Source organism: Narcine bancroftii, chromosome 5 (genome assembly GCF_036971445.1).
Source record: "Narcine bancroftii isolate sNarBan1 chromosome 5, sNarBan1.hap1, whole genome shotgun sequence".
In the NCBI taxonomy this organism is placed as follows: domain Eukaryota; kingdom Metazoa; phylum Chordata; class Chondrichthyes; order Torpediniformes; family Narcinidae; genus Narcine; species Narcine bancroftii.
The window spans coordinates 218,975,308-219,245,588 of record NC_091473.1 but is presented as its reverse complement, the minus strand read 5'-3'; the positions used below and the strand labels follow the sequence as shown (position 1 = coordinate 219,245,588).

Genomic DNA, 270,281 nt, shown 5'->3' with positions numbered 1-270,281 from the left:
CAGAGACAGGACTAAAACAAAAGACTGAGAGCAAATTCAAAAGGAACTTTTGTAGCTCAGAGATTACAGGAGACAAGGTCAATAAAGATTTAACTGTAAATAAAATTTGCAAAGTCATAAAGCAAAAGAAAAGAATAACTGCTGAAGAAATTAATGCAGTTATTGAGGAAAGAGACTGAGCGTCATCAAAATGTTAAAGGTTGGAGGAAGAGATTCATATTTTGAAAGAGAACAAGTCATTGGTTAATAACTCAAAACACTTGACTACAGAAAACAAACAAGAATGTAACTTGAAGGATCAGTTACTAACGATGCAAAAAGAAAGAGAAATTGCATTTCAGCAATATGACAAACAAGATGAAGTAATCAAACACGAACAAAAATACCAATGTTTCACATGATCTTTTCACTTCAGATCAAGTTATTAATTTCTCGGAAGATAATGAGAGAATTACTTTTTTATCAAAAATAATCAAATGCAGAAAGAGAATTTAATAAATCGTCAGAAACTGAGATTAAACTGAAAGTTGTAAAATTTCATTTGGAGTTGCAGGAAAAGGCAGTAAAATCCAAAATGATTGGAAAAAACTGCAGTTTTAGTTAAATAGATTTGTATGGGCCATGAGTGTAACCGATCTACTTCCTTACAGAAGGTTTCTACAAATTTTGTGGGTCTTGATGAGTTTGAAGAAATAATGTCGCTTGAATTTTATTTATAACCAACTGCAGAAAAGAAAGAAAAAAGGTGAGCAAACTGTTGCAGGGAAGGTTAAAGAGACTCATTTATTGAAATCTAGAGGATCAAATCAATTTTACAGATTTGGTTTTAAGAGTTCAAATCCTTCCTATGAGAAGAAGAATGCTGAAGAAAGGAAGAACGACAAACGATATGCTGAAGAAGTGTTTAAAAGTGGAAAGCTTAATTGGTCGACATTTTTAACTCAAAGATTCTGGAGACAAAGGAACATTTATAAATACAAACTGATGTTATTTTGTTGTTTGTATACTATACAGTTAAAGAATTTATTGATCCAGAGTGGTGATAAAGATCATTTTTGTTCAAGGCTATGTGCTGGTAACCTCTAGCCTTATGAAGAATGAAGACCTGTATATTGTTTTTGAATGTTATTTGCAATTGATGGTGTAATTATTATTTAAGACATTAGTCTAAATTATAATAATTTGGGGCTGGTATTGTAGGGGCCAAAAATGAGTAATTTGTTTACTTACCTTGTTAGGTCAATGTCCAGTTGGTCCCCATGGTCATCGGTGGCGTTGCAGGTCTGATTAGCTGGGTGCGGCCATCTTTGTTCTTGTGTGCATGCACGAGTTCCAGGACCATGCGCAGTGCATAAGTATATTAGGTGCCAGCTGGAGCATGTGCAGTTTGTTTGTATATCAAATTGCGGTTGGACTATGCATGGGAGTGTATGGTGCGAATCAGGAGCTTTAGAGTATATATATTAAAAACATGGCAACGGTGTAGAAGAAGGATGAATGAGATCGTCATAACTTTTATTGACCGTCTTCATGAATATTACTCTGTATTCACGGAGTTTTAAAGCAGTTGTTATTTATAGTCATTTAATCGAATATTAAAGAAGATCGTTACCAGTTGATGTGTTAAATAAAGGTTTAAATACACCTGGATTTGTATTGGAAATCATTGAAACAAACAAGTGTCTCATCTAGCCTTCAAGCAACTATTTATTGGATCAAAGTCACTATAGAGATTAAAGAGGAGGAGGTTCTTGCTGCCTTATAGTGAATAAAGATAGATAAATCCGCGGGACCTGACTTTGCAGGATACTAGCGTAGATATTGCAGGGGCCCTGGCAGAAATATTTAAAATGTCCTTAGCCACAGGTGAGGTGCCAGAGGATTGAAGGGTAGCTCATGTTGTTCTGTTGTTTAAAAAAGACTCCAAAAGTAAACAAGAAAATTACAGGCCGGTGAGCCTGATGTCAGTAGTTGGTAAATTATTGGAAGGTGTTCTGAGATATCAGATATACAAGTATTTGTACAGCCAAGGGCTGATTAAAGATAGTCAGCAGAGTTTTTTGAGGAGGTTACTAAGAAAGTAGATAAAGAAAAGGCTGTGGATGTTGTTTACATGGACTTTAGTAAGGCCTTTGACAAGGTCAAAGTTAGTTCAGAAGTTCAGACACTGCAGTGACCTGGAAGTCTGATTCACATTTGGGTATGGAAAGTGCAATGCAGAAATTCAAAGCTGTATCCCTTTGGAGAAAATTACATATAATTTGAAAAATAAATATGGTATATTTTTGCAAATTTGGAGCCTGTATATGCAAATTCTGGGTATAGGTATGTAGTGGTGTTCTCCAGCCTCTTGAGACCTGTGTCAATCTTCTTCCCTAAAATGATCCAATAAATCTTGCTGAAGTCCTGTGTGTTGGAAAGCAATTCTCTGAGCAATCCATGAAGTCTCTCTCTCTCTCTCTCTCTCTCTCTCTCTCTCTCTCTCTCTCTCTCTCTCTATATATATATATATATATATATATAGAGAGAGAGAGAGAGAGATATGTAAAAATTTCTTTGGGGGGAGGGGGTTTAGGGAGGGGGGTATGGGAGGGAAGGGGAGGGATTTTAACCATCATGGTAATGATTGAAACTCTCTTAAATTTAAATTCTTATTGTTTATTAATTACATGTATGGAAACATTTTTAAATAAAATATTTTTAAAAATTTAAAAAAGGTTCAGACACTAGGTATGCATGGAGAGGTTGAAAACTGGATTTGAAATAGGCTGAATGGGAGAAGACAGAATGGTAGTGGATGATTGCTTCTCAGACTGGAGGCCTGTGATTAGGGCTGTGCCTCAGGGATCAGGGCTGTGGCCATTGTTGTTTGTTATCTCTATCAATGATCTGGATGATAATGTGGTAAATTGGATCAGCAAGTTTGCTGATGACATTAAGATTGGAGGTGGAGTGGACAGCGAGGAAGGTTTTCAAAGCTTGCAGAGGGATCTGACCAACTGGAAAAATGGGATAGAAAATGGGAGATGGAATTTAATGCAGATAAGTGTGAAGTGATCTGATGATCAACAATGCTTCAAATAAAAGATTGATGGTTGAGTGATAACTACAAGTTGCCCAGGACAGAGTGGACAACAAACCTATTTGTGAACCACTGATACTGTGGGACTTCTGCTTTCTTACATCCAATCAATCACATAAAATATCCAAAACCCTGACATGCAGGGTCAGAGGTGTCAGTTGGATTTTGGGTTCAAGAAAAGGATGGGTTCAAACCTGCCATCTTCGAACTAAAAAGAGTGTTACCCATTGACCTATCATGAAGACACAAAAGAAATACTGTATTTATAATGTATTTATAATGGAACACATTAGCAGTTCCAAGGCCATCCATACCCCAACACGAGCTAAAAATGGTTGTCTTGATCTTGTTACTTGCGGGCAGGTACTATTTCATAAGTAGAGCTGTTACCTGTTGAATTGTTTATAACCAACCACATCTGGATTCTCCCCATTTAAACATCAATAATGTTTATTTGCTGCAGTTTAGACATTACACAAGGAAGATAGTACAGCACGTGTAATAATTATTATGGCTGGACCGTGGCTTTCAGTATTCTTCCCCATCATCTTCATCCTCCACCAAGTCTGCCCCTACTTCTTCATAGTCTCTCTCCAATGCAGCCAAATCTTCACGAGCTTCAGCAAACTCTCCTTCTTCCATTCCCTCACCCACAAACCAGTGGACAAATGCTCGCTTAGCATACATTAGGTCAAACTTGTAATTCAGGCGAGCCCAGGCCATGGAAATGGAAGTTGTGTTACTTAGCATGCAGATGGCACGCTGAACCTTAGCCAGGTCACCACCAGGCACCACAGTGGGAGGCTGGTAATTGATCCCAACCTGTCAACCAGAGGGGGAAAAGTCATCTGAGTTATTCATAAAAATATGAAGTTGCCAGAAATAACCAGTGTCCAGAAATCAAACCAACTGCAGAGGACATTGCAGAGTCTCACAATAACTAACATTGTACTAAATAAACCCTCTTCAATTCCACCAATGTGATACAGTCACATGGCAGTGGCTGAGGATATTTAACCAGCTCAGTATTTATTTTGGCAGACTTTTGCCATCATTAAAATAACATTGAATTTTATTTTAGCTCTTAATTGGTATGAGTGTTGATCAGTAACCAGTCACTACAAATTGATTGCTCTGGAGGAATTCTTCCAATTTTGAAAACAAGACAGGTTTCTCGATGAAATAACATTGTCCATTCATCTTAATCATCTGCAACAATGGAAAGACATGAAACTGAAGATGCTTGCATCTGAGGCAAAGTATTTAACTGAAGAGGAACTCACCAGGTAAAACAGCAACTGTGGGACAAAAGGAATTGTTGTGACCCTGCATCAGGATGGTTTAAAGTAGATGCCAGTGATAATCCTGAGATGGAGACAGAGAAATCCAGATAGAGGAAAGAAGTGTCAGAAATGGTACAAGTGAATTTGAGAGCAGAGCCGAAGTTAGTGGCTAAAGTGATAAAATTGACCAGCTCTACGAAGGTGCAGGAAGCAGCAGCAATGCAGTCGTCAATGTAATGGAGGAACTGGGGAGTAGTAGGTTTGAAACAAGGACTATTTCAATGAAAAGACTGTTGAAGCCAGGACTTTCATAATTACCCATGGTTCCATCTTTGATTAGTAGGAAGAAGAGGAGTCGTATTTTGTTCAGAATGGGGTGGATGAGAGTATTGGTAGAGTGGAAATAGTTGGGAATTAGTTGTAGAAAGTTGAGGGCTTGAGTTCTGTTCCAGGGTCTCAGCCCAAAATATCAAAAATTTCTTTCTCCACAGCTGGTGTTTGACCTGCTGAGTTGCTCCATAAAGTCTTGAGTCTCACAACACAGAAACAGGCACTTTGGCCCAACTTATCCATGTCAACCAAGTTACCTAATGCAAGCTAATCTCATTTTTGAGTGGTTAGCCTATATCCCTCTAAACCCTTCTTATTCATGTACCTGTCCAAATGTCTTTCAAACATTACAACTGTACCCACTTTCTCTTGTAGCTCATTTCATATACCAACCATTCTTTGTGCCCAGCAGTATGTTTTCAACTGTGACAAAGTAACATGAACAGTGACTTCCATCACCTCAACTGCCTAAGTCAGTGTAACCGTTTCTGTGCTGCAAAACTTGATAACATGAAATAGAACCAATCATTAAAGTTCATGGCTAATCTTATATCTCAGCACCATATACCTTTGTTAATCCTGAATATTCTGTTTCACAATCATTGCCTCGTATTCAAAAAACCACAGTGGCTTTTGATTTTAGTCTTTGCATTATTGTTTAATACCATCCTGAATTGGGCCAGTGCCTGCAATGGCATCAGCAAAAACTGGATTAAGCCAACAAGAGTATATACATTTTGGTCTTGTTTCAGTGAGAATGAGATACAAGGGCTAGGGGTTTTCACCCTATTCCATCAAGAGCCAACACTCACCTTGAACCCAGTTGGACACCAGTCCACAAACTGAATCGATCGCTTGTTCTTAATGGTAGCAATGGCTGAGTTCACATCTTTGGGCACCACATCCCCCCGATACAGCATGCAGCAGGCCATGTACTTGCCATGGCGAGGGTCGCACTTCACCATCTGGTTAGAGGGCTCGAAGCAGGCATTGGTGATCTCCGCCACAGATAGCTGCTCATGATAGGCTTTCTCAGCTGAGATAATGGGCGCATAAGTGACCAATGGGAAGTGGATGCGAGGGTAGGGGACCAAGTTAGTTTGGAACTCTGTCAGGTCTATGTTCAAAGCCCCATCAAAGCGCAGTGAGGCAGTGATTGAGGATACAATCTGGCCAATCAAACGATTTAGATTGATGTATGTGGGACGAACTATGTCGAGGTTTCGACAGCAGAGGTCATAAATTGCCTCATTGTCCACCATGAACGCACAGTCCGAGTGCTCCAAGGTAGTATGAGTGGTGAGAATAGAATTGTATGGCTCAACAACAGCCGTAGAGACCTTTGGGGCTGGGTAAATAGCAAATTCCAGCTTGGATTTCTTCCCATAATGGACAGATAAACGCTCCATCAACAGGGAGGTGAAGCCAGACCCTGTGCCTCCCCCAAAACTGTGAAATATCAGGAAGCCCTGCAATCCCATGCATTGCTCTGACTGCAAAAGAAGAGAGGAAGTTTAGACAGTATGAACACTTTGCATAATAGCTTGTACGTGCTAACCAACAGCAAAGAAAAGACATTAGCAACTTTGGCAAAGCCATTTTCTTAGATATTGGAAAAACCTTTGTGTAAAGCAACCAATTACTTGTCATTAAAGTTTACTTACAGTGACACAGTTTTAAACCTGGATGCCAGAAATTATAACATCAGAATATCATGTTCACAAATAGTGATGGTTAAATAAGGAACCAGTGTTTCTGTGATTACTCAAAAGTCCAAATGAATTAGGACAAGGTTTTAAATAGAGCAATTGATCAAAATTACATTCTTTATTTAGGTTTTTATTTCTGATTCTTATTTTGGTTAAGAAGCCTGGGTGAGATGTGTGTATTTATTTGCCTTTCAGACTGTGTAGGGACTGCTTTTACATACAGAGTAAATATGGGAAATTTTAAAGAGGATTGAAGTATATCCACAAGATGGTGGTAAATATATTTCAATTAGATGTTTGGAAGGACAGAGAAAGGGCCCAGTAGCAAGGGGTTTAAAAGGATTTTGACAGGAAACACACCTTTCCTCTCTCCATAAAGCATCCTACTCTACACTCACCAACTTGCGAACACGCTCAAGTACAGCATCAATGATCTCCTTCCCAATCGTGTAATGCCCACGGGCATAGTTGTTGGCGGCATCTTCCTTCCCACTGATCAGCTGCTCTGGATGGAAAAGCTCATGGTAATTTCCAGTCCTGACCTCGTCTAGAGGGAATGACAGAATGACAGCGGTTGAAGGTACATCACAAAATGAGCAATAATACTCCAGGAACACCAGCATTATTGCAAATTCCATATCTAGTATTTCACCCTCTTATCTGCAGGAGTTATGTTCCAAGACCCCCAGTGGATGCCTGAAACCGCAGATAGTACAGGGTATGCACCGCTTAATGCCCACGATACATTCTGTGAAAATGGGCATTATGCGACGTGGACATTGAGCAAACACCATATTATATACTTAGCAAAGTTATATGGGATACTGTAGTGTACCTGTAAACTTTGTATTGTAAGTAGGGATCAGTGTGGGGACCGACACAGAGCTGTGGGCAGAGAGTGGGACAGTGAGATCAGTGTGGGGACTGAGACAGGGCTGTGAGGAGAGCGTGGAGCAATGGGATTCATTGGAACTTATACAGGGCTGTGGAGAGGGAGCAGGGCAGTTGGATTCATTTCGGACTGTGGTTGACCATAGGTTACTGAAACCGTGGAAAGCAAAACAGCAGATAAGGGGGGGGAATCACTGTATATCTAGTTCCATACAACTATTGATATGTTCAAGAATGAAGTGGACTGTGGTCAACCTAGATTAACACATACATTCAAGGGAGAGCAATGTTGCAAGGCTAATCCCCTGTGTGACAATGTGTGGTTGTGGATGTTATCTACATGGACTTTACTAAGGCCTTTGACAAGGTCCCAAATGGGAGGTTAGTCAGGAAGGTTCAGACATTAGGTATTCATGGTGAAGTAGTGAACTGGATTCAACAATGGCTGGACAGGAGAAGCCAGAGAGTAGTGGTGGAAGATTGTTTATCAGATTTGAGGCCTCTGTCTAGTGGAGTGCCTCAGGAATTGATATTTATCATGTATATCAATGATCTGGATGTGGTAAATTGGATCAGCAAGTTTGCAGATGACACTAAGATTGGAGGTGTGGTGGACAGTGGAAAAGGTTTTCAAAGCTTGCAGAGAGATCTGAACCAGCTAATAAAATGAACGGAAAAAGGGCAGATGGAGTTTAATGCTGACAATTGTGAGGTGTTGCATTTTGGAAGGACAAACCAAGAAAGGACATACACAGTAAAATGGTAGGGCACTGAGGAGTGTGTGTGGCAGAACAGAGGGATCTGGGAATACAGATATATCATTTCCTGAAAGTGGCATCACAGGTGGGTAGGGTTGTAAAGAGAGCTTTTGGCATATTGGCATCCATAAATCAAATTATTGGGTACAGGAGTTGAGATGTTATGTTAAAGTTGTATAAGACATTGGTGCAGCCAAATTTGGAGTATTGTATGCAGTTTTGGTCATCTAACTATAGGAAAGATATCACTAAAATGGAAATAATGCAGAAAAGATTTACTTGGATGTTGCCTGGACTTCAGAAACTGAGTTATAGGGAAAGGTTAAACAGGTTAGGATTTTATTCCCTGGAGCGTAGAAGAATGAATGGAGATTTGATAGAGGTATTTAAGATTATGAGGGGAATAGGCAGAGTAAATGTAGATAGGCTTCTTCCACTGAGGGTAAGTGAGATACAAACCAGAGGATGAGTTAAGGGTATTATGTATCTGTATTCCCAGGTCCTCAATTCTACCGTACTCCTCAGTGCCCTACCATTCACTGTGTGTGTCCTTTCTTGATTGGTCCTTCTAAAATGCAACACCTCACACTTGTCTGCATTGAATTTCATCAGCCATTTTTCAGCTCATTTTTCCAGCTGGTCCAAACCTTCTTTGCTGGTCATAACATCTTCAGTCTTAGTGTCATCTACAAATTTGCTGATCCAATTTACCACATTAGCATACAGATCATTAATATAGATGACAAACAAAAATGGTCACAGGACTGATCCACAAGGCACACCAACAGTCACAGGCCTTCAGTCTGAGAAGCAATTATCCACCACTGCTCTCTGGTTTCACCCGTCCATCCATTGTTGAATCCAGTTTACTACTTCACAATGAATACCTAGTGTTTGAACCTTCCTGACTAATCTCCCATGTGGGACCTTGTCAAAGGCCTTACTAAAGTACATGTAGACAACATCCACAGCTTTTTCTTCATCATGTTTCCTGGTAATCTCCAGAAAAACTCTATAAGATTGGTTAAACATGACCTACCAAGCACAAAGCCATGTTGACTATCTCTAATCAGTCCATGGCTATTCAAATAATTGTATACCTGATCTCTCAGAACACCTCCCAATAAATTACCTACTCCGGATGTCAGGCTCACCAGTCTATAATTTCCAGGGTTACTTTTGGAGTCTTTTTTAAACAATGGAACAATGTGAGCTACTCTCCAATCCTCTGGCTCCACACCCAGGGCTAAGGACATTTTAAATGTTTCTGCCAGAGCCCCTGCAATTTCTACATTAGTCTCCCTCAAGGTCCATGGGAATATCTTGACAGTCCCTGAGGATTTATCCACCCTTATTTGCTTTAAGAGAGCAAGCACTTCCTTCTCTTTAGTCTGTTTAGGTTCTATAACCTCAATGCTTCTTTTCTTTATTTACCATGACTCTGTGCCCTTTTCCTGAGTGAATACTGATGAAAAAAAAACTTTTTAGACCTCTCCCATCTCTTTTGGCTCCATACAAAGCTGACCACTCTGATCTTCAAGGGGACCAATTTTGTCCCTTATTATTCTTTTGCTCTTAATATACCTATAGAAACCCTTAGGATTTTACTTTACATTGTCTGCCAAAGCAACTTCATGTCTTTTTTTACCCTTACTGATTTTTTTCTTGGTTTTTCTTGTATTTTATACTTCTCAAGTACATCATTTGTTTCATGTTGCCTACATCTGTTATACACCTCTCTCTTCTTCTGAATCAGATCCCCAACATAAATGTGGATAGACATTTTCCACTGAGAGTAGGTGAGAAACAAACCAGAGGACGTGGCTTAAGAGTGAAAGGAGAAATGTTAAAGGGGAAATGTTTAAGGGGAACGTGAGGGGAAATTCTTCACACAGAGAATGGTGGGGGTGTAGAATGAGCTTCCAGCTGAAGTGGTGAATGCAGGCTCAATTTTAACATTTAAGAGTGAGGTATGGAGGGCTATGGACTGGGTGCAGGTCAGTGGGACTAGGCAAAAATAAATAGTTCAGCATAGACTGGAAGGGCCAAAGAGGTCTGTTTCTGTGCTGTAATGTTCTATGCTTCTAACAACAACCTTCCACTCAATGTTGCCAAAACTAAGGAGCTGATTATTGACTTCAGGAAGGAAATGCCAGAGGTATACAATCCAGTGATCATTGAAGGATCAGAGGTGGGTGGAGTGAGTGAACAAATTTAAGTTCTTGGGAGCCACTATCTTGGAGGATCTTTCCTGGATTCAACACACTAATGGCATTGTGAAGAAAGCATGTCAGAGCCTCTACTTCCACAGGAGTTTGCGGAGGTTTGGTATGACACCAGATACCCTGGCTAATTTCTACAGATGTGTGGTGGAAAGTGTGCTAACCAGTTGCATCACAGTCTGGTATGGGGACATCAATACCCCTGAACATAAAGCATTCCAAAAGGTAATGAACACAGCCCAGAACATCACAAACAAAACCCTCCCCATTATTGAGAACATCTACAGGGAATGCTGCCGTTGGAGAGGAGCAGCAATTATCAAGGATGCATACAACCCAGCACAAGCACTGTTTTCACTGCTGCCATCAGGAAAGAGATATAGATGCCACAAGACTCACACCCCCAGGTTCAGGAACAGCTGCTACCCCTCCACCATTAGACTCCTCAACAACAAACTCAATCTAGAGGCTATTAAATTTACTGAAAAAATAAAAAATAGATATAGCATTCATGCAGGAAACGCATCTAACTGAAGTGGAACACAATAAATTAAGGTGAGACTGGGTAGGGCATGTAACGGCAGCATCATATAACTCAAAAGCCAGAGGTGTAGCTATATTAATCAATAAAAATGTACCAATCAAAATAGAGGAGGAAATAATAGATCCAGCAGGGAGATATGTAATGATAAAATGTCAGATATATTCAGAACTCTGGAATTTGGTCAATATATATGCACCTAATGAAGAAAATCAAACGTTTATGCAAGATATTTTTTTGAAGATTGTAGATACGCAGGGGAATATATTGATATATATACTTCAACCTTAATTTGGATTCAAAGATGGATAAAACTGGACAAAAGACTAGCAGAAAGAACAAAGTAGCCAAATGTATGGTTAAATCAATGCAGGAAATGCAACTTTTGGATATATGGAGGAGACAACACCCAAAGGAGAAGAAATACTCATATTATTCGAGTAGACATAAAACATACTCAAGGATTGATCTGTTCCTGTTGTCAGCCCATATCTAAGAGACAGTTAGGAAAACAGAATATAAAGCTAGATTGTTATCTGATCACTCACCCCTGTTATTAGCAATAGAACTGGAGGACATCCCACCAAGAACATATAGATGGAGATTAAACTCCATCCTACTTAAAAGACAGGATTTTAGAGAGATAACTGAAAGCCAAATTAAAATGTACTTTGAAATAAATATGGAATCAGTGAAAGACAAATTTATATTATGGGATGCAATGAAAGCCTTCATCAGAGGGCAGATAATAAGTTATGTAACTAAGATGAAAAAGGACTACAATCGGGAAATAGAACAGCTGGAAAGGGAAATAGTAAGTACAGAAAAAGTATCTTCCCTAGCAACAAGGGAAGATACAACAAAAAGAAGAGAATTGGCAGACAAAAAAATAAAATACGAAACACTACAAATGTATAAGGTGGAGAAGAACATAATGAAAATAAAGCAGAAGTATTATGAGCTAGGAGAAAAAACGCACAAAATACGAGCTTGGCAGCTTAAAACAGAACAAGCTAAAAGAACGGAATTGGCATCAAGGAAAAAGGACGAACAAATTACATATAACCCAACAGAGATGAATGAAAACTTTAATGAATTCTACGAGCAATTATACCGAACTGAGAACGAAGGGAAAGAAGACAAAATAGATGAGTTTCTAGCTAAAATTGAACTACCAAAATTGCAAGAAGTGGAGCAAAACAAATTGATAAAACCATTTGAAATAGAGGAAATACAAGATATATTAAAAAAAAAGCTACCGAACAATAAAACGCCTGGGGAGGATGGACTCCCAATAGAATTCTATAAAACATTTAAAGAGTTACTAATTTCTCCTCTCCTGGAAGTAATGAACCAGACAGAAGAAACACAAAACTTGACAGATTCATGTAGAACAACAATAATTACAGTAATACCAAAGACGGGGAAAGATCCACTAACACCAGCATCGAATACACCAATATCTCTACTTAACTCAGATTATAAGATAATATAAAAACTATTAGCAAACAGATTGGCCAACTGTGTACCAAAAATAGTAGAACTAGATCAAACTGGATTTATTAAGAAAAGACGAACAACGGACAATGTTTGTAAGTTCATTAACTTAATCTATGCAGTACAAGGAAATAAGACGCCAACAGTGGCTTTTGCTTTAGATGCAGAGAAAGCCTTTGACAGGGCAGAATGGAATTATTTATTCAAAGTATTACAGAGGTTCAACCTACCAGAGAAATATATTAATTGGATTAAAGCATTATATAAGGGTCCAATGGCGAAGGTGACAGTAAATGGATATAAATCCAACCAATTTAAATTAAGCAGGTCATCTGGGTAGGGATGTCCACTATCTCCCTCACTGTTCGCTTTAGCAATAGAACCATTGGCAGAACTGATAAGAACAGAAAATAAAATAAAAGGGATAAAAATAAAGGAGAAGGAGAATAAAATTAGCTTATTTGCAGATGACATCATAGTATACCTAACAGAACCAGAAATATCAATAGAAGAATTACATGAGAAATTGAAGGAATATGGAGAAATATCAAATGCAAATAAAAGTGAAGTGATGCCAATGAATAATGCAGATTTCACAAAGTTTAAAAAAGAATCACCATTTAAATGGCAAACACAAGCAATCTGATACCTTGGTATTAGACTAGATAATAATCTAGGCCATCTATACAAATTAAATTATCAGCCATTAATGAAGAAATTACAAGATGACTTAGAACATTGGAAAGATTTATCACTAACACTGACAGGAAGGGTAAATAGCATTAAAATGAATATCTTCCCAAGGATCCAATACCTATTTCAATCGTTACCAATTCCTTTAACAGAGAAATTCTTCAATGAGCTAAAGAAAATAATAAGGAAATTCTTATGGAAAGGGGGGGAAACCGAGGATAGCGCTAGATAAATTAACAGAATGGTACAAACAAGGTGGTTTGCAGCTACCAAACTTTAAGAATTAGTATAGAGCAGCACAATTAAGATAACTATTAGATTTTTATCAAACAAGGGAAAAACCAGATTGGACCAGGATAGAGCAAGATAAAATAGGGGAGAAGGTACCAGAACATATACTTTATAAGTGGGATGAAAAACTGGTGCAATATAGAAGTTCACCAGTACTGCACCATCTGCTCAACATTTGGAAGAAGATTCACGTAGAAAGGAAAAAAAACAAATTACCAACTACCAAAATTATTATTGATGCAAAATCAACTAATCCCTTTCACAATAGATAACCTTTCCTTTAGAGAATGAGAGAGAAAAGAATAGAAAATTGTTTTTTGGGAAATAATTTATTATCATTTAAACAAATGAAGTACAAATATGGAATAACTCACGGTACGATGTTTGCATACCACCAACTGAAAACCTACTTAAAAGACAAATTGGGAAGCAGACTGAGATTACCAGAAGGAAGCAGCTTTGAATATGTGATTACAGACACAATGATAATTAAAAGATTTATAACAAACATGTACATCAAGCCGCAAGAGAAAGAAAATGATGAAATAAGCTATAAACACAAACAAAAGTGGGAACAAGATCTAAATATAAAGATAAAAAATGAAAAATGGGCAAAGCTATGCTCTGGAACTATGAGAAATATAATAAACACGAGGTTATGCATGATACAATATAATTGGTTACACAGGCTATATATCACACCCCAAAAGTTAAATAAATGGGATCCAACATTATCAGACAGATGTTTTTTGCTGTAAGAAGGAAATGGGAACAACAGTACATGCAATTTGGGCATGTGAGAAAGTGAAAAAGGTTTGGGAAGATCTAAATCAGGTATTAAATAAAATCACAAAAAGCAACATACCAAAAAATCCAGAGATCTTTCTTCTAAGTAATATAAGAAGAATTATAAAGAATTAGGCCTCAAACTGGATGAAGCGGAAAAAAGAATTATTATGATAGCCTTAGCTGTTGCAAAAAAATGTATAATGTCAACTTGGAAATCAGAAGAGAGCCTGAGAGTTCAGCAATGGTACATGGAAATGAATAAATGTATTCCATTGGAAAAAAATAACATATAATTTAAAAAAATAAAGTCACATTATTTGAACAAATTTTGGAACTGTACATGGAACACAACAGAGAGGGCCTACCGCGGACGTCCACCCTCTAAAATGATAGAATGAGAAGAAGACGAAATGAACGGACCCACTGTGTAAAAGTAGATGACACAATTTTCTTGTTTATTTTCATTGTGTGATGACATTGTTTAATGGGTTTATTGTATTGTATATGTTGAACGTTTAATGGGTTGGGGGAGGTGGGAAGGAGGGAGGGAAGGGAGGGGGGAAAAAGGGGAGAAAATGACACTGTGTATATTCAAGAGGGAAATGTTTCTGTGTATTTTGATTAATATGGTTCATAGTGTGAAAAATAATTAAAAAAAAACAACAAACTCAATCTATATATATATATATATATATATATATATATATACACAGTGCAGTCTTTTTTTGCACGACCAATAAGTGCTAATTCTCCTGCAGAAAAAAAAATCTCAGGGTTGTATGTGACAATAAATCTGAAATCTGAATCTCTTCATTTGCACTCCTGAGGAATGGGCTCAGGCCCAAAATGTTGACTGCCTTTTACTTTCCATGGATGCTGCTTCACCTGCTGAGTTTCTCCAGGTCTATTGTTCACTGCACTAGACCACATCTGCAGAATTCTTGTTTACCTTCATTTAGTATCTCTCGCACTTTCTCTGATTCGAGGCTTGAATGTCCTCATTAATTCTTGAATGTCACTATCCTCTCCCGAGTAACCATTTTGATTTTATGGGCATAAAATGTGATAGGATTTTCCATGATCTTATTTGCCAAGGATATTTCACGGACACTTTTAACCATCCTAATTTCCTATTTACGTTCTTTCCTGCCTCCTTAGATTTCAGCAGTCTGCTACTGACTTGGTGTTAATTGCAAGAAATGTTTAAGTGGTGTAATGCGCGTGGAAATAACCAGACTTGTTGATCCAAACCAAGGCTTTTATTAACTAAAAGACTGGAGGATAGCACAAGTAGGTTGACCAGTCCAGAATGACCTGGTCTGGCTAGGAGCAATCCTTTAAGACCTGCCAGTAGGTGTGGCTACACTCTCAGCCAATCACAGTCATCCTACACTACCATCTGTACATATGTACATATACACATTGGTGATAGAATATGTACTATCACAAGTGGCTTGCCTTTTTTTCCCAGTTAGTGGTAACCTGCAGCTGTTGAAGTTGGTTGAACTAAGCAAGCATAATGCCGTTGAATTCCAAGGGGAGGAAATTAGACTATATCTCATCAAAGATGGTCGACATCTGCCACTTGTGTGGCATACCACACAGCAGCTAATTTTATCCAAGATTAACTTCATGCAACTGTAGGCACTTATTGAATAATTTTATGAAAGGTTACAAATGGAATTGAACGTGATGCAGAACAGGTTGGCAGGTTAATTAGCTGCTCTAAATTGCCCCTTTGTGTGTGGTACATGGAATCTGGAGTGAGTTGACAGGAATGTAGGTGGAATAAAAGGGTATTGGTGTAAATTGGTGCTTGATTGGCACCCCAGAAATTAACATTATAGTCGAGGGTAAATCTAAGAGTTGAGAGGGTCCTTACAAAATCCAACAGAGCATCAATGACTAGGTTATTAGTAAATGTCACTTCTGTTGTCAACATCTTTCAATTCTCAGGGAATACGAATGGTGGGGTGGGAAGTGAGAGATTTAAAAGAGAATTATAGGCAAAATCTTCACAAAGAGGATGTATATATGGAATAAGATAGGCTGAAGGCCTTATTTCCATGCTATTTTTTATAATTTTTTTATTTTTCACACTATGAATCACATCAACCAAAATATGTACAAACGTTCCTCATTAAATTTACACAGTGATCTTTTCTCCCTTTTTTCCCCCTTTTCCTCCCTCCCCTCTACCCACATCTCTCCAAAATCCATAAATATTCAACATATTCAATAGAACCATAAAACAATATCTTCACACAAAGAAAAATAAATCAAGAAAAATGCGTCATCTATTTATTACACAATGAATCTAGTCATTTTATCTTCTTATCATTTTCATTCTCATTTTAGGGGATGGAGGTCGTAGGCAAGCTCTTTCTGATATGTTCCATGAATGGTTCCCAAATTTGTTCAAACATTGTGACTTTATTTTTTAAATTATGTTATTTTTTTCCAGTGGAATACATTTATTCATTTCCATGTACCATTGCTGTATACTCAGGCTCTCTTCTATTTTCGAAGTTGACATTATACATTTTTTTGCTATTGCTAAGGCTATCATAATGAATTTTTTTTACACTTTATCCAGTTTGAGGCCGAATTCTATACTTCTCATGTTACTTCAAAGAAATATCTCTGGTTTTTTTGGTATGTTATTTTTTGTAATTTTATTTAGTATCTGATTTAATTCTTTCCAAAATGTATTTAATTTCGTACATGCCCAAGTTGCATGTAACGTTGTTCCCATTTCTTTCTTGCAGCGAAAACATCTATCCGATAATGTTGAATCCATTTTTTAAATTTTTGAGGAGTGATATATAACCTGTGTAACCAATTATACTGTATCATGTGTAACCTTGTGTTTATTATATTCTTCATAGTTCCAGAACATAACTTTACCCATACTTCATTTTTTATCTTTATGTTTAAATCCTTTTCCCACTTCTGCTTAGGTTTATAGTTTATTTCATTTTCCTTATCTTGCAGTTTAATGTACATGTTGGTTATAAATCTTTTAATTATCATTGTGTCTGTAATCACATATTCAAAGCTGCTTCCTTCAGGTAATCTCAAGCTGTTTCCCAATTTATCCTTTAAATAAGCTTTCAATTGATAATATGCAAACATTGTACCATGAGTTATTCCATATTTGTACTTCAACTGTTCAAATGTAAATAAATTATTTCCCAAAAAACAATTTTCTATTCTTTTGATTCCTTTTCTCTCCCATTCTCTAAAGGAAAGGTTGACTATTGTAAAAGGGATTAGCGGATTTTGCATCAATTGTAATATTGGTATTTGATCATTTGTTTTTTTTTTCCTTTCTAAATGGATCTTCTTCCATGTATTAAGTAAATGATGCAGTACTGGTGAGTTTTTATATTGCACCACCTTTTTATCCCACTTATAAAGTATATGTTCCGGTATCTTCTCCCCTATTTTATCTAGTTCTATCTTAGTCCAGTCTGGTTTTTCCCTTGTCTGATAAAAATCTGATAAATACCTGAATTGTGCGGCTCTATAATAATTTCTAAAATTTGGTAATTGCAAACCACTTTGATTATACCTCTCTGCTAATTTATCTAATGCTACCCTTGGATTCCTCCCTTTCCACAAGAATTTCCTTATTATCCTCTTTAGTTCCTTAAATAATTTTTCTGTTAAAGGAATTGGTAACGTTTGAAATAAGTATTGTATTCTTGGGAACACGTTCATTTTAATGCAGTTTACCTTCCCTATCAATGTTAGTAGTAATTCTTTCCAATGTTCTAAGTCTTCCTGCAATTTCTTTATTAGTGGTTGATAATTTAGTTTGTACAAGTGGCTTAAGTTATTATGTAACCTGATACCTAGGTATCGGATTGCTTGTGCTTGCCATTTAAATGGTGATTCTTTTTAAAATTCTGTATAATCCGCATTACTCATTGGCATCACTTCACTTTTCTTTGCGTTGATCTTGTACCCCAATATTTCTCCATATTCCTTCAATTTCATGTAATTCTTTTATTGATATCTCTGGTTCTGTTAGGTATACTATGATGTCATCTGCAAATAAGCTAATTTTATTCTCCTTCTCCTTTATTTTTATCCCTTTTATTTTATTTTCTATTCTTATCAGTTCTGCCAAAGGTTTCATTGCTAAGGTGAACAATGAGGGGGATAATGGATATTCCTGTCTAGTTGACCTACTTAATTTAAAGTGACTCGATACATATCCATTTACCTTTGCTAAAGGTCCATTATACAATGCTTTAATCCAATTTATATATTTTTCTGGTAGATTTAACCTCTGTAATACTTTAAATAAGTAATTCCACTCTACTCTGTCAAAGGCTTTTTCTGCGTCTAGAGCAACAGCCACTGTTGGTTTCTTATTTCCTTGAACTGCGTGGATTAGACTAATAAGTTTGCAGACATTATCCGCTGTTTGTCTTTTCTTAATAAATCCAGTTTGATCTTGTTTTACTAATTTAGGTACACTATCGGGCAATCTGTTTGCTAATAATTTTGCTATTATCTTGTAGTCTGAGTTAAGTAGAGATATTGGTCAATATGATACTGGTGTTAATGGATCCTTCCCCCTCTTTGGTATTACTGTAATTATTGCTGTCTTACATGAATTTGGCAAGTTTTGTGTTTCTTCTACCTGGTTCATTACTTCCAGGAGAGGAGGAATTAATAAGTCTTTAAATGTTTTATAAAATTCCATTGGAAATCCATCCTCTCCTGGTGTTTTATTGCTCGTCAGCTTTTTTAATATATCCTGTACTTCCTCTATTTCAAATAGTTTTATTAGTTTGTTTTGTTCCTCTTGCAATTTTGACAGTTGAATTTTAGCTAAAAATTTCTCTATTTATCATCTTTCCCCTCGTTCTCAGTTTGATACAATTGTTCATAAAATTCCTTAAAATTTTCATTAATCTCTGCTGGATTATATGTAATTTGTTTGTCCTTTTTCCTTGATGCCAGTATTGTTCTTTTAGCTTGTTCTGTTTTAAGTTGCCAGGCTAATATTTTATGTTTTTTTTCTCCAAGTTCGTAATACTTTTGCCATATTTTCATTATGTTCTTCTCCACCTTGTACTTTTGTAATGTTTTGTATTTAAATATTTTTGTCTGCCAATTCTCTCCTTTTCATTATATATCATCCCTTTTTACTAATTCCTTTTCTGTTCTTACTATCTCCCTTTCCAACTGCTCTATTTCTCGATTGTAATCCTTTTTCATCTTAGTCACATACCTTATTATCTGCCCTCTAATCAAGGCTTTCATTGTGTCCTATAATATAAATTTGTCTTTCATTGATCCTGTGTTTATTTCAAAATATGTTTTAATTTGGCATTCAATAAACTCTCTAAATTCCTGTCTTTTAAGTAGCATGGAGTTTAACCTCCATCTATATGTTCTTGGTGGGATGTCCTCCAGTTCTATTGCTAATAATAGGGGTGAATGATCTGATAGTAGTCTAGCTTTATACTCAGTTTTCCTAACTCTCCCTTGAATATGGGCTGACAACAAAAACATATCAATCCTTGAGTAAGTTTTGTGCCTACTCAAATAATGTGAAAATTCCTTCTCTCTTGGGTGTTGCCTCCTCCATATATCTATAAGTTTCTTCTCCTGCATTGATTTAACTATACATTTGGCTCCTTTACTCTTTTTACTTGTCTTTTGTCCAGTTTTATCCAACATTGGGTCCAAATTAAGGTTAAAATCCCCTCCGATCAATATATTTCCTTGTGTGTCTGCAATCTTCAAAAAAATATCGTGCATAAACTTTTGCATCTTGGCGCCTCACAGTTTGGCGGGCAGCAACCTCCTTTGAAGAAGACCGCAGAGCCTACCTCACTGACAAAAGGCAGAGGAGGAAAAACCCAACACCCAACCCCAACCCACCAATTTTCCCCTGCAACCGCTGCAATCGTGTCTGCCTGTCCCGCATCGGACTTGTCAGCCACAAACGAGCCTGCAGCTGACGTGGACTTTTTACCCCCTCCATAAATCTTCGTCCGCGAAGCCAAGCCAAAGAAAAATAGTTGATGCAAACAAAGAACTCATGGAAAGTGGTTAAGCAAGTCTGGGGTGAACAGATGACCTGGGTGTATTTGGGCGGTGCAGGCTTGTGAACTGGAAGGGCCAGTTACCGTGCTACACATCTAAATTAAAAAAAAACAGCTTAGAGGATAAGCAAATTGCAAAGTTACAGCAAAAGAACAGGATGGCTGTTAACATGAAGAGAAACCCAAGAGTAATTTGCATTAATATTGCAAATAACATGGAGTACAATTAGAAAGGGTGGGACTGATTAGGGACTGAGCATCTAAGTCTAAAAGACATAGGAGCAGAATCCAAACAGAGGACACAGGCAGACCTAGCATATTTAATAAATACTTTGCATTTATATTTTTGTTTTTGCCAATATCAGAGGAGAATGTGAGATAGTATGAATAATGGAGACACTAGAAAATTAAGAGATACTAGAAAGACTAGTTACACTTAATGCATATAATTCAGTTGGTCTAGATGGGATGCACCCTACGTTACTGGGTATGTTTGGGCAGAGATGGCATCATAACCTTTCAATCCTTGTAGAAAAATATGCTTTTGTTTAGGAAAAGCTGAAACAATATGGTGGATATCATCAACACCATTAGCTGAGCTTCAATGAGGGAGACATTATTAGAAACAACAATAAGGGGAAACATTTAAAGATACAATGGAGTAGTTTGTAAAGGCTATCATGATTTGTTAAAGGCAAATTATATGACTAACATTTTCTGATATAGCCCATGCTTTACTCACTATACACCTATGACTCTGTGGCCAGGCACAATTCTAATGTATCTACAAATTTACTGATGGCACCACAGTTGCCGACAGAATCACAAACAGCAATGAGGAAGCATATAGAAGGAAGATAGATCAGCTCGTTAGTGGTGACATACCAAGAATTTTACACTCAATGTTAAAAAAAACCAAGGAGATGATTGTGGACTTCAGGAAAAAGTTAGGAGAACACAATCCAGTCCTCATCGAGGGTCAAGACTTCAAATTCCTGAATGTTAACATCTCTGAGGATGTGTCCTGGAGCCTTCATCTCGATGCAATCATGAAAAAGGCTCACCAGACACATGAAGTGTCTGAGGAGTCACCAAAGTCTCTTGAAAACTTCTACAGGTGTACTGCGGAGAGAATCCTGGCTGGTTTCATCACTGCCTGGTACGGAGGTACCAAGAAAAAACTCCAGAGGGGTGTTAACTCAGCCTACGACATCACGGGTAACAGACTTCACTCCTTGAGGACTCTAACCAGAGTTTTATAGAGCTGCAACATTACCCCAGAGCTCTTGAACTCAATCCCCTCACTAATGAAGGCCAACCTACCAGATGTCTTCTTAATGACCTCATCAACTTGCATGGTAATCTTGAGAGATCTATGAAACTGATCCCCAAGATCTCTCTGTTCCACCACACTTAAGAATACTGCTGTTAATCACATACTCTGCCTTCAGGTTCAACGTTCCAAAGTGCATCACTTCAAAATTATCTGGATGGACTCCATCTGCCACTTCTCTGCCCAAATTGGCATCTTGCCTATAACATAATTTAAACTTATGACAACCTTCCACACAATCCACAACACCTCTAGCCTTGCATTATCTGCAAACTTACTGACTTCTAGCCCCCTACCACTTATTCATGGAAGTAATTTATAAAAATCACCAAGTGCAAGGGTGCCACACAGATTCCTTCAGAGCATCACTAGTCACTGACCTGCAGGCATATACGAAGCTATGACTCTTGGAATAGGAAAAGAGTAAATGACAAATGGTTGTTTTTCTAGATTGGAAAAAGATGGGCAGTGAAGTTCTTCTGAAGTCACTGCCGTATTAGTGACTCGGATACGGATGTGTCAATGGTCCCAATTTGGATACAAGACAAAATAAAATTCTGTAAAAGGACACGACATGAAATATGATGCAAAAGTCTGAATCAATATACTTTTGACTGAAGGAAAGAGAGACAAAATAAACTAATTGGCACAATTGTAAAGGGTATGGGGAAACAGAGTATGTGTACCTTTACACTTGATGAAGGGTTCAAGGCCGAAATGTTGGGTTTGTATCTTTATCTTTGCTCTATAAAGCATATTGCTTGACCTACTGAGTTTCTCCAGCATTGTGTTTTTACTGTGTGTGCCCTTAAACGTTTGGAAGTGGCAGAACATATTGACAGAGCAGCTGGTAAACCACATGGGATCTTCTGTCACACAAATGCAGGTACAATGGCAGAAACTTTATCAAACAATAGCTTGTCTACAACACAAGAAGGGTATCCCATTTTGGAAGCCTGGAGAGGCCCCTGAGAGGATGCCGTAACAATTATCCAGACATGAAGGGATTTTTGCAACAAGGTTAGAGGAGAGAAAATTAGGTTATAGCCTCTGGAGAGGATTGACAGATGTATAAGATCAGGTCTGGCTTGGTTTGGGCAAAAAGAGGGAATCTAATCCCATTGGCAGATGGTGAAAAGATCCATAAGGGCAGAGTTGAACTGAAAGGCGAAATGTTCAGGGGGAGGTAGTTTAATTTTGATTCCAATTCTGGTACATGCAGCCCAGACAAGTGGTGGGAGTCAGCAGAGTATAATGGATAGGCCCATCATTTCCAGATTCAGAGAGAGCAAGAGGATGTTGACTGATTAGAGACTGTTGAACAGAAGCATGTAATAGGCTGAATGGCCTGCAATGGTGCCACAATAATCCTCTGGTCATGTGACCGGAAGCTGAATGATTAGGCGATAATGAGCCAGATCGAATTTATTCAGTCTTTAATGGTGTTTGCGAATAACTCAATCAGAAGCAGAGAAAAACTTTGGAGGGAGTGTTGCTCAGCCTCCTCTTTGACACTTGACAGAACCCATGATTACTGAAGAAGGGCATATTCTCAGCATCTCCCCCTTCTATTAAAGCTGCTCAGCTCTTCAGTCATGGATGGTGATGGATGTGACAGGATTGCACAACCTGTCTATCTGATCAATTTGTCCTCTTATCTGACTATGTAGACTTATTTGATGCAAGCTGGCAGATCTCAACATGCCTTCAAAGGTTGAGCCAAGGTTGGTCCCGTGGCATGACTCAAGTGGGAGCGAGGAATATGTTAGACCATAAGCTTACAGATAGCGTCAAATATGATCTGTTACTGTGGGCAGCTAAGCACAGTTTCATGGATGCCAGTTATGAGCTGTAAGATCTGTTCTGTTTATATTCCATTTGTGTGATCATAAGCACACAGAGGATACTTAGTGAGAGGATGGATTTTTATTTCCACATGGATGCCTTCCAATACTGTCAGAAATAAATCCAACTAGAAGATAGATTGACAAGGATGAGATCAAGCAAGTTTATCCTTCGTAATTGGTTTGCTTGCCAAGTACCATAGGCCTGAATTTGCCATTGTCCTTCAAGATGGCACCACTGAGCCAATCTTAGCAATGGCCACTGAAATTTCCCCAGTCAGACCATCATCTCTCTTCTTGCCAACCTGCTTGAAGCTGTTCTACATGGAGCACTGACCTATCCGCTGAGAGCTGAGGGAGATGGGTGTTAATCATAGAATTATAGAAACCTTTCAGAGAAAAATACAGCACTTGGTTCTACTGTAGGCAACAGTTCATAGAATACTTTGCCCAGACTCTGCCTCATCTTTTCTTCCAGCATTAAATCTGTATTCTTGCAGTTCATGGAACCAACACAGATTAAAGAGGAGGAGGTGCTTGCTGCCTTAAAGCAAATAAGAGTGGATAAATCCCCAGGGCTGACAATTTATTTCCTTTGGAACTTGAGGGAGACTAGTGTAGAAATTGCAGGGGTTCTGGCAGAAAAATGTAAAATGTACTTAGCCACAGGTTTGGTGCTGGAGGATACTTCATGTTGTTTCGTTGTTTAAAAGTGAGCCTGACATCAGTAGTAGGTAATTTATTGGAAGGTGTTCTAAGAGATTAGATATTCAATTATTTGAATTACCATGGACTGATTAGGGATAGACAACATGGCTTTGTGCTTGGTAGGTCACGTATAACCAATCTTGTATAGTTTTTCCCAGGAGGTTACCAAGAAACGACGAAGAAAAGGCTGTGTATCTTGTCTACATGTACTTTCGTAAGGCCTTTTTCAAGGTCCCACATAGGAGGTTAGTCAGGAAAGTTCAGACGCTAGGTATGCATGATGAAGAAGTGAACTGGATTCAACAATAGCTGGATGGGTGAAGCCAGAGAGTAGTGGTGGATAATTGCTTCTCAGACTGAAGGCCTGTGACTAGTGTTGTGCCTCATAGATCAGCTCTGGGACCATTGAGATTTGTCATCTATATCAATGATCCGTATAATAATGTGGTAAATTGGATCAGCAAGTTTTCAGATTACACTAAGATTGGAGGCGTTGTGGCCAGCAAAGAAGGTTTTCAAAGCTTTCATAGGGATCTGGACCAGCTGAAAAAATGAGCTGAAAAATAGCAGATGGAATTTAATGCAGACAAGTATGAGGTGCTGCATTTTGGAAGGACAAACCAAGAAAGGACATACATGTAAAATGGTAGGGCTCTGAGGAGAGCAGTAGAACAGAGGGATCTGGGAATACAGATACATAATTCCCTGAAAGTGACGTCACAGGTAGATGGGGTTGTAAAGAGAGCTTTTGGCAATATTGGCCTTCATAAATCAAAGTAATGAGTAGGAGCTAGGATGTTATGGTAGAATTGCACAAGACATTGGTGAGGCCAAATGTGGAGTATTGTGTGCAGTTTTGGTGACCTAACTACAGGAAATATATCAATAAGATTGAAAGAGAGTGGAAAAGATTTACTCAGATGTTGCCTGGAATTCAGGAATGGAGTTACAGGGAAAGGTTAAACAGGTTAGGACTTTATTTCCTGGAGCATAGAACAATGAGGGAAGATTTCATAGAGATATTTAAAATTATGAGGAGTATACACAGAGTAAATGTAGGTAGGTTTTTTCACTGAGGGTAGGTGAGATACCAACTAGAAGATATGGGTTAAGGGTGAAAGGGGAAAGGTTTAGAGGGAACCTCTACATACAGAGAGTAGTGGCAGTGTGGAACAAATAGCCAGCTGAAGTGGTAATGCCGACTCAATTTTAATATTTAAGAACAATTTGGACAGGTATATGGATTGGAGGGGTATGGAAGGCTATGGTCAGCATGCAGATCAGTGACACTAGGGACAATAATAGTTCAGCATGGACTAGAAGGACTGAAGAGTCTGTTTCTGTGCTGTAAAGTTCTATTGTTCTAGGTTGCAGTTCTTCATGTCCAAGTTATGCTCAAGTATGACAAAGGTTTCTGTCTCCACCAGCCTCTCAGACATTGAGTTCAGGCCCTCTATTGGTATCCAGGTTCAGTTTATCAGGTCTATGCAAAGTAATCCACCTTGTCCCATTGTTTTGCCCTCCTCTAGCCTCATAGTCTTGCAAACAATCTCCTTTCAGATACTGATCTATTTCATTTCTTAAGAACTCAATTCTTTAAAAAAAACCTCTGAATTCATTTTTGATTCCTTTGCTAATAACCTCCTGTTAGTCATGACAGACCTGGTGCGCTGAAAGACCCAATCATGCACTGTACTGTTCCATGTCCTCCCTTGCAAGGGGAACGATTTCAGCTTTCCAGTCTATCCACAGTACTGAGGTCTCTCAACCCTGAAATACTTTTGTATCAATTGCCACTACACTGACTGCAAACTTTACACCCTTCCTAGAGTGCAGCACTCAAACAAGGTCATCCCTGTGTTTTTATACAGTGCCTTCAAAACTTCCTGACAAGGGGCCTCAGACCTGAAACATTAACTAATTTCTTTTTCCATTGACGGTGCTTCACTTACATCTTCCTTCTTTATTTTATGACTTCCTATGGCACTGTTTATAAAAATCTCAGACCCCACTGGCACCTTGAAACTGTCCCCCAAATGGTTCATCTATACCTTTGGAGCCTACACCAGTAAGCAACCTCCCCTCAAGTCCTTCATGATTAAATTGCATTTGCCAATCTGATTTTAATTTAAAGATACAGCACCTTAACAGGCCTTTTTTAACAGGCCCTTCCAAGCCACGAGCCTGCACCTACTAAAATATACCCCTGAGACCAATTAACCTACTAACCCTGTGCATCTTTGAAATGTGGCAGGAAACTGGAGTACACAGAGGAAACCCACGCGGGGCACAGGGAGAAAGTACAAACTCCATACAGACAGTGCCGAATTTGAACCCGGGTCACTGGCGCAGTTTTAGTGTTGTGCTAAACCTTTGCATAACTTCTTGCAATCTGAAAACTTTCTTCCTCACCATGTAAAGCATGGCCAAGTTTTGATCGTTTGCAAATTTCATCTAGCTGTCTATGTTCTGGTTGTTCGCAGAGAGAAAAGCTACTACCTGGTTTGTGCACTCCCTTAGCCCACGAGTCTGTACCGCCCAATTAATACCCAATTAACCTACATTTTGAGGTTACCAGAGCCCCCATGGAAAACCCACGCAGACAGAGGGAGAATGTACAAACTCCTTACAGACAGCTTGGGATTTGAACCTTAGTTCCGATCACTGGCACTGTAAAGGTGTTGCGCTAACTGGAACGGTAACCATGCTGCCCCAGCCTGGACAGAATATATTAGATGAATCAGTCTGGCTCTTTGGCTTTACAGTATGATGCCAATGTTCTGCCAAATCAGTTTTCGTCCAGTAGTTTTGATATAATGGATCATTGGCTTGGATTATTCAAGATTGTTATGGATCTAGAGTCGCCTTGACTGGAACAATTTAGGGCTGATTTCCATTACTGAAGGCCATTATTCAAACAAATAACGGGCTTCACAAATCAGTTTCATAGCATCATTATCTGAGTCTAGTTCTCTTTCTAAAAGAAGAACTGAATGTAACTACTGGACAAGTCTTTTGGAATTTAAACTATTCATTCTGGATTGTTATGTGTAGTTATTGGGCCAGGAATTTATGTCATTACCTAGTAGCATCGAAGAACAATAAATGTAAAAAGTGTGCTGGAGTATCAACGGGTAATAACATCCAACAGTCCAGAAAAACTGTCAGTCCAGTACCAAAGTCCCAAGAGTGCCAGAGTAGGAGAATTTTGCTGTTATTCAATTAGCTGAATTTTATTTCCCCAGAGCCATTAAAAGATTGGAGCTTGTATCCCTGTATTGTTAGTCTAGGCCTCCATGTCCAGCAATTGAACCATTGCAAGACTTCTTAAGAGATAGGGACTCAAGAATAATTTGCATGACAGGTAGCAAAAAGTAGGAATAAGTTATTGATTTTCAGACAATATCTAACAGAATGTCACTAGGGTCAAGGCTTGAACATTGATAATACTGGTCAATGAAGAGTTTTCTTCCTGAACATGTTTGGGTGTATTGTATGGATTTTAATTTGTTGATCATGAAAATCATCTTAAAATTTTCCTATCGCTTACCATTTTTTTTAGATATAACATTTTTGTTTACATTTGTTATCTGTTTACAGTTCTTTTATTTGTTTACATGTTTACACTGTGTACAGTTTATCTTTTGCTCTACCAATTAGTGGTCATTTTGCCGCGCCCACAGGGAAAAGGAATCATGTGAAGTCATGTATGTATTCTGACAATAAATCTAAAATCTGTCATATTTTAAGTCCACTTCAAGCAATCAAAACTATGAAGTGCAACATGTCACTGAAAATGCATTTTCTGCATTCACACTTGGACGTCTTTCCTACTGATCTTGGTGCATTCAGAGACAAACACGGTGAAAGGTTTCACCGGGACATTGCGACCATGGAAAAGCAGTATCAGGGCAAATGAAATCCAACAGTGCTGGCCGACTAGTGTTAGATACTAACACAATTGGCATCAGATACTGAGTACAAACGAAAACCAGCAGCGAAACAGCTTTAGGTTGGTTGAACTAATGCAATGTATCAGCATCATTATGCGATTAAATATATAAATTCAATCAAAGTTAATTTAATGTATCTCCAACTTCCTACATGATACAGCAAATCTGAAATTATCTTTGTGTCCAGTTTAAAGTTGCAGATCATAATCCCCAATTTTTTTTTGTCAGGAAGCAAACCTTTTGAAAAAGTTTGTTGTCCAGTGTTATTTTAAATCAGTGAATATATTAGAAGCTGTCCAGTTGTCTGAGTTTGTGGATGTGAAGATAGGTGTGAGGTGTGAGCAAAGCTGCAAAGGTTTGACATCAAAGCCCAAGTGGATGTTTGAGGATAATCATTTTTTTTCAAAAATGGAAATGTAGATTTTTACTACAGAAAGGAGAGATGGGTAAAGGTTGGTGTTTAGAAGGAGGTGGATGCCTTTGTAAGTTAACATACCAGCACTAGTCAGCAAATGGTATGTTAGCTTGTGATTAAGGGCATGAACAAGGAAGTCTTCTCATAGGACTGGTACTTTACCTATCACCGAGGGCTCCAGGTCCACGAAGACTGCACGAGGAACGCGCCTTCCCGCCCCTGTCTCACTGAAGAAGGTGCTGAAAGAGTCATCGACTCTGCTCGTTTGTTTGATGCTCAGCACATTCCCATCCGGTTGGATCCCGTGTTCCAGACAGTACAGCTCCCAGCATGCATTTCCAATCTGGACTCCGGCCTGTCCAACATGGATAGATATACACTCTCTCTGTGGTTGAAAGTGGGAACAATAATGAACAGAATACAAAAGGAGACAGTATGACGTAATTCCCCCCAATCAGCGTGTTTCACTATCCATTCTCTCACTACCTTCCCTTCAGCCAGCAGTCTTTGGCACTTTACCCACCTCCACACACACCCTCACCCATCCATTTTAATTATTATTGGTTGTCTTTCCTTGCCAGATCTCAAGGATTCATTGCTGCTTAACCCTTTGGATTCAGTGTCACTGTTTTCAGGGACTACCAACAAGCGCATATACTCTGTGTCCCCATTTTCTGGGACTAGTTTTATACCAGCTGGTTCGTACTGTAGTTTATCCATGGACCCAGTCTGGAGTATATATTATGAAAGATTAAAAATGGCTGGAGTCCAAGGGTTAAAGTAATCCAACTATCTTATCCACCCTATCCATGTGTGAAAGGGCAGTGCCTTCTCATATCGTTCACTGTGATTTCACAGTACATAACTGGCCATCACCTTTGATCCCACTGAGTAGCAGAGTATGCAGGGCAGATCTGACATACATGGAGTTGAGCAGATAACCTACAAGAGCACCTCCTCAGTGAGGCAAGTCAGAGCCAAAAATCCCATCAGCAACACCTGATCCCTCATTCGCATGCTGCATTTCAATCCCAGCCACCATTCTGTCATGAAAGCAGAAGTAGAGTTTATTAGGTGCAAAACCAAAAGGTAAATATTTTGTGCAGCTCCACACATTTGAATGAATAGGCCAAATGCAAATTCCTACAATTGACCTGAGGCTTAAAATGTGTAAAATTGATAAATGAACAAGATCTTGCAAAGGTACAATAAACCAGACCAAGCATGACTCTGCCTCTCTTTCAAAGAGACACACTAGGCAGCACTAGGCAGGGGAGGGATTGGACGTGGAAAGGCTAGATAATTGTGCAGATGACATAGAGAACTTGAGGGCAACAGTGTCGGTGGTAGAGAGAGGGCAGGGGCGTCAGGGGAGAGAGAGGGCAGGGGTGTCAGGGGAAGAGAGAGGGCAGGGAATGTCGGGGGGAGAGAGGCTGGGGATGTCGGGGAGAGAGAGAGGGTTGGGGTGTCGGGGGAGAGAGAGGGTAGGGGAGTCGGGGGGAGAGAGGGTAGGGGTGTTGGGGGAGAGAGGGTAGGGGTGTTGGGGGGAGAGAGGCTGGTGGCATCGGGGAGGGAGAGGGTAGGGGCGACGGGGAGAGAGAGAGGGTTGGGGTGTCGGGGGAGAGAGAGGGTAGGGGTGTCAGGGGGAGAGAGGGTAGGAGTGTTGGGGGAAGAGAGGGTAGGGGTGGCGTGGGGAGAGTGGGTACGGGTGTCGGGGAGAGGAGGTAGGGGTGTGGGGGAGACGGTAGGGGCGTCAGGGGAGAGAGAGGGTAGGGGCATCGGGGAGAGAGAGGGTAGGGGCGTTGGGGAGAGAGAGGGTAGGGGCGTCGGGGAGAGAGAGGGTAGGGGTGTCGGGATGAGAGTGGGTAGGAGTGTCGGGGAGAGTGGGTAGGGGTTTCGGGGAAGAGTGGGTAGGGATGTCAGGAGGGGGAGAGTGGGTAGGGGTGTCAGGAGGAGGAGAATGGGTAGGGACGTCGGGGGAGAGAAGGTAGGGCCGTCGGGGGGGGGGAGGGTAGGGGTGTTGGGGGAGAGAGAGAGGGTAGGGGTGTCGGGGGAGAGAGAGAGTAGGGGTGTCGGGGGAGAGAGAGGGTAGGTGTGTTAGGGAGAGAGAGTGTAGGGGTGTCAGGGGAGAGAGAGAGTAGGGGTGTCGGGGGAGAGAGAGAGTAGGGGTGTCAGGGGAGAGAGAGGGTAGAGATGTCGGGGGTGAGAGAGGGTAGGGGTGTCGGGGGAGAGATGGTCGGGGAGAGAGCAGGTAGGGTGACAGGGGGGAGAGAGAGGGTAGGGATGTCGGGGGGAAGAGAGGGTAGGGGTGGCGTGGGGAGAGTGGGTACGGGTGTCGGGGAGAGTAGATAGGGGTGTGGGGGAGACAGGGTAGGGGCGTCGGGGGAGAGAGTGGGTAGGGGTTTCGGGGAGAGAGAGGGTAGGGGCGTTGGGGAGAGAGAGGGTAGGGGCGTCGGGGAGAGAGAGGGTAGGGGTGTCGGGATGAGAGTGGGTAGGAGTGTCGGGGAGAGTGGGTAGGGATTTCAGGGAAGAGTGGGTAGGGATGTCAGAAGGGGGAGAGTGGGTAGGGGTGCCAGGAGGAGGAGAATGGGTAGGGACATTGGGGGAGAGAAGGTAGGGCCGTTGGGGGGGAGAGGGTAGGGGCGTCGGGGGAGAGAGAGAGGGTAGGGGTGTTGGGGGGAGAGAGAGAGTAGGGGTGTCGGGGGAGAGAGAGGGTAGATGTGTTAGGGGGAGAGAGTGTAGGGGTGTCAGGGGAGAGAGAGGGTAGGGATGTCGAGGGAGAGAGAGGGTAGGGGTGTCGGGGAGAGATGGTAAGGGTGTCGGGGAGAGAGCAGGTAGGGTGTCGGGGGGAGAGAGAGGGTAGGGATGTCGGGGGGGAGAGAGAGGTTAGGGGTGTCGGGGGGAGAGAGTGGGTAGGGGTGTCGGGGGAGAGGGTAGGGGTTTCGGGGGGGAGAGAGAGAGTATTGGGGCATCAGAGGGAGAGAGAGGGTAGGGGCGTCGGGGAGAGAGGGTATGGGCGTCAGGGGAGAGAGAGGGTAGAGGCATCGGGGAGAGAGAGAGGGTAGGGGTGTGGGGGGAGAGGGTAGGTGCATTGGGGAAAGAGAGGGTAGGGGTGAGGGATGTCGGGTAGAGAGAGGGTAGGGGTGTCAGGGAAGAGAGAGGGTAAGGGTGTCGGGGGAGAGTGGGTAGGGTTGTGGGGGGGGAGAGGGTAGAGGCGTTGTGGAGAGAGAGGGTAGGGGCGTTGAGGAGTGAGAAGGTAGGGGTGTCAGGAGGGGGAAAGTGACTAGGGGTGTTTCCAGTATTTCTTTTTATTTCAATTCTAGTATCCTTTTTTTTAATTCAGCATTTTTGGCACTATTGGGTTTTGCGTTGTATTTGACATATTCTATTTTTTTTCCGATAGACCCACAGTTGTTGTTAACAAGCCCTAACACAACCTGGGAATGGAAAGCAGTCCAACCAGTTGTGCTTGCCATTTTTATCCATAAATACCCCAAAGGCAAATACTGTTAACCCCTTCTCTATGCGCATTCACTCACCTATGAGCCCTCGACAAAGACCCACGGGATTTCTTCCTCGACAGTGATTTCACTGTCTTAATCATCGGGTCTTGTGGAGAGGAGGGTACATCCCCAATGCAGATACAAATAACACGGAGTGGGAGAGGATTCAAGCCAAAAGTGGGGCTGCAAGGATCCTTGTCGCTCACGCTTTCCAGGGGAAAGGAAAACTCTTTACTGTCCTCGGTAGGTCAGGAAAACTTTCCACACACCCACCACTCCAATCTCTTTCCGGCGGGTGCATCCCTCACTTTCTCTGGCCCCCTCCCAAAGTCTCTAGCGGCAGGGACCTTATTTCACATGCGACTCCCTCCCCGGCAGTGGGTCAAGCACCAGGGACGGAGAGCTGGTACTTGAAAGGTGTGGGATCTTAACCACAGAGTCCGATACATCCACTCTGACCACTACTCACCATGATGATCCGGCAAGGGGTCTTGTCCTCTCAAACCTCAGATACGCCGCCACTCCTCCCTAATTCACCAAGAGCCCGGGTGGGGCTTCCAAACGATCCGATCTCGGTCATTGGGCAGAAGGCGGAGCTCCAACACTTAAGCAACTTCTTCCATCTCAAACTTTTCCCAGCCACAATTCGTCGTAGTTTCTCCCTCTACCTTTCTCTCCATCTCCACCCATCCCCGCTTCTTTCCTCCTTTATTTTGTAATTTCACTTTTTAAAATTTTACTCATGAGGGTTCCAATCCGAAACGTTGGCGCACCATTCCTCCCCACGGATGCCGTCTGACCTCTTCCAGTAATTCTCCGTCTGCTGAAGATTACAACGTCTGTAGGTTTCTCTATCATGTATAGTTACAGGGAAGGGGAAGCACGATGTTACGAACCGAGAGGACCCCAAAATCCAGCAGCAATAGATATTCACCAAGACAAATGGTTACTTAAACAAAAGTTGCTTTTAATGATCTTTAAACATGAAAACAGAATCATACTTTAACTTATCACTCTTAACTAACCTAACTTAACCCCCTTCTAATTCCAAGCACAAGTGTATGTAATGTATGTGTAAGTTCAGAAAAGTTCTTTGATTCGCAGTCCAACCTTACTTCTCACTCCTCCAAGTTCACTGGTTGCAGGCAATTCTTATACTATGCAGATAATTTAACATTTATGTATTTCACCAGGCTTTGGTGCTTGAAAGGTAAATAATTACTGCTCAGGAAGGTTCTTGTCGGTTTTCAGAGAGATTTATTGTTCGCTGGACATGATTGTAACAAAATGTAATTATGGAATAAAGTATATTTGATGGATAATTTTAAAAAAGGGAAATTAGGATGGTCATTGCATACAGAGCATAAATACATTGCCAAACGGTCACGAAGTGGGCACTTGGTCTTACAATGTAGAGTTGACCCATCGGGAGCACAGAATGCAGTGGACAAAGTTGGAGGAGGTGCATGTAAATCTTGGCCTCACCTGGTCCCTCGACATTGGTTATGGAGAAGCTATAAGAGCGTGTGGCACCCTCTGCGATTGCAGGGAAGTGACGGGGGTCAGAGAGGTAGGGAGGGATTGAATGGTCAAGGGAGGGGATTCCTGCTGAAGACAGAAATGGGTAGAGGTGATTGGTGATAGGCTCTCATTGCAGCTGGCAGAAATGAAGGATGATGTGCTGGATTCAGAGGGTTGAGTGAAAGGCGAGAACTGGGGAAGAGGTGTAATCCAGTGAATTTACAGCAAATGTCAGAAAATTTTCCAAGTAAATGTGAGTGGGTTAAAAGTTAATAGTGAATGCTGATGTTGGGATCTCATTGCAGCTGGCAGAATTAATGAAAGATGATTAATGAAAGATGGATTTGGAGGGTAATGGTGAAAGGCAAGAACTAGGAGAGCTCTACCTCTTTTCTGTTGGACTGACAATTTTGGGAATGGCTGTGTCCATGCGGGCTTTTTGAACAGCTTGTTGATGACCCTACTAGGGGAATGGCTGCACTGGATACGGTGTTGTGTAATGCACCAGAAGTGATTAAAGAGTTTAGGGTAAAGGAACCCAGGGGGCAGTGATCACAATGTCACCATTCAATTTGAAATTTAATAAGGAAAAACAAAAGTCAGTTGTGTTGGTATTTCAATGGAATTACACAGGCATGAGAGAGGAACTGGCCAAAGTGGATTGGAAGGGGGGATGGCAGGGCAGCAATGCTGGAAGTTCCTGAGAGAAATGAGGAAGGTGCAGGATTGATACATTCCAAAAAAAGGGAAATGTTCAAATGTAAAAATGCCACAACCAGTTGACAAGGGAAGTCAAAGCCAATGCAAAAGAAAAAGAAAAAGAGAGGGAAAACAAGGAAGCAAAAATTAGTGGGAAGAGAGAGGAATGGGACGTTTTAAAAAACTTGTAGGCAACTAAAAAACTCATGAGGGAAAAAAAAGTATGAAAGTAGTCTAGCAAATAATATCAGAGGATACAAAATTCAAGTATATAAAGAGTAAAATAAGGTAGATATAGAACCACTAGAAAATAACACTGGAGAAATAATAATGGGAGACTAAGGAGATGAGAAAGGAGCTAAATGAGTATTTTGCATCAGTCTTCACTGTGGAAGATGTTAGTAGTGTGCCAGATGTCCAGGGGTATCAGGAAAAGGAAATGAGTGCAGTTACTGTTACAAGGGAGAAGGTGTTCAGAAAGTGAAGGATGTCTCCCAGACCAGGTAGATTTTACCCTCAGGTTCTGAAATTGTGGAGGCATTGGTAATGATCTTTCAGGAATCAATACATTTTGGCATGGTTCCAGAGGAGTGGAAAATTGCAAATGTTACTCCACTATTCAAGAAGGGAGGGAGGCAGCAAGGGAAATTATAGATTGGTTGCCCTGACATCAGGGGTTGAGAAGATATTGGAGCTGATTGTCAAGGGTGAGGTTATGTAATACTTGGAGGCATGTGACAAAATAGCCCAAAGCCATCATGGTTTCCTTAAGGGAATATCTTGCATAACAATAGGCCAGATCAAGGAGAGATAGTGGATGTGTGTATTTGAATTTTCAGAAGGTTTTTGACAAGGTGTCATACATGAAGCTACTTAACAAGAGCCCATGGTATAACTGGTATGGGTAGCACAATGGCTGCTTGGCAGGAAGCAGAGTCAGAATACAGGGTTCATATTCTGGTTGGCTGTCAGTTGCTAGTGGTGCTCCACAGGGGTCGATGTTAGGGCTACCTTTTTTTGTTGTATATCAATAATTTAGGTTATGGGATGAATCGCTTTGTTGCCAAGTTTGCAGATGATATGAAGCTAGGTGGAGGAGCAGCTAGTGTTGAGGAAGAAGGGAGGCTGCAGAAGGACTTGGAAGAATGGACAGAGAAGTGAAAAATGAAATACATTGTTGATAAGTGCAGGGTGATGAACTTTGCTTAAAGAAATAAAAGTGCAGACTATTTTATAAATGGTGAGAACATTGAAAATTCCCAGATACAAAGGAACTTGGGAGTTCTCATGCAGAATACCTCAAAGGTGATCTTGCAGATAAGCTGGTGGTCGTTGGTGGTGAAGGAGGTTAAATGCATTGCTGGCATTCATTTCAAGAGACATAGAATATATGAGCAGGGATGTGATCTTGAGGATTTATAAGGGGCACTGGTGAGAGCTCACTTGGGAGTATTGTGCTGATCTTAGAGACGATTCAGAGGAGGTTCACAACGAAAAGGTAATTATATGAGGAAGGCAGGCTCTTGGCCTACATTGGAATTTAGGAGAATGAGGGAAGAACTCATGGAAACATTTTGCATGTTGAAAGGCATGGACAGAATAGATGCAGAAAAGTTGTTTCCCATGGTGAGATAATCCAAGACAAAGGGTCACAATTTTTTTTAAATTATTTTTTTAATTTTCACACTATGAAAATATGTACAAACATTTCTCATTAAATTTACACAGTGGTCTTTTCTTCCCCTATCCCTCCCTCCCCCCTACCCACCCCCCTCCAAAACCCATAAATATTCAACATATACAATACATTAAAACCATAAAACAATATCTTCACACAAAGGAAAATAAACAAGAAAAATGCATCATCTATTTATTACACACTGAATGTCTCTCTGATATGTTCCATGAATGGTTCCCAAATTTGTTCAAACATTGTGACTTTATTTTTTAAATTATATGTTATTTTTTTTCCAGTGGAATACATTTATTCATTTCCATGTACCATTGCTGTATTCTCCGGCTCTCTTCCATTTTCCAAGTTGACATTATATATTTTTTTGCTATCGCTAAGGCTATCATCATGAATTTTTTTTGCACATTTTTGCAATTTGAGGCCTAATTCTTTACTTTTTATGTTACTTAAAATAAATAACTCTGTTTTTTTTGGTATGTTATTTTTGTAATTTTATTTAGTATCTGATTTAATTCTTCCCAAAACGTATTCACTTTCGTACATGCCCAAGTTGCATGTAATGTTGTTCCCATTTCCTTCTTGCAACAAAAACATCTATCTGATAATGTTGAATCCCATTCTTTTAATTTTTGAGGAGTGATATATACCCTGTGTAACCAATTATACTGTATCATGTGTAACCTTGTGTTTATTGTATTCTTCATAGTTCCAGAACATAACTTTTCCCATATTTCATTTTTTATCTTTGTGCTTAGATCCTTTTCCCACTTCTGCTTAGGTTTATAGTGTAGCAGCAGCTACTCTGCTCCTGCAATAACACAACCAACCAAACGGGTTGAGCTCAGTGAGCAGACTAGCTGATTGCAGGCTGCTCGGCTGCACTTATACTCCCAGCCCGGACCTGGCTGAGAACCGTGCTGGAGGGTGCTGACGTCACCTGGGCGTTATGTGGTTCCCCATTGGCGCCATTTTAGCTGGCTGCCCCGCCACGTGGCTTACAAGCAGGGCTGGTTTGCCTGCCTCATGGTGATCCGCCACACAGCCCTCCCAGAACCCGTGCCAATGTCCTTTTGTGCCAGGTGGCCTCGCTTGTTGGGCTGGGCATCGACCACGGGCTCAGTGGGATCGAGGTTTCAGTCTGTCCATGGTAAACAGCTCCCACCTGCCGCCCATGTCCAACGTGAATGTTGAGCTGGAACGCTGTACAACCCTGGATGGCCCCTCGTACAGTTGCTGCAGCGGTGCTGCGGTCGGGCCCCGCCGAACGAAAACATACTCCGCGGAAAGCAGTTCATCGGGAACGTGAGATGGGTGGGTGCCATGCCTGGGTGGCAGTGGGGGTTCGAAGGAGTCCAAGTGTGCCCTGAGGTGAGGGAGTAGCTCGTGCAGCCACCACTGGGGATTGTGAGGTGTGTTGATAAACTCACCAGGTAGTGCCAGCAGCGCACTGTAGACCAGCTCAGCTGATGATGCCTGCAGATCTTCCTTGGGAGTGAAGCGGATGCCCAGGAGCACCCAAGGCAGTTCATCCATCCAGTCGGGACCAGTGAGCCGGGCCATGAGCGCCGACTTAAGGTGGCGGTGCAGACGTTCGATCAGTCCATTGGCCTGTGGGTGGTAGGACGTGGTGCAGTGTAGATGGATCCCCAACCTGTTGGCAAGTTGTGCCCAGAACGCAGATGTGAACTGGGCGCCGCGATCGCTGGTGAGGTGAGCCGGGATGCCGAACCAGGCATCCCAACCATGCAACAGTCAGTGGAGACATCTGGATCGCCTTGGGCCAGCAAGTGGTGTGGTCCACCACCGTAAACAGGTAACGGTTGCCCCGGGAAATGGGTAAGGGCCTGAAGATGTCCACGTGAATGTGGCTGAATCATTCCTGAACATGCTCGAACTCCTGTACGGGCGTCCTGATGTGCCTGTGCACCTTGGACGTCTGCCAATGGGTGCATGTCCTGGCCCAGCCCGCGATCTGCTTCCACAGCCCATGCCATACGAACCGTTCTGCCACCATCCGGACCGTGGACCTGATGGATGGATGCGAAAGGTCGTGGATGTGATGGAAGACCTGCCTGCGCCACTGCTGGGGAAATCACTGGCCATGGGGTGCCAAAGGAGATATCGCACAGGATGGTGCATTCGCCGCTCGGAGTCGGAGGGGTCTCGGAACCGCTGCCCGGTACTGGCGGTCTTGAAGGCCCTCCTCCTCATCCACTTCCTGGTCCCGGGCAAGCTGGTCGAAGTAGAGGCTGGGCGTCAGCGCGCAGATGGCCAGTCGCGAGAGTGCATCGGCAACTACATTGTCCTGCCCCCTGCCGAATGTCGGTGGTAAACTCCAACACGAAGGAGAGGTGACGCTGCTGGCAGGCTGACCAGGGATTCTTTGGCATCGCAAGCACCTGGGTGAGGGGTTTGTGGTCTGTGAAAATGGTAAAAGTCCTCCCCTCCAAAAAATAGCGGAAATGCCGCACTGCCAGGTACATGCCCAGTAACTTGCGGTCAAAGGCACTATATTTGTGTTCCGGCGGGCGGCTGAAGAATGCCAGCGGCTTCCAATGTCCATTCACCTGCTGCTCCAGGACGGCACTGATGGTTGTGGCAGAGGCATTGACAGAGAGTGCCATATGCAGGTCGGTGTGCGGGTGGACGAGCATGGCGGCCTCGAATGCGGTGTAGGCTGCTGGGTTCCAAGTGAGCGTCTTGTGCTTGGCTGCAATGAAGGCGAACAGCGGCTGCATGATGCGCACAGCTCCCGGGATGAAGCGGTTGTAAAAGTTGACCATACCCACGAACTCCTGCAGCCCCTTGAGGCTGTCTGGGTGTGAGAATTCCCTGATAGCGGTGACCATCGCAGCGGCGGGCGTGGCTCCTTTGGCCACGATGGTATGGCCCAGGAACTGCATGGACTCTTTTCCGAACTGGCACTTGGCCAGGTTGACGGTAAGGCCAAAGTAGGCCAGCCGGGAGAAAAGAGCATGTAGGTGGGCCTTGTGTTGCGCCTGGTCCTTGCTGGCGACAAGGATGTTGTCTAAATAAATTAAGACAAAATCCAAGTCCCTTCCCAAAGAGTCTATGAGGTGTTGGAAGGTCTGAGTGGCGTTCTTGAGCCAGAACGGCATGTGCAGGAATTCGAACAAGCCAAAAGGGGTGATAATGGCCATCTTGGGTATGTCCTCAGGGTGCACCAGGATCTGATGATACCCACGCACCAGGTGAACCTTGGAGAAGATCCTCGCGCCATGCAGGTTGGTCCAGGGCAGCGACCACATGGTAGAATTTGGTGGTGTCGGATGAAATCTGGCGGAGGTGAAAGTGGGCATCCGCGAAGCTTAATCAGGTCTCCGGCTCCTGAACCCAGAATTCAGGCAGCTTTACGGCTATAGTGCTGATCCCAGGCTCGCTCATGATGGGTTCAAAGACGTATGAACCAGTCAAGGTCACCAATTGTTATGGCGGCTACACTGCTCCTGCAACAACACAAAAAACCAGACGAGTTGAGCTCAGTGAGCAGACAAGTTGATTGCAGGCTGCTGGGCTGCATTTATACTCCCAGCCCGGATCTGGCTGAGAACAGTGCTGGAGGGCGCTGACGTCACCTGGGAGCCCTGTGCTGGAAGGAAGGGAAACACCAGATGGCGCCATTTTGGCTGGCTACCCCGCTGCGTGGCTTACAAACGGTGCCATTTGCATGCCATGTGGTGAGCTGCCACAATAGTTTATTTCATTTTCCTTATCTTACAGCTTAATGTACATGTTGGTTATAAATCTTTTTATTATCATCGTGTCTGTAATCACATATTCAAAGCTGCTTCCTTCAAGTAATCTCAAGCTGTTACCCAATTTATCCTTTAAATAAGCTTTCAATAGATGATATGCAAATATTGTACCATGAGTTATTCCATATTTGCATTTCAATTGTTCAAATGTTATTAAATTATTTCCCAAAAATTGATTCCTTTTCTCTCCCATTCTCTAAAGGAAAGGTTGTCTATTGTAAAAGAGATTAGTGGATTTTGCATCAATAATAATTTTGATATTTGATAATTAGTTTTTTTTCCTTTCTAAGTGGATCTTCTTCCATGTATTAAGTAAATGATGCAGTACTGGTGAGTTTTTATATTGCACCAGCTTTTCATCCCACTTATAACGTATATGTTCTGGTACCTTTTCCCTTATTTTATCTAGTTCTATCTTACTCCAGTCTGGTAAAAAATCTGATAAATACCTTAATTGTGGGGCTCAAAAATAATTTCTAAAATTTGGTAACTGCAAACCACCTTGATTATACCTCTCTGCTAATTTATCTAATGCTACCCATGGATTCCTCCCTTTCCACAAGAATTTCCTTATTATTCTCTCTAGTTCCTTAAAGAATTTTTCTGTTAAAGGAATTGGTAATGTTTGAAATAAGTATTGTATCCTTGGGAACACGTTCATTTTAATGCAGTTTACCCTCCCTATCAACATTAGCGGTAATTCTTTCCAATGTTCTAAATCTTCCTGCAATTTCTTTATTAGCGGCTGATAATTTAGTTTGTACAAGTTGCTTAAGTTATTATATAACCTGATACCTAGGTATCGGATTGCTTGTGCTTGCCATTTAAATGGTGATTCTTTTTTAAATTCTGTATAATCCGCATTACTCATTGGCATCACTTCACTTTTCTTTGCATTAATCTTGTACCCTTCCCCATCTTTGGTATTACTGTAATTATTGCTGTCTTACATGAATCTGGCAAGTTTTGTATTTCTTCTATCTGGTTCATTACTTCCAGGAGAGGATGAACTAATAACTCTTTAAATGTTTTATAAAATTCTTTTGGAAATCCATCCTCTCCTGGTGTTTTATTGCTTGTCAGCTTTTTAAATATATCCTGTACTTCCTCTATTTCAAATGGTTTTATTAGTTTGTTTTGTTCCTCTTCTTGCAATTTTGGCAGTTGAATTTTAGCTAAAAATTCCTCTATTTATCATCTTTCCCCTCGTTCTCAGTTTGATACAATTGTTCATAAAATTCCTTAAAATTTTCATTAATCTCTGTTGGATTATATGTAATTTGTTTGTCCTTTTTCCTTGATGCCAGTATTGTTCTTTTAGCTTGTTCTGTTTTAAGTTGCCCGGCTAATATTTTAAGTGTTTTTTTCTCCCAGTTCGTAATACTTTTGCCTTATTTTCATTATGTTCTTCTCCACCTTGTACATTTGTAATGATTCATATTTAATTTTTTTTCCACCAAATCTCTCCTTTTCGTTATATTATCCCTTTTTTCTAATTCATTTTCTGTAATTACTCCCTTTCCAACTGCTCTATTTCCCGATTGAAATCCTTTTTCATCTTAGTCACATAACTTATCTGCCCTCTAATGAAGGCTTTCATTGCGTCCCATAATATAAATTTGTCTTTCACTGATCCTGTGTTTATTTCAAAATATGTTTTAATTTGGAGTTCAATAAACTCTCCATATTCCTGTCTTTTAAATAGCATGGAGTTTAACCTCCATCTATATGTTCTTGGTGGGATGTCCTCCAGTTCTATTGCTAATAATAGAGGTGACTGATCTGATAGTAGTCTAGCTTTATACTGCCCGGACCGGGGCCGAGGCCGCCACTGCTTTCCCTATGCCTGGACTGGGACCGCCGCCTCCTACTTTCTGTCCGGACCGGGGCCTCTGCCTGCCTCACTTTATCAAGCCTGCAGTTGACGTGGACATTTATCCCTCCATAAATCTTCATCCGCGAAGCCAAGCCAAAGAAGAGTCTAGCTTTATACTCAGTTTTCCTAACTCTCCCGTGAATATGGGCTGACAACCAAAGCATATCAATCCTTGAGTAAGTTTGGTGCCTACTCGAATAATGTGAAAATTCCTTCTCTCTTGGGTGTTGCCTCCTCCATATATCCATAAGTTTAATTTCCTGCATTGATTTAACCATAAATTTGGCTATTTTATTCTTTTTACTTGTCTTTTGTCTAGTTTTATCCAAATTAAGGTTAAAATCCTCTCCTATCAATACATTTTCTTGTGTGTCTGCAATCTTCAAAAAAATATCCTGCATAAAATTTTGATCCCCCTCGTTAGGCGCATATATATTTAGCAAATTCCAAAATTCTGAGTATATCTGACACTTTATCATTGCATACCTCCCTACCGGATCTATTATTTCCTCCTCTATTTTGATTGGTACATTTTTGTTAACTAGTTTGGCTACACCTCTAGCTTTTGAATTATAGGATGCTGCCGTTACGTGTCCTACAGTCTCTCTTTAGTTTGTTATGTTCTGCTTCAGTTAGATGTGTTTCTTGCACAAATGCTATATCTATTTTTTCCCCTCTTCAATACATTTAGTATTGGTTATATATTCCATTAATGTTTATAGTCAGTTAGTTCAAAATGGCCATCTTACATCTTGCATACACCTCTTTTCCACCTCTTCGCCACCTCCATTCCCCATTTCCCCCATTTTCATCTTAGTTTTCTCTTATTATACTTAATGTATGACAACACATTTAAGACATGAAGTTCCCCCGCAGTTCCCACGTCCACTAATACCTTAACCTCAAAAATTCCCCCCTCTCTGAGTTGCCCCATATCCCTTGCCAGGCAACCACAACTCCCCTTTTCATTTGGATTGTAATCTTGTTTGCAGCATCAACTGATTTTGCAGTGACGGTTATTCCCCCTTTGCCCAGCCCTCTCCAGAAAACACTTTTTCTAAAAAAAACATATCACAAAGCTCTCTCTCCTTGTTTTCCCCCTTACTCCTTTCCTTTCTCTTTTCCCTCTTTAGTTCTTTACATATATTGTTTTTACATCTTTATATATACTTTATCGCCATTCTTCATTCTTGTTACATCTCTTCTCCTGTCCTGCAAACGTTCTGCAAATTCTTGCGCTTTCTCTGGATCCGAGGACAGTCTGTTTGGCTCCCCTGGTATAAATATTTTAAGCATGGCTGGATGTATTAACATGAATTTGTAACCTTTTTTCCATCAAGTTGATTTCACTGTATTAAATTCCTTCCTCCTCTTTAAGAGTTCAAAACTTATATCTGGGTACAAAAATATTTTTTGACCTTTGTATTTCAATGGTTTATTGTCTTCTCTAACTTTATTCCTTGCCTGTTTCAGTATATTTTCTCTTGTGTATCTCAAAAATTTTACTAAGATGGATCTTGGTTTTTGATGTGCCTGTGGTTTCAGAGCTAATCTTCAGTGTGCCCTTTCTATTTCCATTTCTTCCTGCATTTCTGTCATTCTCAGGACCTTCGGGATCCATCCTTTTATAAATTCCTTCATGTCTGTGCCTTCTTCACCCTCCTTCAGGCCCACTATTTTTATATTGTTTTGCCTACTATAATTTTCCAACATATCAATTTTCTGAGATAACAACTCTTGTGTCTCTTTAATTTTTTTGTCACTTTCTTCCAATTTTTCTCTTAAGTCATTTACTTCAGTTTCTACAGCCGTTTCCCACTCTTCCACATTCTCTACTCTTTTCCCTATTTCTTTCATTACCAGTTCTAACCTTTGTATTTTATCTTTTCTTTTCATTTTCCTTTTAATTGCATTAAAATCTAATGATAATCATTCTTTTAGTGATCTCATTTGTTCTTTAAGAAAGACTTTATCTATATTCTGTTCATCTGTTTTACCTTTTATTTCTCTCTCCATCAGTGTTACCTTCTATTTATCTGTGAGAATCTTGGTCTTCTTCTCTTCTTTGTATCTGTGTCTCTTGTTTTTCCTGATGACCTGCTTGTATCTCTTTGTCAGGCCTCTTGTTGCTGGTCCTCCCCTCCTGGGCTGCTCGTCTGTTGTGCTTCCTGATGTTGGTCTTCTTGACAGTCATTCCTCCGTCTATCTCCATCTGTTTCGTCGCTCCCTCTTCTGCTGCCTTCCTCATCCTCCAGCTGAGTGCCCTGGTGTTGGCCGTCCCTCAGCTGTTCTCTCTGTGGCAGCCCGCTGACAAAAGGTCACATCTTCAGGATTGAATGAATCCACAGAACAGAGAGGTGGAGAAATTTCTATAGACGGACAGTGGTAAATCTGTGTAATACGTTGCCAAGTCATTGGGTTGATTTAAGATAGAGAATAATAGACTCTTAATTAGCCAGGGCATCAAGTTATGGGGAGAAGGCCAAGGATTGGGTCCAAGTGGGAGAATGGACCAGCTCATGATTGAATGGTGGGGCAGATGCGATGGGCTTATTAATGGTTATGCCTGATGGGATGTGATCAGTGTCTCTGAACAGAATGCTTCCGTCGCAGTGTACCATGGCTTGTGGTGTGGGGCCACACTGACCTGAGATAAACCCTTTATCTCAGATCTTCAAATAATATTAATGTAGTTTGCTGCATTACTGAATTGTCAAATTTTACCCAATAAAGTTTGTCTGGTCTGAAATCCATGTCAACTCCTTCCATTTGCTTTCCCTTCAGGTGCTTGGTAATATTGCAAATTCTAGTTTTGCTCTTTGGCACATGAAATAATTGATATATCAGTGATTTAGTTAAGACTGAAACAGATTTTCTAAGTTTATCTTCCTGAAGTTTCCAGCTGTTTATTTTGCTGCTTTACCTAGTTTAAACACTACTTTATCCAAACCAGTCCTTTGAAATTTCCTTGTGTTCTAAAATTTGTTAGAATGGTGCATGTTAAATTCCATTTTTTTAATAAATTGTTCCATTGCACAATATCAAATCATTTGTGGATAATTAACATCGTCCAGTTCATCTGTGTTAGTACAAATCTGCTTCCAACAGATTGGAAGGTAGCAAATATGATCTCACTTAGAGGGAGATGAAAAATATGAGACTAGAAAGGGTTTCAACCTCAAACATTAACCTGCTGCTCTTTCCACTGATGCTGCCTGATTTAAGTGTTTTTTTAAAAAAGTTATTTTCTGTTTTTATTTCTGAATGACAGTTTGCCTGGGATCAGTTGTAGGAAATTGCTGAAATCTATTACTGTAGGAGTGGGTAGAGTCAACATGGCATTATGAGGAAAATCCTTCAGACAGAACACTGTTCAATGAGTTGTGACTCACAGAATAAATTATGAAAACCTGTGGGTGTGGTGTCTTTGGATTTTCAAGAAGGTGTTCAATAATGTGCTGCAAAAGTGATTATTGAATGGAATTCGAGCACCTGCTAATCCACACCCAGGAAGCACTGGTGTGGATGTAAGATTAGTTGAAGGACAGAACTGTGGTTCATCTTTGAATTGGGTTTCTGTAATTAGTGGGGTGTTGCAGGGATCAAGTACTGAGGACAAGCGACAAACAAATGTAATATATTTTGTACTGATAATACAAGACCAAGTATCAAAATTAGCTGTGAGGAGCAGACAGAGGGTTCACAGGAATATATCTTCAATTTAGAAGTGATCTCATTGAAACAAACAAATTACATGGTTAGATACAGAAATAACAATTCCTCTAGCTGAGGTGTCTAGAGCCATGAGGCACAGCTTAAAAATAAAGGGGAAGCAATTCAGGATTCAACAAGAAAGAATTTCTTCAACCAAAAATGGTAGTGAGTCTTTGGAATTCTACCTTTTATTTCTCTGTCCAACAGTTTTACCATCAGCCTGTTTAAGACAGACTGAGAATTCTTGATTGAGTAAATATTAAGCACCAGTGCAGAAAAATGAGGAGGTAAAATATCAATATAAGGTTTTGTGTCCAGACAATTTGCAAACCCAATTTACATCAGCAAATCTGGCTAAAGCACACTTAATCCCCTCATCTAGGTTATTAATATGGATTGTAAACAGTTGATTCCAGAACAGGTTTCAGTTGCTTATCAAGTTCTAAAGATTCTGACAGTTTTAGGACAGTGAGCCAATCCCTAATCCATGGCAATGTTACTCCCAAAACTGTGAAGTCTTTCAACTAGCACTTTAACAAATGCCTTCTGGAAATCCATCCTCAAAGAACTCCAGCAAATTTGTCAAGCAACTTTTTTTTCCCAAAAAACCATAATACCCTGACTTGTTTCCTGTTTCTCTAAATGCCCTCTAGCTCCTCAAATTCTCCCATTTTTCCAGACTGTGATGTAGAATCTCCTGTCTTCTGCCCTCTCCATTACAATTTTTGGTTTGCCCATTTCCTCAGCCCTCCAGAATCAGGGAATTTTGGTGATTACAACCCATGCAATGAACTTTCGCTGTATTCACTTTAGGATCACTATTTGCCCTCCTGCTAGATCATTTTAAGACAACCTCCCTAAAATACCTGGACTATCTCTTATTTGAATGCTTTTTAGTACTTTCTATTACAAATATCAATACAAAATAACTATGTAGAATATGTGCAAATTCTTAACTCACCATTTTTAATGGACCAGTCTCATTTTCTAAGGAACCAATGTTTATTTAGCTGCTCTTTTTGTACATCTATATCTCATGCTGTCAATCTTATTTTTTTTTAAATGACGTGTAGTAAACATTCAAGTGTCTGTCCCTGTTAATCTGTCAATCTACCATTTAATCTATTTCATAAATCTACTTTTGCCAACTGTCATACTATTGTAATTGCTTTTAAGTTTCAGAATCTAAAATGCCCTGATCACTCATTCCTAGGAGGTTCTTCACTGTGAGATCATTAATTAATCCCATTTCATTACAGAGTACAAAATTTGTTCCCGTACTTAACAGCTCATTAGATGGCTCCAAGAAGCCTTCTCAATACACCCCAAACTCCTCAGAAGACTACACTTGCCCATCTGATTCTGCCCAACCCAGGTGACAACTAAAAACATCCAATTATTGAACCTTCATTCTTGCACACCCCATTTTGGGTATTTCTTAATTTATACTTTATTAGGAGTCAATATACTACCTGACTAGGTCTTCTTAGCTTTACAATTTCTCAGTGTCACTCAAAACAAATGAACCTCTGAACCAAGATCATTCCCTGCTCCACTGTTGTTCTTTATGAGCAAACTCATTCCTTTTTTGAATCTCAAACATCTCTGAATATTTCATTTTCGTCAACACTCGACAACCACATCTGTACTGTCTACTAATTCACATATTTATTTCTATTTGTACTGACTGCTCACCTACGCCATTATGAATAAAGTATACATTCAGATGAAAAGCCTTCAAATTTTTTTCTTTACCTCATCTTTATTCAGTGCAGAACAACTCAGTTTCACTTTGGGATATCAGTGTTACATCATATCTGATGTTAAAGTTCTTTTACCCAGAGGACTGCATGTTTTTTTAGTTAAACCTGCAATTACAATGGAATTGCTATTTAAGATCAGCTTTAAAAAAATTAAACTCATCAGCTCCAAAAAGTCCAAACCAGGAAAGCACAAATCCTCTGGATCTGTTGGCCTACAACCTAGAGTCTTAAATACAATAAAAATTGATGCATTGGTTCTAATGCACCAAAACTCCAATTCTGACATGTCCAAGGTTAGCAAAACCAGAAATATACTACTATTTGAGGAAGGGGAGGGCAGCCTGCTGTTTAATTGGGAAAATTCTGGAATTTTTTTTTATTTTTTAAATTTTTTATTTTTCACACCTTAAATCACATTAGCCATGATACACACTTTTTCTTTTTCACACATATACAGTGACTTTTTCTCCCCCCCCCCTCCCTCCTCCCAACCCACCCCCCCCCACCCCCCCCCATCCATTTTAGGTATACAATCTAGGTTACATTAAACCAATCAGACAATGTTGTCATTCAACAAAAATACACCAGAAATTGGGAAAATTCTGGAATTTGAGGAGGTATAGAGCATTAAGAAAAATGTAGAACAAGTAGAGGTAATGTGTTTTTATGCATGAAAAAATTGTTTGACACATTTGCTGAAGTTCTTTGAGAACATACAGAGGATGGATTTCCTGAAAACCAGTATCACAGAAACAAGACACTTTTTGAAATTCGAGATTTTTTTTTGATGCCATGGCAATGTTTGAACTTGGAACTCCAAATCAGTAATCAGGGTCTCAGGTTAGTTGGTTCATTCAAGAACAACAAAGTTTTCATTCATAACTACAATGGCTTAATGTCAGTCAACTGTTCTGTACAGAATTGACTGTGATGCAGTCAATTTGTATCCCTGGGGAATAGAATTTTCCTGTAAAGTCAACAAAAATAAAGGTAAAATTAAAAGACAGGCACAGAAAACTGAATTTTTCAGCAATCAAGGACACACAATAACAGAAGGCAACATTTAAAAACAGGAAATGAAACCACGGGACATCAAATACTATGAAAAATTCACTCAAGCAAATGGCCTTCAGTTTTCACTGATTCATGATGCCTCAATGAAAATTACAAAATAGCAGGAACGATGAAGAACAACCACAACGCGGTTGGGATGGCGTAGCAATTAGTGAAATGCTGTTACAGTGCCAACAATCAGGTCCGGGGTTTGATTCCCGAGCTGTCTGTAAGGAGTTTGTACGCTCTCCCCATGTCTGCATGGGGTTTCCCCAGGAGTTCTGGATTCCTCCCACCCTTCAAAATGGACCAGGGGCCGTAGGTCAATTGGGAGCTCATGGGCTGTGTACTGTATTGTGTGTCTAAATTTATGATTTCCAAGAGGAAAACGCCAACTTCACAAACACGGAGGAGACTAATATTTACTCAAACACAGGATATCACTGAAATTATTGAAAATGTAATAATTGTACATAATATTAACATGACAAACTCAAGTCCAGACAGGTTCCATTCCAGGGTTTAAAGTTCATGATAAATAATGTAGACACCAAATATATTGTACCTGCATTCCTTCCTTCAAGGATTATTACTTTAGATTAAAAAGTATTCTTTTCTCTCCTACTGGAGAGAGTAAACCATTAAAATCTAAAACTGTGTGCCTAATTTTGTCAAGAAGTTATCATCATTTACATTTGAGGATAAAATAGTAGAACATCTTGAAAAATTTCAGTGGATGATATCAGGCACTCAATAAAAAAATCATGATTGGTGACTAAAGCAGCAGATGGGGGAAATTTATTGACTTTTCAGGAAATATTTAATTGATTCTTTATTTGAAACGGATGTGCGGAAATGAAGCAATTAGCCAGTAAATTATCTGAGCTTCTGGAGAGAGATATTCAATTTGATAGAACATGATTTGAAGTATTCTGTGTGCATCAGTTTGCCCTCAGACAGCTCCAAGAAAAGTGCAGAGAACAAAACAAAGGACTCTACATCACCTTTGTTGACCTCACCAAAGCCTTCGACACCGTGAGCAGGAAAGGGCTTTGGCAAATGCTAGAGCGCATCGGATGTCCCCCAAAGTTCCTCAACATGATTATCCAACTGCACGAAAACCAACAAGGTCGGGTCAGATACAACAATGAGCTCTCTGAACCCTTCTCCATTAACAATGGCGTGAAGCAAGGCTGTGTTCTCGCACCAACCCTCTTTTCAATCTTCTTCAGCATGATGCTGAACCAAGCCATGAAAGACCCCAACAATGAAGACGCTGTTTACATCCGGTACCGCACGGATGGCAGTCTCTTCAATCTGAGGCGCCTGCAAGCTCACACCAAGACACAAGAGAAACTTGTCCGTGAACTACTCTTTGCAGATGATGCCGCTTTAGTTGCCCATTCAGAGCCAGCTCTTCAGCGCTTGACGTCCTGCTTTGCGGAAACTGCCAAAATGTTTGGCCTGGAAGTCAGCCTGAAGAAAACTGAGGTCCTCCATCAGCCAGCTCCCCACCATGACTACCAGCCCCCCCACATCTCCATCGGGCACACAAAACTCAAAACGGTCAACCAGTTTACCTATCTCGGCTGCACCATTTCATCAGATGCAAGGATCGACAATGAGATAGACAACAGACTCGCCAAGGCAAATAGCGCCTTTGGAAGACTACACAAAAGAGTCTGGAAAAACAACCAACTGAAAAACCTCACAAAGATAAGCGTATACAGAGCCGTTGTCATACCCACACTCCTGTTCGGCTCCGAATCATGGGTCCTCTACCGGCACCACCTACGGCTCCTAGAACGCTTCCACCAGCGTTGTCTCCGCTCCATCCTCAACATCCATTGGAGCGCTCACACCCCTAACGTCGAGGTACTCGAGATGGCAGAGGTCGACAGCATCGAGTCCACGCTGCTGAAGATCCAGCTGCGCTGGATGGGTCACGTCTCCAGAATGGAGGACCATCGCCTTCCCAAGATCGTATTATATGGCGAGCTCTCCACTGGCCACCGTGACAGAGGTGCACCAAAGAAAAGGTACAAGGACTGCCTAAAGAAATCTCTTGGTGCCTGCCACATTGACCACCGCCAGTGGGCTGATAACGCCTCAAACCGTGCATCTTGGCGCCTCACAGTTTGGCGGGCAGCAGCCTCCTTTGAAGAAGACCGCAGAGCCCACCTCACTGACAAAAGGCAAAGGAGGAAAAACCCAACACCCAACCCCAACCAACCAATTTTCCCTTGCAACCGCTGCAATCGTGTCTGCCTGTCCCGCATCGGACTGGTCAGCCACAAACGAGCCTGCAGCTGACGTGGACTTTTTTACCCCCTCCATAAATCTTCGTCCGCGAAGCCAAGCCAAAGAGTGCTGGACTGTAATTACTCAATGTATTTATTAATTTCATAGATAAGGGAATAGAAGATAACATTTAAATTCACTAATACAAAGACAACCGACAATGTAAGCAATATACATTGAATATTTTCAACAAAACCATAGCAAATGCATTTCCAAGTAGATTCCAATCAGATTATCCACCTTGAGATGAAAAGAGTACTATTTCACTTGTGAAAGACTAGAAGCTGTTAACTTCAAAAGAAAAAAAGATTGAAATGTCAAAGTAGATTCAAAATTAACAGCAGCCTTTACAACTGGAGGAATGGAATACAAGCTACAGGAACACGAAGGCCTTTTTGACACCATACCTCAAAAATCAACTTGATTTTGCATGGATATCAATGGAGGTTGACCAGAACGAGAGGGAATCATTCCACATTTAAGTGGTAATTTAGGGGATAGAAAAAAATCTATTCCCACTGATTGTGGAGTCTAGGATCGGAGATCACAATCAAAAATTACAGAGGTGTGTGGGGAGTGGAATTTGTAATGTTTTTGAACTCCAGTCTGTAACAACAAAATTAATCTATGGATCATTTCACATCTGAAATTGACATCAAAAGTACAGAAATTTCTGGGGAATAAAACAATGAAGGCCTTAATAGCTTATTCTTATCCCCTAAATGTTAAACTAACTTGATAAAGAGTTTTTTGATGAAATCTCAGAGACAGTGAGTGGGAAACATGTGGTTGACGAGGTGGACTTTCAAAAGGTAAGTAATTAAAGTGTCATATCAATATTGATGCCAGGATTTAAATCTGTGATATAAGAAGACGATGTAATGGAATGGTTAGAAAATTATCCAAATAACAGCAAAGAGTTGTGAAATATTCTTTTGGACTGAAGAATAGCTTCAACATAGGTGCACAATTCCCAAATCTCTAGACTGCAAAACTTGGGGACAGAATGAACCTTGAAGGCAGAAGTATATTCCAGAGACATATTCAGTGGTGGAATGAGTGAATAGGTGCCAGATTAAGTTTAATACTTAATACATTGGGTAGATAGAATGAGATTAGAAATTTGAAGACAATCTTAAATGGGATAGAAGAACAAAAGGATCTAGGTCTACAGACACAGTTCATGAAAACCAGGACAAAAACTGTTCCCTATCCTCAACTTTTACATGAAGAGAAAGGGGAATATAAATGAAGGAAGTAATGAAGAAACATCAGTTTATAAAACATTAGTTCAGCCATTTGATTTGGTTCTGGATGTCATACTTTAGAAAAAATGTAAAAAGGTTGTTAGTTGTGGGGGTGGGGGGGGGTGGGAAGAAGAGGTATTCTTAAAAAATCATTCCAGGGATAAGGGACTTTGATTATATGGAATAAACAGAGTAGGGTTCTTTGGCCAGGGAGGGGGGGGAAAGAGGAAGAGAGAACTTCAATGAAAGATGGACGGTAAGAGGTCAAGAACCAAGGGACAAACAAGGAAGGTCATTAATCAAAGAGGCAAAAGAGACTTCAAGAAAAAATTCTTATACAAGGAGTTAGGACCTGCACTATCCAGAGGCCATAATGGATGCATATGAAATTGCATCCTTCAAAGGGGAGCTGGATGATAACTAAAAATTAACTTAGGGCAAGGGCAGAGATTAATTTTCCATGGATGCAGCACAAAATTGAACTGAATGATTTTCATCCATGCTGCAACTATAATGTAGCTTTGTTTCTCGACCCCCCCCCTCACCCCCACCCTCAAATAACTAGATTAGCCTGAGTACAGCTCCTCCATGTACACGTAGGAGTACACATGGCACACCACCACAATGCTCACTCTGGATATTAGTGCTGCAGCCTCTCCTGATACCATTGTGGGCACAACCATACTCATGGTACCTTTATTTTAGTCTGCCCATTGATCCCTCTCTGGGATATGAATGGGAGAACCTCCCCAGTCATCGCCATTTCACTGGGGCTGCTCAGTAACAACAGTACAGGGCAGCCATAAGATGGTTCAATTATAACCCAGAAATACAGGCCAAGTGATCAAGCTGGCCACCACAAATTGTCAAGCAGGTCTTGGTGTCCCAACTTGGGCTAATACCCCAGGGAAGTTGCAGCTGGACAAAACATAAAATGAAGTTCCTGCCCAGCCATCTGGAACAGGTTTAATATGGGTGATGCTCTGATTCCATTAATAGATCACTCTGTGGCCCCTAAAGCTGTCCACACCTCCCCCACTACTCATGTTGCACACGATCTAAAGCAATGTAGAAGCTCTTCTTTTCATCTAGGCTGTGCCAGCCAATGGGGCCAATCTCACAGTCGGCACACACAAGGTACTTGATGTTGTTCACATTTTTTGTGAATCCAACGTTCTCGAAGATGTACATGTCATCGACAAACCAGTGCTCCTGCAGCATGTCTCCTGTGACTGCATTGTCCTCTGTGCCCAGCGACACCTTCTGCCTCATGGAGGGAAGGAATAGCTGCAAGATAAAACACATCTATTAGTCCAATCAGCACAGGCTGTGTCTTGATTAGTTGATGTGCAGCCAATCAAAGTGCCCTTTTGCTACAGATGGGAGGAATATGTTTGGATATTATTTAGGTCTTCATTAGCAGAGAGAATTGTGTCACAAGTTAGTGGTTGGTTGAGAGTTCTGACCAGTTGGTTGTGACCACTATTGTCCAATATTTACCTTTTCACCATTTTTTATATGGCTTAGAGCAGTGGTTCTCGACCTTCATCCACAGAACACATTAAGTATTCCGACCAGTAGCTTTCAACTTTTTTCCCCAACTCACATATCACCTTAAGTAATCCCTTACTAACCACAGTGCACCTATGGCATCCTATGCCATAGGTGCTCTGCAGTTAGCAAGAGATTTCTCAAGGTGGAATGGGAGTGGGGAAAAAGTTGAGAACCACCGCCAACATAGAACACTACACTTCCTTCGGCCCTCAATGTTGTGCCGACCCATATATTCCTTAAAAAAAAATACTAAGCCCACCCTACCCTGTAATCCTCTTTTTCTTTCAGCTATGTGCCTGTTGAAGAGTTTCTTAAATGCCCCTAATGTTTCAGCCTCCACTATCATCCCTGGCAAGGCATTCCAGACATCCACAACTCTATGTAAAAAAAACATCCCTGATGTCTCCCCTAAACTTCCCTCCCTTCACTTTGTACACATGTCCTCTGAGGTTTAATATTCCTGCCCTGGGAAAAAGATGCTGGCTGTTCACACTATCTATTCCTCTTATAATCTTGTGGATCTCTATCAAGTCTCCTCTCATCCTTCTACGATCCAAAGAGAAAAGTCCCAGTTCTACTAACCTTGCCTCATATTTTCCAAAGCAGGCAACATCCTGGTGAATCTCCTCTACACTTTGTCCATAGCTTCCACATCCTTTCTATAATGAGGTGAACAGAAATGAACATAATACTCAAAATGTGGTCTTACCAGAGATTTGTAGAGTTGCAACAAGATCTCTCTACTCCTGAACTCAATCCCCCTAATGAAGCCCAGCATCCCATAAGGCTGTGTGGGGGCCTTGAGGGGTATATGGATTTGAACTCCAAGGTCCCTCTGTTCATCCACACTGTTAAGTATCTGACCATTAACCTGTACTCAGCCTTCTGGTTTGTCCTATATTAACATGGACCATCTATAACAACCCACAGATCAACAGTGCTTCACACAGAGAAAGCAACTCAGAGAATGATGAACAAGTCATATGTACAGGTATGCAATTGACCTTAGTTAGGGGGCAATGGAAGATGGCACAGGTGGATGAGGAAAGCCACAAAGGGATATTGATAAATAGTTAAAACAGCATCAGATGGAATTTAGTATCGGGAACAGAGAACATCCATGCTGGGTGTAGTAAGGAAGATTTACGTGTTTTCCCAGATGTTGAAATGCTCAGAACCATATTAGAATAGAGATATTTTGAGCCAAAGTTTGGAAAGGTTGAATTACTAGTGGACGGGCAAAAGACAGATGAAATCTGGAGCTTGGTGTTAAGAGGGCCAAAGTGAAGCCTCTGATATGACCCTACTAGGAATATCACATTCAGTTTAACCCAGATTTTGACCTTGAATGTGGTGCAGAGCAAAATGCAGCTTGGGCTCCTGTAGTTAAATCCTAATGGGTTAAAGACCACATCCCTATCTGCTTGAATATAAAAATATCAGGGATGACCCATGAAGGTGTTAAATTGTCCAATAAGACAGATGCAAGGAAGTTGGATCAAAACAACAAACTGCTCATGAACTAGGATGGTCAGGCAAGATCCATGTAGGTCAGAATTTAAGTAGAGATGCAGCCTGGCCCTCTGGTTTTTTCTAGCAGTTTGATTTTTGCTCCGGATTCTAAAATTGCAGTCTATTGTGTCTTTTGTTGAAGGAGTTGGAATGAAGTCACTAATAGTTAAAATTAGAGCTGAGCTAATCCAGAGCAAAAGAAAGAAAAAAATTTTTACTGAAATTCTCCAGCCAAAGGCTATGCACTCCAGCACCAATCAGAGCCTTTCGGGCAGGTGATACATTTTTGTTGGGCTATCAAATGATACAGAGCTAGGTGGCAAATGCAGTTGAGATGTAGATCAGGCAAGGCCTAACAGGTGCAAGAAGCTGACTGAACAACTCCTATTCCAAACCGTGACACAGGCCCCACTGATCAATTCATGAACATGGAAGCTTAGAACCCCAGCAAGCCTTCATGTATTGGGAATCCCTTTCATGGCTTATATTTAAATGGTGCCTCTCAAACACCTGGTTTCCTCACAACGGATTGCAGCATTTCTCTACACTTCAAACTTCCACAAGCAATGTGATCATGATCAGAAAATTGTTTTCAAAAATCACATAACTGATAAATTAGTTAGGAGATCAGAAATAACCACAACTTCAAAATGGTATCTTGAGATTATTTATGCTCACCTGGTAGACAGACGCTAAAAAGCCTGTCACGCCTCCGCAGAAATTTCCAGCCCCAAGTAGTGCATTCAAATAAAGTCTTATAGCACAGTGACAGACCCTTCAGCCACCCTGTCCAAGCAGACCACCAAATTCCATTTATCAGATTTATTGTCAGACTACAAATATAACATCACATGCAAACCTGCGATTCTTTTTCTGCATGGGTGGCAGAATTACCACTAATTGGTAGTGCAAAAATAAACTGTACAACATATACACGTAAAAAAAATAAAGAACACTCTAACAAGATAACAAATGTAAACAAACTGTATATTACAGAGAGACTAAAAACAATAAAGTGCACAAGAGTCCTTAAATGAGTCCCTGAACGAGTTTGTCGTTGAGGAGTCTGATGGTGGAGAGGTAACAGCTATTCCAAAATCTGGTGGTGCGAGACTTGTGGCACCTGTACCTCTTTCCTGATGGCACCAGCAAGAACAGAGCGTGTGCAGGGTGGTGTGGATCCTGGATAATTGTTGCTGCTGTCCAATGGCAGAGTTCCCTATAGATGATCTTGACAATGGGGAGGGTTTTGCCCGTGAAGTCCTGGGCTGTGTCCCCTACCTTTTGGAGGGCTTTACACTCAGGGTTATTGATGTCACCATATCAGATCATGATGCAGCCAATTCCACCACACCTCTGTAGAAATTTACCAGGGTTTATGGTGTCATACCAAACCTCTGCAAACTCCTGAGGAAGTAGAGGCACCGACGTGTTTCCTTCACGATGCCGTTAGTGCAGTAGTTCTCAACCTTTTTCTTTCCACTCATACCATTCTAAGCATTCCCTATGCCATAGTGATAAGTAAGGGATTGCTTAATATGGTATGTGGATGGAAAGAAAAAGTTTGAAAACCACTGTTTTAATCGTACCTAATTGACTCGTTATGCACAAAGTTTAATAACTCCAAAGGAAATGGGCCAATTACAATTTTCTCAAGCAAAATATTTCAGTAACAATTGGGTCTAGAGCAGTGATTCTCAACCTTCCCACTCATATACCACTTTAAGAATTTCCTAACTAATCACAGAATACCAATGGCATAGGGATTACTTAAAGTGGTATGTGAGTGGAAAGAAAAAGGTTGAGAGCCACTGGATTAGTGTGTTGGGTTCAGGAAAGATCCACCAAGACAATGACTCCCAAGAACAAATCTGCTCACCCTCTCCACCTCTGACACCCCCCCCCCCCACCCAATAATCACTGATTATATATTTCTGGTTTTCCCTTCCTGAAGGCAACAATCAACTCCTTAGTTTTGGTGATATTGAGTACAAGGTTGTTGTTGGTGCACCATTCAGCCAAGTTTTCAATCTCCCTCCTGTATGCTGACTCATCACTATTCTTTATACGTTCTTTATACGCTATCATCAGATTTATAGATGGTGTTAATGTCATTGAGCTACACAATTATAGGTATAAAGTGAGGAAAGCAGGGGACTAAGAATCCAGCCTATGGTGGTCCAGTACTGATGGAGATTGCAAAGGAGATGTTCTTACCAATCCTCAATGATTGTGATCTGGAAGTTCATGATCCAATTACACAGTGGGGTGTTGAGTCCCAGGTCTTGAAGTTTGCTGATCAGTTTTGAGGGGATGATGCGTTAAATGCCAAACTGTAGTTGATAAGGAGCATCCTGATGAATGCATCTTCACTGACCAGGCGTTCCAGGCTTTGTGTAGAGCAAGTGAGATGGCATCCATCATAGATATGTTGCTATGATAGGTAATCTGAAATGTATCTATGTTACAGAGTTCTGTGTTATGTATTGGCTTGTGTTGTGTGGTTTTATGTTAAAAAGTGACAGTTTGCCTTAGAGAGCCAAGGTGAAGGTGGACTCCTGAGAGAGTGGGAGACGGACTGAGCATGTGCAGAAAATGAAAATAATTTCTGGACTTGGACAATAAATCACCACTGGGTGGTGCTATGGAGTGGAAGGCCCAGAGCATGAATCATGGTCTGGAGGACAGTTTAGAATGTTGGGATTTCAAAAAAGGATGAACCTTCTAAAGGCAGTCAGAAGGATCCGGTCCAAGCCAGTGGTTCCTCTCTCTGCAAGCAACACAAGACAACTTCAAATTTTGTGCTCCCTCTCTCTCAAAGATCATTTGGCTTCAGTTTATCAAGCAAACTGAATGTTGTTTATGATCTTTGCTTCAGTTGAGATCGAAGTTTTGTGAGTCTTGTGTGTTTTGTGTCTTAAGTTTTTCTGTGGGCTGGTTGGAATTGTAACTTAGACTTTAATTACATATGTTATATTTAGGCTGGGGAATTTATTAGTTTTACACTGTTACAGAAATTTGCATAGCAACCAGTGGGCATTGAATTAAAGTTTGATGGTGAATTTTTTGTTAATGTAGTAATTGTTCATCCTTACCCCTGTGATATGCCTTCTTTGTGGTTGCTGGTTTGATCTTGAAACATAATTTGGGCGAATTGTCCAGGATCAAACCAATTTGGAAGCTTTAGGGGCAATTGACTTGTGCTTAGTTATCAGTTGCTTGAGTTTGACTCAACTTCCAGCTTGAAATTAAAAATAAACGGTGAGTGTATAAAATCACCAGCAGAAAAACAAGCAACTATGAATATTGACCAGTTCATAGCTAACCCTTCAGTAGTTAATTTTAAAATGACTAAAAAGTCAGAAATGATGGTTATATCTGGCAAGTTAAAACATCTTATAGTAACAAATGGGATGGAAAAAAAAGGAAATTGCCCGAAAGATTGTTAAGCACTATGTAGGAAAGGGGGATATTTGAAGAAGCTGCATTGGAACAGTTTCCAAAGGAGAAAACTTCAGAGGAAGTAAAGTTGGCTTTGAGAAAACTAGAGTTAAAGAGGAAAAAAGAGAGGCAGAAAGGAAAGCCAAACGGGAAGCAGCAAGGCAGGCAGAAAGGAAAGAGAGGGAAAAAAGAGAGGCAGAAAGGAAAGCCGAACGGGAAGCAATAAGGCAGGAAGAAATGGAGGAGAGAGAGAAAGAATAGAAGTATGAGCTAGAACTAGCTAAATTAAAGCTGACCCTAATGCAAGGAGAGGGAGATGCCCAAAATCCATGTACTGGTCAGGAGGAGAGGTTTCTGCTCAGTAGAGAAGTTCCTCCATTTGAAGAAGCTGAAACAGACCAGTATTTTCAGCATTTTGAGAAAGTAGCTGTAAATTTAAAATGGCCACCAGACTAGTGGTCACTCCTGCAACAATGTGTTCTAAAAGGGAAAGCCCAACAGGTGTACTTGTACCACAAGCAGCTGATTATAAATTTATAAAGCAGGCTATACTCCGATCTTATGAACTAGTTCCAGAGACTTATAGACAAAAGTTCAGGAGTTTAAAAAAGGCAGCAACCCAATCTTACCTGGATTTTGCTTATAAGAAGGTTGTGTGTTTTGATCGGTGGTGTGCCACAATGAAAGTAGAAAATAACTTTGATTTATTGAGGGAAATCATTCTGATTGAGGAGAATAAAAGTTGTGTTCTTGACGGTATTTAAGTGCACTTTGTAGAGAAAAATATAAAAATGTGACAAGAATTGGCTAAATTCGCAGAGGAATATGCTTTAACCCACAAGCCTAAATGGACACCAGGGACAACCTTTCAAAGGAATACTGCTGATAATCCAAGTAGAGTAGAAAGAAAATCTAGAAGGGAGGTTAAAGGAAGAGAGGAAGAGAAATAGGTGAAGGAAAAATTTTTTGAGTGTTATTTACCATTATTGCAAGAAGCCAGGGCACATAATAGCAAATTGTCCTATACTGAAAAAGAAAGAGAAAGGGGTGGTACCAACTGCCTGTGTTCAGAGTGAGAAAGTTAGGGACATTTTTAAACCATTCATGACTGAAGGTTTCATTTCGGTTAAAGAAGGATCCAATCAAGTGCCAGTTAAAAGCCTGCAGGATACTGGATCAGCCCAATCGCTTGTATTAAGCAACGTTTTGAATTTTGGTGAGGAGACCGATACTGGAGATGTGAATTTAATTAAAGGCATTGGTAGTGAAACAGAGCCTATACCTTTGCATAGAATAGTGATGAAATCAGACTTAGCTAATGGCTCAGTTACAATAGGGATAAGATCAAGTTTGCTGGTGGATGGAGTTTCTCTTTTGTTAGGGAATGATTTAGCAGAGGGTAAAGTCATACCTGCGGTGAAACTCACAAGTAAGCCATTGGTTTAGGAGTCCGAAAAAGATTTGGAAATCTAGCCTGCGTGTGCCATTACTAGAGCCATGTCAGAAAAAAGGTAGAGGTAGAGAAAGTCTGTGATGATCCTGTAGTTGAGGCAAGCATTGATGACAAAGCTAAGGATCCAGCTTTGCTGTTGTCAAGAGAAGAATTAATAGTCAGACAAAAGCATGATCCTGATTTTGCTGGGATAAGAGACAAGATTTTGTCTAACCAGGAAATTGAAACTGTGCCAGTAGGTTACTTTATTCAAGATGGAATATTGATGAGAAAGTGGAGACCACAAGTGATACCTGCTAGTGAAAACTGGGCGGTAGTAAGGCAAGTTGTAATTCCCAAAACTTACAGGAATGAAATATTAAAGTTGGCTCATAGTACACCTTTAGGAGGTCATCTTGGAGTGAAGAAGATAGTAGAAAAGATAAGGAAATAGTTTCTTTGGCCGAAATTAAGAAAGGATGTTGTGAACTTTTATAGAACCTGTCACACTTGTCAACTGGTGGACAAGCCTAATCAAGAACCACCAGTGGCACCTTTACAACCTATCCCTGCTTTTGGGGAGCCCTTCTCAAGTGATAATGGATTGTGTTGGCCCATTGCCAAAAACCAAAGCGGAAAATGAATATTTGTTAACACTCATGTGAACAGCTTCAAGGTTTCCAGAGGCTATTCCCCTGAGAAACATTAAAACGAAGGCAATTGTAAAGGCTATGCTAAAATTTTTCATACTGTTTGGCCTACCAAGGGAAATTCAATCCGACCAAGGGAGTAATTTTATGTCTGGAATATTTCAACAGGTGGTGTATGAATTGGGAGCCCATCAAATTGTGACGTTTGCCTACCATCCTGAAAGTCAAGGGGCCTTGGAAAGGTTCCATTTAAAATGTGATGAGGGCTTATTGCATGGAAAATAAAAAGGATTGGGATGAAGGAATCCATTTGTTATTGCTTGCTGTTAGAGAGGCAACTCAGGAGTCTCTTGGCTTTAGTCCATTTGAGTTGGTGTTTGGTCATGAAGTCTGGGGTCCATTACTATTGTTGAAGGAACAGTGGATACATAATGATATACAATCACATCTGTTGGATTATGTTTTCAAATTTAAAAACACATTACATCAGGCTTGCGATAAGTCAAGGAAAAATTTAAAAACTGCTCAGGGAAACATTAAAATTTGGTATGATCAAAAAGCAAAAATTAGGGACATTAAACCTGGCGACAAAGTATTAGTTTTGTTTCCAATGCAGTCAAACCCTTTGAGAGCTCGGTTTTCAGGACCATATAAGGTGAAATCAAAAATTAACCAGGTCACCTTTGTCACTGAGATGCCCAATCGTCGAAGAGAGACACAGGTCTGTCACGTGAACATGCTTAAACCTTACTTTGAGAAAATGACCGAGGAGGAGACTAGGATTCCAACCAAGGTGCTAATTACAGAGGAAAGTAAGGAGGAGATAAGTTTTGTGGAAGGTCATGGAGTGCAGAAAGTGATAAGCCCCAGGCTGGAAAATTCTATAGTTTTACAAAACTTATACACCAAGTTAATGCATTTGACTAAATCAGAAAGGGAAGAAATGAAGACTTTACTTATGAAATTTAAGGATATATTCCCAGATGTTCCAAGAAGAACTACTGTGGCTTGTCATGATGTGGAGGTCAGTGATGCTAAGCCTATTAAGCAGTATCCTTACCGAGTTAATCAGGAAAAGAGCAGATTGTTGGATCAAGAGATAGATTATATGCTCAAAAAATGAAAATAGAGTTCAAATTGGAGTTCACCCTGTGTTCTAGTGCCTAAGCCAGATGGCTCAATAAGGTTTTGTACAGATTATTGAAAGGTAAACATTATGACAAAGACTGATGCGTTCCCTATCCCCAGAATAGATGATTGCATAGATAAGGTGGGGAAGGTTAAGTCTTTTTACAAAGATTGATCTCTTAAAAGGATACTGGTGTGTTCCTTTGACAGAGAGAGGCAGGGAGATTTCTGCATTTGTTACACCTTTGGGATTGTATGAGTATAATGTTATGCCTTTTGGGATGAAAAATGCACTTGGCACATTTCAGAGAATGATTAATGCAGTAATTCAGGGTTTAGAGCACACAGGAGCCTATATTGATAATTTAGTAATTAGTACGGATACATGGAAAGAACACATGCTTGAATTAGAGCAGTTATTTGAGAGACTGGTGGAAGCACACCTCAGTGAATTTGCACAAGAGTGAGTTTGGACATGCCACTGTAATTTATCTGGGTTATGTGGTAGGACAGGGACAGGTGACACCGGTTGGAGCAAAAGTATTGCCTATCATTGTGTTCCCTATCCCTGGTAATAAGAAAGCGCTTCGGAGATTTCTAGGTATGATTGGCTACTATCGTAGATTTTGTAAAAACTTTGCAGAAATTGCACTCCCATTAACAAAACTACTTGGAAAGGAAGAAAAATTTATCTGGTCAGGAGCATTCTCGGAAGCATTTCTGAAGTTAAGGGCCATTTTATGCCATCAGCCTGCACTTGTCCCCTAACTTTGAAAAGCCATTCTTTTTAGCCGTTTGACGCCAGTGACGAAGCGGTTGGTGCTGTACTGTTACAGAAAAAGAATGGCGATGGAGTAGAACATCCTATTTCGTACTTCTCGATACAAGTTTAACGACCATTAATGAAATTATTCAACTACTGAGAAGGAGTTATTAGCACTTGCTTTAGCATTGCAACATTTTGCTGTGTATTTTTGTACCACTCAAAAACCGTTAATATATACTGATCTTAATCCAGTAGTTTTTCTGTCTAAAATGAAAAATAAGCACAAATGATTAGTGAACTGGAGCTTAATGTTACAAGAGTATGATTTAATTATTATACACACAAAGGGGATGGATAATGTAATAGCAGATTGTTTGTCAAGATATTAATCTGGGTAGAGATGAATTAATCACATACTTATTGTAAAAAAAATTGTGTGTTTATTTTACTTAGTAATACTTACATTAATTGTTAAAAATTTGTGCTTGTGGACCAATTTTTTTTAAGCAGGGGAGGTGTTACAGAGTTGTGTGTTGTGCATTGGCCTATATGTTGTGTGATTTTATGTTAAAAAGTGACAGTTTGCCTTAGAGAGCCAAAGTGAAGGTGGACTGCTGAGAGAGTGGGAGACGGACTGAGCATGTGCAGAAAATGATCTAAAAATTTCTGGACTTGGACGATAAACCACCACTGGGTGGTGCTGTGGAGTGGAAGAAGGCCAGAGCATGAATCATGGTCTGGAGGACAGTTTAGAATGTTGGGATTTTAAAAAAGGATGAACCTTCCGAAGGCAGCCAGAAGGATCCGGTCCAAGCCAGTGGTTCCTCTCTCTGCAAGCAACACAAGACAACTTCAAATTTTGTGCTCTCTCTCAAAGATCTTTTGGCTTCAGTTTACCAAACAAACTGATAGGCAAAAGTATTGCCTATCATTGGGTTCCCTATCCCTGGTAATAAGAAAGCGCTTCGGAGATTTCTAGGTATGATTGGCTACTATCGTAGATTTTGTAAAAACTTTGCAGAAATTGCACTCCCATTAACAAAACTACTTGGAAAGGAAGAAAAATTTATCTGGTCAGGAGCATTCTCGACCAGAATGTTGTTTATGATCTTTGCTTCAGTTGAGATTGAAGTTTTGTGAGTCTTGTGTGTTTGTGTTTGTTTTGTGTCTAAGTTTTTCTGTGGGCTGGTTGGAAGTGTAACTTAGACTTTAATTACATATGTTATATTTAGGCTGGGGAATTTATTAGTTTTACACTGTTATAGAAATTTACACAACAACCAGTGGGCATTGTTATAAAAGGGAGATTTTGAATTAAAGTTTGAAGGTTAATTTTTTGTTGTTCATCTTTACCCCTGTGTGATATGCCTTCTTTGTGGTTGCTGGTTTGATCTTGTAACAATCCATGTCACCGCTCAGACAGGAGCTGATATGCTTCAACACCAGCCCTTCAAAACACTTCATTGCTGTTAATGCTACTGGTCAATAGTCATTAAAGCAGGATACTGTGGATACAGAATTGGCTTGCCCACAGAAGACAGAGGATGGTTGTAGATGCTTTGTATTCTGCATGGAGGCTGATGGCCAGTGGTATTCTGCAGGGATCTGTTCTGAGATCCCTCCTCAGTGATTTTTAAAAAAATATATAAATGACCTGGAAGGGTGGGATAGTAAGTTTGCAGATGACGATATCCTGGGATAGTAAGTTTGCTTCCCACGATATCCTGGGATACATTGTTTGAGTTTATCTGCTTTAAGAACATCAACCACTCCTTTTTTGTAATATGGATGTGTTTCAAAACATTATTGTAACCATCCCTGAATTGTCTAGCACCCATGAGCTTCTCACCAGAAAATACATGAAAATTTGCCTTTCCATATGAAATGAGTACTCTAATACCATGTCCTTTGATCTAGAGCAGTGCTTTTCAAACTATTCCCTCTGCCATAGGTGCTCTTGATTAGTAAGGGATTGCTTAAGGTGGTATGTGAGTGGAAAAGCTCAAGAATCACTGCTCTAAACTCAATTGTTACTGAAGTATTTTACTTAAGAAAAATTGTCATTGGCCCGTTTCCTTTGGAGTTATGAAATCGTGCACATAACAAGTTATTCGATATAATTAAAACAGTGGTTTTCAACCTTTTCTTTCCACTCACATACCACTTTAAGCAATCCCTTAATAAGGATTACTTAAGGAGGAATGTGAGGGAGGGGGTCAGTTTGAAAACCACTGCTCTAGAGGAAGCAACTCTCAGTTTTCACACTATCAATCCCCTTCAGTCATGTTTCAACAAGTTCACCTCTCATTCTTCTAAATTTTAATTAGCACAATTTATTCTTTCTTCTTGCATCAATCCCTTCATCATAGGAACCAACCCATTGAATTTTCTCTATTCTGCACCCAATGCATGCAAACTCCTTCCTTAAACATGGAGATCAAAAATGTACACAATAAACATTCTCACAAGTGCTCTGAAAAACTGCAAGACCTTTCTTACCAATTTATTCCACACACCTTGCAAATAATCTCCAATGTTTAACTGGGCCTGCCAATTCCTTGCTCCAATGTTTCAGGGATTGAAAAACACAATTTTGTATTCTCGCTATTTAAATTATAATTTGCTTCTTCACTTCCTTTCAACGTGGATAATTTAATACATTTAATATCTATAATTGGAGGGCATAGTTTCAGAAGCAGGGGTAGCTCATCAGTTCAGGATGAGGGGCTTTATCAATGATGGCAATTCCTTCCTGCAGAGTTGTGGAATGATTGAACCTATTAAAGGTGAAGAATGAGGCGTACAAGTGAAATAAAGGTACAATTTTTTTTAAAAATGACTGAATTAAGCTGCAAGCTCACGACTCCAATTGGCCTGATCTTGCTCATTTCTTCTATTTTCCCAGAGTGGAATTGCCCTCCCTGCCCATTCCTGTTATTCCTCCATCTGTAACATCAATGTCGCACCCTTTCTCTATTCTACATCCCCATTTGGTTCATAGCTCATTCTTTCCCTCACTCCTTCCTTCCATCCCTTTCTAAATAGAACACATATGGGTAATTTCCCAACAGAATCAACAAAAACAGAATGGTAAACTCAGCCATAGTCACCCTTATTTCCCCCTTCTTCTCCCCTGTCCCGTCCTTTGATTCATTTTTTTAAAATTTAGACATACAGCACGGTAACATTCCCTTTCGAGCCACCCAATTAACCTACACCCCCGGTATGTGCGGGAGAACGAACAAGCTCCTTACAGACAGCGCGGGATTTGAACCCGGTCGCCGGCGCTGCCTTAACCGAACACCGTTCCTCCACACCTCCTTCCCAGCACCGCACACCCTCCCTCTCCCCAGGCTCTCTTTCCTACCTCTCTCCGGCGATACCGCGCTGTTCCTGGGCTCAGCACACGGGAGCCGCACCGCTCACAGACAACCGCCTTCCCGTTGGTGCCGGAGGCGCTCACCAGGCCGGCCGAGCAAGGACTTGTGGCGGACGCCAGCCCCACTTCGCCGGGAAGGGCGGCCCGGTCTCCTGCCACTTGCCGGACAGCCTCACCTACAGAACCGTCCACCGCCTCCATTTCCTTGTCGCCTGCCAGACCGGGAGCCGTTACTTCCGGCTCGGCACGACTTCCGCTTCCGCCGCTGGTCCTGGGACAGTATCCTCCAGATAGGCAGGCCCACGGACTGGTGTCTCCAATGGGGCGACCGGACAGTTGAGACAGTGGCGTCCTGAAGGGATCGATGCCAAGTCAGGTGACCGAAATCTAGCCCCTTCCGTTCCCCCCACAACAGTGGTCCATGCGGATCGAGACCCTTCCTCGGCAGTGAAAGGAATGGCGGCCCAGATAAGATCACCAGTGTCACATTTGTGGCCCGAAATGTGAAGTTAATAAAACATCGAACACAAGTTTTATCAGGTAAACTTCTCAGTGTCTTTATTTTCCAGTTTCCTTTGTTCTCCTGCTTGTGTTCTTATCTCTCTCTCATACAACGTGACTTCTGGTACATCTCATACATATTCATTATCATGACAACCAGCTCCTCAATGGCTGGGAACCACTTTCATCCCTATAGAGGGACACGCACTAGGCTGGCACCCATCCCCAGTCAGTGACCGAATGAATGACCAACACCAGCGATTGAAACCCTTCAATGAACGGGGCTGCCGCATTATCACCAAGGCACGCACAATATCCACCTCTTTGACTTGTTCAGAGACTATGAAAAGAATCGGCCATCACATTTCTGGACACCCAGACCTCGAATGCCCTGATCCTACCCCACCACCTAACAGACAGCCACCAACTGCCCTTGACTTTGACCACCTAAAAAATGATAACTTCTCAGTGACCAACCCTGACTTGGTCGACACCAACATTACTGTGTCCATGTCTGAGAGAGACCACCTTGATTGTAGACACCCTTAACTACAATCGATTTCCCAACAATGGTCACATGTTACCCTGATGTTGACCACCGACTGCCAATGTCTCAGACGATGACCTCCAGATTCCCTTCTCCCCAGACATCCAGCGCCAGAGTGTGTCCCCTCATCATAGAACAGTTCTGAACAAGAACAGGCCACCATGTCTACACTGGCTATGATGCCAATCTAAACTTATCCCACCTGCCTGCATCTGGTCCTTGTCTCTCTATTCCCTATTAAAGTCTGTCCAAATGTCTCTTAGCTGTTGCAATCCTATCTGCTTCTACTACCTTCATAGTTCTAGCTACCTACCACTCTGTTTAAAAAAAACATGCCTTATAAATCTCCTTTGAACTTTCCCCCTCTCACTTTAAACAAAGGTTCTCTGGACTTCCGCCCTCTAGCTTAGCAGAAACTGAACCCCACCCATGCATTGTGACCCCACTCCACCTCCACTACCACACAATCTGTTGCCTGTCAACTGTAACTCCTCCCCAGATATTGATGCCCAGAAAAGAATGGTTCTTCTTCTGAGAAATAAAAACAGAAAATGCTGGAAAATCTTAGCATCTGTGGAAAGAGAAGTGAAGTTAACTTTTCGTGTCAAAGACTCTGTCAGAATATAGATATAAAGTGAGCCAGTCTAGGTAACAGAGATGGTGGGTAAAGCAATGGGTGAAGGAAAGGGGATATTTGTCATAGGTTAAAATGATGGACAGCTTTTCAATAGATTGAAGAACGAAAGTCTGCAGAAACCTTGAAGAAGGGCTCAGGCCTGAAATGTTGGTTATATATCTTTACCTCCTATAGACGCTACAAGTTGCTGAATTCTTCCAGCATTCTTTTTTTTTAATGACAGCCTTTCATTATGCAGTTGAGCTCCTTTATGTAATGTTTTAAAAACACATTGAAAAGCTGGAGGAACTCAGCTGGTCTTTTCAGCTTTTTATAGAAGACAAAGTTCTATTGCCAAAACGCCTATCTTTGTCTCCTGTAGATGCTGCAAAGACCGGCTGAGTTCCTCCAGAATTCTGGTGTGTTTTCACAATCACAGCATCTGCAGACTTTCGTGTTTCACTTTGTGTAATGAGTTGCTATTATTGCAACTGTTTCTCTTTCCTCCGATGTTCCCTCACCTGCTGAATTTTTCCAGCATTTTCTGTTCTATTTCATACTTCCAGCATCTGCAGTGTATTTTTATTTTCACTGTGTCATGAGAAGGTGGCCACTTCAAAAGTGTAATTCCCAGATGGTGGGTTGCTCATGTCATTGACTCCTCCGCTCTCTGGATGGGTTCGTGCCACTGAACCTCCAACCATGATCCCTGAACTATAAACCCCTCAGTCAGTGACCATTCCCAGAGCAGGATATCTACTGACAGTGCCCATCTCTTAAACGACAGTGACAACTTTGATAAGGGCTTACAATTCCTTGATGTGGAGTCACAGCCTGTATTATCGACTGACCATTTCTGCTCATGGATGCTGCACAAGTCCCTCCAGTTTCCCTTTGCTTGCTGAAGGTTCTGGTATCTGTAGTTCTTGCATTTCTCAGATTTTCTTTGCTCATAAGTACAGTCTGACTCCCTGCAAGCCCTGCAGAGGCTACAGCCATTTGGATTTCAAATTTATTGTCAGAGTGCATACATGGCATCACATACAACCTCAAAATTCTTTTTTTTCTGTGGGCCATGCAGAATTACCACATATTAATAGCTCAAAACAAAAACTACACAGCAAATACATGAAAATAAATAAAGAAATGTAAACATAACAAATGTAAACAAACTGACTGCACAATACAGAGAGAATTTAAAAATCAATAAAGTACCTTAAATGAGTCTCTGATTGACTTTGTTGTTGAGGAGTCTGATGGTGGAGGGGGAGCAGCTGTTCCTGAACCTGATGGCAGTAGTAAGAACAGAGCATTTGCTGGGTGGTGTGGATCCTTGATGATTGCTGCTGTTCTCCAATGGCAGCGTTCCCTGTAGATCACACATGTCAAACTCTGGCCCGCAGGCCAAATTTGGCCTGCGATATAAATTATATTTGACCCGCAAGATCATTTCAAAAATGTATTAGAGGTGGCCCGCCCTGCAGCAAGAGCCGATGCTGTTTTTTGGTAATGTCACCCCCACCATCCTCCCCCTTCATTGCACATCCTTCCCCATTGTAACACGAGAAATTGTAACACAAGAAGTCTGTCGATGTCATCAGCCGGCAAGCCAGTTGGAAGGTTCCCCGCACAACCAGTCACTTCTCCCACCTGTCGAGCGGTGCGGCTGATTGGCGAGCGCCTGTGATTTCCTGTTGGCGTGACGGACATGGCAGGCTGCGCACGACCCCTGGGCAGTGCGAGCCCCGTGCGACTGGCACCTTCCACAGCACGAGCGCACTTCTCTCGGTCGCCATGGCCTTCAGCGCTTGCACCCGCGCGGACCCCAGGGACGGCTGGTTCGGCCCTGCACGTGAAGAGAGAGATGGTGGCTGTCGCAAAGGCTGGTCGGCAGCGCGCTGGGCCTGAATGGGTGGGTAAGCAGGGGTGGGCAGAGGGTGTAGGTGAGGAGTAATGGGCAGGGGAAGTTATGGTGGTGCGAGGGGCAGTTAGAGGGAGGGATGAGTAGAAGGAGGGGTGGATAGGGAAGAGGTAAAAGGGGAGGGGCAGGGCGAGTAGGGGAGGGGTGATTAGAGGTGAGAGACGGGTAGAGGGAGGAACAGGATGAGGGGAGAGGCAGTAGAGGGGCGTGTATAGGATGGGGTGGGTAGAGGCAGAGCGAGTGGAGTGAGGGGTGATTAGAGGTTGGGTAAAGGACTGGTCAGGTAGAGGGATGGTGGGTCGAGGGTGAATAGAGGCCTAGAGCCTGAGGAGTGAGCAGGGAATGCTGAGTCCTGATGCAGGCCAAAATGGACACAGCCTGTGAATGCTGACTACATCTCCACAGGGACCAAATAGGTTTCCCTCATGTCAAGCAAAGGGTGAACTTGAGCTACCTACTCCTGACCTGTAACATTATCCTCCTAAAGTTATATCCTAAAGTTTAACATTACATATGTTGAAAGAAGAGAAAACATGCAGATGTTGTTGAAAATTTTCAATAAATATTTAGTTCGGCCCTCGACTTAGTCCAAGTTTTTAATTTTGGCCCTCCGTGAATTTGAGTTTGACACCCCTGCTGTAGATGTTCTCGATGGTGGGGTGGGTTTTGCCTGTACTGTCCTGGGCTGAGTCCACTACCTTTTGGAGGGCTTTACACTCAGGGCTATTGGTGTCCCCATACCAGACTGTGATGCAGCTGGTCAGCACACTTTTCACCACACCTCTGTAGAAATTTGCCAGGGTTTGTGGTGCCATACCAAACCTCCACAAACTCCTGAGGAAGTAGATGCCCTGACATGCTTTCTTCACGATGCCATTAGTGGTTTGGGTCCAGGAAAGATCCTCTGAGGTAGTGACTCCCAAAAAATGAAATTTGCTCACCTGCTCCACTTCTGATCCCTCCAATGATTGAACCTCTTGCACTTTTCCTTCCTGAAGTCAACATTCAGCTCCTTGGTTTTGGTGACATTGAGTGCAAGGTTGTTGTTGGGGCACCATTCAGCCAAGTTGTCAGCCTCCCTTCTGTATGCTGAGTCATTACCTTTCTTTATACAACCAATTGTCAGCCAATTTGTAGATGGTGCTGTTGTTGTACCAGGCCACACAGTCCAAGGTGTAAAGTGAGCAGAGCACAGAGCCTAGAACGCAGCCCTGCAGTGCCCCGGTACTGATGGAGATTGTGGAGGAGATGTTCTGGCCAATCCTCACTGATTGTGATCTGGAGGTGAGGAAATCCATGATCTAATTTACACAGTGGGGTGTTGAGTCCCAGCGCTTGGAGTTTGCTGATCAGTTTTGAGGGGATGATGCCGAACTGTAGACAATAAAGAGCACCCTGATGAAGGCATCTTCACAGTCCAGGTGTTCCAGGGCGACTTTGTCTACATTATCTGAGGCTTCACTCTCTAACTTCTCCATTTAACCAACCCATTTAACTGGATGACCTCTACAACTTATTCCCATAGCAATCCTGCCCTCACCCTACCACTTTCTATCTCTCCCATCATACTCTGCAATTTTAAAGTAGTTTTTAAAAATCTTGCTTTTGCAGAATATGAAAGATAACTCTATTTTCTCTCGCCAGATAATGTCCTGTTGACTGTTTCTAGCACTTTTATTTCAGTCAGTACATCCTGAACACCTACCTACCCTCCCCACTCCCCACTCCCCTCTCCCCACTCCCTCCATTGTTAATGATCTTGCCTCTTGCTCATTAACGCAGTTAATGGGCTGCCTCACAGGTCCAGAGACCAGGGTCTTTCCTGACTTCTGGTGTTGTCTCTGTGGAGTTTGCACGTTCTCCCCGTGACTGTGTGGGCTTTCTCTCGATCCCCACTTCTCTAAAGGAGGTTAATTGGCCACTGTGAATCGCACCTCCCGCCAGTGAGGGCTGGAATGTGGAGAGGAGTGTATGGCAATCTGGGGAGAATAAAACAAGGGATTTACGAGTGAAGAAGTGGTTGATGGTAGAAACGGGATGGGTGAAGGGTGCCAAAACTGGAGAACAGTTCCTCCTGGATCAAATGCACACTGGATCTCCCCCAGCTGGACCCTTGTTGGTCTGCGGCATGGCCCCAGACCGAGCATATTACTGGGAAGTATCTTCAATGGAGTGAGTACCAGGCTCCTCCCAATCGTATTCCCTTCTCTCTGCCGACGCAGCTGTTAGTGCCCTGGATCAGTCCCACCGGGCACGGCTTTGCTCTAATTTTATCCACTGGTATTTCTGGGCGGTCGTCAGGCGAGATCAGCACATCGCGCTGGCAGCGCCAGTCCCAGAGCCCGGGGAGCGCAGTCAACGTGGGGCGGGGGGCCCAGCATGGAGACCAAGCCGGAGGCGGATGGGGACGTGGCGCAAAGGAAACGGCCGGACAGTAAGAAAGGCAAGAAGCCGGCGTGCGTCGGGCCCCCGCGCCCAGCCAGGTCCCTGCTGTGTCTGAGCCTCAAAAACCCTCTTCGCAAATTATGCACGAGCATCGTGGAGTGGAAGTATCCTTGTGGTCGTCGCGGGCTGGGCAGGGCAGGGCCCGGGGGGGGGGGGGGGGCGTTGGGAGGCAGGGAGCAGTGTGAAGGTGGGGAGATGGTCGGCGGGCGGGCGGGAGAGAGAGAGAGTGGGGGGGGGGGGGGAATGGTGGGCAGGAGGGAGAGGGAGATGGGAGGGGAGATCGTGGGAGGAGGGAGAAGATGATGGGAGGAATTAGGACGGGGAAGATGTAGGAGAAGGTGGGAAGAGGAAGGTGTGAGGAGGAGGTGAGACAAATGGTGGGTGAGGGGCAGGATAGAGGGGGAAAGTTGAATGTGTTGAGAGGATGACTTGGAGAGGGAGCGGGAAGGTGTTTGTGGGTGGCAGAGAGGGGGAGAGGAATATGTTCTGATGGTGCAGCAGTTAGCTCCACTGTTTTGCAGCTCCACAGACCCCAGGTGCTGTCTGTGTGGAGGTTTCTCCCTATGACCATGTGGGTTTCCTCCCACATACATTGATTCATTATTTCCTGTAAATTACTCCTTCTTATAGGAGCAAAACAAAATTGAGAGAGATGGGTAGGGAGAGGTAGGATAAGGGGGAAGAATGTTGGCAAGGAGGACGCGAGCCGTGGGAGAGGTTGTGACAGTATAGAGGCATTTTAATTAACAGTTTATTGAGGAGGAGAGTGTCTGAGGGTATTGCTGGAGAATGCAAAAGATGGATAGGGGTTGTGAGAATGGGAGGAGCAACATCAGAATGATGGCTGACAAGAAGGGAGTCAGAGTTGAGGTGCAGCAAGGGAGGGCACTTAGGACCAAGTGAGGGCACTTAGGACCAAGTGAGGAGGTCATGGGGGGATCAACATGGGGATGAGGGGAGGGGAGAGCAGGGGACGGCATTGTATAGACAGTCAAAGAGGTGGATGTAACAGACCAAGAAGGCAAGTGGGTTGTGAAGGAAGGGGTCGAGAAAGTGAGGGAAGAGGTCAGAGAAAGGGGAATGGCAGGGACTGGGATACAAAGGTGCTCAGAATAGGGAGAGAATGGATAGGCATGGTGGGGCAAGAGAGTGACAGAGACAAGGAAAAGCAGAGAAAGGTTCAGGAAGGAAGAGCGAGGGGGAATGAGGATAGAGAGAAGGAAAAATGGAGTAAGGGATGGGGCTTGTAAAAAGGGAGAGGATGGGTAGCGAGGTGGAAGCTGAGGAGGCAAGATAGAAGGCAGTGAGGGGCAGATGAAGAGATGCTTTCGGTGGGAAATAAGGGAGAAGATTATTAAGGGGAAGGTGGGCTAAGGAAGGGGGAACAGGAGAAGGCTGAATGGGCAAATGGAATGAGGTGGAGGAAAGTGAGGAAGGTGTGGCTCAGATCAGGGGTAGTCAACGATGAGAGGAGTGGGGGAGAAGGGAGAGGACAGAAAGGAAAAGGGGTAGAGGGGGAGGATGAGAGATTAGTGGAGGGAGAAAGGAGAAATGCAAGATGGGATGACAGTGAGGAGAGAGAAATGTTACAACTGGGCAGGAGGAGGAGGTTGGGGAATGGTGGGTGGGAAAAGTGGGGAGGATAGATGTGGCTGGAGAAAGGGACAGAAAAGCACAGCCGAAATCAGTAGGACAGGAATAGAGTGTTGTTTAGTGCAGCTGGAGATGCCTTTTGACATGGTTTGTGCAGCTGTCCAAGGTTTCAATCCATATTAGGTCAGCTGGAACCAGCTCTCTGTGGTCAGGGGTGGCACTGAGCTCGCTCTTTCTCTCTCTCTCTCCTGTGCATTAAATGGAATCACTAGCCTTTCCCAGCCAGTTATTACCAAGACTCTATAAACTGCAGTTCAGTAACGTTCCTGGTTTCTGATGGAGACGTGCTTTTTCAACAATAACTGCACAGGGTTGTAAATTACTGCCTTTATTCTCTGTTGAACACTGAGGCAGACTCAAGGGAGATGGCACAATAACTACTTTACTGATCAAGTAACTGAAACAAAAGATCAGCTGATGCAAGTTCATATTTACTGTAACTGAACATTGTACCTATAGTTCTTCAATTCCAACATTTTTCTGGTAAATCTCCTCTGTGTCCTCTCAAGGACAATTAGATTTTTTCCAACCGTGACCAGAATTTGTGATCCCTGCTTTCAACCTCTGTTTTTCAGTCTCTTTGTATTAACGCCAATCCTCCTCACTTTCCCTGCATCCACCTTTCCTCTTAACACCACTCTCCCCTCACAGCCTTCTTGCTCTCTCCACCCACAATTCTTTCTACCTCTCCCACTCCTTCTATTGAAACTTTCCTCTTTGCCACCAGCCCACCCACCTCCCTGTCAACATTCACCTTCTTCCACAACATTCACTCTCTACCACAATCCCATTCTCATCGTCCCTTCCCCTTCTTGCTCTCTCTCCTCTTCCTCCTCCTCCCCCCATTCTCTGTTGTCTTGTAACTTGAGCTGGGAAAATTAGAAATAACTTGGAAATTATTGATGTAGGACATCGCATCTCATGAATATGAATCTTTTGAAGAGGTGATAAAGAAGATTGATGGGAGCAGGGTAAATAACATTGTCTACATGGACTTCCACAAGGCCTGTGATTAGGTCCTGCAAGTTATTCTGGTCTGGAAGATGAGAACACATGGAACAGCTAGTCCATTCGGTACAACATTGGCTTAGGTGTAGAGGTAGAGAGAGGGGTTGTTTTCAGTTTGGAGCTCTGTGACCAGTGGTGTGCTGCAGAGATTAGTGCTTTGTCCTCTGTTTGTTGTGTCTATTAACAATTTAGATGTGACTGGAGCTGGCATGATTAAATGACACCAAAATTGTTAACAGAGTGGACTGTGATCTGAGGCTTCAACAAAACATTGATCAACTGGGAAAATAGGCAATGGAATGATGGATAGAATTTAACCCAAATAAGTGTGAGGTAATGCATTGCAGGCCCTGATTTACAGCACATACACAGAGAATAGGAAGTGTTGTAGAACAGAGAGATGAAGAAGTATAGGCAGATTGGTTCCTGAAGGTGGAAGGACAATAAACCAGCAAGGTAATTTTTAAAGCATGCTTTAGGCTGTGGGACTTGGTACAGGAGTTGGGACGTCATATTATGTTTGTACAGAACATTTGTTGGATCTCACTTGGAGCACTGCATGCAGTTCAAGTTACTGCACCACAAGAACAATATGATTATGTGAGAGAACATGCCAAAAAAATCACAAAGTTGTTGCCTGGATTGGAAGGCCTGAGTTATGAGAGGAAATTACTGTAGATGGGCTGTGTCTGTTTCTCCTGGTGCAAAGGAGGCTGAGTTGTGACATGTGAGAGATATATAAAATTATGAGAGGCATAGATAACGAAGATAGCCTTCATGTCTAAAATTCAATATTGTAGGTTGAAGGTGAGCAAGAGGAGGTTTAAAGAGTGGCTGGAAGAAGCTGCCAGAGGAGTTGATGGAGGGAGGAACAATAACAGCATTTAAGGTACATGGAAGTTAATGCAGGCAAATGGGATTAGATAGATAGGTGTGAGGGACTGCACAGAACTGAAGCAACACGGTGGGAGGAAACTGGAGTCCACAGCAAAAACCCATGGGATCCGAACTCTGGTCCCAATTGTTGGCACTGAAAAGGCATTGTGCTAACCACTGTGCCAACCATGTCGCCCTAAGAAGGAGGATACAATTAATAAATATGCAGGGAGAAATTTTCCTATGTGGCAGAGTAGAATAGAACAATACTTTGGTGACTTGCTATACGAGATTAAGTTCCTTAAAATCTCATCATTGTTCCAAATTTGGAAAATGACCTTGTGCAGCTTGGAAACAAATTATTCTTGAATAATTTGCTGCACCAGTGTTCTTGGCCTGCTTGATGTATCTTACTACTTTGTGAGAGGGTAGATTGTCAGAGGATTTTTCCTCTGGTATGGAACATCATGGTTGATGGTGACATTCCTCGCAATTTACTTGGGAATGTCTCAATTTACCCCTCGATACAATTTGATTTCCCTTCTGGTGAATTAATGAAGATTAGGCCCATGGACTTTGAATGGACCACAAGCTACATTGCTTAATTTTTGGAAACATAGAGCTGGTTTTGATGTCTTGAAACTGCCTTTGACTGTGTAATGTAGCTGCTTCTACGATTCTTCCTCCTGCTGGCACTAGATTTTTTTTGTCATGAGTGATGTCTTTTCTGGTTGGGGAAGTCTTGAATCTCAGCAACAGTGTCACCAAACGAGCCCTGCAACCTTGCCTTGATGAAGGGCTCAAGCCCGAAAAGTTGGTTATGTATCTTTATCTTTGCTGTATCAAATATACCGTTTGACAGCTGAGCTTCTTCAGCGTTGTTTTTACTTCAACTATAGTATCTGCTGACTTTGTGTTTCACTTCCTGCAGTCATTAGGTCGTGGCCAGTAGGTTCAAAACAGGGAGTGAATGGTGTTGAGTGATTTGTGTGTCTCACTGTTCTCCAAGGCTATGAATATCTCCATGCTTTGGTTCTCTGGAAGTACATGTGAACTCTTTGTTGGGAGATGGTGTTCAGTTTCCTTTGTATTGACTTTGGCTGCCTCCAATTCTCCAGAAGGTCAAGCTGATGGTCTCTCCAGTAGGTTTTCAGTTGGACAGCCCAAACCTGAATCTAACATTGAAATCACCAAGGAAAACAAACTTGACCCTCAGTAATGTTGGTCAGGAGTTGATCATGCATTAGAGGTGATCAGTTCCTTGACACCTTTCTTTATATTAAGTATTTGGGCATAACAGTGACTTGCTGATTGTTGTTGGGCATGAGGGCAAGATTGAAGCTGTGGATGAGCTGCCCTGAAGTTTCTCTTTCTATCAGAAGCTGAAGACCAGTCTTTTCTTAACTGTCCTCACTTCATCAACTTGCCCTGCTCAGGAAACAATCTGACCATTGACCGAATATCTTCTTCCTCTCTTCTTTACAACAGGTCAATTGCTAAATTAAAAAAAAATCTCTACTCCCAGGTTGACTGTGGTCTGATTTTTGTTTTAAAAAAAGGTGGAATGGTTAGTGAAGTTGAACGCAGGTTTCCACCATCAGGAGCAGGAGAATTCATTCTGGGCAACAAGGAAACGGGAGAGCAGTTAAATACTTTGTGTCCGACTTCACTGAAGAGTGGATAAGCAACTTTCCAGAAAAGTTGGGGAACCCACCATCCAGTGAAGGTGAGAAACTGAACACAATTAGTATTTAGTAAGAACATGGTGCTGAAGAAATGAACTGCTCGTAAACTCCCAGGGTCTGATAAACAGTGCTCCAGAGTATAGAAGGCAGTAGCTCCAGTTTCCAGCATATGGAAACTCTACTCAAGGAGGTAGCTGTGGAGCTAGTTGAGATTCTGCAGATTCAAAGGTGTCAAATGTAACCCCGCTGTTTTAAAAAGGGGCAAGAGATGAAACAGGAACCAGATAGGTTTGCCTGAAATCAAACGTGGGGAAAAATGCTGGCATCTATTACAAAGTTTGAGGACAAGATGTTAGAAAAATTATTAATGGGACCAGTGTAAGCCAATATAGATTTTGGAAGGAAATTATGCTGGGGTTTTTTGGGTATCCAACTGATAAAATAGATCATGGAAAACCTGTGGACTAGGATTTCAGAAGCTTTTGATAAATTGTTAATGTGTGAAATTAAAGTGCATGTTATTGTTGGTAATGCATTGGCATGAATGGAAAACTTGTTGTCAGACACGAAATAGACAGACATGAGGAGTAAATAGGTCATGTTCAGGTGGCTTGGGTCTCTCGTAACTTTGAAACACAATGTAATGTTTCAGTTTGCCAACAATGCCTCACTGAGTGGAATTGTGAATTGTGAAGAGGGTGCAAAGAGGCATCAGAAACACCTTAGATGAGTTGAGCAGAAACAAAATTAGATGTAGTAGAACATAAAATTATCAACTTCAGTGAGCAAGATCTAAAAGCAGTGTGTTGTGTAAATGGCACTCGATTGGAAGAGTCAGGTGTTGCAAACCACTAACTGAAAACCAACAGGCAGATGCACCAGAAATGTATGTTCGGCCTTTTTAGCAAGAAAATCTGCATACAGGACCAGCAATTCTTGCTACAATTTCATATGGTTGTGGTGAGAGCATGCCCAGAGTATTGTATACCCTTTTGGTTTCCTTCAGATATCGGATTACTGATTTATTGTTCACGTACATACATGACATCATGTACAACCCTGAGATTTTTTTTCTTCTGTGAGCGAGGGAGAATTACCACTTATTGGCAGTGCAAAAAAAAATGGAGTCAATGTTCCCATGTAAACAAATAAAGAAATGTAAACAAGCTGTCCAATACAAAGAAAGAAAAAAATAAAGTGCAAAAGTAAGAATCCTTAAATGAGTTACTGATTGAATTTGTCGTTAAGGAGTCTGATGGTGGAGGGGTAGCAGTTGTTCCTGAACCTGGTGGTACGAGTCCTGTGGCATCTATACCTCTTCCCTGATGGAAGTAGTGAGAACAGAGTGTATGCTAGGTGGTGTAGATCCTTGATGATTGCTGATGCTCTCCATCACAGTATTCACTGTAGATGTTCTCGATAATGGGGAGGGATTTACCCGTGATGTCCTGGGTTGTGTCCACTACCTTATGGAGGGCTTTATACTCTGGAGCATTAATGATCCCATATTAGATCATGATGCAGCCGGCCACACACTTTCCACTACACATCTGTAGAAATTAGCCGGGGTTTCCAATGACATACCATACCTCTACAAACTCCTGAGGAAGTAGGAACTTCAGCAGAAGTCTGCCAGACTGATCCATAGGTTTTATGATGCTGCTGTACGAGAGAGATTTGACTTGATTATGTTTGTGTTCATTTATAACCATATAACCATATAACCACTTACAGCACAGAACAGGCCAGTTCGGCCCTACTAGTCCATGCCGTAACAAATCCCCACCCTCCTAGTCCCACTGACCAGCACCTGGTCCATACCCCTCCAGTCCTCTCCTATCCAGTCTTTCCTTAAATGTAACCAATGATTCCGCCTCGACCACGTCTGTCGGAAGCTCATTCCACATCCCCACCACCCTTTGCGTAAAGAAATTTCCCCTCATGTTCCCCTTATAATTTTCCCCCTTCAGTCTTAAACCATGCCCTCTAGTTTGAATCTCCCCCACTCTTAATTGAAAAAGCCTATCCACGTTTACTCTGTCTGTCCCTTTTAAAATCTTAAACACCTCTATCAAGTCCCCTCTCACTCTTCTACGCTCCAGAGAAAAAAGCCCCAGTCTGCACGACCTTTCCCTGTAACTCGAACCTTGAAATCCTGTCAACATTCTCGTGAACCTTCTCTGCACTCTCTCTATTTTGTTTATATCTTTCCTACAATTTGGTGACCAAAACTGTACACAGTACTCCAAATTTGGCCTCACCAATGCCTTGTATAATTTTATCATAACCTCCCTACTCTTGAATTCAATACTCCGATTTATGAAGGCCAACATTCCAAGTGCCTTCTTCACCACACCATCTACCTGAGTATCAGCCTTGAGGGTACTATTTACCACAACTCCTAAATCCCTTTGTTGCTCTGCACATCTCAATAACCTACCATATAATGCATATGAACTATTTAGATTTGAGGTTAAAAGAATGAAAGGGGATCTGATAGAAAGTCCTGACCCAGCAAGATAATCTGGATGTGGGAAGAATGTTTCCCTTAGCAATGAGAACAAAGGGTCACCGTCTCAGATTGCAGGGAAAGAGATTAGGCATTCTGTATTAGTCTTGATAAAGGGTTCACACCTGAAACATTGACTGACTAACCCTTTCTACTCACATATGTTGTCTGTCCTGCTGAGTTGCTGGAGGAACTCAGCAGGTCAGATAGAAAACACAAGTAGAGAATAGGATTGACTGAGGTAAGAATCTTCTTCACTGAAAGAGAACCAAACCTGTGAGTTCATTGTTGCAGAAGGTAACAGAGACCAACTCACTCAACATTTTTAAGAAGGAGATTGCTAAAAGCATCAAGGGTAAGGTGACAGACCAAGAATTGCGTATCAAAATGGATAAGTAGCCATGAATGGGAATGGGAAACCAGTCTAGAAGGGTTAAATTGGTTTCTCTTGCTCCTATTTTCTGCATAATCTAGCATTGGGACCCTTTTCCATTATCCCCCTCACAAGGACTGAGCAGAAAAATGTTCAGTCACAGTAGCAGCTGCAAATTTTTATCCCTATTCCCATCCAGGTGTAAGATGACTGCCAATCTCTATGTGTAGATAAGTGAATAGGCAAAGATGGATTCCTGTCATCATCACATTGCTTTTCCTGCAGTGGTTGGTTTAAAGGGGATGTTTCCCATTGGTTCCTGTGGTAGAAGCGCAGGGAACCTGGTATACTACAATCTTGAAAGGTGGAAAGTCTAGACCCAGCGTCAATGAGATAAGTGTCAAGATGACTGAGGATCCCACCTTGTTGTGGACCTCACCTGTCATCACACCAGGTGGAGCCCTCATGTTGTCTTCTGTTTTATCCACTTTCGGGGACTACAAAGGTACATTACGCTCAATCAAGCTTCACATTTGCTCAACCTGAATGACCATTTCAGGAGTACAAGATTCCTTTTACGGTCTCCAATGCCACTTTGAAACAATGGGAAAAGAAGGGAATAAAAAATTTATCTGATTGTTTTTCTGAGGGTTGTTTTTGTTCCTTTGACGAATTACAAAGGAAATATGGTATTAGTGCAAATTCTATATTTGTATATTATCAATTAAGATCTTTTGTAAAACAGTTTTGTGGTCGGCATATGATTTTATTGCCTGAATCTAGTTTTGAAGAATATGTACTTTCAATACCAAAAAAGGGATATTTATCTGATTTGTATTGTATTTTACAAGAAATTGATAGTTAAAAAGACTGGGATAAAGATAAGTTGAAATGGGAAAAAGATTTAGGACATAAAATAGCTGAAGAAGCTTGGATGGAAATTTGTCAGAATAGTATTCGGAAATTAATTAATGCTAGACTAGTGATGATTAATTATAATTTTATTCATCAGCTATATTTAATACCGGAGAAATTAAAAAAATTTGGTTTTAGTAAGTTGGATTCTGGTTTTCGATGTGATCAGATGGCCAATACTTTTTTGCATACTGTTTGGCTTTGTGATCGATTGCAACAGTTTTGGAAAGGTATTCAATCTGTTTTTAACAGTTTATATAATATCTATCTTGTATTAGATCCCGATATATTTTTATTAGGGAACATGCAATCATTAATCGATTTAGGTTTAGAGGATTATCAGATTTCATTTATTTATTTAGCTTTAGTTGTGGCTAAGAAATGTATAGCACTTACTTGGAAAGATAGAAATATACTAACTTTAGATAAGTGGTATTTGGAAATGAAATTTTGTTTGACTATGGAAAGGATATCTTTTTCAGTTCAGGATAAGATGTCTTTTTATAAGTTAAAGTGGACTCCGTTTGCTAATTATATGCATTTAAGTTTGATTTAAATATATGTTTAAGTGTGATATTTTAGTATTGACAATTTTTTTTGTTGTTGTTAGAATTTTTTTAGGTTAAGTTTTATATCTTTTTTGTAAGAGGGTATTTTTTTTTCATATATAATAATGTCAATTTTATTAACTCTTCACTCTTTATTTTGGGGGGAGGGTTGGACTAATTTTAAGTTAGACTATTAATATTGTGTTACAATTAACGGGGGGGGTTATTTTGTGTAGTTTTCTGTTGTAATATTGTAATCATACCTTTTTAATTTTTTTTTTCTATTTTTCTTTAAATGTAATTCTTTATTGTATTCATGTTATAAAATTTTAAATAAAGTCTTCAAAAAAAAAAAGGAGTACAAGATTCTACACAGTTTACCTTCAGGATCAGAAGAATGGAGAAACTCTGAACATGTGACAAAGGCTGAATCCATGGCAACATAGGCTTCATGTGTCCTGGGAGAGTTTGATAGAATAGTGCAGAGGGACCATTATTTCATACATTCTGTGCTAAAACTACCAAGGGAGAAGCCTTGTTGAAGAGTTCAGTCTGGAAACATTCACCATTCCTTTTCTCCTCCCCATTATGCTTCCCCTGCTGAGTTCTTCCAGCAGATCATTTGTTACCATGGCGTGTTTAAAACATCAGTATGAAAGTAAGTTTATTCAATACTGAACTCGTGCTGAAATGTTACTGGAATCAATTGCATGTTTTGTATTGTAACTGTCTCTGGGACTTTAATGGTGAAATGTAGAGGTAACATTACACAAATTAAGATTTTATTCCCCAAGATTTAACATGTTAAAGATGAATTGATTGAAGTTTTTCAGATATTAGGTGTACTGGTGAATCAACTAAAGAGAAACTATTTTTGCTAATTGAGGAGAATAGGACCTGGGGGAAGATATTAAAACCCTTTGGGCATTGACTCATGTTTCCTCAAACCTCAGAAACGTCATAAGATGAGAGGGGAGTAGAGATCTGAGGTTCTTTCTATCCATTGAAAAGGAGGTTCAAAAGCCAATTTTAAACGAGAGGTTATTGTCTTTAAGTGAAATGACGCAAGGCCAGATGCATAGAGTTAGGTCATAAGTTGAATAAAGGGGGCTTTCTACTATATCCAAAATAAAAAACAGAAAAAAGCTGGAAGCATTCTGCTGAAGAGAGAAACACAGTCAATGTTTCAGGTCTGCGATTGTCCAACCTGTCTTGCAAATTTTTGATGGGACTTTTTGAAGGAAACTTTATTCTTGATCAAATATGTTGTATTTACCCACTTAGCTTCAGTAAACAGCGTAGTGGTATTGTTTCTCTGTATCAATTCCTCTATATCTGCTCTGTGAGGGTATTTTATGGCAATTACTCAGGATTATATCATTGCAGCACCTGATTTAATCATGCTTAATGGAGGGACTCTGACTCAGTTTCCACACTATGCGAAACATCGGTCTGTTTAAAGTAAAAGTAGGAAATGGTGGAAAGCATCTATGGGTGAGATGGTTAACATTTCAGATCAATGATCTTTCAGACCTTTAGATGAAATACTATGACTCTTCTCTCGCAGAGTCCATCTACTGAATATTGCTCATATTTTCTGTTTTTTTTTATTTCGGATGTGCAACATCTGCAGTATTAAGATTCTGCTCGGACAGTTGTTTGGAACCTGAAGCTCAACTATCACGGTGCACCCTTTGGGCCCTATGAGTATTTGCCAAGGAATTTAAGAGTCACCTGATGTACTGGTCATAAGACCATGAAAAACTTTTCCTTGACTGCATTGACAGACCGTTCGAAATTATCATCCTCATTACCATCTTTGCCAATTGTGTGGCTCTCGCTGTGTTCCAGCCTCTTCCAGAAGATGATACTAATTCGTTGAATTTCAAGTTGGTAAGTAGGATGTGAATATGTGTTGAATATTGATCCTCACATCGAGAATGCAGAGAGGGGTAACATCTCTCTTTTGTTCCAAACCTTTACCCTTGCCTCAATTGCTAACCCCATGCCATAAGGAAACCAACAAAGCACTGAAGAAAATCAAAATTGTAGGAAAGTTATAGAAATATTTGCACTGTACATCTAAATCTGGAATCATATCTATTATCAAAGAATTTGTATACGATCAAAATTGAAAACACATCTCCTTTTGATCTTTAGGAGATATAAGGTTCTTTATTGATTGGAACAAGTGTGATGGACCGACCTGGAAGTCTAGTCTGGTATCAGGTATCCCTTGTCTCTTTGTCGCTCGTGATGTGAGCTTCCTTCCCTGTTTTCCCAGCTGGGAATGTGGTCCATCCAACCTTTGGTCAACCTCCTCTAATACCAGGGACTTTATTAAGGTGTAATAGCTGGCCAAAATCAAGGAGTGGCAATGTCACCAGAGGTTGGTTGGTATCTTAGCATTTATTTTGACATTCTGTGGATTAAATTTAAAGAGAAGGGTGAAGAAAACAGTGAATACTTCATTCCGCACAGCAAAACTTTGTAAATCCACTCACTGGAAATTCCAATGATTTGGCAACTGGCTCACCAGTAACATTTTGTGTGCTCCCTCTCAGCTCACTGGGAACTAGTTCTGTACTCCCTCTCAGCTCACTGGGGCCCTGCTTCCATGCTTCCTCTCAGCCCACTGGGCCCCTGGTTCCATGCTCCCTCTCAGCTTACTAGGGTCATGGTTCCATGCTCCCTCTCAGCTCACTAGGGTCGTGGTTCCATGCTCCCTCTCAGCTCACTAGGGCCGAGGTTCCATGCTCCCTCTCAGCTCACTGGGGCCCTGCTTCCATGCTCCCTCTCAGCGCACTGGGCCCCTGGTTCCATGCTCCCTCTCAGCTCACTGGGCCCCTGGTTCTATGCTCCCTCTCAGCTCACTAGGGCCGTGGTTCCATGCTCCCTCCCAGCTCACTAGGGCCGTGGTTCCATGCTCCCTCTCAGCTCACTAGGGCCGTGGTTCCATGCTTCCTCTCAGCTCACTTGGGCCCTGGTTCCATGTTCCATCTCAGCTCACTGGGCCCCTGGTTCCATGCTCCCTCTGAGCTCACTTGGGCCCTGGTTCCATGCTCCATCTCAGTTCACTCGGGCCTTGGTTACATGCTCCATCTCAGCTCACTATGGTTCCATGCTCCCTCTCAGCTCACTGAGCCCCTGGTTCCATGCTCCCTCTCAGCTCACTAGGGCCGTGGTTCCATGTTCCCTCTCAGCTCACTAGGGCCCTGGTTCCATGCTCCCTCTCAACTTGTTTTACTGTTTATTTGTTAATGATAATGGGTTTATTGTCATATATCTTAATGTGCTGCAGCACAACTGGTGCATCTAAAATGACAATAGCAAACTTAATTGAATTATAAAGATGGTAAATATGGAAGATGGATGATAAGTTTTCACAGTAATTCTCATATTTAAAATAAAGTGACTTGCAGTAGTGCACAGTCCTTTTGTGGTGTTGGAGCAGTCCATCAGAGGTTAATTAATCTGATAGCTGTTGTAAAGAACTGTTCCTGAATCTAGAAGTGCTGGTTATCAGGCTTTTCTGTACCTTCTCTTCAAAGGTAGCAGTGAGAAGGGGTTGTGACCAAAGTCAAGGGGGTCCTTTATGATCTTGGTTGCCTTCTTGAGGCAGACCCTCACATAGATTTCTGCCATGGATGGGAAGTAAGAGCCTCTGATGGACCTGGCTCTGTTTGCTACCTTTTTCAGCTTTCTGTATTCCTGGGCATTCAATTTCCAAACCAGGCTGTGATGCAACTAGTTAGTACACCTGTAGAAGTTTGATAGAGCATTCAAAGACATTCCAAATCTCCTCCGATTCCAGGAAAGGCCTTCTGAAATGTAGTCTCCCAGGAACTTGAAGGTTCTGATCCTTTCTTTCTCTGCCACATCAATGCAGACAGGTGCTTTACCCCTCAACCTCTCTTTCCTAAAATCAATGATAAGTTCCTTGCTCTTGGTGACGTGGAGAGCAACGTTGCTGTTTTGGCGCCACCCCACCATGTTGCTGATCTCCAACCTGTATTCTGACTCATCATTTCCAGTTATTCAGCCAACAACGAATTTACCATCAGTGAATTTGTAGGTTGAGCTGAAACTCAATGTGGCTGTGGGGTCATGGGTGTACAAGGGAGAGGGCAAGGGGATGAAGGACCTGATGTGGAGGTTAAAGACGATAAGTGAAATAATGGATGTGATAAATGCAATAAACATGAAAGTTGTTTGAAACTGGTTGAATATCCAGGTCCAGATGAAAGATATCCCAGGCTGTTTAAAAAGAAATGAAAGAATGGAAGTTTTGACAAGAGTTTTTTTTAACGTGAAGGCTGTTTCCCTCTAGGCCAGCAGGGATTGGAGAGCTGATAACATTGTACTTTTTAAAAAAAAATCATTCGTTGAAAGGATGTGGCTTCACAGGCTGAGCCAGCACTTATTTACTTATCACTAAATGCCGATGAGAAGGTGGTGGGGAGCTGCCTTGAATCGCTGCGATCCTTGAGGTGTGTATGTACCCACAGTGTTGTTCGGGAAGGAGTCCTAGGATTTTGACTAAGTGACATGAATGAGCACCCTTGTGTGTGGTTTAGTGGTTTAAAAAAAATGAAAGGGTGTGGTGGCCGCTTGCAGCCCCCTCGGGGGACCTCACAAAATGAAGGATGAACACGACGATCCAGCAGGCTGCACAAGGCCTCCAATTGGCCACAACTAAAGGAGCTTAACTGGCCTATCAAGGAAGACGGATTGCAAATGCACCAATCAGTGCTGAGGGGGCTTTGACCATGCCCCTCAGCTTGAGAATAAAAGCAGGGCTGTGAGCCAAATAAAGCTCAGTGTTAACTACATTCAACTGGGGTTTGTTGTTCTTTCTGGGAACAGCGTGTTCTTTCTGAGCTAACCTGCATACAGCTATAACCCCTCCTGTGCTATAGACTCCGCAGAGCTATAGCTTGTAGCTACTAGCTACGGTGGTAACCCCGATGGTTCAGATGGCACTCTGGACCCAGCGATGGAGGCAGACTCTTTAATCAAATGCTGTCATTGAAGCTACCGAGCCACGAAAGATAGTGAGAAAGCAGACTCCCTGCTGGCCTAGAGGGAAACAGTCTTCACACTCCATGAGACGTCCATGCCCATCACCCACGATGCTGCCCCAGCATAGCATCACATGGGTAGGCAACGGCAGCAAAGACCCAACTGCCGACCAACCGAACGACCATCCACGAGGATAACAGACACCCCAGTGAGCGATACTGTCATTATCATCAACGGTGGGGTGCAGAGGCCCGTCGATGACTCTCCTGCACATTCCCGGGAAACATTGAAACCAGCCCATTTGGACATTACACAGCTAACTGACCACCCTCCACCCCCCAACCCCCACAAAAGAGGCCGGCCTCCCAAGAATAACAGCATTCCGATCACCGGTTCTGGGGCTGGGGTGGTGGTGGGTTATGTGGCAGCCCCTTGCATCCCCCTTGGGGTGCCTCACAAAATGAAGGTTGAACACGACGATCCAGCAGGCTGCAAGGAATAAATTGAATAATAACTCAGTAGTGGGCAAATCATTAGAATTAATTATGTAGCACAGCGTAAACTTTAATTTGGAAAGGCATAGATTAATTAGTGACAGTCAACATGGATTTGTTAAGGGAAGGTTGGGTCTGACTTGAAGAATTGGTGAGGTCAATACTATTGATTTACTTCTGGAATTTAGCAAGGCTTTTGCAAAAGTCTGACATGGCAGGTTGATCAAGAAGATGAAAGTTGGTGAGATGTGCGGTAAAGTTGATTAATAAAAATATGAAAAAGAACGTGAAAAAGACACACATCAGACAATTCAATTACATTGAAGTGAAATTATAAAATAAGAAAGTGAGTCATAAATGATCCCCACAGCATCTGAAATCTTCTATCTGAATTATTAACCAAATAACAAATCTTTTCCATTTTCAAATAGGACACGGAATAAGAAGGAAAGTAGCATGCTGGCCTTTATCAAAACATAGCCTCTGACAATTGTATAGGCGCTTGGGAAGTTGCACCTGGAGCATTGTCTACAACGGAGGTTTTCAAACGTTTTCTTTCCACTCACATACCACCTTGTAATCCCTAAGCCATAAGTGCTCTGTTATTAGTAAAGAATTACTTAAGGTGGTATATGAGTGGGAAGGGAAGGTTGAGAAGCACTAGAGTCAATTGTTAAATATTTTGCCTGAGAAAAATTGTCATTGTCCCATTTTCTTTGGAGTTATGAAACCATGCACATAACAAATCAATTAGGTACGATTAGAACAGTGGTTGTCAATCTTTTTCTTTCCACTCACTTACCACCTTCAGCAATCCTTTACTAATCGCAGACCACTGATAGCATAGGGATTACATTTTTCAATCTTTTTATTAAGTTTTAGCGTAAAAAAGACAATATATAGAATGTGAGGTTTCAATTAAATTAAGTTATCTCACCCCCTAACCTAATAGTTGAAAATTGAAAATGAAAAATTAGAAGTTGGGATGCCTTAAAACAATAAAATTCAATAATAAACAAGAAAACGTTCCATTACATAAATGAAAATAGTTAACACGAGGGGAAAACAATAATAAAACATCGTATTAAAGCAGGTTTAAGAATCATGAAAAAAAAAATACATTAACTGGCACCATATTCTATCAATCTTAATATCGGTATCAGTTATAGCTCATCTAATCTTCTCTAAATTTAAACAGACTAAAGTTTGGCACATCCACTGGACATAGTTGGATGGAATTGAATCTTTCCACCTAAGCAAAATAGAGCCATAAGAGTCATGAATACAACAACATGGCAATCAGATGGCGACAGATGTATACCTTCCAAATAGAACTGTAATTGGATTCGGCTGTACGTTAACAGCTAAAATTATAAATAAAGTATTGAAAATTTCATTCCAATAAGATTCCAATGCCGGGCAAAACCAAAATTAATGATGCCACCCCGTTGCTACACCTGTTGCAATGAAGGGTGGCATTTGAAAATATACATGCCAATTTATCTTTAGACATGTAGCATAGGGATTATTTAAGGTGGTATGTGAGTGGAAAGGAAAAGTTTGAAAACCACTCGAGTACATGATAAGTAACAGAATACTAAGAATTATAGGATGGAGTGACTTTGAATTTTGCAAGTCCATAGATCCTGGGAGGCAGCAATACAAATAAATAAAATGGTTAAGGTATATCCAGGACACCTTCCGTAATTTGTGGAGGTAAACAGTACAGGAACAGGGCAGTCACAGGTACTGAGCCCGAGAAATGTGCAGAGAAGCTACAGTGGAGGTTAATAGGTTTTTGATTAGTATAGGTTCTTGATTAGTAAGGGTGTCAAAGATTATGGGGAGGAGGCAGGAGAATGGGGTTGAGAGGAAAAATACATTAGCCATGATTTGAATGGCAGAACAGACTCAATGGGCCTTATAGCCTAATTCTGCCTCAATGTTGTATGGACTGCTAGGCTTATTCTGTGACACAGCAAAATGTATGGGGAAGTTTACAACCCTGGAATATTATAGATCCAAGGAAAGACTAGCTTTTCTATGAAACAACAGAGATGATGGGGAGATTTAACTGAGGTCTGTAAGAGTATTAACTGGGTCAAATCGTGGGCTTGTTTTCTTTTGTATAGAGAGAGCAACAATTTGTGGGAATTTTAGTTCATTTCTTGAGAGGAGAGTTGAAGAAAATCTATTTCTCCCAATCGGGAACAATGTTGTAGAAAAGCTTGTCGCTTGTATGTGGATGAGCATTTGAAGTGTTGCAACGTGGACGGATAACTGGGGAAACAAAGAATGGCTGAAGGAACTCAGTGGATCAGGCAGGATCTGTGGGTAGAAGTGGTCAGTCAATATTTTGGGATGGTGGCCTTTATCAGGGCTAAAATAGAGAAGGGGATATTACACTTACTATATAAAGGGGTACCGAAGCTGGGTGGGGGCACAGGGTTGATGAGATATCGGACGGAAGATGTGGGAGGTAGAGACAGGTAGAGGGAGCGAGCAACCATGAGGAAGGGGAGTGGTGAAAGAGAGAGAAAAATCAAAGGTGTAAAAATATACAGTAAGTACAGTGTCCTTTTACTCTTAACTTTTCTTTCCCCACCCCTTTCCTAATGGTTTCTCCCTCTACCTCTCTCTCCACCTTTCTCCCATACCTTCTGTCTTACATCCGATCATCTCTGAGGCCCCATTCCCCTTTTATGTATGTAATATCACCGAAGTCTTGCTGAAGGGTTTTGACTCAAAAGCGCTGACTGACCATTTCTATCCACAGATGGTGTCTGACCTGCTGAGTTCTTCCAGCAATTCTTTGCTCAAAGTTCAAGTATCTGCAGCTTTTGTTTGTCTCTTCTTGAAAACTGGGGGAGATGGAAAAATAAATTTGCACAGCTCTCTTTTGTCTAATATGGTTAGAATGGGCTAAAGGCCTCCTCCTTTTGGTTCCTTACACTCCTGTGATCTAATAAATCTAATTCAATGAGGTTCAACAGGCTGGTCAGAAATCAAAATTTATTGTCATGAACAAGTCATGAAATTCCTTGTTTTGCAGCAGCGTCACAGGGCAAAAGTTCACATTATAACCATTTTATAACATTATTATATAAAAAAACAATAATAGTGCGTGAAAAGTAAAGTTCATTGATTATTCAGGGATCTGATGGCAGCAGAGAAGAAGCTGTGCTTATGCCACTAGGTGCTTGTCTTTAGGCTCCTGTACCTTTTCTCCGATGGTAGCAGTGGGGGTCTTTGAGGATAGAAGCTGCTTTATGTAAGACCACCTCATGTAAATGTCCTCAATGGAGTGAAGTCTGGTGCCTGTGATGTTGCAGGCCGAGTTAACAACCCTCTGGAGTTATTCTTTTCCTGAGAGTTGGCACCTCCATACAACCAGCAGAATGCTCTCCGTGGTGCACCTGTAGAGGTTTACGAGAGTCTTCGGTGACATACCGAATGTCCTCAGACACCTCACAAAGTATAGCTGCTGGCAAGCCTTCTTTGTGATTGCATCAATGGTAAATCGTACCCTCAAGGCTGATGTTATGATGAAATTGTACAAGGCATTGGTGAGGCCAAATTTGGAGTACTGTGTACAGTTTTGGTCACCAAATTATAGGAAAGATATAAACAAAATAGAGAGAGTGCAGAGAAGGTTCACGAAAATGTAGAAGATTGAGAGGGGACTTGATAGAGGTGTTTAAGATTTTAAAAGGAACAGACAGAGTAAACGTGGATAGGCTTTTTCAATTAAGAGTGGGGGAGATTCAAACTAGAGGGCATGGTTTAAGATTGAAGGGGGAAAATTATAAGGGGAACATGAGGGGAAATTTCTTTACGCAAAGGGTGGTAGGGATGTGGAATGAGCTTCCGACAGATGTGGTCGAGGCGGGATCATTGGTTACATTTAAGGAAAGACTGGATAGGAGAGGACTGGAGGGGTATGGACCAGGTGCTGGTCAGTGGGACTAGGAGGGTGGGGATTTGTTACGGCATGGACTAGTAGGGCCGAACTGGGCTGTTCTGTGCTGTAAGTGGTTATATGGTTATATGGAGATTCCAGGACAGATCCTCAGAGATGTTGACACCAGGAATTTGAAGTTCTTGATCCTCTCCTCAACTGAGCCCTCGATGAGGACTGGATGGGAGATTGAGTATAAAGCTCTTATCATTGCCCCCAATGTATATTGTGGAAAACTTCTCAACGAGGCTCCTTCAAGGCTTTGGTTTAACATCTGTGATGGATTATGTTATATTTTATATTGTATATAGATACGTTTTAAAAGGAGATAAAATTGTGGCAGGTTTTAGTGTAGGTTAGATACAAACACTTCAAAACTGATCTCATTTAAAACGCCAGAGCTCTGCTCAAGCCAGACAGTCCAGGCTCCAGGTGCCTTTGCAAAAACTTTGAATGCCTATAGAGACTTCACAAGTAGGTGTTAATTGGACATGCTATAGAGTAATGGATTATTGTTTTGGAAAGCAACAGATGAACGAACTCAGAAGATTACGTCTGGTGCCGCAATTTGAGTGCAGTTTGCTGTCCTAAGAGGGTCATGTGGTTTTTCTCAGAGAGAGAGAGAGAGAGAGAGAGAGAGAGAGAGAGAGATTCAGCAGCAGCAGCTGGGACTGGAACAGGACAAGCTGACAAGCTTGTGGAAAAACCCCATTTTGAAGACGGGTTGTGAGTTCTTAGTTCAGCCTGGTCAAACCCCTTGTGGTTCATGTGACAGGAGATGGCTGGCTGTATAATGTTTCACTTGAAATGAGGGAAACAGAAGAGGAACTCGTGGTGACCTGAAAGACCCTGATGGGGCACGTTTCTTCAGCAAGACACTGAAGTGGCTGATCAGAAGGGATCCGTTGTGGGTGCCCAATGAGCAACAAATCTCTTTTTGAATACTGACAAGAACCTTCCTGAGCAGTAACTATTTACCTTTCAAGCACCAAAGCCTGGTGAAATTCATAAATGATAAATTCTCTGCACAGTATAAGAATTGCCTGATACCAGTGAACTTGGAGGAGTGAGAAGTGAGATTGGATTGTGAATCAAAGAACTTTCTGAACATTACATACATGTGCACTTAGAATTAGAAGGTGAAGTTGTTAATAGTAATAAGTTAAAGTTTGATCCTGTTTTCATGTTTAAAGATAATTAAAGGCAACTTTTGTTTAAGTCACCATTTGTCTTGGTGAATTTCTATTGCTGCTGGGTTTTGGGGTCCTCTGGGCCCATAACACACCTTGCATGTGCATCATTTTGACTAATACAAGTGCAGCCTGATTCACAGTGTATCGCACCTGGACAGTGCAATGTTTTCTCTCTCTTTATGTCCTCTGGCACTCCCTCATGTTGCACTGGCCTGTTGGCTGTGGTTTTGGGCTGGTCGCTGGAGTCAGCCATGAATTCACCACTCCCGATCTGAGATGTGAGTGCCGTGCATTGGTGCTTTGCTGACCCCCTGCTAATGATCCAGTATATTGTTGATCATCCTGCAAGCCTCACCGTGTCATTCCCTGGGCTTTCCTCCTGGTGGAATTGGGCAGACCTGCTCCTCCACCTGTGGGGCCCAGCAACAATCAGGGAAAATTTTTTCAAAAAAATGCAGATGCTCAAAATCAGAAATAAAAACCGACCATGCTGGAAACACTCTTGGCAGGCCAGGCAGAACCTGTGGAAAGAGAAACCGTTAAAACTTCTTTGATCTGAAAGATTAACTATGTTTCTCTCTCCACAGATGCTGTCTGACCTGTCGAATGTTTCCAGCATTTTCTGTTGCAGGTCCAGAAGAAAGCCTGAATTTAAAAAAAAATTAAATATAAATTAAATTTAAAAAAAAAATGAAATGTTAAATTTATACAGAACAGTTTCAGGCCCTTTCAGTCCACAAGCCTGTGCCACCCAATTGACTTACAAGCCCCCAGTACATTTTGAACAGTGGGAGGAAGCCAGAGCCCCTGGAGAAAACCCACACAGATACAGGGAGAACATATAAACTTCTTACAGACAGTGCGGGATTCGAACCCTGGTACTTAACCGTTGACTGTAGCAAATCATCTTGACACACCTGGCAAGCAATTATTGGTAGAATAATACATCAGAGAAAATGCTAAAAATGTGGCCAGAGTTGAGTTTTAAGGAAAGCCTTGGATGAGTAGCGAGAAGTAGAGGGATTGAGATTTAGTTGGAGGTGACAGAAATTGGTCTTCAATGCCAGACCAAATAGAATTGGGGATGGGCAGTATTGGTATATAGAGTGCAGAGATCCCAAAGGCTTGTGAGATTGGAACAGATTTAACGGTTGAGGGACTGTTGAGATGGATTTTAAATCCGAGTCCATGTTATACTGGAAGCCAACTTAGATCAGTTTACATAGGATAATGGTGAACAAGGGTTGATCCTTGGGAAGGTGGGAAGCCAGCCAAGAGAACATTGGATTAGGTCTGGAGGTAGAAGAGGCTATAGACAGCTGACTGAAATGAAGATAGTTGGAGCAGATAGGTCATCAGGAGCTCTCGCTTGGTCAAACACAACACTGGAGTTGTGAATAGACTTGATCCACCTCTGATAGGGATGAAAGTAGGTGCCAGGGAACAAGGTTTGTGGTGGGAACCAAAGAGATGATGTCAGTTTCTTCCTCATTTAAATGGATTGAATTTTTCTGTTCAATATTGGATGCCCCTGCACTTCCCCAGGTGGTGTGACCACCTCTGGTGGAAGAGGTGGTGGTGAGATAGATGGGTGCAGTGATCAATAATGTATTTTTGGCTGAGATTGCTAATGTGTGGTTAGACCACACATGGAGTATTACACACATTTCCAGTCACCCCACTATAGGAAGGATATGGTCATCATAGAGAGCAAAAGCAATCGGATGGGATGTGTTTATTCTCACTGGAATGTAGGACTGTAAAAAATGACCTTGTAGAGGTTTGCATAATTATGAGAGGCTTAGATCACATATCTAATAGGTCAGGGAAGTAGAAGGCACAGTCTTAATGTGAACGAGAAGAAATTTAAAGGTTATCTCGAGTATGTTTATTGCACACCGGATGGTGGTTGTTGAGAACAGGGCTGTTGCAGAGGCCACTTAAATCTGGGATTTAAAATAAATGAGTTTATTGTCGTGCACAGTGCCCATTGTACATATGCACCAGCATTCTTACTTGCTGCAACTGAACAGGTACATGTTGAAGTCAACTATAAAAATAAACTTGATTGAATTCTTTTTCTTTCTTTCTCTCTCTTTCCCTTTCTCTCTCTCTCTCTCCCCCCACCCTCTCTCAGGAAAAAGTGGAGTATATCTTCCTGATAATATTCACAATTGAAGCAATTCTGAAAATTATTGTTTATGGATTTCTGTTTCACCCGGATGCCTACCTACGGAATTTCTGGAATATCTTGGATTTTATCATTGTGTTTGTTGGGTAAGTTGCAGGATTATCTTGTGTGGATGATCTGTTTAGTCTCACTTGTTTAATTAATGAATCCACACTTGTATTACTCAGTTTGTCTATGCTAAGTTTTAAATTACATTCTGTGTTTTCATTGACAGTGTGCACAAAGGCACAAAATATTTTTCAGCTGGGAGCTCTTCAGTTCATAGAGAAGAACTTCACCAGAGGAAGAAGTGATGGAAGGGAAATGTTAAAAGGGTCTTTCACAATATCAGGACATTGCAAAATGTGGTGATTTAGCAAGCTTGGTTATCTGCATGTTGAATGCCATCATTGGCAATGAGGTGAAATGTAATATTGGTGAAAGGAAGAACCTTGACCCAGATGTTGGGAGAACCTCCTCACCTGCTCTGCTGCCTGATGCTGTGAAACACGTCCTGCTCATGCTTTGGTTCAGTGCTACGTTCAGTGGACAGAGCCTCTGATGGTCCACTCTGCATGAATTACTTGGTTAATTCTTGGCTGTTGTGGGACTTTTCACCTGAAACTTTCTGTTTTAGAGGAAAGAAAGATCCCCTCAATGTTTTATGACTTACATTATGAGTGCTGTGAAATGTAATTGCTTGGGTCTGTTTATTGACAATCACACATCTGCCCTCAGTACCATTTTGGGGCCCAAAACAGTCCTTCTCTTGGGGATCTGCAAGGGTCATCTACTGCATCTGGTGCTCCAGTTGTGGTCTCCTCTACATTGGAGTGACTGGACAGACTGGGAGGTCACTTCATTTGAGCTCTGTCCGCTGCAATAGTTTGGATATTCCAGTGGCCACCCATTTCAATTCCCCACCCCCATTCCCTTCGAAATGTCTGCCCTTGGTCTCATACAGTGCCAGACTGAGACCACTCTCAAATTGGAGAAACAGCATCTCGTATTCTGGCTGTGTGCCCTCCAACCAGATGGCATCACATCAACTTTCCCAGTTTCCATTGCCCCCCCCCAAATCTATATCCATGTCTCCTTTCCTGTAGCTGTGCGTCACTCTCTTCCCTTTTCTCTATCTCCTTTCCCCGAGCTCCACCTTCACCATGCATGACCCCCATCCACCCAGTCAATTCTCACCTTTCCTCTTTCCTGGCCTCCTTTCCGTTGGTCCTTTTTCTGTTGGTCTGATCTCCTCCCCCTGTCATAACTTTTCTTCTCCCTGGCTTTTAATTCAGGCTCATGCCCAAATTGTCTGTTATCTATCTACATCCCACGGATGCTGCAAGACCTGCTGAGCTCCTCCACCATTTCTGTAAGCCTTTCAAATTGCCTTGTAAAATGGGGTCAACCGGGCAATTTACTAGGTTGAAAACCCAGGCACAGGGGCTATTTGAAAGAGCTGAACTAGGCAAGCCCGGACAAAATCCACCCAACTCCCAGATTTACCTCAAGGTGGCCGGGGAACCCAGTAAAACTTACCCGGGTGTCCTCCTCTGCCTATTTGAAAGGGGAAATGGCTCACCTGGTTACTCTGTGGCTGTGTGACGTGTCACTCACCACGTCATCGCAGGGGCGGGATTGCCCTTAAATTGTCAGGTTGGTGATTTGACAGGTAGGTAAGGCTGCTCTTTGAAAGGCGCAGGAGTCACATATGACCCAGTCATCTCAACCGGGTTCCAGGAGGGCTACCTGGGTGCTGCCATTTGAAAGCACCTACTGTTTTAACACGAGGTTCCTGCCTTGTCATGTAATAAAATACCAACATTTGTTAACTTTTGTTTGCCCTAAAGTTACATAAAGAGGTGCCTCTAGCCCAGTATTCCCTTTAATAAGAGAGAGGGAAGCAAAAGAAAATCCCTTCAGAGAGACTGAGTGGCCGAAGATTCTCCTCATTACCTCCCTTAACTGCCACACTGTTTCCTGAACCTGAGCTCCCAGATCGAACCTCTGATACCATCAGGAAGATGTTGACACCTGAAACCCTTTTGGGAGCCCTGCTTGCCATTGGCACCCTCACGAATCCCTGTCCTGATACCTAGTTCAGCAGCAGTCTGCGGCCTGGTGTGAGTCCTTCAGCTCCTGGCCTTCAGTAGCCTAATGTGATTCCCTGAGCCACCAGCCTCCAGCAGCCCCTAGCCTGGTCAAGTTCCTCAGCCACCACTCTCCTGCAGCCTGGTCAAGCTCCTCAGCAACTACACTCCTGCAGCCTGGTCAAGTCTCTCAGCCACTACTCTCCAGCACCCTGTGCGAGTCCTTCAGCCCCTCACTGGTCCGCTGCCTTGGTCACCTGCCCTGCTCGTCTCCCGGTCTTCTCATTCTCACTGAGTATTTAAAAAAAAGCTCCAACGATGGGAGAAGGCAGGTAAAGGATGGAAAGAGGGAGGTGAGTGCAAAATTTGATTTGTATATTGAGGAATGAGCTGCATTACTGAAGAATAATGGTTAGTCAGTTGTGTGGGCATGAAACTCACCATCTTCTTCCCTTGCAGGCTGTGCACTGTGGTCCTGGAGCATCTCAGCCCATCGGCCAAGAATGCAGGGTTTGACGTGAAGGCTCTTCGAGCATTCCGAGTTTTGAGGCCACTGCGTCTGGTGTCAGGTGTTCCCAGTAAGTAGAGGAGCAGTCTGGGAAACTGGAAAGGAAAAACAAAAATCTGCTTGAGGAGCTCAGTAGGTTGAGCAGCAGCTGTGGGGCAGAAAGAATTTGTCGATCTTTGGAGTTGAAATCCTTTGTCAGGTCTGGCTGTGAAGAGGGGAGCTGGAGGTGAGAAGGGTGAGTGGGGGAAGGACAATGGACAGGTGGAGGAGGGAGAACCACGGATTTGAGAGATGGATTATTGATAGACATCAAAGAGAGTGAGAGAGAGATAAATGGCAGCTAGCTGGAGCAAGATGAGTCAGGAGGGGATGGAAGTGAAGAAAGTGGAGACAAATTAATTTCTTCTTGCATAGATTTGAAGAGGCGTTGGCTCAGGTTTGCTCTCTGTGAACGATCACTTACTGTTTATATTGGTAATGTTACATCCTTTGATTGTAAAGCCCAGTTTATTCAAAGGTTGTGGTGAGAATTGTATTTACACAGGACATTGACCATGGTGAGAGTCACACTTCCTGTGTGAAGGAGTGGGAAAGGACACTTTCTGCATTTGTACAGATGATTGTTTATTCAGGGTGTGGACATCTGTATAACAACTGCTCGTGGTTATTCAGGATAAAGGTTCACATTGAACTTATATCAGCATTCACTGGTCAGATATTGAATACATGGGATAAGATGGTTTAAGTAGCAAAGACAGAGATACTTAACAGACCCTTTGGGCTTGAGCCCTTCTCATACCTTGATGAAAGGCTCAAGCCTGAAACGTCAGTTGTGTATCTTTGCCTTTGCTACGTAAAGGACGTTGTTCGACCTGCTGAACTTCTCCATCATTTTGTGTTTTTACTTCATTCAAGGTGTTCACAGATTTTTGTGATTTACTTGGGATGGGGTGGTTGTTCTGTTGTGAGGTTTTGAGTGTCCACCAGAGGTTAAAGAGGCCAGAGGTGATTTCAGTTAAAGATTCAGAGTGGAGCCAAACAGGACTGAGGCTGCAAGGTGGGGGATTTAGAATCAGAAACCATTGCCTCTGAGAAAGTGCTGTGAGTTTTTGGAGTTTATCACCTCAGAGACCAGCAGATGTTCAGTTGGTGAAACAGTTGGCTTCTTGGATGGCAGATGAGAGGAGATCAGGTGGGAACTTGAGGATCAGTCACGACCTAATTGAAAGGTGAAGGAAATCGCGTGGTGTGACACTCCTGTTTTGTGGTCCCTGTGTTCTTTGCTCAGACAGGAGATAGACAGGAAGGTCATTAGTCTCTGTTTTCAGGTTTACAGGTGGTGCTGAACTCGATCATCAAGGCTATGGTCCCACTGCTTCACATCGCCCTGCTTGTTCTCTTCATGATTATCATCTATGCCATCATCGGCCTGGAGTTGTTCATGGGGAAAATGCACAGGACCTGCTTCTTCATGGGAACAGGTACAAAGGGAGATGATTGCAAAGAGGCTGGATATAGGGCCAGCGTACACAGGACATGCGCGCACGCACGCACGCACGCACGCACGCACGCACGCACACACACACACACACACACACACACACACACACACACACACACACACACACACACACACACACACGTGCCACCCACGCACGGACACACACTCACACACGTCCCCACACCCACCCACTCACATGCACCCACCCACTCACACGCACCCACCCACTCACACGCACCCACCCACCCACACGCACCCACCCACCCCCACGCACCCACCCACACGAACCCACCCACGCGCACACCCACGCACGGACATGGACACACACATCCCCACACCCACCCACTCACACGCAGCCACCCCCACGCGCAGCCACCCCCACGCGCAGCCACCCCCACGCGCAGCCACCCCCACGCGCAGCCACCCCCACGCGCAGCCACCCCCACGCGCAGCCACCCCCACGCGCAGCCACCCCCACGCGCAGCCACCCCCACGCGCAGCCACCCCCACGCGCAGCCACCCCCACGCGCAGCCACCCCCACGCGCCGCCACCCCCACGCGCCGCCACCCCCACGCGCCGCCACCCCCACGCGCCGCCACCCCCACGCGCCGCCACCCCCACGCGCCCCCACCCCCACGCGCCCCCACCCCCACGCGCCCCCACCCCCACGCGCCCCCACCCCCACGCGCCCCCACCCCCACGCGCCCCCACCCCCACGCGCCCCCACCCCCACGCGCCCCCACCCCCACGCGCCCCCACCCCCACGCGCCCCCACCCCCACGCGCCCCCACCCCCACGCGCCCCCACCCCCCCGCGCCCCCACCCCCCCGCGCCCCCACCCCCCGCGCCCCCACCCCCCCGCGCCCCCACCCCCACGCGCCCCCACCCCCCCGCGCCCCCACCCCCACGCGCCCCCACCCCCCCGCGCCCCCACCCCCCCGCGCCCTCACCCCCCCGCGCCCCCACCCCCCCGCGCCCCCACCCCCCCGCGCCCCCACACCCCCACACCCCCACCCCCACACCCCCACCCCCACACCCCCACCCCCACATCCCCACCCCCACACCCCCACCCCCACACCCCCACCCCCACACCCCCACCCCCACACCCCCACCCCCACACCCCCACCCCCACACCCCCACCCCCACACCCCCACCCCCACACCCCCACCCCCACACCCCCACCCCCACATCCCCATCCCCACATCCCCACATCCCCACCCCCACATCCCCACCCCCACATCCCCACCCCCACACACACACCCAGACACTCACACACCCACAAACAGACACACACACCCCCACACATACTCATAGCCCCACACACACACACACACACACACACACACACACACACACACACACGTACAGGCACAGAAAGTGCTGGAGAAACTCAGCAAATCACGCCGTATCCACAGGGAGTCAATGTTCTGAGCTATTTATCAGGAATGTCGAAAATCAGCCTGAATGGAAGGTGAAGGAGGTGTGAGGAAGAAGGAGGTATTGGGTGAATACAAGTAGGAGTGTAGAAAAGAAAGAAGCCGAGAAGTGACAGGGGCAAGGGCAAAGGGATGGATAGCTCTCTGATAGGGGGAAGGAGGAGAATGGGTGGGGAGCTGCTGAAGGAAAGGAGTGAGGGAAAGGGAGATTCATGGAAATTGATATTGATGCTGTCTGGTTGGACATTAGTGTTTCCCCCCCACCCCACCTTTTTAATCAGGCACCTACCTCATTATCCATATTCCTGGGAAAGGTCTCAGGGGCGAAACGTTATCTGTCGAATATTTCCTACGGTTGCTGCATGACCAGCTGAGTTTCTCCAGCATTTTTGTGTACTGCACTAGATTTTGTAGCACCAGCAGATATTCTTGTTTACCTACAGGCACAAATACACCAGTGCACAGACAGATGCGCACACACTCGCTCACCTACCCTCACTTTCCTGATCACACAGACGCGCACATGTCGATCCTCAATCTGTATAATTATGGGAATCACACATCCAGCTTTGGTAATAGCGTGGCTAATGTGACAGGCACACTAATGCAGTAAAAAAGATGCACTTTGAAACTGAAAGTGTGAGCCTACAGTGTAGAGCAGACCCAGTGAGCATGTGCACAAGACCGATCTTCAACTGTTTCACCCTTTAGATATTTTTAAGGTGGAGGTAGATATTTGATAACCAAAGAGGGTACTATTTAAATGCTGAGTTGAAATTCTAGTCCAATCAGCCATGGTCATGTTAAATGGCAGAATGAGATCAGGGTGCTGACTCGCCTGTTAGTATTTCTAATTTGTGAGTCCATGAGAGACAGTGTGAATACCCTGATAGTGGGAAAATAGAAAACTGCCCTGGGATGCAACCTGTGCCCATTGGGTTTAAGACAAGCACTCACATTGATATGGTGTATACACTTGGGGATGCTGTGAACACACAGGCTTAATCAAAGTTGAAGATGTGTCTGAATTTTTAAAGCAATTGGATGAGGTATCAGGAAATAATATTGCTGCATAGAATAGTTCTACTAGATTAAGCATAAAATATCATGGATAAGAAGGTTGCAAAAAGAATGTAAAACAGCACCTTTTCCATTTTGCCAGAGTGCTATCAGTGGGGTGTCTCAGAGATTAGTCCAGGGCCTTTGACTACTGGCTGGTTACGTGAATGATCAAGATGAAAGTGCAATTTGTGTGGAGTATCCACATTGGATAATGAGTGCCCAGGCGGAAAATTAAGGATCACAGTACATGAGGCAATGGACAGACATGTCAGCATTGGGGTACTGTCCCACCAAGACCACCCGTAAATTGGACAAGCAACACTTAATTTTCCACCTGACATTCTCCAATCCGATGGCATTAATATCAACGTCTCCGATTTCAGCTAGCCTACTCTCTGTTCTCCCACCCTTCCCTTTCCCTTCTTTCCCTTCTTACCCCCTTCCCTCTCTATTCACAGAGCCATTCCTCCTCCCCCCCCACCCACCCCCACTCTCCTTGTTTGCTGGTGTGCCCCCCCTCCCTTATTCACCTATTACCTCCTGCCTTTGGAACTGTGCTCCTCCCCCTGCCCCCCCACCATTTTGTATAGGCAACTGTCTACATTTTTTCATACCTTGATGAAGGGCTCAAGTCTGAAACGTTGGTTATGTATCTTTATTTTTGCTCTATAAAGGATACTGTTTCACCTGCTGAGTTTCTCATGCATTGTGCTTTTACTTCAACCACAGTGTCTGCAGACTTTCATGTTTTGCCTGCAGAGAGATTTATCTAGGTTAAACAAGAAAGTGACAGATCTCGTTTATCACAGGAATATGCAAAACTATTTGCTGTGGGTAGAATTAAAGATGGAATAGTTTTTAAATAAAAAATGGTAGTGCAGGGGAGCAGCTGGTCGAGCTGCTGCCTTATAGTTCCAGAGAGCCCAGTTCAATCCTGATCTGTCTGTGTGGTTTGCCACTTTGCAGCCTTCTGTGTTTCTGGGCACTCGAGTTTCCAAAACAGGCCATGATTGCAACCAGTGGGTGCACTTTCCACATTGCACCTGCAAACATGTGATAGTGTTTAATAACATGTGAAATCTCCATAGAAAGTAGAGGCTTTGGTGTGGCTTCTTTTTTTTTAAAATTTTTTATTTTTCACACCATAAATCACATTAGCCATGATACACACTTTTCTTTGGTGTGGCTTCTTCATAATTGCTTCAATGTACTGGCTCCAGCAGAGATCTTCCAATATATGGATTCTCAGGAGCTTAAATTAACTAACCCTTTCCACCACCTACCTGCCGATGAAGAGAAGTGAATGGTGGCTTGTCCTCAAGCCCACAATTAGCTCGTTGGTCTTGGTGTCATTGAGAGTAAGATTGTTGTTCTGGCACCACCCAACCAGGTTCTTGATCCCCATCTTGTATTCTGACTCGTCATTATGTATTATTTGGCCAATCACAATGGTGTCGTCGACTATTTTATAGATTACATTGGAACAATTTATAGGATGTTTAGACCCCAAAGGAACTGAGGATTGAGAAACTTGCAGAGAAAGTGGATAAGTTCACGATCTAACCAATTGGTGGGGTTTTCTCCACAGGCATGTGGCTTCATCAAGCTTGTAGTTATTTTGTTTTGGAAGTGGGACGCCATTTGAATGTAGACTCAGACACGGTACAAATGCAAAGGGAGAGTGACTTGAGGGCTGTATTGGAACATTGTTTGCACCTGCTAGTGTGAATGAACATGCAGACAATGTTAATGCATGCACACGGACAGTGAATAAAGATGGCCAGTGAACACAGAGGGAACTTCGTCATCATGCTGTGGACACTTGCATAGGTATATTGTGGAAGCAGATTGTCCCAGTAGAACTACAATGGTTGTAGTGTGTGAATAAAGTGAGGCTCCAAAATACACAAATGTTATTAGATCCAGTCCAGAGTCAGTGTGAACACATGTTCAAGTAGAATGTGAACATCTGGTCAGGTACGAGAACACAAGAATATAGGAGCACGGGGACACTCAGCCCATTAAGACTATCCCACAATCCAATTTGATCACAATGACCTGCCTCAATTCTGCCAGAATGCTATAGTTCTTATTTTCTTGATCTTTCAAATATGGTGTGAATGGATGCAACTATAATGCGAACACAACCTCCCACTGCCCCTTCCTCTCTCGTCCCTCCCTCTGCCCTTCCCTCCCTCTCCCCCTCTCACACAAACCTACCTTTCATGGCACAGATATCATCGTGGAGGAAGAGCCTGCACCTTGCGCCCATGCAGGCAATGGTCGACACTGCCCCACCAATGGAACAGAGTGCAGGTCGGGCTGGCCTGGACCCAACAGCGGCATCACTCACTTCGATAATTTTGGCTTTGCAATGCTCACTGTCTATCAGTGCATTACCATGGAGGGCTGGACTGATGTCCTATACTGGGTGAGTGATGACCAGCCATTGACTTTGGTTTGGTGGACCTTCCGCAGAAGATTGTTGGCGTCTTGATGGCACATGGGCACTGTTCACTAGGTTACATAGTGTACATGACAGCGAAACAGGCGAACTGGTCCAACGCTTCCATGTCATTGAGCCTCCCCTGATCTAAATCTACAAGCATTGCCCCTACTCCTTTTTTTCCTCTTGAATACATTCTTGTATTCACTTCAACCACTCCCTTGAGGGAATGAGTCTCATCAGTGCTTGGCTAACATTTCTTCTGAATTCCCTGCTGGATTTCTTGGCAAATCCCTTAGATCAACAATCCATAGTCAAGCCTTTCCCCACAGGTGGATTAATCTCCCCATTCCAACATTATTTGTAATTTTAAAGATGATAATGAGTTTATTGTCAATCTCATTGCTCAATGTACATATGCACCAAAATTTTTTTTTTTTTTTTTTGCTACAGCCTAACAGGTACTTGTAGAGTTTTAAAAAATCCTAAAAACTAAACTATAAATAAATTAATTAAATTAAAAGAGACAACAAATGCATAAGATGATAATAAATATTCACAGAAATCCTGGTGCACCCCTTGGCCATCTCAAGAGAGAGGAGGCCCAGTCTGTTCATCTTTTACTATTATGTATATGCTCGTCAGGTCACTTGTGTAAGTTCTACTGGTATCATGTCGTATGGTTGGGGGGTTGGTGACTAAACCAACTTCCCCACCAAGCTTGCCTGATGCGGAGGATGGCTAAACACCCTGCAGGATGAAAAACAAGACCTGTCAAAGGACGGACAAACCCTCTTGTAGGGTCAACGTCCATCTTATAAACAGTTGCTGTGAAATGAGGAAAGGGCACCCCTTGCATCGAAGCTTGGTCTGGTCATTCACTGCAACAGAACTTCCCCCAGCCGTCTTAGACCTCACCATGCTGCTAAATCCAGGAGGGGATGTCGAGAAGGTGGGTCTGGACCTGTGCAACCCCTACTCACCTAAATCTATTCACTGTTCCTTTTTGAGGAGTGGGGTATCCTCACATCAAACCCCACAAACTGCCTGAAAGGAGCCATTATCATCCTATGGTATAATAATTGTAAATCTTTCCTACACCATCTGCAGTGTCTCTCTATTACTTGAATAAGTGAGACTGTACATATTTGAAGCTTAACGAATGTGTACCAATGATGGATCAGTACCCTTAGATCATTTAGTGTGTGCCATTCAACAACGAATAGTTTTTGATGCAGGGATGCCAGAGGATGATGTTCCACTGGACAAATATTTTGAGCATTCCTACCTTTGGAAAACATGATCTCATTGAAATCTCTTCCGGTGTTGAGCCAATCAACAGTCACCTGTCTCTCCTCTGCTCACTGACCTCCAGCACTTACCTCATTTCAGAATTCATACCCTGCTCTTCAAATAATCCCAATGGCCTCCCCATCTGCCTCTTCAACCCTGTAATTTCTCTGCAAACCTGTGTGCTCCTCATTCGTGCCTGAATTTTATTGTTCCTCCATTAGTGGGTGTGGCTTCAGCCATGAATTCTCAAAGCTTTGGAGTTCAAATCCCAAATATTTATGCTTTGCTATTTCTTCTCCTTGGAGATTTTTCTTATATTTACTATTTGACCATCCTTTGGTTCTACCCCATCACTTCCCAGTTTTTTTCCCTTCTGCCTTACCATCTGTATCCACCTATAACCTCTTGCCTGTGGGCCTGCGCTCCTCCCCTTCCCCTCCCCCTCACCATTTTATGCAGAGGCCTGCCTCTTTTTGCGCATTCCTTGACGAAGGGTTCAGGCCCAAAACATTGGTATGTATCTTTGCTACATAAAGCACACTGTGTGAGATGCTGGGTTTCTCCAGCACTTTTGTTTCTTAAAAAAAACTAATATCTCCTTGCATGGCTCAGTGCTAAATGTTGTAAGATAATTGCCTTCTGCTGTGTCTTAACTGGAGTTTAGGAGACATTAAGCTGAAAACAGATGTCCAGCCCTACTCCTCCATGCTAGCCAAGTTATCTGAGCTAAATTCATCTGCCTCCATCTGACCCATTCCCCTCTAAACCTTTCCTATCCATGTATCTGCTTAATTGTCCTTTAAATGTCATAATTATACCTGCCTCTACCACTTCGTCTGACACATCCTGACACATTTATGGTTGCTCGTTTCATTTCCTGATTGAAGGTGGTGCTGAGGAGATTTGCAGACCTGACATGTCTCTGCCCCACTCCCTTTTTTGTTTTCGCTCACATCAATGAACAAAGCATTTCAAGTATGAGGAGTAGCTTTGGCTAACGTATGGCAGTGAAGGTTGCTGTGGCCATTCATAGAGCACCAAACTGATCTCTGCAGCCAACCCTCTTTCAAAAACCCCCTGAGGAACTGCGTATTGAAGCCAGGATTCTGTACAAAAGCAGAGCAGGCCCAACGGGTTGCGTGGTAGTTTCCTGTGCTCTGTGTTTCTGCCTGCTGGACGTATGCCCTTTATGGGCCCCCCCCCCCCCCCCCCCGCCATGTCCAGCATGTCTGAACTGCTCTGCCCAGCATTTCCTTGCTCTGTCACTGCTGTCAGTAAGTGGCCTTGTGCCCTGCCCAACTCTCTCCACGGATACTCCCTGACCTGCTGAGTCCCTCCAGCTTCTCTTTATTCACTCAGAGTTAGTTAGTGTTTCTCTAGTTTACCCATGCTTTATTTTATTAGTTCTCTGTTTCTCCACCTTCCTGCCTCTGCTTTTATTGGCAGGTAATCAAGATGATGCTGTGTGAGCTCTCTTGGATAATACATCTTTGAAATTTCATCAGCTGTTTTGATGCTGTAAAGACAATATATAAATGCACATTTTTAAAATTTATAACCTGACCTATGTATCTGTACTTTACAGGTAAATGATGCCATCGGTAATGAGTGGCCTTGGATCTACTTTGTCAGCCTTATCCTGCTGGGATCATTCTTTGTGCTCAATCTGGTCCTTGGTGTTCTAAGTGGGTGAGTGGAGAATGGGGAAAAGGTCCAGTGTAACAACAGCCCATCGGATCCTGTTCAATCACTGCCCTTCCATGATCCAACTGCACTCCACCCTTACAGTTCCTTTCACAGTTCAGGGTCTGTTCTGTGATCAGCATGGGCATGATGGACCGAAGGCCCTGCTTCTGCTTAGAAGAACTCTAAACTCTATGACTCTGTCCAAATCTGGGAATAAAAAGATGCTGTGGGTAAAAGTGAACCTGAAATTATCGCATTAATCAAAAACTTGGCATCTGAAGGAGAAGGGGGTTTTTCCTCCTTCTCTCACCCATCCGAAAAGTGACTCCAGTTCCCTATCCGCGTGATGACCTACTCATGATTAAACCACTGCTCCCGAGCAACTCTTAAATAGGCACATCAATGTAAGAAAAATAGAAGATTATGGGGGTGAGATAGGGAAAATGTTAGATTGCTGTGGAGTAGGTTTCCCGAGGTTGGCACAACACCATGGACTGAAGGGCCTGGACTGTGCTGTACTGTTCTGTGTTCTAAGTCAGGATCACCAATGATTGCAGACCTGGCCAAGAGAGTAACATATGCAGAGCATTCGTCTGTAATCCTCGTCACAATTCACCATCCCCAAAGATTTCCTGGCAGACTGATAGGCCTGGTGACTGCTTGCAGTTATTACAATAACAAATTACCGATTCCCCTGATCATTTCTTCACCCAGAGTTTCTTTCAATCTTTATGACATGCTGGATTCAGACTGAGTTCTTCCTGTAAAGACAATCTATTTACTTCAACAATTCCTGGAGAGATTCCTGGAATACAGCACAAAAACCAGCCCTTCAACTACTACTTGAATCCTACATTAATCCTTTATTTTTATTCACCTCACATTCTATCAACTTCCATCCTCTAGATTCAACCCCTAAATTAAAGCCAACACTCTAGGGACAATTTACAGTAGTCAATTAACCTACCAATCTGCTCATCTTTGGTGTGTGGGAGGAAACTGGAGCATCCAAACAAAACCCTTGTGTTCACAGGGAGAACGTGCAAGATCCACACAGACAGTGCCTGAGGTCAGGATCGAACCTGGGTCTCTGGCACTGTGAGGTAGCAACTCCACCAGCTCTGCTTCGTTGGCCTTTGGGTTCACGTCCATCGTATCCTGTCAGCAGGAAGGGCAGACACAGGCCAGTTGCATTTTAATGCAGAGACGTGCAAAAAAAAGCAAATGGACGAGGTTACGATCTAAAAGGCGTTATTAATGTTGCTGCTCGTACAGTTTGGAGCTGCACTCTATTCTTGTTGATCAGTCCTTTCAATTTATACAAAAGAGAGCCATGTGTGTCCACTCTAGGTGTGATTTGATGACTGTCTGTAATCCAGGGAGTTCTCCAGAGAGAGAGAGAAAGCCAAGTCACGGGGAGACTTTCAGAAGTTCAGAGAGAAGCAGCAGCTGGACGAAGATCTAAAGGGATATCTTGACTGGATTACATATGCTGAGGATATTGACGTTGACCACATCAGACATCGAGAAGGTGAGCAACCAACTCCAGGCACCACATCCTTCAATTCATGAGAATTTAAATTTTAATGATAAGCCACAGATTTTCTATTCTGTAACTGACAGGATGAATCAGACAATTGTTTTTTTTTGTCATGTATATGAAGATACAGTGAAAAGCTTTCTTTTGTGTGCTATCTATGTAGAACAGCAGGTAGTGGAAGAATAAAAACATGTTACAATAAACAAAAATATATAGTCTGGTGGCACATGAATCAAATGTTTAGGGTCTGGTGTTGAAGAGAAAAGCCTAGTTAAACCATGCATCTTGAACTAATGGCTGATCCATTCATAGGATTGGTAACAGTAAGGTTCGAGTTTTCCAACCCTTCTACTCAAAGAGTGGAGGAGAAGGGAGTGTGACCAGGATAGGATGGATCCCTTTAATGCGTTGGCTGATTTCCCGAGACAGCAAGAAGTGCAGATGGAATTTCTAGATGAGAGGCTGGTCTACACGATGGTCTGAGCCGTGTTCACAACTCTCTGCAGTTTCTTGCGGCCTTGGGCAGAACAATTCCCATGCTAAGCTGTGGTGCACCCAGACCGGTTCAAAGGTTCCTTCCATTGACACGTAATAATACATTAAAAATATAATATCCTGATATACTTTAAATAAACAGCTGCCACAAGCACTGCCTGGCATCCGTAACAATAGCAGAAAGAGAAGCTAAACAGAGTTCCTTCAGAATGTCTGGGGATTTGCCTTCCGTGTTCCCACAGCCTCTGCAGCTGAACAGACTCCAGTTTAAACCATCGGAAACCTGATATGATCAGGAAACCTTCAGCACCCAAAGCCATTTGGCCAACCAAACAATCAATGTCTCTTATCATCTTGAGCTCCAATAACTCAAGTGATTAGAGCACTGGTCCCGACCAGGGGGTCGGGAATTTGTTCCGTGCTGGGGCCTCATTTCTGTGAGGAGACACTGGACAAAGTGGCGGCTCTCTGTCTTCCTTACGGTAGATGAAGTTAAAGAATTTCATGTATCTAAATGTAGTGTTATGTCTCTTATCATCTTGAGACTCCCAGAACATTTACCTCTATCCAACACAGTAAATAGCAATTCCTTAACCAAAGGAAAACATGTCAGACAAAAGGCAAAGCAGTGAGTCTCTGGCCCTTCAGCTCATTGAAAGGCCTACTTGAACAACAGCCAATCTGGAGTACTTGAAGTCTGCAGTCCCGGTCCCAAGAGAAGTCCATGGTCTTCAGAAAGAAACTCCCCTTTTTATACATTCAGACTGCACGAAGGCACAACATATGGTGACAATCACTTGGGCCATCCCAGCAGAATTAGAGAGAAACAAGGTTCTTGTGAACTACTCTGCCCCATGGATGACATATGAAACCAGATCTTTGGCTTTAGCAATATGGAGGCCTAGTTGCTGCCTCGTGTGTCAGCGAGTCAGGTTCCCTTCTGATCTCTGATGCTGTATGAGTGGACTTTGCACGTTCTCACTGTGACCACAAGGGCTTCCCCTGGCTGCTCCTGTGTCCCAAAGAGATGCGGCTCAATGGGCCAACTGGCCCCAGTGAAAATTGCCCCTTGCGTGTGGATGAGTGGTGGAAGCTGATGGGAGTGGAGAGGAATGAAGAGAGATGACAGAAAGATGAACGTGAGTGGGTCCTCGACAGTGGGCTGAAAGGCCTTTTTCTGCTCGGTACAACTCCGTGACTAAAACATTCCAAAGCATAAGTTGAAGAAAAATATTGCAGCTCTTTCAGTGTTCAAGTTTATTATCAATTGGACTGTATATATCTTTCTTCTTTCTTTGGCTTGGCTTCGCGGACGAAGATTTATGGAGGGGGTAAAAGTCCACGTCAGCTGTAGGCTCGTTTGTGGCTGACAAGTCCGATGCGGGACAGGCAGACACGGTTGCACTGTATATATACAACCTAATGAAAGTACATTTCTGCAGACCATGGTTCACCTACTACATATGTTTCTCTCACAGTGCAAAATAATTATATACATAAAAATATAAAATAAATATTCGGGAATGATTTACTTAATTTCATTAATAAGAAACCTAGGGTTACAGGATACTGTTCACCAATCTCACAGCTTGTGGAAAGTAATTATAGCCCAGCTTGGCAGGCCTAAGTTTGCTCCCATACCTACTTCATAATGGTACATTAAATTATCATATTGCTCTTCAGAAAAAATCACCACAGCTGCTTATGTGTTCGGGTAATACTGCAATGTCCACCCTTCAAAGTGGAACCTCTGGTGAAGCTAGGTAAATGCAGATCTTTCTGTTGCACAGTCTTGGACAATGTGCTGAAGGCCCTTGAAATTTGTCATTAATCTACAAACCTCTGACTGGAAAAATGAGTAGGTAACCACAGCGACAAGATTACGCTTCTAAAAATGTCCGCGTCCTGCAGGGATCCTGGCGTCAACTGAAACTGGCTCCCTGGGCTCTCGGGAACTACTCAAGATGGAGGGAATGAATCTGCTCTCACACCTCATGTAAGTCAGAGTGGGCTCCTTACTGCCTGCCCGTCACTATGGTTAGAAATGTCAGAAGAGACCACTTGTCTTTGACTCCAAGTAAAATGGTGGGGAGAGGGGACAAATGAAAGATCGCAGTGAGAGGTTTCTATTTCCTTTCTGACTGGATTCAGAGTTGTAGCATTGGACGAGGATCTAATCCTATTATCCCAAAAGTTAACAGTGCCTCGGAGAGTGGAGTTCCTGCTTCTACATAAGGCTATTGAGATGTGAGCACTCCTCAAAGATATTAGAGTGAAGTCGAAATGCTATCATCCAACACATTCAGTGGTGCTGGATTTTTCGGGCTATTGGATATTGATTCTGTTTGTACACCAACGCATTTCAAATTTGCTTTTGTTCAGGTGTTACACAGCAACACATTTCCCTTTGAACTGCATGAGTTTGATAATGAGTTTATTGTGATACATGTAGTAAATACGTACATTTTTGAAGGGTGCGAGGAAACCCACACTGACATGGGGTGAACATACAAATTCCTTCCAAATTTGAACCCGGGTCACTGGTGCTGTAATAGCTTTGTACTAACTGCTACGCCAACAGTGTCACCCATTTTAGTAAATTCTTACTTTTTGCAGATGAACAGGTACTTTGTTAACAAAACAGCTACAAAAGCAACTATAAGAGTATACTTGAAAATTTAAATTCTAAGTATTTATTTATTTATTATTTAAATTTTTTACACTTAACATTTTTTTTAAAATTTTTTACATTTAACATTTTAAAAAAATTTAGATATTCAGCACGGTAACAGACCATTTTAGCTCACAAATCCGTGCCCATCCAATTACCCCCTACACCCTGGGTATGTTTTGAACTGGATTGAATTGAAAAGAGACCAGAAGTATAAATAGATGATAAATATTTACAATTATCCTAGTACAAAATAAAAGTGATGAAACAATAGTATAGACGGTACTTTTGTGGTGTCAGAGCAGTCCCTGATTAGGGGAGGTTGATAGCTGTTGGAAAGAAACTGTTCTTGAACCAAGAGAGGGTACAGAGGATATTTCTGAGGCTATTGCATGGATTGGTGAACGTCTTATGAAAAATGGTTGGTTTTTCTCTTTGGAGTGACAAAGGATGAGAGGTAACTTAGTAGAGGTACTGTGGGCAGTGTGCTGTGCAGTAAACAAAAGAAAATAAACCACACAGAAGCTGTGAGTGAGTTGAACCAACCAACTGACTACTGGAACTCTCCGAGAACTTATCAGCACGGCTCCCATGATCCTTTGTGGCCCTTCCATTGAGACCATTGTGATGTCAGCGCAGTGCGTGCCTGCACCTCCATGGCCATGTTCGCTTGCGGATCTGTGGAGCCCGCAGTGTGTAAGATTGTGAGGGACTGAGATAGGATGGACAGCCAGTCCTCATCAAGGGCTTAGTAATGGAGAGGGTCAACAACTTCATATTCTTGGGTGTTATCATCTCCAAAAATATCCTGGAGCCTCCATTTCGAGGCGATCATGAAGAAGGCTCGCCAGTGGCTATACTTTGTGAGTTGCTTGAGACATTCGGTATGTCACCGAAGACTCTTGAAAACTTCTACAGGTGTACCGTGGAGAGCATTCTGGCTGGTAGCATCACTCTGGTATGGAAGCGCCAACTTTCAGGACAAGAAAAAACTCCAGAGAGTTATTAACTTGTTCTAATGAAGGCCATCAGAATATATGTCTTCATAACCACTTTGTCAACTTGCAGGACAACCTTGCAGTTCAGGACTTCCTCCATTATTATGACTCCTCTGCTATGTGGGGCAGAGAGTGGGCTGACAAAGGAGGTGGAGCGGAGAGCGGGCTGCCGAGGGAGGTGGGGCAGCGGATGGGCTGCCGTCCGAGGGAGGTGGGGCGGAGGGCGGGCTGCCGTCCGAGGGAGGTGGGGCGGAGGGCGGGCTGCTGTCCGAGGGAGGTGGGGTGGAGAGCGGGCTACCAGTCTGCTGAGGGAGGTGAGGCGGAGGATGGGCTGCCGGCCTGCTGAGGGAGGTGGGGTGGAGGGCGGGCTGCCGGCCTGCTGAGGGAGGTGGGGCGGAGGGCGGGCTGCCGGCCTGCTGAGGGAGGTGGGGCGGAGAGAAGGCTGCCTGCCAAGAGTGGTGGGGTAGAGTGTGGGCTGCTGAGAGGGGGAGGAATTCTCGTGGCTCTTCACTGGATTGAATTTTGTATCTCATGTTCTTTGATTAAACTAAGCCTTTCTCACTTTGCCTGAGTCAATGCATAAAGTAAGAGTAGCCTCTGTGGGTTTCTTGTAGCTGGAGATGTCAGAGGTGTAACCCAATGTTCAGGCGGAAGTGCAGGGAGCTGGTGAAATCTAACTTCTTCTATTGGCTGGTGATATTCTTGGTTTTTCTCAACACTTTGATGATAGCTTCAGAGTATCACCTTCAACCTGACTGGTTGACTGATGTTCAAGGTAGGAACAGAATGAATGACATTGTGTGTTCCTGGCAAAACTAACTGAGGCCTTTGTGTCCACCCACACAACTTTATCCTGGGTAATTGATGCACCAACCCCCCTCCCCCATCCCGCATCCCATATCTAAATCTAGTTTTAGTGATCCCTGAACTGGTGACAAAAGGTCCCCCTTTACACTAGGATTTCCTATCTTTATACTACCCCATTTCTCCTTGCTAATATTACTCTTTCTAAGGGCCTCCTTGAGTTAATATCATATCTATGTTCTTGTGTGTCTGAGTTAATATCACATTCTATTTAAAACCATGCTCTTGATCCTTCTGTCCTTGTGCTAACATCATTCTTTATCCCTGTCTCTCTCTGTGATAAGGTCACACTTACACCTGCTTCATGTTAATATCAATCTCGCCATCTCTGTCTGTGCTCCTTCCATCATTTATTCCTATCTATCTGTACTCTTTCCATAGTAATAAGTCTTATCAATTTTGTACCTTTATCGCTCTACCTCCTTTAAACTCTCTATTAATCTCCTTTGTCTTACTCTTATTTTTAATTTCCTTCTGTGTTCTTTGATATAATTACCCAATCTGTATATGAATATGATTCTCTCTCTCCCCTTAATTTAATCTGTCTCTGTTCTTTTCTATTCTTGTTTGCTTAACCCCCATCTTTTCAGTGTTACCATCTGTCTTTATCCTGGCTCATCCACATTAACATTATGCTTCATTAACTGAGCCCCATGCTAATGTTCTCTTTTTGTTTCTTTGCTTTTATCATTCTCGTCTTTTGGTAGTTCTATTTCAGAACCTGATTCTCTGTTATCCTGTTTTAATAAAACATACTTTTGTCCAGTGCCTCTTTCTAATTTTTCTGTTAGTTTCACCTTCTGTAACTGAAACATTCTGTTTGTTTAATGCTCTATTCTTTGGTTTCTCCACTTGTATGTCCATTGCTTGTTATTTCTCTTCTTTAATTAATATCACTCCCAAATTTTGCCTCCTCCCTCCTTCCTTCTCTTGACCTGTGTCGATTGCTTTTCTCTTTTTCTATCCCTTATCTCTCTCATATTGTGTTAATCTCTTTTTCTCTCTTCCACCCTGCATTGATCCCTATTTCTCTCCCTATCCTGTGTTCATCTCCCTCCGATTCTCTGTATGTATGTTTCCCCTCCTCCTCATCCTGTGTTGATCTCTCTCTCTCACTCACACTCACTCACTAACTCGCATACACACGCACACACCCACTTCATCTGTTCATCTCTCTCCCTCATTATGTGTTGACCCCCCTTTCTTTCTGTCTCTGTATTTATTTTGCCAGGTCGCTTCCTTTTTCTCACATCAACAAGATAAAGGATGATTCTGGATTTAATTATTTAGTTTAAGGAAATTAAGCTAACAGTGGGAGAGCATTTAGGATCAGAGATTTTAATTTCACTTACCTTAATGTAGTCGTTCAAAAGCCCAAAGATAAGATCATTGTAAAAAGTTACAAATTGTATTTTACTTAGTGGAGAAGTATCTAAAGTAGATTGGAACTAGCTACTTGAAGATAAATCAGTCTCTAAACAATAGGAGGTATTTGAGAAGAGATTCAGGAGGTTCGGCCACTTGTCTCAAAGGGAAAGAACAGGCCTGCCAAATCTCGAGCCCCCTGAATGACAAGATCCTGTAAGGGAGCAAAGAAAAGGTTGTGTCAGCTAGTCTTAATTCTACAGAAAGCCTAAAAGAATATAGGAAGAGTAGGGATGAAATTAAAAGAGAGGGGGTGAAAAGATTAAGGGAAAGTAAATTCAACGAAAATGGAAGTATGCTTTGTAATTACATATAGAGCAAGGCGATGAGTAAGAAAAGAATACATACAATAAGAAATTCTTTAACATAAGGAGGTTCCTCCCTTTCAACCCCTATGGGTTGATAACAACCTTTTAATCTCCACCTCACTATGTTTCTGTCCTTATGGAACACTCCTCGCTTTTACTGTGTTCCTTCTCTTTCTCTGCTTTCATATTGTCTTTTGAACTCTCTGGGTCCGTCACTGAAATCCCCGCTTTGTGTTGATATTTATGTCTAATCTTGTCCGTCTGTTGATACCATTCTTAGTGTCCTAGAGTCATGCAGCATAATAGAAGGCCCTTCAGCCCACCAAGACCATGCCAACCCTCATACATCCATAAACCCCAAACTTTCTAACTCTCTCAATTCTTGGACTACCACCACCCCTGCTCTACCCCTCTGTTTCACTTATTATCACTCTCTCTCTACCTTGTTAATTTCACGCTCTCTAGAGCAGCGGTTCTCAAACTTTTTTCCACCTGCAGACCACCTATAGTATTCCTTTACTTACCATGGAGCACCTTGAGTTTGTTTATCATCATCTGACTGTACATGTACAACCAGATGGAACAGAATTTCTCCAGACCATGGTGCACACACATATCGACCCAATAATGAGATTTACACATAAAGATACAAGAAAAGGTGTGGGGGAGGGAAAAGAGGGTGAGTTTGAGCCTCTACCCCAACCATCAACATGATTTTTGATTTGTTTTGGAGGGGAGGAAAGAGATTTTTTTTTGTTGACAAATTTACAATCTTGTTTATTGTATTTGACTTTGCCGTATCATGATGGACCTTGCATAACTAACCCACAGACAAACAGTGGTCTGTAGACCACAGGTTAAGAAATGCTGGTTTATGCCATTCCCTCCCTACGTTAAGATGACTCTCCCTTTGCCACTATAAATCTGGCAACACCAACTCTGTCCCAATGTTATTATCACACTCTCTGCTCCTCTCTTTTTTTTCCCTTTTAATTGTCACTCTGCCTCCCCATGTTAACCTCTCTCTTTCCATCCAAACCTCTTGCTTATTCACACACTCTCTCTCTCTCTCTCTCTCTCTCTTGTACCGCAGACACTGCCAACAAGGTGCTCTTGTCCTTGTTCACGGTGGAGATGATCTTGAAGATGTACAGCCTGGGCCTGCAAGCCTACTTTGTCTCTCTCTTTAACAGGTTTGACTGCTTTGTTGTGTGTGGAGGGATCCTGGAGATCATCCTAGTGGAGGTGAAGATAATGTCCCCGCTGGGCATTTCCGTTCTCCGTTGTATCCGACTCCTGAGGATCTTCAAAATCACTAGGTTTGTGGGACAATGGAGCTTCTGTAGAAAACTGGAGTGAGCTGGGGCAATCTTCTTACTATCTGAATCCTCCTTGGTTCCCACAACTAATAACATTTAATGATCAAATTCATTTAAATTTAGAGATACAGCATGGTAAAAGACCCTTCCTGTGCCACCCAAATACACAAATTAACCTACAAACCCCATTGTTTTTAGAAGGTGGGAGGAAACCAGAGCACCTGGAGGAAACGCACACAAACACAGAGATAACTTATAAACTCTTTACTGATCGCACTGGATTTGAACCCAGGCCGCTGGCCTAACCGCTACGCAAGCCATGCCACTCAGGACATGGATCATTACAGTACAGTACAGGCCCTTCTGCCAACGAAGTTATACTGACCTATGTAAATCTAATCCTTCCCTACCTCACATTCATAACCCTCTATTTTTCTTCCAGCCAGGTCCCTGTCCAGGAGTCTTTTGAATGTCCCTATTGTACCAACCTCCATCACCTCCCCTGGCAACACATTCCAGGCACCCACCACTCTGTGCAAAAACAACTTACTTCTGTCATCTCCCCTAAACTTTCCTCAACTCACCATAAATGCTCCAACAAAACTAACTTACATCATTATTAACCACTTTACACTGGCAAGGGGGAATCATCAATGGAAAATTTCACATGAGATCCATTTAAAGGGATGGTAACAATTAAAGGAGCACAGATGCAGGCTGAAGCTTCTGGAGAGCGCTCATCAGTACTTCAGCCGCTGAAGTGTAGGGTGGGCTGAGTTTCAGGGAGAATTTTTCCCCTCCTGTGGTCCTTAGATCACTGGGTTTGCTCGAGGTGGTCCTATGTGAAGCAGTAGAGGCAAATGTCAGTGATGTAATAAATAAGTAGAATGTACCCGTTTTACAGATGCTCGCTTTACGAAAATTCGCTTTTACGAAGAAACCTGTGTTCACTTTTGCGAGAGGATTTGAATGGGTTTTCACTTTTACGAAAATACCCTCCAATTGTAATAATGGGTCTTCACTTTATGCCATTTCAGCTTACGATAGGTTTCATAGGAATGCTCTAGTTTCCTAAAGCTGGGTTATACCCATACCCATATGATGACAACAAAAAAAAATTCTCAGAGTATTTTTACACCAAAAGCAAACAAAAACCCTGTCGGAAGACTGGGGGACATAGGGCTCAAGCTCATTAGTCATCCGTCTCCCCTCCCACCCACCCAAGCCATCTCTCAGTCTGTTATAGGTAATCTGCAATAAGTAAAGGAATACTTAAAGTGGTGAGGTGGATAGAAAATGATGGTGAAGTGAGGAGGCACAAATAATAATTTTGGAAGGAACATGGGAACTGAGATACCTGGGGTACTTGCAGTTGAGAAGATGGGAATTGAGATACCTGGGGTACTTACAGTTGAGAAGATGGGAACTGAGATACCTGGGGTACTTGCAGTTGAGAAGATGGGAACTGAGATACCTGGGGTACTTACAGTTGAGAAGATGGGAACTGAGATACCTGGGGTACTTGCAGTTGAGAAGATGGGAATTGAGATACCTGGGGTACTTACAGTTGAGAAGATGGGAACTGAGGTACCTGGGGTACTTGCAGTTGAGAAGATGGGAACTGAGATACCTGGGGTACTTACAGTTGAGAAGATGGGAACTGAGATACCTGGGGTACACACTTGAGAAGATGGGAACTGAGATACCTGGGGTACTTACAGTTGAGAAGATGGGAATTGAGATACCTGAGGTACTTAAAGTTGAGAAGATGGGAACTGAGATACCTGGGGTCCTTACAGTTGAGAAGATGGGAATTGAGATACCTGGGGTACACACTTGAGAAGATGGGAACTGAGATACCTGGGGTACTTACAGTTGAGAAGATGGGAATTGAGATACCTGAGGTACTTAAAGTTGAGAAGATGGGAACTGAGATACCTGGGGTCCTTACAGTTGAGAAGATGGGAACTGAGATACCTGGGGTACTTACAGTTGAGAAGATGCTTCACCTTCCAAATCACTGGTCATGTCCAGTACTATAGAAGCATTGAACACGACAGCACAGAAACAAGCACTTCTGCCGTCCTGGTCTGTGCCAAAATATTATTCTGCATAACCCTACTGATCTGCACCTGGATCATGCCCGTCCCATCCATCTATTTGTCTGTATTTTTCTTAAATGTCAAAATTGAGCCTGAATTTACCAATGCAGCTGGCAGCTCGTTCCATACTCCCACCACTTTCTGCGTGAAGTGTTCCCCCCCCCCAACTGTGTCTCATTTAAACTTTTCACCTTTCACCCTTAACCCATGTCCTCTCATTTTTACTTCACCTAACTTCCGTGGAAAAAGCCTACTTGTAATTACTCTGTCTATGCCCATCATAATACTGTACACCTCTTTCAAATCTCCTCTCATTTATCTACGCTCCAGGGCATAAAGTCCTATCCTGTTTAACCCTGTAACTCAGTTCTTCAAGTCCCAGCAGCATCTTTGTAAATCTCCTCTGCACTCTTTCAGTCTTATTGATATTCCTTCTGTAGGTAGGTGACAAAACTGCACACAATACTCTGAATTTGGCCTCAACAATGTCTAATACAACTTAACCATAACATCCCAACTCCTGGACTCAATTCTTTGATTTATGAAGGCTAATGCATCAACAGCTCCCTTTATGGCCCTACCTACCTGTGACAGCATTTTCAGCAAATTGTACATCTGTATTTCCAAATCTCTCTGTATTATCGCACTCCTCAATGCCCGTGCATGTCCTTCCTTGGTTTGTCCTTTCAAAGTGCCACACCTCACATTTTGCTGCATTAAATTCCATCTGCCATTTTGCAGGCTATTTTTCCAGCTGGTCCCGTCTCCTTTGCAAGCTTCTGTGGGGAGAGAAATAGAGCAATTGTTTGGTGCAGAAAAGAGATTTCCTGTCGACATTAGTTGACAGAGAGTATTAAAATAGGAGGTTTTTGCTGATGAATGTTTGGCAGGAGAGGATGGCACAGGAAGGAGAGCTTTTGGTTCCCAGCGCATTGGGGCAGTTCCTCATGAAAAGAAGAGGTAGGATGAATTGCACCTCAACAGGGCCAGGATCAACTTCCTCACGGGTGAAATGTTTAAAGGGAGCAAGAGAGGAAACTTCTTCACGCAATAAATGGTGAGAGCATGGAACCGTTTGCTAGCTGAAAGGGTGAATGTGGGCTTGTTTTTTGACATTTAAGAAAAATTTGGATGGGAGGGATAAGGAAGGCTATGCTCTGGGTGCAGGTCAATGGGACATGGCAGAATAATAGTTCAGCAAGACCAGATGGGATGAAGGGCCTGTTTCTGCCCTGCAGAGCTCTATGATTCTATGGGTGTTGAAGGGGAGGGAGTGATTTTTTTCCAGAGCTGTGAGCGAGATGCTCAGCAAGAGACGGGAAGATGAGAACATGCTTAGCAGGGTTGGAAATGAAAGCAGTGAATTAGGAAGGTAGTTTGGAAAGCAGGTGAAGTCAAGTTTGGAATATGGACAAGTGGAGCATAGTTTTCTGAATTTTATCATCCTAAATGAATAAAACACCTGAAGTGTGATGTCTGAAACATAGCTCAATAATGGGAGCTTGAGCTGATTTTCAGACAAGACGGGGGGGAGAGAAAATAAAGGGGAAGGCAATATACAGCCATGAAAGAGATCTGAGTTTAGGAAATTGCCAAATAAGGAACAATAAACAGACAAGAACAGACTCCGAGAGCATAGTGGACAGTCTGGGAGATACAAACGGAAGTAAACAAAACAAAGAATGTTGTAATTCCAGGTAATTAGTTCCCTCTTTCTTCTTCTGTATTCCCCCCCCACTTTTAATGGGGTTCTGCAGGGATTAGCACATGGTCCCTAGATGTCTATGGTACATGTTCAGACTGAAATGCAAGAGGAACAATAAAGACGCTTCTGGAAGAAACAAAAAATGGGTGGGGTTACTGACAGGGGAGAGAAGCTTCAGATTGCAGAAAAATATCAATCATCCAGGTAGTGGAGTGGAAAATAAAATGTGGCTATGAGAAGTGTGAATTAATGCATTTGTGGAGATGCAGCAAGATAAGGCAATGTGCAGTTCATAGGAAGATACTGAGAGATGCAGAGAACTGGGTACCTTGGAATGTGGGTCCTCTGTTCCTTAAAGATGGGAAGGCAGGCTCATCAGGTTGTTAAGTAGCCATAATCATGCTTCCATTGATTGGCTACATTTGAACAGCAGGGAAGAAAGGCTGAAACTAGGTAGGTCATTGCTGGAGCATGATCTATCGTGCCAGTCTACTTTGTGCAGGATGGTTGTGAGTATTGGAAAGGGTGCAGAGGAGATTATAACAGTATTGTAATAGCTGAAAAGTTTGAAACATTTAATAAACTGAGATTAGTTTCTTTGAAGCAGAGAAGATTAAAGGAGACTTAATTAACTCGATAAAATTAGGATATAAATAGGAAGCTAAATTTCTGAGTTAACATCCTTAAAATAACACTGAATAGCAAATTTTTCAAAAGGTTTGCTTCCTGAAAAAAAAAGGGATTGTGATAGACAACTTCAAGCTGAACACAAAGATAATTTCACATTTACTGTATCACATCGGAGGTTGGAAAAACATGGTAAACTTTAATTGAATTTAGAATGTTTAATCACAGAATGATGCTGACACATTGCGTTAGTTCAACTGACCTCAAAATGTTTTGCCGTTGATTTTAATTTGTACTCAGCATCTGATGCCTCTCATGTCAGTGTCCAACACTAGTCAGCCAGCATTGATGGATTCCAGTTGCCCCGATACTGCTTTTCCATGGTCGCAATGACCTGGTGAAACCTTTCACCGTGTTCGTCACTGACTGCACCAAGATCAGCAGGGAAGAAGGCTAAATGCGAATCCAGAAAATGAATTTTCAATGACATGCTGAATTTCATGGACTTGCAGGCTTGAAGTCGACTTAAAATATGACAGGAAATCACAAAAATAGGTTAAGCTAAAGAACGGTATGTGATAGGAAATTTTTCAGGTGATTTTCGTGATCAGCAGTCCAAAGTCCATAAAATACATCCAAAAGTGTTCAGGAAGCAAATTCTTCATCATCCAGTGTATTCGGTAGGGCAGATGAGAAAAAAGATGGTAAGTTTATTACTCCAAGAGTGGAGAGTGTCTGAAATACATTGCCAGGGTTGGTGGTGGCTGCTACAATAGGGATATTCAAAAGGCTCTTGTTCAGGTACATGAATGTAAGAAAAATAGAGTTATGGGTATGAGGTCAGGAAAAATTAGGTTGTTGTGGAGTAGGTTTCCATAGATGAGCACCACATTGTGGCTGAAGGGCCTGCACTGTACTGTTATGTTTTGTGGTGCGAGGATGTGAAGCTGAATGGCTCTGACCTAACTTTGGAAGTTGGGATTAGGTTAGGTTGGGAATGGTCTTGATCAGCACAGATATAGACAGAAATGGCTTCACCCATTCTCCTACATTTTCTAAAATTAAATAGATTGGAATCAACCAATCATAAAATTTAGGGGCGACATGATTAGCATAGCAGTTAGCGCAACGCTGTTACAGCGCCAGCGACGGGTTCGAATCTGGGGCTGTCTGTAAGGAGTTTGTATGTTCTTCCCGTGTTTGCGTGGGTTTCCTCTTGGTCCTTCATTCCTCCTACCATCCAAAGTGTACCGCAATTTGAGGTCCATTTGGTGTAATTGGCGCAGCATGGGCTTGTGGGCTGAAAGGGCCTGTTACCTTGCTGTATGTCTAAAATTAAAAACATGGGGAGAACACACTCGCTCAAAAACATACACACACAAACACGCTTTCACACAAAAACACACACACAGTGCTTGTGTCCTGTTGATGTTATACAGTACAACTCTGAATATCCGAAATCCTCATTTATCTGAAATTTTTTTGGAACCAAAAGTGATGTCTGTTTGCCTCCAGAAATTTTTGGATAAATGAGGATAACAAAACAATCAGAAACTAACCTCACAGGTTGAAAAAATATTCACCCGACATGAAATTAGAACGACGATTGTCCTCGTTTCAGGTAATTCCCTCCCCTCTCTCCATTTCTTCTTTACCTTCCCCTATTGACTTTTCTCTCCAATGCTCCCTCTCAAACTGCGTGCCCCTGTCTCCCAGATGCAAGTGGTCGGAAGAATCCCTTGTCCTGGCGTCATCAAGAAGAGCAGCCTCCCAAGCAGGAGTGGGGCCCTTGGGCTCCTGGGCAGGAACGGGACCTTGGTGGGGAGGTGTTGGTGATCGTCGGCAGTGGTTGGGAGGGGGAGTACGTGCAGGTGAAGACTGGGCCTGTGTCGGGCACCGGAACAACCCCTGCCAGAATGAGCCCACGGGGAGACAGGAACCTGACAACTTGCCAGTGATTGTTCCATCAGCCTGGGAAGCCTCCCAGGGATCCATGGCAGCGGTGGGGACGTTTCAGGGATCAGCGGGAGCGGTTGGGAGGTCTCTGAGATTGGTGGCGGTGTTGGGGATTGGTGGAGGCCAGCGTATTTTTGGGTGAGAATTAAACATTATTTTAGTGCTTAAAAAGCCTTTCCTTGTTGTTTGTTGTTGCTACAGGGGTTTAAAAAAAAAAAAAATGACCAGTTACCTGAAAAATTCAGTCATCTGAAATGGGTTCAGTCCCGACCATTTCGGACAATCAGAGTTGTACTCTACATACTTTATCGTACTTCAAGCAACATACAGATTTCACTACATTCTGGACACCAAGCAGGAGAAATGGAGAAAATTGACATTCCAACTTGGGACCTGGCACTAAGTCCCTAGTAACAAGATGATCCCAATAGTGACTGCTCATTCTGACAATGTCTCACAAGCCTGTGACATCTTCTGCCAAGAAGGAAAAATGGATTAGATTCCATGGGAACATACAGATTTCCCTGGGTGTTGTTCACCGTCCTGATTTGGTCTGCAGAGCCCTTCCTGTACACTCATTAGGAGGGTCCTGTTTTGTGCATTGATGTGTTTTGAGTAATGATGGATCACTAATGTTTGGGAATGATGTTTTCTCCTGTTTTTCTTCATTCGTTCTTTTGATTGCCTAGATACTGGACGTCATTGAGCAACCTTGTGGCATCGCTATTGAACTCTGTCCGGTCCATTGCATCCTTGCTTCTCCTTCTTTTCCTCTTCATCATTATTTTTTCCTTGCTGGGAATGCAGCTGTTTGGTGGAAAGTTTAACTTTTACGACATGCTCGTGCGACGAAGCACCTTCGACAATTTCCCTCAAGCCTTGCTGAGCGTCTTCCAGGTCAGTCAGATGCTGCACAGATCCCCAGAGCAGATCTGTCTAACAATGCATGGTTGCAGGAGGGAGGGTTTAATGGAGAAGCTCCTGGCTTAAGACCATGTTCCAGAAAGTATTGAAAGATGGAGAAAAGCACAATGCTGAAGGATTGTACTGATTTAGAATGGTCCTGGCACCAGAGTGAGCCATTTAGCCTAACCTAGGGATGAAGTGTTAAAAGAGCCCATGGCTTATTTACTTGATATTATAGAGCACAAAACACTGCAGATGCTAGAACCTCGAGTAAGTGCAGAGGAGCTGGAGATACTTGTTGGTGCAGGAAAGTGGACAAGATCTCATTTGATGGTAAGGTCAGTGAGAGAGACTGAATAGCTTAGCCCTGATTCTAGAGCAAACACAAACTGATGGAGGATCTCAGATGGTCAGGCTGCGTCGGTGGAAGGAAAAGGACAGTCAACATCTGCCTGGCTCCATCTGACTGTCATTCTTTACTCTTCCTGCATCCACCTATTACTCATCCCATCTCCTCTTTTATACAGCCTCCCTGTTCCCAGTCCCGAAGCAGGGTTTGGACCTGAAATATTGACAGTCCATTTCCCTCCACAGATGCTGCTTGACCTGCCGAGTTTCTCCAGCAGTTTGTGGATTCCAGCATCTGTAGCTGCCTGTGTCTCCATACTCCTGATTCTATTTCCTACTTGCTGTATCTTTTGTCTCTGTGTGTTGGAAAGTGGGTTCAAACTCCAATCTGCTTTGTTCCCTGCAGATACTTACTGGTGAGGACTGGAATTCTGTTATGAATGATGGCATCATGGCGTATGGAGGCCCCTCCTTCCCCGGAGTGCTCGTCTGCATATACTTCATCATCCTATTTGTCTGTGGAAATTGTATCCTTCGTTGTGGGGTGAGGGGGAGAGAAGAGGTGGGAAAAGGAGTGGGAGGGCAGGGGATGGCTGGTGAGGAGGGCTCGGTGAACAATGGGGTATGAAGCTTAGGGCAGGATTAAAAGCAGATTACATCGTCTGCACGCTAAGTCCTGTTGGTGAAAGTCATGATTATAAGTATAATGACATTTAAGAAAAATTTGGATAGGTACATGGATGGGAGGGGTTTAGAAGGCTGTGGTCTGGGTATAGGTCAATGGGACTAGTCAGAATAATAGTTTGGTGCAGACCAGATGGACTGAAGGGTCTGTTTCTTTGCTGTAGTGTTCTATAAGATTTAAAGGGGAGCAGAGAGTCATAAATATAGCAGGAAAACAGGCCTTTCTGCCAATTGAGGACATGCCGACCTTCACCCACCCTTTTTCACTAATGTAATTTTCTTCATTCTGCCCACATTCCCATATCCACCACTCACCTGCACACAAGGAGGCGATTAGCAGCTGACCAATCTGCATGGGTTCAGCATGTGGAAGGAAGTCAGAGTGTCTGGAGGAAACCTATATGGTCACAGGAGGGCTTCTCTCACGTTACCAGAGGCCAGTGTTGTGAGGCAGCATCATGACCAGCTGCACCTCTGGGCCGTTTTCAAGGCAGAACTGAGAATGTTCCTCATTGTTATTTTGTGGTGTACCTGGCTCCTTCTGTTCATTTTCCATGTTCACCTGATGGTCCAAGCCCTTTTATCTCGAAAATTATCCAAACTCTCAGGCCAAATCGCCATCGTCTCGTTACAGGAAGGAGGGGATTGCTGGGGCATATTTACATAATAGAAGTTAAACACATTAAAATATTAAGACTTATACAGTAACAGTTCATAGTACCCTATCCGCAAATGTTCTGGGAGTTCAGAAGTCTGATGGCTGGGGGAAAAGCTGTTGCCCAATCTGGATGTAAGGGCCCGAGTGCTGCAGTACCTCCTACCAGATGGGAGAAGGAAGAACAGTTTACGTGAGGGGTGTGTGGACTCCTTCACAGTGTTTATCGCCTTTTGCCTCATCAAGTGTTGTCGACGTCCTTCATGGTAGGAAAAGAGCCCTCAATGATCTTTTCCGCTGACTTCACGATCCTCTGCTGGGTCTTGCGGTCCAGGCAGTGATGCAGTTCCACAGGACGTGCTCGATACATCCTCTGTAGAATGTAGTGAGGATGGAGGGTGGGAGATGGACTTTCCTCATCCTTTGCAGGAAGTCGAGGCACTGTTGAACTTTCTTGGTTATGGAACCTGTGTTAAAGGACCAGGTGAGAGTCTCCGCCAAGTGCCCTCTGTAGAGCTCGTCGAAAGAACCAAAGACTTGTTGATCTAAACCAAGGCTTTTATTAGCAAAAGACCGGAGATCTTCACAGGTGGCCGACCAGTCCGGAATGATCCGACCTGGCTAGGGACACAACCCTTTAAGGCCCAGGTAATAGGTGTGGCTTAGCTCTCAGCCAATCACTGTAAGCACAGTCTAGATACAGTAACTATATACACTATGTACATTGGTGATAGATATGTACTATCACACCCTCCAAGGAACTTGATACTCTAGACAACCTCAACGGTGAAGCCGTCAATGGCCAACGGAGTGTGGTTTCCCCCCACAGCCCCCCCCCCCCTACCGGGCCCTCCTAAAGTTGACCACCAACTCTTTTGTTATTTTTTTAATGTTCAGATTCAGGTTACCGAATGCCTGGATCACGCTAACCTGTTTGCTAAACCTGGTTCCAGTTTATCCATGTCTCATCTGCTTCCAAGGCTACCACGGAAAAACTTAAAAAGAACAAAAAAAAACATTATTTTAGCAGACACAAAATTAAAATGGATTAACGATGACTATTTTGCACCAACACTTATTTTGTTGAAACATTTCTTTCTTCCACTCAAGCCTACCAACATTTTTCTGCAAATGGGTCATCGACCTGAAATGTTAAATTGTTTCTCTTTCCTCAGCCACTGAAGCATTTTCAGTCTTAATTTAAGGTTTCACTGTCTCTGTCATTTTTGATTTCCAAGATTGTCCTTTCGAGCAGAACATGGAATATTTAAATTCTTGCAAAATGTGACAATTACTCTGGTACCTTGCACACAGCAGTGCAGTCAGTTCTTGCAGCATCCATGGGAGGCAAAGGGTAACCAATGTTTCGGGCCTGAACCCTCCTTCAGGAATAAGGAAAGAAATTGGCAGATGTCTGAATAAAATGGTGGGTGGAGGAGGAGAGGAGGGAGGAAGGGGAAAGGGGAGGAGTGCAGGCTTGAGGTAATAAGTGGATACAGGTGGGAGGGTAGAAACTGAAAAAATGATTGGGGAAGAGGGCAAAGAAGGGTGGCTCTCTGAGAGGAGAAGGGAAAGAAGTGGTGAGCTGGAAGAAAGGTGACGGAGGTATATGGAGAGTGAGAGATGCAGCATCCAGAGGAACTAAAAGGGAACCAATGTTTCAGGCCTGAGCCCTTCAATGGGAATAAGGAAAAACCACGTAGCTGTCTGAGTTTAAAGGTTGGAGGGGGGGTGCGGGAGGAGAAGAAATGAGGGAGGAAAGCAGCATCCATGGGAAGTAAAGGGTAACTCTCGCTGCAGGCTTGTTCAGTTTGTAAGCAAGCTCCACCCATGGAAGATCAGGAGGGGTACGCAATAAATTTGGTGCACACTCTGTTCCTCAGCCCACGTCCTGTAGACATCCTGTTAAATGTTTTCTTGGCCATTGCAGTGGACAACCTGGCAGAGGCGGAGAGCCTGACATCAGCTCAGAAGGAAGCTGCTGAGGAGAAGAGGAGAAGGAAATTGGAAAGGTTAGTGAAACCAATGGGTGGGGGGGGGGGGGGGGCGGAAGGTCCTCGAAGGTTGTGTGAAGCGAGCAAGATACTGCAGTGGGTATCAGTGGTTCATCTGTTCACCACGTGATATGTTTAAATACGTTTAAAAGTGAATCCTGACAGCAAGACATTATTGCCACACACATGAGTACAAAAAACAGTTTCTCCAAAATTCTTACTTGCTATAGCCAGACAGTTACAGTATGTACATACAGCAACAACAATGGTAAAAATTAAATTGTAGTATAAGAAAAATGAGGGATATGAATTTGAGCTGGTGAAGGTTTTGATTTTTGTGGCCTAGGTTTACAAAGGGTGGCACAACATCGAGCATCATGGGTAGAAGGGCCTATACTGTGTTAGAATGTTCTCTACACTAAAATGCCAAGATAGAAAAAGAGATAATAATTATCAAAGGATAGGCACATAAATATTCACAGTACCTGTGGTCATGGTGTAGTTTATGGTTAGGGCAGAATGGGAGGGGTTCAAGAGCCTGATAACATTTGGATAAAATCTGTTCTTGAACTTTGAGATGCTGGATTTCAGGCTTCTGGACCTTCTGTATGAAGGCAGCAGTAAGGAGAGGTTAAAAGACAAAAACAGAAGGAAGTGCAAAATCAGGCATGTTTGACCTGATGAAAAAGCTTTCTGGGCCTGTCCAAGCACTTAGAACCCATCCTGACCCCTTGACTAGATAAATGATAAATATGCTGATTTTGGCTCAATAACTGAGAAACAGCCTGGGATCTCTGCACAGTGGGAACCAGTTACATGGCCAGGTTCAGTTACTGAGAAACGTCCAGGATATTGACTGAGAAATGGCCCGGGACTGCGGCTCAGTAACTGAGAATTGGTTGAAGACCCAGGTTCAGTGACTGAGAAATGGCCCGGGATCTCGGCTCAGTAACCGAGAACCAAGAGGGCATGTGGCACCTGCTCATTCCCCATAGCACCAAATGGAGATGCAGGGTGTGCCGGAGGATTCCCAGCACAGAGGGTTCCCAGGGCACCACAGCTACCCATGAGTCCCATCATTTGCCCAACTGCATGTTCATCTCTGTACTCTGCTTTCATTACCCAGAGCTGCCCATCCCGGCCGATCAGAAGAGGAGAAGCTGCTTTTGAAGAAACTTGAGCTGGCAAAGCTCAAGGCTGAGGGGATTCCCACCACTGCCAAGGTAAGGCCTGCTTCAATGGCTCACCCTGGTGCTTTGTGATGGCAGCACTGATTCAGCCTAACATCTGGCCAGGCATTGTGAGTGAACACTGGCACAGGAGCACTCTTGCTTCTCGCCAAAAAGTGCCAACCTGAAGCTTCATATCTCCCCACCTCCCTTCTCCCCCCTTTCTCCCCCCCTTTCTCCCCCCCTTTCTCCCCCCCTTTCTCCCCCCTTTCTCCCCCCTTTCTCCCCCCTTTCTCCCCCCTTTCTCCCCCCTTTCTCCCCCCTTTCTCCCCCCCTTCTCCCCCCCTTCTCCCCCCCTTCTCCCCCCCTTCTCCCCCCTTTTCTCCCCCCTTTTCTCCCCCCTTCTCTCCCCCTTCTCTCCCCCTTCTCTCCCCCTTCTCTCCCCCTTCTCTCCCCCTTCTCTCCCCCTTCTCTCCCCCTTCTCTCCCCCTTCTCTCCCCCTTCTCTCCCCCTTCTCTCCCCCTTCTCTCCCCCTTCTCTCCCCCTTCTCTCCCCCTTCTCTCCCCCTTCTCTCCCCCTTCTCTCCCCCTTCTCTCCCCCCTTCTCTCAACCCTTCTCTCAACCCTTCTCTTCCCTCCTCCCTCCCTCCCCCCTCTCTCCCCCTCCCTCCCCCCTCTCTCTCCCCCTCTCTCCCCTCTCTCTCCTCCTCTCTCCTCCTCTCTCCCCCCTTTCTCCCCCCCCTCTCTCCCCCTCTCTCCCCCTTCTTTCTCCCCCTTCTCTCTCCCCTTCTCTCTCTCCCCTTCTCTCTCCCCCTTCTCCCTCCCCCTTCTCCCTCCCCCTTCTCCCTCCCCCCTCCCCCTTCTCCCTCCCCCTTCTCTCTCCCCCTTCTCTCTCCCCCCTTCTCTCCTAAATACAAGTTTTGTATGTGTATACTTGGGGGAGAAAGAGTGTCATGTGGGATCATTGGGTATTGAATTGTTTTATTGTTGCAGCTTAAAGTGGACGAATTTGAAGCCAACGTCAATGAGGTCAAGGATCCCTATCCTTCTGCTGACTTTCCAGGTAATGTCCAGGTCCACCTTCGACTTGGATAACAATGTGGTTGGTAAATTCACGGATGACAGCAAAATGGGTGGCATTGTGGACAGTGAAGAGGGCTATTTAAGGTTCCAGCAGGATCTAGATGAACTGGGAAAGTGAGCCAAGGAATGGCAGATGGCACTTAACTCAGACAAGTAGAAAGTGTGGCACCATAGTGAGTTAAATTTGCACAGGACTTAGATGGCGAATGGATGAGACTGGACTTGGAGTATTGCGCGAAGTTCAGGTCACCCAGCTCTAAGAAAGATATCATTAATCGGGAAAAGTTGCAGACAAAATTCACAAGAATGTTACCAAGACTGGAAGGCCTGAATTATAAGTTGGAGAAGTTGGGACATATTTCACCAGGAGGCTCTGGAGGGATCTTGAAGAAGATAAATAAAATCATGAGGGGAGTAGATAAGGTAAACAGTCTTTTTCTCAAAGTAGTGAAATCTAAAGCTTGATGACATAGATTAAAGGTGAAGGGAAAGATTAAAAAGGCACCTGAGGGGCATCTATGAGGGCTGAAGGGTCTGTACTGTGCTGTAGTGTTCTATGTTCCCACAGAAGCTGCTGAGTATGTGGAATGAGCTGTCAGAAGAAATGGCAGAAGCAAGAAGAATTGTAATATTTGAAAGATAGTTGGACAAGTGAATGGATGGAAATGTTCAGAGGGATTGGGGCCAAACACAGACAAATGGTATTATTTTGGTCAGCATGGATGTTAGGCCGAAGGGCCTCTTTCCATGCTGCATGACTGTCTCCTGATTCCCTTTCAGCAAGGAGTCTATAAAGAAAGTTTATCGAGGGCCTTGTTTTTCTGCAGCTCCTGACAGCACTACCAGATTTTCAAACAGACCACCACTTAAGAAGTTCTTTCGTAGCTCCCAATTATTGTTGAAAATGAAACAATGTTCTCTTCGGTAGTAAAGTCCAACAGAAGAAAGTGGATAATCACTGACAGCATTTTGGAGCACGGGACATCCCTGGTCTTCGAATGCATGGGACTGCTCATATCCGGGATGGGTCTGGTGACGTGACACCCTTGCAATGAGGCGTGGGAGCCCTTTTCAGTATTTTGTGCTTGCATGCCTGGAGATCTGCTCAAACCCATGGCTGCTGACCCAGAGGAGAGGTCTACCACTAAGCCGAAGACTGGTGCAGTGATGCTGCACCCAGCAGATGGGGACCTACTACCTTTTATTGTTTTGTGGGACATTGGTGTCACTGCCAAGATCTGAATATATTGCCCATCACCAACTGTACATGTGGGGAGCTGGCTTCATGAGCATGGTGGTCCTTGTGGTAAATGTTCTCTTGTATTGCTGTTGGCAATAAGTCCCAAGCTCAGTTTGTTATCTACTCCTCAACTGTGAGGACCACATTTAGAAAGTGATGATCTGTAGTTTTGAGCAGCATCATGTTTTACCTTCCCATCATGAACTAATGTGACCTTAGCCATATCTGAGGGGGTGATCATCTCTGTCAGGAGAACATCGATGTGTGAACGCGTCCTTTGGGCTTGATATCCACAAGAGCTCCAGACTTTGAACAAGTCAACTTTAACAATTGGGTTGCCTGGATTGGTGTTCTGAAGGGACATATTTACTTGGGGAGACTTTCAGATTATCATACAGTAAATCTCTGATAATTCGTGATCTGCACATCCAGATATCCCAAAGGTTTGACTTGTGGCTCAGCAGATGTTCATTGCCACAGATCCTTTCCTTTTCTCCCTTCTGATTTGACTAAGTTCTGCATTCCATGCTCCCTTCCCACTCTCTGGGCCCCAGATCCCACACTCTTGATTCTCTGGAGCACCAGCTCCCACTCTATATTCCCACTTCCTGGGGCTACAGATCCCACATCCACTCTCACTCAGTGGAGCTCCATTTCCCACATTCCATTTCCATTCACTGGGCCCCCAGATCCCATATTCTATTCCCAATTATTGGGGTCCCAGATCCCACAATATGTTGCAAATCATTAGGGTCCCATATCCCACACTGTATTCCCAATCATTGGGACCCACATTCCATACCCATTCTATGGGGTCCCAGTTCCCACACTCCATTCCCACTCTATGGAGCTCCAGTTCCCACACTCCATTCCCACTCTATGGGGCTCCAGTTCCCACACTCCATTCCCACTCTATGGGGCCCCAGTTCCCATACCCTCTGGAGCCCTAGTTCCCACACTTTATTCCCAATCACTGGGGCCCCAGTTCTCACACTCCATTTCCTCTCTCTGGGGACCCAGTTATGGACAATAGGTGCTGAAGTAGGCCAATTGGCTCTTCGAGCCAGCACCGCCATTTATTGAATCATGGCTGATCTTTTCCTTTCAATAACCAATCCCAACCTTATCCCTATAACCTTTAACTCCCCTGCCCACAAGAGCCTTATCCAACTCTCTCTTAAATCTATCCAATGAATCTGCCCCCTACCTTCTGTGACAATGTATTCCACAGACCCATAACTGAGTAAAAAAATGTCTCCTCATGTCTTAAATGGCCTTCCCTATATTCTTAAACTATGCCCTCTCGTTCTAGTCTCATCCATCTTTGGGAACATGTGCTCTGATTTCATCCTGTCAAGCCCTTTGATAATCCTAAATAACTCAATCATGTCTCCCCTCATCCTTCTAAATTCCTCACATATAATCTAAGTCTTTCAAACCTATCCGCGAATGACAATCCTGCCATCCCGGGAACTAACCTTGTAAACCTGCGTTGCACTCCCTCTATAGCAAGTTTGTCCTTTCTTAAATATGGGGACCAGAACTGGACGCAATACTCCAGGTGAAGTCTCACCAGGGCCCTGTACAACTGCAGGAGGGCTTCTCTACTCCTATACTCCAATCCCCTCTTTATGAAAGCCAACATACCGTTTGCCTTCTTCACCGCTTGCTGAACCTACATGCTAGTTTTCAATGACTGGTGAACAAGTACGCCCAGATCCCTTTGCATTACCCCTCTCTCTAGCTTAACACCATTTAAATAATATTCTGCTCTCTTGTTTCTGCCTTCAAAATGGACAACCTTGCATTTACTCACATTAAACTTCATCTGCCATCTTTCTGCCCACTCCCCTAAACTATCCAAGTCCCCTTGCAATTTCCTGACATCCTCCTCGCTCTTTACACCACCACTCAGTTTAGGGTCATCTGTGAATTTGCATATGGAGTTATTTATCCCCTCATCCAAATCATTTACATAAATGATAAACAACTGAGGGCCCAACACCAACCCCTGCGGGACCCCACTTGTCACATCCTGTCATCCAGAAAATTTACCGTTTATCCCAACCCTTTGTTTCCTATTTCTCAACCAATTATCTATCCATGACAGCACCCTACCCCCAATACCATGCTCCTTGATTTTGCTAACTAACCTCCTGTGTGGACTTTATCGAAGGCTTTCTGAAAGTCCAAGTACACCATATCCACTGGCTCTCCCGAGTCTACCCTCCTTGTTACGTCCTCAAAAAATTCCTGGAGATTAGTCAAGCAAGATTTTCCTTTAAGGAACCCACGGTGACCAGCACCGATACTATTATTCCTTCCTAAGTGTTCTGCTATTTCTCCTTTAATGTGGGATTCCAATATTTTCCCCACCACCGGTATCAGGCTGACTGGTCTATAATTTCTGGTATTCTATCTCCCTCCCTTCTTAATAATGTTGATGGTACAACATCAGCCATTCTTCAGTCTGCAGGCACTTCCCTGGAATCTAAAGAACATTGTAAAATGTCAATTAGTGCTTCCACAATTTCCAGAGCAACCTTTCTAAGCTCCCTGGGATGCAGCCCATCAGCAACCTCTCTAAACTCCCTGGGATGCAGCCCATCAGGCCCAGGGGACTTATCAGGCCTCAGTTCTAACAATTTGCTCACAACCACCTACTTCTGGATCTGAATATCCATCAAATTCTGTTTCCTTCAGTAATTTCACCAAGTCCCTAGATACTGCTTGACCCCTACCCCTATTCTGATCATAACCTATATCCTCCTTGGTGAAAACAGATGCAAAGTAATTGTTAAGTTCCTCAGCCATCTCTATGTCCCCGTATATAATTTCACCTCCGTTTTCAAGGGCCAAATTTTGGCCCTAACCAATTTCTTCCTTTTAACATAATCTGAAGAAGCTTTTGCTATCCCATTTTATATTACTTGCGAATTTGCCCTCATACTTCATTTCCCCCTCCTGATTGACTTTCTTAGTTTCTCTCTGTTGGTTTTTAAAAGCCTGCCAATCCTCTAACCTCCCACTTTGCTTTGCCACACTCCATTCCCAATCACTTGGGCCCCAGTACCCACACTCTATTCCCAATCACTGGGGACCCAGTTCCTGTATTCCATTCCTACTCTCTGGGGCCTCAGTTCCCACACTCCAATCCCCATCACTAAGGCCCCACTTCCTGCACTCTATTCCCACTCTCTGGGGCCTCAGTTCCCACACTCCAATCCCCATTACTAAGGCCCCACTTCCTACACTCTATTCCCACTCTCTGGGGCCCCAATTCCCACACTCCAATCCCCATCCCATGGGCCCCAGTTCCCACGTTCCAGAATTGCTGGGACTCCAGTTTCAATAATGCAAACCATTTACTAAGCCAGTAACAGCAAACTCCTGAGCCTCGCTGATTATTGGAGTTTTTCTGTATTCCTCTGCTGTATGTCGAACCACTCCTGAGCTGTTCACCAGCCTCTGATATTGCCTGTAGTGACTGTCTTCCCTCGCTGTAGAACTGGGTGATGGGGTGGGGGTGGAATAAACAAACATCTGCAGATATAGGGGTCACAAATGTGCTGGAGGAACTCAGTAGGTCACATAGCATTGTGCAAAGCAGCAGGCAGTTGATGCTTCAGGACTGCCCTTCAGGAGTGCTGAAAATCTAGCAGCCACATAAATAAGAAGGCGAGGGAGGAGAGGCGGAGGAACATGGGCTAGCAGATGATAGGTGGATACTGGTGGGAAGGGGAAAGGAGCTGTGAGGTGATGGGGAGGGGGCAGAGGGAGGAGAAAGATGCCCTCTGGTAGGAGATTGAAGGAAAGGTGTGGGGATCTGGAGGAAAGGAATCAGAGGGACGGAAGTTCATGGAATTTGGAGACCGATGTTAATGCCATCTGGTTGGAGGTGCCAAGATGGAGTACAAGGTGTTCTTCAAATTTACATTGTGGCCTCAACCTGGCAGTACATGAGACAATTGACAAACTTGTATGGCATTGGGGTGTGAGACTGGTGGTTGGCCACTGGAATTGTTGCAGTTGACAGAGTGAAAGTGCTTGACACTGGAGGGGTTGGGGGAGGGTGCAGGGTGATGGAGGATCCCACTCAGTTCATCACTCTCCTCCCCTGTTCTCTGCTTGTCAGGTGATGATGAGGAGGAGGAGCCGGAGTTCCCTCTGAGCCCCCGCCCTCGACCTCTGTCTGAGCTCCAGCTGAAGGAGAAAGCAGTGCCCATGCCCAACGCCAGTGCCTTCTTCATCTTTGGTCCAGAAAACAAGTAGGTATCCAGGCAACTTGGAGGAAAGATGAGGGTGCGTGCCGGGTTTCAAAGCGACCCAAGAGGGGCTCAAGACAACTCTGGTCCTCTCATGCCCTCTTGGGACAAAAGGGGAGCTTGTTCAACCCATCGTCTAAGGGAAGCGTCAAAGATCCCATTAATCCCATGCTTCTGCTTATTTCCCTGTAACTTTTTCTGTTTCCACTGTGGTTTACCAACTACCTGCCTACAACTCTGGGCAGTCTATGATGGCCAACATTCCTGATGTTTGGAGAGGATCATAACAAGGGGTCAGTATCCAAGGGGTGAGTCATTTTGGACTGAGATGAGGAGAAACTTCTTCATTCAGAGAGTTGCAAATTTGTGGACCTCCCAGCCAACAAGCAGAAAGTTCTTTGAACCACAGCACAGGCCCTTTGGCCCATCTATTCTGTGCCAAAGTATTATTCCACCTTGACTCATTGACGTGCACCCAGGCAATACCCCTCCCATCCATGTACCAATCCAAATTTTTCTTTAATGTCAAAGTTAAGCCAGAATTCACTACTGTTGAGGCTGGTCCATTATGTATACTCAAAAGGGAGTTAGCTATGAATCTATTGGCTAAAGGAAGGAAGAGCCATAGAGGGAAAGCAGGAATAGGCCACTGAGGTTATGTGATCAGTCTTGATTGTATTGAAAGGCTTAAGGGGCTGAATGGCCTTCTCCTGCTCTATATCCCTCTTGCCTTGGGAGGTGGGAGGAAAAGCCAATAACCCCAGGGGATCCCAAGTGGTCAGGGGGAGAACGAACGAGCGTGGTATGCTCCCGAGACTGGTTTCAAACCCAGATCACGAGCAGTGAGGCAGTGTGTCCGCTTCCTCTCATGCCGATGGGAGGGACTCCCTTGAATATCTTTCATCTGGACCACAAGAGTGGGGAACACCACAGCCACCATCCCTTCACTGCACCTGGCCCTCATTCTCAGATGACCCCTTTTGTTTCTGACTCCTCAGGTTACGCAAACTATGCCACAGAGCTATCAATGCCACCACCTTCACCAACTTCATCCTGCTCTTCATTCTCCTCAGCAGCATTTCTCTAGCTGCAGAAGACCCCATTCGAGCAGACTCCTTTCGCAACCAGGTGAGACCTTTCCTTTGTGTAGAAAGTTTCTTGTTGAATTGTTTGCCTTCTACATTTTATTTTGCATTTGTTCACCAACTGCTGTCATCATAATCTTCCTCACCATCTCTTCATCAGGTCCTTGCCTATTTCGACATTGCCTTTACTGCTATTTTCACCATGGAGATTGTTCTGAAGGTAAAGCACTTGTGGAGCTCACAATAATCACATCGACATGATGGAGTGATTAAACGGCTTTAATTACCAAAAATCTGAGCATTACTGATACACTACTTGGCCAGGTTCCAGTTACAGGAGCAAGAAGGGGCAAATCCGGGCATACCAGCCTTTATTGGGAAATCTGGGGAGGATGCAAGGGAGGAGTTAGGGAAGGTCAGGGAGGTTTGGACTGGCCAGTCTATATATTTATGCAAATAAATTTCACCACAGCTCTCATTTCTGTTTGTCTATTGATCGATCTCCTCTGTACAGGTACTCCCTGACTTACAACCTATGCGACTTACATCCATACGCACATGACAGAATTTTTAAAAAATAAGAAAAAATATAAAATTTACGTGGTTTATGGTGTATTTGACAAACTATAACGGATACAGGGCATGTCAGAGCTAAAATGTGCATACTGTGTTCGTCGGCATCCTGGGGTCCATAGGCTGGGCACAAGGGCATGAATTCAACATCACCAGGGCGCTTGACTCTCGGGCTCGCACCAACCAAACTTCAATCCGTGAACTGAAGACTCGCGTATGCGCACAGGAATCAAGGTGGCTGCCCCAGCCTATGGACCCTGGGGCGCCATTTAACAAACTAAGTGCCCACATTTTGGCTCTTGCATGCCCTGTATCCCTGTTATAGTTCGTCAAATACAAAATTTGATTAAAAAGTTAGCTTTAAGACTTCAGTACTCCACGCGTGCGGGCAAAATTCCGATTTGCGTCCATTTCAAGATTGATCCCAGTTGTAAGTTGGGGAGTACCTGCACTTAAGTCTTTCTGCAGTACATATGAATGCTGGAGTAACTCAGCAAGTCAGACAGCATCCATGGAAAGCAATAGGCAGTCGACGTTCTGGACTTGAGCCCTTCTTCAGGAGTGTTGAAATCAGGCAGATGATCGAATTAGAAGGTGGGGGGAGGGGAACACCAGTGACCAGGTGTGATAGTACAGACCTATCACCAATGTATATAGTTACAGTATCTAGAGTATGTAATGACTGTGCTTACAGCGATTGGCTGAGAGCTTAGCCACGCCTACTGTCTGGGCCTTAAAGGGTTGTGTCCCTAGCCAGGTCGGATCATTCAGGACTGGTTGGCCACCTGTGAAGAGCTCCTGTCTTTTGCTAATAAAAGCCTTGGTTTGGATCAACAAGTCTTTGGTTCTTTCGACGAGCTCTACACCAGGTGATGGGGAAGGGGCCGGGCAGAGAAGGATAATGCTCTGATAGGAGAAGGAAGGGATGGGGCTGGGGAGGTGGAGGAAAGGAGACAGTGGGATGAGAGAAAGAGAGAAGCGGGGGAGAGGTTGAATGGAAATTGGAGGAGTGGTTGGAGACTGCCAAGATGGAATATAAGGTGTTGTTCTTCCAATTTCTGTATGGTTTTGGTTCGGCACTACATGAGGCCTTGGACAGATATTTCAGAATGGCGACGGTGAGTGGAATTAACATGGTCAGCCACTCTAAGGCCCTTGCTGTTGGAGCAGACAGAACAAAAGTGTTCAACGAAATGATTATGATTAGCGAAGCAGTTTGTGCAATGCTGTTCAGCAGCAGTGATCGGGATCAGGGTTCAAATCCCACACTGTCTGTTAGGAGTTTGTACGTTCTCCCCATGTCTGTGTAGGTTTTCCCCAGGGGCTCCAGTTTCCTCTCACCGCTCAAAACGTATTTGGGTTGTAGGTCAATTGGGTGCCCTTGGGTGGCAAGGGCTCATGGGATGAAAAGGCAGGTTACCATTGCAGTCTGTCTAAATTTTTAAAAATGTAAATCTCCCAATCTGCGTCCAGTCTCTCTGCTGTAGAGGAGGCCACACTGGATGCAGTGTGCAGAGGAGGACACACTGGATGCAATGTGTAGAAGAGGCCACACTGGATAGAGTGTGTAGACGAGGCCACGCTGAATGCAGTGTGTAGAGGAGGCCGCACTGGATGCAGTGTGTAGAGGAGGCCGCACTGGATGCAGTGTGTAGAGGAGGCCGCACTGGATGCAGTGTGTAGAGGAGGCCGCACTGGATGCAGTGTGTAGAGGAGGCCGCACTGGATGCAGTGTGTAGAGGAGGCCGCACTGGATGCAGTGTGTTGAGGAGGCCGCGCTGGATGCAGTGTGTAGAGGAGGCCGCGCTGGATGCAGTGTGTAGAGGAGGCCGCGCTGGATGCAGTGTGTAGAGGAGGCCGCGCTGGATGCAGTGTGTAGAGGAGGCCGCGCTGGATGCAGTGTGTAGAGGAGGCCGCGCTGGATGCGGTGTGTAGAGGAGGCCACGCTGGATGCGGTGTGTAGAGGAGGCCACGCTGGATGCGGTGTGTAGAGGAGGCCACGCTGGATGCGGTGTGTAGAGGAGGCCACGCTGGATGCGGTGTGTAGAGGAGGCCACGCTGGATGCGGTGTGTAGAGGAGGCCACGCTGGATGCGGTGTGTAGAGGAGGCCACGCTGGATGCGGTGTGTAGAGGAGGCCACGCTGGATGCAGTGTGTAGAGGAGGCCACACTGGATGCAGTAAATAAGTGTATTGCATTTGTTTACCTTCTCTCTTTTCATCTTGAGCCATCTTGCTATTTCTAATTCCTCCCCCCATTTTTTTTCTCCCTCTGTTTAGATGACGACCTACGGCGCATTCCTTCACAAAGGCTCCTTTTGCCGGAACTACTTCAACATCCTCGACCTGCTGGTAGTCAGTGTTTCTCTCATCTCTTTTGGAATCCAGTGAGTGTCTCCATCTTCCTTCTTAGCAGGCGGGAGATTTGAGGGAGGGTCTGTCCTTACAGTTTGCAGGGGTTGGCATAGACAGAAATAAAGAGGATAGATGGTAAGTTTAAGCTGTGCGAAGACCAATATTGTTTCTTTCAGGATGAGTCGATAAAGGTCACTAATCTTAATTGGAGACACATCGAATTCAAAGCATCGAGAACCGGTATACTTTCTCATCAAGGTTCTGGGGTACATTACTTTTAAGTCCCATGTAAATTATTAGGTGGGTTTGTCCATGAGGCAATCCAAGTATATTACAGCACTGATGTTAAGATTTAACCTGTCAAGTGCAATATTCGAATAGCTAAAAAATACAGAAAGCCCCTGGCATTTCTGCTGGCTTTCTGAAAGACCAATCCATTGGTCCTGTCACCTCGATTTTCCTCTAGTCCAGCAGTTTGTCCTGCAAAAGCACAGTATCCCTCATTGAAATCTTTGATTGGGTTCTTGAGAGATGGCAATGGCAGGACTGTGTTTAGTGCTTAACCTGAAGGGTGCATTTGGAACATGCGCAGTCTGAATTCCTGTGCTGATAGACTGTCGACAATGTTTGTACCAGCTTGAGTGCACAGGTTATCTGTGGTGAGTTAAGCAGCTGAACATTTGTTGTTCTTTTGCAGATCTAGTGCTATCTCTGTGGTGAAGATTCTTCGAGTCCTCCGCGTTCTCAGACCTCTGAGAGCAATTAATAGAGCAAAGGGATTGAAGGTGAGCCAGTGTCTGAGAAAGTATGAGTGTGTGTGTGAAATTGACAGCATTATTACCAACATTTGAATGAATATACTGTATGTGTGTGCATATCTGTGTTTGTCTATGTTTGGACAGGTGTGGGTGAGTATTATGTTGTTCCTGGTGAATATATAATCCTTCTCTGTCAATGGGTGCATAACTGTTAATAAAACCATGTTTGTGAATGTATACATGATGCAGGCATATGGGAGTGTGTCAATATGTGTATGTGCAGATCTGACACATGTTCTTGTGCACCAGAGAGGGGAACTTTGGTCAATTGAAATCAGTACAGAGATTAAGAAAGAGGAAGTGCTGAATCTTCATAAACATATTAGGATTGATGTCTCTGGGACCTGAAGAGATATACCTCAGGTTATTACAGAAAACGAGAGAAGAGATTGCTGGGACTTTGGCAATGATCTTTGCATCTTCCCTGGCCACAGTGGGGATACTGGAGGATTGTAAAATGGCAAATGTGGTCCCCTTGTTTAAAAAGGAAATGGGGGTCCCGGTAATTGAAGACTAGTGGGCAGTATATCCGTGGTGGGAAAACTATTGGAGAGGATTCTTATAGACAAGATTTACGAGCATTTAGACAAGTACAGGCTTCTCAGTGATAGCATGGCTTTGTGAGGGGTAGGTAGTGTCTCATGAGCCTCATTATGAAGTTTTTTGAGGAAGTAACAAAAGAAATTGATGAAGATAGGGTGATATATGTGGTGTATATGGATTTTAGTAAGTAATTTGAAAAGGTCCAAGGTCCCCCATGGTAGATTCATTCAGAAAATTATGAGGCATGGGATCCATGGAACCTTTCCTGTGCCCCAGTCTAACCCATGCCCTCCTTTTGCCCCTGTCTGACCTTAATCTCTCTCTGTGCCCCAGTCAGACTACACTCTCCCTGTGCCACAGTCTGATCCCGTACTCCATTTACCCATGTCTGGTGCTCATTTCTGCCTTCTACCACCTGGCCCTCTGCATCAGCCTCCTGAGGTCCCTTTTACAATGACATCCTGTGAGCAAGTTGTTCACTTTATGTTCTGAGGCTGCCCATTGCAGACCTGAGTTCTGACCTGCTCCATCTGTGTGTTGTACTACAGTAACAGCATATACAGCCTTTCTCTCCCTCTGCTTTACTCGCAGCACGTGGTACAATGTGTGTTTGTGGCAATAAAGACCATCGGGAACATTGTGATTGTCACCACTCTCCTGCAGTTTGTATTCGCCTGCCTCGGGGTACAGCTCTTTAAGGTCAGTATCTCCTCTGAGATCCTAAGAGTTAATAGGTCATTACAAGTGGAAGTTATGAATACACTCTGATTTCTTACTTCAGCTGAAAGCAGGGTGCTTGTAATAAAGGATTTTTCTCATTTAAATTTTCTTTTAACTTTACAACATGGTAAAAAAACTCTTCTGGCCCATGAAACATGGGCCACCCAATTGCACCCAATCACTTTTCCCAGCCCCTCATGATTATTAACCTCTGAAACCACCCTCTCAATGCTCTGGAGGCCAGGTAATAATTTATTAAGAGTCCATCAATATTTAGACACAGTAGAATTCTTCCCTCCTTTGTGTTGTTAATTTCTCAGCATAATTTTCCAAGCTGGGTCTGATGCCCTGTGATCCTGCCCCATTTGGTATTGGTTCCCTGGATGAAGCAAAATCTGGGGAAAGACTCTTAATGTTACATCTGATCTACAATAAGCAGATTATCAGAGAGGCCCATATTATTGCACTCAATGTTCCTGTTCATGTATTAATGCAACCTTGTTATAGGGCGGCATGGTTAGTTATCGCAACGCTGTTACAGCGCCAGCGATCGGAACTGGGGTTTGAATCCTGTGCTGACTGAAAAGAGTTTGTATGTTCTCCCCTTGTCTGCGTGGGTTTCCTCTGGGGGCTCCGGTTCCTCTCACCAGTCAAAACATACTGGGGGTGTAAGTTAATTGGGTGTAAATTGGGTAGCACGGACTCGTGGGCCAAAATGGCCTGTTGCCATGCTGTATGTCTAAATTTAAAATTTAAATTTACCTGTGCTAGACTAATCTGCCTCCATCTGACCCATTCCCCTCTAAACTCTTCCTATCCGCTTATGTGTCTAATTGTCCTTTAAATGTCATAATTACACCTGCCTCTACCACTTCGTCTGACACATCCTGTCACATCTTTGGTTGCTCGTTGCCTTTCCTGATTGAAGGTGGCACTGAGGAGATTTGGGGGCCCGACACATCTCTGCCCCACTCCCTTTTTGTTTTTGCTTGCATCGATGAAGCATTTAAAATATGATAAGAAGCTTTAGCTAACGTATGGCAGCAAATGTTGCCGTGGCAATTCTGAGCACTCTAATGTTAGATTTCGGAGAGCAACAAGCTGGTCTCTGCAGCCAACCCTCTTTCAAAAACCACCCAATAAACTGAGTGTTGAAGTCAGGAGTCTGTACCAAAGCAGAGCAGGAGTAACTGGTTGTATGGTAGTTTCCTGCACCCATTCTCTGTGCTCTGTGTTTCTGCCTGCTGGATATATGCATCTTCTTTTAGTGACCCCATGTCTGGCATGTGTAAAATGCTCTGTCCAGCAATTCCTTGATCTGTCACTGTTGATAAAGGGAATGGAAAATCTTGTAGATAGTTTGAGATGTGGCAATACTAGCTTTAGTGGTTGGGACAAATGGCCTGTAACTGTGCTGTAATCATACACAGCTACCGAGGGAACATGGTTGAAAACTGTGGGTCAAAGTTATTTGTGGGAACTTGCCTGAGAATTGTTAAAGGAAGGATATTATAAAATTGTAAAGAGGTTTGCAAAGTTATTGCCAGGATGAGGGAAGTTGAGTTATCAAGAGAGACTGGAAAAACAAGGTCTGTTTTACTTCAAGCGTAGGAAATTGAGAGGGGATCTGACTGAGGACTATATAAAATCATGAGGGGCATGGTGATTAGTGAATCTGTTTTGCAGAGTAGGAAAAGTGAATGGGGATAATTAAAAGTGAGGGGTGTGGGATTTAGAAGGGACTTGAGGGGACAGTTCTTCACTCAGAGGGTGGAGGGCAAAGTGGTGGAGGCTTCCTTTAAGATTCCTTTAAGCTTCCTTTAAGATGCACTTGGATAACTACATTGATGGGTGGGGATTGAAGGAGGGTGGGCCAAATTTCAGGAGTAAAGTGGGAGTAGAGTTGCAGGGCACATTGTAAGACATGAATAATCTGGGTTTGTGGACCTATTTCCATTCTAAGATTATTGGGAGCATGTGTGAGGGAATTATTACTGGAGCATGCTGCATGGCTGAGCAATAATACAAAGGCTGGTGTTTAGGGATCATATAAGGATCTTGGTTCTGAACTCTGTTCTGAATGTTTGACAATCACCATGGTGACATGTGGTTGAGAAGAAATATTGGGGAAGTGTGGTAGAGAATACTAACTGGGGCATGTTCGACACATTTACTTCTGATCTATGGTTGACTAATCATTAGAGAGAGAGAGAGAGAACACTGTGATCATTCTGTACAGTGTTATAGAGAATGACCACAGATGGCATCAGATTGCAACTTACCAGTGTGCATGTGGATGAGAATTATTGCAGGAGAGCATTAGAAATTATTGCTGGGGATGGATGCTCAGAAATTACTGGTGGAGCTGCATTTGAGAATAATTATAGATGTCTGTGAGGAATTGTTTCTGGAAAAATGTGAACAACTGCTTAATGTTATTGAGAATGTCAGGTTGAGAATTGTAATTCTGTCATTATTGCTGGTGTCTGCATTTGAGGACTTGTTGGGGGTATGTTTGAAGTCTGTTGGTGGGGTGGGTGTGTGTTTGAGGACTGTTAGTGGGGTGTGTGTTTGAGGACTGTTGGTGGGGTGTGTGTTTGAGGACTGTTGGTGGGGTGTGTGTTTGAGGACTGTTGGTGGGGTGTGTGTTTGAGGACTGTTGGTGGGGTGTGTGTTTGAGGACTGTTGGTGGGGTGTGTGTTTGAGGACTGTTGGTGGGGTGTGTGTTTGAGGACTGTTGCTGGTGTGTCTGTGGACTTTTGCTGGGGCGTGTATTTGAACTATGCTGGGGTGATTGAGGGCTATGCTGGGTCGTGTGTTTGAGGACTGTTGGTAGGGCGTGTGGGGTGTGTATTTGAAGTCTGTTGTTGGGGTGTGTGAAGTCTGTTGTTGGGGTGTGTGTTTGAAGTCTTGTTGGGGTGTATATTTGAACTATGCTTGGGTGAGTGAGGTTTATGCTGGAGTGTGTGTTTGAGGACTATTTGATGGGGTGTATGTTTAAAGTCTGTTGTTGGGGTGTGTGTTTGAGAACTGTGGTAGGGTGTCTGTGACCTTTTGCTGAAGTGTGTATTTGAGCTATGCTGGGGTGAATGTTTGAGGGCTCTGCTGGGGTGAGTGTTTGAGGGTTATGCTGGAGTGTGTGTATGAGGACTTTTGGTAGGGTGTCTGTGGACTGTTGCTGGGGCGTGTGTTTGAGGACTATTTGGTGGGGTGTATGTTTGAAGTCTTTTTGGGGTGTGTGTTTGGTGACTGGTGGGATGTGTATTTGAACTATGCTGGGGTGTGTGGTTGAGGACTGTTGGTAGGGTGTCTATGGACTGTGGCTGGGGCGTGTATTTGAACTATGCTGGGACGAGTGTTTGAGGACTGCTGGCGGGGCAGCGCGCGTGAGGACTGCTGGCGGGGCAGCGCGCGTGAGGACTGCTGGCGGGGCAGCGCGCGTGAGGACTGCTGGCGGGGAGCGCGCGTGAGGACTGCTGGCGGGGAGCGCGCGTGAGGACTGCTGGCGGGGAGCGCGCGTGAGGACTGCTGGCGGGGAGCGCCCGTGAGGACTGCTGGCGGGGAGCGCGCGTGAGGACTGCTGGCGGGGAGCGCGCGTGAGGACTGCTGGCGGGGAGCGCGCGTGAGGACTGCTGGCGGGGAGCGCGCGTGAGGACTGCTGGCGGGGAGCGCGCGTGAGGACTGCTGGCGGGGAGCGCGCGTGAGGACTGCTGGCGGGGAGCGCGCGTGAGGACTGCTGGCGGGGAGCGCGCGTGAGGACTGCTGGCGGGGAGCGCGCGTGAGGACTGCTGGCGGGGAGCGCGCGTGAGGACTGCTGGCGGGGAGCGCGCGTGAGGACTGCTGGCGGGGAGCGCGCGTGAGGACTGCTGGCGGGGAGCGCGCGTGAGGACTGCTGGCGGGGTGAACGGTGGAGTCTGCTGGTGGGATGTATGCTTGAAGGGTATGAGATTGATGGTTAGTGTTGTGGGAAGTGTTAGCAGGCTGTGGTGACGTCGTATTACTGGGAGTTACGGTTCTTAGTTGTTCTCCAAAACCCCTGATGTTATATTACGACTTGAATTAAGAACTTGTTTCTGAGAAATTGAGGAATTATCCAGGTTAAGAGTTGCCTAACTTCCAGTTCTATCCCTGCTGTAACTTGATGGTCCAGTGCAAGGTGTATAATTAATTTCTGATACTTGTCAAGTTTTTCTCTGTTCATTTCATGAATGTCATCTTCTTAACTATAGGGGAAACTTTACAGCTGCACTGATCCATCCAAAATGACAGAGGAAGAATGCAAGTAAGTGTGCTGGGAGTGAATGGGCCCTGGGGGAAGAGTGAGTGCCCAGTGTGCTGGTAGTAAATTGGCCCTGTGAGAACAGTGAGTGTCCGATGTACTGGGAGTGAATGGGCTCTGTGAGAACAGTGAGTGCGCAGTGTGCTGGGAGTGAATGGGCCCAGTGAGAAAAATGGGAGCCCAGTGTGCTGGGAATGAATGGGCCCTGTGAGAACAATGAGTGCCAGTTGTGCTGGGAATGAATGGGCCCTGTGAGAACAATGAGTGCCCAGTGTGTTGGGAGTGAATGGGCCCTGTGAAAACATTGATTGCCCAGTGTGCTGGAAATGAATGGGCCCTGAGAGAACAATGAGTGCCCAGTGTGTGTGCTGGGAGTGAATAGGCCCTGTGAAATCAGTGAGTGCCCAGTGTGCTGGGAATGGGCCCTTAGGCAACATTGAATGCCCAGTGTGCTGGGAGTGAAGGGGCTCTGTGAAAACAGTGAGTGCCCAGTGTGATGGGAGTGAATAGGCCCTGTGAGAACAGTGAGTGCCCGGTGTGCTGGGAATGGGCCCTTAGGCAACATTGAATGCCCAGTGTGCTGGGAGTGAAGGGGCTCTGTGAAAACAGTGAGTGCCCAGTGTGATGGGAGTGAATGGGCCCTGTGAGAACAGTGGGTGCCCAGTGTGCTGGTAATAAATGGGCCCTGTGAGAACAGTGAGTCCCCGATGTACTGGGAGTGAATGGGCTCTGTGAGAACAGTGAGTGCGCAGTGTGCTGGGAATGAATGGGCACTGTGAAATCAGTGAGTGCCCAGTATGTGCTGGGAGTGAATGGGCCCAGAGAGAACTGTGAGTGCCCAGTGATCTGGTAGTGAATGAGCCCTGTTAGAAAAATGAATGCCCGGTGTGCTGGGAGTGAAGGGGCCCTGTGAAAAAAGTGAGCGCCCGGTGTGGTGGGAGTGAATGGACCCGGCGAGAGCTGTGAGTGCCCAGTGTGCTGGGATTGAATGGGATCTGTGAAAACAGTGAGTACCCGATGTGGTGGGAGTGAGTGGGCGCTGTGAAATCAGTGAGTGCCCATTGTGCTGGGAGTGAATGTGTATGTAAGAACAGTGAGTGCCCAGTGTGCTGGGAGTGAATGGGGCCTGTGGGAAGAGTGAGTGACTGGTGTGCTGGGCGTGAATTTGCCCTGTCAAAACAGTGAGTGCCCAGCGTGCTGGGAGTGAATGGGCCCTGTGAGAACAATGAGTGCCTAGTGTGCTGGGAGTAAATTGGCTCTGTGAGAACAGTGAGTGCCCGGTGTACTGGGAGTGAATGGGTCCTGAGAGAACAGCAAGTCCCCAGTGTGCTGGGAGTGAATGGACCCTGTGATAGCAGTGAGTGCCCAGTGTGCTCGGAGTGAATGGGCCCTGTGAAAACCGTGAATGCCCGGTGTGCTGCTAGTGAATGAGCTCAGAGAACAGTGAGTGCCCAGTGTGCTGGGATTGAATGGGCCCTGAGAAGACAATGAGTGCCGGTGTGCTGGGAATGAATGGGCTCTGTATAAACAGTGAATGTCCGTTGTGCCGGAGTGAAGGGGCTCTGTGAAAACCGTGAGTGCCCAGAGTGCTGGGAGTGAATGGGGCATGTGAAAACAATGAGTGCCCGGTGTGCTGGGAGTGAATGGGCACTGTGAAATCTGTGAGTGCCCAGTATGTGCTGGGAGTGAATGGGCCCTGTTAAAACAGTGAGTGCCCAGTGTGCTGGGAGTCAATGGGCTCTGTGAGAACAGTGAGTGCACAGTGTGCTGGGATTGAATATACCCAGTGTAAACAGTGAATGCCCATTGTGCTGGGAGGTAATGGGCTATGTGAGAACAGTGAGTGCCCAGTGTGCTGGAGTGAATGGGCCCTGTGAGAAGAGTGAGTGACCGGTGTGCCTGGAATGAATGGGCCCTGAGAGAACTGTGAATGCCCAGTGTGCTGGGAATGCATGGGCCCTGTGAGAACAATGAATGCCCAGTGTGCTGGGAGTGAATGGGCTCTAGGAAAACAGTGAGTGCCCAGTGTGCTGGGAGTCAATAGGCCCTGAGAGAACAGTGAGTGCCCAGTATGCTGGGAGTGAATGGCCCTGTTAAAACAGTGAGTGCCCGGTGTGCTGGGAATTGGCCCTTAGGCAACATTGAATGCCCAGTGTGCTGGGAGTGAATGGGCTCTGTGAAAACAGTGAGTGCCCAGTGTGATGGGAGTGAATAGGCCCTGTGAGAACAGTGAGTGCCCGATGTACTGGGAGTGAATGGGCCCTGTGAGAACAATAGGTGCCCAGTGTGCTGGGAGTGAATGGGCCCTGTGAAAACATTAATTGCCCAGTGTGCTGGAAATGAATGGGCCCTGAGAGAACAATGAGTACCCAGTGTGTGTGCTGGGAGTGAATAGGCCCTGTGAAAACAGTGAGTGCCCAGTGTGCTGGGAGTGAATAGGCCCTGTGAGAACAGTGAGTGCCCAGTGTGCTGGGAGTGAATGGCCCTGTGAAATCAGTGAGTGCCCGGTGTGCTGGGAATGGGCCCTTAGGCAACATTGAATGCCCAGTGTGCCGGGAGTGAATGGGCTCTGTGAAAGCAGTGAGTGCCCAGTGTTGTGGTAGTGAATAGGCCCAGTGAGAACAGTGGGTGCCCAGTGTGCTGGTAATAAATGGGCCCTGTGAGAACAGTGAGTGCCCGATGTGCTGGGTGTGAATGGGCCCTTTGAGAAAAACGGGAGCCCAGTGTGCTGGGAATAAATGGGCCCTTTGAGAAAAACGGGAGCCCAGTGTGCTGGGAATAAATGGGCCCCGTGAGAACAATGAGTGCCCAGTGTGCTGGGAGTGAATAGGCCTGTGAAAACAGTGAGAGCCGAGTTTGCTCAGACTGAATGGCACTGTGAAAACAATGAGTGCCCGGTGTGCTGGGAGTGAATGGGCACTGTGAAATCTGTGAGTGCCCAGTATGTGCTGGGAGTGAATGGGCCCTGTTAAAACACTGAGTGCCCAGTGTGCTGGGAGTCAATGGGCTCTGTGAGAACATTTAGTGCTCGGTGTGGTGGGAGTAAATGAGCCCTGAGAGAACAGTGAGTGCCTGGTGTGCTGGGAGTGAGTGGGCGCTGTGAAATCGGGAGTGCCCAGTGTGCTGGGAGTGAATGGGCTCTGTGAGAACAGTGAGTGCCCGGTGTGCTGGGAGTGAATGGACCCTGTGAAATCGGTTAGTGCCCAGTGTGCTCGGAGTGAATGGGCCCTTTGAAAACAGTGAGTGCCCCGTGTGCTGAGAGTGAATGGGCCCAGAGAGAACTGTGAGTGCCCAGTGTGCAGGTAGTGAATGGGCCCTGTGAGAACAGTGATTGCCCGGTGTGTTCGGAGTGAATGAGCTCTGTGAGAACAGTTAGTGCCCAGTGTGCGGGGAGTGAATGGGCCCTGAGAGAACAGTGTGTGCCCAGTGTGCTGGGAGTGAATGGGTCCTAAGAGAACAGCGAGTGCATAGTGTGCTGGGAGAGAATGGGCCCTGTGATAGCAGTGAGTGCCCGGTGTGCTGGGAGTGAATGGGCTCTGTGAAAACAGTGAGTGCCCAGTGTTGTGGGAGTGAATAGGCCCAGTGAGAACAGTGGGTGCCCAGTGTGCTGGTAATAAATGGGCCCTGTGAGAACAGTGAGTGCCCGATGTGCTGGGTGTGAATGGGCCCTTTGAGAAAAACGGGAGCCCAGTGTGCTGGGAATAAATGGGCCCTTTGAGAAAAACGGGAGCCCAGTGTGCTGGGAATAAATGGGCCCCGTGAGAACAATGAGTGCCTAGTGTGCTGGGAGTGAATAGGCCTGTGAAAACAGTGAGAGCCGAGTTTGCTCAGACTGAATGGCACTGTGAAAACAATGAGTGCCCGGTGTGCTGGGAGTGAATGGGCACTGTGAAATCTGTGAGTGCCCAGTATGTGCTGGGAGTGAATGGGCCCTGTTAAAACACTGAGTGCCCAGTGTGCTGGGAGTCAATGGGCTCTGTGAGAACATTTAGTGCTCGGTGTGGTGGGAGTAAATGAGCCCTGAGAGAACAGTGAGTGCCCGGTGTGCTGGGAGTGAGTGGGCGCTGTGAAATCAGGAGTGCCCAGTGTGCTGGGAGTGAATGGGCTCTGTGAGAACAGTGAGTGCCCGGTGTGCTGGGAGTGAATGGACCCTGTGAAATCGGTTAGTGCCCAGTGTGCTCGGAGTGAATGGGCCCTTTGAAAACAGTGAGTGCCCCGTGTGCTGAGAGTGAATGGGCCCAGAGAGAACTGTGAGTGCCCAGTGTGCAGGTAGTGAATGGGCCCTGTGAGAACAGTGATTGCCCGGTGTGTTCGGAGTGAATGAGCTCTGTGAGAACAGTTAGTGCCCAGTGTGCTGGGAGTGAATGGCCCTGTGAAAACAGTGAGTGCCCGGTGTGCTGGGAATGGGCCCTTAGGCAAAATTGAATGCCCAGTGTGCTGGGAGTGAATGGGCTCTGTGTAAACAGTGAGTGCCCAGTATGCTTGGAGTGAATGGCCCTGTGAAAACAGTGAGTGCCCGGTGTGCTCGGCTTGAATTTGCCCTGTCAAAACAGTGAGTGCCCAGCGTGCTGGGAGTGAATGGGCCCTGTGAGAACAATGAGTACCCAGTGTGCTGGGAGTGAATGGCCCCTGAGAGAACAGTGAGTGCCCAGTGTGCTTGGAGTGAATGAGCTCTGAGAGAACAGTGAGTGCCCAGTGTTCTGGGAATGAATGGACACTGTGAGAACAGTGAGTGCCCAGTTTGCTGGGAGTGAATGGGTTCTGTGAAAACAGTGAGTCCTCAGTGTGCTGGGAGAGAATGGACCCTGTGAAAACAGTGAGTGCCCTGTGAGCTCGAAGTGAATGGGCCCTGTGAAAACAGTGAGTGCCCGGTGTGCTGGGAGTGAATGGGCCCTGAGAGAACAGTGTGTGCCCAGTGTGCTGGGAGTGAATGGGTCCTAAGAGAACAGCGAGTGCATAGTGTGCTGGGAGAGAATGGGCCCTGTGATAGCAGTGAGTGCCCGGTGTGCTGGGAGTGAATGGGCCCTGAGAGAACAGTGAGTGCCCAGTGTGCTTGGAGTGAATGAGCTCTGAGAGAACAGTGAGTGCCCAGTGTTCTGGGAATGAATGGACACTGTGAGAACAGTGAGTGCCCAGTTTGCTGGGAGTGAATGGGTTCTGTGAAAACAGTGAGTCCTCAGTGTGCTGGGAGAGAATGGACCCTGTGAAATCGGTTAGTGCCCAGTGTGCTCGGAGTGAATGGGCCCTTTGAAAACAGTGAGTGCCCCGTGTGCTGAGAGTGAATGGGCCCAGAGAGAACTGTGAGTGCCCAGTGTGCAGGTAGTGAATGGGCCCTGTGAGAACAGTGATTGCCCGGTGTGTTCGGAGTGAATGAGCTCTGTGAGAACAGTTAGTGCCCAGTGTGCTGGGAGTGAATGGCCCTGTGAAAACAGTGAGTGCCCGGTGTGCTGGGAATGGGCCCTTAGGCAAAATTGAATGCCCAGTGTGCTGGGAGTGAATGGGCTCTGTGTAAACAGTGAGTGCCCAGTATGCTTGGAGTGAATGGCCCTGTGAAAACAGTGAGTGCCCGGTGTGCTGGGCTTGAATTTGCCTTGTCAAAACAGTGAGTGCCCAGCGTGCTGGGATTGAATGGGCCCTGTGAGAACAATGAGTACCCAGTGTGCTGGGAGTGAATGGCCCCTGAGAGAACAGTGAGTGCCCAGTGTGCTTGGAGTGAATGAGCTCTGAGAGAACAGTGAGTGCCCAGTGTTCTGGGAATGAATGGACACTGTGAGAACAGTGAGTGCCCAGTTTGCTGGGAGTGAATGGGTTCTGTGAAAACAGTGAGTCCTCAGTGTGCTGGGAGAGAATGGACCCTGTGAAAACAGTGAGTGCCCTGTGAGCTCGAAGTGAATGGGCCCTGTGAAAACAGTGAGTGCCCGGTGTGCTGGGAGTGAGTGGGCCCTGAGAGAACAGTGTGTGCCCAGTGTGCTGGGAGTGAATGGGTCCTAAGAGAACAGCGAGTGCATAGTGTGCTGGGAGAGAATGGGCCCTGTGATAGCAGTGAGTGCCCGGTGTGCTGGGAGTGAATGGGCCCTGAGAGAACAGTGAGTGCCCAGTGTGCTTTGAGTGAATGAGCTCTGAGAGAACAGTGAGTGCCCTGTGTTCTGGGAATGAATGGACACTGTGAGAACAGTGAGTGCCCAGTTTGCTGGGAGTGAATGGGTTCTGTGAAAACAGTGAGTCCTCAGTGTGCTGGGAGAGAATGGACCCTGTGAAATCGGTTAGTGCCCAGTGTGCTCGGAGTGAATGGGCCCTTTGAAAACAGTGAGTGCCCCGTGTGCTGAGAGTGAATGGGCCCAGAGAGAACTGTGAGTGCCCAGTGTGCAGGTAGTGAATGGGCCCTGTGAGAACAGTGATTGCCCGGTGTGTTCGGAGTGAATGAGCTCTGTGAGAACAGTTAGTGCCCAGTGTGCTGGGAGTGAATGGCCCTGTGAAAACAGTGAGTGCCCGGTGTGCTGGGAATGGGCCCTTAGGCAAAATTGAATGCCCAGTGTGCTGGGAGTGAATGGGCTCTGTGTAAACAGTGAGTGCCCAGTATGCTTGGAGTGAATGGCCCTGTGAAAACAGTGAGTGCCCGGTGTGCTGGGCTTGAATTTGCCCTGTCAAAACAGTGAGTGCCCAGCGTGCTGGGAGTGAATGGGCCCTGTGAGAACAATGAGTACCCAGTGTGCTGGGAGTGAATGGCCCCTGAGAGAACAGTGAGTGCCCAGTGTGCTTGGAGTGAATGAGCTCTGAGAGAACAGTGAGTGCCCAGTGTTCTGGGAATGAATGGACACTGTGAGAACAGTGAGTGCCCAGTTTGCTGGGAGTGAATGGGTTCTGTGAAAACAGTGAGTCCTCAGTGTGCTGGGAGAGAATGGACCCTGTGAAAACAGTGAGTGCCCTGTGAGCTCGAAGTGAATGGGCCCTGTGAAAACAGTGAGTGCCCGGTGTGCTGGGAGTGAGTGGGCCCTGAGAGAACAGTGTGTGCCCAGTGTGCTGGGAGTGAATGGGTCCTAAGAGAACAGCGAGTGCATAGTGTGCTGGGAGAGAATGGGCCCTGTGATAGCAGTGAGTGCCCGGTGTGCTGGGAGTGAATGGGCCATCTGAGAACAGTGAATGCTCGGTGTGTTGGGAGTGAATGAGCTCTGTGAGAACAGTTAGTGCCCAGTGTGCTGGGAGTGAATGGCCCTGTGAAAACAATGTGTGCCCGGTGTGTTGGGAATGGGCCCTTAGGCAAAATTGAATGCCCGGTGTGCTGGGAGTGAATGGGCACTTTGTAAACAGTGAGTGCCCGGTGTGCTGAGAGTGAATGGCCCTGTGAAAACAGTGAGCGCCCGGTGTGTTGGGAGTGAATGGGCCCTGTGAAAATAGTGAGTGCCCAGTGTGCTAGGAGTGAATGGGTCCTGTGAAAACAGTGAGTGCCAGTGTGATTGGAGTGAATGGGCCCTGTGAAAATAGTGAGTGCCCCGTGTGCTGGGAGTGAATGGGCCCTGAGAGAACTGTGAGTGCCCAATGGGCTGGTAATGAATTGGCCCTGTGAGAACAATGAATGCCCGGTGTGCTGAGAGTGAATGGGCTCTGTGTAAACAGTGAGCGCCCGGTGTGCTGGGAGTGAAGGGGCGCTGTGAAATCAGTGAGTGCACAGTGTGCTCGGAGTGTATGGGCTCCGTGAGAACTGTGAGTGCCCAGTGTGTTAGTAGTGAATAAGCTCTGAGAGAGCAGTGAGTGCCCAGTTTTCTGGGAATGAATGGAATCTGTGAAAACAGTGAGTGCCCGGTGTGTTGGGAGTGAATGGGCCCGATGAAAACAATGAGAGCCCAGTGTGCTAGGAGTGAATGAGATCTGAGAGAACAGTGAGTGCCCAGTGTTCTGGGAATGAATGGACACTGTGAGAACAGTGAGTGCCCAGTGTGTTGGGAGTGAATGGGCTCTGTGAGAACAGTGAGTACCCAGTGTGCTGATTTTGAATGGCCCCTGTGAGGACAATCAGTGCCCGGTGACTTTGGAGTGAATGGGCACTGTGAAAACAGTGAGTGCCCGGTGTGCTCGGAGAGAATGGGCCCTGTGAAAACAGTGAGTGCCCGGTGTGCTCGGAGAGAATGGGCCCTGTGAAAACACTGATTGCTCAGTGTGCTGGGAATGAATGTGCCCTTTGAGAACAGTGAGTGACCAATGTGCTGGGTGAATTTGCCCTGTGAAAACAGTGAGTGCCCGGTGTGCTGGGAGTGAATAAGCCCTGTGATAGCAGTGATTGCCCGGTGTGCTGGGAGTGAATGAGCTCTGAGAGAACAGTGAATCCCCAGTGTTCTGGAAATGAATGGCCTCTGTGAGAAGAGTGAGTGCCCAGTGTGCTGGGAGTGAATGGGTACTGTCAAAAAACAGTGAGTCCTCAGTGTGCTGGGAGAGAATGGACCCTGTGAAAACAGTGAGTGCCCAGTGTGCTCGAAGTGAATGGGCCTTGTGAAAACAGTGAGTGCCCGGTGTGCTGGGAGTGAATGGACCCTGAGAGAACAGTGAGTACCCAATGTGCTGCGAGTGAATGGACTCTGTGAAAACAGTGTGTGCCCAGTGTGCTGGTAGTGAATGGGCCCTCTGAGAACAGTGAATGCTCGGTGTGTTGGGAGTGAATGAGCTCTGTGAGAACAGTTAGTGCCCAGTGTGCTGGGAGTGAATGGCCCTGTGAAAACAGTGAGTGCCCGGTGTGCTGGGAGTGAATGGGCTCTGTGTAAACAGTGAGCGCCCGGTGTGCTGGGAGTGAATGGACCCGGCGAGAGCTGTGAGTGCCCAGTGAGCTGCGATTGAATGGGATCTGTTAAAACAGTGAGTACCCGGTGTGCTGGGAGTGAGTGGGAGTTGTGAAATCAGTGAGTGCCCAGAGTGCTCGGAGTGAATGGGCTCTGTGAGAACTGTGAGTGCCCAGTGTGCTGGTAGTGAATAAGCTCTGAGAGAGCAGTGAGTGCCCAGTGTTCTGGGAATGAATGGAATCTGTGAAAACAGTGAGTGCCCGGTGTGCTGGGAGTGAATGGGCCCGATGAAAACAATGAGAGCCCAGTGTGCTGGGAGTGAATGAGCTCTGAGAGAACAGTGAGTACCCAGTGTTCTGGGAATGAATGGACACTGTGAGAACAGTGAGTGCCCAGTGTGCTGGGAGTGAATGGGTCCTGTGAAAACAGTGAGTGCCAGTGTGATCGGAGTGAATGGGCCCTGTGAAAACAGTGAGTGCCCAGTGTGCTGGGAGTGAATGGGCCCTGTGAAAATAGTGAGTGCCCCGTGTGCTGGGAGTGAATGGGCCCTGAGAGAACTGTGAGTGCCCAATGGGCTGGTAATGAATGGGCCCTGTGAGAACAATGAATGCCCGGTGTGCTGGGAGTGAATGGGCCCTGTGAAAACAGTGAATGCCCGGTGTGCTGGGAGTGAATGGGCCCTGTGAAAACAGTGAATGCCCCGTGTGCTGGGAGTGAATGGGCCCTGTGAAAACAGTGAATGCCCGGTGTGCTGGGAGTGAATGGGCCCTGTGAAAACAGTGAGCGCACGGTTTGCTGCGAGTGAGGGGCTCTGTTAAAACACTGAGTGCCCAATGTGCTGGGAGTCAATGGGCTCTGTGAGAAAATTGAGTGCCCGGGGTGGTGGGAGTAAATGAGCCCTGAGAGAACAGTGAGTTCCCGGTGTGCTGGGAGTGAATGGGCCCTGAGAGAACTGTGACTGCCCAGTGTGCTGGTAGTGAATCAGCCCTGTGAGAACAATGAGTGCCCAGTGTGCTGGGAGTGAATGGGCCCTGTGAAAACAGTTGGTGCGCAATGTGCTCGGAGTGAATGGGATCTGTGAGAACAGGAAGTGTCCGGAGTGCTGGGAATGAATGGGCCCTGAGAGAACTGTGAATGCCCAGTGTGCTGGTAGTGTATGCGCCCTGTGAGAACAATGAATGCCCGGTGTGGTGGGAGTGAATGGACCCTGAGAGAACTGTGAGTGCCCAGTGTGCTGGGAGTGAATGAGCCCTGTGAGAACAATGAGTGCCCAGTGTGCTGGGTGTGAATGGGCCCTGTGAGAACAATGGGAGCCCAGCATGCTGGGAGTGAATGGGCCCTGTGAAAACAGTGAGTGCCCAGTGTGCTCGGAGTGAATGGGCCCTGATAGAACAGTGAGTGTCCAGTGTGCTGATGGTGAATTGGTCGTGTGAGAACATTAAGTGCCAAGTGTGGTGGTGGTGAATGGATCCTGACAGAATAGTGAGTGTCCAGTGTTGCGATGGTGAATGGGCCCAGCAGGAACAGTGAAGCTCCAGTGTGCAGGGAGTGAATGGACGCAGCGAAAGCAGTGAGTGTCCAGTGTGCTGACGGTGAATGGGCCCAGCAGGAACAGTGAAGCTCCAGTGTGCTGGGAGTGAATGGACCCAGCGAAAGCAGTGAGTGTCCAGTGTGCTGGGAGTGAATGGGTCCTGCGATAAGAGTGAGTGTTCAATGTGCTTGTGGTGAATGGGTCGTGCGGGAGCAGTGAGTGTCCAGTGTGTGGGAGTGAGTGGGGCCTGCAAGAATAGTGAGTGTCCAGTGTGCTGAAGCTCTGTTAATCCATCACACGGGAATATTTCAGATCTCTTCTCTTGATTCTCAACATTATAAATTTCAGAAATTTGTCAATGTCCTTCAGAAAGTTGCTCCAGAAATTGCTTGAGCTTTCCTAACTGTTTAAATATTCAGGTCATTTCATCTTACCTCTGTTCTTTCACACTTCTGTTGATGTCCCTGCTGTTTACCCATCCCGGTGTCACTGAAACATCCCTCTGTATTTCCCAGTCAGAGTCGAGTCCTTGAACATCTCTATTGAAACTCCTCTGAAGCTTACCGCCACAAAGACCAAGAGCACCAATTTCTCCACTCTCCACAAGACCTGCGAATCTGATGTCATTTGAATAAACCTCCTTTGTATCGAGGTTATATTCTCACTGAAAAGTGTGATGCTTAGACTGAAAACACATGAGCAGAAGCCTAACTGGTCTCCAAGAAATAATTAATGAACCTTTTCTTGGTACTCTGCAAATCCACTTCTAAATCCCAGAATCAAGTTCTGGTTTCTTGTCACATGTAAAAATATAGTGTTATTTATATAGCGGTGGTTTTGTGAGCAGACCAGTTCACAACTCATACACAGTATAGAAAGAGACAGTACCAAAATGCAGTTACAGTTGGTACAGAGCAAATACAACATAAATTTTGGATCATTCAGAAGCCTGATAATGACAGTAAAGAAACTGTGAGCTCACACTCGTTTTCTGAGATCTCTGCCTCCTCTGTGGACATGCATTCTGGTTTATGTTCCTTTAAAGATGTTTCCATTGCTTTCCTCTTTCATCCTTCCAATGGAACATAAAACTCTTCTCAATCTATTTCTACTTCTCCACTTCCATTATCTTTCATCCTTCTTTCCACCCTCTCACTACCTTCACCACTATATATCCTCTGCCCCATCTCTGTTTCTTCTCACACCCTGATCTGTATCTTCGTTCCCTCACTCCAAACCTCTCGCAACCTTTTCCAATGTTTTCTCTGCCTCTTCCCGTTTTTGCTCTTGGCCTGCCTTTCTCCTGCTTTGTTATTTTTTCCCTCAATATTCACATTTCTCACCTCATGCCCCCTCATCCTTTTCCCTTCCTCACTTTCCCCCTTCTTTCCTTTCCCCTCTCCATATCCCACCTTCTCTAACTTTTCATCCTTTCCCATCTTTGACATCTTTCTGCTTTTCACCCTCTTTCTCAAATAACACTCCCTATCCCACTCTGTCTTTCCCCCTCCCAATCTCTTCTGTCTCCCACACCTCCTTAATCCCTGCCTTTACTGTCATTTCCTCCTTCATGGTCTTGCTTTCTTCCTGACCCTCCTTACTCTCTTCCTATTTCCCTTTCCCACTCTTTCTTTCTCCTCTTCTGCGAATAACACATTTTCATTCTCACTCTCACCTTGATTCACTCTTATCCCCCTCTCCACCTGTCTTACCTTCTCTATCTGTCTCTCTCGCTCACCCTCACCATCTCTCCCTCTCTTGAGCTTTCTCCCTTTGTTTCACTTGCTCTTTCTCCCTCTCCATTCCCTCCTCTCCTGATCTGTCTTCCCATCACTCAACCTCACTCTACTTTTCCTTACATATTCCCATTCCTTGGCATCTCCCTGTCTTTCCCTCTGTTCCCTCCCATTGGACACTCTGCCTTTTCCACATTTCTCTCCACTTTCTCTACCTGCTTGCTCACACTACCCACTTTATCCCTTCTTTCATCCTCCTCTCTCCCCTGCCCTTCCTCACTCTCTCCTTGCAATCTCCTTCATACTCCATCTATCCTCTCCCTCACACGCTCCTTCACTCTTCATCTTATTTCCACATTTTCTCTCCATCCTTGCTCTTCCCCTTTCCTCCCACTGCTTTCATTACTCCAACACCTTCTCCTCTCTAATTCTATTCACCCCACTCTCTCTTTTGCACTTTTCTCTCGTCTTCTGCTCCCTCTCACCATTGTTCTCCTTCACATATTCTGTCTCACCACCTATCTGAACAATCATTCCCTCTGCTCCTCCTTCTCCTCATCTCCTTGCCCTCTTTTTCTTTGCTTCTGCTCACCCCTGTAAACCCTCCCTCTTACCACTCCTCCCTCTGTTTTTCTCCCCCCACTCTTCTTCCCCCACACCCCTTTTCAGGGGACAGTTTATCGTCCATGGTGAATCGGGCCAGCTTTCAATCCAGGAGCGAATGTGGGTCAACAATGACTTCAACTTTGACAATGTCCTCTCGGCGATGCTGGCCCTCTTCACGGTCTCCACCTTCGAGGGATGGCCCCAGTGAGTACCAGCACCTGTCCTGCCTGAGATTATAGGTCCCAGAATGTATTCAGCGGTAGAGTACCCAGTGAGTACCGGTGGTGACTGCCCAGAGTGTGAGGCTCTGTGGGCACTGAGAGGAAGGCACCAAGAGGAAGGTCCCAGCAAGTGTCAAGAGACGGAAGGCAGGGAGTAAAGGGAGTGACGCCCCATCCATACTAATTAATGAAATCCAGTGAAGACAGCTTCACATTTAAGTACTGAGATGATCGAAGCCCTTCAACCGTGCTAATTAAGTTGTCAGCCTGAGCTCATTACATTTTCCTATGGGAAACTCGAACAAGACACATCCAGTGCTGGAGGAACTCAGCGGTATCCATGGAAAACAAAAGTCACTGTTTCAAGCCTTAACCCTTCATCAGGGGTGCTGAAAATCGGGCAAACGTCCAAACAAAAAGTGGCGGAGAGGGAGAGGAAGGGGGTGGAGGTGATAGGTGGATACAGGTGGGAGGAGGAAGAGTGGCACATTTAGTTTAGTGGATGGTGCAATGCTATTACCCTGAATCCAGCAATGTCTGGAAGGAGCTTGTGGGCCATGTGACCTGCGTGGGTTTTCCCTGGATGCTTCAGTTTCCTCCTACCCTCCCAAAATACTATGAGGGTTGTAGGTTAATTGGGTGGCCTGGGTTTCAGTGGCCGGAATCGGCTTCAACTGCATTGTAAATAACATTTTAAAAAAGAGAGAGAGCTGCTGAGGGATGGTAGGGGAGAGGGTTGAGAATGACGCACTCTGATAGGCGCAAGGAAGGGAAGGGGATTGGGAGCTGGAGGAAGGAAGGTGTAGGTGACGGGGAAAGGGAAGAAAAAAAAGAGAGTGATGAAGGAAAGAGAGAAAACGGGGGAGGGGTATTTCCTGAAATCGGAGAAGTTGACACTGTCTGGTTGGACACTGCTGAGACATGGTGTTCTCCTAATTTACGTGTGCCCTCAACCTGACGTTTGGCCTTTTAAATCTTTCCTATCCACATTGTTGTTGTCCTAGCTCTACCACTTCCTCTGGAAACACCACCACCCATCCCTGCACCGCCACCCATCCCTGCACCGCCACCCTTCCCTGCACCGCCACCCTTCCCTGCACCGCCACCCTTCCCTGCACCGCCACCCTTCCCTGCACCGCCACCCTTCCCTGCACCGCCACCCTTCCCTGCACCGCCACCCTTCCCTGCACCGCCACCCTTCCCTGCACCGCCACCCATCCCTGCACCGCCACCCATCCCTGCACCGCCACCCATCCCTGCACCGCCACCCATCCCTGCACCGCCACCCATCCCTGCACCGCCACCCATCCCTGCACCGCCACCCATCCCTGCACCGCCACCCATCCCTGCACCGCCACCCATCCCTGCACCGCCACCCATCCCTGCACCGCCACCCTTCCCTGCACCGCCACCCTTCCCTGCACCGCCACCCTTCCCTGCACCGCCACCCATCCCTGCACCGCCACCCATCCCTGCACCGCCACCCATCCCTGCACCGCCACCCATCCCTGCACCGCCACCCATCCCTGCACCGCCACCCATCCCTGCACCGCCACCCATCCCTGCACCGCCACCCATCCCTGCACCGCCACCCATCCCTGCACCGCCACCCATCCCTGCACCGCCACCCATCCCTGCACCGCCACCCATCCCTGCACCGCCACCCATCCCTGCACCGCCACCCATCCCTGCACCGCCACCCATCCCTGCACCGCCACCCATCCCTGCACCGCCACCCATCCCTGCACCGCCACCCATCCCTGCACCGCCACCCATCCCTGCACCGCCACCCATCCCTGCACCGCCACCCATCCCTGCACCGCCACCCATCCCTGCACCGCCACCCATCCCTGCACCGCCACCCATCCCTGCACCGCCACCCATCCCTGCACCGCCACCCATCCCTGCACCGCCACCCATCCCTGCACCGCCACCCATCCCTGCACCGCCACCCATCCCTGCACCGCCACCCATCCCTGCACCGCCACCCATCCCTGCACCGCCACCCATCCCTGCACCGCCACCCATCCCTGCACCGCCACCCATCCCTGCACCGCCACCCATCCCTGCACCGCCACCCATCCCTGCACCGCCACCCATCCCTGCACCGCCACCCATCCCTGCACCGCCACCCATCCCTGCACCGCCACCCATCCCTGCACCGCCACCCATCCCTGCACCGCCACCCATCCCTGCACCGCCACCCATCCCTGCACCGCCACCCATCCCTGCACCGCCACCCATCCCTGCACCGCCACCCATCCCTGCACCGCCACCCATCCCTGCACCGCCACCCATCCCTGCACCGCCACCCATCCCTGCACCGCCACCCATCCCTGCACCGCCACCCATCCCTGCACCGCCGCCCTATGTGTGGAAAACCTACCCTTCTGGTCCTCTTTCTCCTCTCATTTTAAACACATGCCTTCTAATTTTAGACTTCCTTACCCTAGGAAAAAAGACTGTGACCATTCATCTTATCCATGCCCACTGTGTTTTTGTAAAACTCAGTAAGGCCAGCTCCAACAGTCCAGGGAAATAGACCCCAGCTAATTCAGTCTTTCCTGATAACTCAATCCTCCAAACATAGACTTTAACAGCCAAGAAAATTGTCCATGCTGACCAAATTATCTACCTAGGCTCATCTCATTTCAATGTGTTTGGCCCATATCCCTCCAAATCTTTCCTGTCAAATATTGGTAACATCCTTTCATCCTTTCCAGCTTAATGATATCTTTCCTATTGTTGGGTGAAGAAAACTGCAGATATTCTCCACATGTGAAGTGTGGTCTCCCCAATGACTTGCATAGTTGAAACATAGTCGCAGTTCTTGTACTCTGGACTCGCCAAAAACTTCCTTCACTACCACTTGTCACCACTTTTTAGGAACTGTGTACCTATAGCCCAAGTCTTTCAGTTTGATGATACTCTCCAGGGTTTAATTTCCCAAAGTGCATCACTTCACACTTTTCCAAGTTAAATTCCATCTGCCGTCCCTTGGCCCACTTCCCAATTAATCCAGATCCTGTTGTAATCTTCGAAAACCTTCTTCAGTGTCCAATTTTGCTGTCCACAAAGTTATGAACCATGCTAACTACATTCTCACCCGAACTATCAATCTAGAAAACAAACAACACTAGACCCCTCATTGATCCCTGTGGCGCACCATCCACAGGCCTGCAATCTGAGAAACCTCCCTCCACTACCACCCACTGACTCCCAGGGAACTTGATGGCCACCATGGACCCCATGTCGGACCAGCTGAACCTTGTCAATGGCCTTGCTGACATCCACATTTACCACCAAGCAGTTGTCAGTGATAGATTGGTTGTGTTGAGGAGAGAGGGCAGAGGAACTGAGAATGAGGTGAGACAGAGGGCGGAGGGCTGAGGAGTGAGGAAAGTGCCGAAAGAATCTGAGTGACTATTGAGGAGGGTGCTTGAGGTCAAATTGTCTCCGTGAGTGTCATGGAAATTTGCAGTGAGTTAGGAAAGGTCCATGTGGAGATATTAGTGGTCACCCTGTGGGATGAACTCAGGTGGTGAGGGGGGGGGGTTTCAGTAAGCACTCTGATTGGGAATACTTTGTGAGGAGGTCCCTGTACTCCAGTGAACACAGGAAGTGAAGCTTCAACAGATGTGGAATGTAGAGACAGAGTTTACATTCACATTGAGCATTGAAAAAATCTGTCTTCATGAATGCTGGGGTGAGAGAGTCCGTGATGAAGCAGCTGAGACATATCTTTGGCTTGGCTTCGCGGACGAAGATTTATGGAGGGGGTAAAAAAGTCCACGTCAGCTGCAGGCTCGTTTGTGGCTGACCAGTCCGATGCGGGACAGGCAGACACGATTGCAGCGGTTGCAAGGGAAAATTGGTTGGTTGGGGTTGGGTGTTGGGTTTTTCCTCCTTTGCCTTTTGTCAGTGAGGTGGGCTCTGCGGTCTTCTTCAAAGGAGGCTGCTGCCCGCCAAACTGTGAGGCGCCAAGATGCACGGTTTGAGGCGTTATCAGCCCACTGGCGGTGGTCAATGTGGCAGGCACCAAGAGATTTCTTTAGGCAGTCCTTGTACCTTTTCTTTGGTGCACCTCTGTCACGGTGGCCAGTGGAGAGCTCGCCATATAATACGATCTTGGGAAGGCGATGGTCCTCCATTCTGGAGACGTGACCCATCCAGCGCAGCTGGATCTTCAGCAGCGTGGACTCGATGCTGTCGACCTCTGCCATCTCGAGTACCTCGACGTTAGGGGTGTGAGCGCTCCAATGGATGTTGAGGATGGAGCGGAGACAACGCTGGTGGAAGCGTTCTAGGAGCCGTAGGTGGTGCCGGTAGAGGACCCATGATTCGGAGCCGAACAGGAGTGTGGGTATGACAACGGCTCTGTATACGCTTATCTTTGTGAGGTTTTTCAGTTGGTTGTTTTTCCAGACTCTTTTGTGTAGTCTTCCAAAGGCGCTATTTGCCTTGGCGAGTCTGTTGTCTATCTCATTGTCGATCCTTGCATCTGATGAAATGGTGCAGCCGAGATAGGTAAACTGGTTGACCGTTTTGAGTTTTGTGTGCCCGATGGAGATGTGGGGGGGCTGGTAGTCATGGTGGGGATCTGGCTGATGGAGGACCTCAGTTTTCTTCAGGCTGACTTCCAGGCCAAACATTTTGGCAGTTTCCGCAAAGCAGGACGTCAAGCGCTGAAGAGCTGGCTCTGAATGGGCAACTAAAGCGGCATCATCTGCAAAGAGTAGTTCACGGACAAGTTTCTCTTGTGTCTTGGTGTGAGCTTGCAGGCGCCTCAGATTGAAGAGACTGCCATCCGTGCGGTACCGGATGTAAACAGCGTCTTCATTGTTGGGGTCTTTCATACTGAATGAGCAGACCCCCTGGTTACTGGTTATAATGGGTTCCTTAGGGAAAGGCTCAATCATTACTCAATCTCTTCAGAAAGTAGGGATGGAACCTCCCAATTGGAATGAGGACACGAATCTGATTTATTGAAGGGCAGGAGAGGCATGGAGGAAGGTGTCTCAAGGAATTCTTGGGAAAACAAGGGAGTGAAGGATGGGGAAGGAGCCCCACACATTGCAGAGGAAGGGGAATTCTACCCATGGTGCCCAGAGAGGCAGTGTGTCCTACTACAGAGGAAAAGGCTCGGTCAGGTAGGTAGTGGAGGATCTGATGGGTCTCCCCTGGGTGCAGGAGGGTGGGGTGGGATGTTGGGCATCTGCAGTGGAGCTGGGACTGGAACTCACTTAAGTGCAACATGAAGTGTTTCACTGAGTTCTGGGGGATGAATTGCAGATAAGGGAAAGGGGTATCAGGAAGTGTTCTATGTTGGGGATATGTCCTTGAAATCCTGAACTGCATCATGGCTGCCTTGTTCATTGACCAAGGACCGTGTAACTGGACAGAGCTGCATTCAATGGCTGGTGGGGCACCAGCATGGAGGTGGGCTGGGGCAGCTAACCCTGCTCTTTCTCGCCCAGGTTACTGTACAGGGCGATTGACTCACACACCGAAGACATGGGCCCCATCTACAATTACCGAGTGGGCATCTCTATCTTCTTCATTGTCTACATCATCCTCATCGCCTTTTTCATGATGAACATCTTCGTAGGGTTTGTGATAGTAACCTTCCAGGAGCAGGGAGAGACTGAGTACAAGAACTGTGAGTTGGACAAAAACCAGGTAACTACTCACAACCGTAGTGGTCCCAAGCCACAGCCCTGACTCTGAGCATCATTTCCATGCACATCCACTACCTGGAAACACTCTCCACAGGCTCAATCTCTGCCTTGCCTGTAACAACGACTTCTCTGGTGTTGCCTCATGCATCCACAATGACCTCATCGACTTTATCCACTTTTCTGCTTGGAGCAATCCATGCAACAAGACTACACGGGCAAGGCCCCTCAACTCTTCCTCTGCTATATCGACAACTACTTTGGTGCTGCCTCATGTGCCCACGATGAGCTCATCGACTTTATCAACTTTGCTGACAACTTCCACTTTAACGTTAGATTCACGTGGTCCACCTCCAGCAACACACTCCTTTTTCTCGATCTCACTGTCTCCATCTCAGGACATAAAAGTGTTAACTCCCATAGCTGCCTCAACTACACCTCTTCATTCCCTGTCCTTTCTCTCAATTCCTCCATCTCTGTTGCATCTACTCCCAGGATGAGGTCTTCCATACCAGATCATTAAAGATGTCCTTCTTCAAACAACATAGCATCCCTCTACCACCATCAACTTGGCCTTCATCCCCCCCATTAGCTTCACATGCCCTGGCCCCTTCTGCCCCTACACGCAACAAGGACTGGATTCCCCTTGTCTTCATCCACCACTCCACCAGCTGCCGCATCTAACATATTATCCTTCACCTTTTCCACCAACTACTATGTGATCCCACCACCAGACGCATATTCTCCTCTCCTCCCCGTTCCTTCCATGATGCCCTCGTCCACTCCTCCATCCCCAGCAATTGCCACCTTGGCCCCTTCCCCTATGACTGCAGGTGTACCACTTGCTCCCACACCACCTCCCTCACCACCATTCAGGGCCCAAAACAGTCCTTCCAAGTGAAGCAACACTTCACCTGAATCTGCAGGGCTAAACTCCTGCATTCGGTGCTCCCTTTGTTGCCTCCTCTACAACGGTGAGATTGGACCCAGACTGGGAGGTCACTTCGTTGAGCATCTCAGCTCTGTCTGCCACAATAATGGGAATCTCCCAGTGGCCACCCATTTCAATTCCCCACCCCATTCCCATGCCGACATGTCTGTCCATGGTCTCATGCACTGCCAGACTGAGACCACCTGCAAATAGGAAGAACAACATCTCATCTTCTGTCTAAGTACCTTCCAGCCAGATGGCATCAACATAGATTCCTCCATTTTCAGTTAGAACCCATCACCCCTGATCTTTCCATTTGTCTCCTTTCCTCTACCTCTGTTGCTCACTCTTTCTTTTTCCCCTCTGTCTCCTTTCACAGAGCCAAAATCAATTCTCACCATCCTCTCTCTTGACTTATCATATCCAATTAATACCTTTTGTCTGTTGGTGTGCACTCTCCTCCCCCCCACCACCCCTCCGCCATTCATCCCTTTCTCCCCAGCCATCTCTTAATTTTTAATCCTACCTTGAAGGGCTCAGGCTTGAAACGTCGGTAATCTATCTTTACCTCCTATGGACGCTGCAAGACTGGCTAACTTCCTCCAGCATCTCTGTGTATTTACTACGATCACAGCATCCGCAGACTTTCATGTTTCACTCCTGTGAAAGGAGAAACATAGTCATCTTTTGAGGTTCAAGACCCTTTGTCAGAACTGAGACAAAGTTTGTGAAGACTGTTACCAGGTTAGTGCCCAGTTACCCCAGTATGTGGTCAGTATGGCGAGTATTTCCCCTGGTACGCGTTCAGTATGTGGCCTCTTACTGGATCAGGGAACAGTTTTCCACTGTGGTGGCAGTGTTTGTGAATTGCCTCCAGGGTGGGCATGGTGTGTGCAAGGTTCCCTTGTTCAAAAACTACAGATGCAGGCGTACACATGGGGTGGGAAGGTTGGGGGAAGGGGATATCTTCGATCGGGTAAAACCTGGGAGTATGCTGTCCACAAGGTTCACTGGCCAGTGGGTGAATGGGAGCAGCGAGAGTGAGAGCATGGACAAAGAATGAAGGAGTTCAAAGGTTCTTTTTAATTGACAGAAAACAATGCAAAAAAAGTAATATACACAATATACTTAAAGGCAAACAGTCATCATGAGCATTGTCTGGGGTCCCTAATAATAAGGGAAAGAGAAGGAAAAGAGTGTCCCTTCAGATTTGCCTCCAGGTTTCCCTCAGCATCTGCAGCCGCACAGACTCCGGTTCCAACCATCGGCAACCCGAGCTCCAAATCAAACCATCTGATACGATCAGGAATCTTTCAGTGCCCGAGGACCTTCAAGAGCCCTTCTCGCCCTCGGCACCCTCTTGAATCCCAGTTCCGATACGTGACTCCCAAGAGCCAGTCTCCAGCTGTCAGCAGCTTGGTATGAGTCCTTTGACTGCCAATGGCCTGCAGCCTATGTGAGTTCTTCATTCGCTGAGTCCCTCATGAGTCCACTAAACTTAAGTCACCTTCCTGTAGGGTCGACTCTCAGGCCTCTATTTCTGGTGCCCTGCTGCTCCCCTGGACTCTGCAGTCCCTCATCTTGGGCACGGACCTCCATGGTTGCAGGATATTTAAAAAAAACACTTTGCTCTTATAGCAGGCTGTTTAAAGCCTGTGTGAGTCGTCGGCATTAGAACAGGTCAGTAGGACCCTGCGGGGCAGCACTGTGTCTCCACTCCCTCCTCTCCTGGGTCCATTTCAGTGGAGGCACTTCGTTACACCAGCTCTGGCAGCACTGTCATTTTTTGGGGAGGGGTTGATGCTAGGGAAGGCGTACACATGGGGTGGAGATCGGTTTGTTCACAAGAGAGAAGCATAGTGGTGCAATTGTAAATCCAGAGAGGGGTTGATACGAGTCGCTCATTCCTGGTTGTGGGAAGATGGGATTAGCTGGGTGTGAGGGGCTTGTTGTATCCCCAGCCTTGCAGAGGAATTTCCAGAAGGGCACAGCAGTTTTGGGATGATGCAGTTACCAAAAAGGTATTACAGCACCAGTGACCCAGGTTCGTATCATTGCTGTTTGTAAGGAGTTTGTACATGCTCCCCGTGTCCGTGAGAATTTTCTTTGGGTGCACTGGTTTCCTCCCACGTTCCAAAGACATACAGGGTTAGTGGGTTAATTGGCCACATGACTGCATTTGAACTATGCAGGCTCATGGGTCAGGAGGGCCATTTTTTTCCAAAAATAAACTTTATTCACCATTATTTAAAAAAAAACCCCAAGTCTTTTTACCTCCTTAATGTCATAGTGTACATTTCCAATTCTATACATTGTTACATTTGTTCCTTATTCAGCACAATTGCCCACAACTTTGGCACCTTGAAGGGCCTGTTACCCTGCTCCATCTCTAAATTGAAGGCACCAATCCAAGCTGGGTTCCTGGAGTTGGACAGGGTCTCGATCAGCCAATACTTTTTAAGTAACACCGAGGCTAATTCTGTAGGAGGTGACCCTCAGATGTGTATATAAAAGTGAAGATCACTGCACAGACGTCAGGTGGGTGCTGGGCGTACCTGGATGCCTCTGTCCCAGTCGGACCTACAGTGAATCAGCAATGGGGTAGACTGTGATCCAAGACTGAGCCCAGCTTTTCACGGAGTTTTATTTGTCAAGTTGTCACACTCAAAAATGTTGCACAACAAAACTCATTTTCTCAGTAGATGTTACCTCACAAAAATTCCTGCATCTGTAATTTTCGAAGAAGCAAACCTTGCAAGAACAAGGCAAGAGCTTCCATGCACACCATGTCCACCCTGGTGGCAATTCACAAACACTGCTACCATAGTGGAAAACTGTTCCCCGACCTGGTAGTAGGCCACACACTAACCCTGTACCAGGGGAAACACTCCCTGTACAGACCACATAACAGGGTAACTGGGTACTGACTCTGTGCTTGGGTAACAGTCCGCACGCTGACCATGTATCTGGGGTAACGGACACCACACTGACCTCGTAGCTGGGGTAACTGACCCCATATCTGGGGTAACAGTCTGCACACTGACCCGATACTTGGGGTAACTGACCCATACCCAGGTTACAGACCCCACACTAACCACATATGTGGGGTAACAACCCCACAGTGACCCTACACTGATCCCATACCAAGGGTACAGCTAACACTACATTGAACCTGTATGTAGGGTATCTGATGCTGTATGCGAGGTCACAGCCCCCACACTGATCCATATCTTCAAAGTCCAAGATTATTTTATTGTCATGTAATAAAACAGAAAATGTAATATTACATTAAATTTCCTTAAGTCTCCCATAAAGCAGACAGAGAGTCGCCATTAGGATTACCCCTTACAGTAAGAGAAAGACAAGCAGAGTGTCCCTTCAGTCATCGAGTATGTGTGGATACGCCTCCAGTACTCCCACAGCATTTGCAGCCACACAGACTCTAGTTCATACCATTTGATACGGTCAGGAAGCCCTCTTGCCCTTAGCACCCTCTTGAATTCCTGTTCTGATACCTGGTTCCCATGAGCCAGACTCCAACAGCCCACAGCCTGTGTGGATCCTTCAGGAGCTGAGCCTCTTGTTGGTCTGCTGCTGTGGTCGTCATCCTGAAGGGTTACCTCCTTGCTTCTCCTTCTCAATGGGATGTGTTTCTCCCCAATTCTGGTGCCCTACGCTGGTTTCCTGGAGTCTGCAACTGCTCAAGGCTGCTGCTACCAAAGGTGCCACCAATTTTGGACACAGACCCCATGGTTGCAGGATTTTACATTAAAACACCCTCGGCTCCTTAAACATCTACTGGCTGTTTAAAACCTGAACGGAGCAGTCAACATTAAGACCAGACGGTTGGACACTGTGGAGGAGTGCTGTGTCTCTGCTCCCTGCTCTCTTCAGGTCTGCATCTGGTGTATCAGCCTCCACACTGACTCAGGGTAACTGACCCTACAGCCACACTGACTTCCTATCTGGGTATCAGCCCCCACACTGACCCCATACCGAGGTAACAATCCCACGCCGACCCTGTACCCAAGGTTACAGCCCCCGCACTAACCCCATTCCCTGGATAACTAACCCATATTGACCCTGTACCTGGGGTGGAGACCCCACACCGTCCCATACCCAGATTAATAATCCCATACAGACCCCTTCCGGGGTACAGACGCCACACTAACACTATACCCAGACTACAAACCCCACACTGACCCCATACTTTGGTAACAGACACCACACTGGAGTCCATACCCAGGATACAAAACCCCCACGAATCCTATACCTTGGTAACAGATCCCACACTGACCCCATATCCAGCATAACAAACACCACACTGACCCCATACCTAAGATACAAACCCCACATTAACTCATACCTGCAGTAGCAGAACCCTGACCCCATATCCCACAGTGACCCATTCCTGCAGTAGCAGATCCCATACTGAGCCATACCCAGGTACAGACCCCACACTAACCCCATACCTAGGTACAGACCCCACACTGACCCCATACCCAGGATAACACACCCACACTGACCCATACCTGCAGAAAAAGATCCCACACTGACCCCCATACCTAGGGTACAAACCTCACATTAACTCATACCTGCAGTAACAGAACCCTGATCCCATATCCTACACTGACCCATTCCTGCAGTAGCAGATCCCATACTGAGCTATACCCAGGTACAAACCCCATACTTGGTAACAGACCCCACACTAACCCCATACCTAGGTACAGACCCCACACTGGCCCCATACCCAGGATAACACACCCACACTGACCTATACCTGCAGAAAAAGATCCCACACTGACCCCCATACCTTGGGTAACAACCCCCATACTGACCCATAACTCCAGTGACAGACCCCATTATGACCCCATACCCTGGGTAACAGTCCTCACATTGACCCCTATAACCAGGGTACAAAAACCCACACTTATGCATACCTTGGTAACAGCCCTCATAATGACCCATACCCAGTGTAACAGAACCCACTCTGACCCATACCCAGGGTAAGTCCCACACTGACTCATTCCTGCAGTAACAAACCCCATGCTGACCCTGTACCCAGGGATCAAATCGCACGCTGACCCATACCTACATAACAATCGCACACTGACCCTGTACCCAGGCTACAGCCCCCATACCTCCACCTCTCTTTGGTAAGAAAGACGTTCCTAGCCATGTTACTAATCATTCTCCTGTCTCCTCATCAGCGCCAGTGTGTTCAGTATGCACTCAAAGCCCGACCTCTGATGAGATACATTCCCAAGAACCCTTACCAGTACAGGGTGTGGTATGTGGTGACCTCCTCTTACTTTGAGTACCTCATGTTTGCCCTCATCCTCCTCAACACCATCTGTCTTGGGATGCAGGTGAGTCCTTTTCCGAGGGGGATTTATTGTAGACTGGCATGTGTTGGGTATGGGGAGCAGAGCAACAGAGTTGAGAGACCACTTTATGTTGAAGACTAGAGAATGAGTAGAACTAGGTTTCTCCAGTATCCAGGGATGCAGCAGGCCTTGTGTGTGAAACTGACCAATTTTTGGTTACAGTAGGTGAGAGTCATTGCCCCTTTCTCTCTTGGACAGTGTTCCTGAAGATTACTCACTGAGTACAGAAACTGACACAACATGGTACAAATCTTCAAATTCAGCTTGGCACAGGACACTGATGCGGCCACTTTTGGAATACTGTGTGAAGTTCTGACCGCTGAGCTATAGAAAGGATGTTATTAAGCTGGAAATGGTACAGAAAAGGATACAGGGGTGACCTCATGAATGGAGGAATCTAAAAGTAGAGGCCAGTTACTGAAAGGCACTTTTTTTTTTCAACAGATGGTGTTGGGTATTTGGAATGAACTGCCAGAGGAAGAGTTAGAGCCAGGTGCAGTTATGAGATTAAAAAGACATTTGGACAGGTACATGGATAGGAAAAGTTGAGAGATATGTGGCCCAAGTGTGGGCAAGTGAGGTAAACTCAGATAGACAACTTGGTCAGCATAGATGAGTTGGGCCAAAGGGCATTTGCCTGTGCTGTGTAGCCTAATGAATGTGCTACTCGGTGACGGGGCAGGAACGTATTCACGTGCAGGAAACTCCCTCCAACATCAGTGATTCGCCGTCAGACCAGAGGAGGTTATGCAGGTAGGAATGATGGGGTAGACAATCAGATTTATAGGGCTGCCCCAGGTTAAACATGTCACACACCAGAGGACATGTGTTGAAGATGTTGAGGGTGGGGGGGGGGGGTTGTTGGGAGGGAAGTTTAAAGGAGATGTGTGGCAGGAACAGGCTTCCAGGAGTAATAGTGGAAGTGGATACAAGAGCCGTCCAGATAAACAGACAGGGAATTTACATCATGTACAAGCAGCAAAGTTTTAGTTTACATTAGACAATATTGTTTGGCAGAGAAATGTGGGCAGATGGGTCTGTTCCTGCGCTGCCCTATTCTGATCTCTGTATCAGAGTCATTGAGTAGGGAAACTGTTCCTTCAGCCCAATGTGACAGTATTGAGCATTAGCCACCCTTTCACATGAATCCTATTTTATTCTCCACACATTCTTATCAACCCTTCTTGATTCTACTGCTTACCCACACATGAGGGACAATTTCTAGTGCTTAATGAGCAACTGCTTGGGCAGTGCGGTTAGCATAGAGGTTAGCATAACATTATTACAGCGCTAGTGACCCCAGTTCGAATGCTCCGCTGTCAGTTCTCCCCACGTCTGCATGGGTTGCTTCTGGGTGCTTCAGTTTCCTCCTTCATTCCAAAGGCATACGGGGGTCAGAAGGTTGATTATTCAGGTGTATTTGGGCAGCGTGGGCCTGAAGGGCCTAAAGCCATGATGTATTTAAATTTCAATCTACCAACCCACACATCTGTGGGATATGAGAGGAGATTTGTGCACATGGAAGAAACCCACGCAGTCACAGGGAGAACAAACAAACTCCACACTGACAGCACCGAGGACAGGATTGATCCCTGCCGCTGAGATTGTGCGACACCAACCTAAGAAACTGCACCACAGTGCAGTGATGATTTTGTCCAGAATACCGGGATAGATTGTAGGAGAATCCAATCACTGGGCTGACAGGATCTTGACACAGGCCCAGCTTCAAGAGCAGTAGCTTAAACTGTGCATTGCATTTGTACACTGCTGTGTGGTGGATTATTGCGCTCAAGTTTCAGGACTGGGTTAGGATTAGACTGCAGCTTGAACTTATACCCTTCTGACACTGAGTTGAGAGACCCACCATGTCTGGCAGCTCAGAAGAGTGAAGGAATGGAAGTGAGGAAGGAAAAATGGGAATGCAGTAGTTCAATTGAAGGAGAAGATTAAATGGTTCAAGAGTTTAGGTGACAGAGTGGAAGAAAGGTGGCGATCTGAAGCTTCTGTAGGTACTGAGGGCGATGGACTGGGTTGAGGAGGGGGGTCGGGAGGAAAGAGTGAAAGATCCATATTTGTGTGGGTTGTGTCAGAAATCAGTGGTTCTAGGATTGGGGGACAAGGGTCATATTTTCAGCTCTCACCATGGCTGGAATTGGGTTCAGTGTTGTGGGTTAAAGTTTGTTCCCTCCCCCATCTCCTCCTCTCACCCCTCTCCCCCCCTTTTCCATCCTCTCCTCCTCAATCCCCTCCTGTCTCTCTCCCCTCTACCCCTACTCCCATTTCTTCCCATTCTCTTCTTCATTCTCTTTCCCCTTCCCCCCTCTTGCCCCCTCTCTCTTTCCCTGTTACTCTTTCCCCCCCACCCACCGTCTCTCTTCCTCTCCTCAGCACTATGAGCAATCGGAAGAGATGAACCAGCTGTCAGACATGTTGAACGTTGTCTTCACTGGGCTTTTTGCTTTGGAAATGGTCTTCAAACTGTTCGCCTTCAAAGCCAAGGTGAGTGTCAGGCTGGAGGAAGAGAACAGTGTGTGCTCAGCACCACTTCAGTGTCAGGAACCATGTTGGGGAGCGTCCAACCCAGGCCGTCCAATCACACAAGGTTATCAACTGCTTGTGAGGCAAGCTGGAGCAGAGCTTTGCATCTTGATAATGAGCTCATTGTGTCCCTTGATTTGTTGATGACTGTTTACAAGTGGGCATTACTATGGTGTTTGTACCACTATTTCAGCACCCATAACAAAGCACATGCAGCTACTCTGCACTTAAAGTGCAGTGGAAAGTAACAGAGTAAAAGTGCATGAAGCAGTCAATGTACGGGGGGTGGTAAGTTTCCTACACACCAGAAGTTGACTGATAGGTGCTTCACAACAGTGGAGTGCAAGGTGAAGTAGGGCTATGCATGGAAAGGGAACAAGTCCGGGACGTGAGCGACCCCTCTCTCCCACACCGTCCCCTCTCTCCCACACCGTCCCCTCTCTCCCACACCGCTGCCCCTCCTCAAGACCACCACCTCTCTCCCACTCCACCACCCCTCCTCTAGACTGTCCCCTCTCCCACACCGCCCCTCCTCTAGACTGTCCCCTCTCTCCCACACCGCCCCTCCTCTAGACCACCCCCCTCTCCCACATCGTCCCCTCTCTCCCACACCGTCCCCTCTCTCCCATCCTGCCCCTTCTCCTACATCGTTCCCCCTCTCCGTCACCCCCTGAAGTGGCAGCACCCAGCGATTATGTCAGACTTGCTGTGCCACGCAGACATCTCCCCAGAGCTGCCACAGGGGTGTAACAGGTGACAATGGGATCCTCCATGTCCTTGTTGTATTCTGCAGCACCTCCTGAACTCCCCACTTGGAGGCCTGTTGTGCCTGGATTTAGTTTTTCCTCCAGTCCTCTGCTGACTGCAGAACCTTGACGCAGCACTGGAACTTCAGGAGCCAGGAATATTGAAAGGAAAATAGATATTCCCATCAATACAGCACAGCTAATTTCCAACTGGCACAAACAGATTAAAATGATCCAAATTCTGGACATGGAATATTAAATCCAGTTGATCGGGGCATGTCAAAGTATTGTGAATCCAGATAATTGGAAGTGCCTTGTAAGTCGAAAGGTGGACACAATGACATATATGATTTATATTCTACTGTTCTCTGCACCGGAAAAACTTTATTGGGGCAATTATTATTCCAGGTTCTCTGGCTCATGGTTTACTGGGGAATGCATTTGCTGTTAAATACACCAGATTCCTTCCATAGGTACTGTCCAATGAAAACCTTTCACCAGCACCCCTCCCGCATTCATCCTGGGTAAAGTGGGTGTGTCAGTGGGAGACCAAGGGCTGGACTTGGAACGTCAGCAGTGAAATTTTCCAATGGTGCTAAAATGAAAGGGGAGCAACAAGGCACCTCCTCTGTGGGGCAAAGAGTTCTCGCTGAGAATGTGCTTCTCTTCATCGTTGTTTCTTCCTTCTTTCATGTCTGCTCAGAGGAGGCCTGAACTTGGTGAGCAATGAACGAGGCTTCACTGTTACATGATTCACTTGAGAATCACCACCCAATATAAAGTGAACATATGGGGGCACCCTGCACTGGGCCCCACAGGGGGTTGACAGGCAGCAGGAAATGTCTCCCTGCTTTTAGATCCTCAGAAACCCATCTCACATCACAACCCCTTTAAGTGTATTGTTACAGACCTCTCACCCGTAATCCCTAACCCAAACTGTCTAAACCCCCACCCTCTTCTTCCTCATACTCACTCCACACCCCTCCAATCCCCCAAAAACCTCTAACACCATCCCCATTCCCAAACCCCCTCCCGTTCAACCTCCCTCATTCACCCTAACCCCCCTCACACCCAAACCCCCCTCACACCCTAACCCCCTCACATCCTAACCCCCTCACACTTGCTAACCCCATCACGTCTCCAATACCACCCACCCTCCTCACCCCATCCCCTTACACCTCTAATCCCCAGCCCACCAACTCACTTCACCCCTCCAACTCACCTCACCCCTCCAACTCACCTCACCCCTCCCTCCTTCAACCCCCTCCCTCCTTCAACCCCACCTTACCCTTCCAACCCCTCGCATCTCTATCCCACTCACACTCAACCCACATCCTTATCCCCCCCAGTCCTCCAACCCCCTCATCCCTCCAACTTCCCTCTCTCCTTCAACCCAATCACCTCTCCAATTCCCCTCAATCCTCCAACCCCATCACCCCAACTCTCCTCGCCCCTCCAACTCCCCTCGCCCCTCCAACCCTCTCCCCTCACTCCTTCAACCCCCCCTTACCCTTCCAACCCCTTGCATCTCTATCCCACTCACACTCAACCCTAATCCTTATCCCCCCCAGTCCTCCAAACCCCTCATCCAACTTCCCTCTCTCCTTCAACCCAATCACCCCTCCAATTTCCCTCATTCCTCTAACCCCATCGCCCCAACTCCCCTCGCCCCTTAAGCGCCCCTCGCCCCTTCAGCGCCCCTCGCCCCTTCAGCGCCCCTCGCCCCTTCAGCGCCCCTCGCCCCTTCAGCACCCCTCACCCCTTCAGCGCCCCTCACCCCTCCAGCGCCCCTCACCCCTCCAACCACTCTTGCCTCAAATAACCTCACTTCAATTTCCTCTGTCAATATCCTCCAACTCTCTCACTCCTCCATTTCTCCTTCACCATCCAATCCACACACTCCCTCCATTTCTTTCTCCCTCTCTTTGCTCCTTCCCATCACCATCCTATTTTGATTCTCACTTCCCTCTCATTGCCGCTTCCCTCTCATCCCTCCCCCTCACCCCTCCTTCTCATTCCTTCCACCCCCACTCCTTCCCTCTCCATCCTCCCTCTTCTTCCTCTACAGACCCTCTCCCTCAACCCTTCAATCCTCTTCTCTCACTCCCTCTCTCCATCCTCCCTCTGAATTCCTTTCCCTTCCTTACCATTCCCTCTCCCCTCTCTTCTGTTCCTCCATATCTTCCCTCTTTCATCAGTTTGTTTTACCCCTTTCCCTCCCCTCTCTATCCCCCTCTCTTTCTTTCTCTCTCTCTCCCTCCCTCACTCAAAACCTCTCTCCTCCTTCCCCTTCTCTCTCTCTTTTCCTCGCTCTATCTCTCTCACACACTTTTCTCTCCTCTCTCTCCCCTCTCAAGACCTCTCTCTCTCCCCTCTCAAGACCTCTCTCTCCCCTCTCAAGACCTCTCTCTCTCCCCTCTCAAGACCTCTCTCTCTCCCCTCTCAAGACCTCTCTCTCTCCCCTCTCAAGACCTCTCTCTCTCCCCTCTCAAGACCTCTCTCTCTCCCCTCTCAAGACCTCTCTCTCTCCCCTCTCAAGACCTCTCTCTCTCCCCTCTCAAGACCTCTCTCTCTCCCCTCTCAAGACCTCTCTCTCTCCCCTCTCAAGACCTCTCTCAAGACCTCTCTCTCCCCTCTCAAGACCTCCCTCTCTCTCTCTCTCTCTCTCTCTCTCTCTCTCTCTCTCTCTCTCTCTCTCTCTCCCCTCTCTCTCTCCCCTCTCTCTCTCCCCTCTCTCTCTCCCCTCTCTCTCTCCCCTCTCTCTTGCTCTCTTGCACGTCTTCAAACCTCACTTGGTTTTCATTCTCTCTAGGGTTACTTTGGAGATCCTTGGAATGTGTTTGACTTCCTGATTGTCATTGGAAGTATCATTGACGTTATCCTCAGTGAAGTAGATGTGAGTATGATGCTCTGTCTCTGACAAGATGTGGGGGTGTCCCAGTGCAATTCCTGGCCCAGTTGATTGATTTGATATGACTAAGTCTGGTGAGACTTTGTTGCTGCTCATTTGCAGGAAGTGTTTCTATCTCGTGGCTTGGAGTGGAGAATGGGAGGTAGTGATCCCATTACAAAGTAAAGGTGTCAGATTGATGGTCTCGCTGATTCAGTGTGCAGGTGTGTGCATGCAATGCACTCCTTACACCAAGTCTTCCTGCTGGATCAGGAAGGTGTCTTTCACCCTGCTAATTTCTTTGGTTGTGAGTGTGGCTGGCTGTGAGAAAGTATGTCCTGGTGTGGGTGTGCGTGTGTCTGTGATAGTACCATGATCAGATGTATATTTGTACTGCAGAGTACTCTTGTGTGCTAGGCATTTACTGCCCTGTTTAGTTGTCTGTGTGTACTTCCCTGTATAGCTGTATTCTGGTGTGTGCTGCACTGTACCACTGTCTGGCTGTGCTGCTGTCTGTGTCTGAGTGTACAATCTGTGTCTGTGTTGCAATCTCTGTGTTTACCACCCTGTACTGATGTCTGTCTGTGTGTGTGTGTGTGTGTAATACCCTACACTATTGTATATCTGTGTATCATCCTGTGTTGCTGTGTGTGTGTGTGTTTCTGTTTGCAATACACTGAACTGCTATGTCTGTGTGTACCAACCTGTACTGCCAGGTTCCTATCCCACTGTTAGTTACCTCTGGGCTCTCCTTCCCTTGCATTCTGCCGATTCTGCCATAGATACTGTTTCCTCTCGCTCTCTACCATCCCCACATCAGGGTCAATGGGGAATGTTCACTGCTGACAGCTGGATCCAGTAGGGTGAGGGTTGGGACTTCCCACCTACCTGCCCAACAATCTTGGGATCAAACCATCAGGCATGCAGTCAGGTAGGGTGAATAGCGATGAGTGCAGGGACAGAAGCCTAGGAAAGTTTGAGCCCCTGCCTTGGGGGTGTAATTCTGTGCAGCTGCCCGGAGCTAGTGGGTGCCCTTAGTTGTGTTGCATCTTTGCATGGTGAATGTGCCTTGCCCAAGGGGGAGTCGAATGGCATCCGAGTAAGACTGAGTTACCCAGGGCACAACTATGGTGAGGGAGTTACAGTAAGCACAGTGGAGTATATACTGGACGGCTTATTGAATCAAGACTAACATGGGACACTACAAAAACAAGCTGCACATGTGAAAGGAGCTGTTATGACATGGGGAAGAGTTAGGGAGGATCCTGGGGAAATGATCAGTGAGCATGACCACTATGAAGAGAATGGGTCTGGGACAGAGAAACCTGGCATTGCAGTGAAGGTAGATAGTCCAGAATAGTGAAACGTGGGACTGTGGTGAAGGTAGATAGTCCAGAATGGTGAATTGCGGGACCGTGATGAAGGTAGATCGTCCAGAATAGTGAAACGTGGGACCGTGGTGAAGGCAAATAGTCCAGAATGGTGAAACATGGGACCGTGGTGAAGGCAAATAGTCCAGAAAGGTGAAACGCGGGAGCGTGGTGAAGGCAGATAGTCCAGAATGGTGAAACATGGGACCGTGGTGAAGGCAAATAGTCCAGAAAGGTGAAACGCGGGAGCGTGGTGAAGGTAGATAGTCCAGAATGGTGAAACGTGGGACCGTGGTGAAGCTAGTGTGTCTGGAATGGTGAATCACAGAACTGTATGAAGGTAGTGTGTTTGGAATGGTGAGGTAGTGTGTTCAGGGTGGTGCAAAACAGGACAATGGTGAAGGTCGTATGTCCTGGACTGAGAAACGAGGGAACATGGTAAGTGAAGTGTGTCCAGGATGATGAAACATGGATCAGTGGAGAAGGTAGTGTGTCTGGGACAGTGAAGGCAATGTGTCCAAGATGAAGAAATGCAGGTCCACAGAGATGGTAATGTGTCCAGCATGGTGAAACACAAAACTGCAGTGAAGGTGTGTGATGAGGGTGGTGAAACGCAGGATTGCGGTGAAGGTAGTGTGTCCAGGGCAGTGAAACACAGGACTGTGGTGAAGATAAATGTATCCAGGATGGTGAAACATAGGACTGCAATGAATGTAGTGTGTCTAGGAGGGTGAAACACGAGACTGTGGTGAAGGTAGTGTGTACCGTGAGACTTAACGCTGCCTAAGATTGCCTGATGCGGGGTCCTTGTTGAAGGCTGACCGTCAGGGGCAGCATTATCACAGAAAATCCAAAAAATCTGTGATGTTGGAAATCTGAATTAAGAACCAGAATGAGGGAAGTTTTCAGCTGGTCCAGCAGCATTTGTGGAAACAGATAAAAAGAAAATTGCTTGGTCTCAGACCTGAAATGTTAACCTCCACTCATGCTGTTTCACCTGCTGAATGTTTGCAGGATTTATTTCAGAGTGATGTCAGACCTTTCCTTGCAACCAGAAAGCTTAACCGCGTTAGCTCTAGAAGGGTCTTCCCATGCAGCATGTTGTTACACCCACTCTGGTGAAGGTCGGATCCCCCAGCAGTAATGGCCACAGGGTATTTAAACAGCAGAGGCTAATAAGGCACCACAGACAGGCAGCATGAGAGAGAGAGAGAGAGAGAGATATTTCTCAGAAGATAACAAAGTTCTATTCCCAGGGTGTTGTTGCATAGGCTCTCATTGCCCTGGGGTGGTAGTGGGGAATCCCTGGGGGCATTTCCAGGGTGGTTGAGGACTCTGCACCCAAGCCCCAGCCTGCCTCATTTCTTTAGGATTAGGTCTTCACAGAGACATCCTGGGCCACCACAGAAAATGGGGCCATGGTACTCATGAGCAGAGAGGTACAAATCTGGCACGTACCTGGTACAATGTGCAGCATTGTGTGTTTGAGGCTATTTTCTGTCCAATCTTTTTCTCTCTTCCCCCATCTCGCCTCCATCTGTATTTTTTCATTGCTTCTTCTGTCTGGATTTCTCTTTCTCTCAGTGTTGCTTTCACTCCATCGCCTCCCTTTCTGCCACCTTGGATCAGAACTCCTTTTGCTCTCTGTTCCTTGCCACTCTGCCTTTCTTACCCAATAACAGCCCCTCTGCCACTCATCCATCACCTTTTTCTCTCCCTGGCTTCACTTCCCTCCCCCTTTGTGCCCCTTTAATTCTTCCTGCCTCTCCTCCATGCCCCTTTCCTTTCTACTCACTATCTGCCCACTCTCTAGCACTCTTCCCCTCTCTCTGTCCCCGGCACCTCACCTTCCTCACTGGGCCTGTCTTTCTGGTCCCTCTTTGCTTGCCTTCTTCCCCTCTGTCCTCTCCCATTCCCTCCTCTCTACACTGCGCCTCTCCTTCACCCTGCCAGCCTTCTCCCTCCTCTCTACTTCCACTGTCCACTCTCTTTGGAGGAAAGTCATGCACTTGGTGGGAAGCATCAGAAATCAGTGCTAAATTAAGTGGAGAGATACGGCAGAGGAATTTGGGCATCGTGCATGAAAAGCAAAAAGGTAGCATGTAGCTTGAGAAGCATTTGGCATATGGTCAAAATGGCAAGGCAGTAGCATGAAGTTTAGAAATTAGAGTATTGATACAATTGAACTGTGGCAGTGAGGATGTACCTGGTGCACAGTGCACAGTCTGGTCCCCCTGTTAAAGAGAGGATATAAAGCACCAGAGACAGTGCAGAAGGGCTTATTGCTGGGAAGAAACAGGTAAACTCTTTTCGTTTTGGTGTTTAGAAGAGGGTATGGACTTTTTGAAACATCTAAGATCCTGACGGGCGGGGCTTGAACAGTAGAGGTGTAGAAATATTTCTATTAGTAGGGCAATGTCGAACGAGGGGGAGAGTTGCAAGGTACAGGGGTGGTTATTTAAAATGGAGGTATGATGGAATATCTTCTCAGAGAAGGCGGCAAATCTCGGAGTTTTCTTCCTTAGAGAATAAAGGAGGCAAGATCACTGGAGGCAGTGAAAGAGGGAGGAGATATGTTTTTGAAAGGTCAGAATTTGGGGGCTGTGCAGGAGAGGCACAGGAGCTGAGGACTGCAGGAGATCATATTGAACAGAGGGAGACAAGGGTTAGGGGCCTTATCTCTGCTATTTCCTCATACTTTCTCCAATTTCCTCCAATGTGTTTTTTGCCCCCCTCCGTCGCACTCCTCCCCCTCGCTCTCCCTCTCTCTTACTTTCTCCCTCTTTCGCTCTCGCACGCCCCCTCCTCTCTTGCCCTTTCTCTGTGTCTCTCATTCTCTGTCTGCCATAATGCTGTCTCTCTTTCTTCCCTTTGGACACTCTTCCGGTTCTACTCTCTCCCTTCCATTCTCTGACATCCTTTCTTTACCTCTTTCTCTTTCCAACTCCCTCTTTTGTGCTCCCTGCTCACTTCTTCCTTTCTCCGACAGATAGCTCTTGCTTCCAGCGGGGGTCTCTACTGCCTGAGCTCTGGATGCACCTCCAGTGTAAATATCCAGCTGCATGTGGGCTTGGCTGTGTGTTGTGCTGTGTTTCAAAGTGTGCTTCAATTTGATATGTGGAATTCACTGTAAATTTGGAATAATCAGCTCTCAACTCAGGCTCAAACACTCAAAGAAGTAAAGAAGCCCATCTCAGCCCACATCCTGAAAGTGGGAACTCCAATCAGATCCGTAACCATGTGTCTCAATGGACCAGAGCCCAATCTCCAATTCCTGTAACAAGCTGCCCTATCAGACCTGAGCCCTGTCTCTGAGCCCAGTCTCTGGTGTCCGCAACAGCTGTCCTATCGGACCTGAGCCCAGTCTCTGGTCCATGTAACAGTATGTCCTATTGGTCCTGAGCCTGGTCTCTGATCCTTGTAAAAGGATGTCCTATTAGACCTGAACCCAGTCTCTGATCCTTGTAATGGGATTTCCTATTGGATGTAAGCCCAGTCTTTGGTCCTTGTAATGGGATATCCTATTGGACCTGAGCCTGGTCTCTGATCCCTGTAACACGCTGTCCTATTGGATCTGACCCCAGACTCTGACCCTGGTAATGGCCTGTCTTCTGAGATCTGGGTCTAGTCTGATGGGGATAAAGGGCTGAGCTGTGGTTATTCGTCCCTGAAATGATCGGTTCATCTCACTTATGGCCAAAATCTCTTATGATGTCTAGTCTTCTCGTTCCAAGGCCAAGATCCAGCAGTTTCAATCTCTGCCAAGCTCCAGCAGTTTCAATCTCTGCCAAGCTCGAGGGAAGCTAAATGCCAGTTGATGATGATGTTTGGTTCCACTGAGAAAGTGGCTCCAAATTTCCTTTCCAATGATCAGCATTTTGGCCCACCTCCTATCCCAGAAATCCAGCTGGCTTTCACTTGGAACTTGCTTGCTGGGGTGGTGAAAGCTGGGATCTCCCCAATTTTTTTTTTCTCAGCTTAGCTCCGAGACCAGGCAGTCACTGGGGCAGGAAGGTTGTGACCATGTGTTCACTCCCATTGTGGCTAGCCTGTTACAGTCGGCTGTACTGACACATGCAGTAGCCACCTCCCTGTGAGATTCTCATTCACTTTACCCCATCATACATTGTACCATCAGGTTGTGTCCAGACCCCTATCCCTGCCCAGAAACACCTTGACACTACTCTCGGTCACCTCACTTTGCTTCTTTGAGCTGTATGGTCCCCTAACCAACTCATAGTAGATGGAAATAGATCTGATAACATTGGTTTTCTCCCAGCTGATTAAACACCTACTGACATTGAACTTCAGCTGTTGACAGCACAAGGATTACTTGTCCAAGAAGATCTCTCTTCATTAACATGGTCCATGACTTCTTCCTGGGCCACGTCTCCCCTTGTTTCTCTCACACTAACCCCTTCCTACTGAGTTCTTCCCTCTCATGACGGGTCCTCCCCCTCCCACCTAATGCCACGTCAAACACGCATGAGGTTTGAAGTGAGTACATGGTCGTAGAGCTTGAGAGCAGCAGGGATTACAGATGGGGAGCGGTGATTGAGAATCCCACAGAACTCCCTTCAGAGAGCAAGGGAGAATGTCTTCAGGGTAGACTTCCCTTGAAGAGATTTTGCAGAGTTTTGCAATAGACAGAAGTAAAACTCGGAAGTTTGCAGGCTTTTGTGTTTTACGCATGAGGATTTGTTCTGCAGACTCCAGGTCAGATTCCCTCTCAAGCAAGCAGATCTGAGGGCTGCTGGTGTCCGTCTTCCCAACCACCCCCTACCCCATCTGGCCCAGTGGTCATTGTCTCCGCCCACCAGCAAAGCTGAAGGACACAACAATAGGCTTTAGGGTGTAAAATCAATGCAATGAATGGGGTCCTAAAAGAGATGTCTTAACACCAAAGAGAAGAGCAGTGGAAGAGAACATTTAAAAAAAATATACCACTGGTGCTGGAATTCTAAAATTAAACCTTGAAAATGCAGGCAGCACTCCTGTTACTGGGGCTGTCGAGCATGAGTTAGAAGGAGAGGTTGGACCTTTTCTACCTGGAGTGAAGGAGGCTGAGGGGTGGACCCATGAAGGTACATATAAAATCATGTGAAGCGTAGGTAAGCCATCACCTTTTTCCCGAGGGTAGGTGACTCTCAAACTGGCGGTCATAGGTTCAATCTGAGATTTAAACAAGGCCTGGGAGCACCTTCTTCTTGCAGCAGGTGGTGGGTGTATGGAAGGAGCTGCCAGAGGAAGTGATAGAGGCGGGGACAATTATAACATTTTTAAAAAAATGCTTGGACAGATACATGGATTGGAAAGGTTTAGAGGGATGTGGACGGAATGCAGAGGAATTGGATGAGCTTCATCAACACAGGTAAGTTGGGCCAAAGGGCCTCTTTCTGTGCTGTACAACTCTCCGAATTGGCAGGTCAGGCCTTGTGTGTGACGAGAAACCACGTCAATGTTTCAGGTCAGACACACTCCAAAGCTGGGAAGGAGACAGAAGAAGATTATTAAGCTACAGGGAAGATGGTGGGGTGGGTGTGGTTGGAGGAAGGAGGTGGGATGTCTCTGAGGAGCTGAAGGTTGGTTGTGGGACAAAGATGGAGGTCAGTTCTGGAGGAGGTGGGTTAAATGGGTGAGATTAGATGTCATTCATAAAAATGCTGGAGGAACTTAGCAGGTGAAGCAGCATCCATGGGAAGTAAAGGGTAACCAACGTTTCGGGCCTGAGCCCTTCAGCAAGATACAAGGATAAACAAGCAGGCGTGTGGATTAAAAGGAGGAGGAGAGAGGAGGTGGGAGGATAGAAAAGGGAGAAGCTGAGAAGTGATGGGGAGAGGGTTAAGAAGATTTTGATAGGAGAAGGAAGAGAATAAGTAAGGGCGGCTGGAGGAAAGGAGACAGAAGGATAGGGAAAGAGAGACAGAGACAGGGGAGGTGGTTGGTGGAAATGAGAAGAGTCTGGTTAGAGAGTTCCCAGAGGGAATATAAGGTGGTGTTTTCTTCATTTTGCTGGTGGCTTCAGAACATGAGGCTATGGATGGACGTGTCGGTGTGGCAATGTTGTGTGGAATTGAAAATAATCAGGAAGATCATGTGTCTGTGAATAGAATCTGGGTGATCACACGGGCATGGAGTTTGAGAGCAGGGCTGATAACAGTGAAAGAGGCTAAAAGATTACGAGAGGCATAGATAAGGTGGACAGCCAGCACCTTTTTCCAAGGGCGGGAGTAGCAAACACCAGAGGACATAAGTATAATGAAGGGAGGAAAGTTTAGGGGAGACATCAGGGGTACTTTTTACACAGAGAGTTGTGGGTGCCTGGAATGCATTGCCGGGGATGGTGAAGGAGGCTAGAACAATAGAGGGTAACAAGGTAGGGAGCATTTAGGTTTTTTTGGTATCTCTAGGTTGGCATAAAATCATGCGCTGAAGGGCTTGTACACTGCTGTAATATTCTATGCTCTAAATCAGAGGAGAGCAGGGATCTGAGAAGATGGGGAGCAGCGCACCTGTTGCTGAGATTGGAATGTGTGAGGCCAGAAACAGATATGAAAACACTTGAAATCAAGCTATTGCACGACAAGGAGCCAACAGAGAGAAGCAAATGATGAGCTGAGGTTAATCCGGCGGCAGAGGTTCAGAGGAGCATGGACTGAAGCAGGGATACGCACTTGCCGAGTTCAGGAGAAGCCGGTTTTCTTGTCTCGGAGAGCATCTGCACTGATTGAGGCCTCCACAACGAATTCCACAGATTCACTACCCTCTGAAGAAATGTCTCCTCCTCTCTGTTTTAATGGGACCATCTTTCATTCTGAGGCGGTGCCCTCTTGTCCTAGACTTACCTACTGCTGGAAACATCTCCAGGTCAACCGAAGATAGCGACTTATTTCTGTGCTACTCTCCTTTGTAGTCGTTAACTTTAGATAATATGGAGGTGAGGCTTTTCAAGAGATCTCGGGCCTGCTTCCTTCCTCTCTTGACTTACTTTGTCGAATTTAACTAACAAAGGGGGTTTGGTCACTGAGAGTAAACACCAATTCAACCTCTTGGTCCTGACACATGATCATGTCAATAAATTCTGATTCTGTTTTCTTGTTGCCCCTGCTTGGTCTTCTCAGGCCTGTTCAGCTCCCGTGTGGCTGGTGGCTTTCTCTTTCATGTTTGAAGTAATTTCCTCTCCACCGTTAATTTCCAACCACCATCTGTGCCACCTTGGAGTCGTGCAGCATTTGAAACAGGCATTTCAGCCCAATTCATTTATGCCGACCAACCGAACTGGCCCTATTTTCCTCATTTTGGTACATCCCTCTCCACAGACCTGTATAAATCTATTTTAAGTATTGCAATTGTACCATGTCCTCTGACATGCACCCCATCCTCAGTGTGTAAAAACATTGCCCCTCCAGTCCCTTTTAAATCATTCCCCATCCCACCTTAAATTTTATCCATGTGTGCTGTGTATTCAACAAACTGAATGAATCAACATATATACATTTCTGTTGCATTCAGTTACCTCGACTGCCAGAATCTAACAAAACGAATGTAGGGACCCAAAACCCAAGCCTGACTTGGTGAACACTACCTCTCGCAGAGGGAGCCTCGCAAGAGCCACGGTTAATATGATGCTATTAAGACGCCAGTGTTCTGGGTTCCAGTGAGGCGCTGTCTGCAAGGAGTTTGTATGCTCTCCACTCCCCCCTCCCCCACCACCTCCTGTGACCTGGCTGGGTTTTCTCCAAGCGCTCTGGTTTACGCCCAGCCTTAAAAAAAATGAATTTAATTGGGTGTAACTGGCTGGCACAGGTTTCATGGGCCAGAAGGGCTTTCTACCATGTTGTGAATTTTTAAAAAGTGATCGAAGCGGGGAAAAGGCACTTAGCTTGAATGAAGGAGAAGAGTTTGGGAGAGACGGTACAGGTCAAGTGCACCAATGATTCCAGGCAGCTGGGAGGAAGGGTTTTCCAGGGTACTGGCTGGGAAAAAATAATCACTTTGGAAGTACTCCTGCTGTTCGTGTGCAAACACACACAGGGTTTTGTACCAAGCTGCCCTATACAAATCTGAGAGGATGAGCAACTGCATTAGGCCAGGCACCCACTCACTCCCTCCCCCACCACACCCATCCTCTCAGTTCCAAGTTGAATTAAGGTGTGAAGGAATTTCCCAGGAGTGATGAATTTCTGGAATTCTCTACCCTGTAGAGTTGTGAGGACCTGATCTTATGGGGATTTGATCTTGAAATTAATCACTTTTTTCAGAGGTGAGGGAATTGAAGGCTGCAGGGAATGAGCACAGAAGAGGGGATGCAGTCTGGGGTGGTTAAGCCATAATCTAATCGAACAGGCTTCAGAGGCTGGGTGGGCTACTCCTGCTCTGACCGTCCGGCCTCTCTCCACAAGGGTGTGATGGGATCTCTTGTGAGGATTGGCATGTATCTCATCAGATCCTGGCACCGTTTCCTCAGTAGCTGTTGCTCTCAAATCTTTTGGAGCAAGAGTTGAGACCATCTCGCTCCACCACAAGCACCTCGCGTCGGGCCACTGGAGTGCTGACACGTTACCATGACTAGCAGTAAGGGAGCAGAACAGCGTTTTCCGGAGCTTGTTTCAGTACAGGGAGATTCTGGGGGAATAAGCTTGGATTTGGGAAGTGAGAGCAGTTCGATGGATTTAATTTTAATTTAGAGGTACAGGTCCTTCCTGCCCTTGAGCCTGCGATGCCAAAATACACCCATGTGACCAATTAACCTACTAACCCCGTACGTCTTTGGAACCCCGTCGTTAGTCGGGCTCTACCTGTGTTTAGTGCTATAAATCTCTATGTAACATTTCACAATCCACTGAGGGAGAGAGGTTTCACTTTTATAATCTTTGTGTGACAGTAAATTGCTCCCTGAATGGCTGACCCTGAAAAAGCATCTACACACCGTTTAAAATCTATCTGTTCTCTTGGGTGAATAAACAAAATTACACTGCACAATTAGACAGCATGTCGTGGGACTTTCCCAATGTCCAGATCAATAGGCATTCCTCCACCAAACTCTCTTAAAGCAGACTTGCTGAGTACTATTATATAATCACTGTATGGTTTTGTGTAAATTAATATTCATTTTAATTTATTTAGAGCTACAGCAGGGTATCAGGCTGTTCCGGCTCAGGGCCCATGCCACCCAAATACACGAATTAACCTATAAAGCCTAGAGGTCGAAGACCCAACACCCCCCCCCCCACGATCTTTGACCCCTGTCTCCTGTAGTTCTGTCTCTCTCTTCCCTTTCCCCTCTGTCTCCTTTCACAGTGCCATAATCATTTCTCAACTTTCCTCATATCCAATCTTGAGGAAGGGCTTAGGCCAGAAACACTGATAATATATCTTTACCTTCATGGACTCTGTGAGACCAGCTGAGTTCCACCAGCATTTCTGAGTGCTTTTACCACAATCACAACATGTGCTGACTTTCACGTTTCACCCCTTTGCCTCTTGTATGCTTCAAGAAGTTCATCCCTCATTCTTCCAAACTTAAAGGAATTTAAAAAAAAACAAATGTTCTCACCATTCTTGATAGGACAAGCCTCATATACCGTGAATTACCCTCTAATGCTTCTGTATTTACTTTTAGGTAAGGGGACCAGAACTGTGCACAGTATGCCAGGTGCGGTCTCACCACCACCTAGTGCAACTGTAACAAACAAGAGAATCTACAGATGCTGGGGTCTAGTGCAGTGTACAAAGGTGCTGGAGATTTGCAACACCTTGCAGGATCCATAGTAAGTAAAAGCAGTAAGGCAGTCAACAAAACGTTCCTCTTTTTAAGCCTTCACAATTATGGCCAATGTGTTGTTTGGCTTCTTAATCACTTGGTGGACCTACCTACTGGATTTTTGTAATTCACCTCGAGAAAACCTACATCCCTCTGAACACTTATTTACATCTCTCTCCATTTAATAATCTGTCTTATCATTTACTCAACTACTTTCTCCTTATTAAGCTCCATTTGTTATGTTTTCACTGAACTGCTCAATCTATTGATATCCAACTGCAGTATTACAAAGCCCACTGTTGTAACACAATGTCTATATGTTATCATGGTGACACACACTTCAAAATACCCAGCGATAGGAAAGATATGAAGGTGGAAATGTTGCAGAAAAGATTGGCGAAGATATTACCAGGACTAGAGGGCTTGAATTATCTCACCTCTCCTCTTATCCAATTAACTCCTTTGGTCTGTTGGTCTGGACTCTTCGCCCTCCCATTCTTCCACCTTTCTCTCTCAGTCTTTAATCAAGATGCCTGCCTGCTTTTTGATTATACTTTGAAGAAGGGCCCAGGCCTGAAATGTCAGTAATACAGTATATCTTTACCTTCTATGGACGCTGCGAGGTCGGCTGACTTCCTCCAGCATCTCTGTGTGTTTTTACTGCAATCACAGCATCTGCAGACTTTCGTGTTTCACTTTTGCCTTGAATTATAAGGAATCTTCATAGACTGGGTTGTGGGAGGCCAAGAGGTGTCCTAATACAGGTATATAAATCATGAGCTAAATAGACAGGGTAAGGGAGTCTAAAACTTGAGGGCATAAATTTAAGGTGAGGAGGAAAAGATATAACGGGGACCGAAGGGGCACATTTCTCACACAGAAAGTGGTGAATATGTGAAACAAGCTAACGGGAAAGTGGTACAGGCAGGAACAATTACATTGTTTAAAATACATTTCCACCTGGGCAAAATATATGGGGATATGGGCCAAACAGGCAAGTGGTACGAGCTCAGGTAGACAACAGGGCCAGCATGGAGATGAGTTGGGTTGATGGACCTGTTTTCTTCCTGTAAAACCTTTTGACTCTGCAACTCAGGGACATCCTGATACAATGAAAAGCAGCTTAAAAGTTGAGTTCTTTCTTTTCCATGGATGCCCAACTCCACTATTTCTCTTCCTATGTCTAACTACCTTGTCCCTTTCCCTCATTCTCAGTGCCCTTCCCACTCCATCCCCACCTCATGTCCTTGCTTGTAGTGTGTCTGGTAATCTGTTCCCTCCCCCCTTAATTATTTCCAGGAGTCGGAAGACAGCTCCCGGATCTCCATCTCCTTCTTCCGTCTGTTCCGTGTGATGCGACTCATCAAGCTGCTTAGCCGAGGAGAGGGCGTTCGAACACTTCTCTGGACATTCATAAAGTCTTTCCAGGTGAGGGATCAGATGGAATTGAATTGTGTTCTGTTACGTTCTGCATGCTATCCAGGCAAGTAAGTCTCTCGTTGAGTGCAACAGGTAATACAAAAGTGGAAAACAAAATACAAGGGATTGTGTTACAAGAAAATAAAATTAAGGGGTGTAATGTCACAAGACAAAAGTTAAGTTTATTGTCATTTGATTCTACAAGTACAATCTGACAAGGGGTGTTCTCTGGAACCTTGGTGCAAACATGCAGATGCACGACCAGACATAATACACAAACAAACAAACAAAACATATGCAGAACAAGTATTCATCTATATAAATAAACAAATAAATATTGTTTGGTTCCTTTTGTCATTCAGTATTTTCACTCCCCATGGGAAGAAGAGTGGAAAGGTTCAGGGTGTAATGTCACAAAACAAAAGGACAGGGTGCAATGTCACAAAACAAAAGCACAGGGTGCAATGCCACAAAACAAAAGCACAGGGTGTAAAGTCACAAAACAAAAGCACAGGGTGTAAAGTCACAAAAGGACAGGGTGTAATGTCACAAAACAAAAGCACAGGGTGCAATGCCACAAAACAAAAGCACAGGGAGTAATGTCACAAAACAAAAGCACAGGGTGTAAAGTCACAAAAGGACAGGGTGCAATGCCACAAAACAAAAGCACAGGGTGCAATGCCACAAAACAAAAGCACAGGGAGTAATGTCACAAAACAAAAGCACAGGGTGTAAAGTCACAAAAGGACAGGGTGTAATGTCACAAAACAAAAGCACAGGGTGCAATGTCAGAAGACAAAAGTGTATGGTGTTGAGAAAGTAAAACAGTATAGGACATAATCTTTTATGAATGAGAGGTGAAAGCAAGAGTCTGATACCAACGAGGAAGGAACTGTCCTTGAATCTGGAAGTGTGGATTTTTGTACACATGTATTTTCTGCCTGACAGAAGCGGGGAGAAGAACATATGACAGTGGAGGAGGCAGATGGGAGACAGCAACAATGATAGATGGAGGGGAGGGGATGTGTGTGTGTGTGAGTGTGTTGCATTTACAACTCCCTGCAGTTTTTTGAGGTCTTGGGCAGAGTAGATCTCATCAGACATGCTTTGATTCACCAGGGCAGGTACTTTCAATGATGCAGCTATAAAAAAAAATCAGGAAGGGAAACTAGGGAGGCATTAAATTTCCTGGGGCTTCAGAGGGAGTTGATAGCCTTCTTGGCCATTGTGTCAACGTGCAAGGACCAGGACATTAGTGTTTTGCCTGAGCCAAGCACACTGGAAAATGCGGCAAGCCTGCAGGGAACGGGCAGGCAGTCGATGAGTTGTGACTATGAAAGAAAGGGAACTTATCTGAAAGGTCTCAAATTTCCTCTTGACCCAGAACACTTGTGGCACCCGAGTCTCCCAACATGACCAATCCCTCCCTGTACCTTCTAACAACCTTGCCTCGTTCTGATCTGACTGGAATCCAGTATTGAGGTAGGATGCAGAGCCATGCACTTAATGGGCTGATCAGAGGCAGGAGCAAACTTTACCTGAGGCAGAGTGAGGAGACAAATCAATCAAATGTCTTTCAACTCAGAGTCCTCACCAGACTTAGTTTCATTCCCTTACAGTTCCTGCTGGTTTATTTCTCTGACAGGCCCTGCTGGTTTATTTCCCTGACAGGCCCTGCTGGTTTATTTCTCTGACCATCACTGCTGGTTTATTTCCCTGACAGGCCCTGCTGGTTTATTTCTCTGACAGGCCCTGCTGGTTTATTTCTCTGACCATCACTGCTGGTTTATTTCCCTGACAGACCCTGCTAGTTTATTTCACTGACAGAACCTGCTGGTTTATTTCTCTGACCATCACTGCTGGTTTATTTCCCTGACAGCCCTGCTGGTTTATTTCCCTGACAGGCCCTGCTGGTTTATTTCTCTGACCATCACTGCTGGTTTATTTCCCTCACAGGCCCTGCTGGTTTATTTCCCTGACAGGCCCTGCTGGTTTATTTCTCTGACAGGCCCTACTGGTTTATTTCCCTGACAGGCCCTGCTGGTTTATTTCCTTGACAGGCCCTGCTGGTTTATTTCTCTGACCATCACTGCTGGTTTATTTCCCTGACAGGCCCTGCTGGTTTATTTCTCTGACAGACCCTGCTGGTTTATTTTTCTGACCATCTCTGCTGGTTTATTTCCCTCACAGGTCCTGCTGGTTTATTTCCCTGACCATCTCTGCTGGTTTATTTCTCTGACAGACCCTGCTGGTTTATTTTTCTGACCATCTCTGCTGGTTTATTTCCCTCACAGGTCCTGCTGGTTTATTTCCCTGACCATCTCTGCTGGTTTATTTCTCTGACCATCCCTGCTGGTTTATTTCTCTGATAGGCCCTACTGGTTTATTTCTCTGACCATCTCTGCTGGTTTATTTCCCTGACAGGCCCTGCTGGTTTATTTCTCTGACCATCACTGCTGGTTTATTTCTCTGACAGGCCCTGCTGGTTTATTTCCCTGACAGGCCCTGCTGGTTTATTTCCCTGACAGGCCCTGCTGGTTTATTTCTCTGACAGGCCCTGCTGGTTTATTTCTCTGACAGGCCTTGCTGGTTTATTTCTCTGACCATCACTGCTGGTTTATTTTTCTGACCATCTCTGCTGGTTTATTTCCCTGACAGGCCCTGCTGGTTTATTTCTCTGACAGGCCCTGCTGGCTTATTTCTCTGACCATCTCCGTTGGTTTATTTCCCTGAAAGGCTCTGCTGGTTTATTTTTCTGACCATCTCTGCTGGTTTATTTCCCTGACTGGCCCTGTTATTTCTCTGACCATCCCCGCTGGTTTATTTCTCTGACCATTCCTGCTGGTTTATTTCTCTGACCATCCCTGCTGGTTAATTTCTCTGACCATCCCTGCTGGTTTATTTCTCTGACCATCCCTGCTGCTTTATTTTTCTGACCATCCCTGCTGGTTTATTTCTCTGACCATCTCTGCTGGTTTATTTCCCTGACAGGCCCTGCTGTTTTGTTTCTCTGACAGGCCCTGCTGGTTTATTTCTCTGACCATCTCTGCTGGTTTATTTCTCTGACAGGCCCTGCCTTATGTTGCCCTTCTCATTGTGATGCTATTCTTCATCTATGCTGTTATCGGTATGCAGGTAAGGCCCAAGTTTCACAGAAGCCTCCACACCGGAACAGGCCTCATGGCCCACGACATTTGCACCAAAACTCAACTCTACCTCTTTCTCCTACACATGATTAAAAACCCCTCCATTCCCTACATGTTCACAAGGCCATCTAAAAGCTGGTTAAATGCTGCTGCTGTCATACCTGCTTCTACCATAGACCCTAGCAGTCCACTCCACACACCCTTAGCTCTCCCTATGTTCTACAACTTGCCCTGCACATCTTCCTTAAATTTACCCACTTACCCGTGAAATGCATCTGAAATTTGAAACTCTGGATCAGGGAGGTCGACAAAATTCAGACTCTCTTCCCTACCTCTAATTTATATGTCCCTGAAGTCTCCTGTGGCTTTCAAGAGTCATGATTCCTTTCTTCTCATGTACTAATTCACACATGGTAATAACGCACAAAATTCATTAATGTTTGTCTGGTAAACCACTGTTATGCCATGATTGGCTGCTGCCAGATGGACATGTCTCCTGAGACCGATCCTACCCATAGCCCTTTGCATCTCCCCCTTTCACTTTGCTTCGATCAGTCAATGAGGTAGACAGTTGTTCCAGTCTTTAGTTGATAAAAGCCTGATAGTTTCACAACTTCAGCCTTTTGTGATTATTGATGCTTTCCTGCCAATAAAGGCATCAAAAGGTTGCTCCGCAACCATAAAGAGAGGCACGGAGTGACCATGGATTCGCCTCCTATACTTCCATAACCTTTGCAGCTTCATGGCATCCTGTCCATGCCAGATCCCAGATCCAAACCTCTCATCGGGCAGCTGCCAATGCCCAAGCTCCCTTCTTGCTCTTGGCACCTCCTCGAATCCTGGTCCTGATACCTGGTTCCCACAAGCGGGAATCCAGTAGCCTGAAGTGGTAATCCCTCACCAACCATTCCTCCCTACCCCCAAATGGCCCTCCCCTCTCACCCCTCTCAACCCCACATCCCCACCCTCCCCTCCATGTCCTTCTCCGAATTCTCAGAACCCCCCACGACCCTTCCCTCATCTCTGAACTCGCATCCAACCTTCCCACCCCTTTGCAAACCCCTAACCCACCTCCACAGCACTACTCTCCCCTCTCCAAACCCTCATACCACTTCTATCCCCATCCCCACCCCTCTGAATCCCCCGCCTCTCTGAACCCCCACTTCCCCCCGCCCTTCTCCGAACTCCCACCCATCTCCTCCCCAAGCTGCTGGTTTTCACACCCCTTCTTTCCCATCACTAGGTCTTTGGGAAGATTGCCAATGTGGATGGAACACAGATCAATCGCAACAACAATTTCCAGACCTTCCCTCAAGCCGTGCTGCTGCTCTTTAGGTAAGTGACCACTGGCACTGGCCACTGTCAACCCCAACCTGATGCTCGGTAACTCAACCCCTTCCTGTCTCCAGGTGAGTGACCACTGGCACTGCCCACTGTCAGCCCTGACCTGGTGCTGGGTAACTCACCCACTTTCCGTCTCCAGGTGAGTGACCACTGGCACTGCCCACTGTCAGCCCCGACCCAATACTGGGTAACTCACCCACTTCCTGTCTCCAGGTCAGTGACTACTGGCACTGCCTGCCGATAGCCCCGTCTTGATGGGTAACTCGCCCCTTTCCTGTCTCCAGGTGTGCCACAGGGGAAGCCTGGCAGGAGATCATGCTGGCATGCCAGCCTGGCAAGCTGTGCGACCCTGAGTCTGACTACCAGCCTGGGGAGGAGTACACCTGCGGAACCAACTTTGCTGTCTTCTACTTCATCAGCTTCTATATGCTGTGTGCCTTCCTGGTGAGTTCTGGTTTGTCAAGACCGCTGCCTTCGTCTCATGCCCCTGCAGTCTCCCAACCCCAGAGAGAGAAAGACCATGCATGTCGCCTGAGATATGGTAAAAGTTACTGGGCAATCAAGCCACGATGACCCCTCTGGATGGTCCAGGATGCAGACAGCGCAGCAGGTCAGGCCCTGTTTTGCTCCCCACCTCTGATGCTGCTGCCCAAGGAGTTGTTCGCAGATACTCCCACTGCCATCATGGCTCTTCAACCTTACTCAGGTGTTCTCTTTTCCTCCCACATCCCACAGGCTGGTGGGGTTAACAGACCTGCTGATTCTTGGGTGAGGAGTGGAATGTTGGAGGGGGTTGATGGGAGTGTTGGGAGAATGAAGCAAAAAGAACTTGATTGCCAGTTTGGACTTGATAGGCAGAAGGGGTAATTCCTGTGCCTTCCTGCTCTTACCTGAAACAATGCCTTTGCAAATCAACAAAAGCTCACCCTCCCCATGACCGGCCCATGGTTAACGAGTCCATGGTTGGGTCTTCAGTGGCTAAAGCTCCAAACTTGGAAGCCCATATTAAATCCCCTCTTCCTCCTTCAAAGCCTGTCCCTGTAACCAAGCTGTCTTTCTGTCCAGCTGGCCACTGCATCATTAAATCAGCTAGTTGAGATTGCCTGGATGATGCATTAAAGGCTTTTCCATCTTTATGCAGATCATTAACTTATTTGTGGCTGTCATTATGGACAATTTTGATTATCTGACACGAGACTGGTCTATCCTGGGACCTCATCACCTTGACGAATTCAAGAGGATATGGGCCGAATACGATCCTGATGCCAAGTAAACACACATGCATTCCCAATGTACACACGCACACCTGAAACACACACAGCATCCAAAAAAACACATGCAAACAAAAAGCACAAACGCACACACCAAACATGAACACGCAGGCACACAAAGCGCGCCACTTGACAAACAAACACACACAACCTGAAAAATACACACATAAAGCCCACGCACTCCCACACCCCCACACACACTTGAAAAACACACCCTCAAAAAACATTCACACATTAAAAAGACATACACTCCTTTGAAAAACATGATCACGCATATGAGCGACACGCACACAAATACCTTCGACACGCACACAAATACCTTCGACACGCACACAAATACCTTCGACACGCACACAAATACCTTCGACACGCACACAAATACCTTCGACACGCACACAAATACCTTCGACACGCACACTAATACCTTCGACATGCACAATCACACTCCTGAACACACACATATATACACACACATCACATTTAAATACATCCATTTACACCCTCGTATTCTCACACTTTCACTCCTGAAACACGCGGGGATGCACATACAAGCACACCCACCCTTCATACTTTTCTTGACTATTCTCTACAGGGGTCGGATAAAACACCTGGATGTGGTGACCCTTCTCCGACGTATCCAGCCCCCTCTGGGGTTTGGCAAGTTTTGCCCACACCGTGTGGCCTGTAAGGTACAGTTTGATCACAGTCCATTCGGCCCTGATCTGACTTCTTTGATGACGTAGTCAAGGTGCATGCGATTGTAAAGCTTGATGTTGAATTCTTTCTCACACATTTGTCCGATGAGCAGCTGCTTTTGAAGTTAGCAAACAGTCATTTACAACGAACACGGCAAATACAGGAATCACTGTGGAAAGAGGTTTCTGCTTTGATATCATGTTTCCAGTATCTGCAGTTCTTTCAAATTTTATTAATTTCTAAGACACAAAATCCCAGAATTTCAAGGTCCTCGTAGTTCAAAGGAGAGGACCTAGATCTGGAGCCGCAAGGTCTTATTTTCCTCTCCCTTCAGTTGCATGGGCGTTCTCCAGGGGTAGACCTTGTTCGCCAGTGTGTTGGTGATGCCTTCCTCTCTTATTAAGGCCTCAGCTCAGTGTGGGACTGACTGCTGGAGATGACTCGTACTGTGTCTCCAAGCCAGCCCCCACAGATCAGAGAGTCCCAGGATAGCACGGTGGCGAAGGGGGCTCCAAAGTAATGAGAGGATTTTTGTCTCAGCCTTTCGAAGGAAGAGTTTTCCAAGTCCACACACCTGAAACCAGTAGCTTCTTCCCATCATCCCTTTCACCTGGGGTTGATTCAACAGGAAATGAAAATTACTCCTCCCCCCCAAAAAACCTGCAGATGTTAGGACTCTGAAATAAACGTGGAGAATGCTGGGAGCACTCTGTGGGCACAAGAGACTAGGCCCTTGGGCTTGTCCGGGTGAAGATCTTGCCTGGGATTCCTCCAGTTGCTTCCACACCCCAAAGGTGTAAAGGGTTAGGGTTAATGTGAGTGGTTCTCAGTACGTGAGTGAATGGTAGAATATGGAGGAACCCGATGAAAATGTGTGGAGCACAAAAAAAAAGGGATTAATTTGGGATCGGTGTAAATTGGAGGTTGTTGGTCAGATAGGTTTATTGTCATCTATTGCACAAGTACAACCCAGGATTCTCCGGTCCTTGATGCACAACATGCAAACCCACAACCTAACACAACACACATACAGACAAACAATACATATGCAGGACAAGTATTCATATGTACAAACAAATAAATATTACTTTGTAGCGACAGCTACACTGATCCTGAAAGAACACACACACAACCAGACGGGTTGAGCTCAGTGAGCAGATTTATTGCAGGCTGCTGGGCTGTACTTATACTCCCAGCCCGGACCTGGCTGAGAACCGCGCTGAAGGGTGCTGACGTCTCCCGGGCGTCATGTGGTCCCCCAGTGCAGGCTTCTGAGCCCCGTGCTGGGTGGAAGGGAACACCCCTGACGGCGCCATTTTGGCCGGCTGCCCAGCCGCGTGGCTTACAAGCAGGGCTGGTTCGCCTGCCTAGTGGTGAGCCGCCACAACTTCATGAATATGAGAGTCTTGGAGGGTCAGTGTGAACAGTCCCTTTGGTCATTTAGCATTCTCACTGCCCTTGGGAAGAAGTCGTTCCTTAGCCTGGAGGTGCAGGCTCTGATACTCCTGTAACTCTTTCCCGACAGGAGCAGCTGAAAGATGCTGTGCACAAGGTGGAATGTGTCCTCAATGATTTTGTGAGCCCTTTACAGGCAGCAATCACATCAATGTAGGGAGAGTCCAGTGATCTACCAAGATTGTTGTCTGAAAAGGGCACACAGCACCTTTCATCTACTCCTGTCGGGGAATAGATATAGTCACTATGGACACAGTGGGCCTAAGGCTGTTTCCATGATTCTAAAACTCAAGATCAGTGGAAAGAGGAGCAGAGTTGATATTTTAGCTCACAATGTTGCAGGGATGTGATATTCTGATGAATGTTCTTGGACCATTGTCCTAATGAAGTAAGATTGACAGAGCTAGAGCTTTTCTGTCTGGACTGGTGAAAGACGAGAGGTGGCTGAATAGAGGTGTATAAGATTTTGATGGGTTTAGATATGGTGGACGGCTAGCTCCTTTTTCCTGGGGCGACGATAGCAAATACCAGAGGACATTGGTTTAACATGAGTGGAGGAAGGTTCAGTGGAAACATCAGATTAAGTTTTTTACTTGGAGTGGTGGGTGCCTGGAATGCATTGCTGGAGATGGCAGTGGAGGCTGGTACAATGGGGACATTCAAAAGACTCTTTGATTGGCACATATCAGAACAATAGCGGGTTATGGGTGTCAGGGAGGGAAGGATTAGATTGTTGTGGAGTAGATTTACACCGGTTGGCACAACATGGTGGGCTGAAGGGCCTGTACTGTGCTGAAATGCTCTCTGGCCTAAGACTTGAACTGTTGCGCCCTCCACCAATGCTGCCAGACCTGCTTTTTTTCATCCCTGGTTCGTTCTCTGCAGGGGCGCTTTATGCCTCTGTGGGGATCTCAGACTGGCCACAGCATTGAATTGGTGTGGTTAGATCTTGCATTCTTGGAGATGGAGTGAAAGGGCTTCCAAAGTCCACACTCGCAAACTTTTTCGAACAGGACTAATGATTATTACTCCTGCCACCTTTCAGATGAAATTCACTTCGCCTTGCTTTTCCGGCCCCATTGATGAGGCTCATTATTATACTGCTCGGAAATCAAAGCTGGATAGAGGGCCTACCCCTATTGCATGGAAGTGCTCATATACAACTGTGAATATTTATTATCCATCCACTTTTTATATCTATTGTCTCTTTTTAATTCAATTGACCATACTATTGTCGTTTTTAAAAAAAATTTAAGTACTTGATCAGCTGCAGCGAGTATGAATTCCAGTGCACGTGTACATTGTGCAATGTACAGGACAATAAACTCATAATCATTATTCCACGTTACAGCCCATTGTTCATCTTCCCATTCTCCCACTTTTCCAGAGGCTGGTCTCCATGAACATGCCGATGAACAGTGACGGCACGGTCACCTTTAACGCCACCCTCTTTGCACTCGTTCGAACGGCCCTCAAAATTAAAACTGAAGGTAGGCAAAGTGGCGCAGTCGGGCAAAAGGGGGACCCACCTTGATCCTCCCTCCCTCCTCTTGAAGCAGCAGAAGTGAGGCAAGGATGTATTGGAGAGTGGGTGTCGCGAGAGTGGACCACATGGCTTGATGCTTGATCTCAGCACCACTTCCCTGCATTAATCCCATCTGATAGCCAAAGATACGCCCCACCTCAGCTTAAAAATATTCGGCAACTGAGCCTCCACTGTCTCTTGGCTGGAGAATTCAATGAAAATCACTGCCCTCTTTATGAAGGAATTTCTTTTTTTCTCAGTGTTTTCCGATCAGTTGGGAAGATGGGCCAAGGAGCGACAAATAGAATTTAACTCTGACAAGTATAAAGTATTGCAGTTTGGTAAATTAAACCAGGGTAGGACGTGCCTTGTCTGCCAAAGCAACCTCATGTCTTCTTTTTGACCTCCTGATTTATTTCTTAAGCTTCTTGCATTTTTTATACTCCTCAAGTACTTCATTTGCTCCTTGTTGCCTATACCTGCTATACATCTCTCTCTTCTTAATCAAATCTACAGTATCCCTTGAAAAGTAACGTTCCATATGCTTATTAACAACGTTTAATCCTAACAGGAATGTACAAAATCTGTACTCTTAAAATTTCACCTTTGAAGACCTCCTACTTACCAAGCACATCCTTGCCAGAAAACAACCTGCCCCAATCCACATTTTCTAGATCCTTTCTCATTTCTTCAAAGTTGCCCTTTCTCCAATTGAGAATCTCAACCCGAGTCCCTGACCTATTCTTCTCCATAATGATCTTGAAACCAATGGCATTATGATCACTGGGCCCAAAGTGTTCCCCTACACAGACTTCTTTCACCTGTCCTGTCTCATTCCCTAATAGGAGATCCAGTATTGCATTCTCTCCACTTGGTACCTCTATATTTTAATTTAGAAAGAAATGAATACATTTGACAAACTCTAACCCATCCAGCCCTTTTACAGTATGGGAGTTCCAGTCAATATGTGGAAAGTTAAAGTCACCAACTATCCCAACTTTGTTTCCTGCAGCTGTCTGCTATCTTTCTACAGATTTGCTCCTCCTATTCTAGGTGATTATTGAGTTGTCTATAATACAATCCCATGAATGTGGTCATACCTTTCCAATTCCTCAGTTCAACCCATTTAGCCTCAGCAGACGAGCGCACTTGTCTGTCCTGTCTGAGCACTGCTGTGATATTTCCTCTGATTAAGAATGCTATTCCTCCTCCTTTCATCTGTCCCCTCTATCACATCAAAAAAAACCAGAACCCCAGAACATTAAGCTGCCAGTCCTGCCCCTCCTGCATCCAACTTTCACTAATAGCCACAATGTCATAATTCCACGTGCCAATCCATGTTCTAAGCTTCTCTGCCTATTTTAAAAATTAATTTTTAAAATATTTAGACATACAGCATGGTAGCAGCCCATTTTGGCCCATGAATCCGGCTGCCCAATTTATACCCAATTAGCCTACACCCCTTGTACATTTTGAATGGTGGGAGGAAACCAGAGCCCCTGGGGTAAACCCACGCAGACACAGGGAGGAGATACAAACTCCTTACAGACAGTGCAGGATTCAAACCCCGGTCCCAATCGCTGGTGCTGTAAAGGCGTTGCATTAACTGCAACACCAATTGCGCCGGCCCTACAATACTCCTTGCATTGATAGATGCACCATGATTCCTGTCTTGATATGCAAGCTTAACATGACCTTTATTCACCTGCCGCACCCCCCCCCCCCCCCCCATTATCCGCTCTGGCACTCTGCTTCCCATCCCCCTTCATATCTAGTCTAAACCACCTGGAGAGCACTAGCAAACTTTCCTGCAAGTATATTAGTTCCTCTCCAGTTCAGATACAGACCTGGTACAGGTCCCACCTTCCCTGGAAGAGAAACAATAATCCAGAAATCTGAAGCCCTCCCTCCTGCACCACGTCTTTAGCCACATATTAAACTGCATTATCCTCCTATTCCTAACCTCACCAGCATGTGACACAGGTAACAATCCTGAGATCACAACCCTGGAGATCCTGTCCTTTAACTTCACACCTTTTCAGAACTTCATCACCCATCCTGTCCATATCATTGGTCCCTACATGGACCATGACATTTGGCTGCTCACCCTTCCTTGAGAATGCCATGATCTCAATCTGAGATATCCTAGATCCTGGCACCTGGGAGGCAACACACCATCTGGGATTCTCGATCACTTCCACACATCCTCTTATCTCTTCCCTCACTGTCAAATCTCCCATCACTACAGCTTACCTCTTCTCCTCCCTGCTCTATTAGCCACAAGACCAGACTCACAAGACCTGACCTCCCTGGCTTGCCCCTGGTAAATTGTTCCCTTCAACAACATCCAAAATGCTATGTGTTGATGAGGGGAATGGGCATAGGGATATCATACATTGGCTACTTGATCCCTTTCCCTCTCCTGACTGTCAACCTGTTACTGATGGGTAAGGTAGTGGGGAAGGCATCTGGCACACTATCCTTCATTGGGTGGCGTTTACCGTACAAAAGTTGGGATCTCATGATACAGCTGAACTGTGTGCAGTTCTGGTTGCTCAGCTATAGGAAGGACATCAGTAAACTGGAAGAGGTGTAGGGAAGATTCATTAGGATGTTGCCGGGACTGGAGGGGTTGAATTACACAGAGAGGTTAGATAGGCTGGGCCTCTCTTCTCTCAAGTAAGAGGGGCTAAGGGGTGACCTTATGGAAGTTTATAAGGTCGAGGGAATATATAGTACTTTTTCCCCAGGCTAAATGCTTCTAGAACTAAACGTCAAGGTGAGATGGAAAGGATTTAAGAGGGCCCTGAGGAGGCAACCTTTTCACTCACATCTGGAACAAGCTTCCAGAAGACACTGTCAATGCAGGCACAACAACATTCAATAGGTGTTTGGACAGATTATGGATGGAAGAGTCTTAAAGGGATCTGGATCAAATGCAGGCAGATGGGTTTTGCCCAGAATGCCAACTTGGACAACATGGACGAGATGGGTCAAAAGGCCTCATCTGTGCTGTATGATTCCATGACTTGGTCCTGTATGGATGATTATCCTTGCATTGAAGCCTGTCGATACTTTGAATAATTTTGTCTGTTAATATGTGGTCATGTCTGATTCTTTGAAACTCAAAAGTGTGTTTAGGCTTGGCCTCATTTACCTCTCAATGGATAACAGGTCTCTCTTTGATCGAGGAAGTGGCTAAGTGGTCCCTCTGTCAAAATAACTGAGTCACACAGAGAGAGAGAGAGAAAGAGAGAGAGACCTGAGATGTGACAACATTACAGGTCAGGCTCTGTATAAGCAGGAAGTGACCTTTATTCTTTCATTAAAAGCAGGGGTTGTAGTTAAATATGAGATTTCAAATTCAAGCACTTGTATACACCAAGGGAGCACAGTTAACTTACACTGAGCTGTGGGCTAACAGGTTAGTTACTGTGGATTCATCGAGTCGCAGAATCATACAGCACAGAAACAGGCCATTTGGCTCATCGCGTCCATGCTGACCAGTATTTTCCCATGCAAGTCACTCCCATCGTCCAGCAGTTGGCATTCGATGAAGCGCCGTCTAAATGAATTTTAACTTTGAGATCCAGCACGGTAGCAGGGCCTTCTCACCCAAACACACCCAATTAACCTACTGATGCCAAACATCTTTGGAATAAGGAAGGAACAGGGAGCACCAGAAGAAAACCCACACATGTCACAGGAAGAACATACAAACTTCTTACAGACACAGCAGATCCGAACCAAGGCCGTTGGTGCTGTGATAGCATTGGGCTAACTGCTAACTATAGTTGATGTACAATGTATGTATGCACCACCATTCTTACTTGCTGCAGTCAAGCCAGATACTTTGTTTTACAAAAAGCAAGTACCTGGAACACATTGAATTAAATTGAAAAGAGATGAAGTATACAAGAGATAGATGAGAAATATTCTCTGTTACCATAGTGCAGAAAAAAAGTGATGCTACAACAGTGCAGACAGTCCTTTTGCATAACAAGGGGAGTTCCAGAGCTTGACTGCTGTTCTCAAAGCCTGAGGTGCTGGCCTTCAGGCTTCTGCACCTTCTGCCCCAAGATAGCAGGTTGTGACCAGGGTAATGGGGGCCCTTTATGATGTGCCTCACATTGATGTCTTCAGTGGTTAGGACCCCTCTTAACTGCTTTCAGCAAATCTGCTTCGACCACTCTCTCAGGTAGTATATCTCCTTGTCTACCTCAAATCCCCTCTTAGTCACTTCCCCCTTACCTTTAATCTGTCTTCTAGTTTTATTTGCCTTTCCTGCAGATTACCTTACAATTTTTCATCCTCCAGATATACTTATGTTGTCATATTGTCTTTGCAACCAGGAAATTTTGAGCAGTCTAACGAGGAACTGAGAACCATTATCAAAAAGATCTGGAAACGCACAAGCATGAAACTACTTGACCAAGTGATCCCCCCAATTGGAGGTGAGTGGTCATGGGCAAAGAGAGAGAGAGGTGGGGGGGGGGGGTGTTGGAGAGAGAGAGAGAGAGAGAGAGAGAGCTGGGTCTAGTGGAGAAGTAGCAGTGACTTTGAAACTGGCAGCAACTCCTGTGCCTCACAGAGAGCAGGGGTCGAGGCTCCAAATACCAAAGTGGGAGCGGCAATCTTTGCTTCTCCCACCACCAGCCATTAATCCTGGCTATAACGACACTGACGGAAAGGACGTGTTTCTTAGTTGAAGCATACAGCGTGGAAAAGGCCCTTTGGCCCCCCGTGTCTGTGCCAGCATTTACACTAATCTGACCTGGATTCCTTTTCCTTTTTTTCTCCCATATTTCCATTGACTGACCCCAGATTCTACCACTCACTGACAGACAGGGAACCAATTACAGCAGGCAATTTACTCACCAACCAGCTCGTCATTGGGTTGAGGAAGGAAATCTGTGGAGTCATGGTGAGGATGTGCAAGCTCCTCACGGACAGCATCCAAAATCAGGATTGAACCCAGGTCACTGGAGCTGGGAAACAGGGGCTCTGCATGCTGGGCCACTCTCATGCTCAATGCTTGAGTTTATTTGAATGATTTTAAATTAGCTTGACTTTCCCATTTAAAAACTTTTCCGATATTAAAGTATGACACACAGTAATATTTTTTCCAGCTTTCCTTTTGCTCATTTCTGATCCGGAATATCAGGAGATTGACAGGCGCCTAATCAGGACAGGAGTCTTACCTGGGTATCCGGTTTCTTAACCCCCATTATGGGTGGGACTTATTCTGATCCCTGTGTGATGGGTTTAACGTCGCAGATGTCCCTGTTCCCAGCAACGATGAGAAACACTAAAGCAGCAGATGCAGGAATCTTGAGCAAAGAAAGGAGGAACTCATTAGTCAAACAGCTTAAAATCTCCTCAAAGGATCCTGACCCGAGACATTGACTCACCATTTCTACCCACAGATGCTGCCCTGTCCTGCTGAGTGAGCCCCTCCAGCAATTCTTTGATTCTTCAGCCTCGCTGACAATTGAACCAGCTTCCTGCAAAGAGTCCAGAGCTGGGGGATCTCAGCAGGTCACACAGCATCCATGGAAAGCAAAAGGCAGTCAATATCTCTGCCCTAAGCCCTTCATCAGGAGTGCTGCCCATCATGTAGACGCCTGAGAGCAGATGGAAGAAAGGAAAGATGAGGTGAAGGAGGAGGGGGCAGGGGGCCAAGAATGAAAGCTCTCTGATAGGAGAGGGATGGGAGTGGGGAGCTGGAGGAGAGGGGGCAGGGGGTTGAGGGATTGGTGGAGGGTGTTTACAGAAATTGGAGGTCAATATTGATGCCTTCTGGTCATAGACTGCTAAGACAGTAGCCCCAACCTGGTAGTACATGAGTCCATGGACAGACATATCAGTGTGGAAATGGGTTGGCCACTGGGAGGTCCTTGCTGTTGCAGCGAATAGAGCGAAGGTGAACCCCTAACCTTCATCTGGTCTCCCCAATGTAGAGGAGGTTGCTTCAGGAGCACCGGATACAGTCAATGACCTGTACAGATTCAAAAGTGTTGCTTCACTTGGAAGGACTGTTTGGGGCCCCGAATCGTGGAGAGGGCGGAGGTGTGGGTGCATTTATTGTGGTCACAGGAGTAGGTACTAAGGGGTGATAAGAGGGAAGAGATGAATTGACAAGGGAGTCCCAGACTAAGTGGACCCTGCAGAGAGGGGAAGGGAAGATGTGTCAGGTGGTGGGATCCCGTTGGAGGTGGCGGAAATTGCGTAGAATGATGTGTTGGATGCGGAGGCTGGTGTGGTCACGGTTGAGGACAAGGGGAATCCTGTCCTTGTTGCATGTGAGGGGGAAGGGGCTAGGGCAGATGTGTGGGGAAACAGAGGAGATGCAGGTGAGCGATGAGTTGATGGCAGTAGAGGGGAAGCCAAATTTAATGAAGAAGGACATCACAGATCTCATGGAAGGAAGCCCTCATCCTGGGAGCAGGAAGAATTGAGAGGAAGGTATAGAATCCTTACAGAGGACAGGTGTAGGTGACTGGGAATCAGTAGATTTACAGAAGATATCTACAGATAGCTTGTCTCCTGCAATGGAGATAGAGAGATAGAGAAAGAGGAGAGGGAGTTATTGGAGATGGACTAAATGAATTTTTGGGCATGGTGGAAGTTGCCAGCAAAGTGGATAAACTTGACAAGCTCATCATGGATGTAGGAGGCAGCACTGAATTGATCATCAATGTCACAAAGGAAGAGTTGATAAGCCTTGCTTGTGTAGCCTTGCTTCATATCAAACAAAAATACAGGCTCAGTCATTTCTAATACGCCTAACAGAGAAATTCTTCAAGGAGTTAAAGAAAATAATAAGGAAATTTTTATGGAAAGGGGGGAAACCGAGGATAGCACTAGATAAATTAACAGAATGGTACAAACAAGGAGGCTTACAACTACTAAACTTTAAAAATTATTATAGAGCCGCACAATTAAGATACCTATCAGATTTTTATCAAACAAAGGAAAAGCCAGATTGGACCAGATTAGAACTAGATAAAATAGGGGAGAAGATACCTGAACATATACTATATAAATGGGATGAAAAATTGGTACAACGTAGGAATTCACCAGTATTGCATCATCTGCTCAACATTTGGAAGAAGATTCATGTAGAAAGGAATAAAACAAATTACCAACGACCAAAACTAATATTAATGCAAAATCAGATAATCCCTTTTACAATAGATAACCTTTCCTTTAGAGAATGGGAGAGAAAAGGGATCAAAAGAATAGAAAATTGTTTTTCGGGGAAATAAATTATTATCCTTTGAACAAATGAAGGATAAATATAATATAACTCATGATACAATGTTTGCATACTACCAACTGAAAACCTACTTGAAGGACAAATTGGGAAACAGTCTGAGGTTACCAGAAGGAAGCAATTTTGAATATGTGATTACAGACACAATGATAATCAAAAAAATTGTAACAAACATGTACATAAAACTGCAAGAAAAGGAGAATGAGGAAACAAATGGTAAAACTAAACAAAAATGGGAACAAGATCTAAACATAAAGATAAAGAATGAAACATGGGAGAAGCTATGCTCCGGAACTGAGAAATACAATAAACACGAGGTTACGTATGATACAATATAACTGGATACACAGTTATATTGGCTATACATCACACCTCAAAAGTTAAATAAATGGGACCCAACAGTATCAGACAGATGTTTTCGCTATAAAAAGGAAACGGGAACAACAATTCGTGCAACTTGGACATGTGAGAATGTGGAAAAATTTTGGGAAGATCTAAACCAGATATTAAATAAAATCACAAAAAGCAATATACCAAAAAACCCAGAGATCTTTCTCCTAAGTAATATAAGAAACAAAGAATTTGGACTTGATTTGGATGGAGCACAAAAAAGATTTGTTATGATAGCCCTAGCTGTAGCAAAAAAATGTATCATGTCAGCCTGGAAATTAGAAGATAACTTGAGAATACAACAATGGTATATAGAAATGAATAAATGTATTCCATTAGAAAAAATAACATATAATTTAAGAAATAATATTACAATATTTGAACAAATATGGGAGCCATACATGAAACACAATAGAGAAATCCTACCATGGACTTCCACCACCTAAAATGACAGAAGGAGAAGATGATGAAAAGAACTGACTCAGTAAAATTTCTTGTTTATTTTTATTAAGTGACAACATTGTTTAATGGGTTTAATGTATCTTATAATTTGAACTTTAAATAAATGGGAAAGGGAGTGAGGGAGGGAGGGAAGGGAGGGGGAAAAAAGGGAGAGAAAACGACACTGTATATATTTAAGAAGAAAAATGTTTGTATGTATCTTGGTCAATATGGTTTATAGTGTGAAAAATAAAAATTTTTTAAAAAACAAAAATACAGGCATAGCTGGGACCCATGTTGGTGCCCTTCGCTACACCTTTGATTTGGAGAAAGTGGGGTAAGCCAAAGGAGCAGTGACTGAGAGCAAGATCAAGCTTTGCCAGGCAGAAGAGGGTGGTGGTGGTGGAGGGGGAGGCTGGTTTGGTCTGTAATCCAGGAAGAAGCGGTGAGCCTTGATGCCTTCTTTATGGGGGATGGAAGTGTATAGGACTGGATGTCCATGGTGAAAACGAGGCTGTCCAGCCTTGGGAACCGAAACATGTCAAAGTGATGGAGAGCATGCGAGCTATTGCAGATGTAGATGTGGATTGAACCGGGGCAATAAATTGGAGTCGATTTAAGATGATATCAATCCAGTGGGGCAAGAGCACATGGAAACAATGGGTTTGTGAGTTATCTGTCAGAGGTAACGCATTCCCACTAGACTGCAGAGCCTGCGGCCTTGGTTCTTGCAGCTGTTTGTTGAACAGATCGTTTTCGTACAGCTGGGGATTCAGAGACTCTTTCACCCTCAAGGTTGAAGTGTGAGGCTCTTACACAATGTTGCTGCTTGAGGAGGTACAGAACGGCACAGATGGGGAATGGAAATTGTATTATTTATTGCCACATCTACCAATATACAGTGAACTACAGTAAAACCCCAAGTATCCGGCACTTAAGGGGATTGGTAGATCTCAGATAAATATATTTTCAGTTGCTTGAAACATAAAATGCCTAACTAATACACCTGCATTAAGAATAAGCAGTTTAAAAGGCAAATATACTATACTGTACATACACTGAACAGATTTCATTTACATGAATATATAAACCTTAAAGCATTTTTATTTATTTTCAGTCACATTCTTTGAAAACATTTTAACCATTGCTGCATCGGTAGGTTCCTCCCTCTCTGCAGAGCCACCTGAAAGACAAACAATAACATTATAGATAATTAGCCCCTCCTCAGGGGTTCACAGATAAAACCTCTGACTGGGGTGACTCTTACTAAGCAGGGATAAGGAAACACTTTAAGAGAGTTACCCCAATGGCGAGCGGCATCAACCAGCTCCTAATCCTGCACGATGCCATTATTGTTTCACACAACTTTATTCAAACAGCTTCTACAAGCAAATCACAACCAAGGCCCTCCGCTGACTGAATATTTGCTCCCATCTTCCACCAAAGGGTTATGTGTTACTTCAGAGAACATTTACTTTTACAATTTTAAACTTGTGTATTTTTTTGCCTCTTATTTTATTCTTATATATTTTAAATGCTTTTATTTATTTTCCTCAATCTTTTTTTTTGCCGGTTGCTTGAATTCCAGATACCATGGTTTTACTGTACTTTGTTTTGCATGCTATCCAGGCAGGACAACCTATCCATACTGTGGGTAAGTTTTAAATAAAATACAAGTGCAGAGTTCAGAGTTATGGAGAAAAATGTTCTGTTAAATCAATGCAAGGCTTCAGTTATTATGGCAGAAGTAAAGATCAAATGTTTTCCACTCAGATGATGAAGTCACTGTGGGCAAGTTCTATGCCACCTTCCTCATCCAAGAACATTTCAGGAAATTTAAGAAGCGCCAGGAGGAATATTATGGAATTCTCCCTTCGAAGAAGAAGCAGACTCCGAATGAAATTGAGCTGCAGGTAACACCGGAACAAAGGGAATGGCAGGGATAAGTCAACAGAGAAGGGGGTTGAGTCAGTGGGGGAAGGGTGGTCAGTGAGGGGATGGTCGAGAGAGGGATCAAGGGGGTCTTTGGTGAGGGGGAAGGTCAGTGAAGGGGGCTTCAGTGAGGAGGAGAGGAGGGTTAGTGAAGAGAAAGGCCAGTAAAATGGATAGTCAGTGAGGAAGAGGGTTAGTGAAGGGACAGGGTCTGGATCATTGAGGGGATGGAGTGTGGGTCGGTGAGGGAATGGGGTGTGGGTCAGTGAGGGGACGGGGTGTGGATGAATGAGGGGACGGGATGTGGGTCAGTGAGGGGACGGGATGTGGGTCAGTGAGGGGACGGGGTGTGGGTCAGTGAGGGGATGGGGTTTGGGTCAGTGAGGGGACGGATGTGGGTCAGTGAGGGGACGGGGTGTGGGTCAGTGAGGGGACGGGGTGTGGGTCAGTGAGGGGACGGGGTGTGGATGAATGAGGGAATGGGATGTGGGTCAGTGAGGGGACGGGATGTGGGTCAGTGAGGGGATGGGGTGTGGGTCAGTGAGGGGATGGGGTTTGGGTCAGTGAGGGGACGGGGTGTGGATGAATGAGGGGACGGGATGTGGGTCAGTGAGGGGACGGGATGTGGGTCAGTGAGGGGACGGGGTGTGGGTCAGTGAGGGGATGGGGTTTGGGTCAGTGAGGGGACGGATGTGGGTCAGTGAGGGGACGGGGTGTGGGTCAGTGAGGGGATGGGGTTTGGGTCAGTGAGGGGACAGGGTGTGGATGAATGAGGGGACGGGATGTGGGTCAGTGATGGGACAGGGTGTGGGTCAATGAGGGGACGGGGTGTGGGTCAGTGAGGGGATGGGGTGTGGGTCAGTGAGGGGACAGGATATGGATCAGTGTAGAGAGTGTTAAGTGATGAGTTGGTAGGAGAGTCTCGGAAGGGGTGGACTCCTGGAAGAGGCTCTGTGGGGGAGGTCAGTACCCACGTCGCTCAGTCGTGTGTGGGTTGAAGTCGCTGAAGGTCACACCCCTCACTCTGTCTGACCCCAGGCTGGATTGCGCAACATCGAGGAGGATGTGGGAGAGGAACTCCATCGCACGGTGTCCGGTGAGCTGCCGATTGATGAAGGAGAACGCACCATGGAGGACGGAGCCTTGGATGAGACGATATACCGGGTTGGTCACTTTAATAGTGGAACTGGCGCAGTTCCAGGAATTGTACAGGCTGTCTTCCAGCATAAGTTTACAAACTCTAGAGAAGCTTTTAATTAGACAGAAACTAACTTAACACATTCTCCCTTTTTGATTATTTCATATGTGGGATGCTCATCTATTAACTATATTGGGTTCTTGTGAAGTAACGTGTGCAGACTTGATTTCCCTCAGTGTACCTGTTGCGGAGTGAGTGCCTTGAGGGTTCATTAGATTGCTTTGTTGGATAGTGGGTTTGTTGGTGAGATCAGAGTGCACATGCAGGGCTATCTGCCCTGGAGGTCAAATTATCTCTTTGATAGCTTGCTGGGTTTGCCTCCCTTATCCAAAGATGTGGAGGCTGATAGATTCATTAGTCTGTGGTTTGTGGCAGAATCTGGGGGGAGTTAATAGGTGTGCAGAGATGTTTTCCAGGGGTGTCTCTTGGTTGTGGGATGAGGGGCCCGTTTCCATGCTATGAAATGCACAGAGTTCATTTGGAGATTGGGAGGGTGGGCACAGAGTCACTGTACAGTCAAGGACCAGGGTCACAGACCCCAAATGTAGAATTGGTCACTAATATAACATAGAAATCTGTAGTACAGCGCAGGGCCTTAGGCCGAAAGTGTTGTGCTGAACTAATAACCTGGCTCAAATATACCAACTGCATAAGCTTCCATTTTTCTTAGTACCTGCCTCCACCACTGTTGCTAGCAGCGCATTCCATGAACCCACTACTCTCTGTGTGGAAAAACTTACCTCTTACATCCTCCTTGTACTCCAAAGCTCCTTAAACTATGCCCCTTGTGTTAGCCATTTCAGCCCTGGGGAAAAGCCTCTGGCCATCCACACGATCAATGCCTGTGATCATCTTGTACACTTCCATCAGGTCACACCTCATCCTCTGTTGCTCCAAGGAGAAAGGACCAAGTTCACTCAATCTATGGGCTGCTCTCCAATCCAGCTATCATGATTGTAGATCTCTTCTGCATCCCTTCTATATCACCCAGATCCTTCCTGTAGTAAGGTGGCCGGAAATGAACACAATATTCTAAGTGCAATCTTCTAGCTGCAGCATTATGTCACGGCTCTTGAACGCATTCCCCTGGTTAATGAAGGCCAACACTCCATCTGCCTTCTCAACAGACCTATCAACATGTGCAGCAGGTTTGATTGCCCTGTGGACAGGAACCCCAAAAAAATGAAAAAGTGGTGAATCTTTGAAGCTATCTATCAGGACAGATGAGGAGATTCGTCATTGTGTATATCCGAGATGAATTGCTTAACTTTGGAGATTAAAGGAATCGAGAGAAATGAAAATGGAGGTGTGAAAGGGCCCAGTGTTGGGGAAGCATTGACAAAGGGCGATGGGCAAGTTCCTATTATGCCTGAGCAGCCATGCCTGGAGCTGCTTCACAGGCTGAGACCATCCCATTTGTCCTTGAGAAGGTGGTGGGGAGCTGCTTTCTCGAACCACTGAGCTGTGGGTATACCAACGATGATGTAAAGGCGAGAGTTTCAGGACTGTGACGTGGCGAATGTGAAGGAGTGACAATATATCTCCGCTCACATCCGTGCCCGTGACTAAGGTGGCCTGTTTCCATTTCTGAAACATCACCCCAGTCGGCCCTTGTTTAGATCCCCCACCGCACAGGAATATTAAACCTCTCAACTTTGATTTTATTAACCTTTCCACGCTGCGTCTGCTCCACTTCTGAGTAGCGCACAAAGTGTTGGAGAAACTCCAGCAGGAATAAAAGGCAGTTGATGTTTTGGGCTTGATCCCTTCTCTAGGAAAGTCAAAAAACTAGCCAGGTAACTGAATAAAAAATTAGGGTGGGGGTGGGCGGGGCGCAAAATCGATAGGTGAGGAGCACAGGCGAACAGATAAGAGGTCATATAAAGGTGGAGACCGAAGGGAGGATAGAAGCTGAGAAGTGATGTGGAGAGGGCTAAGAAGAGTGGCCCTCTGATAGAAGGAAGGGAGGGTCAGGAGTTGGAGTAAAGGAGAGAGAGGGATAAGGGAAAGAGAGAGACCCAGGGGAGTGGGTTAACAGAAATTGGAGGTCGTTAGTAATGGCAACTAGTTCAAAGTTCCTTTTATTGCCATGTAATAATACAAAAAAATGTAACGTACTTGATATATTTCAACTTTTGGAACAAAACCTATGATTGTAGTAGAAACATCGAAATGGTGGAGGAACTCTGTGTCCGTTGGAGGTGAAGATGTACCTTGAAGAAGTGCTTCATAACTTCAAGAAGGGCTCTGGCCCAAAATGTAGGTTATCTATCTACCTCCCATGGATGCTGGGAGACCTGCTGAGCTTCTCCAGCATTTCTGTGGTTTTTTTTTAATCACTTCAACGTCGTAAGGGCAAGCAAAGGTTGGAGAATTCCAAGACGGAACATAAGGAGTGCTTCTCTAATTTGCAGATGGCCTCAACCATGAGGCCATGGGCAGACATGTCAGAGTGGCAGTGGGGTGTGGAATTGAAACAGCCGGTCACTGGGAGGTCTTTTGCTTTTGTTGCAGACAGAGCAAAGGTGCTCAACGAAATGATCTCCCAGTCGGCGTCCCATCTCCCCGATGTGGAAGAGGCCACATCGGGAGCACTGGATGCAGTAAGTGACCCCTGCAGATTCACAAGTGAGGTATTGCTCCATCTCTCATGCCCAACCCTCCAAATCACCTCTGCTCCTCGGACCTTTCCAACATCCCAGAATTTTAACTGACAGCAGCTGAGTTCCTAAGTCCTGGACTTCTATCTGCTGATCTAACATACAAATGAAGAGCAGGAGTAGGCCACTTGGCCCCTCTAACCAGCTCTACCACCGAATGGCATCATGGCTGACATGATTGAAACCTCAACTCCACATTCTCAGCCACCTTGGGGAACCTTTTACACCTTTAGCTCATCAGGACCCCCATCTTTCTGTCTAATTTTAATGTTTTTTTTTAGTTCGGATCTCCTTTTTTTTCACTTTTGTCAGTTCCTTCCTTTTGTTTCATAACATCACGGCTGATCTTCCACCTTTGCCGTGTTCTTGAGCACCCTCCCATTTACCTTGATGCTCCAGTGAACCACTAGACACAGCGTCAGAATAAAAGGACATCCCTTCAAAATAGAAACGAGGAGAAGTTTGTTCAGCCAGAGAGGGTGGTGAAGCAGTGGAGTCCATTGCCACAGGTGACTGTGGAGGCCACATTGTGTAGATTTACATCAGATAGGTTCGTGATTAGGAAGGGTGTAAAAGCCTATGGGGAAATGGAAGGAAAATGGGGTTGAAAGGAAGAATACATTTCAGATTCATATTTATTGTCAGAGCACATACGATGTCAAATACAACCCTGAGATTTCTTTTCCTGTGGATGCGGCAGAATTACCACTAATTGGTAGGGCAAAAATTAAACTGTACACAGTGTAAAAATGTAAACAAATAAAAGAAATGTAAACAGCAAACTGACTGTGCAATACAGAGAGAACAAAGAAAATCAATAAAGTGCACAAGCAAGAGTCCTTAAATGATTCAAATGATGGAGCAGACTCAATGGGCTGAATGGCCTAGTTCTGCTGCTATCTCTTATGGTCTTATCCCTGTAATATCCAGAAACCTAACCTTCTCTGCTTTGACTTAAGGCTGAGCAAGCAGGTAATAAAATCTAAAAATTTGTCACCCTCTACTTGAAGAAATGTTTCCCCACCCTGTCCTCAATCACTGACCTCTTTATTGTGAGGCTGTGAACCCTGGTTTTGAAGTCATCGCCCCTGGGTGACATCATTCAGTCGTCTGCCCCATCGAGCCCGGAAAGTATTTGATGTTTCATTGAAATCGCCTCTCATTTGCTAAAGTTGAGAGTAATAACAATCCCATAATTGACGTATATCCTCTTTTTGCACAAATAGACCAGTGGTTTTCAAACTTTTTCTTTCCACTCACATACCACCTTAAGTAATCCCTTACTAATCACAGAGGACCTGTGGCTTAGTGATTACTTAAGGTGGTATGTGAGTGGAAAGAAAAAGTTTGAAAACACTGTTTTAATCAACCCTCATTGACTCATTATGTGCACTGTTTCATAACTCCAAAGGAAATGGGCCAATGACAATTCAGCTCAAGCAAAATATTTCAGTAACAATCAGGTCTAGATCAGTGGTTCTCAACTTCAGGTGGGACGTGAGTGGAAAGAAAATGTTTGAAAACCATTGGTGTAGACAATGCTCCAGGTGTAACTTCCCAAGTGCCTATACAATTACCGGAAGCTATGTTTTGATAAAAGCCAGCATGCTATTCCCTCCTTATTTCACTTCACCTGCATGTTAGCTTTCAGTGATGTGTGTGTATGGACAATAAGGTCCCTTTGAACACTAACGTTTTCCAATCGCTCATCATCAACCAAGCAGCTTTTCTGTTTGCTGCGCCAAGTTTGATGACTTCCCATTTTGCCACATTATATTCCATTTGCCACCTTCTCACCCCCTCCCTGAGCTCTTCCATATTCTCTTTACCCCTCCCCCCCCCTCGCAATGCCATCTTGTCTGGTGTCATCGGCAAAGGTGGACAGGGTGAGCCAAAGGACCCTTAGATAATCAGAGCATTCACTCCCTCTGCACCCGCCCCTTTCAAAGGGCTGAGAAAGAGGAAGCAAAAGAAATCAATCTCTGCATTGCAGATCACAAGATCGTGGAATCTTATCGACTTCTCTCCTGGTACTTTTTGACAAGGACAAATTTCCTTCCTCATTCTTAATCGTTGATCTGTTATTTCTGCCTGGGGGCTTTGCACCATCTTCCTTGAAAACAGACTCAAAATGTTGGCTATTTCTTTTCACCCCATTGAACTTTCTGCTTATAAGCTGCCCTTGTTACTTTCTTTTTTATTTCCCCACCCCTCCTAGAGCTCTTCTGGTCATTTTATACTTCTCTCTAGTTTACTCTCATATTCTATCTACCATTAATAGCCTGAATGTGTCTGAGATTGTCTGATCTTGGAAGCTAAGCAGGCTCAGGCCTGGTCAGTGCTTGGAGGGGAGACTGCCTCAGAACACGAGGTGCTGTAAGGGGTGCTGGACAAAGTGGTGACTCTCTGTCTGCCTGACAGTAGACAAAGTTAAAGAATTTCATGCATGTTACATTCTAAATGTTGTATCATGTGACAATAATGGAATCTTTACCCTTCCCATACCGAGATTTAAAATGCTCCCATTCTTGGCCTTCTAATGTTGCCAACTTGATGCTATTTCCTTTGGCTTAATACTATCTACAATTTCTCCTGTTGTCTATGGCCAAACAAGTTTGCCTGTTGAGTATTTTGCACCCAAAAAGAATACAAATAGTCTCAGGTAGACACTTGGTTTTGGTGTCTTGATGCTGTGTCAATGAAAGCTGTGTCGTTTCAGCTAATTTAACACAAAGTGTGTTAATTTGAAATTAAATAGTTCCTGTACTTCTGTGGTGCTAAAAGTCTGTCTTTGCACCCTGTTTATCAAGAGAGCAGGAGGACTGTTCGGAGATCAAGTTGATTCCTACCAAATGGACAGAAGTGGATCCTATCAGCACCAAGTGACGAGCCAGCGACCTCTGCAGTTCAGTAAATCAGAGGGTGGAGGAGAGGAGGCAGAGAGCCCCAACAGCAGACTGACGGACCTGTCCTTCAATACAAACCAGTTTTTCCCATCAACCGAGAACAAGAACATGAACAACTCCAACACCAAAGGCTACAGCAGGTCAGATTGAAATTAAGCAGCGTATCTGTGGGTCAGGACTAGTAGAAGTGACGTGGGGCAGTGGGCGCACAGGTCAAAGTGATGTGGGGGAGTGTATACACAGGTCAGAGCAGGTAAAATGAATGTGGGGCAGAGTGCACACGGGTCACAGCAGGTAAAAGTGATGATTGTGTGACTTGGTACAACAACAACACCATCTACAAATTTGCTGACCATACCATGGTACTGGGTTGTATAAAATGTGGTGAGGAGTCACAACGTAGGAGGGAGAAAACTTGGCTGAATGATGTACTAACAACAACCTCCCACTCAGTCACCAAAACCAAGAAGCTGATTGTAGACTTTAGGAAGGAAAAATACAGTCAATTTGTTTACATTTCTCTCTTTTGTATATGAATCTTTTCTTCAGTACTGCCTTTGCATCACTTATAAGTAGAAATTCTGCCTCACCCGCAGGGTAAAGAATCTCAGGGTTATTTGTGATGTCGTGTATGTACTCTGACAACAAATTTGAACTTTGTATACACCGGTCAGAACAGGTAAACATAATGAAGGACATACACAGGTTAGAGCAGGTAGAAAATGATGGGGTGTAGTGAACATGGAGGTCAGAGCAACTAAAGGTGCTGTTGGGCAGTGTATACACAGGTCATAGCAGGTAAAAGTGATCTGGGGTAGGGTATATACAGGTCAGAGCTGGTAAAAGTGATGTGGGGAAGGGTATATAGTGGCTAATGTAGGTGAATAAGATGCAGACTGAAAGTCAAAACCACCTGCCTTTCTGGCTGAATCCACATGCCTGATCAGATACACAACACCTGATTCAATTCACACACTCTCTGTGAACCCTGCAACTGATTGACACATTACATGTGCCACAGATCACAACCTTACACAGATGCTAATGGCCTTGTTCAGATCGAATTCACTGACTGTGTTCCCACATACCTTGCTGTAATCACTCTTCTCAGTAGGGGTTTACATATTGGACTGTAACATGAGTTTTCTACTTGTGTCCAGGCCAATTGGTGGGTAGAAATTTTTAAAAACTGCATGGGTAGGGAAACCACCTCGGAGGTGAATTGCCGACCTGTATACATGCACTGTGCAGTTGTTGCTGGTCAATTTATAAGCGATTGATGGCTGTCTGGGTGTAAAATGACATCAGCGCTTGCGTGCATTGGCTGTCTTCCTTACCTATAATCCCTCACACCGCTGGAATGCAGGAATATTTCCAGCAATGTGGGGGATTATGGGTAAGAAGGGTGGCCATTGCTCCTACCCCATCTCCATTCCCTGCTGGCCCATTCCGTTCCACTGACAGCCCACACTGGCCCTGACAGCATTCCAATTCCGCGCTCGCTCCTGCCCGATTCCGCGCCAACCCCAGCCACTTACCTTTCGGAGGCCAATACAGGGAACAGGGTATTTCTGTGGGGCCTCTGGTGACACAGTGAGTGAGTGACACATCACTCACCATGTCACTGAAGGGGTAGGAGTGCCCTTAAATTGGCCAGTTGCTGTTCAACCAGATAATTTAGAGTCCAGTCTGTAAGGGGCTGCAGTGGCTCACTGCACGGATAGGGATACACAGGTCCTGAGCAGGCCTTCCAAATGCTTACCCTTTAATGTTTATACTGGCCTGTCATATATGTGACTAAGACCCGAATGAGAAAGATTTTTTGATATTGTCGACTGAAATATCCCTCAATTTCAGTGACTATTGTTGAGGGTTGCCCACCATGTATTTAGTATCTGCTGGGTATTCCATCTCATCATTTTCAGCCCTTCTTACAGCTTCCATATTATTATGTCATTTCTGTGGCTTTTGGGAAACATTCAATCAGATCACTCTGGCGCTCCTTAAAGCTAGAAGTTGGAGAAGAGTGATCTAGGAAAGGCCATTCTATTGGACATATAGTTGGGGGCAGTAAGAAAGGTTTCTATCTGGCTTCTTTTCTACCGAGTGCATCTCTCTTCACCTCCTCATTTCATTGCAGGTATTACTACGAAGATGAATTAAATAAAGAAATTACAACTTTTGACATTGTTGGTGAGCTCGATGCTCAATTGACTGAAGCTGCGCAACAGTCTCTCCTAGTGTCAGGTCAGTAAAATTGCAGCTTGTTTACACCCAATTACAGTAATTAATAAAAATTAACAAATTGACACATTTAACAAAATACCTCACTAATTCTCAAAATCATGCCCTAAACTCTCATGGATTATTAAAATAGGATTGATGCACAAGTTTTTACAAAAAAAGAATAGTGTTTCATATTTCTTGGAAAGAGGTCTCAACTTGCAGAGACAGCTCACTGAAAAGAGCTTCCACTCCTTGTGAGCTATGTTGGAACTGTGACCACTCAATCACTGCCGAAAAGATGGTGAGTGAACTGTTGGAGGAACAACAGTAAAATTCTGATTATCAGCTCTCCGATAGTTTGGAAAATCCAATGCTTGGGCATCGGGTTCTCATGCTAATGTTTCCTGCAATCCCTTAAAATCACCTAGTTCTAGTTCACTGGGAACCCATTCCCTGCAACTGCTTTCAGTTCACCTGGGTCTAGTTCACTAGGAACCCATTCCCTGCACCCGCTTTCAGCTCATATGATTTTAATTCACTGGGAACCAATTCCCTGCACCTGTTTTCAGCTCACCTGGTTCTAAATCACTGGGAAACCATTCCCTGCACCTGCTTTCAGCTCACCTGGTTCTAGTTTACTGGGAAACCATTCCCTGCACCTGCTTTCAGCTCACCTGGTTCTAATTCACTGGGAACCCATTCCCTGCAGCCGCTTTCAGCTCACCTGGTTCTAATTCACTGGGAACCCATTCCCTGCATCCGCTTTCAGCTCATCTGGTTACAATTCACCGGGACCCCATTCCCTGCACCCGCTTTCAGCTCACTTGGTTCTAGTTCACTGGGAACCCATTCCCTGCACCCGCTTTCATCTCACCTGGTTCTAGTTCACTGTGAACCCATTCCCTGCACCTGATTTCAGCTCACCTGGATTTAATTCACTGGGAAACCATTCCCTGCACCTGCTTTCAGCTCACCTGGTTCTAGTTCATTGGGAACCCATTCCCTGCACTTGCTTTCAGCTCACCTGGTTCTAAATCACTGGGAAACCATTCCTTGCACCTTCTTTCAGCTCACCTGGTTCTAGTTCACTGGGAACCCATTCCCTGCAGCCGCTTTCAGCTCACCTGGTTCTAATTCACTGGGAACCCTTTCCCTGCACCCACTTTCAGCTCATCTGTTTCTAATTCACTGGGAATCCATTCTCTGCACCTGCTTTCAGCTCACCTGGTTCTAATTCACTGCGAACCCGTTCCCTGCACCTGCTTTCAGCTCACCTGGTTCTAATTCACTGCGAACCCGTTCCCCGCACCCGCTTACAGCTCATCTGGTTCTAATTCACCGATAACCCATTCCCTGCACGTGCTTTCAGCTCACCTGGTTCTAATTCACTGGGAACCCATTCCCTGCACCTGCTTTCATCTCACCTGGTTCTAGTTCACTGGGAACCCATTCCCTGCAGCCGCTTTCAGCTCACCTGGTTCTAATTCACTGGGAACCCATTCCCTGCAGCCGCTTTCAGCTCACCTGGTTCTAATTCACTGGGAATCCATTCCCTGCACCTGCTTTCAGTTCACCTGGTTCTAATTCACCGATAACCCGTTCCCTGGACCTGCTTTCAGCTCACCTGGTTCGAAATCACTGGGAAACCATTCCCTGCACCTGCTTTCAGCTCACCTGGTTCTAGTTCACTGAGAACCCATTCCCTGCAGCTGCTTTCAGCTCACCTGGTTCTAGTTCACTGAGAAACCATTCCCTGCACCTGCTTTCAGCTCACCTGGTTCTAATTCACTGGGAACCCATTCCCTGCAGCCGCTTTCAGCTCACCTGGTTCTAATTCACTGGGAACCCATTCCCTGCAGCCGCTTTCAGCTCACCTGGTTCTAATTCACTGGGAACCCATTCCCTGCATCCGCTTTCAGCTCATCTGGTTACAATTCACCGGGACCCTATTCCCTGCACCCGCTTTCAGCTCACTTGGTTCTAGTTCACTGGGAACCCATTACCTGCACCCGCTTTCATCTCACCTGGTTCTAGTTCACTGGGAACCCATTCCCTGCACCTGATTTCGGCTCACCTGGATTTAATTCACTGGGAAACCATTCCCTGCACTTGCTTTCAGCTCACCTGGTTCTAGTTCATTGGGAACCCATTCCCTGCACTTGCTTTCAGCTCACCTGGTTCTAAATCACTGGGAAACCATTCCTTGCACCTTCTTTCAGCTCACCTGGTTCTAGTTCACTGGGAACCCATTCCCTGCAGCCACTTTCAGCTCACCTGGTTCTAATTCACTGGGAACCCATTCCCTGCACCCGCTTTCAACTCATCTGGTTCTAATTCACTGGGAACCCTTTCCCTGTACCCGCTTAGAGCTTACGTGATTCTAATTCACTGGGAACCCTTTCCCTGCACCCACTTTCAGCTCATCTGTTTCTAATTCACTGGGAATCCATTTCCTGCACCTGCTTACAGCTCATCTGGTTCTAATTCACTGGGAATCCATTCCCTGCACCCGCTTTCAGCTCATCTAGTTCTAATTCACTGGGAACCCATTCCCTGTACCCGCTTAGAGCTTACGTGGTTCTAATTCACTGGGAACCCTTTCCCTGCACCCACTTTCAGCTCATCTGTTTCTAATTCACTGGGAATCCATTCTCTGCACCTGCTTTCAGCTCACCTGGTTCTAATTCACTGCGAACCCGTTCCCTGCACCTGCTTTCAGCTCACCTGGTTCTAATTCACTGCGAACCCGTTCCCCGCACCCGCTTACAGCTCATCTGGTTCTAATTCACCGATAACCCATTCCCTGCACGTGCTTTCAGCTCACCTGGTTCTAATTCACTGGGAACCCATTCCCTGCACCTGCTTTCATCTCATCTGGTTCTAGTTCACTGGGAACCCATTCCCTGCAGCCGCTTTCAGCTCACCTGGTTCTAATTCACTGGGAACCCATTCCCTGCAGCCGCTTTCAGCTCACCTGGTTCTAATTCACTGGGAATCCATTCCCTGCACCTGCTTTCAGTTCACCTGGTTCTAATTCACCGATAACCCGTTCCCTGCACCTGCTTTCAGCTCACCTGGTTCTAAATCACTGGGAAACCATTCCCTGCACCTGCTTTCAGCTCACCTGGTTCTAGTTCACTGAGAACCCATTCCCTGCAGCTGCTTTCAGCTCACCTGGTTCTAGTTCACTGAGAAACCATTCCCTGCACCTGCTTTCAGCTCACCTGGTTCTAATTCACTGGGAACCCATTCCCTGCAGCCGCTTTCAGCTCACCTGGTTCTAATTCACTGGGAACCCATTCCCTGCAGCCGCTTTCAGCTCACCTGGTTCTAATTCACTGGGAACCCATTCCCTGCATCCGCTTTCAGCTCATCTGGTTACAATTCACTGGGACCCCATTCCCTGCACCCGCTTTCAGCTCACTTGGTTCTAGTTCACTGGGAACCCATTACCTGCACCCGCTTTCATCTCACCTGGTTCTAGTTCACTGGGAACCCATTCCCTGCACCTGATTTCAGCTCACCTGGATTTTATTCACTGGGAAACCATTCCCTGCACTTGCTTTCAGCTCACCTGGCTCTAATTCACTGGGAACCCATTCCCGGCAGCCGCTTTCAGCTCACCTGGTTCTAATTCACTGGGAATCCATTCCCTGCACCTGCTTTCAGGTCACCTGGTTCTAATTCACCGATAACCCGTTCCCTGCACCTGCTTTCAGCTCACCTGGTTCTAAATCACTGGGAAACCATTCCCTGCACCTGCTTTCAGCTCACCTGGTTCTAGTTCACTGAGAACCCATTCCCTGCAGCTGCTTTCAGCTCACCTGGTTCTAGTTCACTGAGAAACCATTCCCTGCACCTGCTTTCAACTCACCTGGTTCTAATTCACTGGGAACCCATTCCCTGCAGCCGCTTTCAGCTCACCTGGTTCTAATTCACTGGGAACCCATTCCCTGCAGCCGCTTTCAGCTCACCTGGTTCTAATTCACTGGGAACCCATTCCCTGCATCCGCTTTCAGCTCATCTGGTTACAATTCACCGGGACCCCATTCCCTGCACCCGCTTTCAGCTCACTTGGTTCTAGTTCACTGGGAACCCATTACCTGCACCCGCTTTCATCTCACCTGGTTCTAGTTCACTGGGAACCCATTCCCTGCACCTGATTTCAGCTCACCTGGATTTAATTCACTGGGAAACCATTCCCTGCACTTGCTTTCAGCTCACCTGGTTCTAGTTCATTGGGAACCCATTCCCTGCACTTGCTTTCAGCTCACCTGGTTCTAAATCACTGGGAAACCATTCCTTGCACCTTCTTTCAGCTCACCTGGTTCTAGTTCACTGGGAACCCATTCCCTGCAGCCACTTTCAGCTCACCTGGTTCTAATTCACTGGGAACCCATTCCCTGCACCCGCTTTCAACTCATCTGGTTCTAATTCACTGGGAACCCTTTCCCTGTACCCGCTTAGAGCTTACGTGATTCTAATTCACTGGGAACCCTTTCCCTGCACCCACTTTCAGCTCATCTGTTTCTAATTCACTGGGAATCCATTTCCTGCACCTGCTTACAGCTCATCTGGTTCTAATTCACTGGGAATCCATTCCCTGCACCCGCTTTCAGCTCATCTAGTTCTAATTCACTGGGAACCCATTCCCTGTACCCGCTTAGAGCTTACGTGGTTCTAATTCACTGGGAACCCTTTCCCTGCACCCACTTTCAGCTCATCTGTTTCTAATTCACTGGGAATCCATTCTCTGCACCTGCTTTCAGCTCACCTGGTTCTAATTCACTGCGAACCCGTTCCCTGCACCTGCTTTCAGCTCACCTGGTTCTAATTCACTGCGAACCCGTTCCCCGCACCCGCTTACAGCTCATCTGGTTCTAATTCACCGATAACCCATTCCCTGCACGTGCTTTCAGCTCACCTGGTTCTAATTCACTGGGATCCCATTCCCTGCACCTGCTTTCATCTCACCTGGTTCTAGTTCACTGGGAACCCATTCCCTGCAGCCGCTTTCAGCTCACCTGGTTCTAATTCACTGGGAACCCATTCCCTGCAGCCGCTTTCAGCTCACCTGGTTCTAATTCACTGGGAATCCATTCCCTGCACCTGCTTTCAGTTCACCTGGTTCTAATTCACCGATAACCCGTTCCCTGCACCTGCTTTCAGCTCACCTGGTTCTAAATCACTGGGAAACCATTCCCTGCACCTGCTTTCAGCTCACCTGGTTCTAGTTCACTGAGAACCCATTCCCTGCAGCTGCTTTCAGCTCACCTGGTTCTAGTTCACTGAGAAACCATTCCCTGCACCTGCTTTCAGCTCACCTGGTTCTAATTCACTGGGAACCCATTCCCTGCAGCCGCTTTCAGCTCACCTGGTTCTAATTCACTGGGAACCCATTCCCTGCAGCCGCTTTCAGCTCACCTGGTTCTAATTCACTGGGAACCCATTCCCTGCATCCGCTTTCAGCTCATCTGGTTACAATTCACCGGGACCCCATTCCCTGCACCCGCTTTCAGCTCACTTGGTTCTAGTTCACTGGGAACCCATTACCTGCACCCGCTTTCATCTCACCTGGTTCTAGTTCACTGGGAACCCATTCCCTGCACCTGATTTCAGCTCACCTGGATTTAATTCACTGGGAAACCATTCCCTGCACTTGCTTTCAGCTCACCTGGTTCTAGTTCATTGGGAACCCATTCCCTGCACTTGCTTTCAGCTCACCTGGTTCTAAATCACTGGGAAACCATTCCTTGCACCTTCTTTCAGCTCACCTGGTTCTAGTTCACTGGGAACCCATTCCCTGCAGCCACTTTCAGCTCACCTGGTTCTAATTCACTGGGAACCCATTCCCTGCACCCGCTTTCAACTCATCTGGTTCTAATTCACTGGGAACCCTTTCCCTGTACCCGCTTAGAGCTTACGTGATTCTAATTCACTGGGAACCCTTTCCCTGCACCCACTTTCAGCTCATCTGTTTCTAATTCACTGGGAATCCATTTCCTGCACCTGCTTACAGCTCATCTGGTTCTAATTCACCGATAACTCATTCTCTGCACCTGCTTTCAGCTCACCTGGTACTAATTCACTGCGAACCCGTTCCCTGCACCCGCTTTCAGCTCACCTGGTTCTAATTCACTGGGAACCCATTCCCTGCACCTGCTTTCAGCTCACCTGGTTCTAATTCACTGGGAACCCATTCCCTGCACCTGCTTTCAGCTCACCTGGTTCTAATTCACCGATAACCCGTTCCCTGCACCTGCTTTCAGCTCACCTGGTTCTAATTCACTGGGAACCCATTCCCTGCACCTGCTTTCAGCTCACCTGGTTCTAATTCACCGATAACCCGTTCCCTGCACCTGCTTTCAGCTCACCTGGTTCTAATTCACTGCGAACCCGTTCCCTGCACCTGCTTTCAGCTCACCTGGTTCTAATTCACCGATAACCCGTTCCCTGCACCTGCTTTCAGCTCACCTGGTTCTAATTCACCGATAACCCGTTCCCTGCACCTGCTTTCAGCTCACCTGGTTCTAATTCACTGGGAACCCATTCCCTGCACCTGCTTTCAGCTCACCTGGTTACAATTCTCCGGGAGCCCATTTTCCACACTTCCTTGAAACTTACAAGGTCCTTTTTCTTTCCTCACTCCTTGTAAAATCAGCTGGGTTCCACTTCTGAGACTCCCTTTAAATCCTAGGTTCATACAGTTTTGAACAGGACAGCATAAAAGCATTATACCTGTTTCAGTCTAAACAATTTGCATCTGCCTGCACAAGGTCCTCACCCCCTCCCCCACCCCATTCCCTGCCGTCCATGTGTCTGTCTGGGTGCCTCTTAATGGTTGCTGTCATATCTACATCCACCCCCTCTCCACATTTCCAGACACCTATCACTCTTTGGGTGAAATAAACCTTGCCTCGCACATCTCCTTTAAATGTTTCTCCTTTCACCTATGGTCACTGGAAAGTGACATTTCTACCTTGTCAGTTGATCCTATCTGTGGTTCTCGTAGTTTTCTATACTTTTATCAGGTCTCCCCTCCACTTCTCAAACTCCAGAGAAAACAATCCAGCCTCTCCTTCCTCTCTGGTCTGGTAGCATCCTGGTGAACCTCTTCTGCGCCCTCTCGACATATTTCCTGTGTGTAACCAAAGTTATACAGCTGCCACATGAACATTCACTAGGAAGTTCATCAGAAATGTTATTATTTATTACTGTGCAACATCTGAGACGGAAGTGAATCATTAATGCAGGTAACATCCAGTCGTTGGGGAAATCCACCAGTCCAGTGTTTCCCGGGACCTCACGATTTACATAATGCTGTTACAGCACTAGTGGCCAGGTTCGAATCCCCGGCTGTCCGTAAGGAGTTTGATTGTTTTCCCCATGTCCACGTGGATTTCATCTGGATTCCTCCCATGTTCCAAAGAAATATGGGTTCCATGGATTAATTGGACACGTGAGTGTAATTAGGCGGCATGGGCTCGTGGGCCAGAGGGACCTGTTTACCATGATGTACCTCTAAATTAAAATTAAATCACTAAAGTCCTGATCTCATTACATTATCGGAGTTTTGTTGTATCCAGATAACACTTTATGCATTGTTTTGGATTGTTGTTTCAGATGTAGTTACGTCAGTGGTTCTCAACCTTTTTCTTTCCACTCACCTACCACCTTAAGTAATCCCTGTGCCATAGGTGCTCTGTGATTAATAAGGGATTGCTTAACGTGATATGTGGGTAGAAAGAAAAAGGTTGAAAACCACTGTTTTAATTGAACCTAATTGACTTGTTACTTGTGCACTGTTTAATAACAAAGAAAATGGATCAATGACAATTTTTCTCAAGCAAAATATTTCAGTAACATTTGGGTCTAGAGCAGTGATTCTCAACCTTCCCTTCCCACTCACACCCCACCTTAAGCAATCCCTTACTCATCACAGATCATCGATGGCCTATTGATTACTTAAAGTGGGATGTGAATGGGAAGAAAAAGGTTGACAATCACTGAGTTGCATTGTATTTGTGTCTGGCACGGTTCAGCTGAGAGTTCACTCTCACCCGAGTCAGTAGGTTGAGGATAGAAGTTGACACATTTCAGACTGGTGCTCCCGTGTTGTAAAATCCAAGGTGGGCATGAAGATCCCAAGGAAAAATATGAGAAATATCCTCGTCCTCTTACCAACATTTATCCAAAAATAAATCAAACAGCAGGAAATTCCAGGCGCAGGAGATCCAAAATAACAAGATGCTGGAAATACTCAGTCGATCAGGCAGTGTCTGATGAATGGGAGACAATTATGGAGGGGAGCAGGTGGGGGAGGCAGTGGTGTTGGTTGATGACCTTCGTCAGAGCAGTTCATAGTGTTCTTTAAGTTTTAAGGACAGGCAGAGACTGAATTACACCCTGGGATCTGTTGGTTGAGAAAGGGTGCAGGCTGGTTAACTCCAGCTGAACTAACGTGAGGAAATGCAAGCAGAAAGAAGTGAATGAAAGAAGAGGGGAGGGGAAAAACACAGCTCGAATGATAAGATATGAAATACTCTTATTGGGTTTTTTGGGAATAACACAAGAGGTCAAAGAATTTAAGTGACAGATAGACAGAAGTCCAGAGTTACCACACGAACTACAATCTGTTTGGCTTCCCTATGGAAAGCATCGAATAGAGGAGTCATGTGATGGAGTAGTGGCCGGACGGGGAACTCCAGCTCTCTCCGGAAAAGTTTAAAAAAAACAGAGAAAACACAAAGGCACAAACACGAAAATTAAAATAAAGTGAAAGTAAAGGTGGGAAGAAAATGGCAACGAAGAAAGAAAAGTCGAAAGCAACTGGAAGAAGAGAAGAAGAGAAGATATCGGAAGAAGAAGATGAAGGACTTACCTGTCCGAGGAGGCCTGCTGTGGAGAGAGAAGCCCGCTCCCTCAGGTCAGTCGAAGTCCCGAGCTCGGGACTACAAAAATGGCTCGCGGAGCCAAGCAAAAGTGTGCAAACGCTCATGCACGAGGAGTCGCGCATGCGCGATGCGCAAGACAAAAAAAACACTGACGGGAGGGGGGACCAGCTGAGGAGTCGATCTCCACAGCTGAGAATGACAGCCACAACACAACAACAAGAGGAGAACATAGAAAACAACAAGAACAAGAAAGAAGAGAGTAAAAAGAAATCAAAGAAACAACAGATGACCAACCCAGAGGAAGAAGAAGAGGAAGAACACAGAGAAATGGAAGAAGAAGGGAAGGGCAAGACAATGGATATATATATTTTTTAAAGAATATATGGAATTAATAAAAGAATGGCAATCACAAGAATTTAGTGAAATAAAAAGAATAAAAAGTGCAGAAGAAAAAATGAATAGATTAGAGATGGTCATGTCAGATATAGGAAAAAGCGTGGACAAGGTGGAAGAACGAGAAACAGCCATAGAAATGGAAGTAGAGGACTTAAAAAAGAAATTAGAAGAATCTAATAAAAAAGTTAAAGAGACACAAGAGCTGTTAGCTCAGAAGATGGATATAATGGAAAATTATAATATAAGAAATAAAATTAAGATAGTGGGCCGTAAGGAAAATGAAGAAGGCAAGAATATGAGAGAATTTATAAAAGATTGGATCCTCAGAGTCCTAGGAAGACCAGAATTACAGGAAGAAATGGAAATAGAAAGGGCACAAAGAACATTAGCCCCTAAACCACAACAAAAACCAAGATCCGTTTTAGTAAAATTCCTAAGATATACAACAAGAGAAAATATATTGGAGAAAGCAATGAAGAAAATAAGAGAAGACAAAAAGCCACTGGAATACACAGGTCAAAAAAAATTTTTCTATCCAGATATAAGTTTTGAACTCCTGAAGAAGAGGAAGGAGTTTAATACAGCAAAAGCGATCCTATGGAAAAAAGGATATAAATTTATGCTAAAGTACCCAGAGGTACTTAAAATAGTTATTCCAGGGCAGCAAAACAGACTATTCTCGGATCCGGAGGAAGCACGAAAATTTGCAGAACAACTACAAAACAGACAGAGAGATGAAGATATGTAACGAGAGCAAAAATGACCATGAACTATATGTATATGGGTATATATATATATGTATAAATATGTGTGTGTGTATGTATATATGTGTGTACATGAGTGTATGTGTATTTAAAAGAAAATATATAGAGTATAGATAAGAATTAATAAGGGAAAGAAAGGGAAGAGAGGAAGTGAGGGAATTAAGAGAGTGACCTTTGTTGTATATGAAAAGTAAAATCTTTTCTGGGGGGGGCTGGGTGGGGAGGAGTTACGGTCACTGCGAAATCAGTTGACGTTTGCGAGTGAATTCGCAAATCCAAATGGAGAAGGGAGATGTGATTGCCCGACAAGGGATAAAGGGCAACTCAGGAAGGGGAGGGGATAGTGGGGTTAAAGAAATTTTAGATAGGAGAATAAGGGAAATGTTTGATGTTTTAGAAATGTTGTCTTATAAAGTGTTCAAAACAAGAAAGCTGAAATGGATAAGAAGGAAAGGTGATGATGAGGAAACAGAAAGGAAAGATAAACAAAGTATGAAATGGCTATGTTGAACTATATGACTTTAAATATTAATGGAATACATAACCAAATCAAAAGGAAGAAATTGCTAAATTTACTGAAAAAAGAAAAAATTGATATAGCATTCGTGCAAGAAACACACTTAACTGAAGTGGAGCACAAGAAATTAAAGAGAGATTGGATAGGACATGTAACAGCAGCGTCATACAATTTAAAAGCTAGAGGAGTAGATATATTATCAGTAAAAATGTACCAATCAAAATAGAAGAGGAAATAATAGATCCAGCAGGGAGATATGTAATGATAAAATGTCAGATATATTCGGAGTTTTGGAATTTACTCAATGTATATTCACCTAATGAAGAAGATCAAAAATTTATGCAAGATATTTTTTTGAAGATAGCAGACACGCAAGGGAACATGCTAATAGGAGGGGATTTCAACCTTAATTTGGATTCAAACATGGATAAAACTGGGAAAAAAATTAACAGAAAGAACAAAGTAACCAAATTTATAATTAAATCGATGCAAGAAATGCAACTTTTGGATATATGGAGGAAACAACACCCAAAGGAAAAGGAATATTCATATTATTTGGGTAGGCATAAAATATACTCAAGAATAGGCCTATTCCTGTTATCAGCTCACATGCAAGACAGAGTTAGTAAAACAGAATATAAAGCTAGAATATTATCGGACAACTCACCCCTGATATTGACAATAGAGTTAGAGGACATCCCTCCAAGAATGTATAGATGGAGATTAAACTCCATGCTACTTAAAAGGCAAGATTTTAGAGAATTCATTGAAAGACAAATTAAAATGTACTTTGAAATAAATACGGAATCAGTGAAAGATAAGTTTATACTATGGGACGCAATGAAAGCGTTCATCAGAGGGCAAATAATAAGTTATGTAACCAAGATGAAGAAGGACAACAATCAGGAAACAGAGCAGTTGGAAAGGGAAATAGCAAATATAGAAAAAGAATTAGCAATGAAGGAAGACACAACTAAAAGAAGAGAATTGGCAGATAAAAAAAATAAAATATGAAACACTACAAACATATAAGGTGGAAAAGAACATAATGAAGACAAAACAGAAATATTATGAACTAGGAGAAAAAATGCACAAAATTCTAGCATGGCAGCTTAAGACAGAACAAACTAAGAGAATGGTATTGGCATCAAGGAAAAAAGACAAACAAATCACATATAATCCAACGGAGATTAATGAAAACTTCAGAGAATTCTACGAACAATTATACCAAACTGAAAATGAAGGGAAAGAAGACAAAATAGATGAATTTTTAACTAAAATTGAACTACAAAAATTACAAACAGAGGAACAAAATAAATTAACAGAACCATTTGAGAAAGAAATACAAGAGATAATAAAAAAACTACCGAATAATAAAACACCAGGAGAGGATGGATTCCCAATAGAATTCTATAAAACATTTAAAGATTTATTAATTCCTCCCCTCCTGGAAGTAATTAACCAGATTGATAAAACACAAAGCTTACCAGATTCATGCAAAACAGCAATAATTACAGTAATACCAAAGACAGGGAAAGATCCACTCGCACCAGCGTCATATAGACCAATATCTTTACTTAACACAGATTATAAGATAATAACTAAACTATTAGCAAACAGATTAGCCGACTATGTACCAAAAATAGTAAATCTAGACCAAACTGGATTTATTTAAAAAAGACGATCAACAGACAATATTTGTAAATTTATTAACTTAATTCATGCAGTAGAAGGGAATAAAGCTCCAACAGTAGGGGTTGCTTTAGACGCAGAGAAGGCCTTTGACAGAGTAGAATGGAATTATTTATTCAAAGTACTACAAAAATTCAGCTTACCAGAGAAATATATTAATTGGATTAAAGCATTCTATAAGGGGCCATTGGCGAAAGTGACAGTAAATGGATAAATATCAAAACAATTTAACTTAAGCAGATCAACAAGGCAGGGATGCCCACTATCGCCCTTATTGTCTGCATGTCAAACTGCATGAGTTTTTCAAGCTTTGTTGGGACCAAGGAAAACTGCCTCAGGACCTTCGTGATGCCACCATCATCACCCTGTACAAAAACAAAGGAGAGAAATCAGACTGCTCAAACTACAGGGGAATCACGCTGCTCTCCATTGCAGGCAAAATCTTCGCTAGGATTCTCCTAAATAGAATAATACCTAGTGTCGCCGAGAATATTCTCCCAGAATCACAGTGTGGCTATCGCGCAAACAGAGGAACTACTGACATGGTCTTTGCTCTCAGACAGCTCCAAGAAAAGTGCAGAGAACAAAACAAAGGACTCTACATCACCTTTGTTGACCTCACCAAAGCCTTCGACACCGTGAGCAGGAAAGGGCTTTGGCAAATACTAGAGCGCATCGGGTGCCCCCCAAAGTTCCTCAACATGGTTATCCAACTGCACGAAAACCAACAAGGTTGGGTCAGATACAGCAATGAGCTCTCTGAGTATACTTAACAGAACCAGAAATATCAATAAAAGAATTACATAAGAAATTGAAGGAATATGGAGAAGTGTCGGGTTATAAGATTAACGCAAATAAAAGTGAAGCAATGCCAATGAATAATGCGGATTTCTCAAAATTTAAGAAAGAATCACCATTCAGATGGCAAATGCAAGCAATAAGATACCTATGTATACAAATAAATAAAAACCTCGGCCATCTATATAAACTCAATTATTATCCACTAATGAAAAACTTACAGGACGACTTAGAGCATTGAAAAGACTTATCACTAACACTAATAGGAAGGATAAACTGTATTAAAATGAACATTTTCCCAAGGATACAATACCTATTTCAGGCATTGCCAATACACTTGACAGAGAAATTCTTCAAGGAGTTAAAGAAAATAATAAGGAAATTTTTATGGAAAGGGGGGAAACCGAGGATAGCACTAGATAAATTAACAGAATGGTATAAACAAGGAGGCTTACAACTGCCAAACTTTAAAAATTATTATAGAGCTGCACAATTAAGATACCTATCAGATTTTTATCAAACAAGGGAAAAGCCAGATTGGACTAGATTAGAACTAGATAAAATAGGGGAGAAGATACCCAAACATATATGATATAAATAGGATGAAAAATTGGTACAATGTAGGAATTCTCCAGTATTACATCATCTGCTCAATATTTGGAAGAAAATTCATGTAGAAAGGAATAAAACAAATTACCAACTACCAAAACTAATACTGATGCAAAATCAGCTAATCCCTTTTACAATAGATAACCTTTCCTTTAGAGAATGGGAGAAAAAAGGATCAAAAGAATAGAAAATTGCTTTTCGGGAAATAAACTATTATCCTTTGAACAAATGAAGGATAAATATAATATAACTCAGGATACAGTGTTGGCATACTACCAACTGAAATCCTACTTTTTTTTAATTTTTAATTTTTTATTTTTCACACCATAAATCACATTAACCATGATACACACTTTTCCCTTTTCACACATATACAGTGGCATTTTCTCCCCCCCCTCCCTCCTCCCATCCCACCCTCCCTACCTCCCCCCTCCTGTCCATTTAAGGTATAAAATCTAGGATACATTAAACCAGTCAGACAATGTTGTCATTCAATAAAGATACACCAGAAATTCCACTGAGTCCATTCTTTTCATTTCCTTTTCCTTCCGTTAATTTAGGTAGTGATTGTCCCCGGTAGGTTTTTGCTATTATGTTTAATGTAAGGCTCCCATATTTGTTCGAATATTTCAATATTATTTCTTAAACTATATGTTATTTTTTCTAATGGAATACATTTATTCATTTCTATATACCATTGTTGTATTTTCAAATTATTTTCCAATTTCCAGGTTGACATAATACAGTTTTTTGCTACGGCTAGAGCTATCTTAACAAATCTTTTTTGTGCATCCTCCAAATCAATTCCAAATTCTTTGTTTTTTATGTTACTTAGGAGGAAGATCTCTGGATTCTTTGGTATATTGTTCTCTGTTATTTTATTTAATATCTGATTTAGATCTTCCCAAAATTTTTCTACTTTCTCACATGTCCAGATTGCATGAATTGTTGTTCCCATTTCTTTTTTACATCGAAAACATCTATCAGATACTGTTGGGTCCCATTTATTTAACTTTTGAGGTGTAATGTATAGCCTGTGTATCCAGTTATATTGTATCATACGTAACCTCGTATTTATTGTATTTCTCATCGTTCCAGAGCATAACTTCTCCCATGTTTCCTTTTTTATCTTTATATTTAAATCTTGTTCCCATTTTTGTTTAGTTTTACCATTTGTTTCCTCATTCTCCTTTTCTTGCAGTTTAATATACATATTTGTTATAAATCTTTTGATTATCATTGTATCTGTAATCACATATTCAAAGTTACTTGCCTCTGGCAAACTCAAACTGCTTCCTAATTTATCCTTCAAGTAGGATCTCAATTGGTAATATGCCAGCGCTGTATCTCCAGTTATATTGTACTTATCTTTCATTTGTTCAAAGGATAAGAATCTATTTCCTGAAAAACAATTTTCTATTCTTTTAATCCCTTTTTTCTCCCATTCTCTAAAGGAAAGGTTATCTATTGTAAAAGGGAGTAACTTGTTTTGCGTCAATATTAGTTTTGGTAATTGATAATTTGTTTTATTTCTTTCTACTTGAATCTTCTTCCAAATATTGAGTAGATGATGTAATACTGGAGAACTTCTATGTTGTACCAATTTTTCATCCCATTTATATAATATGCGTTCAGGTATCTTTTCCCCTATTTTATCTAATTCTAATCTAGTCCAATCTGGCTTTTCCCTTGTTTGATAAAAATCTGATAGGTATCTTAATTGTGCGGCTCTATAATAATTTTTAAAGTTTGGCAGTTGTAAGCCTCCTTGTTTATACCATTCTGTTAATTTATCTAGTGCTATCCTCGGTTTCCCCCCTTTCCATAAAAATTTCCTTATTATTTTCTTTAACTCCTTGAAGAATTTCTTTGTCAGTTGTATTGGCAATGCCTGAAATAGGTATAATATCCTTGGAAAAATGTTCATTTTAATACAGTTTATCCTTCCTATTAGTGTTAGTGGTAAATCTTTCCAATGCTCTAAATCGTCCTGTAATTTTTTCATTAGTGGATAATAATTGAGTTTATATAGTTGGCCGAGATTTTTGTTTATTTGTACACCTAGGTATCTTATTGCTTGCATTTGCCATCTAAATGGTGATTCCTTCTTAAATTTTGAGAAATCCGCATTATTCATAGGCATTGCTTCACTTTTATTTACGTTGATCTTGTAACCCGACACTTCTCCAAATTCCTTCAATTTCTTATATAATTCTTTTATTGATAGTTCTGGTTCTGTTAAGTATACTATAACATCATCCGCAAATAGACTGATTTTATATTCCTTGTCTTTTATTTTTATTCCTTTTATATTATTGTCTATTCTTATCAATTCTGCTAGTGGTTCTATAGCTAATGCAAACAATAAAGGTGATAGTGGGCATCCCTGCCGTGTTGACCTGCTTAAGTTAAATTGCTTTGATACATGTCCATTTACTGTCACTTTCGCTAATGGTCCCTTATATAATGCTTTAATCCAATTAATATACTTCTCCGGTAAACTGAATTTTTGCAATACTTTGAACAAATAATTCCATTCTACTCTGTCAAAGGCCTTCTCTGCATCTAAAGCAACTGCTACTGTTGGTGCTTTATTCCCTTCTACTGCATGAATTAAGTTAATAAATTTACAAATATTGTCTGTTGTGCGTCTTTTTTTGATAAATCCAGTTTGGTCTAGATTTACCATTTTCGGTACATACTCTGCTAATCTGTTTGCTAATAGTTTAGCTATTATCTTATAATCTGTGTTAAGTAAAGATATTGGTCTATATGATGCTGGTGTGAGTGGATCTTTCCCTTGCTTTAGTATTACTGTAATTATTGCTGTTTTACATGAATCTGGTAAGCTTTGTGTTTTATCAATCTGGTTGATTACTTCCAGGAGGGGCGGAATTAATAAGTCTTTAAATGTTTGATAGAATTCTATTGGGAATCCATCCTCTCCTGGTGTTTTATTATTCGGTAGTTTTTTTATTATCTCTTGTATTTCTACTATTACAAATGGCTCTGTTAATTTATTTTGTTCCTCTATTTGTAGTTTTGGTAGTTCAATTTTAGTTAGAAATTCATCTATTTTCCCTTCTTTCCCTTCGTTTTCAGTTCGGTATAATTGTTCATAGAAATCTCTAAAGTTTTCCTTAATTTCTTTTGGATTATATGTAATTTGTTTGTCTTTTTTCCTTGATGCCAATACCATTTTCTTAGTTTGTTCTGTCTTAAGCTGCCATGCTAGAATTTTGTGCGTTTTTTCACCTAGTTAATAATATTTCTGTTTTGTCTTCATTATATTCTTCTCCACCTTATATGTTTGCAGTGTTTCATATTTTATTTTTTTATCCGCCAATTCTCTTCTTTTAGTTGTATCTTCCTTCATTGCTAATTCTTTTTCTATATTTACTATTTCCCTTTCCAAATGCTCTGTTTCCTGATTATAGTCCTTCTTCATCTTGGTTACATAACTTATTATTTGCCCTCTAATGAATGCTTTCATTGCATCCCATAGTATAAACTTATCTTTCACTGATTTTGTATTTATTTCAAAATACATTTTAATTTGTTTTTCAATAAATTCTCTAAAATCTTGCCTTTTAAGTAACATGGGGTTTAATCTCCATCTATACATTCTTGGAGGGATGTCCTCTAACTTTACTGTCAATATTAAGGGTGAATGGTCCGATAGTATTCTAGCTTTATATTCTGTTTTTTTAACTCTATCTTGCATACGAGCTGATAACAAAAATAGGTCTATTCTTGAGTATGTTTTATGTCTAGCCGAGTAATATGAATATTCCTTTTCTTTTGGGTGTTGTTTCCTCCATATATCCAAAAGTTGCATTTCTTCCATTGATTTAATTATAAATTTGGTTACTTTGTTCTTTCTGTTAATTTTTTTCCCAGTTTTGTCCACATTTGAATCCAAATTCAGGTTGAAATCCCCTCCTATTAATATGTTCCCCTGCATATCTGCTATCTTCAAAAAGATATCTTGCATAAATTTTTGATCTTCTTCGTTAGGTGAATATACATTGAGTAGATTCCAAAGCTCCGAATATATCTGACATTTTATCATTACATATCTCCCTGCTGGATCTATTATTTCCTCTTCTATTTTAAATGGCACATTTTTACTAATTAATATAGCTACTCCTCTTGCTTTTGAATTATACGATGCTGCTGTTACGTGTTCTACCCAATCTCTCTTTAATTTCTTGTGCTCCAATTCAGTTAAATGTGTTTCTTGCACACCAATTCAGTTAAATGTGTTTCTTGCACAAATGCTATATCAATTTTTTCTTTTTTCAGTAAATTTAGCAGTTTCTTCCTTTTAATTTGGTTATGTATTCCATTAATATTTAAAGTCATATAGTTCAACGTAGCCATTTTATACTTTGTTTATCTTCCCTTTCCGTTTCTCCATCATTACCTTTCCTTCTTATCCATTTCTGTTTTCTTGTTTTGAACCCTTTATAAGACAACATTCCTAAAACATCAAACATTTTCCTTATTCTCCTATTTAAAACTTCTTTAGCCCCAATCCCCCCTTCCCCTCCTGAGTTGTCCTTTATCCCTTGTCAGACAATCACATCTCCCCTCTCCATTTGGATTTGCGAATTCACTCGCAAGCGTCAGCTGATTTTGCAGTGACCGTAACTCCTCCCCCCCAGCCCCCCCCAGAAAAGATTTCACTTTTCATATGTAACAAAGGTCATTCTTTTAATTCCCTCCTTATTCCCTCTATTCCATTTCCTTCCCTTATTAATTCTTGTCTATACTATCTATATTTTCCTCTAAATACAGATACATTCATGTATGCACATTATACATATACACACATATACCTCTTTACCCACATACATATAAATCGTGGTCATTTTTACTCTTATTACATGTCTTCATCTCTCTGTTTGTTTTGTAGTTGTTCTGCAAATTTCCTTGCTTCCTCTGGATCCAAGAATAGTTTTTTTCCATAAGATCGTTTTCGATGTATTGAACTCCTTCCTCTTCTTCAGGAGTTCAAAACTTATGTGTCTTTTTAGTTCGCAGTCTTTTGTACTCTCATTACACGTCTTCATCTCTCAGTCTATTTTGTAATTGTTCTGCAAATTTTCGTGCTTCCTCTGGATCCGAGAATAGTCTGTTTTGCTGTCCTGGAATAAATATTTTCAATACCGCTGGATGCTTTAGTATAAATTTATACCCTTTCTTCCATAAAATCGCCTTTACTGTATTGAACTCCTTTCTCTTCTTCAGGAGTTCAAAACTTATATCTGGATAAATGAAGATTTTTTGCCCTTTGTACTCCAGTGGCTTGTTGCCCACTCTTACTTTTTCCATTGTTTTCTCCAGTACCTTTTCTCTTGTAGTATATCTTAGGAACTTTACTAAAATGGATCTTGGCTTTTGTTGTGGTTGTGGTTTAAAGGCCAATGCTCTATGTGCCCTTTCTATTTCCATTTCTTGCTGTAGTTCTGGACATCCTAGGATCCTAGGGATCCAATCTTTTATAAACTCTCTCATATTCTTGCCTTCTTCATTTTCCTTAAGGCCCACTATCTTTATGTTATTTCTTCTGTTATAATTTTCCATTATATCTATTTTCTGAGCTAACAGTTCTTGTGTCTCCTTAACTTTTTTATTAGATTCCTCTAATTTCTTTTTTAAGTCCTCTACCTTCATTTCTACTGCTGCTTCTCGTTCTTCCACCTTGTCCATTCTTTTTCCCATTTCTGATAAGGTCATATCTATTTTATTCATTTTCTCTTCTGTATTGTTTATTCTTCTTCTTAAATCATTAAATTCTTGCGCTTGCCATTCTTTAAATGACTCCATGTATTCTTTAATAAGAGAAAGTATATCCTTTGTCTTGCCTTTCCCTTCTTCTTCTATTTCACTGTACTCTTCCTCTTCCTCTGGGTTGGCCATCTGTTGTTTCTTTGTTGCCCTTTTCTTCTCTTCTTTCTTGTTTTCGTTGTCTTCTATGTTCTCCTCTTGCTGCAGGTGTTCTGCAGCTGACGTTGCCGGCTGTGGAGATCGACTCCCCAGCTGGTCCCCCCTCCCGTCGGTGTGTTTTTTTGCATGCGCGGTTGCGCACTTTTACTCGGCTCAGCGAGCCAATTTTGTAGTCCACTTTCTACCGACCTGAGGGAGCGGGTTTCTCTCTCCACCGCGGGCCTCTTCGAACAGGTAAGGCCTTCTCCTTCTTCTTCCGTTGTCTTCTCTTCCTCTCTTCTTACCGTTGGTTTCGATTTTTCTTTTTTCGTCGCCATCTTCTTTCCACCTTTATACTCACTTTACTTTAATTTTTATTTTTGTGCCTTTGTGTTTTGCTTTGTTTTTTCTGACTTTTCTGGAGAGGGCTAGAGTTCACCGTCCGGCCACTACTCCATCACGTGACTCCTCCAACTGAAATCCTACTTGAAGGACAAATTGAGAAGCAGTCTGAGGTTACCAGAGGGAAGTAATTTTGAATATGTGATTACAGACACAATGATAATCAAAAAATTTATAACAAACATGTATATTAAACTACAAGAAAAGGAGAATGAGGAAACAAATGGTAAAACTAAACAAAAATGGGATCAAGATCTAAACATAAAGATAAAGAAGGAAACATGGGAGAAGTTATGCTCAGGAACTATGAGAAATACAATAAATACGAGGTTACGTATGATACAATATAACTGGATACACTGGCTATATATTACACCTCAAAAGTTAAATAAATGGGACCCAACAGTATCTGACAGATGTTTTCGCTGTAAAAAGGAAATGGGAACAACAATTCATGCAATCTGGACATGTGAGAAAGTGAAAAAATTTTGGGAAGATCTAAACCAGATATTAAATAAAATCACAAAAAGTAATATACCAAAAAACTCAGAGATCTTCCTCCTAAGTAACATAAAAAACAAAGAATTTGGAATTGATTTGGATGGTGCACAAAAAAGATTTGTTAGGATAGCCCTAGCTGTAGCAAAAAAATGTATTATGTCAGCCTGGAAATTAGAAGATAACTTGAGAATACAACAATGGTATATAGAAATGAATAAATGTATTCCATTAGAAAAAATAACATATAATTTAAGAAATAACATTACAATATTTGAACAAATATGGGAGCCATACATGAAACACAATAGAGAAAACCTACCGGGGACATCTACCACCTAAAATGACAGAAGGAGAAGAGAATGAAAAGAACTGACTCAGTGGAATTTCTTGTTTATTTTTATTGAGTGACAACATTGTTTGATGGGTTTAATGTAGTTTAGATTCTGAACTTTAAATGAATGGGAGGGGAGGTAGGGAGGGTGGGATGGGAAGAGGGGGGGGGGAAGAAAACGACACTGTATATATTTGAAAAGGAAAATGTATGTATCTTGATCAATGTGGTTTATAGTGTGAAAAATAAAAAAAATGTAAAAAAAGGAAAGCATTGAATACAGTACGCTCTTTTGGAAGAAGTGCAAGTGGATCAATGCTTCACCTGGAAGGAGTGTTTGGTCCCTGGCTGGTGGGAATGTCGAGAAGCAACGGTTAGCGTGATGCTGGGAGTTGGTGTCCGATATCGCTCCCAGCCCTTCATTGGTCACGTGTCCATCAGCAAGTCGATGGAGGCACAATCCACGAGACAAGTGTCTAGCAGTCTGCCTATAACCCAGAAAATTTATCCACTGGTGATGATTGCCTCTCATCCATCACTGTCATGTTCCACAATCAGCCTGTGTGAGTCTCCTTCAGTTCCCCTGTAGTGCACATTATGGGTCCACCCAGAGCAAGTTCCATCACTTTGCCTGTGGTTAATGTCTGTCTAAATGTTTGTTCGCTTGTGGTGAGCGTCTGTCAATTCACTTGTGAGTATCATCAGTTTGCCTGTTGTGTGTATCATTTCCCCAGTAGTGAGTGTTCGTCTGTGGTGAATGTGTGTCATTTCTCCCTGTGATGAATGTTCATCTGTCTGCCTGTGGTGAATGTCAATCAGTTAGCCTATAGTGACTGTTCAACACTTTGCCTGTGCTGAGTGGTGTCAGTTTGCCTTTGGTAAGTATCCGTCAGTTCACCTGGGGTGAATGTCAGTCAGTTCGCCCATGGTGAGTGTCTTTCAGTTCATTAGTGGTGAATGTTCATCAGTTCACCTGTGATAAGTATCTGTCAGTTTGTCTGTGTTGAGTTCCCCTGCGATGAAGGTTCATTTGTCTGCTTGTGGTGAGTGTCTGTCAGTTTACCTGTGCTGATGTGTGTCAGTTTGCCTTTTGTTCACCTGGGGTGATTGTCAGCTCACCTGTAGTGACTGTCTGTCAGTTTGGCCATGGTGAGTGTCTTTCAGTTCATCAGTGGTGAGTGTTCATCCATTCACCTAAGCTCTGTGCGTGTGTGTGTCAGTTCACCTTTGGAGAGTATCCTTCATTCCACCTGTGGTAAGTATGTGTCAGTTCACTTGTGGTAAGCATCCATAAGTTCACAATGTAGTGAGAGTCCATCTGTCTGCCTATGGAAACTGTCCACTATCTTGCCTGTGGTGAATTTCCGTCAATTTACCTGTGATGAGTGTCTGTCAGTTCGGCAGTGTCGGAGGTCTGTCGGTTCGCCTACGGCAAGCGCCCATCAGTTGCCATGAGTAAGTTTCAAGCATCCACCTGTAGTATGACTCATGCATTCACCAGTTTTTCTCACCTTTTTCCAGGGTGGGAACCACACTGCACGGTGAACTACTTTACCTCAAAGAACTCACAGCAGAAAGAGAAGCAAGAGGCAGTGGGATGGGAACAACACTGCCTGGGTGAAGAGGTAATGATGACTCAAACACGAGTGGTTTCCCCCATCTGTGTGTCTCTCAGGGAACAATTACACTATCCGTGTGCCACTCAGGTGGACTTACACCATCCATGTGTCATTGGGAGGAGTTGCACTGTCTGTGTGTCAATGGGAGGGAATTACACCGTCGGTGTGTCAGTGGGAGGGAGTTACACCATCCGTGTGTCAATGGGAGGGAGTTACACCATCTGCGTGTCTGTGGGTGGGAGTTACACTGTCTGCGTGTCACTAGGAGGGAGTTACACCGTCCGCGCGTCACTGGGAGGGTGTTACACCGTCTGTGTGTCACTGGGCGGGGGTTACACTGTCCGTGTGTCAGCGGGTGGGGATTACACCGTCCGCATGTCACTGGCAAGGAATTACACCATCGGTGTGTCAGTGGGAGGGAGTTACACTGTCTGCGTGTCAGTGGGTGGGAGTTACACCGTCCATGTGTCACTGGGAGGGGGTTACACTGTCCGTGTGTCAGTGGGTGGGGATTACACCGTCCACGTGTCACTGGGAGGGAATTACACCGTCTGTGTGTCAGTGGGTGGGAGTTACAACATCCATGTCTCATTCATGATGTGTTACACCATCCATCTGCCTCTCAGGGGTGGGGGGGGGGTTTACTTGTTCTGAATTTCAGCCAGCACATGGTATGTTGTTTTACTCTGCATCACTCAGGAAGGGAGTTACATGCTGCAACTCATGCAGAAGTTGACTCCTCCCTTCACCTCCTAATTTCTACTTCCCCCAAAGAAGTCCTTTCTGCAAGTCACAGAGGTTAGACTTGAGGAAATTAATGACTGAACTTCACACTGATTTATGTTTGGGGCCATGGTCAGGATCAGATAATCCAATCCCATCTCAGTTGTTAAACGGGATTGATTGATTCTTTTGCTTTGACGTTGTTCCATTTCCCATTGTCACTGGAAGGTGAGGACTTGAGCCCTTCCCAAACCACTCTCCTCTCATTCCTCAGTCTTTCCTCAGGTACCTACATCCCGGTGAAGTAATGTACCCACTCACTGTTTAATATGACGGAAAACAGTGGGGGTTCCAGGCAGCATCCGTGGAAAGCAAAACAGCATTAACGTTACAGGTGGAAAATCCTTCATCAAATATGGGCTCAGAGGGTGCAGAAGTAATAACCTCCAAGCGGGGTCACAGTGGGAGAGATGCTTGCTCAAACCTGCGCTGGTTCAGTCCTGACCTTCAGTGCTCTGGAATGTACACCTCCGTCCATGTGCTTTATTTCCAGTGTTGTGTGTGCATGGTGGCCATGTTAGCCAATGTGAGTTACTCAGAAAGTACAGCTGCAGGGAAGAACCCCCTGGGATGGGATAGTGGGGAGAATAAACAGGGATTTCTGTTTGATTGGTGTAAATGGTCAGGGCGGTTTTGATAGTCCTGTGCCTGCACTGCATGTAGCAGAAGTGGCTGCAGTGGGACAGTTTATTTTGCAAGCTGTCCAGTTTGTCAACCTGTACATCATACAGCACGGAGGGAATGCCACATTATTTTAGAAGTGTGAGATTTTCCGAGGGGTCACATATCAGTGGACACTGCCTTTGAACCTGCCCCTCTCCTCTCCTCCTGCCTCTCCTCCTCCCTCCCCCTGCCTTGTTATTCTGGTGTCTATCTGTTTTTCCAGATTGCTGATGAAGGGCCCAGACCAGAAATGTTGACTTCCCACAGATGCTGCGTGACCTGCTGAGTTTCACCAGCATGTTTATAAGCTGTGCCCAGCATCTTAAGATCTTCTTGTTTAACTCTTTTTGCGTCTCTCCTATCTTCCTCCTGTCAAGGTAGAGGAGGCATCAGGACCACTCGAACTGGCCGCTGACCCCACCTCGGTGACCGTGATCACGGAGACACATCAGGCGCGCCATTATGCACTGGGGAACCCAGCGCCGACGCCTCTTCACCAGGGCAGCTTCCCAAGTCCAGACCCGCAAACTCCCAATCGGAGACTCTGAGGCTACGTCTGGACCACATGGTAGACAGAGAGAGACCTTCCAACCACAAGGCCTGTTTATGGTTAAGCATGTTTTGTGTGTGTGTGTGAGTGTGTGTGTGTGTGTAGAAAGGTGGAGGGTTGTGAAGGAAACACAGGAAGTTTCAGCCAGTCTAATGGTGTGAGGATAACAGGCCATTAAAGAGATTGGAGGAGAAGAACGGATGCTTCAGTTATTGTGACTGGCCCGCCCTGTTCAGGCCTTGGGGTCTGATCAGATCTTGTAATTAGGCCATGTTTCTATTCATTTGTAATGGGGCTGTGTATTATTACATTGATGTAAATGGTGCTCATTAAACACTTGATGGTCGACTAGATCTTCCCAACCCTTCTGATGTGTGTGAAGACTTCAGAGTGCACTTTGGTGGGACTGGAGTCCCAGCTATCATGTGGTCAGCAGCTTGGGCCCTTTGACCCACCCCCTTGCAGGCGAGGTTCAGCTTTGACCCCATGAAATTGAGGTGACGATGGTGAAATTTATTGTCATACACGTATGTACAAAGTGCGGGAACTCATCTTGCCTGCTGTAGGTACATAAAATACACAAAACAAGTAATAAATTAAATTACCACACGCCAGGGGAATAAAGCAAGACAATAAATATAAAAGGACTGTTGCAGTTCATGCAAATAGGAGTGATGTGACATAAAGAGTGTACTTCCCCTCCCCTTTGTGCTCTTGACTTGAGCCTTGCAGATGGGCAGATGACCCAGGAGTGGGTAAACTGCCACAGAATACCCAGGGGGAGGGTCCTATCTCTTCTGCAAGGGCAAGTCACTGCTTCCTCCAGTCCCAGTCACTTCAGTTCTCCACCTCACTCCCTCTCTCTGGAATGTGGGGCTTCGACAGCAGAACTCAGTATGATTCTAAAGGGACAGCTTTCCAGACTAAACGCTGTTTCAAATCCTGCTGACCCCCGATAGTCTGGCGCACTCAGGATTTTGGTGCTGGCAGACTGGGAGATTTTCCAAACTTCCATTCATTCCTCAATATACTTTCAATTCCATTTGTTTCAGATGTTACTCAATATCATTAAAAAATCTTCCATTGAAAAAGGTCAGATGAAAGAGGCATGGAAACTGGGACCCAGTGAGAGAAAGGGAATATGGGAACTGGGTGGGGGGGGGAGTGGACACAATGAGAGGAGGGAATATGGGAATTGGGGGCAGCGAATGGAGGAGAGTGTGGGAACTATGGAGAGGTTAGTAGGAGGGGAGAATGGGAACTAGGGAGAGGTTAGAAGAAGGTGAGAATGGGATCTTGGGAGAGGTTAGTAGGAGGGGAGTGTGGGAACTGGGGAGAGGTTTGGAGGAGGGGAAATAGGTAGTGGGAGGGGTTAAGAGAAGGGGAACTAGGGAGAGGTTAGGAGGAGGGGAGAATGGGAACTGGGGAGGAGTTAAGAGGAGGGGAGTCTGGGGAGAGGTTCGGAGGAGGGGAGAATGGGAACGGAAGGGGTTAAGAGGAGGGGAGTCTGGGAACTGGGGAGAGATTCGGAGGAGGGGAGTCTGGGAACTGGGGAAAGTTAAGAGGAGGGGAGTCTGGGAACTGTGGGCATGAAGAGTGCAGGGGTGCATGGACCCAGTGTGTGGAAGGCAGTGGAGGGTGCAGGTGTGTGGGATGGACCATGGTCCCAGTTTGTGGGAGGGGGTTCAGGGACCTGGACTGTGGAAGGGACCAGTGTCCTGGTGTTACTTTAGGAGCAAACATCACCTGGTGCACAATGTTCACACATTTGAATGCAGATGATCAAAGGTTCAATGCTGACAACGAGGGAGTGATTGCTGTCCATCAATCTCTCACCCTGTTACTTTGCCTGATACTGTTTCTCTTGTGTCGGAGATGGCCTTATGAGCTCCTACTCTTTACTCTGACTTTCATCTATTATGGAATGTATTAATGTTTTCCTCACTTCATATCTCATTTTCCATTCCCCAGCCCATTCTTAGGGGGAAACAAGTGTTTACGCTACTATTTTCTGTTATGGATACTTTTAGCACATCTTGCAGGCTGCTTTCATATTTCTTCTAAGTTTACTCTAATAATCTTTTTTCTTCCTTTTAATTTTTTTTCCAGTTTTCTAAAATTTTCCTGATTTCTATCCTTTTATTTGCAACGTAGTCTGTACCTTCTCAATGGTATACTGTCCTTAACTTCCTTTGTTTCCTTGGGTCATCCTCCCAGCCACCTTTAGCCCATTTCAGCTTCATATTTTTATGTCAAGTGATTCTTTAACTTCTCCAAGTGATCCTCACTTCTCCAAATTATCTTCTCCATGATCCTCCCTTCTGCAAGTCATCCTTCTCCTAGTGGTTTTCTATCTTCTCCAAGTGCTCTTCTCTGTGTTCTCTCAAGCAATCCTCTACCTTCTCCAAGTGATCTTGAACAAGTGATCCTCTAACTTCTTTGTGATCTCCCGTAATCCCCTATCTTCTCCAAATTATCTTCTCCAAGTAATCTTCTCCATGATCCTCTGTCTTCTATGTGATGTTCCAAGTGATGCTCTCCCCTCTCCAAGTGATCATTTACTCTGATATCAAGAGTAGATCTGAATGAACTTGTTTCCCCATTTCTTCCAAATGGACTGGGCTAACAAATTTTCTTGGATACTTTTTAGGAACTTGTTCTCACACCTAGTTTTGTCAGTGTGATTTGTCAAAGTTGAAGGAATGTGTTTGAAGAGTAAAGCTGCTCACAATTATTGCCATTCCTTTCTCAAAAGCTCCCATTATTTCTTGCTTTATATTCTGCCTTTCAGTGCAGGTACTGTGGGGAGTGGAACCTAACGCAAGTGCCCCACCAGTGTCGTCTTACCCTTGCTGTTTCCTTTACCTCCTCTCCAACTGATCCTACACATTGATGTTCTGTGTCAACATAATTTCTCCCTCATACAGATCTCCTTTACTAATTGAACTGGCCTATTCCTTTCCCTTACCAGCTTGCTTGATTAACGTATCTTGGAATATTTTGTTCTGATCATTGGTCACCTTGTAACCAAATTCCTGCTATGGTCTCGCCCTATCAGGGGTATTCCCTTTGTTCTACCTATCCTTCTTCCAATTCCTCTGCTACTGAAGACCAACTGGTTTTCTCTCACTCCCACTCTGATGAAGGAGCCTGAAATGTCAATTATGTTTCTGTGTCCGTGCCCACTGCATGACCTGCTGGGTGTTTCCCACATTCCCGTTGTGGTCTCCATTCATTTGAAGAGACTACTCACAGACTGAGAGGTCATTTCATTCAGCACCTCAGCCCTATCCACTGCAATGGCGGGGATCTCCCAGTGGCCACCCATTTCAATTTCTAGCCCCATGTCTGTCCATGGTGTCATGTACCGACCAATTGAGACCTCCTGTAAATTGGAGGACCAACACTTCATATTTCATCTGGGTACCTTCTAACAGGATGGTATTAACTTCGACTTCTCTGGTTTCCATTAGCCACCCACCCCCACCCCTCCATCTTTCCTTGTTTCCTTTTCTCTTGCTCTATCTTTCTCTTTTTCTTATTTGCTTCCAGCCCAAAAATCCCCCTTCCCCAGTCAGTTCTCACCTTTCCTCTCTCCTGTGTACCATCCATATCCAATGAACGTCTTTTGTCAGTTGGTCTATACTCCTCCCTCTGCCCATATTTCCCTCCCCAGTCTTTTAATTCAAGTGCCTGTCTGCTTTTTACTCATACCGTGAAGAAAGGCTCAGGCGCGAAATTTCGGTTCTATAGCTTTACCTCTTATGGACGCAGTGAGAACTGCTGAGGTCCTCCCGCATTTCTGCGTTTTTACTACAATCACAGAATCAGCAGCTTTTCATGTTTCGCCTCTATAATTGGCTCTTGGACCACCACCATTTCTATCTGCCCCATCAATGCATCCATCTTCTCAAAAAAGCTTATTTGCCTTCTGCTAAATTGCTCTTCTCTTTGCCCGACCACTTCCCCTTCCCGACCACTTCCCCTACACCAGCCCAACTTCCATGTGCATTGGCCTGCCTCAGTGGTCCTTCCCTTCCTGAGATGCTCCGGTCACTATTGCATGTATCACACCTGTCCTGTTATCCTTTCTCTTTAGCTTTATAAATTTCCTCTTGGCCTCCCTCAACTATTTAGTTGGAAGCCTTATCCACAACCCTTGTTACTCTATTCACTTTTACATTATTCCCAGCCCAACTGAACCAAACGCTATCCCAATGGAACATATCTCTCTTATCCCCAGTGCTGGTGATTGGAAAGCCATTCATCTGTGAGCAGTACTTTCTTTTCAATATTTTTATTGTTTTCATCTAGTCAATGTTACATAAGTACATAATAATAAAGTATTAACAAACCACATATAACAATGATGTTGAGACCTATGTTACATTGAGAAGAAGTAAAGATAAAAACCCACGATACTAATGATCATCCCTCTCCCTTCAGAGGCTACTGGCTAAACATAAGCAGTCCAATACCTGATAATAAAAGCGAAGGTAATCAATGGGGTCAAAAAAAACAAAAAGTTAATTATTTTCAAAATTTTTAAGATTAGTTAAGGAATGAACCCTATAAAGAAACAAAGTTAAGATTAATTTCAGTTGTGGAACATCTGATTTTTCCAAAAGTCAGACATGCCATCAAATCAGACGACCATTGAGTGCGAGTGGGAGGGACAGCATCTTTCCATCTCATTAATATAGTCCTTCTAGTGATAAGGGAGGTGAGGGCAACTACATGGGATTGTGAAGCTGCCAATATCAGACCCATTGGCCCATTTATTCCAAAAAGAGCAAGAAAAAGATTTGCAGTCAAATTAATGTTGAGAACTAAAGACAAGGTACGAAATACCCCTTCCCAAAAATTGGAAAGGGAAGGAGATAAGCAGAACATATGATACAGGTTTACCATCTTCAGTTATACATTTGTCACATTGAGAAGAGAGATTAGAATAGAATTTAGCCAATTGGACTTTGGAATAGTGGGCCCAGTGTTTGACCTTAAATTGTTAGAAGAGGATGAAGGAACTCGTTTCAGAATAGAGCCCCATGTAGCTTCAGACATTAACTGTTGAAAATCTTGTTCCCATCATTTTTTAAATCTGTCCAGGGAACTATCCCTTGATCTTAAAAGTAGTTCATAAAGGACTGATAACATCTGCTTATAATCAGGTTTGAAATTATAAATCTTCCCTATCATATTAGGTTCCAGGTCCTGAGGGAGCCTCAAAATTAAAGAATTCAGGAAGCTCTTAACCTGTAAATAATGAAAAAAGTGATGTTTAGGTATTATAAATTTGGTGGATAATTGTTCAAAAGAAGCAAGATTTTGGTTAATAAAGAATTTTTTTAATGAGTAAATACTCATCAATTTGTGTCCATCATTTCTTGATTCATTTCAAGGAGGTACATCAGGCACATATGTCTAAAGATAAATTCCTCTTTATTTTTCCCATTGTAAACCCTACTTGTGATAGGAGCAAAGTTGAGGTTGCCCCTTTAACTCATATATTCTGGCCTTGTTCAAAACTAGATAACTTCTGGAAAGATATCTTTGAAATCTTAACAAATGTTCTAGGATTAGAATTATAACCAAATAAGTTAACAACTATTTTTGGAATCATACCAGTGGAGACTGGGCATGTGCCTGTCTCCGCACATCGAATACTTGCCTTTTCAACATTATTGGCTAGAAAGGCCATGTTACTTAAATGTTACTTAACCCACCTACTCTATTTCAATGGCTCTCTGCTGTCATGTCACATTTAAGTTTGGAGAAAATTAGGAGTCGGACATTTGATACATCTTTTAAATTTGAAGAAGTTTGGTGACTGTTTATTCAATATTTCCATATAGTTTAAGAATCATAATTTTATACTGGATTCTTTCCTAGTTCCTTATGGTCAATTTGGTTTTAATCGGGAAACCCTTTGTTTTCCTACTTTACTCTCAGAATGGACAGCCCAGTCCTTCTTTGTATACATATTGGATCAGTTAGAAGGGATTTTGTAATAATTTTTTTCTCTTGGTTTAACAAGAGAAGAAATTTATGGTTAATATATATTTGTTAAATACTGATTTGTTCTTTTCTTATGAACTTGTAAATACATAAATGCAACGTAACTCTCCTCTTGTGCATATGTTCGATATAACTCAATAAACAGATTGAAAAAGAAAGTAGAAATCGAGAAGGGATAAGGTACCTATGTTTGACCATTGATAACCAATGCTTGAACCAAAGGTAAAAAGAAGGAATTACCTAAAATAGGATTAATTAATAAGAATCTTTAGTTCCCAAAAGGTTTCCTGAATTGAAGCCAAATTCTCAATGTATGTCTGACAACAAAATTATCAGTTTATTTGGAAGTCACAAAAGGTAAAGGTACTCTAAGTACCGAAAGAAGAGAATATATTTGAGTAAATTTAATTTCTAAATTAATCCATCTTAAAGCACCTTATAATGAATCCAAAAAATAACACATGTAATATTGGTGGCCCAGTAATCAAACCTTAAGTTGGCTAATGCCAAGCCCCCCGTTCTTTTTTATATTTTGAAGAAAACATTTTAAGACAGGGGCGCTTATTTTTTCCATATTTTTTTAAGGCAGGGGCGCTTATTTTTTTCATATAAAACAAGAGATAAGAGAGTCCAGTGAATCAAAAAAGAAATTGGGAACAAAATCCAGCTTGAAAAATATATAAAAATTAGGAAGGATATTCATCTTGATAATATTGACACATCTAATTAATGTCATTGAAAGAGGGGTCCACTGCATTGAGGACTTCTTGACATGACTCATTAAGGTAAGAAAGTTTACTTTAAACCAATTATTCAATTTCTTAGTAATGGTAATACTTAGATAGTTACATTGATTTTTAACTATTTTAAAAGGAATTGTAGAATCTAAAGAGCGGGAAGAGTTCAAAACAAACATCTCAAACTTCTCTGCAAATTTAATTTATAACCTGAAAATTGATTGTATTGATGAAGAAGTAATAAAATAGATGGAATTGATCAGTCAGGATTTGATATATACAGCAAAAGACCATCTGCAAGAGACACCTTATGGACACTTCCTGCTCTAGTGATTCCTGAGATATCAGCTGATTGCCAAAAGGCCACTGCTAGCGGTTCTAAAGCCAAATTAAATAATAATGGGCTTAAAGGGCAACCCTGTCTGGTTCCATGATACATCTTAAAAGGTTTACATTTAATTGAGTTAGTAAATATTGAAGCTGTAGGAGATAAATATATCAATTTAATCCAATTGATAAATAGGGAACCAAAATTAAATTTCTCTAACACATTAAATAAGTACTCCCATTCCACTCTACCAAAAGTTTTTTCGGCATCTAAAGAAATAATACATTCAGAGGACAAAATTGTAGGGGAGTAGAGAATATCTAACAAATGATGCATATTAAATTGTGAATTACATCCCTTAATAAATCTGGTTTGATCCTCAAAGATGACAAGAGGCATAATATTTTCTAACCTAAAATCTTGGACAATATCTTAGTGTCAATATTTAAAAAGGAAATTGGACTATAGGAGGAACAGTCCAATGGGTCCTTATTCTTTTTAGCAATGAGAGAGACTGAGGCTTCATAAAAAGTTTCTGGCAACTTCCCACTAACTAAATATTTATGCAAAGACTGAATCCAAATGAGGTATCAATATATGAGAAAGTATTTTATAAAACTCCGCTGGGAAGCCATCAGGATCAGGGACCTACCAGGCTGCAAAGAGTTAATAGCTGCGGCAATCTCCTCCTCATAGGCTGTTCCAGCTTTATTTTATTCCCTGAAGAAACTGTAGGAATAGTCAGCCTATCCAGGAAATGCAATATAGAAGTTAGGACTTTGATTGAATCAGAATTGTATAACTTGGAGTAAAACTTGCAAGTGTCATTTATTTCAGCATGATCAATAGTAATCTTACCATCGTCTCTACGAAGCTCAGTAATAATCCGTTTAGCTGTATCATTTTTAATTTGGCAAGCTAAAAGTTTTCCAGCCTTTTCTCCATGCACTTAAAACTTAGATTTACTCTTTAAAAGTTGGGTCTGTATAGGGCAAGTAAGAAGGAAGTCGTGTTTTGCTTTTAAGTTCAACCCTTCTTTTAAAATGCTCAGGTCAATGCACTTCAGCTGATTGTGAGCCGCACTTTCAACTCATTGATATTGCTCCAGGCCTGTGGCCTGAGCAATAATTCAAAGATTATTATCCCTGGAGTTCTGCTTTCTTCATGTAGGTCTGGCTGCAGTGTCTCCCTCAACAGAACCATTTCACAGTCCTCTCTATGTCATGGGAGGTGCTGGCCCTTTCTCCTCCCATCTCTGGGTCCTCTCCTGCCCCAAGGAGTAGTCTCATGCCCGCTAGGGTCTGGCAGAAGGAGGACATACTGCTTGGAGATAGGTGGCATTTTGCCACAAAGAGAACCGCAAGGGTGAATAGTTGATGCAGTAGCAAAGTTGGTACATTTCCTTTGACGTTAATGCTATGAGATTTACGATCCTTAAAATAGTTTGTTCGAGTCATTCTCACCTAAATATAGAGAAGTTGCTGCCATCAGTGAATTGTTCAATGACGAGGGGAATTCTAATTGAATAGCATCTAATGGGGGGGGTGGGGGGAAGGGGTGGAGGGGGTGGTGTGGGAATGCGAGGAAACATGGTTCATTGTGGACATTGGTTGTGATCTGAAATTCATGGTGAGGGTGGTCGAAACGGAGTCAGTCAGGAAAATAATTCTTCCTCTCCCAGCTCCAACCCAAAGCTCTTAATCCTGGCTGGCCATACAGCTGTGAAGAACACTGTCTCTCCCTCCTCCAAGTCAGTTCACTCCCTTCTGCTATTACATAGAGTCACAGATCGTGGGGACAAGGGCCAATTTGCCCACACTGACCAAAATGTCCCAACCACAACAGTCCCACCTGCCCATATTCCTTTAAACCCCTCCTATCCATGTATCTGACCAAATGTTTCTTAAGTGTTGCAATAGTACCTCCCTCAACCACCTCTTCTGGTAACCTGCTCTGTACACCCACCACCCTCTGTGTAAAAAAAAAAAAAGTGCAGATGTACAAACTTCCTTACATATAACTCTCTGTGTCCCAACCATAGAAGCATGGAACACTATTGCACAGAAACTGGCCCTTCAGCCCTTCTAGTCTGGGCTGAACTATTAATGTGTCTAGTCCCACTGACCTGCACCTGGACCATAGCTCTCCATACCCCTCCCATCCATGTACCTGTCCAAATTTTACTTAACTGTCAAAATTGAGCCTGCATTTGCCAATTCAGCTGGCAGCTCGTTCTTTGCTCTCACCACTTTCTGCATGAAGTTCCTCCTTGTGTTCCTTTTAAACTTTTCCCCTTTCACCATTAACCCATGTCCTCTAGTTTTTATCTCACTTAACCTCAGGGCAAAAAAACTTGCTTGCATTTAATTCATCTATACCAATCATAATTTTCTGTACCTCCATCAAATCACCCACTCCAAGGAATAAAGTCACAACCTGTTTAATCTTTCCTTCTAACTCAGTTCCACGTTAAACCTAAGGCTAACCTCCTTGCTATCAACAACACCACCAAGGTTTGTAGCAACTACAATTCATCTCTCCTATATTCATATTGATGTAGCTAATGCATATCACAAATCCAATCATTGATCCCTGTGTTACGTTAGACCTCGTATGGTGAGAAGAATTCATCTGCAAGCAATCTAATAGATGAGCTTGAACATTGAGTTAAACAAGACATGGAATTAACATTAACTTCTCCAATTTATATTAATGCCCCCCACTCCCAGTCTCTGTCTTACCCTATCCTCTGTTACCTTTCCTCCAGCTTCTCGCCCACTTTGCTTCCTTCTCCAATCAGAGAGCTACCCACATCTGAACGCCTCAGCTTGTTTTTCCCTTCTACCTCGCCCCTATATCACCAATGATCTTTTTCTTACTTGCTCCTCTTCCTATCCCCACCTCTCTTTTCTCCTTTTTATTCTGCCTCTTTATACTTATAGCTGACAAAGAACGAAGTTGGTTACCCTTTACTTCCAAAAGGATGCTGCGCGCCTTGCTGAGATTCTCCAGCAGGTTTGTGGGCTACCACTCCAACATTGATCTAGCCATATAAAGTAGAAGAGCATAATTTACAGAATATAGAGGGCAAAAAAAATCCTCATGTTTAATTTCCCTAATTGGAATGGTCCCCAGAATTGAGCAGCTGCTGAAGATCCAGCTGCGCTGGATGGGTCACGTCTCCAGAATGGAGGACCATCGCCTTCCCAAGATCGTGTTATATGGCGAGCTCTCCACTGGCCACCGTGACAGAGGTGCACCAAAGAAAAGGTACAAGGACTGCCTAAAGAAATCTCTTGGTGCCTGCCACATTGACCACCGCCAGTGGGCTGATAACGCCTCAAACCGTGCATCTTGGCGCCTCACAGTTTGGCGGGCAGCAACCTCCTTTGAAGAAGACCGCAGAGCCCACTGACAAAAGGCAAAGGAGGAAAAACCAAACACCCAACCCCAACCAACCAATTTTCCCCTGCAGCCGCTGCAACCGTGTCTGCCTGTCCCGCATCGGACTTGTCAGCCACAAACGAGCCTGCAGCTGACGTGGACTTTTTACCCCCTCCATAAATCTTCGTCCGCGAAGCCAAGCCAAAGAAGGAGCATATCGTGGTAAAGTGAATAGAGGCACATAAAGTTCTTCAGCATGTAAGCAGGCTCTTTGGCCCAACCTGTTAGCGCTCACCAAACTACTCCAATTTATCTGCATTTGGCCCAAATCCCTCTAAAGCTTTTCCAATCCACGCACCTGACTAAATGTCTTTTAAACATTACAGTTGTCCCTGATTCTACCACTTCCTCTGCCCACCCGTTCTACACACCCACCACCCTCCCTGAAGAAAGGCCCCCCTTCAGGCTCCTCTTAAATCTTTCCCTCCCACCTTAAATCCACACTCTTTAGTTCTGGAGTCTTGTATTCTGGGAAAGAGACTGTGAGTATTTACCTTAATTTTTCCGCTCATTATTTTCTAAAACTATTAGATACTCCCTTAGCCTCCCTCTCTGCAGAAATAAAGCCCAGCCTATCCAACTTCTCCTGACTCAAGCACCCCCATTCCCCACCCCCCCCCCCCCCCCCCCAGTCCCGATGACATCTTTGGGTAGTGAGGATCAGTAACAATTCCAATGTGAGGCGTGCTGTGCGGAGAATTTGCCACATATGGGAATGGTTCAGAAGCCAGCGAATTCGGTGGGTCAGTGACCTTGCCCTTGCCCTCTATAGTCAGGACAGACCTGGCAGAGGTGAGTTCAGTGGGTCAGTGACCTTGCCCTCTACAGTCAGGGCAGTCCTGCCAGAGGGGTATGGCTGTGCTTTGCTGGGTTATATGGTTTTGGAAAATTTTTTACCTCCAAACAATTTTTCTCACTTTGGAGACCCAGAGATAGAACTCTGGGTCACTTCTGCAGTGAATAAACTTTTTTTAACCAGTGGACTGTTGCCTGTAGGACCCCATTACTTGATGCACACACTGTTGTTAAATTATATGCCTGATCTCCTCTACTCCAGAAGCTCTGGATCATGTGTCTGTGTGTGTGTGTGTGTGCGTGTGCGTGCGTGCGTGCGTGCGTGCGTGCGTGCGTGCGTGCGTGCGTGCGTGCGTGCGTGCCAGGTGCCTATCCTACTGTGAGTTACCTCTGGGGTCTCCTTCCCTTGCATTTTGCTAATTCTGCCACAGACACTGTTTCCTCTCAAGCAATGGATGCACAAAAAATGACAGAGATAGGTGAGAGAAGGCTTAACTTAACATTATAAGGGGCTTCTATAGTTTAGACAGCCAGTACATTTTCCCTGGGGTGACAATAGCAAATACCAGAGGACATCTCTTTAAGGTAAATAGAGGAAAGTTCAGGGGAGATGCCAGAGTACATTTTTTACTCAGAGGTGGTGGTGGAAGCTGGTACATAGGGACATATTCAAGAGACTCTTAGATAAGCACGTGTTAAAAAAAATATAGAGGGTTTTGGGTGTGAGGGAGGGAGGGAAGGATTAGATTATTGTGCAGCTGGTTTACGTTGGTCTGCATAATATCCTGGGATGAAGGGCCTGAACTGTGCAGTAATGCACTATGATATAGGGAAACTGGTTCATTCCACAAGAAGAATGGATGCATGGGTAAACAAATTAATTGCATGGACCTTTTAAGAGCTGAACCCTGGTGTGTGGATAGTTCCTCGTCTTCTTGAGGAAGACTATGTCCGTCTCAGGACACAATTGATTCTTGTGATGAGGGAGTTCTCCATTGAGTAAAGGCAAAGCAAAACTTCACTTAAACCATCCTTGATTTGGTTGAGTTAAACCATCCTTGATTTGGTTGAGTTAAACCATCCTTGATTTGGTTGAGTTAAACCACCCTTGATTTGGTTGAGTTAAACCATCCTTGATTTGGTTGAGTTAAACCACCCTTGATTTGGTTGAGTTAAACCACCCTTGATTTGGTTGAGTTAAACCATCCTTGATTTGGTTGAGTTAAACCATCCTTGATTTGGTTGAGTTAAACCACCCTTGATTTGGTTGAGTTAAACCACCCTTGATTTGGTTGAGTTAAACCATCCTTGATTTGGTTGAGTTAAACCATCCTTGATTTGGTTGAGTTAAACCATCCTTGATTTGGTTGAGTTAAACCACCCTTGATTTGGTTGAGTTAAACCATCCTTGATTTGGTTGAGTTAAACCATCCTTGATTTGGTTGAGTTAAACCATCCTTGATTTGGTTGAGTTAAACCATCCTTGATTTGGTTGAGTTAAACCATCCTTGATTTGGTTGAGTTAAACCACCCTTGATTTGGCTGAGTTAAACCATCCTTGATTTGGTTGAGTTAAACCACCCTTGATTTGGTTGAGTTAAACCATCCTTGATTTGGTTGAGTTAAACCACCCTTGATTTGGTTGAGTTAAACCATCCTTGATTTGGTTGAGTTAAACCATCCTTGATTTGGTTGAGTTAAACCACCCTTGATTTGGTTGAGTTAAACCACCCTTGATTTGGTTGAGTTAAACCATCCTTGATTTGGTTGAGTTAAACCATCCTTGATTTGGTTGAGTTAAACCATCCTTGATTTGGTTGAGTTAAACCACCCTTGATTTGGTTGAGTTAAACCACCCTTGATTTGGTTGAGTTAAACCATCCTTGATTTGGTTGAGTTAAACCATCCTTGATTTGGTTGAGTTAAACCATCCTTGATTTGGTTGAGTTAAACCACCCTTGATTTGGTTGAGAAGGTTGAGGTAAACAGGTTCACTGAGTTACTGCAGTGCTTGTTTGTTGGACTGCTGGTTCCAGTGAAATTATCACAAGCCACTCTCACTAATACTACCATTGTGAGTACTGGCTCATCTGATTCCTGTCTCAGCCAACATATTACTGCAATATGCAATTTATATGTCAAGGAACTGCATGTGGCTCACAAGCTGCGGTTTGGCCATCCCTGACATAGAATCACAGATAATAGATAATGGCCACAGTCTTGGTCCATGTAAGATTTTGAAGAAGGAGAATATCTTTGCTCAGAGGGTTATTGTGGAACAAATAGCACTATTTTCCCTATTTCCTTTCAATCTAGAGTGAGCCATTTAGCCCATCTTCTATGCTAGCATACAAAACTATCCCTGTCAACATTAATTTTCCCTGTATCCTATTCTCCCCACATTCCCAGATCCTACCACTCACCACACTCACCGTCAAGTTAACCTGCCAACCCACGTGGGACGAGGGAGGAAGCAAGAACCCATGCAGTCACGGGGAGAACATGCAAATTCTTCAGGGACAGTGCCCAAGCAGTGATCGAACCTGGGTTGCTAGAGCTGTGAGGCAGAGGAAATTTCCAAGAATGTTGCATGGACTTGAGGAACAAAGTTACAGGAAAAGGTTAAATAGGTTCGGACTTTATTCCCTGGAGCATTGGAGAATGGGGGGAGATTCGATAGAGGCTTACAAAACTATGAGAGTGAATACCAATGGGCTTTGTCCTCTGAGTTTTGGTGAAACAAGAACTCGAGGACATGGGTTAAAGATGAATGGAGATGTTTAAAAGGACATTTGGGGGGAACAACGCAAAGTGGTGAGAATGTGGAACGAGCTGCCAGCTGCTAACATTTAAGGGAAGATTGGAGGGGTACATGATGGGAGGGCTATAGTCCAGATGCTGACTAGATGGGCCATAGGGCCTGTTTCTGTGCTATGGTGTTCTCTGGTTCTACTAGCTGTGCCTCTGTTTCGCCAGCGCTGTATTGGTCATAAATGTCAGGCTTCCGTTCACATATGGTTTGAGCCACGTGACTGACTGAGCTCTGAACTGCAGAGAAAGTGCTGGAAGCCGGGCTGTGAGGCAAATCTGCATTCTCCTTGTTTCCCTGCTCCTTACAGTGCCTCGACTGTTCCCACTGCAGTGGCATTTGTCTGTGGTTAAAAACCCGCTGAGCAATCAAATCGGTGATGGTAATGAGACAGTCAAGAACCTGGCTTTCGGAGGCTAGCAACAACTTGAAAGCATTGAGTGCTAGAACCTCACGGTTGAATATGGGCAGTAGGGAGCATGTTTAGCAGTATATGATCACAGCCAGTGGCCTGGGTTCAAATCCAGTGCTGTCTGTAAGCAGTTTGGACGTTTTCTCCTTTACCTGCATGGGTTTCCTCTAGGTGGTCTGGTTTGTTCCCACCCTCCAAAGATGTACAGGGTTAGAAGGTTAATTGGTCACATGGGAGCTGTTGGCCTCATGGGCCAGAAGAGTTTGGCTCTGATCTCTTAACTATTTTGTCCTTTACCCTAAACCTGTGCCCTCAAGTTAAATAGAAAGAAAATCATGAGAGAAATTAATTAGTTGAATGCAGAGAGTCTTGCCCAGAGCAGTGGAATCGATAACCAGAGGACATAGGTTTAGGGTGAGGAGGGAGAGATTTAACAGGAACCAGAGGGTGGTGGGTGTGTGGAATGGGCTGTCAGAGGAGGTGGCTGAGGCAAGTACTGGATAGGATGGGTTTAGAGGGATGTAGGCCAAACGCAAGCAGGTGGGATGGTGCGGATGGGACATTTTGATTGGCACTGGCAAGTTGGGCCAAAGGGCTATAGTGATATGTATATACTGTTGCTGCTCTGTGTATAAGTGGCTGGCCCGCCCACTGATAACTCGGCCCCCTGTAACCTGGCCTTAAAGGTCAACCTCCCCGCCCCCTTCCATTCATTAAAGCACATGTTGGACCAGCTGAAATCTAATGTGTATTAAAGCCTATTGTTCCTCACTCAGTCTTTGGAGACATTGATAGTGTGTGTCAAGGGCTTGTTTTCACATTGTATGATTCTACAACACCATACAGGCTGGTAACAGGCCCTTCCGGCCCACAAACCCACACCACCCAATTACCCCCCTGTGGTCATGCAGTAATTCTAAATTTAAAATTGAGGGGCAGGCTGGGCACGAGAAAAGTGTGATGTGAATAAAGGCAAGCCAAGCAGATGGCAACCCAGTCACAGAGGGATTCCACGACAGGAGCCAAGTGGAAGCACAGTTGGTCACTTCATTCAAACAAGACACAGACGGGCAAGTTACTGTGGATGTGAGGAAAGGCAAGAATGTTCAGAAAGAGCCATCCATCAACATAGCAATCTCACTGGTAAATACTGCAGCAAGCACATTTGCAGTGTTGGAAACTTGGCTAACAATTGATCTTCCAAGCAAAACCCTTCCAAACCATTACCTTTGACGGTTATGGAGAGTTGTAAATTTGGAACACGATCAGAGATCAGGAGAAATTGCTTAAAATTTTCAAAATAATTCTCCTTCACTGTTTTTTCAACTTTGGTGCATGCTTGGATTCTGGGAAGAGATATGACTGTGTGAAGTGTATGCAAAAAATGCTTCGAAGCCTATTATTAAATAGGTGAATAAAATTGGAACACCTTGGAACACTCATCAGGTCAGGTAGCATCCATGGAGGGAGAAACAGAAAATGTTTGGTCACAGGACACGATCCTTAAATCGATCAAGTCAGATGCTGCCTGACCTGAATCCACCATTTTTTATTTTTGTTTCCAATTTCCGGCATCTGCAGATCCTACTTTTATTTTGACTTTTGTGAGACCTACATCTGCGTGTTTAGCCGTTAAGAATGAAAGGGTTTATGATCAGCCTCGACCAATGACAGGAGCTTTGGTAATGAGTCCAGGTCACATGAGCATGGATGGTGCAAAGAGTGGATTGTTAAAAATATATAATTTAGAACTACCGCACAGTAACAGGCCCTTCCGGCCCTTGAGCCCACGCTGCCCAAATACACCAACGCGTACAATTAACCTAAAGATCCTGAACACCTTTGGAACATGAGAGAAAAATGGGGATCCCATGCAGATGTGGGAGAAACATGCAAAATCCTTTCAGACAGTGCTGGATTTGAACCCTAATAGCTGGCATTGTAATAGAGTTGTGCTCACCATGCTGCCAGACACACTGCTGCTATTGTTATCGAAGTCATTTAGTCAGTGAGTCAGCAAAATGTTTTAATTGTGGAGAGCAAGGTCACATTGCCTCTTTACAAAGGGCTAAGTTGCAATAGGGGAGTTACAATGAGAGACTGGACCAGCTAGGGCTGTTATCCCTGGAGCTCAAGAGGTTTATAAAATTATGGGAGGATGGACAGTTGAAATGTTTTTTTTTCCCCCAGGGTAGGGGAGTCAAAATCTAGAGGACATAGATTTAAAGTGAGGGGGTGGGTGAAGGGGATTTGAGGGGCAGGGCAGGTTTTTCACACAGTGAGTGGTAAGTATATGAAAAAGCTGCCAGAGGAAGTGGAAGAGGCGGGAACAATTACAATGTTTAAAAGACCTTCTGACGGGTACATGGATAGGGAGGATCTAGAGCACACATGTCAAACTCTGGCCCGCGGGCCAAAATTATATTTGGCCCGCAAGATCACTTCAAAAATGTATTAGAGGTGGCCCGCCCTGCAGCGAGAGCCGATGCTGTTTTTTGGTAATGTCACCCCCACCATCCTCTCCCTTCATTGCACATCCTTCCCCATTGTAACACGAGAAATTGTAACACGAGAAGTCTGTCGATGTCATCAGCCGGCAAGCCAGTTGGAAGGCTCCCCGCACAACCAGTCACTTCTCCCACCTGTCGAGCGGTGCGGCGGATTGGCGAGCGCCTGTGAGGCAGGCTGCGCACGGCCCGGGAGCCATGCGAGCCCCGCACGACTGGCACCGGATGGCCCTTCCACAGCGCGAGCACACTTCTCCCGGTCACCACGGCCTTCAGCGCTTGCACCCGTGCGGACCCCAGGGACGGCTGGTTCGGCCCTGCACGTGAAGAGAGAGATGGTGGCTATCCACAAAGGCTGATCGGCAGCGCACTGGGCCTGAGTGGGTGGGTAAGCAGGGGTGGGCAGAGGGTGTAGGTGAGGAGTAATGGGCAGGGGAAGTTATGGTGGTGCAAGGGGCAGTTAGAGGGAGGGATGAGTAGAAGGAGGGGTGGATAGGGAAGAGGTAAAAGGGGAGGGGCAGGGCGAGTAGGGGAGGGGTGATTAGAGGGTGAGAGATGGGTAGAGGGAGGAACTGGTTGAGGGGAGAGGCAGTAGAGGGGCGTGTATAGGATGGGGTGGGTAGAGGCAGAGCGAGTGGAGTGAGGGGTGAGTAGAGGTTGGGTAAAGGACTGGTCAGGTAGAGGGATGGTGGGTCGAGGGTGAATAGAGGCCTAGAGCCTGAGGAGTGAGCAGGAAATGCTGAGTCCTGATGCAGGCCAAAACGGACACAGCCTGTGAATGCTGACTACATCTCCACAGGGACCAAATATGTTTCCCTCAGGTCAAGCAAAGGGTGAACTTGAGCTACCTACTCCTGACCTGTAACATTATCCTCCTAAAGTTATATCCTAAAGTTTAACATTACATATGTTGAAAGAAGAGAAAACACGCAGATGTTGTTGAAAATTTTCAATAAATATTTAGTTCGGCCTTCGACTTAGTCCAAGTTTTTAATTTTGGCCCTCCGTGAATTTGAGTTTGACACCCCTGATCTAGAGGGATGTGGGCCAAATGCAGGCAAATGAGATTAGCACAGATGGTCAGCAGAGCTGAATTGGGCTGAAGGGCCTGTTCCATGCTGAACGTCGCCATAAATCTTAGGAACCACATTAGGAAGGTTGAGACAAAGATGCAGAGGGGGTGAGGGCAATGCATGGAGCACAAGTTCCCTCGAGTGGTGATTAATAAAGCAACTTCCAAGGGAAAGATGAATTTAAATGGTGAAGCAGCTGCAACTTCTCCTGAACAGGAAGACGTTTCGCCAGAAAATTAATCAGGTTCCATTAGAAAAAAAAACCTGAACAGCATGAGAACGTGCTCTGTCGAGACCCTGAATTCTGGAACAAATTTTATCATGTTGTCAGGGGCAAAGGGACTGACAAGTGACCCAATGACTTAAACCAGCTCTGGTGGAGACAGAGTAGCTGTGAGGGGTGAGCAAGAATCAAATGAATGCATTTACCTTGAAAACATAATGACCAGGTTTGCGGAAGATGTTTAAGGATTCATACACACTAAGAACAAGCCCTATACCAAACCCACCTATTGACCTGAATGACCAGCTTGGTAAATGGTGGTGATCAAGGGTTGGTTGGCATCCATTGCCAGGGTACTGATAGGACCAAAATGAGATTACATAATGGGTTCTGACTACAACTCAAGATTTGTATGTCAGATTTGGCAAAGGCCTTGAGATCTCATTAGGTTAGACCTTGCTTGTGCCCAACATGGGTGAATGATGAAAGACAGCACTCGACAATTACAATTGGGATGTTGCCTTGGAGTGTTCAGGAGACTTTCAGCAAGTCGTGTTTGGCTTGGTTGACAAGTGGAGTAAAGGTTATCGAGGGAAGGTGGGGAGTCACGTGATGGAGTAGTGGCCGGTCGGGGAACTCCAGCCCTCACCGGAAAAGTTTAAAAAAAAACAGAGAAAACACAAAGGCACAAACACAAAAATTAAAATAAAGTGAAAGTAAAGGTGGGAAGAAAATGGCAACGAAGAAAGAAAAGTCGAAAGCAACGGGAAGAGGAGAAGAAGAAAAGACATCAGAAGAAGAAGGTGAAGGCCTTACCTGTCCAAGGAAGCCTGCTGTGGAGAGAGAAGCCCGCTCCCTCAGGTCAGTCGAAGTCCCGAGCTCGGGACTACAAAAATGGCTCGCGGAGCCAAGCAAAAGTGCGGAAACGCTCATGCACGAGGAGTCGCGCATGCGCGATGCGCAAGACAAAAAAAACACTGACGGGAGGGGGACCAGCTGAGGAGTCGATCTCCACAGCTGAGAATGACAGCCACAGCACAACAAGAGGAAAACACAGAAAATAACGAGAGCAAGAAAGAAGAGAGTAAAAGGAAATCAAAGAAACAACAGATGACCAACCCAGAGGAAGAAGAAGAGGAAGAACACAGAGAAATGGAAGAAGAAGGGAAGGGCAATACATGGATATATATATATTTTTAAAGAATACATGGAATCAATAAAAGAATGGCAATCACAAGAATTTAGTGAAATAAAAAGAAGAATAAAAAGTACAGAAGAAAAAATGAATAGATTAGAGATGGTTATGTCAGATATAGGAAAAAGAGTGGACAAGGTGGAAGAATGAGAAACAGCCATAGAAATGGAAGTAGATGACTTAAAAAAGAAATTAGAAGAATCTAATAAAAGAGTTAAAGAGACACAAAAGCTGTTAGCTCAGAAGATAAATATAACGGAAAATTATAATAGAAGAAATAATATAAAGATAGTGAGCTTTAAGGAAGATGAAGAAGCAAGAATATGAGAGAATTTATAAAAGATTGGATCCCCAGGGTCCTAGGAAGACCAGAATTACAGGAAGAAATGGAAATAGAAAGGGCACATAGAATATTAGCCCCTAAAAAACAACCACAACAAAAACCAAGATCCATTTTAGTAAAATTCCTAAGATATACAACAAGAGAAAATATATTGGAGAAAGCAATGAAGAAAATAAGAGAAGACAAAAAGCCACTGGAATACAAAGGTCAAAAATTTTTTTTCTATCCAGATATAAGTTTTGAACTCCTGAAGAAGAGGAAGGAGTTTAATACAGCAAAAGCGATCCTTTGGAAAAAAAGATATAAATTTATGCTAAAGTACCCAGAGGTACTTAAAATAGTTATTCCAGGGCAGCAAAACAGACTATTCTCAGATCCGGAGGAAGCACGAAAATTTGCAGAACAACAACAAAACAGACAGAGAGATGAAGACATGTAACGAGAGCAAAAATGACCACAAACTATATGTATGTATATATGTGTGTAAATGTGTGTATGTGTATTTAAAAGAAAATATATAGAGTATAGATAAGAATTAATAAGGGAAAGAAAGGGAAGAGAGGAAGTAAGGAGGGAATTAAGAGAGTGACCTTTGTTATATATGAAGATTAAAATCTTTTCTGGGGGGGGGCTGGGTGGGGAAGAGTTACGGTCACTGCGAAATCAGTTGACGTATGCGAGTAATTTCGCAAATCCAAATGGAGAGGGGAGATGTGGTTGCCCGACAAGGGACAAAGGGCAACTCAGGAAGAGGAGGGGATAATGGGGTAAAAGGATTTTTAGATAGGAGAGTAATGGAAATATTTAATGTTTTAGAAATGTTGTCTTATAATGTGCTTAAAAAAAGAAAGCAGAAATGGATAAGAAGGAAAGGTGATGATGAGGAAACGGAAAGGAAAGATAAACAAAGTATGAAATGGCTATGTTGAATTATATGACTTTAAATATTAATGGAATACATAACCAAATCAAAAGGAAGAAACTGTTACATTTATTGAAAAAAGAAAAAATTGATATAGCATTCATACAAGAGACACACTTAAACGAAGTGGAACACAAGAAATTAAAGAGAGATTGGTTAGGACACGTAACAGCAGCATCATATAATTCAAAAGCTAGAGGAGTAGCTATATTAATCAGTAAAAATGTACCAATCAAAATAGAAGAAGAAATAATAGATCCAGCAGGGAGATATGTAATGATAAATTGTCAGATATATTCGGAGTTTTGGAATTTACTCAATGTATATTCACCTAATGAAGAAGATCAAAAATTTATGCAAGATATCTTTTTGAAGATAGCAGATACACAAGGGAACATACTAATAGGAGGGGATTTCAATCTTAATTTGGATTCAAACATGGATAAAACTGGAAAAAAATTCATAGAAAGAACAAAGTAACCAAATTTATAATTAAATCGATGCAAGAAATGCAACTTTTGGATATATGGAGGAAACAACACCCAAAGGAAAAGGAATATTCATATTATTCGGGCAGACATAAAACATACTCAAGAATAGACCTATTCCTGTTATCAGCTCACATGCAAGAGAGAGTTAGGAAAACGGAATATAAAGCTAGACTATTATTAGACCACTCACCCCTGTTATTGACAATAGAGTTAGAGGACATCCCACCAAGAATGTATAGATGGTGATTAAACTCCATGCAATTTAAAAGGCAAGATTTTAGAGAATTAATTGAACGACAAATTAAAATGTACTTTGAAATAAATACAGAATCAGTGAAAGATAAGTTTATACTATGGGACACAATGAAAGCGTTCATCAGAGGGCAAATAATAAGTTATGTAACCAAGATGAAGAAGGACTACAACCAGGAAACAGAAAAGTTGTAAAGGGAAATAGCAAATATAGAAAAAGAATTAGCAATGAAGGATGACACAACTAAAAGAACAGAATTGGCAGATTAAAAAATAAAATATGAAACACTACAAACATATAAGGTGGAAAAGAACATAATGAAGACAAAACAGAAATATTATGACTAGGAGAAAAAACGCACAAAATTCTAGCGTGGCTGCTTAAGACAGAACAAACTAAGAGAATGGTATTGGCATTAAGGAAAAAAGACAAGCAAATCACATATAATCCAACGGAGATTAATGAAAACTTTAGAGAATTCTACGAACAACTATATCAAACTGAAAACGAAGGGAAAGAAGAAAAAATAGATGAATTTTTAACTAAAATTGAACTACCGAAATTACAAACAGAGGAACAAAATAAATTCACAAAACCATTTGAAATAGAAGAAATACAAGAGATAATAAAAAAACTACCGAACAATAAAACACCAGGAGAGGATGGATTCCCAATAGAATTCTATAAAACGTTTAAAGATTTATTAATTCCTCCCCTCCTGGAAGTAATCAACCAGATTGATAAAACACAAAGCTTACCAGATTCATGTAAAACAGCAATAATTACAGCAATACCAAAGACAGGGAAAGATCCACTTGCACCAGCATCATATAGACCAATATCTTTACTTAACACAGATTATAAGATAATAGCTAAACTATTAGCAAACAGATTAGCCGACTATGTGCCAAAAATAGTAAATCTAGACCAAACTGGATTTATTAAAAAAAGACGAACAACAGACAATATTTGTAAATTTATTAACTTAATTCATGCAGTAGAAGGATATAAAGCTCCAACAGTAGCGGTTGCTTTAGACGCAGAGAAGGCCTTTGACAGAGTAGAATGGAATTATTTATTCAAAGTACTACAAAAATTCAGCTTACCAGAGAAATATATTAATTGGATTAAAGCATTCTATAAGGGGCCATTGGCGAAAGTGACAGTAAATGGATAAATATCAAAACAATTTAACTTAAGCAGATCAACAAGGCAGGGATGCCCACTATCTCCTTTACTGTTCGCATTAGCCATAGAACCACTGGCAGAACTGATAAGAACAGAAAATAAAATAAAAGGGATAAAAATAAAAGACAAGGAATATAAAAATCTGTCTATTTGCAGATGACGTTATAATATACTTAGTAGAACCAGAAATATCAATAAAAGAATTACATAGGAAATTGAAGGAATATGGAGAAGTGTCGGGGTACAAGATTAACACAAATAAAAGCGAAGCAATGCCAATGAATAATGCGGATTTCTCAAAATTTGAGAAAGAATCACCATTCAGATGGCAAACTCAAGCAATGCGATATCTAGGTATACAAATAAATATAAACTATATAAACTCAATTATTATCCACTAATGAAAATATTACAAGTCAACTTAGAGCATTGGAAAGATTTACCACTAACACTGATTGGAAGGATAAACTATATTAAAATGAACATTTTCCCAAGGATACAATATTTATTTCAGACATTACGAATACGATTAACAGAGAAATTTTTCAAGGATTTAAAGAAAATAATAAGGAATTTTTAATGGAAAGGGGGGAAACCGAGGATAGCACTAGAAAAATTAACAGAATGGTATAAACAAGGAGGCTTACAACTACCAAACTTTAAAAATTATTATAGAGCCGCACAATTAAGATACCTATCAGATTTTTATCAAACAAAGGAAAAGCCAGATTGGACTAGATTAGAACTAGATAAAATAGGGGAGAAGATACCCGAACATTTATTATATAAATGGGATGAAAAATTGGTACAACGTAGAAATTCTCCAGTATTACATCATCTGCTCATTATTTGGAAGAAGATTCATGTAGAAAGGAATAAAACAAATTACCAACTACCAAAACTAATACTGACGCAAAATCAGCTAATCCCTTTTACAATAGATAACCTTTCCTTTAGAGAATGGGAGAAAAAAGGGATCAAAAGAATAGAGAATTGTTTTTCGGGAAATAAACTATTATCCTTTGAACAATTGAAGGATAAATATAATATAACTGACAATACAAGGTTGGCATACTACCAACTGAAATCCTACTTGAAGGACAAATTGGGAAACAGTCTGAGGTTACCAGAAGGAAGTAATTTTGAATATGTGATTACAGACACAATGATAATCAAAAAAATTATAACAAACATGTATATTAAACTACAAGAAAAGGAAAATGAGGAAACTAATGGTAAAACCAAACAAAAATGGGAACAAGATCTAAGCATAAAGATAAAGAATGAAACATGGGAGAAACTATGCTCCGGAACCATGAGAAATACAATAAACACAAGGTTACGTATGATACAATATAACTGGATACACAGGTTATACATGACACCTCAAAAGTTAAATAAATGGGACCCAACAGTATCAGACAGATGTTTTTGCTGTAAAAAGGAAACGGGAACAACAGTTCATGCAATCTGGACATGTGAGAAAATGAAAAAAATTTGGGAAGATCTAAACCAGATACTAAATAAAATCACAAAAAGCAATATATCAAAACACCAAGAGATCTTCCTTCTAAGTAATATAAAAAACAAAGAATTTGGACTTGATTTGGATGGAGCACAAAAAAGATTTGTTATGATAGCCCTAGCTGTAGCAAAAAAATGTATTATGTCAACGTGGAAATTAGAAGATAATTTGAGAATACAACAATGGTATATAGAAATGAATAAATGTATTCCATTTGAAAAAATAACATACAATTTAAGAAATAACATTACAATATTTGAACAAATATGGGAGCCATACATGAAACACAATAGAGAAAACCTACCGTGGACATCTACCACCTAAAATGACAGAAGGAGAAGATAATGAAAAGAACTGACTCAGTGGAATTTCTTGTTTATTTTTATTGAGTGACAACATTGTTTAACGAGTTTAATGTATCTTAGATTCTGAACTTTAAATAAGTGGGAGGGGAGGTGAGGGAGGGAGGGAGGGGAGGAGGGAAGGTGGGGAGAAAATGACACTATATATTTGAAAAGGAAAATGTATGTATCTTGATCAATATGGTTTATAGTGTGAAAAATAAAAAAAATTAAAAAAAGGTTATCGAGGGAATGGAAGCAACAAGGGGTGGCTGCAAGGAGGAAGGATTCTGGAAGAACTCAGCAGATCGTATAGCATTCTTTATGGCAAAGATATACAGTATAAACCACATTTCAGGCCTGAGTGAAAAAGCTGGCAGGCACCTTAATAAAACTGTTAGGAGAGGGCCAGGGGGAGAAGCACAGGCCCACAGGCAAGGGATAATGGTTGGGAGGGCAGAAGCTGGGAAGAGATAGAGAGAGGGGATAGCTCTCTCTGAACAGAGAGGGAATGGGGTGGGGACCTGGAGGGAAACAGCCAGAGGAATGGTAAAAGAGAGGAGGGGGTAGTGAGGGAGGGGCCTTACTGAAACCAGAGAAGTTGTTGTTAATACCATCTGGTTGGGAAGTGCCCAGATGGAATATTAAGTGGTGTTCCTCCAATTTGTGGATGGCCTCAATTTGGCAGTGTGTGATGCCATGGGCAGACATGTGAGCTTGGGAATGGGGCATGGAATTAAAATGGTTGGCCACTAGGAGGTCCCTGCTATTGCAGCGGACAGAGCAAAAGAGCTCAACCAAATGAACACTCAGCCTGCATCTTGCCTCTCCAATGCAGAGGACACCTCAACGGGAGCTCCGGATGGAGTAGATGACCCCTCCGGATTCACAAGTGTAATGTTTCTTCACTTGGAAGAACTGCTTGGGGTCCGAATGGTGGCGAGGGAGGAAGCATGGGCGCAACTCTAGCATTTCCTGCAGTCACAGGGTAGGTACCAAGAGGGTGATTAGTGGAAAACTATTTCCCCTTAGCAGGTTGGAGATAGGAAATTGGGAAGAAAGTGGAGATAAATTATTCTCAGAACTGCATCTTGAAGATTGGTGAGAGATTCAGAGAAGTCTGTCAAGAGTGCTCGATGCCAGTGGGAGCACAGTGAAGACTGAGGATGAATACACAGCCAACATGAAACCTTTCATTGTTCAAGGGTACAATGGTGCTGGCTCAATCCTGATCCCCCAGTGCTGTCTGCATGGAGTTTGCATGATCCTCCTGTGATTGTGTGGGTTTCTTCTGGATGCTCCAGTTTCCACCAGAAACATGTAGGACAGTTGGTCAATTGGTCACTATAAGTCACTCCTAATCTCCAGGCTGGTAGGAGAATGATAATATTTATTGTCATACACATGTGCAATATACACATGCTCCAAAATTCTTACTTGCTACAGCTAAACAGGTACATAAAATACACAAGCTCCAATAGTATTCATTAAATTAGCCCAATAGGAAAGAGATAATTAATATACAGAACAGTTAAGAAATGTTCACAGTTAATGGAGGAAAAGAACATGGGGTTTCAATAGTGCAGAAAGATCTCAGGGTAGTTTAAGAATAGAACAGTACGGGGAGGTTCAAGGGCCCTGATAGGTGTTGGAAAGAAACTGTTCTTGAACCTTGAAGTACTGGTCTTCATGCTTCTGTACCTGCTGCCCAAAGGTAGCAGTGAGGAAAGATTGTGACCAGGATGATGGGAGTCCTTCCTGATGTAGGCTGCCTTCCTGAGACACCTCCTCACATAGATGTCTGCAGTGGATGGGAAGTCAGAGCCCATGATGGATCTGGCTATGTTTCTGCATCCTTTTGCATTCCTGGGCAATCATGTTTCCAAACCAGGCCAAGATGCAACCAGTCAGTCTACTTCCCACAATGCACCTGGAGAGGTTTGATAATGTTCCTCGGAGAGTAGAGGCGCTGGTGTGCGTTCTTCATAGTTGCCGCAATGTGCTGTCTCCAGGAGGGGTCCTCCGTTATGTGGACTCTAAGGATCTTGAAGGTACTAACCTTCTCTCTCTTGGCCTCCCCATCCTATGTCCACAATCAGCTCCTTGGTCTTGGTGACGATGAGGTCAAGATTGTTGTTCTGGCACCACCCACCAGATTCTCAATCTCCATCCTGCATTCTGACACATCATTTCCAGTGGTGTGTCAGCGTATTTGTAGATTGAGTTGGAACTGAATTTGGCTACAGGATCATGACTGTACAGGGAAGTAGAGCAGGGGGCTAAGGACGCAGCCTTGGGGTGCCCGTGTGTTGATTGTCAGTGAGTAGGGGGTGATGTTACTAATCTGCACTGATTGGGGTCTACAGATGAGGAAGTTGAGGATTCAGGTGGACAAGCAGAGTCCCAGATCACTGAGTTTGATTAAAAGTTATGGTGGTGTTGACTGCAGCTCAGCATTCAATGAACAACAACCTGACGCAAGTATTTCTGTGGTCCTGGTGATCTAACACAGAGTGGAAGGCCCGAGAGATGACATCTGCCATTGACCTGTTGTGACAATAGGAGAATTGGAGTGGGTCCAGGTCCTTCCTGAGACAGGAGTTGATCTGCTCCATAACCAGCCTCTCATAACACTTCATCACAGTAGACATCAGTGCCAACAGCAGATCATTATTGAGACTGGTCAGCTTGCTATTCTTGGGCACCAATAGAGAGGATGTCCTCTTGAAGCAGGTGGAACAGTAGCAGCAGGAGGTTGAAAATATCTGCAAAACCTCCAGTCACATAGGATTTGAGATAGCGACCTTTGAGATAGGAACAAGCAGCCAAACGAAACACAGAAGGGGATACAATTTTGATGTTCAAAAGACATGGATGGGAAGTGTTTATGATAGGGGATGCAATGCTCGCAGTGGCCCTCATCATCAGCTCAACACCTCTCTGTGGCTGCATGTCTCTCACTTACTGTTCACTTCTTGTAGCTTAAAGCATCTTTGAAATGGATTGCCCATCTGATTGGCCTTTCATTACCTGAATCAACTCCACATGCAATCACAGAATCATTCAGCAGGGAGCAGACCCAACTCATCCACCCCAACTGATCTGGCATTCTGTGCCAGTCCACACCCCTCATTGACTTGTCTCCTTGGTGGCACATATTATTGATAGTCCTCGATAACTGTACATGCTTGATTGCTTGCCTGCCCCATTTGTCAATGTTGGCCATACTCTCAGTCCCACTCACATTGCATTCCATGCTGCTTACACCATTTAGTTGCTTATATTCTCAGTAACTCCACAGATTACATGGGTGACATCATTCCCAGTGGGTGAGCAAAGCTTGCTTGGGTACACCTATCTTTGGAAGGGATATAAATTCCATTGGCTACCTATTTCTCATTGGCTATATAGTTCAACTTTCTTTATTATCATCCGACTGTATACTGTAAAACCCCTGTTATCCGGAATTCAAGCAACCGGCAGGCCTCAGCAACCAGCAAAAAAAAAATGCAGAAAATAAATAGGTAAAAAATATGGAAGTTTAAAATTGGCGCACCCCTGCTGTTAGTTCGCCAATCATACAACGCATCATCTCAAGCAACCAGAAAATTCACTTATCTGGCATCTACCAATCCCCACAGATACCAGGGGTTTTACTGTATATCCAACCAGACAAAACAGTGAATCTCCAGACCACGGTGCATACACAATACACGGCATGTAATAATCACAAATATACAAAAAATATGTATGAATAGTCTGGAATAATTTATTCAGTTTCATTTATGAGAGAGACCCAGGGCTACAGGATATCATTCATCAATCTCACAATCTATGGAAAGAAACTATTTCCCAACCTGGCAGTCCTGATTTTGATGTTCCTGGTGATAGTAGGTCAAAGATCCTGTGTAATGGATGTGCCCTATTTAAGCAACTCTCTGAGTGAATGTCATCAACAGAGGACAATATCCTCATATTTCATTGGTTGCATGTACCTCGTTCAGTTTAGTTTTCCTATGGCTGGGAGTTCTCATTGCTCTTATTTCAATGGTGTATCAGCTGCACATTATCTTACTCGTCACATAGGCTGAACATGTCTCACTAATTACAATGGTTGCAGACATCTAGTTAAACGAACATATCACATTGGAAGTGTCCATCTCCCTCTCTGTAGATATACATATAGAACATATTGGTTGCATATGAGTATTAACTGCATGGATTACAGCCTTTGTATTGGGTGGGATGAACATTGATTGTAATGGCTTCCCAGCTGCAGATCCCAACTGATTCGGACTTCCACACTGTCATGGGGAGTTTGTGCATTCTACCTCTGACTGTGCAGGTTTCCTTCGGATGTTCCAGGTTCCTCCTACATAATAATGATAAAGAATTTATTGTCATACACATAATTATGCGCCAAATTTCTTACTTGCTCAGCCAAACAAGTATCGGTAAAATAACCAATAATACTGAACTTAATTGAATTTTAAAAAATAGGTGTCTATAAAATAGATAGAAAATGAATATTCACAGAAATCCAAAAAAATAATGCAGACTATCCTTTTGTGGTGTCGGGGCAG

The 270,281-nt window shown here is 44.3% G+C and overlaps 3 protein-coding genes across 8 annotated transcripts; 1 reads left to right on the top strand and 2 right to left on the bottom strand.

The window, feature by feature from the left end:
* Positions 1-3,514: 3,514 nt before the first annotated feature.
* Positions 3,515-32,488, bottom strand: LOC138764874 (tubulin alpha chain-like). 2 transcript variants are annotated; one of them, XM_069941292.1, is made up of 6 exons: positions 32,380-32,483; positions 29,284-29,450; positions 28,570-28,792; positions 6,803-6,951; positions 5,508-6,188; positions 3,515-3,904 (listed from the first exon to the last, which is right to left on the bottom strand). In XM_069941292.1, exons 2-6 carry the CDS (start codon positions 29,326-29,328, stop codon positions 3,611-3,613), a joined length of 1,392 nt encoding a protein of 463 aa, XP_069797393.1. In that variant the 5' UTR covers positions 29,329-29,450; positions 32,380-32,483; the 3' UTR covers positions 3,515-3,610. The 2 variants fall into 2 exon arrangements, with proteins under 2 accessions (XP_069797393.1, XP_069797394.1); XM_069941293.1 differs by lacking the exon at positions 29,284-29,450 and having other exon boundaries at positions 32,380-32,488.
* Positions 32,489-51,735: 19,247 nt separating this feature from the next.
* Positions 51,736-65,821, bottom strand: rabif (RAB interacting factor). The gene is made up of 2 exons (XM_069941290.1): positions 65,404-65,821; positions 51,736-52,840 (listed from the first exon to the last, which is right to left on the bottom strand). Exons 1-2 carry the CDS (start codon positions 65,614-65,616, stop codon positions 52,592-52,594), a joined length of 462 nt encoding a protein of 153 aa, XP_069797391.1. The 5' UTR covers positions 65,617-65,821; the 3' UTR covers positions 51,736-52,591.
* Positions 65,822-71,314: 5,493 nt separating this feature from the next.
* LOC138764868 (voltage-dependent L-type calcium channel subunit alpha-1S-like) lies at positions 71,315-241,447 on the top strand. Of its 5 annotated transcripts, XM_069941266.1 has the most exons (44): positions 71,315-71,549; positions 82,800-82,905; positions 93,817-93,956; positions 96,399-96,517; positions 97,776-97,928; positions 102,682-102,878; positions 105,772-105,875; positions 107,252-107,403; positions 109,819-109,903; positions 112,191-112,351; positions 115,267-115,492; positions 122,572-122,779; positions 123,543-123,663; positions 126,373-126,487; positions 127,596-127,692; positions 128,631-128,700; positions 134,096-134,228; positions 135,224-135,353; positions 135,471-135,530; positions 138,163-138,269; positions 138,935-139,022; positions 140,190-140,297; positions 144,548-144,600; positions 157,302-157,442; positions 162,937-163,138; positions 169,276-169,434; positions 171,841-171,951; positions 175,549-175,632; positions 179,986-180,042; positions 188,059-188,187; positions 191,248-191,313; positions 192,568-192,659; positions 192,953-193,112; positions 193,810-193,937; positions 194,532-194,628; positions 197,478-197,580; positions 201,968-202,069; positions 207,311-207,376; positions 207,496-207,635; positions 208,693-208,818; positions 214,323-214,558; positions 216,559-216,665; positions 239,001-239,104; positions 240,922-241,447. In XM_069941266.1, exons 1-44 carry the CDS (start codon positions 71,380-71,382, stop codon positions 241,090-241,092), a joined length of 5,484 nt encoding a protein of 1,827 aa, XP_069797367.1. In that variant the 5' UTR covers positions 71,315-71,379; the 3' UTR covers positions 241,093-241,447. The 5 variants fall into 5 exon arrangements, with proteins under 5 accessions (XP_069797367.1, XP_069797369.1, XP_069797370.1 ...); XM_069941268.1 differs by lacking the exon at positions 179,986-180,042; XM_069941269.1 differs by lacking the exon at positions 207,311-207,376.
* The last annotated feature ends 28,834 nt before the right edge of the window (positions 241,448-270,281 follow it).

Excerpts from the sequence above, each read along its gene's own strand:
- LOC138764874 (XM_069941292.1), bottom strand. The coding sequence starts at position 29,328 with ATGTCAGATCTGCCCTGCATACTCTGCTACTCAGTGGGATCAAAG. Across the intron at positions 28,793-29,283 it reads GCTACTCAGTGGGATCAAAG|AGAGAGTGTATATCTATCCA; the intron begins GTGATGGCCAGT and ends TTTCAACCACAG. Across the intron at positions 6,189-6,802 it reads TTGAGCGTGTTCGCAAGTTG|TCAGAGCAATGCATGGGATT; the intron begins GTGAGTGTAGAG and ends CTTCTTTTGCAG.
- LOC138764868 (XM_069941266.1), top strand. The coding sequence starts at position 71,380 with ATGGAGACCAAGCCGGAGGCGGATGGGGACGTGGCGCAAAGGAAACGG. Across the intron at positions 102,879-105,771 it reads GGACTGATGTCCTATACTGG|GTAAATGATGCCATCGGTAA; the intron begins GTGAGTGATGAC and ends TGTACTTTACAG. Across the intron at positions 105,876-107,251 it reads GTCCTTGGTGTTCTAAGTGG|GGAGTTCTCCAGAGAGAGAG; the intron begins GTGAGTGGAGAA and ends TCTGTAATCCAG.
- rabif (XM_069941290.1), bottom strand. The coding sequence starts at position 65,616 with ATGGAGGCGGTGGACGGTTCTGTAGGTGAGGCTGTCCGGCAAGTGGCA. Across the intron at positions 52,841-65,403 it reads CGCGGTATCGCCGGAGAGAG|CTATTCCTTCCCTCCATGAG; the intron begins GTAGGAAAGAGA and ends TTTATCTTGCAG.